Below are 282,779 nucleotides of genomic sequence, written 5' to 3'. Positions count from 1 at the left end.
TACAAATACCTGTATTAAAAAAGTATTTAAAGTTGGAGCAAAAATAACTTGAGTGTAGTTTCACCGCTGACCACAAGATGGTGCTGTTGTTCTGTGTTTTGCCTTCTGTGATTGTCACAAATGCAAGTTTTTGGGGTCATGATTTTTTTTGTTACACTCTTGACTGTTTTTTTCTCATGTTCTTGATTAGATCTAGAAAGTAAACATTTTATTTGTCATAACTCAGAAAAGTCAGTTTAATGCAATTATGTGTAACCGTTATGTTAACAGGCATGATACATAACGTCACCTTGTGTAAGATTTTCCACCAACGTGCATCGTAGAAAAAAGGGCACCTCTGAATCTACCAAAAATAATCATTGTTCATTGCAACAAATAAAAACATGAATTTGCTCAAAAGTTGTCAGAATTATTATTATTTTTCTTATTATTAGTATTATTTTTATTTTATTTTTTACCCTTAATTTAATTATCTTTTTCCTCTTTGTACCTTTTCTTTGGATTTTTATTTATTTTTATTTTATTTCATGTTGTATGTATTCTTGTATGTTTAAAAAAAAATTATATATAAAAATGTGCCAGGATGAACAAAATATTTGATGAAATATGACAACTTGTAATGTAGTCAAACAGCCTGCAATGAAGTATTAAAAAAATAATAATAATGCATGTCTTGTGATAAGCAATGACTTACAGTAAGTCCCTTTTTTTTTTTTTGCTGCATTACAGATCTTGACCAGTAGGGGGCAGTGTGGCACTTTCTCCCGCAGAGTTTGCTGTTTAAAAATAGAGACTGTATCTGCCACAGCCCTCCTCACCAGTGTTATAATGGAGGCTGGGTTTGGCAAGCAGGGTGCAGATTGGCAGACAAATGATGTCAGTTGGACGTCCATTATGCACACACACTCACACACACACACACACACACACACACTAACGCGCACACACACACACACACACACACACACACACTAACGCACACACATGCATTCAGAGTGCTGCACCTTCTCCGTGCATATGATGTGTGAAGATGCTCAGTGAAATCACGTTGTGTGGCGAGCTCTTTTTTTTTTTTGTGTGTCTGTGATTATTCAAATGAGCTCGCTCCACAGCCTCGATAATTGATTCATTATGTAAAAAAAAAAAAAAAAAAGCCACACTTCCATAATGAACACACACAAACAAAGACAATCACACATCTCCCAGACACACACACACACACACACACTGTGGTTTGTTACCATAGGAACATAGTGGAAGAGGTTGCCGAGCTGCAGTGCTGAGTATTGTTAGGGAAAGCTCTCGAACACAATGAAAACATCCAGGAGGAGAGTGGAATCACATTTTCAGAAGAAGAACCCCTTCATCAAAGACGAGCAGAGGAGAGAGCATTTCCTGTGAACACCCGGACCCCTCTGCTGCCCCCCCCCGTGATAACACATCTTAACAATTACCCATCATTCAGGGGGAGGCTGGGGTCGTAAAATAGAAAGGTCAACAAGCAGAGAGCATGGATTGGTCTCTCTTCTGCAATGGTCCTCCATCTTTTTTTTTTTTTCATCCTCATTATGCATGAAGTATAATTAGGTAACTGTGTTTTTTTGAATATGTTAAACATGTGTGACCTTCATGAAGGAGGTCAGAAACAGCAGCAGACCAGAAAAGGACGTTTAAGGGGGGGGGGGGGGGGGGGGGAATGGATGAATTACTGAGCAGGGTCCGAGGGTTTACGTTTCTCTCGGAAAGACAATCATGATATAAAAAAATACACAAACAACCAAAAGAAAAAAAGAGTTCAAATGACTTTATGTGATTGATCGTTTGATTTTTATCCCCATGGTTACTGCGGCTACTTTACCGCTGTTACAGTCTAAGTGAGGGACACGCCCTTTTTCTGTGAATTTATGGTCTTGGTCTCGTCCCGTCCCGTCTTGGTCTTGGTCTTGGTCTTGGTCTTGGTCTGCCTTGGTCTTGTCTCGTTCTCTCCCTGCCTTGGTCTTGGTCTTGTCTCGGTCTCATCCTGTCTTGGTCTTGGTCTTGTCTCGTCCTGTCTTGGTCTTGGTCTTGGTCTTGGTCTTGGTCTTGGTCTTGTCTTGTACCGTCTTGGTCTTGGTCTTGGTCTTGGTCTTGGTCTTGGTCTGCCTTGGTCTTGGTCTTGTCTCGGTCTCGCCCTGCCTGGGTCATGATGTTGGTTTTGACTCTGTTTCGCCCTGCCTTGGTCTTAGTCTTGGTCTTGTCTCGGTCTTGGTCTTGGTCTTGGTCTTGCGCTGCCTTGGTCTTGGTCTTGGTCTTGGTCTTGGTCTTGGTCTTGGTCTTGGTCTTGGTCTTGGTCTTGTCTCGGTTTCGCCCTGCCTCGGTCATGGTGTTGGTTTTGACTCTGTTTCGCCCTGCCTTGGTCTTGGTCTTGGTCTTGGTCTTGGTCTTGGTCTTGGTCTTGGTCTTGGTCTTGGTCTTGGTCTTGGTCTTGGTCTTGGTCTTGGTCTTGCCCTGCCTCGGTCATGGTGTTGGTTTTGACTCTGTTTCGCTCTGCCTTGGTCTTGGTCTTGGTCTTGGTCTTGGTCTTGTCTCGTTCTCTCCCTGCCTTGGTCAGGTGGCTGATTGACAATGAAAAGATGCAAATCAATAAGAGAGATGTGTCAAACAACTACAAAGAAAAGCAAAAGGCCTACGTCGATGTTGAACTATTTCAAAGACTCAAAACGACAAAAAGATGCAAAATGACTACAAAGACGCTCAAATTACGAGACTAAACAACTCAACAGAGATCCCCAAAAAAAAAACAAATAAAAGCAAAATGAAGTGTGAAGAGATTCCCAAAGGAGAGACATGAATAAAGTACAGGTGAGGGTTGGCTGTAGGACGGTCAGGGTCATATGTCTTTGTCCAGCGCTCCATTGCCATGAAATGTTTCAGTCTTGTCTGGCCATGTTCAGGCACATACATCTTGTCAGAGGTTAGTCAGACATGCAGCAAGCCTCTGCATTTCTTTTCTCCCCACAGTGAAGCATGGGGTAGCTGGTGATGAATTGTTTTCCCCAGGCGATGTGTGTGCGCGAGTTGCAGTCGCAAATTGCGTCTTAATGATTCTCTTTACAGATCATCACCCTGCCCACGAGGGGGGAAGTGGGAAGGGATATGAGCTGCTACACCCCCCCTGCTGCTCCGCCTAAATGTTGTATGGGTGTTTGGGAGTCGTGATGGAAAATCCTTGAAGAAGAAATTGGGGGCAACAGACCCCAAAAAAAAAAAACATTAGTGTGTGTAAACTGTGGTAAAGAATGATTTTGAATCCGTCTCATGATGATGTCACAACAGCGGGAAGAAGACTTAAAGACCTGATGAAATACAGACCAGAGTGGCAATATTTCTGGAAACCACGCAGTAGAGAAGAGTTTAAAAGTTGAAATAGTCGTATAAAAACGTCTATTTTTCAAGCCAAAAACTCAACTGAGCAAAAATAAGATGGCCGTCATTCAATGCTGTTTTTCAATCCGAGGTCGTTGACCCAGCAACATACAAACTATTTGTCGCCTCAAGACTCTTAAACCTCTTCAGTGGGCCGTGTAGTATAATTCATATAATTTATGATATTGATCGCCTTCACACCAGTCAAATTATTCAACCTTTCTGTCAAGTGAAGGGATCGTATCCAATGATGATGCCTTCAGGGACATGTTTAACTTTTTGGTATTGACTTTCCTTCACTCCCAACGATTCTCAACCAAACCCAAAATAAATGTATGTCTGCTTAGGGCTTCCGTATATTATATACAAATATTGATTCAAACTGATTTCTAGGCTTCTATAAAGTTGTACTTTATTGGTATAGTGTAACATTTATGAGATCAGGATTTATTCCTGAAAACACAAATGTCTCTTCCAAAATTTCACTTAAGGGATAAATAATCTGCAGTGCTTTATTCTTTGTGGAAGATGTCCTGGCGACAGGAGGTGTCCTGACCTCGCACCTCACCACACACCTGTCCCTTATGCTGCATTCATGGGGTGTCGGACAACATCGGAAAAATGAGTTTCCGAGTTGTAAAAATGCACACCTGCTCATGTGGGAACAACAACTCGGAAACTTGGAAAAGAATGAGGTGCCCGACTTGATGTCAGGATCGCCATCACCTGGGGGCCAAAATATGTTTTGTCAATGTTACACACTGAACACGCTGAAGTCGGAAGAACAACTTCCCAACTCGAAAACTTGGACCACCCGAGCAGCACTTGAATGAAGCATTAATCCCTGTCTTCACACCTGCGTCTAATTACTCAATTATCCCCTTTGCAAACATATAAACCTGACAGGTTTCTCCACTCATTTGTCAGATAATCAATTAATCAAAAAACTTTGCAAAAACTTTTTTAAGGGTTTGTCCTTTTTTTTCTGTGGGTAAAATTGACATTTCACCCCCCCAGGTTAACAGCTGAGACCTGAAAAGGGAAAGTTCTCATTGTTACTTTTCATGGAGATTTGCTGCCCGAAGTTAAAAGTCCATGTGTTATATTTTCAAATTCAGTAACATTTTAGTTTAGTTTAATCTGATTCACCTTCTTGTGTAATTATTGGCAAAGTAGTCTTCATTATACTGAGTTGATCAGAATCTGACTTTCACTTGTGTATTAGTCAACCATGTCAAAATACTTAAACATGAAATTAATTGTATTTTACATCTATACATTATGCAACGAACAAGAAACACTGAGTCTAAATCTGGCTCACAATAAAGTTACCTGAGTTGCAAGGAAGTGGACTCTTAACCTGTTGTTTACTGTTCTTTATATCATCTTCTTCATCTCCCTGTTTTCTCACACAGCAGCACTCCAACTGTACAACCTCTCTCACGAGCCATCTCAGGAAGTGTCAGTTTAAATATCAGTCTCTTCTCTGATCATTTCAAAAAGCTCGTAGTCAGTGGGTTTGTAAAGAAGAAATGTGATTGCCTGTTAAACTTCGACACCACAGGCCGCAGCATTCAACACACGGCTGCCACATGTGGCCCGCCCGTGAATTTAGAACTTTTGCACTTTAAAGTCTGAGGGAACAGGAGGCTAAAGGCTGGAAGTATACAATTTGAGACATGCTGGAACATAAGTGTGAAATCAACGATTTGTTGTGGACACAAAAAAAAGGCCTCTGGGGTGAATGTATAGTTGTCATTCAAACCATCTTAAAACCACTATCTGAAGTAAATAATACTTATACTGTTTTAATAAGCATGTGAACTGGTTGTCCTGTTTGAAACTTATCAAGCAGTGTGGAAAGACAGGGGCGGAGTCAACAACCAAGTACAGAGAGAACGCAAAGCTTGGGGAGCTACTGTGACGGACGCAGGTCAACCAGTTCTGCTAGCTTGTTAGCTCAACATAGCTCTTGGAAGTAGGATGACCTTGTATTTATATTATTACGGACTATTACAGGAGAAGATTTGAATGCTATAGGCTTAGACTGCTGCTACAGGCTTAGACTGCTGTTATAGGCTTAGACTATAGGCTTAGACTGCTGCTATAGACTTAGACTGCTGTATTAGGCTTAGACTGCTGCTATAGGCTTAGACTGCTGCTATAGACTTAGACTGCTGTATTAGGCTTAGACTGCTGCTATAGGCTTAGACTGCTGCTATAGACTTAGACTGCTGTATTAGGCTTAGACTGCTGCTATAGGCTTAGACTGCTGCTATAGACTTAGACTGCTGTATTAGGCTTAGACTGCTGCTATAGGCTTAGACTGCTGCTATAGGCTTAGACTGCTGCTATAGGCTTAGACTGCTGTTACAGGCTTAGACTGCTGTTATAGGCTTAGACTGCTGTTATAGGCTTAGACTGCTGTTACAGGTTTAGACTGCTGCTACAGGCTTATACTGCTGTTACAGGCTTAGACTGATGCTATAGGCTTAGACTGCTGTTACAGGCTTAGACTGATGCTATAGGCTTAGACTGATGTTATAGGCTTAGACTGCTGCTATAGGCTTAGACTGCTGCTATAGGCTTAAACTGCCATCCATCCATCCATCTGTATGCATTCATATCATATTATTACATGTCACTGTCTGTTAATCCTCTTGTACCACCAACCATATTCTTCCTGGGAGTTCCTGAGCTCCCTTGTCTTGTAGTTTATTCAGGATCGTTGGTGTGGACGGCCTGCTGCTGTGGACCTGTCTGACTTGCTACAGCTGTTAATAGCAGCCTTATGCCTATGACTAATAGCATTATTATAAATGTGTATGTGAATGTTGACTTCATCTGATATTGTAAGTCATACTTTGTTGGTCCTGCTAATACTCCACATACCTCTTACACTTAGTACTGGCCTTGTAGCTATGAATCGGTTTTCTCTTTTGTTGTTGCTCTGTTTGTCTCTTTCCATCCATTTTTGGTGGTCTAATGGTTTGAATTCTTGAGGTGATAGCTGGTCTACCATCATGTTTGTAGTCATTTAACAGGAAAAAAAGAAAAGCTCAGACAGCAGCTTAGTGTCTGAACTGTTTCATTTTTTGGCAGCTATTATCCGCAGCTGGCCCCAAAAACAAAAAACAAAAAAAAAAATCATGATTTGTGTTGCTGCCTTGTGGGAGAGCTTCTCAATTTCAGCCGTCGTTCTCTCAGGTCCATTAGCTGACAAAAGACCAGAGGCTGAAGAGGGAGACACATTTCTCAGGTGGCAGGGTATGGCATGGGATGATTTGTGGCCGTCTGGACTATTTGAGGCACTCTGTCTTATTTTCAGCTGTGTATGGATGTGTCCCCATGGTGGAGATACTCCAAAGATAGGTCTCATTATTTAAATTTTTGAAAGCACATGGACATTTTGAAATTGAAGCCACCACATCAGTAGCAGCATCTTATATTATGTCTGGCCGGACACATGCTGCACTGACCATGATAGGACGACAGGTTAATAATAAAATGTGCTACACTGTGAAGATATGGATCATGTAATTGGCATGTGGAGTTCAATTACACGTCAGTGATATTGACACTTTTGCCATTTTAGTACCTATGACAACTACAACTAGCAAAAGCCTGTTCCCTTTGACAAAGGAAAGATTTACATAATCACACTGGGAATAGATTACAGAAAATGAATCCCCGAGTAATTCATTCTTCAAGGCTTGCTCTTTCAGCACCAATTTTATCCAACTTTTTGTGAACGAAATGGTGTAACGAGAAGGGACAGATGGAGAGGAGAGAGGCGACAGCGTGTAGGAAAAGGTTGTGAATACATCAGTGGCCTACTGAGCCAACAGGATGTGGCAGCATGGGTGTGTTTGCACATGCAGGTGTGTGTGTGTGTGTGTGATGAATGCATTTGTATGCTGCCTGCATCTCAAATCAGTCATGTGGTGAAGATAAATAGCTCTGTCTTCATGCCAAATGTTAATTCTTAGACAAAGGGCGAAGATACAGCACACCCATTGTCCACCGCGGAAATCCTTTTAAGGCGTGGACGGTCACACGGGGTCAGATGGTCGAGGCTCATGAAGCAGAATGTTGAGAACATTTGACATAAAATGTAATACATCACACTATTTAAAAAAAAATTAAAAAATGTTTCAAGGTACTTAAAATAAAAGTAAAACAGAAAGCAGAAATACATTTTACAGGACATATCCTGTACAAGAGTACATTATTTCAGGTACTGAACCAGTGGCCAGTAGTAACCCTAACCCTCTGTGGGGGCCCTAGGCAAAAACTCATTGGGGGCCCCTGCAACCAGCAGTTATCACCATTATGTCTGCCAGTTTCCGGACGCTTACTCATTATTTTTTTCACTCCTAGATAGATAATTAGTTTAAATTTCCTTCTGTGACTTTCATTCACAAGTGTTAGTTTTCATAGTAAAAAAATGCATGCCACGCTCAGCATGGCCACGAGAGGGAGTGCTGTCAGATGGGGCCCCCTCAGGGAGATATCCTACTGTCATTGCAAAATTTGCAGATTTTGAGTAGCTGCTGTGGATTAAAATGTGTCAGCCCTCGGGGGCCCCCTAGTGGCCAATCAGTCGCCTGCCTTGCCTGTTGACAAGCATCACCTCTGACCTGAACGTCCTTTCACAAAACTGTCCATGCTTTGCCAGCAGTGTAAACTGGTGTAAATTGTTTTGGTTGTGTTATATCTCTGAGTCCTCCCTTAGGGGTCCCGCGATTGGAATCACTGCCCCACGTGGTGGCAGGGTTTACGGTTTTATTGTAATCTCATTTAGAAAGGCATTACTGTTATGGTTTGGTCTTTTTCTAGTTTGGTTTTTCAGTGTTTAGTGTTTCATGATTTAGTTTGTAGTTGTCCTCTGTGTTTCTTGTATTCCTGTCTGTGTGTTTTTAGTGTTTCTTTCTTGAGTTCTGTGTGTTTCCCTGTGTGATTGCCCTGATTGTCCTCACCTGTGTCTTGTTAGTCTCACCTGTGTCTGATGCCCCTGTGTATTTAGTCTCTGTGTTTCTGCCCTTCCGTGTCAGTTCATTGTTGCATGTATGTTGTAGGTATTGTATGTGAGTTTACTCATGGCTACTTGTTTTCTTGTGTTTGGATTTCTGAAGTGAGTTTTTTGTTTAATTGAATCATTTTTGGTTCTGCATCTGGGTTCTCCTCTTGGATTTCTCAACTCGTGACATTACTCAGCAATATATTTCATTAGGGTAGGGTGTATATATATATAATATAGGGTATATATTAATGTTAAAAGTGCGCATATTTTACCTTTAAATGTCAATATCATTTTTTTTAAATTGGTTTATATCCATTTATTCAATTCTACATTCTACTTCTACTGTTTGGAAGGAAATACCACATGTGACCAAGCACATAAGCTGGAGGCTTGAATTGCTCTGCAGAGTTACATTATTCATTAAAATTATAAATTAACAAATTTCAGTCCATTACTGTTTTAAAATAACCAACAGAAAATGAGTTTCCCATTTAAGAGCTGTCGCATTGAAATGACCCTGAATGCACCTGACTGCATTATTAACTATACATATAATTCAACATTTACTTTCACTTTTGAAACCTGAATTCTTACACTTTTAGGTTTTAACTAAAGTAAGGCTTTGAATGCATTTTATTTGTGAAACAGCCGTGTTGCTTTTATCAAATAAAAAACTCTGAATACTTCAACAACTTGTTTAAATGTGCATCTTCTTCTTATTGAGAAGCCTGCAGAAGACCTTGTAGCCTATCTGCAAAGACTAAACATCTTTTCATGAATTCAAAAAGGACTTCTGTCTCCTCATCTCTAAGCAATAAAAACACTAACCCTAAGACGTAGAAGAGGCTGGCTGCATACAATGCTACCTAACCCTGAAGAGAGAGAAAGCACGCTGACTTGATTATCCTGAGTCGAGTCTTTACAATCTCTTGGAAATGTCAGCAAAATCATCAAAGCAGCCGTCCCCTTCATAAAGCCTTGATCAAAGGCATTCTCTGCATACTGCGCCCGCTATAATGTTAGCTCACGGGTAAAATGTCTACATCTGAACAACATTATTGGTTTTATGGGACTTCTGTAAGTGGAGACAGACTGAAACAGGGATAGACAAGTGACATTTCCCCCTTTAGCTACACCCTCAGCCCACCAGCTCTCCGCTGCTTTTTTTTTTTACAACTGTGTCACATGTACTGTGCGAAATTACCCTGGTAAGAAAAGTGATGTCTCTTTGTTTGCTGCCTCGCTACCTTATGACATGAATACACTTTCTCTGTGCATTGCCACCTCTGCAAAAGAAGATGCAATACTTGCCTACCCCGAGTTGAAAAGAGACAGTAGTCTTCATGTTTATAATCATCCACCTTCAAAGACAAATAATGGGATTTTTGTCACCTAGAAAACCAAGATTTTCGGTCCAACTGTGAGTAGAGCATGTCTATGAGAGGTCCTATGGGTCATTATTCATACCTGCTCTCATTTACGGCATCAAGATCTCAATACATGACAATACTCTTTCACACAAACACCAACACTAAATATGAAACTACTCCTAATAGCTAATCTGTATATTCATGTGTGTTTTCTCATTGGCTTACACCTCATATCAAGGAGGACATAGGAAAGATAGTTGGGAAAAAAATATCTTAATCTCTCAACAACAAACAAAACATGGCTAAGTTTAAATTAACTTAAGCGGGCGTGACTTGATTAAAATGTTCTTTATAGATTTAATGCTGCTGGCAGCAACTGAGCAGGTGCATAATATATTTTCATCCATGCTGGCAGGCAATCGGAAACTCCAAATTGAATTGAAAAATTAACCCTTTATATATTAACTGAACTGTCTCACATACATGCACTGATAATTATTTTATTTTACAGACAATGCTTTTCTCTTAGCACACCCGACAATATAACTCTTTGTCACACACACCCCCAATTCAGAATAAGTATTGTACTGTAAAGGTGTGTGCGAGTGTGATTTATGGCCTAAACGGCCTCTCATATAAATCTCTCTTGACACATAATCTCATTAAAACAATTACTACCCAATACAAGGCTATGCAGTGTAGTTTTTTTCATGTGCAACCTTGATTTTATGACTTGAATAATACACACCTCCACCCCTCATACTTACCCTCCACCAACCCGCCCAACTCACAGCAGGGGGCTCAGACCTCAGGCCACTTCAGTAGATCAAAGGATGTTGGTATGAAACCCCCACCTCCAGAAAAAAAAAAACCTCACAATCCCTGCAACACTGCCCCAGTTGCTCAAAGTAAACCTACAGGACACGTCTAGCTTAAACTCTTCTTTCCCTCAAAGACCTATAAGAGGGTTAGAATGCCTCCATTTTTTTATCCAGGGATTTATTTCTGTTTGGGATCATTTTATTTTTGACTGTGATGCATCCATACAGACATGACAACTCCACATATTCCAATATCTGCAAGCAAAATACACATATATTCTGCACTCACAGATGCTGAAACAATCCAACCTCCCCCTTCCCCCCCCCCCCCCCCCCCCCCCCCCCCCCCCCACTCCATCACTTTGGACGGCGTGATATTTTGGCTAAGCTCGCTGCATCCTCGCCATGTCTGGTACTCATTTCCAGGCCAGGGTGCCGAGGCTTGCCAGTAGGTGGGGGGGCTGGGGGGGAGGGGGGAGGGGGAAGAGCTCCAGAGAAAGCATGAACAGTGCTGACAAAGAGAAGAGGAGCTATTAGGATTCTATGATGCAGTCATCTGACTGTGTGGCAACCCGCAATGAAGTAACGCAATGACAGTGATGCTCTCATGTGGCTTTTGACTGTTTCTGAAATGACAGTGGTATGGAAATGATCCGGGGAATAATCAGTTACAGGGAGGGCATCCAATCATTTATTTCAACACAACATGCTTTAAACAAAGCAGTTTGACTATTGTAATGAACTTAAAACAAATGGTAAACAATGAAAGTGCCTCTTTGTCAATTTTAAGCAATTTTTCAATTGCCAAAAAGACAAAATATTTGCTTCATATCGATTTTAAAATGTAAAAATTAAAATCATTGTAACATTTAAAGCTCCTGTGAGACACTTTCAGTCTGTCTCTACTTTGGCGCCCCCTGTGGTCAGAGCTGCTACTCTCATTCTTTGCTGATTTTAATCCTGTAAATGTGTTTTTTTAAAGTCTCATCCTGCTTGACTTTAATAGTCAATCACTAATCACTCGAGTTTTTGCCTTGAAAAATACAAGAAAGTCAATTTAAGCAGCATAAATCCTAATGAATCATACCTTGCACAGCTACCCCGTGGCAGCAGTTTCAGTCTTTAAAATGACCGATATTAAATTAATTTTGTTCCTGATGGTCTTGTTTGCTTTACTAGGTCACACAGAGGCATCAGTTTTTGTTTCATTTTGTTTTGTAACCGGCTAAAATCTTAAATAATGTTCAGATTCTGACCAAAACAAACAGCTTTTCGGAGCTTGGATGTTTTAAATCCTCACCTTTCTCAATCTTTCCCACATTATGATGAAAGATAAAAAAAATATCTTTGTAATGACTGTGAGTGATTAGGCTGAGTGATTCCACCTGGACAGAGTGAAGCCTTCAGTTTGTGTTGTTTCTTGTTTCTACTTAAAAAGGTTCTCGAAAACAATTCTCTGTTCCTGTTTTTAGAGGATCTTGTGATTTAGCTTCCAACTTGAAACACTATAATGATACTTTGCTGTTAAGTGATTTATTTTTGTTCTTTGACTTCCCTTTGTGCTGGAAATGGTTTCTTCCAATTAGGGCGTGGTCAAGAAGAGTATAAAGGTAGACTCAGCCAGAGCAGGGGGGGGGAATTGTTGTTGCTGGCAGTGTGTCTCATTGTTTTATTAGATTACCTGGTTACTTTTGTTTCTGCTATTTTGGGCTATTTTTGGTTAATTAATCAACCACCTTATTTTTGCATCTTTTTCTGCCTCCTGACATCTTTTTGCTCACCACCAGTGCCGAACAGCCGCACTTAAATCTCAATTTAATGTTGACTTAAACCCAAACTTAAGGTTACAGTAAGAACAACGATCAGTCCACACCACAGTCACCATGAGAGTTAAGTCTTAACAAAAAACAAAGGCCCATTTTGCGGTGTCATTATACGACGTTTTGAATAAGAAATGACATTGTGACAGTGAGCTAGCCTGCATTATTCAAGTCTGAACCTCATACAGCTAAACTGAATTCAGCTTCAGTCTTTCATTTTAGAATTTAAATCTGTTTTTTTCCCCTCATATGACACGTTGAACACTCTGACATGCCAACAAACTGTCTGTCCATGTTAACAGTTGAGACACAATGTACTTTAACACATCATTGCCCCAGCAGCCATGTCTGGGTTCCTCCATATGGCTCTGTTGGAGAGTTAGCACATGGAGTATATGGGCCACAGTGGTGGCCTGGTTGTCGACTATTTTTGGTCAGGATGTGATTTTTCTTCTGAGGCGACTTTAGTGAAGACTTATTTACAGTCATGAGAAAGCTGATTTGTAACCTTGTCTTTCCCCCACAATGTGACACTAACTGCTGTTATTGAATCATTTTCAAATCAGGGTCAATAGTGCAAAATGAATACTGCAGCACTTTTAACACTGTCTAAAAAAACCAACACATTTTTGCACAGATTTTTTTACTATTGGAGCTTCAGATTTTTCTTTCTCTCTTCTTAATCTTTTTCCTATTCTTCTCTTTCTTTTAATTTAATTGTATTCTTTCATTTTATATCACTCATTTGTTTGTTTGCCCTCCCTAAAGATGTTAAAAATCGTAGAGAAAGGAACCTAAAAGAAAATGAATTTATGTAACCCAGAGCCAAGCTACCTCAGTTTGACTTCAAGCTACTTTAAACAAACTGTAATACATGTTTCTGTACTGTAAATGTGGGGCACACAACCTTTTTGACACCACACCACTTGTAAAAATGTAAAAATATTGTCATCCTTATGTTGAATATAAAATATGTGTGCTGTATGTTAAGACATGTTGACAATAGAAAGTAATAAAGAGGCGACTGTGTTGCCCCCTGAAGGCGATCCACTGTCACTTTGCATCTGAAGGTGTGGCTCAGAAAAAAACAGATTTGTGAGCGTGTCCAACAACCATAGTTAAACACACATCTGTATATGCCTATTTGTCAACATAGAAGGGCAGAGTTTATGACCTTTACTGCAGCCAGTAGGCAGAGCTTCAAATGTTGATTTAGGCCTAGTCCATGTTTTTAGAATCTATTGATATCTAGTTTTCATCAATCAATGGGGATTCATGTCTAATTGCTGGCATTGACTGACACTGATGACAGTAGAAGTGTGCCTGTATTCGAGAGCTGAGGGCAAATCACTCGCTGACATTAAAAGTCATCTCAACACATACGGAGCTTCTCATTTGTCATTACTGAGATAAAGAGCTGGATGACACCGGAGGCTGTTTCCCCGGCTGTCACCCTCATCTTCACCTCACACATCAATTTCACCGACACACACACACACACACAGCGTCAGATGTGGAGCGCCCCTGTGATGTGATTTTGACTCATCGGGGTGACTGTGGTGGGTCTGCGCGCGGCTGTTGTAAAAAAGAGAAACCACATCCTCGCACAGCAGCCGCACGTTTCCGAGGATCTTAAGGAAGCGAGGCAGGCGCGAGGGGTTTTGGGACCTCAGGCTCCGAGACCGCAAGGTACAATCAGAACTGCATTACAGGGTAAATTCAGTCAAAGAAAAGCATCCGTTAACAGCCTTTTTCCTGAGGCAAGAGAAAAGACCAAAGCAAAAATATGAGGTCATCTTTGAAAACAAAACTGAGACAAATTAACTTCAATTTCTCCCAAAGATATTCACGAAACAGTGCTGTCATTCTGGAAAATTTAAAGGTTAAGTTGCTTAATCTGTTGCTCTAATAAGCACCTTACTTAATGGGATACTTCACCCATTGAAGCTGCAGACCTATCACAGATCAGTGGGGGGTTCTCACTCCCAGAATCTAAAAGTAACGTCCGCCATCTTGCTTGGAAGCTATGCTAACGTTTAGAAGAATGAAAGGATAATAAAAGTGTGTTTCAACCTCAATCTGATACGGGTGAAGGGGAGTTTGAAGGTCTTGTGCTCGAATTGGATGTTCGAGGCTATCTCTACGAGCCGTAAATATAGCGACGAGCAGTCGAGGGCCGATGCGGTGCGGTGCATTCTGGGAGTTGTTGTCTTTCATCCACATGAGCCAAAAAGACACTTTCTGATTCCTGTTGGAAGAAATCTCAGAATCAGTTGAGGAAACGGCTGTCTGTGTAGTTTGTAATTAAAGGACCTTAGTGGGAGTGGCCTGCGGTGCATTCTGGGATTTGTTGTCTTTCATCCACATGAGCCAAAAAGACACTTTCTGCCTTTTCTCGGCCAAGAAGGCACCAACTTCAAAATGTATTTCACATTTCTACTACATATATGACCCATTGTCAATACAGATTCATGTTTCAGCCAGTGAAGTATCCCTTTAAAGCAAACATGTCCGACAGGGGTAGCCTTCCACTGTGAGGTGCATGTGTGAACGAGGAACTCAGGAAGATTTGAGGGAAATCCTTTCTGAAGATTTCCTAGAAATTCTCAGGAGCTCTGATGTGAAAAATGGCTAAAGGTTGAAGACAGAAGGCCGTTGACTTGTATGGACTTACTGCTGTATAAATTTCAAATACTGGCTGTCACTTCCTGTAATGTTAGCTAACCTTACGATATCCTCGGAGGGATTAATTCAAAATTGGCCAACGAATGATTATTGTGTGATTAAAAACAGCAACACAGGTTTAAATGATTTTTTACTGTAATTTCATGGTTAGACTCACAAGTATCCTCTGTTTCCGCCGTGTTACTGACAGATATGATTATTGTCCCGTCATGTGGCTTATCTTAGCGAGACGCTAATGAAGACGTAATTTCATGCGCCATTAACCCCCAAACTTGCACACAGTCGCGCAGACACACACACACACAAACAATCCGCATGCATGCTCAAACAATCCGCATGCATGCTCAAACTTCCCTGAAGAATCAGGTCAAACCTTTGGAGTGATTCATTCTTCAATCTATTAAACATACACAGAGCGAGCACATTCACTGTGCCTCATTACATCAGTGTGTGTATCCATGCCTGAACCGACCTAATGAGTGACGGGAGACACTCGACAGACTTACTGTACGCCGTCCAACGCCTCATTGGCTTTCTCCCTCTGTCTGAGCACATCCCTGTGTGTGTGTGTGTGTGTGTGGTCCCGTCACAGTGTGTGTGCAGTGCCCTTGCTGCCCTACAGTACACTCAGTGGAGGATATTAAGCTAATGGTTTATTAGAAGAAAATGTCATGTGTTAGTATGCCAAAGGGGGAGTACAGAGAACCAAAGCTTATTAGGATTCATTAGGGGGTTCCAGTCAGTTACCACTGTTTCACGCACTGGAACCCCCACAATCCTTCAGCCATTTCCTCGTATGAGCTCCTGAAAAAGTCTAGATAATTTCAGGAAGACTGCCCTGTGATAGCAGGTGAGTCATGCTCAGCACTGCCAAAATAAGTGGGTATACTCTGTAATGTTTTTTTTTTTTTTTTTTTTTAATGTTTTGGCAGTGGTTAAACGGCCTCTGTAATAAACAGTGACATGTAAGACTACTCTGTTTGAATGAGATTAAGTGTCAGGAGAGATTTATATGAGAGGCCGTTTAGGCCATAAATCACACTCGCACACACCTTTACAGTACAATAGTAATTCTGTGGTAATTTTTAGTAATTCAGAGACAGAGTAAGGAGAGTCATCCCTTCACCATCAGGGGAAAAGAAGTGCAGAATACTACTTAATATTGTCAATGAATCAATGTTGTACATCAGAGGACATTTGGAAGTGGGTATGGAGACTAAGCGGGTGTACCCAGCTGCACTACACCACTGGTCATGCTACATTTGGGGAAACTGTGTATTCCAGTGAAAAGTTTCAAAAAGACTCCCCAATAAAATATCATCCATGGAAATGTACTCCATTTGAATATTTTTGTTTAATACGGACAGTAATAATTTTGCAACATTTTGTAATTCAAGTTTTTTTGTTGTATTATAATATTTTACTCTTATTTTATAAATGTGTATATATATGCATGTGCATAACTTCCCTTAGAATTTATTTAATTGTAATTGTGTGTCTTGGAAAAATGTTTAAAACTCAATGAACATATTGTTAAAAAAAAAAAAGACTCGCCAAATATGGATTAACTCAACTTGTGTTTATCAACGATGGAGATTAAAGGCTCATCAGTCATTTCAGCATAGAAAAAAAAACCGGTACATCAGCCACAACAAGGTTTTGTATTTGATATTTTGACCTCTTTGAGTTGATAAACTCTAAGAATGCTTTTGCCAAAACATTTGAAGAAGAATGATCCAGGGGAGTTTCTGGAAATAGTAGCGAGAAGCACATCTCAACAGAAATGTCTGAAAGGAGTTTTGGAAGTCTTCCCGGGTGGATTCAGTGATGTTATCTTTGTTCACACACACACACACACACACACTCCACATGCCATGTATATGACAACGTCCAAGAAAATTAAATTTGTCATGATGTATAAAACGATGCTTAGCCATGTAGTATTTTGTAATACACAACAGTCAAAGAAATATCTATATAGCAACGTCTCAACTATTCTGTCACTGGAACAACAGGTATGATGCAACTCCAGTGTAGAAATGTGGAAAAGTGAGGTAATGTATTTTTCAAAACAATGACTGAAGAGTAGAGATACGTTTGATACAGTTACCTCGCACGTTGGCACAGCTTTAGAATTGTCCATATGTTGAAGTTAGCATGGGTCTTTTGGGGTCAAATCTATGTTTGATCGGTCACTTTTTATACTCACTATCAAAAGTGTAGGAATTAAATAAACACTATTTAAGCTAAGCTAAGGTTAGCTGCAGATGTTAGCATCCTCAGCTAACTCACATACATCTTACATTCATTCTGCCCAGCCTTATTAAAACACCAACAGTTAGCGTATCATTAGCTCGCTAAATGACTCTCTTTGGGTTAATGATGAGGTTGATAAACGATCTGTACGCTGCTAGCCAATGAGTCAGCAGTTCCTGGACGCTACGGTGTCATTAGCATTTTTGTCCTGTTCAATATTTTGAGTTAAATGTAAGGTTTTCTGCTGTTCATTTTTGCAAGATAGATTCCTTGACTTTAAACATCGCAAAAGTGGCTAAACACATTCATCTTTAATATAACATTTGTAACGCCCATTTTTGTTTCACCCGCATTTAAACTGCCAAGATAACTCGTCAGAAGTCAGCCCCGGAAACTTTTCCTTGACCCCTTTTGAACATACGGTGACCAGATGCCCCGGTTTGTCAGGGAATGTCCCGATGAGTCATAGATAAGCTTCATAGACTATGACACTTGCAGCTCTTACTGGAAGAACCTGTCAGCAACGCTACCAGTTAGCTGTCATGTCGAGGAGAAAGTATGTCTTTCCTTGTATCGGGCCATGAAAATGAAAATGCTGTGTTGCATGGCGCTGGCTCATTGAGTGCCCCACCCTGATAAAAACAACTTGATCAAACTCTTGTTCAGCTAGTTTTTTCCTTGTTTTGTTGCTTAGTTAAATATATATCCTAGTGTTAATGTTTCCTAGTTTAGTCTTTTGTGTTTCCTGTTTAATTTTGTAATTTCTTCTCCTTGTGTCTCTTTATGTTCTGGTGTGTTTTGTTACACTCTTGAGTTCTCTGTGTGTCTTAAGTGTTTCATGATTTAGATTATAGTAGTCTCCAGTGTTGTCTTTACTCCTGCCTCTGTGTGTTTCCCTCCAGTCTTGATTGCCCTGAGTGTCCTCACCTGTGTCATTAGTCTCACCTGTGTTTGATTACCTCATGTCTATTTAGTCTCAGTGTTCCTTCAGATCATTGTTTTTTGTTGGACTTGTTGATGGACTTTTTTTTGTATTTTGGACACTTTTCAAAATAGTTAGTACTTTTCAAAATAGCCTAGTTTTGGCCTTTTGCCTTTTTTGTTTGAATAGATAGTTTAGTTGTTCTGCACTTGGGTCCTCCTCCCTTGTTTTACACACTGTTCATGACAGCTACAGTCTTTCCCAGGTGGTCGACTATAAAAAAAAATCACAGATCGGCTGCTCCACTTGGCACATGCATCTCAATTATTTTGTGACTGCACTCCTTCGTTCAAAAGTTCCAACCTATACTGAATGGTTCAAATAGATAATTAACAAGTGGTGCGTTCACAGGCTGTCTGTTAAAAGTGTTGTCTTAACATCGTGTAGTCTCAGCGCCCCAGCCTTATTCTGACTAGGGGAAAAAAAAAGTGTGATTTGAAACGAACACATGGAACAAAATTATGCAACACAATAAATCTTCGGCATGGAAATTTAAGGGGGCCCCCCAACGGCTGACAAACTTTGAAACCAAAGCATTGCCTCAAATTGTACAAATTTAGCACCGACAGTGGGGGGGGCTGTCAGATGCCTTGCAAAGCGTCACGGCATGATTCCTGTAAAAAAAAAAAACATTTGTTAATGAAGGAAAATGAATCGCCCCTGCCTACCCCCTGGCAGCTGTTTCATGCAGTAATTACAACAGTGTAGTAAAAGCAATTTTGCATTTGAGTTTTTTTTTTTTTTGCATTTGTAGGTTGTAGAGGTGCATCAGTATTAATTTCAGTCTGTTTCATTTCAGGTCAAAATACTCCTCCTAGGAGCTTTTGCAGAAACTCCAAGTATTCAGCCCCTAATCAAGTTAAATTTAGGAAAAGTATTTTTTCTGCACGCGTTTAGGCATACAAGTTTCTACACGATCGCTCACATATGTGATTAGGGGTCACTCACTAGCGCAGCTGGTGTGAAATAACTTCCCTCCTTGTTCTGAAGCCAGAGCACTTTCAGACCTTGGCACCCCGCTGCTATCGGCCAAAAGATCAAGGCTGAGAGCTGGAAGGCAGAGTGAGGCTGTAAAACGATGATTTAAAGCTGGAGGGTTTATTATTTCTGAATTGTATTAATATTTTTCCCTCAGATAATTCTAACTGATATCATGAACCACTGTTTTTCTTGGATACTGAGGCCGAGCCTGATTTTTTCCATGTGCCAAAACAACAACAGAACATCCCATGGTGCTTTCTTTTTTTTTTTCTTGTTTCATAAAGAACAAAAGAGACATTTCCCTTTTTTATCGCTGAACTGTTTTGAAGCTGCCCTTAATTTCCCAGTCACGGTGACTAACCGTTGAGGAAATCCCTCTCAGAGTGAAGCTCGCGAGCGTGCGCTGTGTTTTTTGCCCCGACAGTAAATGTCAGCGCCCGGCTGATTGAATGCACGTCGACAGAGATAACTGTGGGGTAGCATGCTGTCAGTGCAGAGGACCCAGTGACCTAGACTCGTCACACACCTCCAGCACTGCGAGCCCACTGGCTGAAAACTAAAAGCACTTTAGACCTGGGTTAAATTCTGTTATCTATTACTCATTCTTAATCATACTGGGACCTGTTTGGAAAATGAGAAACACATTTCTTTCAGTAATACAATTTAAAAAATAATTATGTGTGATTGCTTAACATTTCGGGAACTCATTGCAGTAATACAGTAAATCCCTGTTTCACACACACACACACAGGAAGAGTTATGTGCACTGGTGCGTAACCCAGACCATAACCCATGGCAAAGGGATGCTTGCCTAACCAAACACACACAGATGGGGAGTATGTGGAAACTACAGTGTTGCTGCTCCAAGGTATTTTTAGTATGAATAATTCAAATAATTTATAGTTCTAAAGATATCTGCTTCTGATTTAACACATTAAACAACACTGAATTGCTTTAAAAAAAAAAATCCTGCGAGGTAGATGTGTGCTGACCTAGTTGTGTAATAAAGCATTATGGGATGGTTATTCAGTTTTTTTCATATATAGAACCAAAATTCTGTTGTTTTTTTTTTTAGTTGTGGCTTAATGCAGTGTATGATAAAGGCGTACCTTTGTGCATCATTATCCTATAATCAGTTTCTTGAAGTTGAAACGTCTGGGGCAATCTGGTGGAGCAGTGGTTAGAGGCTGTCGTCCTCAAAGCGGGCGGCCCAGGTTCCAGTACACACGTCTCTCTCCCTGATTTCCAGCTCTATCCGCTATCTCTCCAATAAAGGCAAAAAAAAAGCCCAAAAATTAATCTTAAAAAAAACAAACACCTGGGGCATAAATCATATCATCATATTTCAATTGATGATCTTTATCCTTTTAAACATCCCTGTCGGTGCACGTAGCAGCCATATTGGATTTGAAATCGGGCTGCTGAAGGTTCTGAGTCGGAAATTGTAACTTCAGGGGGCGTTCCTGATTACGTATCAGACTGGAAACTCTGAATTTCTGACTTAAGGAACGCAGCGTTAAATACTCTTTTGTTTAAGAGTTTTGCATAGGGGTCTTCCAGTTCACACAGTTTGCTGAAATCATCGTGTTATTGAATTTCAGTCAAAGGCTACATTTCTATATCTCGCCATTGACTTCCATCATGTCCATACAGTTATAATAAAGCAGTCCTAAAGAAGCGCTGCAGTGTTTGATCTCATACAGTATGCCTCCTTTAATTTTGACTATTTACAGTTAAACTATGGGCTTCTTCAAGATGCATTCAATCACATGTATACTAGTCTTCCATACATTCCCCTAGCAACCAGACATACCTTACTTCCTTCCCAAGGACATCCCTGCATTTCTTTTATTGAATGTGACAGGCAGTGAGCTACACACGTGGTGAAGGGTCTCCCAAAGGACTCGCACGGTATTTGAGCCTATTGACGTTTCAGTCAAGGATACCTCAAGATCATCTCGGAGACACAGCTGATGCCCATGCTACATGTTAGGTTAACCCAAATTGTGTCCACTTTAAGGCTCCTGTGGGGATTAGAAAGGATATGTCAGTGCATACAGTACATATTTAAAAAAAAGCTCTGCTCAGGAGTAGTTAGTGCCCACATGCTCTGATGGAAATTTACAAGATGTCCAGGATGTTGACAGCGCTGTGCTACCAGAAACAGGTGGTACCCTCATTTCTATTCTGGGAAACATGTACAGTATTTAGGACCACACATGTCCACCATTTCTGTTAACACACAGACCCACTTCAACTGTGTGTTCATCAGAACAGCTCGAGAATCACCACATGTTAAGATTTCACCGATAGTTTTTTCGATAAATGTGATTTATTTTAAAGATGTTTCTGCACGACGTCTATCTGCACAGTCTCGCTTGTGTGGCTGCACACAAGTGAGACTGGCAATGCTGCAGGCTGTGCAACACATGTACATGCACACAAAGGCAGTCATCCTGAATGAAAACAGGAGAAGGGCATGGGGGGGCACTGTGTGTAAACACCTCAGTTAATGTGGTTTTTGCTCAGTGTCTCTTCTGCTATTGCCCTCATGATCTCTGCAGGCTGGATTTGTGTAGACAGATAAGACGGAGGATAAAAGCATAAAATCACAGAAATATAGTGGAAAAAAAATACTGTTTTGCCAACCCATTCAGGTAAATCTCCATAATCTTCAGACAGGATTCAATGAGGTCAAACACAAGGAGAGGCAGAGCAACAGCAAAGTGTGTAAAAATTCTCTCCTGGCTGTGTTGTGTCCTGGAGGCAGAGCTCCCACACAACAGACGGGACTCCCGTCACACAGCCTGCAGGGTGGAGCTGTCTCACTGTTAAAAAAAAAAAAGAAAAAAAAAGAAGGCCGCCAGCAATATCGAGAGTCCAATAACTCCGTCGCAGAGGAGAGAGCCGGTGCGGCACACTGCTGTTTTCCCATTTTGTAAAAAAATTAGCGTGTTGAGGAAGTAGCCTGGAGGCTGAGAGATGAGGCCTTGAGAACAGAAGGGCGCCTCACACGCCGCAAAAAAATAGGAGAGAAAATAGTGACTGTGGTGCATTATGGGGCCCGTAGGGAAATATAGTCTTCATTTTATCCATTTCAATGTGTCTTCTCATAAGGATCTGGATGAAAGCTATAATGTGTTTTTTCCCTGCCTGTGTGTGTATTATTCTCAGATAATGAGGGAACCCTCAGTGGGAAGATGCTCACTGGGATAGAAGAAAGCACCTGATACTGGGTTCATTGGGTTTATTAGTTTTCCAATTTTGCAGACAGAAAACAACTCGACTCAATCAATACCTGCACACAGTCCTCCGCTGAAAGAGACTGAGAAACAGTCTGTGAGGAGTGACCGAAACGTGTAGAAAACATGAAGAATGACGTCTTGCTGCAGTACTTAAAGGGATCAAATCTGACCACATGTCAGTTTCAGGAGCCTTGATTGGCCCTTTATAACCACCACCATAAGCGCATCCTATCCTAACGATGCATATGTTATGATTATAGTACGATAAGTAAAACATGGCCTCTGATTACGATGATATCATGACACAGCGGTTCTACAATAACTGACATATTGCAAGACAGTCGTATAAAACGATACATCACAATATCTCACCAACAGTAGAATATAAAATACCTCTTGAATGTTTAAGCACAGGTTTATTAACTATGCATTTTGGGTCAGTTTGTGATCATTCTTTTTAAAATCAAAATATCGATAAGGGCAATAAAAATGCTTTGTCATTTTCACTAAGTAAAGAAGCTTGTAGTCTTTTTCCATGTCTTTTTGTGGGATGTCTTGGTTTTGGGTCATTTTGCCCTCAAGCAGAGGAGCCTTGTCCCAGTTTCGAAATAGTCCACATTCTTCGTAAATATGAGAAAACAGATGGACATAAATAAGAAAGGCAGCCCTTTCTGCATGATGGCAACATATTTACTCGCTAACCTACGGTGGCTGGGAAGTGCAAAGCAAAATTACAAAGTGTTAAACACTTTTACAACATGTGAGACAAATTTACATTTTGAAAAACATTTTATGAAACAAAATTACAAAACCAAAAACACTTACCTAAGACAAAACAAATTTACAAGCTGTGAAACACTTTAACAATCGCTGAGACAAATTTACAAGAGGCAGAACACTTTTATCAGTCCCCCAAACAAATTTACAAACGACAGAATCTTGACGGAAAGGGAACGTACCGCGACAAAACAAAACAAACAAAATGACCCCCCTCACTCGATCACTTCTGGGTCACTTCTGACATTTGGTACATTCCCCTTTTTGTCAAGATTCTGTCGTTTTGTAAATTTGTTTGGGGATTGCAAAAGTGTTTCACATCTTGTAAATTTGTTATATAAAATGTAAATGTGTTTTTTCCTTGGTGTAAGTGTTTTGGTTTTGTAATTTTGTTTTCTAAAAATGTGAAAAGCTTTTTCAAAATGCAAATTTGTCTCACATTTGTAATTTTGCTTTGCACTTATCAGCCACCGTACTAATCCATTTGTGAGTCGTGCCTTATAGACTAATATTGTTTGTTTTTTTAGCGTTTTTAATTGTTAAAATATGTTTTCACTACTCCACACATACGTGAGACTTTGGCTTTAAAAAGAAAAGCAGTTCTCTTGGATTATTGTTCTTCTTAATGTTGCATTTTGTGTTATTATAATAAAAGTCCTAACGGGGGCGCCATCATGGAGGCAGGTCCAGCGGGCTGCTGTGTGGGGGGGCTCGCAGGAGGGGGAGGGGACAAAGCCTCGTCCAGCCTGCTGCCATTGGCTCCTGCGACGTTATAAATACAGGCAAATGGCATTTACCGGCTCAGAGCAGGCGGAGACACCGAGGGAGGCAGGGCAGGCACGTTTGGGAATCACCGCTATTTTACCGCATCTGTCCTCTTTTTTTTTTTTTTTTTTTTTTTTAACGCGCAGGATTGGACTGTACTTTTTTTCACTCTTAATCCCGACTGAAATCAATGAAGGAGAGACGGTCGTGTCAGAAATTATCTCTGAAATCCGGCATGGATCCCAGTCAGAGTGTGAAGTGTAAGATAGTGGTGGTGGGAGACAGCCAGTGCGGGAAGACCGCTCTGCTTCACGTGTTCGCCAAGGACTGTTTCCCTGAGGTGAGACCCCGCAAACCCCGTAGCATGATGCTGATGAACTGAGCTTACCACAGTGCTGTGTTTACTAAACACTGTGTTGTTGCAGAGGTGTGTGTGTGAGACTTTAATGCTCCAGTAATGACGAAGGACACGCACTATTACCTGTTTTATGCACATGATAATAACCTTCATCTCACCTGTGATGGTTCACACAAACAGCTGTGACATGATAACTCATTTGAATCATTCTCAGCCAAGTTTAAAACACTAACTTCCTCTTCTTTGTGTGTGTGTGTGTGTGTGTGTGTGTGTGTGTGTGTGTGTGTGTGTGTGTGTGTGTGTGTGTGTGTGTGTGTGTGTGTGTGTGTGTGTGTGTGTGTGTGTGTGTGTGTGTGTGTGTGTGTGTGTGTGTGTGTGTGTCCTTACAGAGCTACGTCCCCACCGTGTTTGAGAACTACACAGCCAGTTTTGAAATCGACACGCAGAGGATTGAGCTCAGTTTGTGGGACACCTCAGGTAAATATGCCATTTTTTTTTTTTTTGTCTACAGATGTGTTCTGGTGAAATGTCAGGACATGTCCACACATGCAGGGTCCACTTGCACAAACCCCCCCCCACCCTCCCACTGTGACCCCCTCTCTGGACATCTCACTGATCAGGTGATAGCACAGAGGACAGATTTATTGCTTTATTTAAAATAATAGAAATTAATCTGTGACCCATTTTAATCAATAAAGCTGGGTTAATCCCCCCCCCCCCCCATAAGCCTAGGAAATTGCTCACCTTTTTTTTTCCCCCCTTCATAGAAACATTTCGTACCGTGTCTTTACCCTGTTCTGAGCTGGATTCATGAATTCTTTCCAGATGAGCAAAGGCGATGAAGAAACAGGAAAGGGGAAGAAAAAGAGAGCGAGCGGTCACACATCTGGCAAACACACTTTTGAAATTCTCCCAGTTGCGTGTTTTAGGGGAAGTTTTGTTGTGCAACATGTGTGCAAACTCCAGTTTTTTTTTTTTTAATCGCTTGTTTGTTGGACGATGCGTTCAGGGTCCAAAACCAGTTGCTTTGTCCCTCATTTTTGTGTGTGTGTGTGTGTAAACAAACCCAACTTTCCCATCCATCAATGCCCGATGCTGTGAATAGCACAGCAGTCAGGCGTGAGCGAGGGCGTATGTTGAGTGTGTGCGAGCATGTGGTGGTGGGCGGGGACAAAGTCGACAAGCCAGCTGTTGCGGCGGGTCTCTAGCCCTTGGAATTCCAGAGAAATGGTCATGGGGGGGTGGGGAGGGGGGACTTTCTCCGAAGTGGGAATCGGTGTGAAACATTTTGGTGTTCCTACGGGAAGACAAATCTGGAGCGCAATTGGCAACATGAGCTTCTTTTGAAAGGAAATGAAAATAGAAGCATGAGCAGAGCATCCTCATTTCCAAAGCAGAGCGATGCTACATGCAGGCAAAACAAGGAGCTCGCGTTTCAAATTCTTCCACCCCTACAGTGTGTGTGTGTGTGTGTGTGTGTGTGTGTGTGTGTTTTAGAAGTGGAAAAAGGCGATGAAATGAAAGCCAGCCAGAGTGAGAATTTTGTTTTATTGCACTGTGTTGGCCGGCCGCCTAGAGCCATATTTCTTTTTGTCTCTGCTTCATAAAACAGCAAGAGGGGGGGGGAGACGCGGTTCCTATTAGATCAGTGGGTCTGAGATGCAGCCAATCTCCCCTCCCTTTTTAAATCCTCCCCCCCCCCCCCCCCCCCCCCCCCCCCCCCCCCCCCCCCCCCACACCCAACACACACACACAAGCATGCACACACACCCTGGTTGACTGATTGATACAGCTTTCGGCTTGACGGGTTTCTTTGTAGAGGCGTCCATCGGCCATATCCAATCCAATCGATCTCTTATCTCCTGAGGTGTGTGTGTGTGTGTGTGTGTGTGTGTGAAACCCCCAGCATGCACTCTGACAAAGCCCAGGACGCCGCGTTGAAGGCAAACACAACCCCCCTCCAACACACACCGTGGTGGTCTTTTGTTCTGCAGTGATGATTGGCCTAATGAGCAGCCTGGTGTGCGTTTGTGTGTATTTAAAAGAGAGGGTGATGGGTGTAATTCAGGTCATTAAGGTAAACGCCTGCCTGCTCTATTGCTTTCCATTTGTCCCCCCCCCCCACCCTCCATCGTCTGTGCTTGCTCTGCTTCCCCGGGACTCAGGGTGGGGCCAGCCTTTGATGCTTCCCTTCACCCTTTTCTCCGGCAGAGGAAGTGGTTTACGTCGTCTGTCCGCCCGCCCGCCCGTCTAAATGAGGTGCAAAAGGTGTTTTTGAAGGAGTCAAAGCAGGAGAATAGGAAGACGGGGAAGGTAAACAGAACAACACCCCGTGGCTCAGCACCTGTGTGCCCGAGGCCGCTTCTCATTTCCTGAGTTGAAAAGAAGCAGAAAAAGTAAGAGTGGACTCTTAGGCCAGGCTGGAAGTTTCTACATTTTCTACATGTAGTTTTAGATTTGTCAGGTAGGTTTTTAAACTCACAATAACTAGCTTAAAACCCATGGTGGTCGAAAGCGATGCCAGTCCTCAAACCAATGGAAATGTATTTAACAGACCTTTTAAAACTGAGCACATTAGAGACGCTTTAACCAGCTCATTTTGGGAATTTGTATAATAAAGCGTCTATGATTTGATTTTAAACCACATGGAGGATTAACAATGATCTGTATACATGCGTATTAAAAGCTAATGGCTCAAAATACAGAGCAACATTTGCATTCTTGTAAGGTTCCATGATAAGTGTAAGTCCAGTGCTCAGTGTCAATGAGCCTTGGTTACTTTTCTAACTAGTTGCTAACCTTGTAATACCAGAATTTTGAGCCTGTTTGGGATTCATTTTACTCCTTAAAACAGAAATGTAAAGCTTCACTTAAAGAGACAGTGACAATCAACCGAAACAGTGCAGTTTGAGAAACCAAAACAATGAGCTGAAAGACACTAAAATGACAAAATTGCAGAATTTCCCATGGGTTTATTACTATGAGCTACCCATCATATAACCATTTACTTACCATTTCTCAAAAGGTATTTTCTCAGGACTCCCAAACAGTCTCATTCATTAGACCCCAGGGATCTCATTTGATAATATTTACCCCTGGGAACTTAATGGAAAGGTTCCTGTTGTTTTTGTTGACTACGGATTTGAACAGCTGCCATCTCTGCAGAGAAAAAGTTGACCCACTTTTTTAAAAAAAATCCGGAAAGACTGAAGTTTTACTTCAGATACTTGGAGACTTGGGGTTTTCTGGACCCCGTGTTTTCATGCGCTGATTCCTGTGTAATGCTGGACAGCTCAACTGTGGAACTTTTTCATGCACGTCGTCGTAAGCTCCCTCTGCCGCTCACACACATTTTTGCCCCCTCTTTCCCCCCCCCCTCGGTCGGCGGCCATTGTTGCATTGGATCACATTTCTGGGCTCAGCGAATTGGAGCCGCATGTCTGGCATTCCTCAGACTAAAGGTTTCTACTTCCTCCTCCACAAAGACCCCCATTGTACCCAAGCAGGCCCAGATCCTTGACTGAGTGAAAAAGAAGTGGAAGGTTCTCTAAAGCCTTACCTCGTATCCAAGGGGGGGGGAATCGAATCATGCTGGAATTTGCAGACATGTGAGGCAGCCTTGAGCGGACTGTGTTGATACAGTGTATAAACTTGAGGACAGTGGAATCCACTTCCTGTCTGCTGAAGTCATGGAAGGGCTCTTGCCGTGTCCTCTCTTTCACCTGCAGATGTTAAAACGTCAAAATCAGCTCTTTGATCATTTTTAAATGTGGCCTTACATTTTAGATGAATGTGGCATTGGGTGTCCTTAACAGCGCCTTCTTTAAACCAGGAATTTTGAGTCGTTTAACCACCAAGATCAAGCAATACCGCTCCCACATTTGGAGCCCACTCAGTGCGACAGAGTGCATGCTCTTGTGAATTCAGAGGCCTCCCAATGTTAAGTGATTAGGGCTGACATGGAGCATATTGAAGTTGTTAATACGCAGAACAGTCAGCAGTCTAAGATACATTTCAGCCCGCGTGCATTACAGAACAAACACAAACAAGTCATGGGATATGTCACAAAACAGACACCTGATGAATATCACTCAGACTTTTGTAAAATCTGACAGGACATGCTGGAATTTATTTTAAAAGGAGGAAAGCTAGAAGGTAGTTGTCAAGGGGCTGACTTTTTTTTTTTGGTTATGTAGCTGCTGCTGGCTGATAATCTATTTGAACAGTTTGCAAGTTACCTAAGTACATCAGTAAATCAGATTTAAATGCCCTGCTCATATTTTCCAAACTCCTGAAGACTTCCTCGAGCTGCCTCTTTCAGCGCTAACAGCTAAGGCTTCAAATTGGTTTCATAATGGACATGTTTGATTTATGGTATTAAGCTGCATCAAAAGGGAATCTTGATATACCGTCCATTTTTGCTAAGTGTAGTCAATTGAAAACGCAAATTCCTCTACCTTGCTATTTGAACCAAAATGGCTTACTTCTCTTTGAGCCATCGCTAATGCTAATACAGTGCCTACATGTACCATAATGCATCGTGAGCAAACCACCTACAGCCTCTGATCTTCTGGGATCCAAACAACTGCAGAAATGTGGTATTCTGACTTTGTAGCTAACTGGGGCTAATCCAGCTAATTGACGTTAGCGTTAAAGATTGTTGTATTACCATAAGCGACATGACAGGGTAATGTAGTGCTTCGTGTCACTCCAGCTTAATGCCTTCTCAAACAGCGATTGTCAGTGTCTGCAGGGACAACAGATGCCTCGGTTACCGCGGCAACCACAGCAGATGTATTGCTCAAGGTTACTTCCGTTAGCTCTTTGTCGTCCTCGTTTGTGTTCAGGCGCGTCAGTCCGCTGAGAGGTTTCTACATTCAAGCTCGACGGTCGGGGAATAGCTGGACGTGCCTTTCGCTGTTTGTTGTTTCCACAGGTGTTCCCGAGGGCTCAACACATGCACGGCTCACACCAGCCGCCCCCCCTCCCCCTCCCCCCCGAGTTCAGTTCCCCCCTCAGCTATGCTAGCAATGCAGTAAATCAGCAGACCTGTTGCTATACCTCCAGACTGTTGGGCGCAGCTGGCTTACCTCAGGACTGTGTGTGAGGTGAAGTAAATTTCCATGTCAGTGAAGCATTTGTGCGATAGATTGAACATCATGGAATACTTAGCATGGAATTCCAGATGGGGAAAAACCCGGAAATTTCTTTCTTTTTTTTACTGTAATGGAACATCTGCACATTTGAATAATGAGTCACATTACATGACTAGAGCAGTATGTATTTCCCTGCTTGTTTCATGTATATTTATAGCATTAAGTGGTGTTTTTCCACTCCAGCTGTTGGGGGAAACCAGCCTTGAAAACACATTACAAACCAGGAAGGAAGAGCATTTTAAAAAACCTTAGAAGAGTCTCTTCTTACTCATGGAAAATCAGTAGATTCTTTTTTTTTTTTTTTTTTACCCCCCTTGGGCCCAGAGTGTAAGGTTTGGTATTGTATTCTCTCATGTCATTGTAGCTGAGGAGTATTCATTTGCTGTGAGCACCACACAAGGGAGGATGTGTTCAAGGGAAGGCGAGAGGGGCTGTGAGATTGTGTGTCAGTGTGTGTTTAAAGGACAAAGAGGGTGGACAGGGTGTGTGTCTTCCTTCCAGATTTAGAGATCCTGTGGGGGAACAATGACAGGAGCTAATTAGATGACGGTCACCAGGTCTTTGTGTGTGTGTGTTTGTGTATTGGCTGTTTGATTTCCTCTTATCTTTCCGCTTGGCAAGAAGATGACCTCGAAGCAGAATTTAGTCTAATGCAGTTACGACTCCGCTTTAAATGCCAGACAAGAACAGCAACGTCTCTGATTTAAAAAAAATCTCCTGAAAACCATTTTCAGACATCCCCCCACTCACACACACACACACACACACACACACACTCACTCCCTTTACCATGCTCTGCACACATGCACATTTTGATCCTCTGTGAAAGTTCCAGCTCTTCATTTCCATGTTCATGCAGCACAGCATGAAAGAGTTTGCGGGGATGCACTAAAAATACTTTAACCTCCAGGTACATTTCTGCAGGAATACGTTGCTCACTCTTGAGACACTTTGAAAACAAGACCTCACACACACTGCAACCAGGAAACCCCGCATATGCGTGCCCTCTCATCAAGTTGGTAAAAACAATCAATTCTTTGTAAAATGTCAACCGACTCTAGAGCCTTTCAGTCACAGCGTCTTATTTTTTTCCTGTGATTAGCTCCAGGCAGTGATGGTTGAAAAAAAACAATCCAAACAATACAATGTGGCTGTGAAAGATTTTGAGACAGCTGTGAAAAATTGGAAATAAATTCTTGCGGGCGGGTTTTGGGGGGGGGTTCCTCCTCGGCTTGCACTTCCTGCAGCGTGTCTCCGATAGCTGCTCAGTGTCAGGCCTTTTTGGTTTCGGTGGTGTCACCTTATCAGACGGCTTTTCAAAATGATCGCTCTTGGGGGGGGCGAGGGGAGGAAGTTGTTGGGAAATATCATCCGAAACCGATCAAGATCAGATAATCCAACTGGTGGTTGTCCCTGGCATCCAGACGTCATATTGTTTTCATGCTTTGAAAACAGACCGACATAAGCCAAATCCTCGATGGCATTTTGTGAATCAACGTGTGGGAAAGTGATGCTGTTGCATTCTGGGTTTACGCCCCGAGCCGGACATTGTGTAAGTGACCATCTTGAGTCATAAAAAGATCTCTTATCTCGTTAACTAAATGACTCTCGAGAGCAGCGAGCAGTTTTTTTTTGTCTGTCACAATATTAGCCTAACAGCACCAACAGTTAATGCTCACAGAACGCTAAATAATAACACCATTCTTTATGTGGCTGTGGCTCATTGGTTGAGTCCACCGGAAGATCAGGGGTTCGATCCCCAGCTCTTTCAGCCACATGTCCGATGTATCCCTTGGAAGGAAACTTGTGTCAGTGTCCATTGTTTACTGCTATCTTATCTGCTGGTTTAAGCCTATCAAATGATAGTTCATATTTTTGGATTTCTTGAGGACAACATTTTGATTTAAAGGCTGTTTTGACTCAAATTAATTCTCGTCGCATTTGAAAGATTGTTTTTCCCCAACAGTCCAATCCTTTTTGACGGCAAACAAAGCTGATTTCAGCAATACACTCAACAATGTTTGGTATACCGTTCAATAGGAAAGAATTCACACTTTTTTTTTAGTCAGCAGTGCCTACAAGTTCCAGGATGCAATTGATGTAAGCAGTCGCCCTTAGTGGTTAAAAATGACACTCGTCGATCGTGTCCTATAGGGCGTGTATTAGGTCTTTTTCACAATTTATACTAGCATGAACAATCCATTAATAAAGCTCTGATGGGCGTGCACTTTTCATGTCCTGTTCGATGAAGCAGAGATTTTCAGATAACTCCAAATGAGCCCCTGTTGACATGCTCTCGGAGAGTCCTGGCTCGAGCACTGGGAAAGTCTGAAAACGGACACAGACACGTCTCGGATTTCCACATTTATTGTGCACACATCAGTTGGTGTCACGCTTTGTTGTGCGAGCCCCGGGCCTGCAGGGTAAGAGAGGATTGTTTAAACAGTGTTGTCTCCAATGCAGACTGTTTGGATTAGGTAAACTAGAGCCTCTGGTGTGCGTCTGTGCGAGTGTGACATTCACATTCCTGCCTTTTCTCCGCGGCAGTGGACCTCCCAGGGGAACCTTCAGCTACCAAAAACAAAATTCTCCAGATTTTTTGGCAGCCGGTTGTGTGTGGTCAACCCCTGAAATGTGATCTTGACTCACCTTGACATGACGCCACCCTCCCCTCCCCCTCCCCTCTTCCTCTCCGGAGATGCTCCAGTCTGGCGGCGAGATGGGCGTCTCCCTCACACATGGTTTCAATTTGAGTGGAGCGAAGTCATTCCCCCCCCCCCCCCCCCCCCTCTCTCTGAAGTTTCTCTGCTTCTCCAGCGAGGATTTTCTTCAACATGTGAACTTGTTAGAGTCAGCACATTTTTTTTTTTTTTCGTACTGATTCTGCATTATTTGTTTTTTCTCGTCTGGTTGCCATGGATTACGCTTGAGCTCACAATCATGCCATAAGAGAATAACTGTCAGAAACGCTTCAGAGTTTAAAGTGGTGATTTGGCCGTGTTCACACATCCAAGCAAATATGTTTGAGGTTTTCCTGTAGGCTCGTTTGCAGACTCTCATTTCATTCCAGTGACGCTACAAAAAGGAGCCAGAGAAGGTTTTCAGGCCTTCAGTTAAAAAGTCTCTTCTACCATCTCAATCACCATTTTTGCTAATTATGCCGAGTAATTGCAGTTGTCTTGTTTTCTCTTCAAAATCACTGATGCAAGGTTTCTCCCTGAGTCCCTAGAGCTCGATCCCTTTTTTAGATCATCCCAAGAAAGCGTTGGAACAGCAAATTGAATTAAACATGATGAGACTTGCTTTAAGTGATTTCTCAGGGCCGGTCACAAGTTTTTCTTTTAAAGAGGAACTGAAGCGATTCTGTTGCGTAAACCTGCACGTCCTTACCGAACAACTCTAATCTGAACGCTGTGTTAATACTCTACACTTCTTTGTTTCAGGATCTCCATACTACGACAATGTGAGGCCTCTCTCCTATCCGGACTCCGACGCCGTCCTCATCTGTTTCGACATCAGCCGCCCTGAAACACTCGACAGCGTACTCAAAAAGGTTTGTCCACGAGGCGTTCTCTAATAACTTCCCTTTGATGAACTCTTAAATTTGAATTCTTGCTTTTGTTGGAGCAGCTTACAAAGGCCACTTTGAATTCAAGTGGATCAAAAAGTCTACAGTTCTTTGGAAGTCTTGGTGACCTCAGATCTTGTGATGTGTATTATGAAGCTGTGGTGTGACTGGGAAGGTCGCTGGGTTAAAAATCCCAAGAGCAACCCCACGAAGAAGGAAGTCAGTCACACTCCCTTTATAAACTCCTGTGGCCAACATTCTCACATGGAGCGGTTTGTGTGGTGGAACTGACTGACTTCCACATGTCTTCTGATCATAAAGCGAGACATGCAGCATCACTCGTCTGACTGGTGGAAGGCTTTGATGGGACTGTATATGTACAGCCATTGTTTCCTGCTACTTCAACGCACCTGGCTTGTGCTCCTGTTGTGTTAGGAAGCTTCCTGTGTTCCATAAAAGTTACAACAAGACCACAAATCTTGCTTTAAGCGCGTCATATTTGCCCTTAATTAGATAGTAGTGCATTTGAAGTTTTGCACATTTACAGAAAAACACAGTGCACAATAAGTTGAACATGGCATTGCATATTGGAAGTTTCCTATATTGTTGCATTAAGTAAGAAGTTATTATTCAACCAAAAAAAAAAAAAAAAAGATGCGTTTAGTAGTTCTAGTTAAATTCTGCTCACAAGCTACACTGTGTTTGGTAAAGCCTTGTGTTCCACCTACATGTTTCCTTATTGTTCTGTTGGTCAGAGGCCATGCATCAAACACTGAACACCTCGATTAGCATTAGCAATAGTCTTTAAGGCTTAAGGTCAAGTAGTGATGTACAAACTGTACCGAACAACTTCCTCTTTAATTTTCAATGATCCCCTGACCAGTCAGCCCCGAGGCAGATTACCCAGGAGAAACGCCATCGATCACAGAGCATTTATTGTTGTCAGGACGGAAACATGGGGATTATTTGTTCCTTTTCCCAGGGTTCAAAGCGTGAGGGGGCTCCAGGAAGTGGCAGCTGTAACCTTTGTACTTAAAAGGGCAGCAGACTCATGGGATGTTGCGCCAGGTTGATCGAGCCAACGCGCATATTTTTACATAGATTTGAACATTTTATTCACATGTAGTCCCATGGGGGAAATGCTACTGAATATTGATCCTGTGCTCATATTTTACCTCTTCCAAGCAGTGGCGGTAGATAATTTCCCAATTTGTCTCACTTCTGTTCGAAAGATTAAGATTTCTCTCTGGAGTTGGCACGATTCTGAGCTTTTCTCTTTCTCCGCAGTGGAAAGGGGAGATCCAAGAGTTTTGTCCCAACACTAAGATGCTGCTGGTTGGATGCAAGTCGGACCTGCGCACCGACCTGAGCACACTGGTGGAGCTGTCCAACCACAGACAAACACCGGTATCTTATGACCAGGTATGCGGCTTTAAAAATCCCTGCATGTTGAAAAATTTCAAACGGCAAATATTTGAATGAAACAAGCGATTAGTAAAGTATTTAGAAACGGAAATCATTCATGAATAATCCCTCATTGTACTCAAGTTTAAGCATGCTTTACTGATCCTTAAGATCGGAAATCCTCTAGTCAGTGTTGACGCGAGTACCGAAAAAGAATGCTTGCTAACCAAACTGGCCTAAGCCACTTCATCCGATTGTGACCGTGTTTGACCTCCTCCTTCCTCCTCCTCAGGGCTCCAGCATGGCCAAGCAGATCTCGGCGCCCTACATCGAGTGCTCGGCGCAGCAGTCGGAGAACAGCGTCAGAGACATTTTCCACGTGGCCACGCTGGCCTGCATCAACAAGAGCAACAAAAACGTCAAGCGCAGCAAGACCACCCGCGGCAACAAAAGGATTTCACACATGCCCGGCAGGCCCGACCTGGCGGCGGTGGCGTCGGACCTCCGGAAGGACAAAGCCAAAAGTTGCTCGGTCATGTGACTGATCAGGTGGATTAAACTGAGGATGAAGACTGAGCACAGTGCAAGCAGGAAGCTGTTGAGCAAGGCTCTCTCCTGCATGCCAAAGACCCCTTATTTGTCTGGAACTGGGGTTTATAAGCTTAAAATTTGTGTACATGTTACTGGAATACTCTACACCAATGAAAACTCAAAGCATAGTAGCATCCCAAATCCATGTGCCCCCCCCCCCCCCCACCCCACCCCCCCTCGCCCCACCAGACGAGGAAGCTATCTGTCAGCGGGCTACCTGCAAGGAAAAAGGAAGTGACCCGCTTCCTGTGGGGAGGACAAAGCGGATGCAATCGAGGCTTTCCACACCCAACAGGAAGTGAGCAGCAGCAGGAGTGATGTCATGGGCAGATGCTCGTTTGTGAAGGAAGGGGTTAAAAAACATGCGGTCTTTTGAATGAGAGGCGATGGGCGTTCACCGCCCGGGAAAAAGAAAGAATCAGGTTCTTTTTGTTTGTGCTGGATCAAAGACTTTTTGCTCAGACGGCTCATACAGAAAGTCATCGCTCCAGTTTGGACATGATTCAATGTCGCCACTGCTCCTCTCACTGTTAGTCTGTTTGCAGAGATTAGAAGAGGAATCTTTTAGTCCTGCACAAAGTGAACCTGATGCTCTTTGTCCCCCTTCTCGTCTCTGATATGTTGTCGGTATAATGTGAAGTCATTGGTGTGTTACTACATCATTGTTTTGTTTTTGCTTCATCCTGTTGACTTGCAGCCATGAGCAGAGTTTTGTACCAGTCAGACAGCCATTGTGTGCCCACATGCTGCACCTCAACAGCTATGAATACATTGATGGATCTCAAAAGACAGATTATCCTAACTGCTCTCCACACTGACAGCTTTTATGGCCCCATCTCTATTATATCAGGGAGCCATGAGTAAACCGCCTCAGAGCTGCAGTCAGCCTCAAGGATTTTGAAAATCAGTCCCAAATGCAATTCACCGTTCCATTTTTCACCAATTTGTGACACTATTGTGAAATGAAAAATAAAAAAACAACACGCATAATAGGGTTTTAAAACTCACAATGTTCCCTTAATGGTCCAAAAAAAAGAAGAAATCGACGATCATCCGAGACACATAAAATTTACTAATTGTGTGAAATGAGAACCCCCTAACAGACGGAGACAGTTTGAGCCATGACTCATTTCTTTACCGCACCTTAGGGAGAAGGGGAACTGCTAACAAATATTAGAATTTGTTTATCAGGCTCTAAAAAAAAAAAAAAAAAAAAAAAACATCACAGCATTCTGCTTTGCATATCCCAGAAGTGTTAAAAATCTGCTGTCGGGTATGATAATTTTAATTTTAAGGCCTGGTCGCACCGGCAAAAGCTGATGAAGAAGCCATACAATTTGAGTTTGATGGATTCGCTCATGTCAGCAAAGTATACCTGCAAGATCGCAAAGGTTAGCGTAGCTTGCTAAGTTGTGTAGCATCATCTTTAACCCGCATCGATGGATTTTAAATAGTTCAACAAAGAGCAGTGCTTTTTGGATAGTTACTAGACGGGAGGGGATTATCTTTAATAAGACTGTTTGAAATATCTGTGTTAGCAACCATGCTAAAAGTGATGTTGTGTGCTCTTTGGCGCTATTTTCCTGCTACAACGCTAAGCCAATTGGTTGATCGGTTAGTTTGACAAAAACCTGCAAAAATACTCAGTATATTTATGTTTAGCATTTCAGGTTCAGTTTGTTTTGGTTGTATATTTGCGACAGTGTACAGAAATGGACCAAGACAATATACGCCTAACAACTTTAGGAAGCATTAGCTAGCTTGTTAGCGTGTTAGCACTCACCAGCTACAGCAGCCTCTCCTTCCAGCACAGAATCTGCAAGACGGGGGAAAACCTTTCGTGGTGTGACCAGGCCTTTCATTAAATGGTTTGAATTTGTTTTTCTCAAATGGTTTGAAATGTAAGTTGGCCATATCAGTGTTATATTGTCATGATGGAAACAACAAATAGGTGTCCAAAGTCAAACTGAAAATGAGACTTTTTCTTTGGTGTTGTTTACCTCCAACAGCAGTGCAATGATGGAGCTGTTTGAATATCAAAGGTATTGATGCACTTTTAATGTTACTTTGAAACTCTTTTTTTTTCAAATGCCACTGCTGTCATATTTGGCAGCTCAGTGCGTCCAAACTTTTTATCTTCATTCTCTAATCTGTTGTCTCTCCCCGTGTACATTGTCATGTTTTTTCTTGAATGTTGATGTCACCTTCAAAATGTCTTTGCCAATGTTGTTACCACGATATTTATTGAATTCTATATTTTCCCTTTAGAATAAATGCAAATGGAATCAAAGAGTGTTTTTTTTTCCTGGTTTTTGAATCTAAGCATGATATAAAGAGGACGTAGTGATATTTCACTTTGTAACTAGTTAAGCCAAATGATTGGATCTATTAGGTGTGGTCACATCGGTTACTTCTACACTGCTTTTAGATGAAAATAATTCAATTTTTGATGGTAATTTCACTGAATGGTAGTGCTCTTCATTTTGACACCACAGCGCGCAAAGGTTGTTTCTAAGGTAAACCAAACAGCTTGGGCAAACAAAGGAATCAAATATGGGTCAAAGCAGGCTGCAGATGGTGGACTTTAGAACTCGTCGTGTAAACAACTTAATTCCAGGCACATTTTTGTTTTAAAGGAGGATTTGCAATCTGCAATATTTTGCAGTTTTATCACAGGGTTGGATTAAAAAGTGCAACGTGTGTAAAAGTACTTTCACCTTAAAAATGAATTTTAATACATCTAGACTAGATTGTGCAATGTGGATGAGTGTTATACAGTTTCTGTCTCATCCTTCAAATTGATTCACCAAAGCTTGAGACTCACCTGTGATCTATTGTCATGATTGCACAGGTGTGGTCTTCATTAGGCCCGTCAGCTTCCTGGTCTGTAATACTTAAGACAAAGCCATGCAGCTGAATGTAATGTTGGCTTTTAGCCTTTTGTTTGCCCTCTCTAACAAAAGCCTTTTACTTCAGCATGTCTGGAGGAAGCACAAATACAGTCAACAGTGGATTCATAAGGGCTTATTCAGAATTAACTCCTGCCTTTTATTGAGACTGTTGGTTTATATTATTTGAAATGACCCAGTTTCATGGAGATGATGTGAGCTTGTGACAGGACAGATTGGGTACATGTTGTGTGGGGTATGTGTAGTGGTGGCTGAAGAAATGTCTATACTCTTACATTCTGACCCCATCCTGACAAGAAAAAAACAGCCTTTGCCAAAAAAAACAGTGCTATGTAAGACTACACATGCACGTTCAGTTAGTATGTACAGTACTAGTCAATTAGAAGGTCATCAATTCACCAGAAACTACTGAATGCTGTCAACCAATCAATGGTGTGAATCAGAGGGGATTTAGAAGTGGGTATACCCTGCACTACACCACTGGGTATAAGCATTATTCACGTAGATAATGGCTTGAAATCACTGCCGGGACTTTTTCTTTTAAATAACTCATGGACTTTTAGTAAGCTGGATCTGATTTGGATAAAAGGAATAAGCCTGTTCTTTTTTTTAAACTGCAATCTTAAGATTTCTATGGAGCTGCTACCACAGAAGTCAGTCAAAACATGCGGTTAGCTAACGCCATTAGCCGGACTGGAACCTATAAACTTAAGCTTGGTGGACCACTTCTGCAGTGATCACAAAATTGTGATTTCAGATTAGAAATCGTGCATTTTCTGCAAAAATTGACAAAACATATTCTACATTTTCTTTCTAAAAAAACAGCTTTCTATTCCCCTTAAACCTGAAATCTTTTAAATTTCACAAGAATGAGTTTCCTGTGATTAGGTGTGCTCAACATTTTCATAACTCAACTCCACTGATGTTGTCATTTTTTTCAAACAGTGGACTGGTATTCAAAATGTTCGAATGTTGAGGTTAATCTATCAAATACGTTTACTAAGATTTCACAGAACCAACTGGCTAAACATTAGCTTGCTAACGTTACGTTAGCTTGCAAATAGGGGCTGAGCTCTGCCAGAGCATAACAGCAAGTTCATGTTCAGCAGGATACACAAGAACTAGATCACTCAGGTTTTCTGGGAATGACATTTACTGACGCTGTTACACTAAATGAGTAAGAGTGGTTTAAACTTTACACAACAGTGGAAACATTCACCTCTCCGGCTCTGCAGTATAACAGTGTTTCCTTTCAGAAAAACAAGTTTGACTCAAGTCCTTGACTGTCTTGACATCTCAGTAAAAAGTAGGTACTGTAACAGCTGAATGGAACAAAAGGCTCTCTGTGAGTCAGACTACATCGTCTTGCCTTCCTGAAAAGCTGGAGTATCACTGGGAGCAGACAATGTCGTACAGGCCGTGTGGTAAATGCCCCGGGGCTGCCAAGCATGCAAAATGCTTTCCCTCACACTGCAGGCCTATGTATCATGCGATGACTTCATCACATACATACAGCCCCAGATGTATGAGGTTGTCAGGGGCAGGAAAACAGGGCTGTCGGGTGTAAAATAAATGTCAAAGATGAAAGACGCACAACTGTTCTCCTTATGTCTGAATTGAGTGACTTTATTATTATTTTTTACACACATCAAGAATAAATTTAAGTCAATTTGTAATGTTTAGCACTCATTTTCTGCATTTCAATGTAGACGGACAACACACAGGTACATATCCAGATATCCTTTATATCTGTGAATAATAAATGTTTGCTCTAGATTTGACCTAACGTATATCTTAGCTTAGCATCAGTATTGGGAAAAAAAGCTAGGTTTTCTTTAAGACGCCTCCAAAGCTAACTAACTGATTTACTCGTAATTAAGCCTGTATATTAAACAATCACATAATGTCTCAAAAACCCGAATAAAACTATTTTTTGTTTTTTTATTTACTACACATTATTCAAATGCAGTGTGGTTAGCTTTAGCGTTGCTAATAGGTTGATTTTGCTACTGCGTGAAAGAACCAGGCTAGTGGTTTTCTTCTGTTTCTTGTCTTTTATGCTAAGCTAAGCTAACTGGCTGCTGGCTTTATATACAGAAATAAAAATACAAGTTGTGTCCATCTTCTCTTCGAACGTTAAGTGAGAAATTCAAAGAACATATTCCCTTAAATACCTCAACTTTTTCTTTCAGTTTTGATCGATTTTACTTTTGCAATCACGTGTTTTCACATTTAGACATGTGGGACCGACTTTTGGCAAAACAACAGCTGTATCCTTGTCACTGTACAGTATTAAAAACAGCAAGGGGTTCTTTTAGAGTCTTTTATAATCACCAGACACACATGGGAGTAGTCTCTTGTGTAAGATGTAGATCATCTAACACGCTCTCCACCCAGAGTTTAGCCCTCATAAACCAAAATGTAGTGTGTCTGACATGTTGAATATTATGAAGGAGGGACACAACGTTAGCTTTTCTCTCGACTGGAAAAACCGCTTTCATGCCTTTGTTGTTTTCACTGTTGCTCTACAGTGCTCTTACAATCTCATCTATTTGAACAGTGATGCCCTGGCAAGTTCTCTGAAAACATGTTGAAATGGATTTTGGGAAATGTGGAAGCTGACTCAGCAAACAGGGTGAGGCCGGCTGGAGAAGAGAGAAACCACACAAACTAATTACAACACTTCTCCAGCAACACTTCTGCAACACCAAACAGTACTGTGTTTTTTTCTTATTAAAGAAGTATAGAAATACTTTTCTTTCATATGCACATAAAAGCCGCTAAAGGCAGAGCCGTTGGCATGCTAGCACATCCAGCGTGCAGCTGTTCTCTCATGTGTATACACCTTGAAACAGTTCACTGATGATTCATTATGTTAGCAGTATTAGGCTGACACTGACCCTTGCAAAGAGCACCACATCTCTGAAGCTATTTAACCTTAATTTGCGGACTGTAATGGTATTAGCTTGACCCAGATTCTGTAATAAGTAAGGAATCCCACAAAAGCAGAACGCCTGAGCACAGCTCTGGTCTGAAACACTCCCAATGGGTGGGCTAGACTATCAGAAGATCAGCGTTTAACAATCTGCAGTCCACCCTGTCCTGTATTGTATATGTCCCACAACACCCCATTTTACTGAGACATGTTGTATACGTATAGGCAGTGAAGTGACCTAATCAATTGATTGCACATGTACTGTGGGTGATTTCCGCTGTTTTCCCAAGGTAGGGTTCATATGACTTGCTGCAGCTGGTAAGACCGACTGCGGTTTTCTTACACTGTTGATGAGGAAAAACGGCAATGTTGGTTGGCCCACCGTGGGGTTCAGACCTTAATATCGCAACAACTTTTCAAAGAATTGCTCAAATATTGATTATGAATGTTCACGCTCCTTAGAGAGGGAATCTTACTGTCACCAGTCATCCTTATTATTTTATTTTGGCACCATTATAAGCTTGGCATTTTGGGGTTGGTATGTAAAGTATCAAAAGCAATTTCTTTCATAGCTCGATTGTCTGCAAAAATTTCCAAGGTGGGCAGAGGGTAAATTGACTTTCCTGTATAAACGTTTTCCTTATCCTAGATAAGAAAAAATATTCAAAATCTACAAATCAGAATTTAGTAGAGCTTCATATATCAGGCGGCTCTCAGTTCAGTTTACTTTGACTTTTATCATCCTCTGAAATGTACCTCTTGCATCAGCGTGAGGCTGGTAAATTAGGTTTTGAATGTAATATATCAGCAACTACAAGCTGGATCGTACCAAATTCAACCAAACAGTTAACCTTTCACATGAGGAGAACTAAACATTTCATCCAGCATCAATCACAAGGTCGAAATTGATCTAATTCAATGTATTGACACAGCGGCCATTGTCCTCTAACATCCCCCTTACATGCGGAAATTAAGTTATCTAACCTACAGCATTGCATTTTCTTTGCATCTGAAAAAGCCTGGTTGCATCTGGTTGACATTTTGCTGAAACAAACGGTCGTATTTTAAGGTAAAATAACATATTTGATAAGCATTAGAGTAATGTTTTACACAAGCTATCATAAGTATTTCAGCGCCAACCGTAAACTTTAGCAACTGTCTGAGTTTAAATCCCCTTTTCCACCAAGTGGTACAGTTTGGGACAGTAAACCCTGATCTTGCTTGCGTTTCCACAGCCAACCATACCCTTACACATCACTAAATCACAGCGGTGTGACAGTGCAAACGGCCAATACATTCAACAAATTAGAAGAACGTGACAGTAGACAAAGATCAATGATTCAGAGGAAGGTCTGCATCTCTGAGGCAAAAACCCCCCCAAAAAAACAACCTTAGCATTGCTCTCTAAAAATCAGCAGAATATTTAAACATGGTGCGTTTTGTGTTTGTCCTTTATTATCACTGTCACACGGGACGTGAAGATTATTTCGACCAATCAATGGACTGCAGTGTGTCTAGCTCCGCCTTTTAGCGTCGGATTGGTACGCTTTGCACCCCCAACAGAAGGGTACCAAAAAAGTGAAAGTACGGATCAGTTATTAAGGTACCCTTCCCAACTTTTGACGTTGGAAACACCAATAAAGGAGTACCATACCGAACCAAACTGAACCAGACCGCTTGGTGGAAACCGGGCTTAAGACAGGGAGAAGAACCCGTAGGCTAGCTGGAGAATATTGAATGCTATAGCTGTATGCTAACATTAGCTAGCGGTTTATTTTCCAATATGGCCCAACATGTCACTTGGATTTCACCAACTATTATCTTTTCAATCAGAGATTTATCAAGATATTATTAAATAATACAACTTAACTATAAGTAAGGTTACTTTATATGTAAACATGCTAAAATGCTAAGCTAACGTGGCAAACAAAGTAAAGTATTCCCTTCTAAACATGAACCTGTTAGCATTGTCGTCTAGAGCAGTGGTTCTCAACTGGTCTAGCCTCAGGACCTCCCACCAACTCCTTAATGATGATTCGTAACCCAAGTTTCAGATATTTTTCAACCAATGAGATTTGTTTTATGAAAAAGTGTGCTGTTCGGACCTCAGACGGAACAAAACATATGACAGGACAAAGAGATGAAGCAAAACAAACATCCTTTAAAAGTGATTTTGAGACTATTTGACACTTGTTTTTTTTACCTCAGGACCCACTGAAAATGACTCCACGACCCACTTTTGGGTCCCAACCCACCACTTGAGAACCACTGGTCTAGAGCATGTTAGCATGGCAATGTTAACACTTAACTTTAAGCATCATTTTGCAGTAAAGCCTATCTGCATAGAACATTGTGGTAGAAAAAAAACCTCCCTGTTACACCCACTGAATTACACAGACATGACTCACACACACACACTCTGTATTTGCAGTGGCATTTATGAGAGAAATTTGACAAGGAGCACCTCCTATCCTCACATGTGAAAAGGTTGAGCTCCATTGTAGCCTTTGGCAGCTTTTAGTCCCAAAAGGCAATAATAAAGGATAGAAGAACCTTGTTGGCATATTCTTTTGTTTACACCTTCCCCTCAGTCCAGCAGTCTGACAGGTGACAAACCGTGTGCTTTGCAAGCGAGCTGGGAGGTGTTGCCATTTTTCTTAACTTTACTCAATTTCATAGTAGATAATGGCTTAAAAAGGTGGCTCTGTTGTGCTATAAAGGGCAAATCTGTTTGACGGCCATCTCTGGATATGTGTGCATTTGCTTCAGTTTTGATGAATAGTTTTAATATCAAGCTAAAGATCATCCTCCGACTCTCCAGTGCAGCAAAACAGAATAAATATCTTCATATATCTGCAGGAACAGGCTTACAGAGAGGACATTATTCATCACAATCTTTGCAGAGTAAATAAGCTTTTTTTTTCTTTTTTCATTTTAATTAAGAAACAAATACTTGGATGAACTGTTATGGCAGAAGCAACAACTCAATTGAGAAAGAACCATCATCTATCACCCACATATTGCTTTTTTTTTAAGTACAATCGAATGTCTGATATTGAACCTGGTATAGAGTCAAGGCTGAGGTAGAAGCAAGCTGCTGTGTTTTGTGTAACAGCTCAATAAAGCTGCTCCCCCACAGAATATTCTCACACACTCTTTAATTCCTTTGAATGTAGACCTACAGGCTTCCCCGAGTCCCCCAACCCCCCCACACACACACACACACACATTTCTTTACTATTTTCCCGCAGGACCAGCTGGGACGGACACAGACTGGGAGCGTGTAGATCAATAGGTCTTAACTGGTGGTGCATTGTCTCCCCCAAATCCTCCTGCCTCAAACAATCAGTCATGCACAGCTGTAAGATAGAGACGGGGCCGAAAGCGATGAACAATGCTCGTTTTGACAGAAAAAAAAAAAAGAAGCTTGTGCTGGAGTTGGATGAAGGTCTTTTTTGGGAAAAGAGGATGAAGAGGAGAACGTGTTCCCCCGTGGCTAAGGGGCCGGCAAACAGCTTGGGGCTTAATGACAAGCCTTTAGTTCATTGTGATGGGAGTGGTGCATCATGGGAAAAATGTGACACAAGTAGGCAAGGTTTGTGTGGACATGTTTTATTCAGAACATCTTGAAGACTTCGACACAATCTTTTACAAAATTAACTTTTTTATTAAATTAATGTTATTTATTTGGTGGCCAAAAAGGGCCCACCTGCTGCGAGTACAAAAACAATGCTTAGTCAAAAACACAAACCCCCAACCCATAAAATGCAAAGCGGAAGGTTGCAAGGCCACTCATAACCTTCAGGGGACCCTCAATGGAAAAAATATAACATAACAGAGGAGACCAGGCACTGATTTATTTCCCGGGTATTGGACCTCAAACAATCAGAATCTATGGCTGTGTCTGACATCACACTCTCATTCCCTACGCCCTACAAAGGGAGCTCCGTAGTGGACTATTTTTTTTTCGACGCTACTTGCTGTCTCATCCTGATTTTTGTTGATTTTAAATTGTTACTATTTTCACTTTTTATAGTTCTTTTAAAGGGGATTTTATATTTTAAAGTTATTTTTTTCCTTAATCTTGCTTTTTATTATTCTATGACCTGCCTGTTTTTATATTTGCTGTCCTTGTAAAGCACTTTGTAACTTGTTTTTTCAAAAGTGCTCTGTAAAATAAAGATTATTATTATATTATTATTATCAGCCTCTGACTATGACATCATCTCTGTTGCACAACTTCATTGTGCAGCTTATGCATCGCCAGCGGAGGATCAATAATAGTGTTAAATAACAGCGTGGATTTCAGTGATCACTAATGGTTATGTGCGTGTTTCATCAGGGAAACGCTGGGGGCGCTCCTCTTGTCCGTCTGAGAATGGTAAAAAAGCCACTCACAAACTGCTCCTTAAAAGCTTTGACCGTCAGCGACCATTGGTTGTACACTGCTTTTCACAATGCATTGTGGGATTCAACAAGTGCACGACATTGTGAGTAGTTCCATTGTGAAGAGTGGCTCTGCATTTGTCTTCAGTGTTTGTTTCTCACCTTGTATCTTTTATGTTTTTGCAGATTGTTTGCTGCTAAGGAATTTTGTGTTTTGCTGCATGTTGGCCCTTGTAGGCCACCGTATACATTTTCTGTCTTATCCTAAATGGATCTTTTAACCAAATAAAATTCTGTGTTTTCAGTCTGAAACATTTCATATCCTATTAAAGGCATTCTGTTTATATGTTCCACTTCTTTTATTTCAGTATTCCTCCCCCAATCACTTTCTGTGTCAATTGACTCCTTTTTTTAAAATTGGCTCACTGCTGCCCTCCATGGGGGATTCGATCGGAGAAGACTGTGGGAACAACAAGGAAAACGTCTCATGCTTCTTGGTGGAATAACACCCACAGAGGACTCCAGATACACCAGAAAAGTTCATGACTCATGTTTAAACTGGATTTGCCAGTATAGCTAAGCCAGATTTTTCAGTGGAATTTGGCTTAAATCACAGAACATTTCACTGTGTCGAAATGCTCGACTTTCTGAGGCAGATTTTTAATATTCCTATGAGCTGGATTCATATTTTTCCCTCTCTGGACCGCTTTGCCATATGTCTGATCCTCACTGTGGGCTTCATCCAGACCACTGACCCTTCTGCATCTCTCCTCTCCTTGCCATCTGCTCCCCGGCTTGGCCTTCTTGGTCAGGGGCCAAATGTTGACTGACTCGACACATGTCTGAGCATGTTGTCAGGAGAGAGTCCTATCGCCTGCTTGAGCTCTAGATGTATCGAGTGTGGAGCAAATATATGGTAATACATCTACATAGTATATGCATTTACTGCGGACACATAACCCCTTATTTGTCTCCTTTGTTAATCTGCAATAAGCCCATTTTACAGCGCCCGTCAAGGTGGGATCGTTACGCCTTTGTTATGTTTCATCCACTCAATTTCTAAAGCAGAAACTTGCCTTTTGAAAAGTTTTTGGTCTATAACTGTGAGTGCAAAAATGAGAACACTCAGCGTCCATTTCTCTCTTTTGTTGGCTAAATAAATTAGAATTTTGTCCAATTTCTTCTTCTTCTTTTTTTTAGCCTTAGCTTTAACCACTTCCTAAGAGAAGACACAGAGATGATTCTCTCTCGCTCACACACATTCTTGGGATCACAACTAATTCAATTGAGCATTAACATCTGTGTATGTGTTTGTTTATTTAGTAGGTAATTTACAGCATCTCCATCAGCCAAAGACCCCCTAAAGATAAGAGAAAACACATGGCATCACAACACCACTTTGCAAGTGTGTGTGTGTGTGTGTGTGTGTGTGTGTGTGTGTGTGTGTGTGTGTGTGTGTGTGTGTGTGTGTGTGTGTGTGTGTGTGTGTGTGTGTGTGTGTGTGTGTGTGTGTGTGTGTGTGTGTGTGTGTGTGTGTGTGTGTGTGACAGAGAGGGTGACTCCCCCCCTCCTGCTGAGTGTGTTTACTTCGCTCTGACAAAAAAAAAGCATCCACGACTCCCACCTGCCCTGATTAGCATGAATCATCCGGATGGGTCCCTGGCATGCCCGCCACCACCCACAAACCCACCCCGACCCACACACACATACACACGCCTGCCCACCCTAACCCCCCCGTTGTCCTACTTATTCAGCATAGAGCAAAAAAGACGCTTATCAGTTGTCAGCCACTCCCGGGGTGCTGCTGCTGAAGCCCTGCCGTGTGTTTGTTCTGCTGAGCTCTGTAACTCAATTTATTTGAGAATCTTGTTTTTTGTTTCCCTCCTGATGAGCCTTCACATCTCATTGTGCCTGATTAAATGGAAGCCGTGTCATTTTTTTCTATTGTCACAGAATGTCCCATTCAAACAGACTAATAGTGCAAATCTGTGGCGCAAACTGCGTTTCGTGTACAGAAATAACTAAGAAAATTGCACTTGTATGAGAGAAGAGAACAACTCAGGTGTTTAAATAACTACAGCACAGATGAAGCTAAATGTCACCTTCACTTTTTATTTATTCAAAGATGGTTCACATGTAATGATGCGTTTATTCAAACTTGTCTCTTCCAATAGGCGCTTCCTCCGTCTCAGGCTATTAAATCACAATTACATCCCTGCTGCGGCTCTTTGTTAATGGGCCGTAATGTACTCAGATGCATTAGCTCAGTGGAGAGCCTCTTAAATTGTTTTTGTGTGTGAGGGAGTGGAGACAATGAAGAGTCGACACAGCAAAAAAAAAAAAAAATGTGGTGAATTTGAGGCCGTTTTGGCTCCCTCTTCAATCTGCATGCACTGTAAAAGTACACATGCAAATAATCCAGTCAAAAATGTAAATTGCAGGTAGAAGCATCTCCGCACACACCCGCTAATCTGTGGACGTCTCATGTCTCAGCAGGGGGGACTCAGGGGGTGTAGGATTCCTCCGGGATCCGTCATGTGCTGACGTAGCAGCCGGTGGAAAATGCAGCATCATTAGCATAAAGCTGATCAACCTCCTGCCAAGGTCACATGAGGTCCAATCAGGCGTCAGAATCTAGCTGATTTAGTTTTGTTGTCATGGAAACCCAGACAAGTGTTGTACTATACCTGCAATTTTAATAAACAGTCATTTCCTCTTCTCACATTGGTTTCTTTGAATTATTGTGGATGTCTGGAGAGGTGCAACAATCTTACAAAGATGTAAAGATTTGACATCTCTTTCCCCTAATATACACTTTTTTTTTTTTGTAATTTTGACACTCAGCAGTCATCTATGAACCAACTGTTAGACTTATTTTGCAGGGCATCTGATCCGGATGCTTCCTGTAGACGCCTTCATTTAGAGGCTAGGCTTTAGTAAAGCATCTCCAGAGAACGCTTGATACCATTAAACCTGCCTGAAAGCAGCATGTTTGTACGCTTTCTGCTCGAGAACCCATGAGGTCTTGCTAGCATTACTGTGCACGATAAGTCATAATTTTCCACTGGTAATCATCGGTAACCCCTCTGATTTCTGCTCATGCTGAGGCACTGCCCCCCTGGGCGCACTTAAAGCTCCATTAGCATTCATCGTCTGAGACAGGTAGCATTTCTCTCCTCCCTGAAAGCTATATGACTTTAAATGCACATGGTAACAACATGTTAAAGCCATGGAGGGGAAATTTATGGTTCCAATTTTCTTAAGCTGCAATAACAAAGAAGTTCACAGAATAATTTAAACCACTTAATAATAAATAAAGGCAATAAAATCTCCCATTAAAGGGCTAACTGAAAATGCTACCAATGACTAGCGCTGAAGATTTCCTCTGAAGCCTTTGCAGTGTTTAACAAAAAAACAGTTTGACGGGTCAAAGTGTGCACACTGTACGTCAGACTATACTCCACTTTAAGCTAGCTAGATGGTATCTGCTCAGGATGGAAAAGAAAAAACACACAAAACTGTCAAGGTTAGGCGGTCCACAAACGCACACTAGCACATACCTTCGGAATCAAACTGTGTGTGGAGATTAGAGGTGAGTCCATAGGGTTGCACAGACTTGGCTTATCAGCTGTGTGCAGGCTACCGACTCTCCACCTATCAGTCATCTCGGTGCAAAGCCAAAGATTGAGGCTGGATCACAGATGGAAGAAGTCCTCGCGACTCTATTATTAGAAACCTTATTAGAAACATTGCATGCATGCTAGCAGGCAGGCAGTTTGGTGAGCCAAAGCTGAGAGGAAACCGGAGTGAATCTCTCAAGCCTTTTTTTTTTTCCCTCCACATAACCGCAGGAGAAAGTTTGTTTTCGACGAGCATTCAAAGAGAGGTGAAACATGAAAATGGCAGCACTCCCTTTGTGTATTCCCGCAGATACCTTTGGTGTCGAAAAAGGAGTTGGGTTGCCATTGAAAAAATGGAATCAAGGCTCTTCTTTTAACATATGCACACAAAGGAGTGCAGCGGCTGCTTTTCAAGTCACCAGCGAAGAAACAGAATTTTTGAGCGACACTGTAATGTTGCCGACACTGTTTGGCAACATTACTGTTTTTCTGTGTATTGGTCGGATTTTTGTGAGCTGAAAGATGTCATGTAATTGTCTTAATTATTTGGAGAAAACAGATTGAGGGGGATGGTTTTGACTTTGAAAAGGTTTTAACACCCTCGAGTTAATAAAGAGATACAATTAGCACTTAGCATGTTGGGATTAGCATATCCATGGTGTTATTAATTTGAAAGTATGCTTTTGATGAGCGTTAAGAAGCCTTTGAGTTCTGTTAAAGTGTTTCTGAGTACCTCCTAACACAGGAATTCTGCAGAGCTGCCAGTTTCCTCCCGAAGGTACTTTACAGCCACAAGCAATTAAACCTCCGCGAGGTTATGGATGACTCAAAGTCCCTGTGAGGTGGTGCCCCGAAAAAAAACTGAAACCCAATTAAACAAGGGGAACACTGTACCTCTGCTGTCATTCTGCATATTTTGAAGGAACACTTGGGATTTCCCCCACCATCTGGAAAATTAAGAAATAACCCAACTGAAAAAAAAAGCCCAGAGGCAATTACAACTTCCCTCATCGACCAATCGGGTATATTTAAAAAAAAAAAAACCCTCAAGAACACCTGTAGGTTTTTTTTTTTTTTTAAAGCACTTGATTTGTATGTTTTGTTGTTCAAATTAAATGACAGATATAGGACACTGATGGGAAAATGGTTTCCACCCAGAAGAAGTTCTCAAAAGGTTGAATATACTGTAAAACATTCCCTCCAGCCAAAAAGACTGTTCCAGCTGCAAAACAACCTACCGTCTTCACTCCCTCAGGCCACAAAAAAAAAGAAAATTAGGTGTTGAATGCAAGATTGCTGACTTAATATTGCATGATTTATGGGGGTAATGAAGCTACAGATATTCAAATGGTTTCTCCTGGCAGTGTGAGATTTTCTAAATAGCACTGAGAATGTTTGAAAAACACACAAATCTCTTTGATGAATGTTGAATGAGGCCCTCAGGAGTTGGAATATTTCCGCGCAGAGAAAGCTGGACCAGCATGGGACCTTTTTTTGCCATGTTTATTCCTCACCTGTTTTTTTGGTACAGTATTGGTTATCATGAATGCACCGAGTCGTATTCTTTGATTTCTGGCCACCAAACTCATTACATTTCATACACTTATCTCTGACTTCCATTTGCAGCTGCCAGTATGTGAGAGTGCCTTGTGCTGCTTTAATGTTAGACATTCAAAGGGGTCCCTAAGGGGATCCCTTAATGGTCCCTTTAAATGATTTTGTGTGTGTGTGTGTGTGCTTTTACCTTGTGCTCCTGGGTGAGTTGTGTCATCCATTCCATAACAAACATGACCATTTGTATGAATGATATTCCCAGTTGGACATAAGAAACATACCTACTATCTCCATCTCTAATGCCAATTTGTTTGTGTATTGTTTATTTGTAATTTACCAAGGTTTTTTTCAAGACAGTATGATCACTGATTACATGACGTCATTAGTTACTTGGATAAAACAATGTTTTGTCCAATCATGTGTTAGCATGTCTTGCTAACTAGCTAAATGCCTGATTTTGAGCGACATTGGGGTTACAGCTGATACAAAGGCGTGTTTCCTCAGTAGGTTAAAGTTAGCGTTCAGGCTAATGTTAGCAGCTACATCCTGCACTTAGCCTTGTTTGGTTGAGGTATCCAGCAACCTCTCGAAAATCTTGCTAACTGACATGGCGTTACAAAACCTGTCCTGCAAGCTTACAGAGTAAAAAGCTAAGCGTCGTACCATGACTTCATTTTTAGTACATCATTTAGCTAAACTAAAAAACAATGCGGGGATACGCGTACACTATATAGAGAGAGTTCTCAGTGCTTTACTTTTACATCAGGACACCACTTTATTTTAGCGCTTACAGGGCACAACACAATTGTACTCCTGTGAGCGTATCAGTTTTTCATTGGCCGGTGCCTTTAAGCAAGTGAAGGATCTGAATCAGACATCTGCAGGCACAGAACTAATCCTTGAGTATTGATTCACTTGCTTGTGTTTACCTGCTTCAAACAGAAGGACAAACTAGTCAAGAATATTAATATTTTACATCTTTAAAATATTAAGGAGTCACACCTGTGTTTTTAAAAAAATATAAATTATTTCTTTGTGTAACTGAGTGTAGGAAGAGTTTTCATTTGACTGGAAGTGGATTTCAAGGCTTTTATTTTGAAAAGGGTTGTGTTTGCATTTCACAGCTTTCACCTTTTAAAAAAAAAAAGTTTGATTTGTTTGGATTCTTTCAAAAACGTTCTGCTAAATGTTAGATGTCTGCTGATACAAAAGACCATGATGACACAAAAAGAATGATTTTTTTTTTTTTTGCAGCACCTGGTTCAAGAGGAGAGTCATGATGACAGCAATATTGATGATGACTTTAATCGCTGAAATATTAATCAACAACTGCATTTACAACAAGCTTAAATGATGACACTTAAAACTTTCTTTCCAGGAAATTTGCCAAGGCTCATTTTTCTTGCAGCTACTGCCAGAAAAAAGCTTTATGCTGTGTGCAAAAAAAAAAAATCCTCTCAGGAATTTCTCGTTTGAAACACACCAAAAGCAGTACCTCAGAGTTATTAATAATGGATCAAAGGAGCGCATGTAAGCCAGCAGTCATCCATGTTGGCTTTGCATTGATCCATGTTAAGCGTTCGGTACATGCGAATGCGCTGAGACATGACCTTGTGGATTGGATTAAAAAAACGAGAAAATCATCTCACATTCAGCATTGATCCCTGTGGCCAATCTGAAATTGGCCAAAGTGTCAGGATTGACATGCGTGACATATTCTTCAATGCATTAAATTAAATGTAAATGAAGCAGTCACAGGATTATTTTAGATTATTGGATTTTATATTATATTAAAATACGACATTTTTCTTATGGAAAACCCCAAAAGATGTTGATTTAAAGCCTTTTACAATGATGATAACCCTTTATTTTTTTCATTTTGCTGTTTATTTGATGATATTTTTACAGCTGAGACCAACCAAATTGGTTGATATCATTAAATGTCAATACTAAACCTGTATTTGAAGTGTTGTGTTGTAGGAAGATACTTTAAACACAATGGGTGAACACCATGTTGGAAAACTCCCATACACACACACAGGAATCAATACAGCTCCTTCCTCCTCCCGAGCTCCCGTTTCAGATGACAGCACTTTGACCACATCCTGCCCCGACTCAGTTTGTCTTTTGCTGAAGCGGATCATCAATATTAGTTCGAGAGAGAAAACACACCGTTTATCTCACGACAGAGATAGCTGCAAAAGTAACAAAGATGAAAGTCATTAACTATTCAGTATCTGAAAGTGATCTCAAATGAATTGAAAAGCTGTTAAACTTTAGCACAAAATGTGCAAAAATGTTGTCATATTAAACTCTAGGACTCTGACTCCGGTCCAACTCCGGTCCTTATTTTCAGGACTCAAGCATTTATTGCATTTGGACTTGGTAGATTGAGGGGAGGGCATGCCCATCTTGGAACTCCGCTCAGACTCAACCTTGAGGACTCAAACTTGGACTTAGACTCAGTTAATGGGGACTGGACTGGACTCAGACTCAGATCCGTCTTTGGTGACCCAACTCAGACTGAGACTGAGGCTCAATTCAGCAATTTGACAGCTTAAGTTTGCATGGTATCAGTCAAGACCAATGGGATTTTTACTTCTGGAATCACACTGTTAAGCTCTACATGGCAACCTCCATCGATGGGCTTCAAATGTCCGCTCCGGCAACCAGTAGGTGACGTCACTGAGCCTACGTCTATGTTTATATAAAGTCTGACGTTGTATGATGCGGTGAGGAGGCCGCAAATACATTTGTCATGTTTAAGTGTTAACATGACCTTATTGGTTTTGGTGACCCCACTATTTTGTCATTACTGAGCAGCCCAATGGGACGATCTCGTACTTCCAGGATGTACGTCTTTAAGACCTTGTGTGTCAGATGGAGGAATGTGTTGCCCCACACTTTGACCTCCTGTGTAATGGGACTCTGAAGCAGTGTGTTTGTGTGTGTCTGCCAGGTGAAGGAGCTCATCTTGTCTGCGTTCCTTAAAGGTTTTTTTTGGCAGGAAGTCATCCCCCCACTACCACAGTTCCTCCCTCCTGCTCAGTCTCTTCACTCCCCTCGACTTTCCTTCCTCTCAGCTGGGACCGAGACGGCAGAGTTAAAAGGGGAAACAGAGGAAGAGGGAGAGGGAGAAACAGAGAGGAGAGGGAGGTCTCTCTAAACATCCTGATAGCTGACTTCCCTCTGTAATACATTTAAGGAAAATCTGCCTCAATAGCCCCCTGATATAAATACCCCCGAACAGTATATTAAATACCTTTTTGATTTGCTGAAGCAACAGCTCCTCTACACGGCACTGGGGCTTCACTTTGGCATAGACAAATATTTTCCACTCTTTAATATCTGTAGTCTTGATTGATGTTTTACCTGCCAAATTGCTGTTATATCAAGATAGTTTGTGCATAAGGGAGAAAGTTATTTCATTCTCCTGGGGATTCTGTTTAAAAGAAGCCATTTAGCTAAAATGGTTATTTTCATGCAATATTTATTTAACACTTTGACTAAAAAGAAAAAGCCTCACCCAAAACCTTCCAAGATCAAATTATCATTAGCCGCCTATTAAACAGCTTGTCAACAGGCAAGGTCGGCAACCGCTTTGGTACCACGGGTCAGTATAACGATCCCCCTTGAGGGCTGACAAACTTCACACCACAGCAGTGGCTCAAAATGTGCAATTTTTGCAATGACAGTAGGAAACCTCCCTAAAGGGGGCCCCATCTGACAGCACTCACTCTGCTTGCACTACCAAGCAAAAAAAAAAAAATGTGTCAATGAAGAAAATTAAGAGGAACTATCTGATAACTTAGAACATAATGTTGGGAAGCGGGTGGCCTAGTGGTTAGGTCGCACCCTATGTACAGAGGCTTTAGTCCTCCAAGCAGGCATCTCAGGGACAAAGATTAAGATTTTTTGGGGCTTTTTTGTGCTTTTAATGTAGAGATAGGACAGTGGATAGAGTTGACAGGGGAATGACATGCAGGAAAGGAGCCACAGGCTGGATTTGAACCTGGGCCGCCCACTTGGAAGACTACAGCCTCCATACATGGGGCGTGCATTAACCACTGCACCACCAACGGGTACAAAGTCTGACCCACATTTCTTACCTGCCCAAGTTCCTACCTGAGATATTTTCTGATATTTAACGCCTCCTAAGACAGAATTCAAATCCCTAAACTCTATGAAACCCAACATACTGTATCTGGGAGAAGTAACTGTAATTTATGCCTTCTATCGCTAAGGATGATAACATAAGCGCTAAAAAGTAAGACCACTGGTGTGCACACAGATGAGGACTACAGGCATCTGCTTGCTAGAAAACTGTCCTTACATTTTCGAGATTCACTGACAGAACAGCACCAAACATTAATAATACAAAATGCAAAGTATGCTGAAACATTCCATAGGAAGGTTTTGAGGTTTTCTGGTAAAAGAACTTATATAGGGGAGGGCACATGAGGGATGAAACTTTTCTGTCGTTTTTTTCAAGGGTAAGCTTGAAACTGTCAAAGAAAAACTTTATTCAGAAGTGGGATTGATGTGATGTGTGTGCCAACGTGAAGGAGAAAAAAAAAAAAAGATCTGGCATGCTGGCTGTCATTCCTGTTTCCCTTTGCAATTTTTTTTTTTTTTTTTTACACTTTATTGTCCTCACATTCTCGGTATGAACCCATGTGGGAGTGAGACGCTCACATCAAGAGACTCCAGCATCTCTCCATAGATTAGCCTCTTTAATAGCGCCTCAGAAAAATGGCTAATTAAAAAACGCTGCAGGTGCGCCTGGCTCTGCTCTCGCTTCTGATGAAAAACACAATTAGTCCACAGTTGCAGAGGAAAAACTGAAAAGCATTTAATTGCAGTCTGTTTGAATGACCACAGAAGATCAATTAACAACAAACTCGAGCACTCGGGCAGCAAACGTAGGATTCAGTTTTTTTGCTTTTTCACAATGCTGATTTGAATTTTTAGGTTGTTGAGTTCAATCTAAGGCTAAGGCAACATTTCATTGAGAACCTTTAGGGATGTTTTGTGTGTTAATACGACAGCCATCACATTGCATAACATGTAAATTCGTCCCCCCTACCTTCGACTTCTGGTGTTTCTTGTCAGCCGTCTGCTTTGATCTGGTTCCAGGTTTTGACACTTTAGTTATTATCTCCTGTGTCTTTTCCACTAGGCTTCCTACACACTGTTAAATCGAGAGGGGGGAGGGGCTCGTTCACTGTGTAGATGTGAAAGCCAGAGAATGGCAGTGGGTGTCTATCCAGAGGCTTAGTGAGCAAAGACGCAGTCAGACGCTCCTTTCAAGTAACTCTCGATAGAGCGGGAAAAACTCGCTGACATTTTAGGAAAGTGTGCGTGAGCAGAGTTGAAGAAGCAGAAGGACGAGTGGGGGAAGCGCAGTTTGAGGGAAAGTGTAGTGGTGGGTGTTCAAACTAAACCAGCACATGGGGAACAGTGGCTGGGCTCTGAGCAGTTTGTTTCAGGAAAACAGACCAGAATTTCAAATTTCTGATTGAGAGAAAATTATTTTTTATAATTCAAGAAACAGGGCAGAATTACATTTTTTCATAAAAACCTAACTCCTAATTCTGAGATATTAGAAGAAGAAGAAGATATACTTTAAGGGAAATACATTTTTTACACTCTGTTGTTGAATATGCAACATGGAGACTGATCAAAAAGGTGGGTAGGGTTAGCCTTTCCAATATGGCGACCGTCATCGTTCAGCTGCTAAATGCATCTTCAGAAACAAATGGATGTCGTCAATGAGACTTAGCCAATGTTTCCTGCAGACTATAACCCAAACACTAAGGCGGAAGATGCATATATAACACACTCCATTGCACATGGATCTTAAAGGTGGAGTCAGTAGAAATGTTCTGGGCCCATCGCCCACTGAGGGACTTTAGCATTATTGTTTAGCGCCTGTAGCAACACTGCTAGCTATATGAGAATAGGCAAATTCCATTTGTTGTCGAGGAAAACAACAGATTATTTAGAACGCTTGCACAAGCTCACTGTCCAACAGAAAGCAGGCAATCTCTGTGCCGAGGAGCGTCAGCTTTTAAAATGTGAGGCTATGACTGTGCGCCTAGCCTAGCATTCGACGGTTTGAATTGTGTCCAAACACTGAATTGTATCCACTCCTAAACTCACCTGCACGCTGTCATTTGCTGGGGGAATAGCTCCCTTGCACAGAAACAAGCAAACCAAAACATGAAATTACAGGCAGAGGTGTTCCCAATCCGGTGGGGGGAAATCTTGGACTTGTGTACAAAATAACATAAATTGCTCATTGACCAGTTGTTTCCAAAATCTCACAGACATTTTTAAATGGCCTTTAAGTCAAGTTGCTTGTTTCCAGCTTTGACTGTGAACCCAAATCCAGACCAAGATAACCCGAATATGCCAACCCTTTTCCAGGTTTTGTCCTTGTGAGGATGTCTGCTCCACATACACTTACACGTTGTTGCCTGATTGGCAGTTGGATGCCAGTGATGCTTAAGCATGATGCTGCTGAGATGTGTATGTTTGTGTTCTTCAATGCGGTCACAGTTTGGAGTTTTAGAACATTGTAAAGTCATGGGGCTTACAAAATGGAATAAGATGGAGTCAGTTTTCAAAGTGAAGCTAAACTGGATAAAGTGAAGTATTCTGTATAATATGCCTCGAAATAGTCATAATGTGTGTTTTTAAAACTCGTTCCACATCCCAGTAGCAGCTTGACTAATTTAAACCTGAAATCCCGAACACAACTGACTCACTTACAGAGTCACCGAGCAGAAATATGACAGCGAGTTGTGTGACTTCATTCGTACGAATCGGAGGCAATTTTTCCACGCTGGTGGAGACCCAGAACTGTCATATCTGTGATGTGTTTTATGGAAGACTTTTTTTTTTTTTTTCAAATTCTGAAGCTGCAGACTTTTACTCCAGTGGCTGAGATTTTTTTTTTTCCCTCTTCGCCATAGATTCGCTTGTCAGATTGTGTAAACATAACGTCGTTCTCTCCTCACACACAGTTACGTGCACATGTGGATACATGAAACACACTTTGCCCTCAGGTTATTGTTGACAATGTCATTGGAAGGGCTTGACATGCCACTGTCTGTGATTTCACATTCTGTTAGTGAGAAGATTAAGTTGTTTTTATCTGTTTTCTGTTAACGTACTATTTCCTTTTTCCGAGTTAGTTTTTTGGGGGAGAGGGGGATTTTAAACCGACAATATACCTCATCCCTGTCTGCTCCCATCACTACCATGAACAAAGACATTCATGCTTTTATAAAATTCAACATTAATTCAATGTTGAACTACAACAACAGATGTGTATCCACCTGCTGTGGATAGTAGTCCCAAACAAATGCATGATTTCCACATGTTAAAGGGTCATATTATGAAAAGTCCACTTCTACAGTGTTTTTGAACATTTATTTGGGTAACCTGAGTATCTACTGACCCACAAAATGTGAAATAAACCCATCCAGTCCTTTGTTTGTGGTCTGCATAAGTCTTACAACACGGAGAAAAATGCTCCGTTTCAAATGTGCTCTCCTTGTGATGTCACAGTGGGATTTTGGTAACAATAATCCCCTCCCCTCCCCTGGTATCTCCACCCATAGACTCCACCCGCAGCCGAGAACAAAACGTCTGAGCAGGTCTGCCATTTTTATTCTCTCTACAGAGGAGTGATGTCGACTGGGAAAACTCAGGGGGGGGGTCACTGCATTTAAAGAGACACACACACCAAAAGTGCTTGCAATTTATGAGTGACTGTTAGTTTAATTTCTTTTTTCAAGTGGTAGAATGGATTTTTTTTTAAGTAAGTGTAGAGGAATACAGATAGTATCAAGGAAGTCCTATGTTTTCTATTCTTAGCAAAAGCCATGAAAAGATCAAAACTATTGGTGACTGCATTCGTCTAACAAGTACTGACCAGGTTACCATCTTACAAAGATTCACTTTATATACCAGTAGAACATGTTACAGTTTAATATTTGATATTAGGAGACGATTCCAGCTCTTTGTAATGATCCAGATCCAGTCATTGGAATAAGGCTTGGCTAATCGTTTGGTACCATTTCTGCTTTCTTAAATAAACCAAATTGGGCAACGTTTGACCTAAGACTGATACGTGTGCATGCATGTCACTGAAATTATTCAATTTAATTATAATTAACCATGAAAACAATATTCAACAATATTTGGTAAAGATCATCCTATGTTCTGTTGTTTCAAAAAAGGGGGGGGGGGGGGGGGTAACAGCCCCTCAAACTGGAGCTGGCCTCCATCGTTCACATTAAAGAACCGGCTCATTTGCGATCAACACATCACTTTTGGTAACGATGGATTCAGCTCCTCTGCTCATTGCTAATTCTTGACTCTCCTGTTAGTTATTGCTGGCAAACCTCCTGAAAAACCTTTTGTAAATATTGGAAGCTAATGGAACCATTTGGCCTAAAGCCATTATATATAGATGGCCCATATCTGGCTCTTACTCAAAACAAACTATTCATGCCATTGTAGTTCCTGATGCCATTAAACACTGAAGTTGGACAAAAGACCAGCGCTGACATCAATGGCAAAGTGAAGCAGAAGTGATGGGATTATATTGCTCACTTGATGCCAGAAGGCTCGCGTTGAAAGAACAGGCAAATACACAGCAACTATAAGTCACTGCAAGCTCTCTTTTTGCTGTAAGGAAACCCACATAACAGTCCGTCTGACAGTACGTCCATATCCATTGGAAATGTTAGCATTGTGTACTTACTCTAATCGTCCATCATGTTGAAACAGAGGAATGTGTTCAACTTTACAATGGGTTCAGTTGCCTGTCTACCAAGGAAACACCTGAGACACTGGATAATAAATCAAATCATTGGTTATCACTGGTTTTTGTAAGCAAATGTTACTTGCCACTGTTTATTAGTGTCATGATTTGGTCTTATTGGGTTTTGTATTTCAGAGTTTAGGTTTCCATGTTTTAATTTCTCCTGTCCATTGTTTCCTAGTTTAGTGTTTAGAGTTTCCTGTTTTATTTTGTAATTTCTTCTCCTTGTGTCTCTTTGTGTTCTGGTGTGTTTTGTTACACTCTTGAGTTCTCTGTGTGTCTTAGGTGTTTCATGATTTAGATTATAGTAGTCTCCAGTGTTGTCTTTACTCCTGCCTCTGTGTGTTTCCCTCCAGTCTTGATTGCCCTGAGTGTCCTCACCTGTGTCATTAGTCTCACCTGTGTTTGATTACCTCATGTCTATTTAGTCTCAGTGTTCCTTCCTTCGTGTTGTCAGATCAGTGTAGTTTGTCAGATGTTATATGTCGGTGGTGTTAGTTGTCAGTCTACCAGTGTTTTCCTAATGACTCTTGGTTTTCTCCCTGAGGATTTTAGTTGAAGAAATTAAGTTTTGTTTGCCTTTGGCCTTTTTGTTTAAATAAATCCCTTCAGTTCATTCCTGCACTTGAGTTTACCTCCTCTTTTCCAACCATTCCATGACAATTAGTATCGTATGATATGGCATAACTCACAATGACATTATATAAAATAAACTACTGCAGCAGTCTCCTCTACGGATCACCTTCAAATTCAAATTAAGTTCTTAAATGCCCCCAATCAGTTTTAAGTGCTGTGTGTTCCTGCAGTGTTATTATGATCTTAAAGGGGACATATTATGAAAGATCCACTTTTACAGAGACATATATTTGGGTAACCTGAGTGTCTACTGACCCACAAGATGTGAAATACATCCATCCAGGCCTTTGTTTGTGATCTGTTTAAGTCTTACAACACAGAGAAAAACGTTTCATATGTGCTCTCCTTGTGATGTCACAGTGGGATTCTGGTAAAAAATAAAAACCTCCCCTCCCCTGTCTCCACATGTGGACTCCGCCTCCAGCCTAGAACAAAACTTTTCTGCAGGTCCGCCATTTTTATTCTCGCTACAGAGGAGTGATGTCTACTGTGAAAACTCAGGGGGGGGCTCAATGCATTTAAAGAGACACACACACCAAAACAGAGTGTTCTGAGAGAGCTGGTTTATACAGGGTCACAAACCTCCTCTGGTGCTTGATTCATGTTATATTTTGACCAAAGCACAGCACAGATGTTTCATTCAGACCACATGGGACTGTTTGAAAGGGTGGAGAAGGAGGGATAATATGTCCTCTTTAAAGAAAAAACCCAACTGAACCTTTTTGTGTTCCTCTTTTTTCTGCTGTGTGGTTGTTTCAGGCTGTTATATCCTGACTCTTTCTGTTCCACGCAGAGGAGGTGGTTGATCAAAAGCAAGCTGCACATCTCTCCTGATTTTTCACAGTGGTGTGTTTTCTGGAAGACAAACAAATCAGGATTAAGCCAGAGTGTGGGTTCTCCATGCTCACTGTGTTAAATGTGTGTGTGTGTCAGGCATAGGTACCTTTAGGAGTCCTTAGAGACACACAGGGAAGATGTTAGTCAGTGTAACTGAGCCAGCAGATTGGCTGAGTCACAGACAGAGCAGGTGCTGTGTGGGAGTTAAGCATCTTACAGATTTACATGTTTTGGGGCTTTTCACCTCCCGTCTTTTAGCATCAGGAGTTCTGTATGTTGACGGTACATGGGAAGGAATCAGAATCATATTTAAAACCACTTGGAAAGGGATCATACTTGAGAAGAGATCAAAGAAAACACAGCTGTTATAACCAGTAGCCACATACTCTTAGAAGAACCCTTTAGAATATCATGTGTTTTAGCTTGAATGTGGCTGCCCCCTCTAGGCTTGGTGACATGTAATAGCAACCTGTCTTTTAATATGTACACTAACTTTCAAAGAGCGGGATGGGTTCCCAGTTTCCACTGGGAAAACTCAGCTACAGACCCAAAGATGAGGAGAGTCGTGGAGAAGATACTATCAGGGATGTTAATACAGCAGATCAGTGGCATCTGAGGATCTTTGGATCCACCAAAAACAACCAGCTGTTGGCTGACCAAAAGTTTACCACTTCGGTGTATCGTACCATGCAAGAAAAAACAAGCAGTTTAGTTGATGTCGGCCTATAAGAACATTGTATACAGTGGTTTTAACTCATGACACTGGAAAGACCCCCCAAGGGAACCACTTTGGGGAACCAATGGTCTTGCAGATAGTAGACAGTAAGCAGTATGCATCTGTCACTTTAAGTAACCGCTTCACTAAATATACATTAATTTATGCATATTTAATGCTTAACTCAGTTGAGCGTTTGAGAGTAAAATGGGGATCTTGACAAATCAATATGAATGTGATAGTCTTAAAATGCAGTTCAACTTTAAATTAGTTTTTGAGCTTTTGAATACAATTTGCTGCTGTGAAACTCGAATAGGAAATTTAATCTCCCCCTTTTGAACTCCTATTGCTGCACATCTGGTACGGTTCCAGTTAATCTCTTCTGATCACCGGGGACGTAAAGCATTGTGAGGCAAATTACATTTTGGAAATGGAGTTTTCATGAATCTTATTTTTTCAAATGAGCGACGTGTGAAATTGCAGAATCTCAAATGTTGGAATCCCTTGCTGCTGACTTTCTGCTCGTCCCTGATATTGACTTCAGGAGCCGTCAGAAGCTGGAGTAGAATGAAACTTGGCGAGCAAACACGGTCTATTGATCGAAATGTGCCTTGGATTTGTGTGGTACAACTGCCTGCTCCTTTCTTTAAACACAACAACGTCTCTACCAGTTTTACAAATATGATAGACATTTTCTTTTCCATCTTATTACCCCATCTTTCCTGGTTAAGCTGCCTCTAAAACAGCTTGACTTGTGTTTGCACAAAAATTTCTCAAAAGAAAAAGTCTAAATGTGATACACTCAACGAGAAATCACCAGATATTAAAGGTATAATATGTGACTTTCAGTCTACTAGATGCTCTGTAGCATTACTCTTTCTTCCCCCATGTGGTGGCAGAGCTAACAGTTGGACATGGGTTAAATGTCGTTTGAGACATTTTTTTTCTTCCTCTTAGTGTTGCAGAAACAAGCTGAAGGAAGCACTATCTGTCACTATGAACTCCAGGCTGACAACAACAAACCCAGAGAGAATTTGACTTCCCTCTTTTTTTGGGGAAAGTCATTACTTAATGATATATTTAGTCACTGGCGCCCTAATGTTCAGGGGGGGAAAGCAGTGAATCTGCCCTCTTGAATGCCCCTGTGGTAGATAAAACATGGGGTTCCCTTCCAGTGGACAAAAAGTGGTAGCGTACTCTTTTTCTGCACTGGTGCCCCACCACATAGAGCAGGTGCCCCTTTTACTATTTTGGCCCCTGCCCCTCAAACATCCTGAGACGCCAGTGTATTAAGCTAAGATATATTTAATATCTGCAATATTGATATTCAAAGTGTTGCATATTTTTTGCCTTTAATGGAACCTAGTTTGTCTCAACACTTTGTTTTCATTCAACTGAAGCTTTCATTCCAGCAACTCAAGTTTGTACTGCTTACTCTCTGTGTGCTGAATACGGAAATCCCTTCTGTAAACACTTTTATTAACTTCATAGACCGGCTGGGAGATATTCTTGTACTCAAAACAAATCAAGACACGCTTCTGCACAGGTAGTTTATAAGTCAACTGGGACAAACACAAAAAAACGCTATCCGGCAAGTGGAATCTAATTTACATCTTTGAATGTTGCTGTACAGTTTATACACATATGTTGTTGCTGTTTTGTCGTCTTCTGTTATTTCTCAATTGGTTGAACATGAGAGAATGCAGATAAATCCGAGCGGATAGATTCAACACTCAAAGTCCCAGTTCACGTCTGATTCTCTCTGCAGTTAGATCACTTTGCCTTTGTATGAATTTAATCTTCTGAGTAATGCAGACCCCCCCCCCACCCCCCGCTGAGACGATTATAAAGATAAGTGCGGGAATTTAATCATCATCACGCACTGCGGTCCCCGCACATAAACAAAAAGGCTTATCAGGCAACACACACAAGAGTTTAGCGATAGAGATTTATTGTCCCAGATGTTTGAGATTTAACTCGTTTCAAATCAGATGTAGAGCAAAAAAAAAAGCGTCACAGTAAAGAATTAAGATAACAGGTACACCTGAGAATATGATGAAAACACACAACCAACAACAACAAGCGCAATCATTTTCAAAGCTGTTATGATGAATATCACACAAGGAGACAACTCCTGAAAATGAGTATTTGCATTGTGAGTCTTAGCTGAAGAAAAGTGGTTATGGATGAATCGAGGGTATTTTCACGATACAATTTGTGTTGCTAACTCATTAGCTATCCTTAGACAACCGTAAATGTTAGCATTTAACCACTGACTTTTACACAATACAATCGGAAAGGCCTATTTTCCTGGAAAGGTTAAATGCTAATGCTATAACTTAGGCGGTTAGCTAGGTCTCTCACGAATGTTGTTTAACCTTAAAATATGGCAAGATATCCCAGCTAGGCTACATGCCTTTCTAGTAACAGATCGGTCATGAAGCAATAATGTTATAACATTTCCATGATTCGCTACATTTCTCCGTTGCTAACAGCAGCTATGCAAATATTGTAAATGGTTTCAAATGAGCTGCAAACCTCTGTTGTTGAAAAATTAAGCCAATGCTTAAGTGCAGTTCCTCGAGTGTCCACTTGAGGCTGACTCTAAAAGACCTGGTCCCACATAACCCCTCTCCCCAGTTCCAGAACATTAAGCTACACCCAATATGTTGGGGTTAGCTTAGCATGAGGTTGTCTTCATCGGGTTCCAAAGACACTTTTACAACCACTTTCAGCAAATAAGTACCAGGAGCATTGAGCATTTTGGTTGGTTGGTATATCCTCTGAAAATAACTCTGTGAGTCATGACTGTCTACAATGAGTGTAACACCCGAGTCCCACTGTCTGTGATGCTTTCCGAGTCCTATCTTCAGTTTGTTTACATCGCCGGGATAGCCGGCCGGCACCTCACTTTGCATAAAAGTTGTTTAATTGAGGGACTAGAGAAAAGAAGAATAACATACTGTACTCACTGCTTAACTGTGTTTCTAGATCACGCTCATTTCAGGTAAATTTACATGCAGTGTGAAGATACCAGCATAATAAAGATCGCTAGCATTAGCATGCTAACACAACAATGCAGTGCGAGTTGTTTTGGTTTCATGCTGGTGCTCAAGGGCAGCATCTGCTGGATCAAGAAATCACATATTTTGCCTTTAAAATGTCTAGTTAAGAGAATGTACAACATACACTGAGTCATCTTCCTTTGCTAGAAATGTTTTTTCTGTAACTGCACGTGTACCAAAAACCGACTTCTCGCTCGCTCAGCTCTACCAGCCTGCAAGCGTGTTTTACCCAGCCATCAGAAAAATGACCAGCCATCATTTTGTGACCCATAAAAACAATGACTCGGTGGCTGCAGAGGCACCAGATGTGGGCAGGTGTTGCCATGGCTGCTTTATTTCCCCCCTGAGCAGGTGGTTAAAGGCAGAACAGTGACAGGCACGCTGTGGGGAACGACGCCGCTGATGCGAGCGGACAGAGTGTCACTGCAGAGCACAGCCGTCTCCACGGCCTGCTGTCACATCCTGTCACACTCAGCGGATGCTGCAGAGAAGGGATGTCTTTGAAATACAACCAATATTTCATCCAAAATAATGTTACTGTTAAATCTTTTTGGATTCTAAAGAAAATTATTTAAATTTTGGTTTGTGGGGAAATACATTTTTTCTATTTCCCTCATCATATTTCACTTCCCATCAATAACAGTCCAGCTGTCATATCTTTATTAGATTGAAGCTCCCACTTTGGCACCTTAAAAAACCTCTTATGTGTCATTGATTGTATGATAATGTTCACTTCCAGTCGAGAAAATATATAGATTAGGCAGCTGCTTCTTCATGCTGCTGTGGCTTTCAATCAACAAAGAAAATGTGTGTTTACAGTCTTCAAAATGTCAAGAAATGGTTAAGCAATGATCAGCATTGATGGGATATTGATGAAAATGCACTTTTACATACAGTATGGATCATTTTGAATGCAGCTGTCACGCAAACAAAATCGTAATACGCTTTTGAATTACAACATCTTCAAAAAAAAAAGATTTTCACAGATTTTTTTTGCCTTTAATGAAAGATAGGACAGTGGATAAGAGTCGGAAATCAGGGAGAGAGAGAGTAGGGAAAGACATGCAGGATGCAGGATTTGAACCTGGGCCGCCTGCTTGGAGAGCTACAGCCTCCATACATGGGGCGGGCACGCTAACCACTGCGCCACCAGCACCCCAACATTTTCAATTTTTGAGAAAATGTTGAATTTGTGTTCTGCATTAGTTGCTTTCTTATTTCCCCTCTGGTTCAATGAAATCAGAGTTGTGTTTTCCTTTCTCTCCGCCTCCTTTGTTTTCCTATCTCTTTGAGGGGAAGTGTTGCAGGGAGTCACGGATTAAATGAACGCTGCCACATCCCCCCCCCTGGCAGACTCTGTAAAAAGCCGATAACGCCGTTTATTGAGTGAGTTTAAAATGAGTTTGATTCATCAGTTTTGGAGCAGAGTTGTTGCATGTGGCGCCGGTTAAAAACATTGTTTAATCTTTGTGATAAATTAAATTCTTATTAGTTTGTTGATTATTCCAAATGACGTGTTCTGCAAGTTAAGATGCCATGCAAGAAACGTGCCTTCTATCCTAAGAATGACTTCATCGTCTTGTACGAGGTTGACGCAGACGCCTCAGGGTGTCAGTGCAGCTCAACACAAAGCCACTGTATCAAGAGTCCAGTTCCTGTAGTGACACACGACCAGCTGACAGATTAAATACGGAGCAAATCCACCGTGCTTCATTAGACAGCGACAGAGATGTGACTGCATGCATGACAGTCAGGTTTGTGTCCCGTGTGTTTTAATCGTCGCTGCACTTTGATGACTGTCATCACTCATCGAGGGCTTGTGGTGTAATGGCGCCACAGCTTGCAGCTATTTGTCGTGATGAAGTGCATTAAACAGCAGTCGTGGGCTCTGACTGAAGAACTCATTTAGTGAGACACTGCTGACATTTAGATTCTTTTTTTTTTGATATCCTTTATTAATCCCTGAGGGGAAATTCAGGTTTACACTCTGTTATTTATAGGGACATGCTGCTCACACACATAGGTGCAGAGCATTGGTGGAGAGATGTCAGAGTGGGAGCGCACCAGAGAAGTTAGGGGGGTCGATGCCTTGCTCAAGGGCACCTCCGGTTCCCAACCCAAGACCCTACAGACTGAGCTACTGCCGCCCCCATGATGATCTACATCTGAAATGTAGCTGTTCTGTTGACGCCTTGTATTTATATATGGGATAAGAGCTTCACTTTTTTTTTCAGTTCATGACCAGCTGATTCTGACGCCGGCAGAGTTTTACAGGCCAGAAAAGATATAGGCTAAGGTTAGCGTTATGTTGCTATGGTTACTCATCTTATATGCAGCGCATTCATTTGGAACAGTAAAACAGTTCAACCGGAACTACTTCCCTAAAGCCCGGCTCACACTGTGGGATCATCGGGCCGATTTTGAGCTCCGATTCCTCCTTCCCGACAATCGCAGAACTGTAGTCATGGCAACCAGTGTCAGGACGCAACCCTGCGATTTCTTGTTTTTGCTTTTTAGCTAGGCCTACAGATCATCAGTGCAGCACTTTTCTGAAACTTGTATCCATATATCTACGATTGTATCAACTTCCCTGTGTCCTACAATAACTTCCACTTCCTTGTCTTTCACCAACCGCCGTCCGTTGGCGTTTTCAAATGAAACTTTATTAACAACTGTCAACGCTCCGTCCTGATTTCACTCGTACAGTGTGAGCTGACATGGCACCCCGACTTTTAAACAATCACGGGAAAATGGCACAGTGTGAGCCAGGCTTAAGTGTCCAAATATCAAAAGTTAATGGAAACCCATGTGACACCCTTCAGCCAATTAGAATCGAGTATTCACGCAGACCATGGTATAAGCCTTATACTTTGTATTTATCTGCGTCCTGAGCATTGAAACGTATATAAATATGGACAGCAAGTCTCTGACTCCTTGCGTTGTGCAAAAGTGACGTAAATGCTGCAGGCTCTGAAATATTTCCCTTGCGACGTCGATGGAAATAAAAGCGTTGGGGTACTCAACTCAAAATTATTTCTAGCCTTGATGCTAAGCTAAGCTAATTGAGTGTCTCTGACTGCTATAACAGGGGTATCATTCCGCTCCCACTCATTCTTTGCCAAGAAGAATTAATGAGCTTACATCCCAAATGTTCTTACTGAGTCTTTAATCAGAGCCCCTACATGATCTCCAGAGCTGGGCACACATTTTTTAACATAAATGTTCATTTGTAAATCAATTATCGAAACCTTTAACTTCCATTAAACTGTTTTTTTGGTAACGCACAAACCCTGTTCTTACATGTTAAGATGCATCACAACCTGAGCAAGAGCATGAACCGCCTAGAGAGCTTATTGAATAAAGAGCCATAATGCCTGTCTCTACCCCGGGCGCTTTTATTGTGAAGTGCTCCTTGACCTACATGAAGGTACTTCCAGAGCGCTGCTCCAGTGAAGGCAGCTTTGATATATCTAAATAGAGTTGATTATTTGTAGATCTTCATTCCAGACGTGTGTAATTATGAGATTTTTTCTGATTCATCACAGCCTCTTCAGACAGCTGTTCCCCGAACTTTGCCATGCCAAGGACCCTGATATAGCATCGACCTCTGGTTGGGACCCCTCCAGCAAATGTAATACTTTTACGTTATGATTGCAAATGTCAAAAATAAATCCACTTTGTTCAATGTACATTTTTGTAAACAGTCTTTTTACAGTAACATATTTCTCCCTCGTTAAACATTCATTGAATTCAATATGTAGTTTTGACACTATTGAAAGAATGTCATAGAAAAATAAACATTTTGACATGCCGTGGTCAAATAACATCCAAACAGACATAATATCAATATGTTAAGTATAATAATAATGGAAGTAGAAGTTGATTTTTATTTTTCTTCCAGTTTCCGTGACCCCTCTAGGCCTCTCTGGCGACCCCCCCCCCCAGGGGTGCGGGACCCCCATTTTGAGAAACACTTCAGATCTCAAATCTACTTGCATAATAAAAAGCTGATGTTTTTATGTTGTTTTCTTGATAACACCTGTTAACATGAACGGTAATGTTAACATCAGTTAGGCCTTCAAATGAGGGAAACCACCTCTGATCATTTCCTGGTTCTTTAAAAACAAAATCGTACAACTTTTTTTTTTTCCCCCTGTAATAGAAGGTAGAAATATTTTCTAGAAGCAAATTGGGAAATGATAAGAAAGTGAAGGTTTTGCTAAATACACTGATAAAGATGATAAGTGGCTATTTTGCAAGGAATGAGTATAAATAATTTATTCATCATAAAACTGAAATGCCCTGTATGTTTATATGACATTTATATAAATATATATGTATTTATTAAGCTATGAGCTGCATTTTTATCCAACTTAGATAAATAATAACGTCCATATGATGCAGATGAAGGTGGATTATGTGCCTTTAATGACTTTGAATGCCCTCTTTATGTCTAACGTTCATCCTAATTAAGCACAGGTGGTGGAGCGTGACACTGACTGTCAAAAAAGTCCAACAAGTTCAACCAATTATGAATTTGTTTTTAAATCATTTCCAGTGCTACGCCTGCAAAAGTGTCTGATCCTGCACCTAGAAACGTCAGTGAATCCTGTTAGCTGTTACATAAGCAGCCCTCTCATTTTTTACCCCTGATGCAGAATGTGAGGGTGTAAAAAAAAAACAGCTGTTGTTTGTTGCAGCTTCAGATCACAGATCCTTTGAGCTCATCGCACGCATGCTACCATGACTTCCCACTGATTCTTCTCCTCCACCAGCACCGTCGACAAGGACACATTTTGTCATAATCAAGGACAATATGAAAGGTCAAGTCCCTTTCCTTTTCAAGTGGGACGCTGCTTCATCTCAAACAGAGCAACATACATTGATATAATGAGAAAACAATGAAATGCAAAATGTGATTTATTTAGCATGGTAGCTCATCTTATTACACTCCGAGCTCGTCAAGGCATGATGTTTGACTTCTTCTGTTGTCATTGCTTCTCCTCTCAAGCAGTGTTTTCTGAATGATAAGAGAATATTAAAGCAAAGCAAGGACGCCTTTTATGTGGTGATACTCAGTCGGCGGCAATATATGATAATGAGCGTAATGCATGCACTGAACTGATGTGCATCCTATCTTTGTGCTTTCAGTTTGACCGTGACAAAGGATCAAATCTGGTTTCTTGGACTTGCATGGAAACACATTGAGCATCTGTTTGGACGTTTCTGTTGATGTATGACTTTTTTTGGGGGGCTTTTGTGCCTTTATTGTAAAGATAGGACAGTGGATAGAGTCAGAAATCAGAGAGAGAGAAAGAGTGGGGAATGACATGTAGGAAAGGAGCCACAGGCTGGATTCAAACCTGGTATTTGACAGGTTTTCTTCGATTCACAGTGAGAGCAAAAAAAAAAAAAAAAAGATCTTTGTGTGGGTTTGTAAATATTTAACAGGAAGAAAAAAAAATCCCATCCGCTTTTGGATTTAATCGATTCAAGAAAATGTCGCTGTAATAGAGACTTGAGGATGGATTTGCTGTCATCCTCGTCCGACATGAGGTCAGGCGTCTAAGGCATCAATCAGCTCGTGTTGTGATGGAGGACTAGCCATCCCCCTGGAAAAAAGGGAGGAAAATGTAAAAAGGAAGAGCTCAGCGGGATGGCAGGGTCGTTACTACCGCGTGCAAGGTCACCAGAATGCCACTGGGTAATTGAGTGAAGCGCGTTTGCTGGTTTGCTGCAAGTTGGAAAAAAAGGGTGCTTCACCTCCATCTGTCGGGGCGGAGGGGGGGGGGGGAAATGAATCCGCGTTGTTTTATATCATGGCTGGTTTTGTGTTCGAGGGGAGGAAAAAGCTGAACCTGAAATTACAAGTTTTATTTCCATTTTGAGTGCTCAACGGAAGAAAAAAAAAACATGCAAAAGCGACAAACGGCGAGGTAGACAAAAGCGGAAGTTTATCTGCTAGGTGTGACCGAATGGGACTGCTTCTCCCAGCAAACCCTTGTTGCGTTGTGATGCGACAAAGGAAAGCACTCTCCCGGGAATCAAAGTCGTCGCAGTGAGTGCATCAGCGAGGAAGTGAATCTGTGTTATTTGCCCATTACCTGCAGGCGCAGAAGTGCTGATGGCGGGGCTTTTTCTATGACGGTGGAGCCTCTCTATCCCATCACTACCTTGTCACAACCAATACAGCTGCTTGTACTGATAGCTTTCTTTCATTTACCGCTCTCTCTCTCTCTCTCTCTCTCGCCCGAGTGTCTGCGCTTGTTTTGGAGAGGCCATCAACAATGTCTCTCTGAAGTCCCACCTGCCCTTGACCCTCATTTTCTGCTGCCGCTGTATGTGTGTTTGCTTGCCTTGTGTGAGCGTATGAATACGTTTTGTGTTGTGTGCAGAGGTAAAGGGTAGAAGATGCTGAATTCTGGTTGGTTCTGAGCGACTCTATTGAAGATGGGGAAGCGGTGCATCGCAGCGTTTACACCAACAATCATTCAAGGCTCCTCGGAGCGGGATATAATAGATTCCACACATGCCTACACATCCAGACGCTTTGACTTGATTTGCTCTGAGCAGCCGATGAGATTGGTGTGACCTTAGGGGTTATACTTTTTCAGCAGAATGGATGGTAGCAGAAATGTCTTAAAAAATAGCTCGCCTTGTGGGTTCAATATTTAGTTGAATCTTAAGCATTTATTGTGGCACCTAGCTTAGAACATTGGTTCCCAGCGCGGTTCGTCTGCTCTGAGGTTGTTAAAATTAGACTTTCACAACTAAAACAATGATAACACACTGACTGGATAAAGGTATACAAAGGTCAAGAACAAGTATGTGTAGGCCTTTCACTTTGGGATGTTAAATGTCAAGCTCATACCCAAAAAAGACTCACTAATTAATGCTAATGCTAATAATGCAAACTATTTCAATTGCTCATTTTTGATAGTAATGAATCACTTTTTTTTGGTTGGTGGTCCTAGGTGGGGCTTAGCTTTCCGTAGATACAAGTAGGGGGGACTCATAGGAAAAAAGATTGGAAACCACTAGCTTGAAATAACACCGAAGCGAGCAGGTGTTTAGATTGATATAGCTAGCTCGAAAACATGAAACTGCTAGCCTCGCAGGGTTTTTTTTTTTTAAATAGAATTGATTATGAAAAACAGAGTTGCTGTTTATTAAATGATTTACCTGTTCAACTGTAACCCTTGATTCCTTTCTTTTTTGCTAAACTATGCTAAGCTAAGCTATGCTAACTGACTTCTGGGTCTAGTTTCATAAAAATAAAAAATCCTGCTTGCATCAATCTCGCTAACTCTACGTAGGACAGCAAGAAGTTTCTAAAATTTCAAAGTGTCCATACCAACATTTTTTCATTTTTTCTTTCAAATTAAAGGCTACAGATTTAAAACCAACATGCACTGAGGTGTCAGTAGCGTGGTTCACTTTTACCTGTACCTGCATCCACTAATTCCATCTGGATTATTGATTGATTTGGAATATGAATGTGTCAGTTGTGTGTGTGTGTGTGTGCTGTGTGTCCTTCACCATCCTTTTAACCATAGTGCTGCCACCCGGCCGAGGGGCTTTGTAATGTGCTGTCAAAACCTATTTACCTCCTTCATCTTGCCCAGCTGCCACACTATGAGTGCACGTCGGGGGGTTGTGTGCATGCTACTATCTGTCACTGCCTCTAACTGGGTGGTTTTCCACAAAAATATCGTTTTATTGTTTGCTTTATGAGTCCTTTATTGTAGTGACAATGGTTATTGCTTTGGTGTTTCTGCTTCACAGAAGAACACTTAGGCCACAAAATCAAATTATTGTATGATTTTGCTGCTAGCTTACTAGTTCCTTAAGCTTACCTTTTTCTGGCCCTTTTTTTTCAATCAAAGTTCAGTCCTTCTTAAAAAGAGGGCAAGATCTTTCAGGTTTTGGAAGTGGTTCTAAAATAGGGTTCGTTTCAGATAATCTAGTCAATATTTCAGTAAGCAATGGTGGACTGTACCCAACAACGGGGTCTTTGACGTTTAATCTGTAAATTAAATTTGTTGTTTATGTTAGCGGAAGGGGCTTGGCATCAATTACCCTTCTGCACACGACTTGTCTCCAAAGTACATCACTTGTGTAATACAGTATATATGTGCCCATAGCTGAGATATTTTAGCTTCACTTTTGTACAACAGAAGGAGACAGAGATTTGCTGTCCATATGGATATACAGTAAATGATCCATAGTTTTCTGTGGGAGATGATGTTGTACTCCCTCAACACTCAGAGGATTTAAGGACTACTCGCAGTGTTGTTCTTACTGAATCGTTAAATATCTAGATTGGAGCTTTTCAGCCCATGCTTCAGGGTCATAAAATCCTTTGTCTTATTATGACTTTGTTGCCCGAAAAGGATAACAACAATCACCATCTGCTGCATTTCACCATGTGTCTTCTGTCTTCTATGGTATTGGTTTTTAACCTTTAATACAACTGAGCTCTGTTATGAGTTATTGCTGCTGGTGAGCATGCAGTGTATGGATGCTGGGTTTCATGTTGAGAGGGAGCTGTTGGAAGATTAAGGCAGGTAGGCCTATCGATTGGCACATTGATAGCAGCGAGGTGGCCATTGATTGGGCAAACAGTCAATTCTTGACCTCAAGGTGCACTGTGTGAATCAATGGCTTTAATCTAGTGGGAGAAGTGAGGTGATGGACTGGTCCCAAAGTATTCTCTAGTTTAGTGTCATTTGACAGACTGTCTTTTTAAAGGAAATATTTGAATATTAAGGAATTTGGTTAAAAATCTTGTTATGCAGTCGTTTACATTTGACATATTTATACATGCCACAATAACCAGATTCCAATTTTTGTCCTTTCTACACCACGAGTAACTTTAAATGCATACATTTTTTCTATTTATTCAGAATTATTCATTGTGACTCCTGGGCCCGATGGATTGTTTTGACCTTTTGAAATGGCCGCTCAATCAATAACACAATAGATACAATTCATCTCTTTTCATTTCCATCAGGCTGCCCGAGGAATGGAGGCTTTCATGAAGTCCCTGCATGATATTACTGTACATTAACATAATGTAATCTTCCTTTTTTACGACAATGAATGCACATGAAGTTGTATATATTGATTTAAGAGTTTTAAATGCACATTTTACCTGATGGAAGGGAAGGTTATTATGCATTGTCTTCCAATGACGACAACCAACTAAACATTTCTAATATGTTAGTGTAAGGGACCCCGCAATGAGTTGCTTTAATTAGGTTGAAAACAAATTAATCAATTTCACATTTGACATAATAAAAAACTGCAAAAACAGGGCCCATGAAATAACGCGAAGTAAGGCGATTCAAACAGAACAGAGTCAAATGAGTGGGGTTCTATGCACAATGGACTAGTCCAACTTAAACACAGGGGGGGGACAAGTTTTTGTCTAAAAAAACAACTTTGCAGGAAAGTATCAACAAAGAAGTTAAAGGTTCCTCCTGCTCCATAGATGGCGCCAACATAAGTACAATTTGAAAGTTCCTTGGAGGAGCTTTGTGTTAAAAAAAAACTTGACTTCCCGACATTTTGTTTACCCAACAACAAAAGACTACAACCGCCCTGGCCCCACCTACAACAGATTTCCCCGCACCTGTCACGACTCACAGCTGCGGGGAATTTAAACGGCGCGCAGGTTTTCGCTGACGGTAACCTGAGCGGATTGGAGATACCCCAGCGAAATTAGGTCAGTGCTCGTCGGATCATTGCAACTGTCTGATTGAGAGAGGTCAGCGCCCTCACCTTGTCTGGCACGCCACACACATGCACATTCCTGCACTGTACACAGGCACAGGGCCGGGAGACAAAGCCAGTTATAGCTTTACGCAATATGGCCACGCTTCAACGCTCGCCACAATAACTCCCCTCCCTGCAGACCGGAAAGCACAAAGAGCCAGTGAGCTGTGGCGGGGTTCTGGTATATAGACTGAGTCATTACAAGAGGAAAGGACATGTGCACACTTTGATATGTCACAAGGCTTTTATTTAATGATGCTGCAGAGCAAAGGTTAGAGGAGTGCTTGGAGGGGATTACTGAACCTACGAAAGATAAAACTTGGACCTGTGCTCAGATCCAACCTCTTTAGTTTAACTCAGACTGATGTTCGGGTGTTTAAAGGGGACATATTGTGAAAAAATCCACTTTGTGTTTTTGAACATATATTTGGGTAACCTGAGTGTCTACTGACCCACAAAATGTGAAATAAATCCATCCAGTCCTTTGTTTGTGGTCTGCATAAGTCTTACAACACAGAGAAAAATGCTCTGTTTCAAATGGGCTCTCCTTGTGATGTCACAGTGGGATTCTGGTGAAAATAATCCCCTATCTCCACCCATGGACTCTACCTCCAGCCTAGAACAAAACTTTTGCACAGGTCCGCCATTTTTATTCTCGCTACAGAGGAGTGATGTCTACTGTGAAAACTCAGGGAGGGGGGCTCATTGCATTTAAAGAGACACACACACCAAAACGGAGCGTTCTGAGAGAGCTGGTTTATACAGGGTCACAAACCTCCTCTGGTGCTTGATTCATATTATATTTTGACTAAAGCACAGCACAGATGTTTCATTTAGACCACATGGGACTGTTTGAAAGGGTGGAGAAGGGGGATAATATGTCCTCTTTAAAGCTGCTCTCATAAAAAAGAAATCATATTAGAATGTTGGGCTACTCACTACTGAATATAATTAGCCACATTACTGGATACATTACTTTTGCATTACTCTGCAACATTACCTGAGGCAGCTGCAGGTGGAAAGATTTGATGTCACAGCAGGTAGAGAGTTGTTTCCGGCCTGTGCACGGTTTACACTTCACTGTAACATTCTTGTCCTTTCGCGCATCAAAGTCGGAGTAGTTTGCACATCTCATAGCCTCAAACGATGTCTTGATTTGAATCACTCTGTCATTATGGATTTTCTCCTCGTGGACATGAGATTAACTTTAATTGAGTTAGGTCAGACGAGTGTTGCGTTTGATTTTCTGTCCCCCCTTTATGCAGTTGAACTTACAGTTTTTTTTTTTGTACACTTGCACGCCCTTTTGCCTTTATTTGACCTACTATCACAAACATATTTAGTAAACTGTTTGGTCCCTGACCTTTGAGAGGGACGTCTTACCCAATGTGGTCACTGTCTGTTTCTCAAAGGTGCTAACCCCCTCGGCGTGCAGTATCATGCTGGTGTGTGTAACCCAACCGTGAAGAGTTTAAATCAGCCCTGAGGTGCCTGGAGTGTGATGAACTCATTGGAGCACCTCCAGCTGTCCGCTCACATTATCTGTCTTCCTGTTTAACAATATTGGGCAGTTGTCTTCGGGCTGATTCACACATTTAATTGTTTTTGCGCCGAGGCCCTGGTTGGTGGGATTGTAAATGTGTGTCACACACATGTTTCTGTTTGTGGAGACCTTTTAGATAATGACAATTCATCTGCAGGAGAACATGATCTTTTGTAGACGTTTTTAATCAAACCAAACAAAGATCAGCGATAAATGCAAATGTTGACACTGCCGTCTTTCCTCTGCACCTTTAAGAAAAAGCGAAAGACCCAGCTCTTTCATGAATACCTACTAACTTAATGATGATGGTCTCCATATTATTGATGATGATGAAGGTAATGACGATGTTTTTTGTTTGATAATGATGACTTATAAGATGGTTTCTATACTGATTAGAGCTCTCAAGAACTGCTGTCAATGTTGTGCTTTGCCTCTGGTCACTTCCTGTCAGCACCTGTGTGTCCAATCGGACTCAAAGCTGATCGTTTGCTCTTACTGACATTGTTCCCTTTTTTCTAGATCCTTGCTTGTGTTGTACTTACTCTCTGATGTACGTCGCTTTGGATAAAAGCGTCTGCTAAGTGAATTGTAGAATTTCTACTATTTCCTCCTCCTCTATATTTTATACATTTTCTATACTGTATTAAAGCCCCATGGGTTCTGTGTATGAGGCTCAGGCAGGATGGAGATCAACATAGCATGTCAAAAAAGCCAAAGAGACAGCTGACATGAACACGTCAATACACATTAGGTTCCACACTGTTAGCTTGTTCAACTCAGATGTGTATGAACAAACTGAATCTTTCATCGTACCATCATCATAGCCTTGATACAATCTATCAAGGATTTGTTTTTCTATGAGGACCAGCATTGTTGACCGGGATTAGTTTATGCCTTTTCCGTTGGGTATTCAGTGTGAAAACTCATCTCCTTTCATCAAAATGTATCAGAGTCACAGGACCGCCCTGCTTTCACACTCGGATGCCACCCTTCCAGATGTGACAAGGACCATGATCCTCTGCTGTTTTGGATGGAAACTGAAAGCACAGGTTATCGGGGGCATTATCGGCCTTGGCATTCCCGAGCCCAGTCCACACCCTCTGTACACAACGCCGTCATCGCAATGCCGGTATGTGTCATTCAGCCTGAGGTGGGAGAGATTTTCCTCCCGGGTGGAGAAAATGGGAGCAGACTGTTGCATTGAAACAATACAATAGTCTTGATATGTACAGCCATGATAAGGAGAGTTTGGGTTGTTTAGATACCAGTATGTGCCATCTTTTGAAATCAGATTGGGGCCACTTTTTTATATGGGCCCTAAGTAAGGTAAAGATCAGCACATTTGTAATGCAACAGCCAGGTCAGAATGCATGCGACTTTGACGTTCACACTCATCACAGTTTTAATGCTTGCAGAATGGGATGAAGTTGGAGTTACTCACATAAAAAAAAAACAAAAAAAAAAACAAGACAGCTGCGATGGAGGTAGTCAGAGGAGGGACAATCTCCCCGTATCCACGGCAACAACCACGCATAGTAACAGACATCTGTCCTCTCATACATGACTGATTTGATATTTCTCCACTGTGTCTTGTAAAAATCACATTTTTTAAATTATTTTTCATATCATTGCACTATGGGAATGCTAAGTTTATGCATTAGAGCTAGGCTCCAGTTTTTTTTATAGTGCATTACTCGTAAATGTAGATGCACAAGGAATGTAATAAGCTACAGGACGAATGTCGCATCGAAGCGGGAAGAGTAGGAGCAGATAAAAGTAAAAGACGGGATTAACATGTGGTTTATCGCACCATAAAGCAGCACAGTGAGAATATAAGTGGTTCATGTTGTCGTGAGAAGATGAACAGATAGAACTCTGATGTGTCTGTTTCTTGTGCTCAGTCTCTTACAGCGTAAACTGTGCCATCTTTATTCCTGTATTTTTAATGGCAGCCCAGTCATAGCAGGAGACGTAACCAGTATCTGTTGATGATGCCGATGTTTTATTTTCCTTGTAAAAAGAAACTCCGTTCTGCTGTGTGGTCATTTGAATTCAAAGATAAACTGCAGAACATGCAGAGCGAAAGCATATCGTGCTGAGTGGGGCGTTTTTTGTTGTTGTTCTTTTATTTTTTGCATTCTGACAGTTCTGGGCCTGGATTAGATTACAGTGTCCGGTTCACACAGGACTCTAAAACAGGCCACATTTAAAACGTAATGTAAGCAGCCATGTACCAAACACACAATGTGACTTGAGCGAGAATTTTAATCGAGAATTGAGGCTTAAATTGTAATCAAAGGGTAAGTCATGATATCATTATATTATTAATAAAAAACATATATATATTTTTAAGAATAATCATATAGTTAGGCAAGTAAGGAAAGCATTTTTTGAATGTAAACATTTTGAACATTTGACCCATATTTGTAATATTTTCAACATTTTTGGTCGTAGGGTTTTGACGAAAATACGACATTTCCTTTTTTAGAAACTCAGACATTTTCTTGTTGGTATTCAAACAAGTGATAAAAAAATCTGCCATGCATCAAGAACATTATGACCCATTTTGACCACAAATGAACTTGTGAAAAGAAATAATAGAATAATCTAGAAATAATTGTCTGTATTTAGAAACAAGAAATCTTATAACTTGGTTTTTATAAAGTCTCAAAGGTTAATTTTGCAGTCTGACATGACCTAAAGAGAATTTTAGACAACCACCAGTATTGAGTCATAAAGAATATAGCCTTTATTGCATTATCTGTTAGTCCATTGCTATTTTTAGAGTGCTTCAAATGCTAAAATGACTGTTAAGTATGAAGAAATATGCCATCACTGTCAAACTGCTGATAATCTCTTCATTAGTATTCAAGCTGTTTCCCTATATTTAAGGTGCATAATACACATACAACTTAACATGAGCTGGTACTCAACAGCCTCTCTTAATGCTAACTGAAGTCATGTTGTCTTTTTCCATTTTTCCAGTGTATCAGACATGACAGAAGTTGGTTATTTTTACTCACATTCAGACAGCTTTCCCTGTCGGCAGCGCAAACATTGCCTCTGTAATCCGAACAGACAGTGCTGTGAGACAGTGGCAAGGTTTTACGTGCCTTCAGAAATGTCACACAACCTCTGGTCTCTAAAAAATGATGAGCTGAGACACACATACATACACACAAACACACTATGCAGATGTACATGAGAATAAAGTCAATGTTATACAAATATTTCTCAGGAATCTCTGGAGGCAAAAGTTGTATCATTGGCTGATTTGAATGTCAGTGGGCGGGACTAATTTACAGTTTTTCCTGCTCAAAATGTTACATCCATTCCTGGTTAAAAGGCAAGAAAGAGATAAGAGAGGGGGAAATGTGAATTCCAGCACTGCAACGTCAAAACCTTGAGATATACAGTCAGTGTGTTTTAAATTACCTCAACCTCTTTTCCTGGCTGACCTTCAAAGTTTAATGTAGGAGCTCTTTTGACCAAAGGCGAGAGCTGACCTTATAAACCATGAATGCTGTGAAGGAGAAAATTCAGAATTTCTATCATGATGTGGAGAGGCTGTGAAGCGCTTTCTCTGCAACAAATTATGGTAAACAGTCGTAGTCGTGTACAGCTTTGATTTTCCGCCATATCATTCCTTCCTTGGCACTAAATTGAGAGTAATTGATGAGTAATGTCTTGTAGTAGAAACATTTACAATAATAACAAGGCACATGGTGGAAAACCAATTGACGAGGGAGTGACAACACAAGGCTTTTTATGTATTTTCTTTTTAAATCTCAACCCAGAATGGTCCGAAATAGACATTCAATCACATTTCTATTTTTAGCTTTCACTTCCATCTTCTAAAGAGTGATGAGAAGAAACCCAGTTTAAACTATCACTGACGTCAGGATGCTACTAGAGCACTTTATGTATCTTTAACTCTGCAGGCATTCATGATATGTAAAGATATGTAAAATGGCATAAATGATCATGTTGTCACACGCTTGAATGGCCTCATATGCTAAGTGTAGTAATTATCTTCCTCATAATTACTACTTGAATGTTAATTAATCCTTTTAGGCATAAACGAGGCGTTTCAGGTGTGACATTGGCGTTACTGAACAAAGTTAAACTGAGCACATAGTGATCAGGGATGCAGAGATTTAGCAGTGTATTATAATAATCTGCCTAAAATTACCACTAGTCGCTGGTCAAGGGGTGTTACTGGTGTAGTCAGACCTCCAGGGCCCTCTATGCATACATCATTTTATGAGCCCGGTGCAACAGCAGACACACACACCCACTGCTACCTCATTAGCGGCTGCAGCCCCCGGGCGCACAACTGGGAAAAGGCCTAATTGCACAGTTCAGCAGCACTGACATCGCTCACAGCGTTTTTTGCAGCAGACCTTGACAAATGAGCATCAGGTGCAGGTAGCCTATATGGTAATATTCTGTTACTCTCAAAGCTTCCTGTGTCTGTGAGTGCAAAGTTAAGCCAATAGTAGATGGGTATAACTTTCTGGAGAGCAGGGGGGTGTTACAGGCTAAATGGAGCTCATTGAGAGCCAACTACTCAAGAAGTCAGACTGATTGGGTGTCAGTCACTTGTAGTAGCACAAGTAGAGGATACATGTTCTTAAAATACGTCATGAGTTATTATGAATAGAGCCTACATGTGCGTTGTACTGTACTATAGGGTATTTATAAAGTTTTTCTTAGATGCTAATGTAGGGATCAAACGTTGGGCTGTTAGTTGGTCTATCTGTTGATGGAACTCTTTGGTCCATAAGTGTAAGAGTGACAATAATTTACATAATTTCCTGCCTGAATTCGTCTTATTGCATAATGCAAACAAGCTAGTTATGCTAACGTATCCTGCTGACCGTCTCTATTTTGCTTGATTGGCCAACCATGGCAAGCTAGCTTAAGAGTAACTTGAACTGGGGTGCCGGTGGTCGTCTCAAGCGGGCGGCCCGGGTTCACATCCCACCTGTAGCTTCTCTCCCGCATGTCGTTCCCCACTCTCTCTCCCTGATTTCCGACTCTATCCACTGTCCTATCTATCCATTAAAAAGGCCCAAAAATAAATCTTAAAATAAAATAAAAAAAATAAAAAGAGTAACTTGTGCTTAGTTCCTATCCAGACATTGAACAGCAACATAGGAGCAAACCTCCTGTCCATCATTTTTCCATCCACCACCATACAACCCAGAAGCGACTAATTAGCGTTGTTTCAAGCTAGCTAGCCAAGTCCTCCTAAATCACGCTGACAACTAAGCTAAGATGTCAACCAACGTACCGACTAAATGTCATGATTTGTTCAGCGAATACAACCGATAACAAGCAGCGTTGATATACTCCATGTCCTGCCTCTTAAGTCATTTTCAGAAGTGCATGCAGCTAAAGAGAAAGCTAGTCATTTTGTTGCAACCATACATGACAATACACAAATTGAATATTTGCTATGTTTGAGTGAATTTGTCTGTAAGCTGTACATCCCAGACCCATAATCGGGTTGTTTTTCTTCTTTCCACTGTCTATATGGCCTGTCTGAATTTGAGTGCAATGTGAGCACTGCTTTGCCTAAAGCTTGAGATGATGGCCTAGCTTAAAACTCTCTGTCATCATTGGCATGTTTTAGCAATATTAATTAACGGCCATTTTTTAAAGCTATTTTCTATTAAAGCAACGATTATCTCTGCAGCTGTTTATTGCAATTGCTCGAGCATCCCTGCTACTTTCTGGAAATATCACCCTAAAATGTTCCATCCTCCACACTTGCACCTGGCGCCTATTTGTCAAAATGGATTCCAAAATGCTCCGAGCGTTGTCAGTAGTGTTGAACTGTTCAATTAAATCCCATGTGCCAGCCTGGGGTTCACAGTCACTAATGATGAAGTGCTGGTGCATGTGCTGTTATTCTGTATTCACATATTTATGCATGTTTGGAAGGGCATTAATGCCCTCTGTGACCATGTACACAAAGTCAGGTCAATCAGGAAAGCAGACGCAGGTAAGAACATTGGTGTTAGGTTTCATTTTCTAAGGATTAACCCCATTTATAAAATCCATTTAGGGTAAGAACCTTGTAGAAATTGCAGTCATTTCAAGGATTCACACTCAGGGGAGCTGTAGATGTGGTCTTGTCACTAATGATTCATTGCAGTGGAGGATTGTTAATGACAGCGGAGATGTAATAGATTAAATGCTCTTGACAGAAGAACCACAATAATAACCTCACCAGTCCATTCAATAATAATTGAGAGCTGGAGACCTTGCGAGGTGACTAGTAAAATGTTAAATTGTCTGAACTAAAAGCTTCTTTGTCTTATGAAGGTTTCGTCTATTTCACCATAACTCAAAGTCCTCCTCCGACGATATAACAGAAAGTTCAGTATGTGTCATAGTTCCTGCAGTTTTTAAAGCATTTTCTCTATCGTTCGTTCTCGTTAATAAGTCTGACAGAAAGTCTCGGGCTTGTGGTAGATGCTCTGAACTGACAGCTTCTAGTCTTCTGAGGGGAGAGCAACTCGTCCAAACTTTGTCTCAGAGTAGTTTCCTGTCAGTTGTAGAGCACCGATAGACTAAGTGGAGCTCGGAGTTTTCTGTCATAAAACAGTAAGCACATATTAAGAAACAGAAACATCATCAAACAAATGGCAAAAAGTTATTTTTTTTAAACCTTTCAAAACAGGACAAAATTGGTTTTCCGGCTAAAAGATGCTAAGTAAGATACCGCACTCAAGCTCGCATGCTAAAGTTGTTTAGCTTAGCTTGGCTTAACTGGAAACGGGGGAACATTTAGGAATGGTTTTGTCCATCCAACACCTTTAAAAGCTCACAAAATAACATCTTGTAGCACGTGTTTGTGTCAATGAAAGTTTGTCAGGCACTTACTTCAGATTCCAGGAAGTCCCGGCCCTCCTGCCAAGAAATAGTCTTACATGATCCAGGGTAATAAACTTTCAATTTTTACTTTAACAATATATTTTTTAAACAACTGGATAAAATGTATTAAGTGGTGGTTGAAGGATTTTTTTTTTACAATCAGACAGAACCAGACTGGCTGTTTACTATTCACGATGCTAAGCTAACTCATGGCTCTGGCTCCGTTCTGAACCAACTGGTATGAGAATTGTGTCCAGTGCATCTAATTTGGCCAGCCTAGATTCCAATAGTTTTTTTATAATATGCTCTCTGAATGTTAGAAAAACTCTGTCCTGATGGGTATTGGGAAATCAAATGTGGGGATGTAAGCTTTAGTGGTAAAGGGTCTGAGTTTCTAATACTGGAAGTGAACAATCAAAGCTCCTTATTAACTCCTGAAAACTTCCTGAAATTTTCAGGTTGCACTCCCGCTATCCTGTCAGCATATGCATTTGGGTTGAGCTGTCATCATAGTGCCTGACTTTCATTCTTTCTATTTTGGATTTTATATCATGCAAACATGATGGTGATGGGAAGCACGACCCTCAAAGGTGTATCTTCTGCACATGTCAAGGAAATTGGAAATCTACTTTTAGTGACGCTTACAGCACCATTAGTGAGGATGTAGGTGCAGTCAATACTCTGTTTTCACAGCATGATAGCTCAAAATATGTTGGATGGAAATGTAGTTTGGATGAATTGGCAATAGAAAAGTGCTGATTCCAGTCCAGAGCTGGTGTGACCTGACAGCAAAGCAATAAAGAAAAAAGACCTCGACTGACTCATGGCTTTCTTTGGAGGTCTCAAGGCCTCGCTGCACTTTGGCATTCCACTCACAAAAACCAGTTACTGCTGTCCAGGGAGAAGTGTCACTGAAACAACTCAAACCTTTTATTTTACTCTGGGTAATAGTGTGCCCATGTTGGTTTCTTTTTGAACCACAGACAGAAAAATACAGAGAAATTTGTTGTCTTAAAGCTGTTGTGAGGAGTTTTAATCTCACTTTGAAATTGATACTGAAGCCTCTATATGACCTACAAAAGCTAACCAGATCATCTGCAACAACATTGAATTTTTCTTAATAGTAGTTTTTAATGTTGGCATACACTGCCACAGGGTAAGTGTCAGGCAGCTTTTACATTTCCAGTGGCAACTTTCAGAAAACACTGATTACACATGTACAGTTAAGATTAGCAAAGAGATTAGAGGCACTTTTTTTGTCTACAGGGGGCGCCAAAATCAACAAACTCTGAACGTTCCTCACAGGAACATTAAAGTGACTCATACTTAACTCTCTTGGCCTCCAGCTAAATAGGAAGTAAAAGCCGGCAAGCTAGAAGTTAGCTTAATTTAGCATAGAGAAACATACCTGCATTTTGCATTGGCTCTTATTTAATGTCAAACCACAAATGCTGTTGTCACATTTGGTTTTATATATATTTTTAAACGGTACAGTGTGTTGAGAAGCTAGATTCAGACGAGATGTTAGGCTAGCTTTCTACTAGTCTCTCAGCAAAGATAAGCTAATAGCTTTCTAGTCCAAACTATCCTCTAAAGAGAAGACAGTCCTTTATGTATTTCAAATGTTATACTTTTTTCATTTTTCAGGTTAAATGTTGTGGCTTTAAAGAATAAGACAAGAAAAAAGGTTATTAGCACAATAAAAGCTGTTAGCATCTTTGTTAGAAAATGCTACGTTTTTAGCCTCTAATTGCTGGCCAGTTGAATCCTCTTGACAGCTGCTACGATTTTGTCTTATAAAGAGGTATCCTCATATTCATTAAGAACTCCATCTTAGATGTCCTCTATTTGCTCAAACTTCATTATTATGTCTGAAATATGACCAGTGAGAAAATGAAGTCTTGGCTCAAATATCCACTATAAATAATTCAGATAACTGATAGCTACACTGTAGGCTAATCAGTTCTGAGATTGCGAGGCATTTAAAGGAGCAATGTGTAAGATATCTACTGAATTAAATCATAAAATGATCTCACTATATCATCAGCTCCTTGCAATGAATTTGGACTGTAGTACCAATTTTAAACACTAGGTGTCCGAGTTACATATTGCTCCTTTAATTGTTGCATTTATAACTTTTTGATTGACATAAATCTAATAATTCAAATTTTGACAATAGATTAATCACTTAAATGAATATCAAAGCCAAATATTTACATATTTTATAAATTCAACTCACATCGTTTGATTTGTTGGTTGGACAAAAAATAAATGTGAAGTCAGCACCTTGGGCTCTTGGAACTTGTGTTTACTAAACAGTGGACAAAAAAGTGTTAAGTGCAGCTTGAATTTGTGTTTGTGTGTATATCTTAAAACAGGGAGGGTTGAATTACCACTAAAGTCAACTCATTTTGATTCAGCCATTTCTTCAGTACTTTGTTCTTCACCTCCACACAACAACACCGAGGGAGCCTGAGGTGAAGAACTCATTCGGGGGCTGCTTTCAGATGCTGGTGCATGTATGTGTGTGTCCTTGTTTGTGTGCCTGGATGCAGTGTTACTGTTACAAATGATCCTGTGGGAGACGGACTAACAGCCGAGCTCTGTGCAGCAACACAAACGCACAAACTCGATGCTGCAGCTGCCCACAGTGAGTGAGGCATGTTGGTCCCAGGGTAAACTCCCACTACATATCCCGTCAGCTCAGAAAAAGTGTCAATCAGCTGAAGAGAAGTGTCTACGCAAGCAAAATGTACTTCACAAGCTGTCCTTGTCCACCTCGACTTCTGACAGCAGATGACATTTTTCTATAGAGGACAATTCCTCTATTCTTAGTTTCTAAACTTTATTGATTGAGGCAGGGGATTCTGCTGAGCGTGTGGAGTATTTCTCCATCCCCACTTGGGAAATACCCAGTTCAAACACAGTGTGTCTTTTCATTCTGGATATTATTTTGAGGTTAGGCAAGGTAACGTTAAAAATAAGTTTTAGGAGCTTTAGTGAAAGTTTTATTTGTGCATTTTTTTTCTTTGCTTTTATTGTCGTATTTACCCACTTAGTTTGTATACATGACATTGAGAGAATTTTGGTGTCTAACTTTTTGTGACTTTAATTGGGCTCCTAATTAATGCAACCTGCCAAACGTGGTATTAATTAGCTGTTGCTTTCAACTGACTTTTGACAGTCTTAAAGTAACAAAAGCTTAGAAAAACAGATGTACACTTTACATTATAATTACAGGTGGATGCACTTGAAACATGTGGCCTAAAATGATTCATCATCTTGCTTTTACTCTCTTGTTAATAAATGACATTTTTACCCTTGAACATATTCAAGATGATTTTTTTTCTTGTTGTTTTTTTTTTTAACTCACTTAATAGAATGAAGAAGAAGAAGAAGACATAGGCTGCTTTATTTATCTATAAGAAGGATATTCAGTATTTTCCATCTGTTACTGGACACGCGACATACACATAGGCCAGCACATAAAGGAAATAATAAAGCATATAACTCAACATCATGATAATCAATAAGTTAAAGGTGAAAAGTATTAATAATTGTGAACTCTGATGCTGCAGCCAGATAGGGCCAGAACTGCTGTGGTAGGCGGTCCACAGTCCTGTTATAAATGCGGTTCTGCTGCCACCTTGTGGTGAAAAATGTGAAAACACGGATTATGACATTACTGCGCTTCAAATCCTGCTGTGTTCAAATATTGATTCATCCCCCAGAAAAGCACACAGAAATAATTAAAAAGATAGACGAATGAAGCGTCGAAATCCTCTTTTTCTCATAATAGACCAATAGCTCGGTGACGTAACTGTAACGCAACTGCGCATGCGTGGTGTGTCCTTCGTCACTTCCCGTGGTTGTTTAGCAAAAGCCTCTAACAGTAGCGGACGTGCAAGTTGGCAGGTAAGAACAAGATGTACTTTTCACAATGCCACCTCATAAGAACACGTATATTTGCGATCTTCTTACAAAGAATATAGAAAAGGCCTTTGTCCACTCTGCCATTTGATCTGTTTGAGGTCGTTTCCGGTTGAGAAAGTGTACTTTACGGGCTAAAAAGAGGAAAGTGTCATAACAAGATATCAGCTGACCTTACGGGTTACCTCAGCGCTAACGCGAAGCAGCAGCAGCAGCTTGTTTGCATTCAACACAACACAGTTTGTTGACCACAAGTCCTCTGGTGTTGTTTAAATCTGTGGTCGAGGCGACACAAGCTGATTCTGTAAGCCCAAGTTTCGTGAAACGTGAAGTCATTGCATCATGTCGAATCACTGAGCTAGGTTAAAAGTTAGCTCACCTGCGCAAGCTTGTTATTTACCTTTTTAAAACAACTCTGTTCTACAATTGTGCAATTTTTATCAAACAGATTCAGTAAGTAGGAGACGAAGACGAGCCACAATGTCCAGCAGTGTAAGTGATGTAACACTTCATGTATGATATAAGTGTTTGTGGTTAAAAGTGTGTGGAAAATAGATAAATGTCCAGTTAACAAACTAGTTTTTCTTGACTGTATTTGTTATTTGTTATTACATCATTAGCTGTGTATGTGCCCTGAAGCTTTTCACCATTAATCAATATGTCACTTTTTGTGAGATGTTTTGAGAAATCCCTCAAAAGAATTAAACATTAGATTAATCTTAAAATGTGCTGTCCAAAGTGTGCTTGTTTCCCCATGAGGTAGACTTTCACCCATCGGGCTTAAAGTCCTTTTGTTATGGTGCTCAACCTACAGCATGAAGTCACACACAGCTGCAGGCTTACTCTCCACTATGAGGAGGAGGAGGAGGAGTCGCTGGTTGTTGACAGATGCCTCTCTTGCTCTCTCATGTAGGTGCTGTGTGGTCGGGGCAGGATGGTGCTTTCTCAGACTGCTGGACATCAAGCGTTGGTCGCTCTCCGCGTGTGCCGGACCAGAACCTTCTCTGCGGCGAGCTCAGACGAGCCGTACATCAGCGTTTCACACGCCGACTCAGGTGAGGCAGTGAAACAAAAACGAAAAAAAGGTAGAGTCAGTCGCATATGTATGTTGCGGATGAAAGCAGAACCCCCGAGGCCCTCCCGCGTTTTAGAACGAGCTTTATCCGCCTGGTTTGGTTCACTATGGTTCCGTTTCCTCCTCTTTGCCGCTACGTCCACGTCCGACATATTCCCCGGTTTGAATTGCGTCCAATTGCTGAATTGTATCCACTTGCGTACTCAACTGTTTCGCTGTCCTGGCTGGAGGGGGGAAACACATCCCCCCCACCCCCACCCCCACCCAGGACCGTCCTGTGTCAACCAAAACATCAAATACAGGCAGAGGACAGACACAGTCACCACCACACATGTATGGAAAGCCCCAAACATGCATTACTATATTTTATTTTTGAAGAAAAAGCGACTGACTCTATCTGTAAATAGTAGAAGGTAAATGTAGTCTGTAATCTATCTAAGAAAAAAGTCTTTACCTGTTGTGTCCCCCCCCCCCTCCCCCCCCCCACCCCCTCTCCTCAGGGCCGAGGACAGTGTGGCCCGATGAGAACATGGGACCATTCGGACCTCAGGACCAGCGCTTTCAGTTACCGGGTAACGCCGGCTTCGACTGTCACTTGGAGGGCGTGGCGGACCAAAAGAAGACTCCAGTCCACAGGACGGTGCCGGACGTGTTGACCGCCCCGTGCAGCGCGGAGAGACAGCAGTTCATCCTCGCCCAGTTTGTTCATGAATTCCATGTATGTTTTTTTTTTTTCTTTTCTCCTGACAACGCTGAGATGTTTGTATCTCAACCAAACGTGGCCTCAGAGCTTCTTTTTAACGTGTAGGCGTGTCTGTTTATCTCGCTTTCAGGGAAAACTTGGTCCTATATCCACCAGAGTCCACAAAGCTGAACAGTATTTTAATCAAACAAGCACAGACTGCTCCATAAACTCCTGTCCTGAGCTGTTAAAGAAAGGTTAGTAAAGGTCGTTCTTCATGAAACCAGACTTAACCACAATCGTTATGTTTAACAAATCTGCGCCCGCGTTTCAGATCTGGAGCTGCTCTTCCCTTCAGCGCCCACCTCTTCGATCACAGTGGTGACGGTGACGCAGAAGAGCGGTCGGTGTGAGGAGGCGGAGAAGCAGGACAGAGACAAGCTGCTAAACAAAGTGAGCCCCCTCCTTTTCTCTTTGCTTTCGTCGTTCCTTTTAACTTCTTTGGAGCAAGGTTTTTTTGAAACGGCTGCTGACGGCGTCTTCTCCTCGTTGCAGTTTGTGAGCGGCGCCAAGGAGATGTGCTTCGCTCTGTGGACCGCAGGATACTGGGCAGACTTCATCGACCCGACGACAGGAGAAGCTGTGAGTCCCCTCTCTGTTTGTAGAAAGTCTCTGCAGCGGTGGGCCTTCTTTCAGCTCATGTCGAGGGTCTTCTTCATTTTCTATTATGTAACGTGACGCAGCAAGAGGATCAAAAAAATCATATTGAATGTGAAATAATGCTGAGGTATACTTTCATATAAATGCAGAATATCTAGGTCAAGAAAGACACGATTCATGGTGTCTGAAGCCGTCTGGTATCCATTTGTAGTTCTCCCTCTTTTGGACTACAAAACATCAGAACACGAGTAAAAACAAAATTTTACCAAATGCATACAGAATCTGCAGTTACACACGGATACCTGTTTATATACAGTAGAATACTTATTTTTAGTTTTCAAGTGTCCGTTGAAGGAACAAAAGAGCAGACGTCTCCGAATCCTGATCATCAAATATCGTGTGAACTTCAGCAAAATTTCACAGCCTTAAAAAAAAATAACAATAATAAAGATTTATTTTTGGGGCTTTTTGTGAATTTGTGATACTGCTACTATCGTTAGGTAGCATTATGTGTCTAATGTTAGTTACTTAGCACACTCCTTCGTTCTAATGGAAGTGGAGGTGTGTCGCTGGAGGAGAGCGATGGCGGAGGTGTCAGTTTGTTTTGGTTTCATTCTGGCGCTCGAGGGCGTCGCCTGCTGGATCAGAAAGTTGCACATTCTCCCTTTTTTTTTTTTTTAAGAACGACGTCTGATTTCTGAAGTCATATTTTTGCTTTTCCTCAACAGTTCTTTGCCTCTCCAAGTCAAACCACCCTGCAAACAGAAGAAGAGTTGAGACATTTAGGCTTCCACATCCAAGCGTCGGGCTCCTGCACGGTCATCCACCACATCCTGAGAGGAACGCCTTTGTTTGTGGGGACCGTTTTCACCAACGCACCTACTCACAGCGCTGCTATCGCAAGACTGCAAGGACTTTCTAATGTACTTGATGAGGAGGAATAGTTTTTTTAAAAAGATATATTTATATATATTCCACTAAACCTTATTCAAACGTAAGGCCTCTATTTATAGTTTGAAGACGCTTTGGGACTTGACGTGTGCTTGTGTCGGTGAAAGGTTGTGTGACGTTTGTCTTACTGTAACAAAGGCTTGACCTCGTTTTTTTTTTTTTTATGTGCCTGACTGACATGAGGTCGAACGACAACCAGACAACCTGCACTACACGCAGGGAGGAACTCTCCATCAAGAGACGCAGAGAAATGTGAAATGTCAAAATAAAGACCTAAGACAGCGACATGGTTTAAATACGACTACAAACGGTGCGAAATGGAAACCTCAGGCAGCTCTTAGAAGCTAATGTGAAAACTTCCTGAACTCATCACCTACTTGTGATTCTAGCCGAGTCATGTCAGACTCCTGAACTTTCACACAAACATGCACAGTACTGTTCTTTTTTTTTTTTTTTCACAAAAAAAACCTAAAGAAAACCGGACGCTGTTGTCAGTTGTGACATTCAGAACTGCTGAACCAATAAAGAGACTTCTCAGACCGCTGATAATGCTGTTTTTGGCCACCACAGCCTTGTTCTTCACACATGGGTGTTTATTTTCAAAGACATACACATGCTTATAAATAATCAAATATACAGCTACATGCTTTATAGTGGGTAAAAGAAACTCCAGAAATACTCAGTGACATGTTTAAAAAAGTTATCATCCACTCAATAATACTGACACTTAACTTAAATACAAAAAATGCATGAAAATGTAAATATAATCCAACAGGAAGAAGTATGTGTCGCAGCGATAATAGGCTTCAAAACCAAATGTGGTTCCCAACCTCTTTCTCCTTGGAGCCCCGACTCCATTTACTTCTATGTAAGAAAAGCTGACAACCTCAGAGCAGACAGAGTCTAAGGACTTCCCTGAGATTATTTGCGCCCCCCCCCCCCCCCCCCCCCATAGGGACAACCCGAATGAATGATCTAAAAAAAAATGATCTAAACCAGTGGTTCTCAACTGGTGGGTCGGGGCCCAAAAGTGGGTCGCCTGGGGGGGGAAATATGGTCCACAGACTGTTTGTTAAATTCAGTTTTGTACCATCTGAGGTCAAAACTGCACAATTTTCAGTATTTTCATCTGATTGGTTGTGAAATATCAGAAATTTGAGTGACTATTTTTCCTGAAGGAGGTGGTGGTTGGTTCTGAGCCTACACTCGTTGAGGACCACTGATCTTAACAACCCCGCATTTAGTTAACGTGACCATTTTTCTAATTTACCCCAAAATACTGTCTTTTATTTATTTATTTTTTTGTAGTTGTGTTTTGATGAAAATGCAGAATTTCCCCCTTAAACAGCTGCGAAAATGCTGTGGCTAATGATGACGCAGCTCAGCATTGTGGGTAAAAGTCGTCTGCCGGAGCTGACCAGGTGAGAAGTGGAGGAGAAAACGGCGCTGCTCTGATTCCTCGGCACCAAAACGTTACAGATGTTTCCCTCACAGCAGGACGAACACACCTGACAGAGGAGATACGAATGTTGAGGAGATGTCCCGATTGGATGAAATAATCTGTTACTTCATCGTCAGGCTTTACTTACTCGCTCGGCGCTATCGGGAACGTCATCACAGCCGGTGTACAGACAGTCCTGAGACGTCGCACACCTCTTGGTCACAGACACACTCTCTCCATTTGTATCCATCGTATGTCGAGTGTAACAGTATTTGGCATCTGGAAGACAAATCATGTCTTAAATTGTTCAACATTATACTTCCTACTAAGGCTGTCAGCAGTAACTAGTTCATTAAGGTCTGAAATTAATGCATTCATTTTATAAATTGCTATTAATCCTATGAGATCTGCGTATCATGTATGAGCCTCTGCAGTGTCTCCCTATAGTCGCAGTGATGGAAAAGAACGACACTGCTGCATCTTTGAATGTCTCAGACAGTCATTCAAAAGTACATCTCCTCCTCATGACAGCAATTTTATGATCCATAACGAGTTCCTTTTGTTTGTTAAGTTAATGTTTTAACCCCTCGACCTACCAGAAGCTCCTTACTTCATTTCAAAAATAAAAGTTTATTTTTAAATGTGAAATATTGGAATTTCGAACAGGCAATTAAACAATTTGTTCTGCTTTTATATGGCATTTTTCTTGTGGCTTATGAGAAGGGTACTTCACTTCCCGTTTGGGTGAAAACCTGATTTCATTTTATTTCAAAATAAAACAAATAACTTACAGGAAGATCGATGGTTACAACATTAATTAGTAATTTGATGTCACACGTTGGATATTTCATTTGACTTATAAAGTCATTCTTTTTCATCATTGCGACTGCTGGGAGACTCAACTATCTACGGTGGACCAAAAGGGACAAAATTAACGCAATAACTACATAGTGATTGACGCTTCAATGCCAGCCCTCACACTGACACAATTTGGTGGGTGGGATTTGGTATCGTCCACATTTTTATTAGCTCAAGCTAGCTGTACACAACGAGTCAAAGAAACAAAGATGTACCTTTAGGACAGTAAACATCCGGGGCCCAGCGATTACACTCGTAGTTATCTGCAGCGTCTTCACATGTGAAGCACTTGAAGCCACCAGGATGAGGTGTAGCTGTGGAGGACAGATTGACACTGTAAGCTTTATTTGAGTGTGTTGAGTTTTTTTGGGTATGAACCAAAGTATGGAATTTGGTCTGGTTGCTGGAGAGACCAAAACCCCAAACCGCTCGGGCTCTGTTACATGTGCAGCCCCTCCCCCCCACATTATGTCATTATTCCCTGTTTGAGCATGAGCGTGTATTTCTGGCCTTTGTGCGTGTACGTGCTAACAGGCCGACATGAAAACTGAAAAATTATACTTTATTTTGAAACTAAAAGTGAAGTGGAGGGGCAGTACTTGGGGAGGAGATTGGTAACTGTGAAAGTTGTCATGGCAACCAACAGTTGTGGCGATGTTTGAGTGTGGAGCAACGCAGAAAAGCCGTCGGTTCCAACAGCGAGACTGACCATCAAATGTTCGTTATAAAAACAACTTGTTCCTACTTGAGGGATGCAGCAGGATGATGTCCGTCATGGTGAAGTCCCTTGATTGGACAGTTTTCAGCCAGTCAGCAATGCTGGTCATTAGAAGGATCCAGGCCACTGCTGGCCAGGCCTCCATCTTGGCTCCAAAGTGTCTTCATGCACTTTTTCTGTTTGAGCAGGAAAAACCCCCTAAAGGAGAGAAAGACTAAATCAAATAAAATACACAACAGAAAACAAATTTAACCAAACTCTTCGGGAGAGTACCTAAAAAGTGAATTAACCAGTGGTAATCTAAATCTCAGAATAGGCCGGGTTCGGGTTTTATCACAGAAGAGAAATTCATGCTCTGGATTTTCATTTTTCTTCACTTTGATCAACAGATGTTAAATTAAAAATCCACTCCAACACATCATGTAGTGACCTTTGAAAAAACAACAACGCAAGGTCTGAAAATAGATGAAAACCTTCCGTCTAAAAATAGAAGGAATTAGTCTTTTAATGCCGATTGGCTGATGTGTGAACAGCACATGCTGTGATCTTGCTTCATTATTTAAACTGCAAATGGAACCCTACTAGTTCACTCACAGCTTTAACTCTGCTTCCAGCCCCAGATCTGAATAATCACATGACAAAGGGGGCAAGGAGGACATCTGTTTTAGCTGTTAACATTGTCACTTCTGACATAATCATGACTTATGTTCCAATTACTAGCCACTTTGGCCCTCTGGGAGTTTGCCCATTAGCCCTTGCTTACCATATGTTTTCTGTTGTCTTGCAATGTTTCATTCATTGCTGAAGCTGAGTCAGCATGTGCATTGTTTTTTTATTTTTTACTCCTACTCCTTTAAACTAGAGATTAATTGCTGATTTCAGGATTCAGGATTCAGTCATAAACCAAAAATGATCTGAAAATGTACATTTGTAGATCGATGGCAGGGCGAGGTGAACATCTAGTGCATCAAATGGAAGGTGTTGGTCATGCGCCTTCCAACAGACTGACATTTCTTTCCACAGAGCCACACGGCTAGCTTAACTAGAGAAAAGCCTCTGAACCTTTCAAACAAACATCCTGAATTGTACAAGAGCTCACAGTGAGAATGAAAAGCCACTGACTTTCATGAGGAACACAGGGATACCCTCCAAGCTGCCTGGATAATCCTTTGCAACATCTCTAAATCATATTTCCGCAGGTCAGGGATGAACATTTGCTGTAAGGTCTAAAGCGTCACACCACATAGCCTAAAGGTTTAAGATAGCTATTCTCAGTATATCCCGCAGCTTAATGCTTCAAACGGGGTGTGGTGATGCTTGGACAAGAGGGGGCATTCTTGTTTTTTTAAAAATAGGTATGCATGCTTTGTCTAATTGGAACAACTCACAGTCTATAATGAAGACAGACTCCAGCGACCCTCTCCTCCGATTCACTGAGATGTCAGTCTGTAAATTAAAATCATGACCTGGTTTCCGCTCTGACTTGACATCCATATAATGTGTCTTAACATCAGCAATGAGTTCAAATGCCTCGGACTCTTCTTTGTGTTTTATCCTCAGGCTGTGTGGTTGTAAATGCTTGTTTTCTTTGCATTATGTATGCTCCAATAACTGATCTAAGTTTTGGCTGCAGACAGACCAGCCATACTGCAGCAGTACTGTACAATACAGCGCATATCATCATTTTTTACTCTTTCATCTTAAGTACTGATAATTCAGTTAAAATCTTGAAACATATTTTTTAAGTCGTATTAAAAATTTAGACATTGTAACATGAAGAAATAAACACAAAGACGACAGCAAGCCAAATCCCTCCAAAGGATTTTCAGAATAAAGTGAAGACACAAAAATTCAACTAATCAAATTGAAACAAGATGATAGAACTTAAACCCTTAGATGATTTCTGACTAAGTCATATGATATTAATAAAAAATGCTAAATGTTCACTGGTTCTTGCTTGTTAAATGACCTTGCTGGTTTCTTGGTGTTCTGTGAGTTTTGGGGTAGAGATGTATCAATAAACTCATTTCACTCTACGATACATATTACGATTCTGTGCTCACATTTTTTTCCCGGATTTCTGATTTTCACAAAAAAATGAGACTGAAGTGAATTTAAGAATAAATAGAATAAAAACTCAAAATCTCAATTTTCCTTACTGTTTAATTGTTTACTAGGCTAAATAATAAATGTAAAAGTCATGATATGTTAATCCATATACATAGACTACACTTTTGTTGTATAGTTGCAAATAAAACACTGCACATTTTTCCTTTACAGATGTGACATTCTCATCTACTACTGTTTTAATTAGAAAGGGAAAAGAAATAATCAGACAGCGCCCTCTGCTGGTTATAGTGAGTATTGCACTTTATATTTTTTGTAAAAGCGATTTAAATTGTACACATTTGTTTTGCTTTTTTTAAATTGCATTGCGAGATATAGTTACGCCCCCGTTTTGGGAGATTGTTTCGACCAAACAGGACGGTTGATTTAACTTTCAGATTGTGATTATCAAGTCTCTGCTCTGTGTTTGTTGCAGTGCTAGCTTTGTTACTTTACCGTTGTGTTTTAAAAATTGGAACCTTTTGTGTGGAATCTTTGTAACTTTTGAACGTTAGCTAAGCGTTAGCTTCGCCTTCTATTGTTAACATCTTTTTTTTTGTTTTTTAAAGATTTATTTTTTGACTTTTTGTGTCTTTTTTTAATGGAGAGATATGGAAAAATCAGGGAGAGAGAGTGTAGAGAATGACCTGCGGGAAAGGAGCCACATGTGGGATTTGAACCTGGGCTGCCCGCTTGGAGGGCGAGAGCCTCCGTACATGGGGCGTGCGCACTAACCACTGCGCCACCAGCGCCCCTTGTTAGCATCTTTTCTCATAAACTTACACTACAGAAGTTCAGCTCATTAAGCACAGCTGAATTACACAACATAGTGTTCCCTTTTCTACCATTCACTAAAAAGTCTGAAACTCTAGTGCATAGGTTTGCATTCATTAACCTCAGTGGAGTAGCGGCGCTACTGTATAGCTCATAATGAAATGCTTGGCGCTGAAAGGAATACTCGAGATTAGCTCGCAAACTTTGAGCTGTCTGATAGATGCCGGGCCTCGGCTTGTATAAAATCTGGTTTGGGTCGGGGGAGGGGGGGGGGATTAGGCACAATGGCTCCCTGTTACAAGTGGAGAGGGTTTATATCACTCAGGGTTTAATCAGCGCCCACCGACTCCTCCAGGTCCTGGTTAAAAGGCCACACAGCGCTGAAAGAATCTGAAGGACAGCAGGTTTTAAATCTGTATGTTGACCCTGACAACAGGGGCATCAAATCAGCATTAGCAGTATTTTCCACATAAATAGTAGCAAAAAACATGGTTTAAAAATCCGGTTTGGCTCGTGACCTCTCCATACCGACTAAAGCACACCTTGACAAATATATGTGGTAAAATATTCTTTAGCTAAGAAAAATATTTAAACAGAAAGTTAAGAAATCTGAAAGTATATTTCAAAGTTCATATGATATGTGTGTCCTTTTTCACAAATGCTGCAATAGCGATGCAGTTATATTTGTGTTAGGTCAGTTGAACGCTTTTAGGACATGCGTTCATATATTTTATTCTCCAACATTTTCATTGTCTCTGGAAAACTGTAGACTTTTCCAATGTCTTAAAGACAACACTGATTTCTCTAGAGAATTATCAGTTAATTTCTGTCATTTTCTCGAGATCTCAGGACATTTACTCGTTATCACGGGAACACCAGTTTTTTTTTTTTTAATTCCTGAGATAGCAACAAAAATCTCATGCGGAAAACTGAGTAAAATGAAATGTATGGATGTATGTCCACTTAGGGCTTCCGTACTTTAGTAAAATTTGTCTTTCGTCTAATTTTTAAACAGAAAACTGTAGTTTGTTTCCTCGTATTTTTAAATGAAGCCATTTAAATGTTCAGAAACACGGGATTGAAATAGGATATGATGAAATAAATGATGGTATATGGAGAGAGAATGTGCAGTGTATGAGGAACCCATGAAGGCAGGATTACCAATGGACCAGAAAGAGAAACAGAGAAATGGTTGAAATACCCTGAGGCCTCTGCAGTCGGTCATTCTTGAATGCACCACATACTGCATAGTGGAAAAAAACATTGACAACTAAAAGAGGGGAATTTGCTTGGTTGGGCAAGGAAGCCAAAGTCAATGTAAAAAAAAAAAAAGAAGCATCATCAATCAAACAGTAAATGTTGTATTATACTGCAGATGGAGGATAATTGCTCCACATTGGTCAAAATGTGTCAAAAAGAAAAGACCACCGGGATTTCCTTTCAAGTTCAGCCAACATCCAGCAGCTCCGTTCTTTGACCAGGCACATATGGCAGGAGATTAACTTCTGTCATACCACTGCTTGTGTCTTTGGGTCGGAGATGCATGACTGCACCAGAGATATTACAGTAAATGTTGCTGAATTCCTGTGTCTTAAGCTGTTTAACGCGTCAGTGTTGAAGGGGAAAAACCGAAATACAGTGTACCAGAATTTGGTTTTAAGTTCAGCCTCCAAAGCGACACCATCACTACATGACTGTTAGATGTTTACAAGGTCCTCTATGACCTGGGCATGTCGTAAAAACGCCTAACATCTGGATAACATTGTTTAAGAAAAAGGTCACGACAGACTCAACTTGCAGAAGTAAAGAACTGAAGGCTGATGCAACTGGCACACATCATGTTGTCATCTTTGAAATAATTTGAACATCCAATGCAAATAAATACAACTTTTTTTTCAGCATATTAAACTCACTGAAGCACCTTTTCTTTTTCATTCAGAAGTACATGGAGTAGAGATCCTCTGCCAAGGTAAGGGCACCAAAAAAGACAAAAATACTTCATAAAAAGTGAAAAACACAGGAGAAACAAATATTGAACTATAGTAGTGTACACAAATATCGTACACAGGTTTTAGTAAATCAAAAATAAACTGCGCACTCGTGTGTAAGCTCACATGTGACTTGATATGACAGCCTCAAACTCTGATTCAGTGAAACAGCCTTTAGGATTAAGAAAACTATTTCATTTGGACGACGCAGCGCAGAAACATTTGATTTGTAAGATAAATTACCAAGAATTTCTAATTTAATCATAGGTTTTCTTTTTTTTTCTTTCCCCCCCAAAAAAATGTCGTAAAAAGTAGCTGGTACAACAATAAACTGTATTAGAAGTGTTCCCATTGTCTTATATCCTTTTAATGACTAATATAAAGCCCGATGTCTGTAGGTTTCAATCAGTTACTACTTAATTTTCTTGTGGTTCAATTTGTAGGATAAATACTCAAACTGAGTCTTCGTAATTTCATAAAACAACTTACCGGCTTTATTTCCTCTTTTTTTTTTTTTTTTTTAAATCCCGAAGGGGTCTGACACCCTGCTCGTCCGAGGATGAAAACCAGTGAAGTGCTCTGGCGCTCAGTGAAGCTGAGGGGAGGAGGGTGCTGCTGCGTCACAGGCGCGTCATCGCTATCCCATCCCGTGCCGAGACTGACGCCACCCCACGCTGCACAGGATGACATCTGAATGGGTTTATCATATTAAAGAATGACAATATTTATACATATATATATCATCTGGTCAGGTATCTACGGAGCCCCTGAAGTCCCAAAAAGCACAACTTGTGAGGAACAGGAATGTGCGTAAAGGAGGCTCCGTAGATATCTGATATATTTAACATTAGACAGAAAGTGAGTCAGTTGCTATATGGCTTATATATTAGCTATACATGAAGATAATTAAAATCAGTGTCTTATATGTAAAGTAGATGCTTAAGGGCTTTGTTTATGGATGGAAAAAGATCAAATAGAAAACCTTCTCTATAATGAGCATGCTTTTTTTTTTTTGTTGCAACAAGATCGACCAAAACATACCCTACAAACTGCTTGTTTATTCACATCCATTGAGTGTAACACATCATGGTATACTGCCAAGGACTCCCATAGAGACTCGTCAGCTGCAGGCCCTCTCACCTCTCTGGACTGGAGATGGTATCGGAGGAATTTAAGCAGCATGTGCACAAAGATGTGCCATAATATCTGGACAGATGGCCAGCTGAGAGCTTCCAGCAGCAACTAGGGGAACTTGCACACTGCTTGAATGACAAAACCGACAGCCGTAGACGCTTTTATGTTTTTTGGACTAGTCTAAATAGATTCACCACTGTAAGAGATTAATGGCAATAACAGGCCCCCCGGTTTAATATCTTCTGGTCCTTATCATACATCCCATTGTGAGAGCTACTTGATCATGTTGAAAATAGTGACCGGTCTGTTTACTTGGGACAGGAGATCATCAGGTTGTAATTGCCACTGAGTTAAATCATAGACTGTAAATGTACATGGACAAAATGTCAGTGACATCATCCGTTGGTTATTGAAGCAGACTTTTGAAGCCAACTGACGGCAGTTGCCCATATTGGAAATGCTGTCTAAATCTAACGATCGTGTAACCTAATACAAGGCAAAGAGCTGGAGCGGAGGTGGGTCTTAAGTCTCCTGGCTGTAAACATGTTTATTTCTGCTGTTAAAAATAAATAAATTAATTAAATGGGTGTGTATGTGACTTTCAGCCAGCCTCAAGTGGACACTCAAGCAACTGCAGATTGTTGCACCTCTGAATTGGCTTCATTCACTGGAGGTTACCGCTTGGATTCAAACTGTGATTTCGGGTTATATGAATTAAAAACAAAAAAAAATACCAGACATTTATAAAAAATTATAAAAAAAAACGAAAAAAAATCTGTTTCGAGGTGGACCAATTAAGTCAAATATATATATATTTTTTAAAGCAAAACCATTTGTTTTTATTTATTATGATTTATATTCTTTGACGATTCTCAAATGAAAGGATTTCAGGATGAAAGTTTAAACTGCTTGGATACGTGGTTATATAATTTAACTTATATATTTATAGTTATAGTTATATATTTAATTTTATTTATTGGTGAATTATTGGTATTTGTTGTAAATTGATGATCTTCAGCCCGGAGATTTCTTTTCCGCGCACCTGCTTTCCAAACGCTTCGCAAGTTGCGCGCGCAGGCGTCGCCATCTTTTCAAACGGAGGAGGCATCACAACACTCAACAAGCCTCTCCGCAGCTAAAAGTTAGTCCGAATAACGAAGCTTTCAATAAACCTCTTCGAGCGAGGACTGCTGAACGAAACATGGAGCGAGCAGACATGCAAAGCAGCATCTCTCCTCAGCCGGCGCATCACGGCACCGACTCCCCGGTCCCGCAGGAGGAGAGCCCGGCGAACAAAGACAGCCCTGCGACCCCGCAGGAGCCGCAGCAGTCCCCCGCGGACGAACCAGCAGAAGGCGCCGCTGAGGGAGCAGAAGATGCCCCTCAAGAAATGACTCTGGATATCACGAGCTTCCGGAAGCCCGGGGAGAAAACGTTCACGCAGCGGTCGAGGCTCTTCGTGGGGAACCTCCCGGTGGACGTCCCGGAGGAAGAGTTCAGGAAGATGTTCGCCAAGTACGGCAACACGAACGACGTTTTTATCAACAGAGACCGGGGCTTCGGCTTTGTTTGCCTGGTATGCATGTGTTTGAAACTGTTTTGTCATTTTATTAAACGTGTTTCTCAACGTGGAGTGGGAAATGTGCGGCACGGGGATGTTAACTGCGGCGCTAGACTGACTTCCGGTAGCTTCCGTTTGTTGACATTATTTTTGCGTGCAGAATTATTATAATTCACATTTTTTTCGCTTTTCATAAATTTGGTGGGTGAATAATGACCCACAAGTCAAGTGCTGAAAAAAGTGCTGAAAAAAAAAAAGCTTTTTTCTTTTTTTTTTTTTTTCAAAGTCAACTTTATTGTCAATTTCAAAATATGCCAGACATACAGTGGAATCGAAATTGCGTTTGTCTCCATCCCGCGGTGCAATACAACCAAAATAAGATAAAATCGATCAAATAAAATGAGGTAGAAATAAGATAAATAATATTTACAGTAATACGTTTTAAATTGTGCAAAAGGTACACAATGGTAAATAAAATTTAAAGAAAAAGTAAACTTGTGCAATATGTGCAATGTGCAGTAAACTGAGTGTACTTTTGAATAGTTAGCTTCAGAGTTATTAGTCCAGAGTCCAGTTTTGACCTAAGCACATATTTTAATGTTAAATCTCTTACCATCTTGTTCATTCTGTGACGTCACATTGCACCTCTGAAGGTCATGCTGTGCAGGGCTGATGCATGATCATCATTTTTCTTCCGTTTCAGGAAACCAGGACTCTTGCGGAAATTGCGAAAGCCGAGCTGGATGGAACCATCTTGAAGAATCGACCGATCAGGATCCGCTTTGCCACACACAATTCTGCTCTCACAGTGCGCAACCTGCTCCCCGTGGTGACCAACGAGCTCCTGGAACAGGTGAACAAGACTTTTCAAAATCCCTAGTGTGGCTACATCTCAGAAATGCAACGAGGACATTTGACTTCCTCGGTTCACGCTGATTTTCTGACTGTCGTGTAGTGATGTTAAATCTGAAAGCAACCTTCTGCCTTAAGGCCTTTTCTGAGTTCGGACCGGTGGAACGGGCGATTGTGGTGACGGATGACCGGGGTCGCCCCACTGGGAGAGGGATCGTGGAGTTTGCGAACAAACAATCTGCGCGGAAAGCCCTGGAGCGCTGCACAGAGGGAGCTCTGCTACTGACCACGTAAGCAGTGTGGGACGGGAGGGTTTGGAGGAGTGCTCACACAGAATGTCGAACTCGCTGGGGGTCATTAAATACCCATTAAAGCTGCTACAATATGGAGCTCCCATGTCGATTTTTTTTCCTCGGAAGGCCAGTTCTCAAAGCATTGCAGCTGATATTGAAAGGATTTTTCTTTTTTCACATATCAGTCTTTAGGTGCTTTCACACACGGACAAAAACTCCGGAAAACTTGTAGGCATCAGCATGTTTGAACCCCCGACAACATAATTCTTCACCCCGTCTTTCCCCTGCAATTTTTCCTGCAAGCTCCACAGTAAAAAAAAAAAAAAAAAAAAGAAATTGTCTGCATGAAGTTGGGGTGAGCTCATGTGAGAGTGCAGGAAAACATTCAGGAGATGTCCCGGAAAGTGCACGTGACGGCCGTGATGTCCCTTCATGTAATGGTTTTTCTGTTCCTGATTCCTGTTTTGGCGTTTGATCGGTCTATTCAAGTTGGCGTGACGATGAACATTTTCTAAAAAAAGTTGCCTTCAGTGTTAGAAGTGTTGTGCGGACACACAGTACAAAGCAGGTGATTCTGATCGAGCATTTCTTTTCTTGTAATATCACCGCTGATTGTAACCTCGCGTTGTCTTCGCCTTCTTCAGCACACCTTGTCCAGCCATCGTGGAGCCCGCGGAGCACTTCGATGAGGAGGATGGACTGCCTGAAAAAGCGATGCAGAAGAATCCAAAGTACCACAAGTAAGCGTTGCCTCTTGAGGTCGATGCAGAGTCGGGGGGGTATCCCGTCGGCTGCCACAGGGAAAAACCACCAAAATTTGTCGTCAAATCTTTGATTTCTGAACATTTTTTTTTTTTTCCTTCAGGGAACGAGAGCAGCCGCCGCATTTCGCTCAGCCGGGCACGTTTGAGTTCGAGTACTCGTCTCGCTGGAAAGCGCTCCACGAGATGGACAAACAGCAGAGGGACGTGGTGGCCAGGAACATCCGGGAGGCCAAAGAGAAGCTGGAGGCCGAGCTGGAGTCGGCCAAACATGAACATCAGCTCATGTTAATGAGACACGGTTGGTGCTGTCGCTTCTTAAATCCTATGTTAACCTCAGCGTGCGTGCGTGCGTGCGTGCGTGCGTGCGTGCGTGCGTGCGTGCGTGCGTGCGTGCGTGCGTGTGTGTGTTCACTGTATGAACTGCTTTTTGTTGCTTTTTTGATAATAACATTGGATACAGGAGGTTTTGTGATATGGAAGAAAAAACAGATGGTATCTTCAACCCACATCTTCCCCAAGCCAAAGAGAGAGAGCGAGAAAAGAGGCAGTGGGGGTTAATCAGTGTTGAGAATAAGTAGAGAGCTCCCTGGTGATCCCCGACTGTCAGCAGCGGTCTTTACTGACCTTGTCCTCTCCTCTCCCCCTTCCAGATCTCATGAGACGTCAGGAGGAGCTGAGGAGACTGGAGGAGCTTCGCAATCAGGAGCTGCAGAGACGAAAGCAGATAGAGATGAGGCATGTTTCTGTTTACTTCAGACCCAAACCACTTGTACAATTTGTAAAAAAAAAAAAACATTGCTGTTGTTAACTCATGAGCATTGGAGTCACTGACGATCTTATTAGCTTGCTTTAGAGTAGCCAGTTAAAAAAAATCGTCTGCAGGGATGTGTGATGTTTACCTCCTGTGATTATCCATTGCAGTCTGAATCAATCTAATCAGTTTAGTTTTTTTAGCTGCACAGACAGGTTTAGACTCTCTAAGACTGACCTGATAAAAATAAAATAAACACACGTTTCTGATCAACACCATGAACTCTGAGACGACGTGGAAAAAAAATCAAGCTGTTGTTGTAATCTTCTGATATGTTGGTTAATGCGCGCCATCCTAATTCAATCCATTCAATGAAACCAATAAATAAATAAATGAGTTAGTTGATGGTTAATCTTCTTATTTCCCTCTTTACTCCGTCTGTAGGCATGAAGAGGAGAGGAGGCGCAGAGAGGAGGAGATGATGAGGCACAGAGAGCAGGAGGACCTCAGACGCCACCCTGAAGGCTTCAAGCCGAACTACATGGAAAACGTGAGTACAGCCTGAACACACACACACACACACACACACACACACACACACACACACACACACACACACACACACACACACACACACACACAGACACCAGCTTCCTCTTTACATATGTATAATTATTGTCCTGTAGACACACAGACAATCAAGCGTGACACCTAAAAGTCATGATTCGACCAATCCTACACAATCTTTGTCTTCACTCGGCATCGGATTCTCACGCTCGCTTTATTTGATTATTTGAACTCACACATGAAACTTCAGAGAATCACATAACGAAGCATTTTGAGCTCCTTGCTGTTGGCATTCTAAACAGGTGTTCGTGTACAGCATGCGTAACATCAAGTGAAATCAACCTTTCACGAAGACGAGCATCGTTTAGTCTCTTGATGTTTCCTGCATCATCCTCCGCTGTAATCGGCTCGTTCAGGACGACAGCTGTTTTATTTAGCGACATGCCGAGCTGCCGCCCGAGGCGCGTCTCGGTGGAGGAATCGTTTCATTTGCGATTTGCGTCGCCGCGCAGGGACTTCTAATTTCGTCACCGGTTGTCATAGCGATTCAGTCACATCGTTATTTTTCTGTCTCTCTCATGATTTTGTTCTGACTTTGCTGTGTGTGTAAAAGTTGCTGGTCAGGCTGCCGTGGATACTTAGCGCAGGGAAGTAAAACGCCTCGCATAATCTGAGCTCAGTGAGGTGTGGAACAGTACCTTTTTACGTCTCTAAAGATGGCCGAAGACTCTACGGTCCTGTGTGCATTTTCTTCATCTCTGTTCTGTAACTTTTTTTTCTTTTTAAGTTTGATGTTAAAGGCGGGGTTGGTCATTTTCTCCCGTTCCACTTTTTTAAGATTCTGGTTGAACTTCCTGACAGAAATGAATAACTCATGTTCTCTGAAAAAGGAGCAAAGAAAATCCATCACCTGTAGCAGTTTGTAAGCCTGTAAAAACTTTGACCAATGTCTGCCTCGAGGTACCAATCTGATGACCCAATCAGGCGCCTCCCGGTCTCCCTGCTCGCTCTCTACCTCCTGCATGCATGAGCGAGGGGGGGCGTGGCTTTCGTGGGAGCACTGAGGGAACGCTACTTTCGAAGTCATGCACGTTTTTGAAAAATGACCACCCCTGTCTTTAACATGCAACCACAAGAGAACCTCTGATTGTTTTTCGATCATCTATGTTTATCAAGAATGACGGCGCTCATCCATCAACTACATTTCCATTTTTGGTAGATATTAAACATAGGAGTATTTATATAAATATATCCTGCCAGATAGTAAAATAAAGCGATGAGGCTTGATGTTCACACAATCTTACTCCAGTGTTTCCCACAGGTTGATCGAAGGGGAACTTCATGTTTATGTGAACTATTATTATTATTATTATTATTATTAAGCACTGCCTCTTGGGTTCTGCCAGGGAACGTCTTTTAATGATTATTATGAGTTATTTAACAATTTTAACTCAATCATTTTCTCTTGCTTTGTACATCCTCATAGAGTTTAAAAGAAGTTGTCAGTCTGTAGAGATAAGACAGTGGACAGAGCTAGAAATCAGAGAGAGAGAGGGGGAAAGAAGCCACAGGTCAGATCAGAACCCGGGCCGGCCCGCCTGAAGGAAGCCTCCGTCCAATCAAACAATTATAATACAGACTCTATACTATCTGCTGCCACCTAGAGGCTAAGTACAGACAACACACTGGAGACACATTCTCATGATTAATTTACAGACACAGTTGCAACATATTGACCATTAAACAGGTAAGTACATAAGGAAGACGAAAACCTTTCCAATAACTATATAACTTTTTCTGCTTAATTTCCCATGTTTACTTTTTTAAATTCTACATTAGTTGTATAGTTTTAAAACCAGCATAATGATATTTTTTGAGGCACTGGTTCGCTAGTATGACTTAATTTATACATTTATAAACGACAGGTTTGATCAGTGCAAATGAACTAAATAACTTATGTCCAGCTGCTTATCTACAAAAAGCATTCTTTAAATGTCTCATACAGACATTCAGTCCTGGACTTGGCTCAATGCTGTTCAGTAAAAATCTGTTATTGTTTAATTTCATTCTGTGTTTGTTTGCAGCAGTGAGAGCATTGTGTGTTGTTCAGATGTATGCCTATTCGTCATAATGTTAGAGAGAGAGAGAGAGTGGGAATGAATGAACACCCAAACAGAACATCTCTTTGTGTGTTAGTGGGCCCTGACGCACCAAGCTGCTACAAGCCATTTTGGCTCAATCACAGATATTTGTCTTGTTTTTCACTCTGAATCAGAGTCCTGTTGTGTTACATTTTTATTTCTTAAGCGCAATGAGACTCAGGATTGGCCTTGTCATTGCATAAAACAAGTGAATATTCTGCTTGGCACTGGTAATGTGTGACTGATGGAACAAGACTGAAAGGGTATTTTAGTGATGATGAACTTTCAGGCAACAGTTTAACAATCTTTTGTGAGAGTGACGGCGAGATTTGAAAACTGGCATGTGGCATCCCAACGGCATGCCAGTGTCGTTCATGGCGCGCCAGTTTGCCAGGGACATTCGCACCTAGTCTACTGACATGGCAACATATGTTCAGCGGCTTCTGCTGTGGCCAATGGCGTGCCACCAGTGGGTCTGCACCATGTACCAGTCGTCTCTCACCAGTACTGCCAATCTTCCACCAACATGATGCATATGTATGAATACCAGTGGTTTAGCTCTACAACATACGACACATTTTATTCATATTGAATGTTTTTTTTTTGTTTGGTATCTCCATAATGACAGTAAAGTACTTTCATATTGTTGCTGATGCTAAATGGACTTGAGCTTTTACACTGCAGGTCACACCTACACATTCACACACTGATGGTAGTGGTCACTGTGTAGTATCATCAGGGCTTTAGATTTACTTTTTTTGATCACCAGCCAACATGGCTAGTAGATTTTTAAAGTTACCAGCCGACCAGATTTTCTCCCAGACAAATTTTCCAAATCTGGCAACGCTGACTTGTCGCATCATTCCTGCAGCCTGCCAGTTCAAACAGACGCAGTGATATTTGCTTCATTCATCACCAGCCAAAATGGCTAGTAACTCTACAGTGTTACCCGCCGAAGTTAACTTTCACCCCCAATTGGCCGGTTGGCGGGTGTTAATTTAAAGCCTTGAGTATCATCCATCAGAAGTAACTAATAACTATAATAACCATAACTAAGTTATAATAATACCAGTAAGCTCCTAGCAAAACTAATCCCTGCTAAAACGATAGCCTAGCCACCAAAAAAGTAGAAAAAGTGCCCAACGTCTTTACCAACCATAAATGTTCTAGTAAAAACGGTCCATGCTGTGATTGGCTGATAAAGCACACGCTGTAGCCTAGCCACCGTAGACACTGGTATTCATTTACAAGTGCATCATGGCAGTATGGCGTCTGCTGCTGAATTTTTGGTGCCATGTCGGCAAAACTAAGAGGAAACATGTTTCTGGCAAACCGGCATGCCACAAACAACACAGGAAGTGGCATGCCTCACACCCTTCTTAACCGTGGAGCTGCTGCTTTGTTATCCGCTGAAATTTAAAGGTAAGGTTTCTTTTTTCTTGGTCGACTTGGTGCATCAGGGCCGTGTGTAAATGGCCACGTTTTCTCACCTAACTTTTTTGTTTTAGAATGTATTTCTTCTGAAGTAATACCACTGCCGATAAGATACCCTGAAGCCTGTTTTATAACTTTTCTTGAAAACAGATTTGCACAGATTAACTCATTTGATTTCATTAAGGCTGAAGTAGAATCTTTGGTTTTGCACAGTGGTTGCAAGAAGCTCATTTGTGAGAAGTGAATCTATAGATCTACGGCTGTTCCCACCTGGGTCGACCGGTCCCAATCATGTTAATACAATGAATACTTTTGGTGTGTGTGTGTGTTACAGGCTGTACATAAGACTGTCCGCTGATTTGTTTTCAGCACATTTGCACTTAAAGCAGAGTTTTATTCTGAAGGCTCTTCTTCACTTCTTCCAGAGAGAACAGGAAATGAGAGGGGGTGAGCTGGGCCCCCGTGGAGCCATTAATATGGGAGGTACGGGCATGATTATGTAACGACTGGTTGATACAAAAACCAGACAAAACACTGACTATGATGCGTACATTACAACTGCCTGAATGTCAATTATTAGTTGTGTTTTGTCTTTCACCCCGCGTGGTTTCACTTTTCTGCAAGATAGTCAAAAACAACTTAAAGAAATAACTGACCCTGTTCGGTTTGAATGAACACAGTTGGGGTGCAAGACAAACAATACACCACCACATGAAGACATCCTTACTAACTTATACACAGTTTACTGAGGCGTTAATCTGATTGGGTAAAGGTTATAGAGTATTTGGTCCCTGAGCTCTCATCCTTAGTTTATGCAGATTCAAACAAGGTGACTCAAATTTGATCTTCACCGTGACTTTTTACAAAGATCATTGCACCTATAAGTGAATAATATAAGGAATTAGACTTGTTGTTGTCTTTACATTGTGTTCATTATGTTGATCTGCTGAGAGAAGGATGAGGGGCCAGGGAGTCCTACATTGTGACCTTGATAGTCAAGGTGGCTCTTAAACATTCAAGGATTATTACCAAGGATTGCACATCATCTCTACAAACAGTAATGTTTGGTACTTACTCGTTTTATTGCTCAGAATTCATTCCTCTCCGTTATTATAGCCAGTGTTTACCTGTAAGGTTGATATTTGAGGTGTTGGGGATTCTGTCATATCTTAACATCTTTGCTTTTCTGACTGCTGTAGTTTGGTGCGTTGGTGTGCATGGATGCCACATGTATGTACTTTTTTTTTTTTCCAAAGTCATTATTAAGTTTTTATCCAAAGTTGAACTGAATTAAGAATCTGTTGCAAACTTTGGATTCTGTGAGTTTGTTTGTCCAAATCGTGGCTAGTGGAGCTCATTTTCCAGATGGGGTCATTGAAAAAACTATGAAAAGAGAGAGAGAGGAATAAATGGAGAGAAAGTTAAGACATTAAATGATAAACGGTCATGTGGCTGCAGGAGCTGGGGATCAAACCTCCAACCTTCCAATTGAAAGATGACCCCCACCGCCACCCCATATAAGTCCCCCATCCCTTAAAGGGGCGGTTCTTAATTCCTCCCAGGAGCCTTTACACTTCCAATCAAATCTGGATAAATGCGTGCCAGACTTCCTCTGTATGTGGTCTCAATCGGTCCTCAGGAAGCACCGTCTTCCTCCCACAGTCCAAAAGATATGCTTGTTAGATCGCTGCCGCTATATGTCAGTTTCTGATTGACCGGCAACCAGCTTAGGGTATACCCGGCCTTTTGACCAGTCTCCCCGCCCCCTGGGATGTTTCGATAACTGATGGAAGGATAAAGGGTTAAACAGTGCTTATTCAAAATGCACACAAACACAAGGGGGAAAGCAAACAAATGCTTGCTTGAGGCCATATTGTGTATGTTCTTATAAAATATGAATATTTACCTTCAAATCAATGATCCAGCTGATTGAGCTCTCCTTTCCATTCAGAAATTGCACCTTCAACTGTGCTTGAAGTGATATTTCTTCACTCCGATTGACTTGTTGTTTGTGGATCCATGTGTGATGAATGACTCTGTCTGTTCCTCTGATGTGTTTGTGTTGGTCTGACTGGTTTCCTCATGGTAAGAGGTTGTTTACTCTGAAGTTGAAGATGATGTGCAATCCGAGGTTTAGCCAGAAGTATATGTCGACCCTGACCCATTGGCTGGGTTTGGTATCATTGTGTCCAATGTCATCAATGAATATCTTCACGTTCTTTTACTTGTCTACAGTATCTGACTGGACAGTTTGGGTGTTTTGTACAACAATAGAAATTGTAATGGTGTTATTTAAAAAAAAAGGGTTTTGTAAAATTTTAATTGAGTTTTTTCAACCAAAAACCATTCCATGAGAAGTCATTTAAATTACTACAACGTATTATAGATGTGATGTAATAATTTAACAAGGACGCCTTGGAAATTCTCTCAGACGGTGGTCATCTTAAAAATCTCATACCGTTGCAGCTTTTTTTTTGGCATTTGGCCACAAAGTTGAGGTTTTACAGTCGTAGCTTCGACTACTTCGGTTAATAACACAAGCTGTCGTCTCCCGTCGCCTTTAATGTCTACTTTAAGGATACACATCGCTAGTGACAACTTAAGATTAACGTTGGTTTTTGGTTGGTACAGTTGTTTTTGTTTGATATAATTATGTTGTAAATGTATCTGGAGAAGAGATTTAACAAGGTTTTGATTGTACCACAAATATATATAATCATAGAGCGCCACAGGAATGAGTCCTAAACCCCGGAAGTAAGTTAGCATTTTAGCGCCATGCGGTCTAACGTCTAAAAGTCAACGGGGATTTTGAATGTGTTTGTGGTTAGACGCCTGAAATAAGGTCTGTGGTTCACAAAAGCTTAAGAGATGTGGCCGATTTGTTAGACCACATAAACTACGTTAGGTAATACCCCCACTTGTGAATTTTGAAGTTTTTACGCGTCTTTAAAAAGGCGGTTGCTAACAAGTGGCTAAATGTGACTACAGTGGTTGTCGGGGACATTAAACGTCATCACGCCGGGAACTCTGTCAATAGTCCGTGATGTCTCCTGTAGGTTTAATCTTTAGGTTAAGGTGAATATTATGTTAGTAAACAATTTATTAAGCTATGCAGATTAGTTTATCGGAGATCGTCTGAAGCATAACGGTAGTGACGTCACAGTCATCCGGACGTTAGCTTTAGCGTATCGTTAACTTTTTACTTTCTGTCGGCCGTATTAACACTTCAAACAGCATAAAAATGGCGTTCATTTGTGAAGATTATCCTGCTGAACAAAACGCCTACGCATTAGCAATTTGGGTTTTCTGCAATGATCCAAAATCCAATAGGAGAATTCTCGTTAGACCCCATGGCGATGCTACTTCCGGGTTGGCGTGCAACAATACGTCATATGGTTTGTTCTCTATTCGCTGTTGACCAAAAGCCAACGTGAACTTAACTGCGAGGTCATTGGTTTTAATTGTTGCGTTCAGTTTTTAGTCAGCTTGAGAGACCTTATAGCAACCGCCCGATTGACAAACCAATGCTTCATTGTTTTGGGTGTAGATGGCTTTAACCAGGGCTCTCCGGGGCCCGCTGCTAACCCGGGTCAAATGATGGGCGTCAGTGGAAGGGGAGGAGGCGTTGGCCCCGATGGGAACGCGAACGTGGGGTCACCAATGATGTCCGAGAATGGAGCCATGGTAACGTATCAAGACAATTAAACTTGGCTTATCCCTCCATAAGTCCACCTTGGATGTAGCGGCCATTTAACTCATAGGGGAAAATTTGATCTTAAATTTGTAGGCACAACTAATAGTTTTCTTCCTCTCTCTCTCTCTCTCTCTTTTTGTCTTCTGGGCACACATCTCTCCCTTCCACTCTTGGTGGCCCAATTGGATCCCGTCTCAACCTCAAACATGCTAACATGCTACCTTGCCAATGGTTCAACAACTCTTTTTTTTATTATTATTTTTTATTCACACAACTCCTGTGTTTTGTAACGCTGACCCCGATACCACAGCGAAACGATAGATACCCACAAGGCGGATCAAGCGAGGGCCGACAGGTTGAGTCCCCAAAGCAGCAGCAGCACCAGCAGCAGCAGCAGCACCAGCAGCAGCAGCAGCACCAGCAGCAGCAGCAGCACTCGCCATTGGGCCCTCAAGTTGGACAAGCTCCAGGATTTGGCAGGGGAAGTCCAGTAGGGGGCGTCTTTGATGGGCCAAATAACAAGCGCCGCAGGTTCTAACTTCTCATAGATGCGGTTCTCGTGGATCTGTTACTGACCTTATCTCCCGTCCTGGGACTTTGCTGGACTATGTTTTTATGCATTCTTAAAAAAAATGGGACTTTTTTTTTTTTTTTAATACAAGAATGCCAGCTGTGACTTAGTGGAGATAACTCGTCCCCAGTGTCTAAACACATCTTCAGTGTTTCTACACAAAACCTTTTTACTGTTTGTTTATTTTCTTTATTTGATCGATGTTTCTTCTGGTGTGGGGGCGATGTCCTTGGATACACTAAAGCTGCTCTAGGGGAGAGGTACAGTATGGACAAATAAAAAAGGACACTGACAAACTGCCAAAACCAAATACACAAACCCCACACTCAAAAACTTGGGACTAAATCATGTAAGTAAATTCTGCATTACATGTCTTAACTCAAGATGTCCTCCCTTTTTTAAAATACTGTGACTTTTGGAGAGTAACATGTTTGATCAAACAGTGAGTGAATGTTTTTTAAAGCGTGAGTGCATTGTGTATTTGATGGTTAAGAAGAATAAAACCTTTATAGAAAGATGTGTTCTTCTTTTTGTGAGGGAACTCTCATCAAACACCCAAACCCTGCGTACATAACCCTCTTCTTATGCGTCCTAGCAACAGACATATGAATGGTTCTGCCTCTTAAAAGGCGATCTTTTCCTTCCCACTGATACTTTTCTAAAAGTTGCCAAGTGCTGATGGTGTATTCATATTTAGTCTCTGTAAATAAGTACTTTGTAGACCTGCACTTTTTGTTAGTTTCTTAAGCTAACATTTGCAATTAACCTGTATTCCAAATATGTTTTAACCTGAATATAAATGTCTGTTTTTTTGCTTTTTTAAATCTATCAATGAGTCCATCAAGAAGCGGTGTAGTTGTAACAGAATGCCACTTGAAATCCCAAAACACAGCAGTACAACATCACATAAGCATCCCCTTCACATCCCGTGCTGACTGATTTTTTTTATTTTTTATGATTTATTGGCTGCTATTTGAATGAGGTCCAAAAAACCTCCTGCAATTCCTGCCTATGCACACAGGGTGGCGCCAAAGGCCACGAAACACCTTAAAGAGCATCGCTTAAAAACCACTAAGATGAAAAATCGAAACGTTTGTTTTATATCTATATCACTCTGTTTCTGCTATGGCAAGCCGTGCAGGAAATTAATATGTGGAATTGAATTCTCCAAATCCAACAGTTTCATTGTTGTCACCCTGCTGAAGATGCTGGTTTTGCAAAAATGACATCAGCTGAAACATACCAATAGTTTGTTGACCGTCGAAGCTTTTTTGAAACAGCTGTTGGTACTCAAAACTATTTGAAGGTCATCAATTATTGGAACACTTTTACTGCTTCAGAGTAGTAATGCCCAACAAAACATGGCTGAGCGCACTTTGTGCATCCATCTTTAGGGAATTTTTAGCTGAAAACCTCGACAAAACCTCCATTCCATATATTCAAAGTTTCAGTCCGTATATTAATTTCCTTAAATGGCTTGCCATGTTTCGACAAAATATAAAAATGTGTACGTTGCTTTGAACGTGGTGAGTGAAAGCATTCTGGGGTTCAGCGTCTTGCCCAAGGACACGTCGACGTGAGGCTGCAGAAGCTGGGAATTGAACCTCCGTCCTTCCCGTGGAGAGACGACCCACTCTACCACAGAGCTACAGCCGATCAATGACATGGATTAGATCTATTAATATGGTCACCACATTCTTCTGTAGGACGAGGACTGAACCACATTGTAATAAATAAAGTGACATCATTAATAAGATATCTTCTTTCTGCCACGAGTAAATACAGGAAGCGAGTTTGAAGAAAGGTGAATAACAGCTGATGCCTCTTAGATGACACTAAGCATGTTAGATATTTAAGTGTTCTGGTCGGTGCTACAAATGTTCTTTGTCATCTCTTGCAGGTTCTGTTTGTCTCCTGCCTGCAGTGAACCAACAGGTAGATCCAGCACACACACACACTCAGTTTGTGGGCGTTCCCCTTGATGCCGACTGGTTCTATTCGACGCAGACAAATACACAAGCTCCGCAGGGATTCAGACCCTGCCACCTCTCAGTGTTGGAAACAAACCAGAGCAATTAAAATCTTTTTTTTTTTTTTTTTTGAAAGGGACATTAATCAGTGTTTGTTTCCCACGAGAAACAGTTGTATCCATTTTTTTTTTTTTTTTTGTTGCGCTACATTTTAAAGTCTATGAATAGATCAGAGTTGACCGTCTTTGAATCGAACACAGGAGGATGGTTCTCTAAAGATCTTCAGTTGTGAAGGAAATATCTTGGGTAATTATTTTTTATGATTATTTTTTTCATTCTTTAACCAGGTTGGTTCCATTGACATTAAAATCATCTTTTTCAAGTTAGACCTGAAGAACAATTTACAAAACATTACATTTTGGATTAAAACAGAACCATCTATGAGTCATATCTAAAAGAATGTCAGTCAGAAATGGAGCCCGACCGATTAATCGGCCAGCCAATAATATCTGCCGATATTAGCATATCAAGTGCTGGCAAATTTTATCGATCGAGATTTATTCACCAGTCAAATAGCTCATTTCACCTGAGTATCATTGAATTACACTAGCAGTTCTCTTTCTGGTGGTCACCAGCGTACAAATAGAACATAGATCTAAGGAAGATATCGGCCCATATATCGGTATCAGATTTTTTTTTCTCTCCTCGATATCGGCCCCAAAAAAAATCACATATCAGTCGAGCCCTCAGTCAGAACTATGAACTCGCTCCAACAATATATCACAAGAGCGACAGGTTGAACGAGTCAGCACTGACCTCCTTCTCCCGGAAAAGTCAAGGACGGCCATTTTTTTCCCCCCTCACTGTACTGTTCTGTTACATTTATCAAACAGGAAATAAAACCAAAATGAAAAATGTTCTATCACAGTCTCAGGTGAATCATAGCTTTAAGTCGATGACATCAGTATGACAGTAAGTTTTATTTGATGTTTACGTGATTCAACAGGTAGGTTTAAAAATGTATTTTGTTTGTTTATTAAATAAAGATGATTGAACCCCTTTGCTCTGTTGTCATGTAATGAAGATTGATCTGACTACAAATAATGTATATATAAATAAATATGAATTAAAATGTAATGAGATTTTTAAATGTTATAGATATACTTCCCTGTCCCGATTTACTGATAGAGTGAATCAGACGAGATTCAAACAGTAAAAGTGTCATTTTGGTCACAGCTGTAATTGATGTACAAGGATATATTTTTGTTGTCGCAGAAAAGGTTTTTGAATTTTATTTTGAAAGATTTTGGTCTGTTTAAAGGGAAAAAGAGAGAGCAAAGGAGGACAATGTTTTTAGTAAGGCTGGGTATTTAGTAATGCATTTATTTTGATTTTGCTGTGAGGGACTACTTTTCTGCTCCCTCATTTGGACACAATCAAAGCCGACTGATTGATGCTTTCAGGGCGTGAAAAAGCGTGTTTGTCGGGCGTGCGCAGCGAGGAGGAGGAGGAGGGGGAGGAGGGGGGGGGGGGGGTAGCTACTTTTCTTTGCCATGCCCAAGGCTGTTCATTATCAACAGAGAGGGCAGGTAATCATTGTGGAGTGATCCACTTTTAACGGGGCTGATTGTGGCCAATTTGGGGAACGAACACTCTGCGTGTCTGTTCTTTACTTTCTGGCCTGGTTCCTTCTTTAGCCCACTTTGTGGCCCACTTCTGAATCTAGCAGAACGATCGATTTTGGGGCAATAGTTACCTTTCCTTTTTTTTGGAGTTGTCCACAACCTCCCTGCTTGTTTTCCGGTGTACATAATATATAATTAGTAGACCTTAATGGATCTCATATGTGTCGTTTTAAAGCTCTAGAACTTTAACATCTCATTTGTAGGGTTAATGTAAAGAGAATATCTTCTTCTAAGGTTTTGAATGTGCCCTACATTACGACCTTATGGCCCAGATATCACTCAGTACTATTCATAACAGTTTCCCAGAGACACAGGAATCTAATAAAGTGACTCCAGACTGATGAATGTGGACATTTTGGTTTTTTTAAGTTGAAGAGGTAACAACTGAAGCCCTGGTGTTTTATCTGTATTGATCCATCAACGATGACACCATCTTTAGTGATCACCTATTGGGTGGCTTTAGAAACTATAATGTTGAGGATGTGTTTAATTGTCCTTTAAATAATGCAAAGTGTTAAAAAATTGAAATCAAGTGAGTTGATTTATTTTTCAGCCGCAGTTTAAAAATCGGAATCCCTCCCTTTAGTAACGTAGAGGAAGAGAAACTAAAATAATCCTAATTTAAGTCGCTTTTTAATTTTTTTTATTTCATTTTACTTTAGGTAATTTAGTCACGTGGTTTAACAAGCTTTTCATAAATTGGTAGAAGTCAAACTTGTAGATTGACATGTTGGTTGTGTTCGACTTTTTATTCTAGGTTGGAATTTTGTTGGTGCTCTCGCCCACAGCAAACCACATTTTGAATCCACCCCAAAAAAAAAAAAAAAATCCCAACTTTCTCTTTGGTTTTGTTTGGAGGTTAAATCTGTGTATCCGCTGAGTGAATGGAGCAATGTGGTTAAAAATAGCCCAGACCTATTTTCTGCTGCGTATTGGCGCCGCCTCCGATCTGTGCGTAAAGACGCATTAACGAGTGGCACCGCAGTTGATAATCCAGACAGGAGTAGCTTTTGGTAACAGCGCAGCCTGACACTGATAGTGAGGAGGGAGACACCCTTTCTTTTACTCTTAATCTGACCACATTGTCCTCCTCGAAGATTCCCACCGCCTCCTTCACGGGGCCCTGATCGCTGATTAAAACTTTTCGGGGACTTCTTCTAACGAGCTTGTGTTGGGATGGTTCATTCCTTCCGGAGGCGGAGGATATTGATGGGATATTTCTCTCTCCGGTGCATCACCTGAGGACCGCCGGACAGGGAGCCGGAGGGCGTCTGGAGGCTGGATGGACAACATGTCTCCACAGCAGGACAGCCTCGGAGGACTGCAAGAAAACAAACGGGTATGACTCTAAGATCTCTGTTAGCAGTGCGGTTAATACATCTGTTAATACGAAGTTATAAACTCGTGTTATGGCGTAATGAACTCAAACCCGAGTGCGCAGAGAGTCCGTTTGTCTCCACACGCAGATTGTTACGCGACACATTTCTTTCGTTTGAGCGTCTTTGTTTCCACTTCCGCTCATTTAAAAGGGACAGAAAGTTGTCCTATCTCTCTCGGAGGTAGCTAACATGAATGAGAGCACTGTGGAGGGAGGGGGGAGGGGGGGGGCAGTAGGTTTAGACAAGGGGCGATTTTGGAGTCTGTTGGGGGACAAATTCACTGGAGTAGAGTTCATCACTAAATGTGTTATAAATAATCTGACACCAACAAAAATAATTAAAATGTAAAATTATTTTTAAAGTTTAAATTCGTTTTTCAAATTTTCAATTTTCAAAATAAAACTGTAAAGACCATTAAAAATATTGTAATTTCAAAATAAAATGATGGACAAACACCATGATATAAATCGTATAGAAGTTGATGATATTCAAGTGTCTCCCCATTTTTAGAGCTAGACTAACAACATTCAGTCATTTACTTTAAGTGACTGATCGGACGGGGTGCCTTTGGGAGGTTTCCAACTGTCGTTGCATGTTTAGCAAATTTTGAGCCACTGCTAAGTTTGTCAGCCCTAGGGGCCAACCTGTTGGCTGGGGGCCCCATGCAGTTGCCTGCCCCCCTAAGGATGGACATAAAGGCACTAAAGTTAGCTGTGAGTCAACAGCTAACAATAGAGAACATGAAACAGGTGTAATATTCTGACTAAGTTCTGAAAATTAATGAGATACTTTCACAAAAATGTCTATGGTTGTCATTGTTTGTGATTAATATTTAACATTAGCATCTATTTTGCATACAACATTTCTTTCACCATTGGAGTGGGGTTTGTTTTAAGACCCCCTCCTCGCATCAGCCTTTATAGAAACACTGCTAAAGTAAGGTAGATTATTTCTTTGTTGTAAGAATTTCACTTTTAAATGGTGTCACATTTGTAAGGAACATGCATTTGTGGGATGAGCAGCAGAGCTGAAATGTGGGTTGCGCCCATGAAAAACTTGGCAAATCTTCTCTGCCATGTAGCCCTATATATACATATATATACATATATATATGTATAGATATATAGATAGATAAAGATATATACATTATTATAATGTAGTTATATTCAGACATACTGGCAGTAAGTAATGATTGTAAAAAATCCCAACATTAAGTATCTCTTTCAAATGATAAACAATGATTTTCATTGCAGTATTAGCCTATAATTTAATGTATTTATTCTGTACAATATAGTACCTGTCTTCATTGGAAAGTTAACTCAATGATTTGTCACATTATCATGTTTCTTCACTTCATAAATGCTAAAGGAAGTGGGTTAAAATAGTTCAGTTTTACCCACTAAGCTAACAGACATTGTTAGGTTTATATCACTGGAAGGTAAAATCTTCAACACATTAAAAGTCAAGTGTCTGCTTTCATATGTAAATAATGTATGTAAGCAGCACCCTGCTTAACACTCACACCCTGCAATTTACCGCTAAAAGGTGATTTAATCTTCAATCAATCAATCTTTATTTGTATAGCTTCAACTCATAACAAGTGTTATCTCGAAACACTTTACAAAAAGCAGGTAAAATACCTTACTTACTGCTAAAAAGTAGCTTTCCGAAAATGTCAAATAATTCTGTGTTCCAGCTTTCAAATGTGAGGATGTGCTGAGTTTAATACCGCTGTTAATTAAATGTATTTGCTTCTTGTCTTCCAAATCCAAAGCTTGATCCAAAGGCAGCTGGACTTGGTTGAAGATCTTGAAGACTTTTCACCTTCAACCAAGTCTGGTTGCCTTTGGATCAAGCTTTGGATTTAACAAGACCTGGTTGACTGAGAACCGGAACAGACTTCTTGTCTTGTTCTGAAAAATAGTAAAGCAGAGGTTCCAGTATGTGCCTTGCCTTTGTTATCATTAACGATTGGTACCATGCTCACTTCAGCTTGTTAGCTCAAAAAGCTGCATCAATAAAGAGTCACCATCATGTCATTCAGACGCTCTGTGAGATTGAGTTTTCTCTGAAGCTGCGTTTTTGATTTGTAGTGCAGTGAATATTATCAGAACTGGGTTTCCCAACATAAAAACCCATATCTCCATGTTACCATCTGCTAGTTTATTTTAGGAGTGAAAGGTAACATTGTCTTGTTTGGCTTGAGCGAAAGGAATATTTCACCACTGTGTGACTCTGCTAAATCAATGATGTTACATTGTGAAATGTCAAAAATGTGTGGACACAGTTGTAAGATAGAGGAGGATTGATCTTTTCTCACTTTGGAGATGCTGAATGTGTCGTTAGCTTTGTGTAGTCATTATTTGACCATGCTGCTAAATAGACTTCTAAAACACTGCCCCCCCCCCCAAAAAAAAAAACGTCAACGATCAAACAGAATGAGAAGCTAGAGTAGCAACTTTAGTGAGTTTTACCTTTACTGGAAGAAGTTAGTGGCTAGTCTTAGCCTTAGACTGTAAAAAAAACAACAACAAAAAACATGGACGTACTCTCAGTGACATCACCCATTGGTTTCTGAATCCCACTTTTGAAGCACATCAATGGAAGTAGCCATATTAAAAGTTCTGTCTTACTTTGGTTCTTATATGTAAGAGGCAAAGAGGTTGAGTTAAGGTGGGCCCAGGGGCGCTGATTGTCAACAGGCAAGGCAGGCAACGGCATGGGTGCCCCAGACCAGTAGGGGGGCCCCAGAGGGCTGACAACCTTTGGACCAAAGCAGCAACCCAAAATGTGCAAATTTTGCAATGACAGGAGAAAACCTAACTTTTGCCTAGGGCCCCAACAGACCCTAGAATCGCCACTGGGCGGGCCCTATGCCTCCTAACAAACAGCTACTACGCTCCCACTTGTACTCATATCAGTCATGATGCTAATTAATAATCTCTTTTATCCTTCATTAAATCAAAATGTATGACTTAAAAAAAAAAACTCAGCCCCTGTACAGTGTGTGTCAATAAAGACATGGACTATAAAGACCGCAATTTGTTTTTGTACCAGGCTGTAAACATGTTTATTTTTGCTGTCAAAATGGGCATATTAGAATTGGTGTGTATGTGATTTCCTGTGTTTTTAAAGCAAGCCTCAAGTGGACACTCAAGGAACTGCACTTCAACGTTGGCTTCGTTTTTTTTATCCAGATTTTGCCGCTTAATCCAGCAGACCTTCAAGAGCCTCGTTTTGTATTTAGGGTTACAATTACCATTTTTTTTTACAATTTTCCTGCTAAACATAAGCCTGCTAGTAACAAGCTTACGGTTGCTCTTAGGTTTTAGCTCAAATAAAATAATGATAACTTCAAACTTTATAGAAATATAAAAAACAAAGTGATAGCATCTTATTTAGCATTCATAAAAACATTTTTTGAGATGCAAAAGATGACAAAGAGCATTATTGAGTAATGACCTATTAAATTAAGATTGAAGTTAGACTCCCTCTGGGTTTGTTGTTCTCAGCTCTGTGTTCACACTGATAAGATGGTGCTACATTACGCTTCTTTATGTTTCACTTCGAGGTTTTGAATATTTTCCATACTTGTTTTTTTTTTTTTTTTTCATTTAAACTTCTCCCTCACCAAACGTTAGCCTGGCCACCATAAAAGGGAAGGCAGACGGCCCCGCCAACTCAAGAGATGACGATTGTAGAGTGCTGAATGTGGAATGTTGAACCATCAGACTCCATGAACCAAAGAAAATACTTTGTTTGGTCTAAAATACTAAAATGGGAATCATCTGTGGGCTGCATATGAGAGTTGAGATCAGCCCTACAAAAGGCTGTACCCCTCTCCAGGGAGGAAGGAGGGGAGGGTGCGCATAGGGACTATGTATTGGTCTGAGAGACTGGTGAAAAAGTCTCATGTGATTCCTTATGTTGTAAACACAGGACATTTCTTTCAGCCTGTCCACCTGGCCAATAATAGCCACACTGAACATAACGACTATGAGGTGGCAGAATATTCTAATCCGGCATGCAGAGAATAATTTGTGGTTATGTAATGTTTGTTTGTCACCTTGCTTCACACTCATAAATCCTCCTACAATTGGATCCAATGAAACTTTAATGATCCTCGTGAAGAAATTAGGATAATAGGATCTCAATATGGCTGCAAGCGGCAGCTGGAAGGCTGCAGCGCAATGGGAACAGCAGATTATTTTCATATTACGCTGCCTGTTTCACTTCAGCATACTTAAAGAGACAACTAAAATGCAAATGATGTATAAAGTAACATTTCAATTCAGAAATATATGCATAAAAACCGGCTAGCTAGCGAGCTTCATCGCATAGCTAAAGTGTGAGAGAGGTCAGCCGTGTCCCAGCAGAGGCAGGTAGAGTACAAAAGGTAATACAGATTGTAAAAATGTTGTCACCTGGCTAACGTCCAAGCTCTGACATTCCCATATGTTTAAATTCTTTAACATACTGTTCCTGTCTTTTTGGAGGCCACAGTCAGTCTGATGTAAACAAAGGTGCACACATTACATGTCCATAGGGTACAGTTTGCTCGCCTCTCTTTGGCTCTTTCGTCAAGTGTGAAGGTAGTTATCTTGACAGACGTATGATGTCATAGTGAGAGAAAAAACTTGAACTATTCTGTTTGTGATACACCTGGGTTATAGGACAGTGCGATGTCACTGGTCTCACGATTCGAATCGATTAGGATTATCCCGTCTGCGCCTCGATATCACCATGCATCAGGATTGGCTGCATCCAAATTTGGCTGCATCCAAAGATTTATTTTTGGGCTTTATGTGCCTTTATTGGAGAGATAGGACAGTGGATAGAGTCGGAAATCAGGGAGAGACCTGGGTCCCCGCTTGAGGGACTACAGCCTCCATACTGCGCCACCAGCGCCCCAATTTGGCCACTTTTACATCAATGAAGACAAGCAGTCAGATAAATAGGGACTCCCTTTTTTTGTTATCTAGAGAGCGCTTTGGGTACCAATGTCAGCGTCAATGCCTTTACATTTTAAACCAAAATAAATCAATGATACAGGACTAGCCGTGCCTGGACTTCTACAAGCAACGTCATTGTGCAATAACTGGTTATGTTCTGTCACTGCATTGGTGCAGAATCGTCCAGGAAACCAGTCATTTCCCGCCTCCTACTGCGTCAAGAGAGTTTAGCCTGCATACTAAAAACACAACATGCAGTGTATGTTAATAATGAAGTGTTTTTGTTTCTCATTTTGTTTCTCTTAGCGGATGAAGTCTATGACATATCGACGGCAGTCCGCCCCGTCTCTCGTCATCACCAAGGCTCTCACCAGGTCCAAGACTCTCTCCAGGTACTTTAAGATACAATTAAGCACTCACGGATAGATTAACTAATGAAATGACTCAGCACTGAAGTGTGCAGTGACTTTGATTAAACAATGACTTAGTGATCTAGCCTGACCAAATGGTGACATGTTCATCTTGACGAGATGGTAAAACTGTAGTATTTTTTCCTGGTAACAGGGTGTTTGGTCTCATTGACTATTTCGTGATTTTGACTTGGAATAATATGTTAAGGATCTTGACTTAATAGATACCTGGTGATCTTGAAGAAATAAAAATGTCATCTTGGCCCAATGAAAAACCTCTAGTGGTCTTGACTGACTGTTAACACCTTGACCTTGGCTTAATGATGACGCAGTGATGATAGGTGTTCCTAGGGTTGTAGTCAGGAACACACTAACAGAGAGCAAGACAAACCAGAGACCAGAGGGCTCCGAGACCGATTCAAGACCAAGACATTTATGGCTCATGAACAAGACCAAGGCAGGGCGAGATACAGGGGCGATTCTAGAGTCTGTTGGGGCCCCAGGAAAAAATCAATTGGGGGGCCATCCAACCGTCATGTCTGCCAGTGTCCCAACGCTTACTCCTCTTCCTCTTTTTTCCTGTTTCTTTTTCTCTCTCCTTTATACGGATAATTCCTCTTAATTTTCTCTTTTGACTTTCCTTCACAAACTTTGGTCTTCAACGAGAGCGAGTGTTGGGAGATATGGCTACTTAGGGCAGTTTTCTACTGTCATTCCAAAATTTGCACATTTTTAGCCACAGCTGTGGTTTAAAGTTAGAAAAATCATCATCTTGTGTGCAGGAGTTGTGTCACTCACTTAGACCGCAACACCGGTAAGGCCATAACCCGGGGGATAAAAAACTACAAATGCCATCCATCCATCCATCCATTATCTATACCGCTTTTACCGTTTAGGGTCGCGGGGTGCTGGAGCCAATCCCACCTGTCATTGGGCGAGAGGCGGGGTTACACCCTGGACTGTAAGAAACTACAAATGGTTTGAAGATAAAGGGGAATTTTCCTTCCAATCACAGTAATGACATGGAGTAAAAAGCCGGTCAGTGGTGGTCTTGATTTAAAATCTAGAGTCCACCCAGTCGGAGACCGAGACAAGACCGAGTAAAAATGCTTTTGATTTCGAGATGAGACCGAGACCTTCAAAAAGTCTTGAGACCAATACCGATTTCGAGTACTACAACACTAGAGCAACACAGTAATTATGATTAACTTATTTATCTTGAATACATGATGATGCCGTTTTTTAATCTTTGTGTTCACATAGTGATAATGACTGAATCATAATACAGTGATTTAAACTAAATGACCATGTTATGATCAAGTAAACGATAACAGTAAGGTATTGATCGTGTCCTAGTGTAGCTAGCAATTATAGCAACATGAAGATAACTCAGCGATTACTTAAGAATCGTGACAAATCCAATTTTCCCTTGGATAACCTTATTTGCGATCAAAGACAATTCCATTCTTTGCAACATTTGTGTCTGCTTATCCAATAAGACTTTCCCCACTCAGATAGCATAACTCCATTAAACCAAATGGAACACTTTGTCAACTTCTGTTAATACATACTGCATGATGAGGACCTGAAGGCAACACTGTCAATTGGACAGTTTATTGCAGAAAGGACAAATTACAATGTTAGCACGTGTACTTCAGGGAAAAGAACAATCAGCTGTGAGATATCAAGCATGCCCCCCCACCCCCCCCACCCCCCACAGTTTAAGCCTTCTCAGCGGTAGTTATGTAGAAAAGTGTAACGACAGGTGTTATTTTCTGTTCAGGGTCACCACAAGTGCCAGCAGCGTTACACAAGGTTAGGAGGCTCTTAGAACCAGTCATCCGCATTCCACCTCTCTTACATGGAGGTCACCAGGGTCGGGCAGCTCTAACAAAACCCTTGAACTACACACATGTACGCACGCACGCACACACTAACTACCTCATGCACAACCCCCGGCTGAGGTGTTGGATCCACTCGGATAGATAATCCTCCTGTAACCAGGCTTTTCAGAGGATCAGGCACCTACTAATAGCTCTGCCTTTGAACATATGGAGCGAAGTGGAGAAGAAATAACCTCATTAAAAAGATCCCACAGAGGTGGGACCCGCCTGGACTGCTGACAGTGTTTATGTCTGTTTTTTTTAAGATGATTGTTTTGGCCTTGATTGGTCAGGACAGATTGAGTAAAACAAGAATTGCGGGGGAGCGAGAGAGTGGGGGATTGGGAGTCGAACCAGCCTCTACACACAAGGCACCTGCTCTACCAACTGAGCTGTACAGGCGCCCAAAAGTTTCTGCTTTAAGACCTTCATACTAACACTCAGTGTATGTTGAATATGATCACAATGTGCTTTCCTTAATCAGAAATATAACAAGATTTAAAAAGAATAGCAAAAGCCTATATTCAGTAGAATTCTCATGAGTAAGTAGCTGCTTAGCGAAACCAATCGGTCACGCTTATTCAAAAGTAAATCCCTTCAATTGTATTGTCCCTATCAAATAAATAAGTGCATACCTTTGGGTTCTACCATTTTTGAACCAATATACTTGCATTTACTTGCACCAATCCTTCCCCCAATGTCCTCTTACTTACCATTTTTAAAGATCCTTTCTGTCAGGGGAAGGGAATTAAAGGTTGTCAGCTTTTATTTGTATAGCTCAAAGCATAACAAAAGCAATCCCTGGACTAAGGTCATTTAAAGACACTCAACATGTATCCACCCTGAGCTGGCGTTAGCAACAGTGGTATTGAACTTCCTTTGCACAGGCAGAAAACTCAAGCAGACTCGGACAAATTGGCGGAGCAGCCTTTTGCAAACACAAGAGCCGACTTGAGAATTGTTCCTTCAAAACTTGGAAGATTCCCTGACCCCATACTGCACTCTTCCCTCAACCTAATCAGCTATGACCCATTTTACAGCATAACACAATTTAACAATAATGGAGAGTGAAGGAGTCTCTTTGATCTGTCATCAGTCTCTATTGAATACAAACTCAATGTTTGATTTAAACCCTTTGAAGCAGCGAGGGAGAGACATGGATCTGATGGGGAATAATCTCCTAAAGGAAGCACCAACCGGCTGTCATGAGAGGCTGACTAAGTCTTTGTGTTTACAATTGGACGTCAGCGGCAAACATGTCCTCTGAAAACCTCAGACATCTCCTTATAAGATTGGAAAGGTTTCACCCGATGACTAGGTAGCTGCTTGGCATTACAGGACAGTCACGCTTGTTCAAAGGCAGGTCACTGTATTACATTGTCAAAAAGGTTTCGTAACACGACCTGTGATGTATCGTCCACTGTTTCAAAGCAGCTTTGGCGTCAACCAATTTTGACAACGATGTGCAACATGACAAGTAGACGTTGCAGTGGGATAAATGCATCTCTAGGAGTCCTGGATGTTAACATTAGAGTTGATGCTTTATAGAAAAAAAGGTTTCTGCATCTCCCGCAGTTTTGACAAACAGCTGTTCAGCATGAGTCTGGTTCTACTCTGGCTTTCTGCCTGCTAATGGGCAGTTTTTCCTTGCCAGTGTTATTTTGCTCAAGTTTTCAAAAAGACAATTCTGAAGTCTAAAGTCGAATCTTGGAACGTCGATTCCAACCAACCTCGGCCTTTTGCTGCAACGTCATTCCACCGCTCTCTCCTACCAACATTTCCTGTCTCTCTTCAGCTATCCGATGAAAGCAAAAAAAAAAGGCCCAAAAAATAACTTTAAAAATAAATCTTTTGTTTGCGGTAGATCGCTGCTCACCAAATTGTCTGGTTCCGCTCGAGTTCAAATGTAGTTTTTTTTTCTTGCCACTGTTGCTTGTGGTGGATTGATGTTGGCTCTTTTATAAAGAACATAACAAAGAGCACAGTTTAAACCTGCTCTTTTTGCAAAATGTCTTTGAGATAACGCTGATTATGAATTGGAACTACACAAACAGATTGATTGATAAAACCGAATCCATTTTGATGCATTTGGTGCAAGAAGATGGAAAACCTACTCGACTTAGATACACTATATGACTTTCATTTTTAGCTTCAGAAGCTAGGAACGCAGGAGGTTTTGGCAAAGCTTGTCACTTTTCAAAGAGGGAACGTCTGACTATGATAAAATTCACTTCTTTGTCGCATGAAGGAAAATGATTTATGGGAAATGTGGTTGGAGGTGGAAAAATCCCCCCCAAAAATGTATCAAAATGTAGCAATGATGATGCTGCAAAGCTACACTCTGTCGCCGAGTATTTTGGATACTTTTGACCTTGAAATTTGTCTATCAGGAAATATTGGTTTGTTCGTTCTGCACAAACAGGACATTTGAACATTTGTGTGTTTTTGATTCCAGGGATAACTTTGTGATTCCCGTGAACCCGGAGTCCTGCCCGCTGGTCCAGTCCTGCCTCGCCGGCTCCGATCGGGCTTTTCTTCTCCACAGCCATGCTCAGTTGAAAACGGGGATGCAAACCCAGGAGAGACACCTCTTCCTGTTCAGCGACATACTTGTGATCGCCAAAGCCAAGTAAGCACGGGTGTGTGTGTGTGTGTGTGTGTGTGTGTGTGTGTTATTATCCCTGTGTGGAGCAATGAAGGACATTTTGGCTCTTTCTCACATCCTTCACTGATCCAATCACTTAATACCTTTGTCCATGGGTAAAATAAGGGTATGTGTGTGTGTGTGTGTGTGTGTATGTATGTGTGTGTGTGTGTGTGTGTGTGTGTGTGTGTGTGTGTGTGTGTGTGTGTGTGTGTGTGTTGCTTGTGTCTCTCTCAGGTCAGCCAGCCACTTCAAGCAGAAGGCCCAGGTGTGTGTGTGCGATATGTGGACGGCGGGATGCTTGGAGGAGGTGTGTGAGGGCAGCACGTTTCCAGAGAGGAGCTTCGTCATGGGCTGGCCGACCTGCAACTGTGTCGCCGTGTTTAGGTACCCGAGAATTTAAATCATACGAATTCGACATATCTGATGAAAAAAAAGGACAAACAAAAAAAAAAAAGATTTACACCAAAGGCTCAGGTGGTCTCGCTTCCAAGAGGGTTCAATTCAAACAGGATTTATTCCAATGCTGCCTCTTGTTGGCAAAGTTTGTTTCAATAGTAAATATGTTGGCGCTGCTTTAAACTTGACCTTAAACACCACACGACGGACAGGATGAGGCATAAGCTCTCCTATAGAGATCCTATTTACAGTCATACTGAATTGTTTAATTGGCGAATACCAATTATCTAACCCGCTTAGCCTGAAATTAAAATCCTGCCAGAACCCAATAAAACTTTTTAATGCTGATAAACCCTTTAAAAGATTAGAAATCACCCAAAAGCAAAAGGTTGCCCACAAGGTTGAGAATAGTCCCATAGGAGGCAAATTGTCATTTTCTGACGTCGGTTCTGCAGAGGATTGAAATGTGATGATTTCATCCACGTTCTCCTCCTCAGCTGTGCAGATCAGAAGGAGAGGTGGCTCTCCGTCCTCAAAAGGTAAACTCTGCCCGAACACATTCAATTGTGTCCACGTCTTTGTGAAGAGGAGAGAGAATGACTGTGTTTGTTTTCTCTTCCTTCAGTCTGATCAGAGAAGAGAAGGAGAGAGAAGAACCTAAAACTATTCCTCTGAGGGTGTACGGGAAGGGAATCAATACTTTTGCGGTCGTAAGTCTTCTCTGACTTTTTCCCTTTCAAACCTCCCCAACGCTTTGTGATGAGCACAGCTAATATGTCGTCTTTGTTTTAAGACCAAGACACTTCCTGTCAGCAACTCCGATTCGACCAATGAGGTGATCCGACTGGCCTTACAGCAGTTTGGCATCATTGTAAGTAATGATTTTTTTTTTTTAGTTTAGTGCACATCAAATTAGAAAACAAATTCTACCTTCTTATTGGAGAAGTTTTCAGAAATATTTCTCTGTGATTTTCAAAACCACAGTTTCACAAGAGTTAAGAAATTCACAAATTAACACGAAGATAATCAGCCCACTTTGAGGAGTGATTAGGTGCAAATGTGACTGCACATTGGTAATAATATTCAGCCAAGAACCTTTAGTGAATACCTCTCACTTATTTCACATCAGTTGGGATTCAAAGTCATTGTGACAAGTGTCTGGAACTTTTGGAGTTAAACATCTGGATAGGCTATTTTCTAGAATGAGCCAGGGACACACTTGGACATTTTAGTAAAACTTTGCATACATAGAAGTCCACACAAAGTAGTAAAGACGGTCTCCCTTCCAATTGGCTCGAGAATATCCTGCTGCCTTCTCACGTCATCTCACTCGGACTCTCTGCGGGAATTTTTTTTTTTTTTTAGGAGTCTGGCAGGAGAAACTCCTGTGCATACAAAAAAAAATAAAAAAATGCGGCCGTTTGCGTTCACACATGCAGCTCCTCCCGGCAAATATCGGGATTTTTTTCTGCATGTGTGAAAGACTTATATGTCAATTTTATTGTCTCAAGTTGAGAATACGTCATATAATATGAAGATATAGGTAACAAGAATGTCAGTACAGAAGGAACAAATTAAAGCTGTTTTGTAAAGGTTCCTAAAACAATCAGGTTTTTTAAACTATCCTCAGTTTCAGTTTATGAGCCTGGAGCCTGGAGGATGCATGATTAGTTGGTGCCATGTTAGTCAGTAGTATCAAAAAGTGTGTAACCTGTAACAGAGAAATCTTTTTTTTGTTCAGGGAAATGTGAAAGACTTCCAGATGTGGGTCATCTCCAAGAGGGACAACAACCTCTACCCTCTGATCGGTCAGTGAGTGAAATCTTGTTGCAGGGCGTGAGACAGTTTTTCGAAAATATGCCCTCTGAGCTTTGACACACGAGTGAGGAGTTTTTTTGTTGTTGTTTGTTGTGGACACAGTTGAACCATTGAGTCCCAGAAAAGAAGAGTGTTGCTCCTGCCGCACAGACACGAGAGGGCTCGCAGAGCGTTTTGATGGCTAAAAAAAAATGTGATTTATGATCTAAGCCTCCTCGTCCCCGTTTTCAGGTCATGAGTTTCCTTTCAGCATCCAGATGAGTCATGTGAGACACACCGTGGCTATGGGAGGCGGCAGAGACACGCCCGCGTCGCCCGCGGACCGACAGCGGGCCATGCAGGTGGAGCAGATGCAGGTGTACAAACAGTGTCAGTTCATCCTGAAGCCTCGACCCACTGATACCCAGCATGCATCTGCAGGTCAGATCACCCCTACGCCGTTGTCCTGTTCTGTTTTTCCGCTGACTCACTCACGGACGCTCTTTTTTCAGAGATGTGTAAGAAGCCGTTTAAAAGGCGGCGTTCCCTCATCACCTGGGCCTTCTGGCGCGGCTCCTCCTACAACCTGAACGAGTTGTCGGAGGCCGCGCACGGCCGCCTCTTCTGCCAGCCTCTCAACACTATCTGTTTAGACAACAAGCTGCCAAAGCCTATCATGGTAAGTGGACACACTGGGAGCAAAATCAGAGGCGCTGACTGATCTTTAACAGCATTTTTTCAAGACAAAGAGCTTTATTATTTAAGTGTGTTGTCAAACTTGTGGTGGCACCTCAGGCAAAGTTCAGACTGAAGTCATCATCATGGCCTTTTCGTGGCATTGCACCAATAAGTCGTTGACATATTCTAGCCCTGGACCGATGTTTCCACCCAGGACCACAGCGTCCACTTTTTTTTCATTGGACCAAAACGATTGTTAGATTTGAATTGCGTCAAGCAGCAAAGCAGACGGCAACAACGTAAAACCTCTGCAAATGAGGCACCATATGGTGTTTTTTTTTTTTCTAGGCTGCGTCAACATACTTAAATGAAAATGACAGATATGACAAAGGAGACACCAGACGAAGATTGTTGGGGGCGTCAGAGGAACTTTTTATTTTTTTTAAAGATTTCAATTTCAGTATTTGGGCTTTTTGTGCCTTTATTGTATGTTGTTCCCTGCTCTCTCTCTCGCCCTGATTTCTGACTCTATCCACTGTCCTATCTCTACATTAAAGGCCCAAATAGCCCAAAAATAAATCTTAAAAAAAAAAAAAAAGTACCTAATATTTCATCTGTTGAGTTGGCGCTGAAGTTTGTTTAACCTTTGGTTGCCTGAATCTGCCGTCAATCAAACATACCCTTCATTGGCTGTGCAGGTTACCAGTGAATCTGGTCCTGCTGAAGGTTTCTGCCTGTTTTTTGTTGATTGATGTCAGATCCTCTGTCAGCCATTTTTACAAAAAGTATCAGGATGCTGTGCTCAACACGCCATGGCTTAACTTTCAGTTTGAATCGTTTGCCTCGCGGTGATTTCCTCAGTGGAGGAGTTGACGCCTCGTTTCTTCTTCCAGGACATGTTGGTGTTTCTGTACCACGAGGGTTCGAGCACCAGGGGGATCTTCCGTCGGCCCGCGGGGGCTCGGGCCGTCAGGGAGCTGCGGGACTCTCTCGACATGGGCGTTTTCCAACTCCCTCTCGCTAAAGATAACGTCTTCATCATCGCCGGAGTCTTTAAGGTGACACAGTCTCAGTCTTTTCTATCCCACCGTTATTGACCCTCACCTGAACACACCACCTCCATCCTGCTCGGCCCTTCAGAGGCATGTCATGCAGCTATTTAAGCAGCACGGCCTCTTCAGATTGCTGTGAATGTAATCTGGATTATGATCCTTTATTGTCTTAAAGGGATAACGGAGAGCTCTTGTGCATGACTGCTTAAATGAGGTCATGTGTTTACAAAGCAGCAGCAGAGGAAATCTCTTCATGTTCAACCGGTTTTTACAGAAGAAGTCAGACTGTCAGTAATTTGTTATTGTTGGAATTAGACAAAGATTTAGGAACTCAACAGGATTGTTTCTTCACAGCTGGAGGCAGAATTGAAACTGGTAATTGTTTTTTTTTTTTTTGAGTACAGTCCAAAGATGAAGATACTCTAGTTTGGGGTCCATTGAGTGAAACATGTGGGAGTGGTTTCACAGTTTTTTGAGGTGAAACAACGATTGACTTCTTAATCAAAAAATTCCACTCAGCCGGAGTTTTGTTTTTTGCAAAAGGTTTTAATTCTAAACAATAAAACAGTTTCAGGCACATGTTGGAGAAAACACCGGATTTATATTTTTTTTGTGTGCATGTTTTTTTTTTTGTTTTTTTTTTAGGATTTCCTGCGCAACATCCCAGGCAGCTTGATGTGCTGTGAGCTGCACGAGGAGTGGATGGACGTGCTGGATGAAGACGATGACGAGGAAGAACAAGTGCAGGACGTGCAGAGGTAACACACACACACACACACACGTGTCGCTCGTGTCCAAAACGATTTCCCTGAGGCTTTACCGTCCCTGAAGATTCTCCTCTCGTTTTCTGTTTTTCCTGCAGGATGATTTTTCGTCTGCCCAAAGAAAACACTCAACTGCTCCGCTACCTGTTGGCCATGCTTCACGGTATCCAAGGCAACGCCCAGGAGAACCAGATGACCAGCTTCAACCTCTCGGTGTGCATCGCGCCCAGCATGCTTTGGCCTCCGGGATTGCCTTGTAGCCCCGAGGTGGAAGGAGAAGGAACTAGGAAGGTCAGAGAAGGGAGCTTCTATTTCTGTCAAAGAGTGTAAACCTCATGCAAACCCTTGAAAAGTTTGAACATTCCCGGAAAATCAGGCAAAGAACAGCGATGACTTTTGGGATAAACATTACATCCCCTTCCTCTTTCCTGGTCCTCCAGGTTTGTGACCTGGTGAAGTTCATGATTGAACACTGTCAGCAGATTCTGGGGGAGAATCCATCGACGCTGTTTGGAGGGCCGCCGCAAAAGGTCAACACTGAAGAGATGGGGTCAGGTACGGGTACATCTACATTTCTAAAATATGACAGCTGTCTGTAGGTTTTAAGACTTCAAATGGAAGGGAAGATTAAAAGCACCCAGGCTACCTCAGAATGTTGAAACCCGATGTAATCAGGGTGTATGTGACTGAAAAATCAGCATTTTATTTTGAAACTTGTAACTTCTGCATCCTTTTTTTTTTCCACTCTCCTCTGGACCGTCAGATTCCTGGCAGTACCCGTTGACCGATTCCTCCTACGACAGTCTGGAGAACGATTTGGACAACAGCAGCGGCGGCTCTCCGGGCTTCTACGGCGGCGAGCGCTTCAAACCCAAGGCGCTTCAAGGCAGCCTGGACTCCATCTTGACGTTCAGCGACTACGACCAAGACGCGGAGCCAGATACGCAACAGAAGAGTCAAGCGCCGGGAAGAACCAAAGCTATCGATCCAGAACTCTCCTCTCCCCTCCAGGATGTCCCGGCTGTGAACGCAACGTCCAGCCTGGAGTGGCTGTCTCTTGATCCTCGGCACGGGCAGCGGCGGCGGAGGTGCTCGGAGCCGGCTATAGCGTACATGGCCAAGTTTCAGCCGAGCAGCGACGCCCTCACCGGTGAGGATGAAGATGATGAAGAGGAGTTTTCCAAGAGTCCAACTTTCCAGCTGCTCGATCCATCCAGAGATCAGACCAATTGGGGTGGAGGTCTGCGGTCTGCAGCTCTGAAGGAGAGCCCATCAAACTCCCCTGAACCCACCGGCTCCTCCTCGGACTCCCTCTGTTTTTGGGCGACCAGGCAGGAAGTGACAAAGACACAACAGCCGTCATCTGCTGCCTTCTCCACGAGCTGTCCTCTGACCTCTGCCAGACTCAGAGACCTCGGGACGTGTCACAAAGCATCTTCTTCACCCAAAGAGACGCAAAACTGGGAGACCCTGAAGAGCTGCGGCAACCTTCACCCAAACTCTTGGCTGAAGAAAAGCCGGAGGCATCAAGACAGCTTGGAGACGGAAGAAGAGGACACGATGTGGGTGAGTAAAAACATCCAAATTCACATAGAGTTCTTTTATTTTCACTCAAATAAAAGTAGCAATCAGAGAAAAATGTGGCTTTCTTGGTCCAGTCAAAAGACTAGTTTTTGCTGACTTGTTGAGAGAGAAATAACAGTGGTGAACTGGGACTAGTGAAACTTCAGGGCCAAATGCGCGTGAACAAAACCCAATTACCGCTGGAGGTGGATCAAATTCAGAAATGAAAGATCAGAAGAGAGGAACCATGGACCTCTGGGAAAGCCTGTACCCATCACCTTAAGACATAAAAAGTCTCCATTAGCGTTGTCAGTCAGTAAGAATAAAAGCTAGAAAGAAGCTACCTCTATAGAGTCCAACCTCTTACTTAAAGGGGACGTATTATGAAAAATCCACTTTGTGTTTTTGAACATGTATTTGGGTAACCTGAGAGTCTACTGACCCACAAAATGTGAAATAAACCCATCCAGTCCTTTGTTTGTGGTCTGCATAAGTCTTACAACACCGAGAAAAATGCTCTGTTTCAAATGTGCTCTCCTTGTGATGTCACAGTGGGATTCTGGTAAAAAAAAATCCCCTCCCCTCCGCTGATATCGCCACCCATGGACTCCACCCCCAGACTAGAACAAAACTTTTCTTCTCGCTACAGAGGAGTGATGTCTACTGGAAAACTCGGGGGGGGGGGCTCATTGCATTTAAAGAGACACACACACCAAAACGGAGCGTTCTGAGAGAGCTGAGGGTCACAAACCTCCTCTGGTGCTTGATTCATGTTACATTTTGACCAAAGCACAGCGCAGATGTTTCATTTAGACCACATGAGACTGTTTGAAAAGGTGGAGAAGGGGGAGGATATGTCCTGCCAACAAAGCAGCTAAACTCTCTGTAATGTGACCTTTTTATTCACGCAAACTCAAAGACGTCAGGCCACAAATCCTGTCGTTAAATCTCTACTTTCACCAAACTGCCTCGGATCAACTGCTTCCCCTGATGCATCTTAACGTCGTAAGTTCTTGGCGTCCAATCCTCAACACAGGCGTTCAAGGGAAATGCGACTGAAAGAGAAAAGACCATCATGTAGAGGAAACTTACGATATGAAATTAGATTCCTTAATTCAGTGGTGGAAGATTGAGGCTCAAAACTATGTATATATTTTTTTTCCATTTTACAGAGAGGACCCACTGAGTCGTTCGCCCTCGAGAAACTCTCCCCAGAGGAAAGAGAGGAAGGAGGAAAAGTGATCACGTCCAAAAGTACCTGTGGCCGACGGGGTCATGTAGGAGGAGGTCCCCACGACGTTTATCAGCTTAAACAGAACTCATCAAGCCCCCCTTCCCACCACCGCTCTACAGGTAGTCTACATTTTCCCACAGACTCTCAGGTGACAGACGGGCAGGCTCGAGGAAAGAAGAGTAAGCCCCCTCTGTCCATCCTCAAGGAGAACAAGTCTCACTCTGTGGACGAGGAGCCCAAAGCCAGGATCCAACAGCGCCGCGGTTCAGAACCGGGGAGCCGGGTTGCGGAGCGCGCCTCCAGCCTGACGAGGGCGAGGCTGCCCAGCGACCCGGGGCTGAAGGTGACTGATGTGGACTGGCAGGGAGAGACATCAGAGGCCCGTTTCTGCCTCACCCCCTACGCCACCAAAGCGGTGAAGGAGTACTTCTCCTCGCACCGACACAGTCACCCCAAGAGCAGCCAGCAGGTGGCGCTGGCGCTGGTGGAGAGCCGCAGGGAGTGGCTGAAGAGATGCAGCGATGCAACAGCAGAACCAGACTTTGAGCAGCTTCTGTTTGCTGAAGAATCATTTGTTTAAATCTGACTGCAACCTGCAGGAAAGCAGAATTACATTCGCATACCTAGCTAAGAACGAATATGGTTATTATTATACTTGCCAACTTATAAATAACTGCTTTTTGTTGTGTTCTCAGACCCTTAAATTGTGCTAAATATTTGCCTTAGTCTGTGGACTTCTATATTTAATATGAATTTTTAATTTGTTGTAGCATAAACAGTTTGAAAAATTCATTTCACACAAGGCAAAAAGGTACATTTGAAACTTTGCCGAGAGCTTACTGCCAATGTAAGGGAACGTCCTCAAGGCTGGATTTACACACAAAAGTAAAACTACTTCTGAAGATGATTTCAATTGGAAAAAAAACAAAAAAACAAATCTGAATGGAAGTTTAAAACTGTTGGATTGTGTTTCAAAATAGATCGGGCCAAACTTGAAACCTGCCAATTTAAAAACAACCAGATGTTGCCTTTTTTTTTTTTTAAATCTTGGACAAGTAGAATCTTCATTTTGTAAAGCGTCAATTCATAACTAATGTTATCTAAAGACGCTTTAAATAATTACGATTATTTATTTATCCCGCGAGGGGAAATTCTGTTTTTACACTCTGACTAATGAACATGAACACACACATAGGCTGAACACACACACACACATGCACAAACAGGATCCTGAGGACATGCATTAAAGGAGAGGTCTCAGAGTGGGGGGCATCAAACAGGAAATGGACTTTTACTAATTTGGTCAAAGCATGATTTTCAGATGTAATTGTTTTGCATGTTCTCTTCCATGTACCCCCCCCACCCTGCACTTTGCTGTACAGCTTGGATCTACTCTTAGTGTCGACACTAGTAACTTTAAAGTTGTGAACCTTTGTTCTGTAAAACGCAACTGATGCTAAACTCTGCGAAGTTCTGTTCTGTTGGCAAGTTCTCAAAAATCAATGGCAACAATACTTGCATATGGACATAATCCAAAAGCAGACTTCATGATTGGACTGCAGTGTAAATGCAGCCTGAGCACACATTTGCCAAGATCTGCGCTTTGCTTTTCGCACGAGTCACATTTGGAGCAGCGTGTCGCTCACAATAACAGCTTATACAGTCGCGATGACATCATTTATGTTACCGTGCGCTTCTTCATTTGAAGGAAGAATATGCGACTTTTTTTTTGATCCATCCAGCAGGTGTCGCCCTTGAGCACCGGCGTGAAACCGTAACAGCTTGCGGTGCATTGTTTGTGTTAGCATTCTAATGCTAGCGATCTTTATTACGCTCGTATCTTCACACTGCACATAAATCTACACAAAATGACCGAGATATAAAAACGCTTACATGACAATCAAATAAGCGGCGAGGACAGTTTGTTATTCTTCTTTTCTCTAGTCCCTCAATTAAACAACTTTTATAGATGTAAAGAAAGTTTAGCTACGGCTAGGAAAGCGTCATCATAGCGGGACTCGGGTGTTACACCCATTGTAGACAGTCATGACTCACAGAGTTATTTTCAGAGGATATACTTGATTTCTGCTACATTTAAGTGTGAAAAAATCGCATATTCTTCCTTTAAATGTATTCTAAATTAGCAGAAGTGGAGTTTTGTATATATTTATGCTTTATGGAAGACCTTAATGTGTCTCTTTGAATCTTTGTACTGCTTTTTGCCAATTTTAGCATCAATTGAACGACTAGCTGTGCTGTCTGTAGAAAAGAAGTCTTTGCTCTTTCAGAAGCATTAAACTGTTTAAAGGGTTATTTACATTCAACACATTTCAAACACTTCTCAACATAACACTTGTGAGTTTCAGCTTCTACTGTAGACATTGAGTGTAGGTGCCAACAAAAGCCTGACTTGATGTAAGTTAGCGCAGGTCGTGCTCCGGTGTTTGTAATGTGTAAATATGAGCCCATGTGGGGAGTATTGGCACATTCATGTTATTAAAGTGTTAAGCTTTAGGCAGCTTGAATCTGCTTCATTAGGCCACAACACTGTTGCTTTTATACATCGTCTATACCTCCTTTTCTTTCTGCATGTATGCTGAGCTAATGCGCCAACTAATCTGTATTTGCAAATAAAATCTGATTGTGACGTCATTATTGGTTTGCATGTGTGGTCATCTGCAGCGAGAAGAAGGTTAAGAAGACATTTCAAACGTCTAAAAAGTGACATTACATTCTTTTTCCCTCTATACATAGATATATATATGAACGTGTTGGATCTGTCGTAAAAAGAAGAAAAGCAGAGGAGACTTTTGCTGATGAGGGGGCGGGGCCAAAAACCCAGAGAGCTTAAACAGTGACAGGTTGGGGGGGTGGGGGGAGTCTCAGCTAATTACATAACTGAGAGTTTGAAACCTGTGTCAACTGAGGTGAAGGCGTTTTCTAAGAGTCATTAAAATAAAAATAAAAAACACTTAAAATCAGTGCTGTAACAAAAGTATGACGTCATAGGTCAGAGTTAATATCTCAAAATTTGATCTCACACTAGGGACAGGTACTCCGATACTTTCATACCAGATACATTTAATCAAGCCTCAATATTTGATGATGACAAAGCAGGTTTGTCCAATATGAAAAGAGTTGATATTGAAAAATGAAAATAGAGTTTGTTGAGTGTTTGAACTGTGACAGGTGAAGAGGCACACCAGAGACTCCTTCCTCAGCCTCGTGTACCCAGCAGCGCCCCTCACTAGCCCGGACGACCTCCCAGAATCCTGCCACCTTCTGACGTCCACCCCCACAGATCCCGCTGAGGGGGTGTGGGACTTCTCCTAACCCCAAATCCTCCATCACTCCAAATACTGACGAGCAAGCCAAACACGACACAATCAAAACAGAGCAATGAGGCCAAATTCTACTGTGCTTTTATTTTGTTGTAGTTCCAGAGAGGGGGCGTGGTCAGACACACCTATTATAAATGAAATAAATGTACATACACATTTTTATTTCTAAACTTACTACTGCTTACTTCTATTCTTTTAAGGACTCTCCAAAAAAACAAAACAAAAAATCTGAAATGTGTACCTTTAAATAATAAGTATCCAAGTATTAGCGAGATATGGACAACATTGCTGTGATCCCATACAGCCAGTTATTGAAGTGTGAAGTTCTCTAAAAAACAAATAGTTAAATTAAACTTCTTTGCCTTTAAATAACATGTTTTATAGTTCTCTTTCTTTCATGTTCTGTCCCAACAGAGGAGAACCGAGTACACATGACTTTTTCCCCTGTGATTTCATATCCTCGCTGTAGCTCAAGGTTTGTAAATGAGTGTGCATACCATATTAAGTATTTAAAAATCCAGGATTAATGCCTGAAATGTCAACAGGGCAAAAGAAACGTATTAAAGTCTTATTTGCTAAAGTGTGCATAAAAATAACTCAAAATGGCTTTAGTGCTATTTGGAGAACAGCGCAGAAATATTATGCAACATTTAAGTATTGTTCCTTTTTTTCATTTTAAATATGATGACACAAATATATTTTCATAATAAATACATATATCTGTTTATTCTTTTCATTTTAATGTGTTGTCACAATAACACAACAACACAACCTTAGTGAGAAACAGCAGTTTTCATCTTCTCCACGAGGTGGCAATAAAACATCAAGAGAAATAGATGGAGCTCTGCAACCCAAGCCCAGCCCTAGGCAACCTCCACATCGACAACGTAAAGTGGGAACACTGTCGCAAATATACCGAGTATTGTTAGAAATATTCCAAGCCATATATTTTTAAAAAAAGAACATGATTAAGAAATGATCAAAATGACACATATCATACATACAAATCAGCTTCAGCATAAATAAGTTGCTTGGTTGATGGTATGGCAGTAGTCATGCCTGCAGTGTATTCTGTATCCTTTCCGCTTACCAAAATAAAGGTCTGTTGAGTAGTGTTTATCAACTCCATGAAATCTCTATTAGCCTATTTCCCTTAAAGCTTTGTTTAATAAGCTATTTCACAGCTAAACCATCCCGATAAAATCGTATTTTACAATAATCAAACTCAAGCTAAGCGTATCTTGACATTTCGCTTATTAAATACCAACACTATTTTCTTTTTTTTTCTTTTTTATAATCCTCCCCGAGACGTGAAATTAAAACAAATTAAAACAAATACTGCACAGCCTCTAATTTAGAAAAATGCAACACCGTGAGTTAAACAGGAGGAAATCGCTTTTAAAACATTGCTTGGTTGAGTTGAGACGTGCAGTTAAAAACCGGTATCTTATTTTGAAATTACACCAACATTGACAGGAAGTGGCTTTGCTCGCCTTCTTGGCTGTTGTTTGTCGGAAACTTGACGCCGTTACGACAACTCAGGAGACGGCGTCAGAGTGACAGTCGGTCGCTGCGTTACACAGGTGAGTGGTCTTCACTTTGTCGACGGGTACGTTTTTTTTTTTATCAGACACCCATTTGTTGAATATTTGTAAATATGAGAAGTCTGTAGGGGGACAGACACTCGAGGACGAAGGCGTTTCTGTCACATGAGGAGGAGGAGGAGGAGGAAGAGGAGGAAAGAGGGCTGAAAACAGAAACACTTCTTTTCTTTTTTTTGACAGCTAGCTGTTAGCTAGCTTGGCCAGGTAAGGTCGAGTGATAACCTGAGGTGTTGTAGTGCTGTGGCGTGACGAACGAGCCTCACACACACACACACACACACACACACACACACACACACACAGGAGAAACATTAGTTATGGTGTGTGTTTTCTTTGCAGTGTAGTCAGCAGCTCAAAGTGCACAGGGAGGGTTTCTGGAGGTGTTTTTTTTAATGCCGCATTGTGTGTTTTTTTTTTTTTTATCGTGACAGTTGTCTGTGTTGTTATCCTCGGCAGAGCTGGGACTACCCTCTTCTTCTTGGAGGAGGAGAAGAAGAAGAAGAAGAAGCAGCAGCACAGGCCCAGCTGCACCGAGCCTCCTCTGGGGGACTACACATCTCTCCTGTGACATGGAATAATTTCTTTGCACGCTTTCTGCCACTTTTTTTTGTGTGATTATTATTAAGGAGTGTCAGACCTTTCCAAGACTTGGGGGGACAGGCCATGACTTTGAGCACGCTCCTCCAGCAGAGGTTTAGCTCATGACTGGTAAAAAAAAAAAAAACCCATGAAGCAGCCAGGGAAGTGACCTAGGGTGTGGACAACCACAGCCCCCCCCCCCCGCCCCCCACCACCTACCATGGCGTCCAAGGAGAGGCTGTATGAAGTCTGGATGCTCTACTGCACCAAGGTATGCAACACGCACTCAAGCTGCAGCTGCTTTGTTTCAGGGAAATGTCATCAGGTGAAGTCGTGGAGGACATTTCCCCCTGTTGTAAAAAGGTTATTCTCTCTTGGCATTTAAATGTCTAGTGGTAGTTTTTGATAACAGACTGAGCGTATCAGAACTTGCACTCCCCTGGTAAGTCGACGTGAAATGCACTCTTACTCACCAGACTTGTGAAATCGCTTGGAGACGCTGTAGGATTTATTGACATTCGGTGGGTAAATAAATGATGACTTCACAGATAATTACTGCGACCTGAGATCAGGTGTCGCAGGTAATCGCTCTGTTGCCATGGTGCTTTGTGAACTCTGTCTGATTTTGATCTGAAAAAAATTCAACACATTTCCCAATGAGCTTTTTTTATCATTTCTGTTGCAGTCAGTGGGTAAACAAATGCTCTACACTCGTTCGGATGCAATATGTCAGGCTGCAAAAAAACAAAATGAATTTTACACTGCAGTGCACATGAAGATGAATGGATGCAACTGTAGTAGAGAGAGCATCCCCTCGAGTCAGCTGTTGGCTCCATTTAATTCACTCGGCGATAGAGTTCTGGCGTCCACTCAAAGCGGCCTCCCATGAGCCGCTCCTCACGTGAGCCTGGCTGCAGTCGCCACACTTAAATAATCCCTGGCAGTCGAGCGCAAGCTACACATCCCCGCTCTGGAGTGTTTACCCCAGCTGTGTCCTGCATGTTTAGGACACGATGAATCTAATTGAATAATCCCAACGACGAATGCTGGAGTGCTGACACAAACACAGTGCATGTGCATGTGCGGTGGGTGTTTCTGAGTTCCAAACAGAAGTCGGACGCAGTCTTGCCCACACACACTTGTCACAGTCACTTGTGAAAATGCCGGCAATTGCTGCAAGCGTACGCCACACATTTACTCTTGCAGCAGTGTGTGTTTGCATTGCACTGCGTGGAAGGGAAGGATCATTTCATTTCAAGCTGGCTACAAGCCCACTGAGGCAATATTTCTCTCTGCGTGAGGCAAATGAGACGATGAGAGGAATGCATTTGAATATATATATATATATATATATATGTGTGTGTGTGTGTGTGCAGCGTCCTGCCCTTCTCCCTCAGCAGCAGAAATGTATGGCCGACGGGCGTATATGTGCGTGCATGTGAGGGTTGCCAGGATATGTTGTCTGGAAGGAGAACCTGCAGTAATCACACAAGGAATGCTGGTGTGAGAGCTCTGAGACCCCCTTGTATCCCACCAAAGGGTTAATTTTTTTTTCAATCCTTCGCTCCCCCCTTCTCAGCTTCTTATAGTCTCAACACAGCACAACGATTTTCTTATCTAAAGAAAGTCGGTGGGTTAGATACCGGTGTGTTTGACAGATAGCATGCTCCCACTGCAGAATCAGTAATCACCACACTGGTCGTCTCGTTTCAATCTGAGCTTGAGAACAACTTCAACATCAAGTTATGAAGTACTGTCTGTGTGATTCTATAAATAGGGTTGAGGAAATGTTTTCATTTTATCTTCAGAGTCTTTAATTCTGCTTGCAGATTTAAGGTTCTTTTTGTGCGGCGAGTGCTAGCGGAGGAAACGGCAGCAGAGCTCCAGACATGGACCTGAAAAGACTGTACAGCCTTCAAACTGTCCTGATAACAACCGTGCATGTTATATGTAAATACTCACGCTTTTCTATCCTACCTGACACAGTGGCACAGAGTTGAAATGTTGTTGTTTGTTTCATACTTTGTGCTCGTCCCTCACGCCATCTGTCTGTTTAATGATTGACAACCCAGCAGAGACATCACTGCCTTTAGTGTCAGAGGTTAACACTCGCACCGCTCCCCGTCGAGGAGTCAGTCAGACGTGCGTTGTTGACAGTAGAAGTAGCACTTCGCATTAAGAGAACCAGCTCACCCTGCTCCGTCAGCCACACATCAGATGTGTCCTCTTATCTCCCGGAACGCTATTATTATTATCCACCTGAGCGCCGTCCACTTCATGGTTCTGAAAAAGGCAGCTGGGTTAATATTTAAACAGATGTGTGATGCCTTAGAAATCTGTCATTTGACACTGTCAGAAAAAAAAAAAAAGCTGCTCATTTCAGATTTAGTTTCAGATCAAGCCGCTGGTCACATATTGAGTGTGATGTCACAAATTGTCGGGCGAGCAGCTGTGAGATCAGACTCAGTGTTGAGGAGTGTGCATGAGAGGGGAAGTTACTGCAGCTTCAGTTTAACCCCTTAGTTGTTTTTTTTTCAAATTCCCCTTTGACTTTTGGTTGATCCTGGTTTCCTGTTCCTTTCATTAGAGGCTTGTGAAGTCGTGTCGTAATGAAACGAAATGCATCGTCTCATGTTTCATCGTCATACATTTTAGGTTGATGCTGGGCCTGAAAGCAGAAGTGGAAGTGAACTTGGTTTAACCTCCAAAGATGATGCAACGGTTGACCAAAAGTGGCAAACATGACGCCACCTATATGGACGTCAGAAGTTAGCAGACCCCAAATCGGACATCCTGTTTCCGCTGAAGAACCTAAAATGTTTTTACATCTTTTGAAATGCAATCTATTTTTTATTTACATACAAATCCCTCATGGTTTAAATCTGTCTTTTAGGAAGAATGATAGTTTCCTGGTAAAAACCTTGCAGTGTACCATGAACGCTGATGGATTCCTTACTTTTTTTCTTTTTCTTCAACAAATAGCCGAGTCCCCAGCTCAGCTGGCAGCCCCTCCTGATGGCCTTTTTTTTTCCGGCTGAACATCATATAGGAGAAGTGGATTTGAGCTCAAATCTCCATTTCTTGATTTGTTTTACACGTCGTTCTCTTTTGACCGCCGCACATCCCGTTAAAAACAGGCTGAGCTGCGAGAAACATTGTGAGCTAATGCTAGCTGCAGCTCAGCTCCCAGCTCCTTCAGGCTTGGAGAACATCATAGAGACACTCATTTTTAATATAAGACTGCCTTTGACTGTGTGGCTTCAACATCTAAATAAATGTATGTCTTGTTGTTTTGTTGTTGTAATGAGAATCCTCAGCAGCCCAAGGAGGCTGACTCCAGCTTTGCTCCTCAGAGCTGCGGAGGCCTGAGAGGTCACAGACGACACTAAATCTGTTATGTAACCAGCAATCCTTTTAGCTGCCTGTCATTGGTTGGTGCCAGAGTGTCCCCTCCCCCCCCCCCCGAGCAACACACCGCCGCTGGTTGCTGCTGGTATTCAGCGGCAACCACACAGCACTGCAGCGGGAGCTCCTCTTTCACTTGAATATTACCCAGAAGGACTTTCATTGTGAGGGGAAAGTTGGGTGTTTCATTCCCGTTAACGCTCTTAAGGCTTTTGTCTACTGCAGAAAAGCTCTTTTTAATTCCCAGCCGCAGGGAACATGCGTCAACAGCCAGGGGCATCATTACACCCGCCAGCGGCTTCAAAGCTGGGTCCGGTATCTTAATTCCAGAGCACAAATCCTTACTCCTTTTAAAAAAAAAAAAAAAAAAAATTGTTTGCTAACCAGTAGTTTGAGATACACAGAACCGTCATCCTCCTGCCTCATGTCATCCTCCCCGACTGCCCGGTGATTTGCATAAACCCCTGCACTTATGGGACACATTGAAAGGATTGAAGTGAGCGAGAGAATAAGGGGATAGAAGAAAAGTTGAGCCCAGGAGCTATGTGGGAGGAGAAAGTGCCGTAGTTTCACATATTTGCTCGATTTGGCCTTTTTTCACCGCGTCATGTCTAATCTCTGTTGTCACACTCACAAATGTATTCCATCCAACACACACACACACCCACACACCCACACACAAGCTCACACACACAGCGGCTTTAGTTTATGTGCCGGTATGCAAAAGTTTGTTCCCTCAGGCGAGCTTTCTATCTGAGCGCTGCTTGTTTCACTCTCCCCGTCTCGCCTGTTCTCTTTTCCTCTGTGCTCTGAATATCTCTGGAATAACACTGATGTCACTAACATTGTGTATCCGACGTGCCTCATGCGGTTTCAACCCCCTACCACAAGTCTCTAAATACCCCCGGTTGCTGTGACATCACGAGGAAGCATCAGTGATTTTAGCCTGTGATGATGGCCAACAGGGAGGGGACCCTTTTAAAACATTGTGGTTTCAATGACTCCATGCCACTTCCACCAAAACCAGGTCACCCACCCAAAACTAAGCGAGCAGCCACCCTAGGGCGACTGCTGCTGCAGCTGGCAGACCGCGCCTGTCTGGAGGGGCGGGGAAACGCTGAGCTGCACATTGTGTCGCTCAGCACATTCAACAGCTGATAATCGATCAATTTGAGGAGCTAATTACTTCCTTTAATGATCAGTGTCCTTTTTAAAACTGGTGAAACATGAGTCACCAAAGCCCTAATGACATCATTTGTTTTAGCTTTGTTTTATGTTTGTCATAATTGTTTTATTAGAGGAGTAAGTGGTTTTTATTTAATGTGTCAAAAGCTCTTTGGTTGGGGCCATTTTCTCTTCACTTTATTTATTTTTTTACCAAAATGCATTCAGACTTTTAAAAAGATCGTACTTCCTCTTCTCACTGGCGTATTGTTTCACACCGTGGTTTATGGCGTTCGTTTGCATGCAGCTGGCAAAGAAACTGGTGATGAGTGGTGACCGCATGCTTTGCACAGGTGCACGTCCGTTTACTCATTGTCTCACAAAAAATGATCAGCTGCATCACGTAAAGTCATGAATGTCATTTCATTTTTGCGTCCTGTGCGGAAGAGATCGTTTGCCGTGAAGTGAATTACATTTGATAAACCATTTTGGCATTATTGAATGGAAAAGGCAGAACATTTGTGAACTCCACATTCTCAGATTTCAAGAATTGATTCTTCTCCTTGTCAAGCAGGACAATAAACAAATTGGCTGGTTGTCCCTTTTCTTTTTAAAGATTTATTTTTTGGGCTTTTTGAGCCTTCATTGGAGAGATAGGACCGTGGATAGAGTTGGAAATCAGAGAGAGAGTAGGGAATGACATGCGGGAGAGGAGCCACAGGTCGGATTCAAACTTGGGCCGCGCGCTCTAACCGCTGCACCACCAGCGCCCCTGGTTGTCCCTTTTTTTTTTAATGCATTACATCAATCAAGTAATTATTTTAAATCGTAGACTTGACAGAATCGTTAACCTGATGTCAGTTGCGTGTTTATCACCCAAAATCTTTCTCTACCTTTTCCTGCTTGCCTACAGCTGTCCTATCTAATGTTATAATTGTATCGGTTGTATACCTTTTCCATTTATTTAGAGCAACATTTCAAGACCACATAGTATCTAGAAGCTGCCTCGTGTTGTTCAGATTACCGCAGCTCTTCTCATTCTAATATTAATGAGTGATGACGATGGATCCTGACATTGATCCCTTGTCAGCACCCTCACCGTTCCAATCCCCTCTGCAGGTCAACGGGGATCTCAATTTCAAGAATGAGGTGCATTGATCTGTGTTGCCGACGGCAACCTTGTTAGCCTCACAGAGGTCATTCAACAGATCCATAGGAATTTAATGTAGGAGTTTGGCACAGGACCTGATATGATAATGGAAAACACGGGAAAGGCATGTGAGCCTCTTGTGGGAATTGTTTTATACACGTTTGGACACAAGGTGGTTGTTGTTAGAAGAGTCCTACGTGTATGTTGGTCATGATCATTATGTGTGTGTGTGTGTGTGTGTGTGTCAGGTCAGTGATGAAGGATAAACAGAGCCACAGAGAGCAGGGTGTGTCCCCGCCTGCCACAGTCCAAACCCTCAATGGGCATCTGTGCTCCCAAGCTGCTGCCTAAAAGAGGCATTCTTTCCAGTGTTTCCCCGAGGTTTACAGCGTTGGGGGGGGGGGAGCCGACATGCCGACACGGCGACTCAAACACTTGAAGGAATCTTGGTGTTCATGCGTTACTTTTAATGACAGCTGTCCTTTTCGAAATGACTTCTTTCCCTTATTTTTCCACCCATTATTATTAGCTCTGTTAAGATTGTTATCTTGCATGAAAAGCCAATACATTGTCCAATGCTGATGCTATGCTAACAGCTACTATGAGGAGTTTGTTGCTGGTTATGAAACTGAAATGAATAATGATGCATGATACATCTGTGTAACCAAAAAAGCAATTGAGACTATCAAAGGCGAGACTATGATTTTCCACATTGTGAATTTGAATGCCTCAAACCAGTGCGAACGGGCAGGTGTCGCACAAGTTGATTCATTACCAGAACATTGAATAAAGAACGCTTTGTCCAAAGGGGTCGCCAAAGTCAACACGAACAAAATCTTTGTGACGGGAGCTTTAAAGCAGACACAAATGAAGTTGTTTTCCTGCTAAAGATTCTGAATAATGAAGTTTTTGGTGCCACAGGAAAAGGAACCACACAGGCAACATGGCATGTTTTCTTTTCTTCCAGAAGACCAAATTATACAAACGTGGCAGTTGCTGACTCAGTTAAATGTCTCTCTCCCTCTTTTCGTCTGTCTTTCACACACACACACACACACACACACACACACACACACACACACAGAGGCAGGCATCACAGGATTGTCCTGATGACTTCATAGGACTAACAGAGAGTCGGCTTCCTGCTCCGTTCTGGCTGATTCCCACTCTGACACGCAGACAGAAGCAGCGAGCCTTTCAGCCTCTCTCCCTCTCTCTCCCTCTCTCCCTCTCTCCCTCTCTCCCTCTCTCTCTCTCTCTCTCTCTCTCTCTCTCTCTCTCTCTCCTACTCTTTAGCCAGATGGCTCTACTGCTATCCTCAGAAAACCCAGTTTCCCCCCCTCCCTCCCCCAGTTGTTGTGTGTGTTTTTTCCCCTTTAGTTTCAAGGCATAATCTGCAGATTCTTTTGCATTTAAAGTAATAGCTCCAGAGGAAATGGAATACATATTTTGTGGGAATCATCTGTGACTTCCTGTTTGTCTGACATGAGCATGATGGGATATCTTTTACCGGATATCTTTTGCAGGGATCAGGTTATGAAATGTTCAGGGTAGTGTGATTAGAGGAGGTGCTTAAAAACACAGTGTTTTTACATTCTCATCCTTGTGTTCCACTTCTGGGGTAGCTTTTAGTCAGTGTATGCGCTGGTTATCAAAGGGGGGAGGATGAGAAGTTGAGTGATGCAAGCATGATGTGGCTTCAAAATACATTTTACACATCATGACTTGTACAGACAAATAGGGGCAAGAGAGCTTGATGATGGGATGATGTCACACCTGAGTTTCAATCCCCAGCTCCTGCAGCAACATGTCCAACGTGTCCTTGTGCAAGACACTTACCCCGCGACTTGAGTGTGAATGGATTTGTTCTATCTGATGGTCACTTTACATAGCAGCCTCTACCATCAGTGTGTCAATGTGTAGGTGTCTGCTTTTAACAAACCCCTGGATTTCCATCGATCTCAATCAGCAGATTTGTTTACAAATTTCCAACACCGCTTCTTACTTATTCAGGGGGAACGTCGGCTAAGCCAGAGCTGGTCAAACCACACTACCAAATGCACAATACTTGGTGTTCTGATAATCTGCCTCCATCACCTCTTCAACACTCCTTGACCTAGATTGCTCATACACACCCGCCAGATGGCCCTTATGACAGGATGTTCTGGGGTGGGGGGTTGTTGAGCAGTGATTACTCTTGTCTGATGTATTAATGACTCTCTTCAAACTGCATTAGCGTGCCCTGCATGAAACGGTCGTGGTTAGTGTAGTTCTTTTACCCAATATCGCAATAAAACATGTTGTTTTTTAATTTTTGAAATGAGGTAGATGTCATACCAACTTGTGTCTTCCACAGGTAGCGTATGCCCTCGGGTAGCTTGTGGTCAGTCTGACATTAAAGCTAATAATTCAGTCGGCTGTGGGGGAAAAAAAAACAAGAACCACACTGTTGCATTTTTTTATTTAAAAGAAAACATGTCAAGTTTAAGATCTGAACACTGAATATGGATCTTGTCTCTGGCCAAATGTTGCCTTCTTCTGCTTCCCATTTATTTTATATTGGCATGCTCTTTGTTTTGGCACAGAGGTGACTCACTGCTTGCTGATTGTTAGCTATTATAGTAACCATGGTAAGAAGTGCAACACTGCTCCATGTCATTTAAATGTTTTATTTGGAGGTATCAGAACCACATGGACCAACATGTTAGCTGTTCTGTGGACGTGTTCCTGGTCTAGTCTCGGCTAGTACCGGGAACTTAAAACGTGACCTTGCAGGCCCAGTTATGGCCGGCCTTCCTCTTTGGCTGATGTTGCCTTCCCGTCCTTCGCTGGGCTTCGTTCCAGGAATTTAGGAAATGTTGATCAGCCGGCTGTTAGAGACTTTCCTTCAGAATGCAGCCCGGCCTGTTTTCCATTCAGACAGGTGCATGTTTGAGCTTTAACTTCCCGGAAAGATAAGACAGACACACACACAAACACACACACCCATCTCATTCCTGCTCTTTGACATGCTATGATAGAAGCGTCACAATCTGCCCCATTCATCTTTTTCAAAGTAAAAACAAAAAGCAGTTGCAGTCATTTTTCATGTAATAATCAGATTTGTTCTTTCTTTTCTTTGCTGCTTACTGAACAACAGAAAGTGACACCATGTCATCTGATAGATTGTTTCAACATATTTATATCTTTGAGAAAATAAGAAGGAATAAAAACAACAGAGTGTCTGAAAGGGTGTGTCAGTCTCTCATTCATTTGAATTAGCAGCTGACAAAAGTTTGCCGACTCATTGTCGTCTGACTGTAGAAGTCAACATGTACACACAAAATAAAATAAATCAAGACAGGACCTGCCAGCTGCTAGACAGTTATGTATTTCAGCCATGACAGCTGTTGTCAGTACCACTAACTATATTACCGCCCCTTCTCTTTCTTTGTCTTTTAATTTCTCAGAGGGATCCAGACTACTTGAAGCTATGGCTGGAGATTTTCATCAGCTCCTACGAGCGATGCCTCGATGTGGACTTTGAAAAGCCAGCTTCAAGGTAAACCTTTTGTGATCAGTACATCCTTTAAATTGTTAAAAGAGCAGTAACTGTGAAAACAGTGGAAAGGACCAGAGACTCTTCATCCCTCCCTCTCTCGGTCATTTCCTTATTCTCCTCCTCATTTTCTCCCATCCTCTCCTGCTTTTCCTCTTGCCGTCTTTCATCATCCTCTCTGCTGTCTCCTTCTCTTTTTGTCCTCTGTCTTCTCCTCATTTTCTCCCCCTCCGCTCCTCCTTTCTCCTTCCTCTACAGCTGTCACATCTGTGCTTCTTTCCCCACTGACACTCATTGGTTTTGCTACGCTCTCTCTCTCGCTCTCTTTCTGTCTCTCTCTTCTCATATGAGCAGTGCACCAAGGAATTAGTGCCTCAATGCACCAGGCATGTGTTTGTGTGTGTGTGATTGAGGAAAAGCAGAGCAGCGTCTGCTCCTTCCAGTTCCCATGATAAAGGGCTTCATTAAAGCAACGTCTCCACCTACAGTATCCAATGAAGATGTGTTCTCACTCTTTTTTTGTTGAATGTCTTCAGGCCGGAGGAGGTCCCACCAGTCTTGACGCTCCTCCCCGACAACATCCTGCAGGTTTTGCGCCACCAGCTGCTGCAGTGCGTCCAGAAAGCCTCCGACGGCCTGGAGCCCGAGCAGCAGAACCTGGCTTTGCTGCTGCTCAAGTTCCTCATCATCATCTGCAGGTCTGATCACAGCCGAAACAGAAGAGACTCTGAGGTGTGAATCAGGCCGGCAAGCTGATAATCAAACATATGTGTTTTTTGCTTCACACAGGAATCTGTCAAATGTGGAGGAGATTGGCACTTGCTCGTACATCAATCACATCATCACCATGACAACGCTTTACATTCAGCAGGTCTGACTCCTCCATTTGTAGTTTCTTTGATGTCACTGTGATGGAAACAATCTAAATAGCATGTGCAAACTGGACTTGTGTGCGTCTGTGTGTGTGTGTGTGTGTGTGTTGTTATAGCTGAAGAGCAAGACCAAAGAGAAGGAGATGGTGGATCAGAGCCAGGCGGAGGAGTTTGTCCGTCATGCGTTGGCTTTCTGCGAGAGCCTCTATGACCCGTACCGCAACTGGAGGCATCGAACCTGCGGGTAACTACGTCCAGAAGCTAGCCTGTCTGCCACCGGCGAGCAATAAATGAACGTCTTAAGACCAACCTGCAGGAGTAAAAGCTCAGAAGTTTAACCCTCAGATTGAAAGGTTTCGGAGTTTGTTAAAAGTAGTTCAAAGATGTCGATTCAAGCTGCGGAATGGGATTCACTTCAGGATTGGTGTGCTAAGATAACTGCATGAAGTGCACATACATTTATCCAAAGTGCTGGTCAGACAAAACTCAGGTTTAAGACGGTAAACAAAAAGTATTTTGCTTGGTAGGAAGCATTCTTGCTTGGTTTAATTCTCATCACAGACTGCCAATTCTGATTTACTTTCCTTGAAGAAATTGTCTCTAACTCTTTATTTCCTGTGTTCTTGGGTGTATTTATGCCATCATTTATGGTTGGGAGTGTGTGTGTGTGTAGGTTAAGTAAAAATAAAGGGTGTGAATCTGAGATGAGAGCCGAGCAGGCCGGATATCGATCCAACAGTTTGATGAATGCACATCCAATTCTGCTGCTTTAACTAAATTGTAATTGTGTGTGTTTTGTTTTCTTCTTCTTCTTCCAGGGAGCAGCTGGGCACAGTGGAAAGAAGCAGACAGAAGTATAAGGCAGCTCCGCTCACTGTTGAGTTTGTTCCCTTTTTTTACCGTGAGTATCTCATCGTCCACATGCAGCACATGGTGCGCTTCTGGTATCCCTCAAACCCCCGGTGCTCAAAAAAAAAAAAAGGTGCAGGCACGGTTGGTCAGGATGGTTGAAAAATATAAAAGGCCTTTAATTCAATGAGCTACAACATTAAAAACACCAACGTGTATCGGCTATGACTAGAAAGAGAGTCATATTGGATCCAGATTCCCCGGCCTAAATGAAGAGTTTGACCTCTCTTCCTTTTTATAGTTTTTGGGTTGCTACCGGCTCTTTTTTTTTTTTCTGTATGTTAATCATCATAATATGATGTATTTAAAGTGATCCTTAATTTAGAATCAACATCTGCTGTCCCATTACAGTGTTCATATTGACATTGTGTGTTCTTATGAATATGAATACACTTTATTGTTGATGTTTTCCTGGTAAAGGATTCTTCTTGTATGATCCACCTCCTGCTTTAGGAGCCTCTTCGGGCATGGATTAGAGGAAGCAATCTCCCGTATCAGAGCACAGCTTCTAATCATTCTCCTCCCGTATTATTCCCAAGAGCTTTCCCCGCCGTCACTCTCTCTGCCTTCCTCTCTGGGTTTTTCGGTTGAATCCGCTCTTTGTGTCCCCGTTCCGTTCCCCAAGGCGCTCAGATGAGCCGGTAGTAAATAGCGTCTGTCAGGCCACTTCAGCCACTCCGGGGGCCATTTTTTTTTAAAAACAAATACTCCTTTCTGTCCTGTGTCTGGTGTGTGGCTGCTAACCGGACAGACCGTGTGTGTGTGTGTGTGTGTGTGTGTGTGTGTGTGTTGAGCCCACTTTTCCATTCTGCTCTTTTGTTATCGTTGAGTCAGAGATAGTGGGAAAGAAATTAGAAATCACAGAGCCAAGATGTCCCTCTTCTTCTTCTCCCCAATCTGACATGTTGACAGATAAGTTAATGTCTGACTGGGACCGCCATGACCCGGAGGTCACTGACAGGGGCCGCCACATGCCTCTCTGCCTGTATGTGTGCTAACTGAGGCCCTATCTTATCTGGTCTGCCGATTTCATTTGGCTTCCTTTTGTGTGTGTGCGTAGGAAAGAGTGAGCGCGTGTGTGTGTGTGTGTGTGTGCATTCATCACTGTGTTTTGTTTACACACTGAATAACTGTAGTTTTCCGTTGTGTTGTATTTGAATAGCTAACATCACACCAACTGACTAAACTAAACATGCCTGTGTTTGTCCCCTTGTTGCAGAGTGCTTCCAGGAGAGTGAGCACCTAAAGGAGAGTCTGAAATGCTGCTTGTTGCACCTGTTTGGAGCCATAGTGGCAGGTGACCAGGTAAGCCTCTGCTCCCTCAAGCCTCCCTTCTCCTCGGGCCGTGAAGCATCAATAAATGTTAACAAGTTCAGCAGTGGCTGTTTATGTAATGAACCAAGATGAGTATTTGATTTCCTCAGTCAGCTGTTTGTGTCGTTTACAGCTGGTTTTTTATTTCTGCTTTTATGAGTCTGAACAATTAAACTGTCCCCGTTAAAGAAGTGCAATAAGAGAGCATCAGAGCCGTCATTACGTACTTTTCTTTTTTTTACTTTGAATCCAAAAGGGCTTCACATTGTCGCCCCAGATGTGTGATGTTACATTCACACACACTTTCACACATGCGCACACACATACACACACACCCACACTCGCACATGCACACGTACACACACATGCGCACACACACACACACACACACACCCACACTCGCACATGCACACGTACACATGCACACACACACACACACACCCACACTCACACATGCACACATGCACACACATGCACACACTCGCACATGCACACACATGCACACACATGCACACACACACACACATACACTCACACATGCACACACAAACACGCACACGCACACACATGCAGACACACATGCACATGCACACATGCACACACATGCACATGCACACACACGCACATGCACACACACACATGCACACGCACACACACACACACATGCACACGCACACACACACACATATGCGCGCACACGCACACACACACACGCACTGTGCTGTTGCACTCTGGTGACTCCAGGGTTCCACCTTTCCTCCCCCGTCCTCTGTTGCTACCTTTCGATGGTGGGTCGGGGGCTGAAAGACTCGAAAGAGCTGCCCCACCATTCCACACCTAATTGTACCAAAATTTGTCCTTTTCCTCTCCTTCGACTATCCCTTCAACCTCTCTCCAGAGGAACGCTCTGCTCGCCATCTCCCCGGCCACCATGGAGGTGTTGATGCGGGTGCTGGCCGACTGCTCCACGGGCAGCTGCCCCTCAGATGAGGGCGAGGACTGGGACAGCGAGGCGCCCGACCGCAAGGCGCTGCTCAACCTGGGGTGCCTGCGGGAGGTGGTGCAGCGTCTCCTCGCCTCCAGCTCGGACCAGCGGCAAGTAGAAATCGCCTCGGTGCTGGAGAACTACTTCAAGCTGCTCAACTCGGACCCCGCGGCCGTCGTCGCTGCAAAGCAGCAGCAGCAAGCTAAAGGTCGAGTGCCGACTCTGGGGCGACACTGGGAGAGCAGATTTGTGGCACTGCAAGTAAACATGCTAGGTGAGTCCTCAAATAGGTATCTAACTGAACTATTTTATATTGTTTAATCATGAGTTACACACACAGAAGTAAAGAATTACCTCTTTCTCTCTTTTTTTTTGTCTCCATGGTTCTCCACCTTTAACTCTGTCTGTTTCCATATCTCCTCCTGTCTCTCAGAAACAATCAGGGACATGTTCCTGTGCTCAGACAGGCCAGTTCTTCAAGCCATCTTCCTCAACAGTAACTGTTTCGAGCACCTGACACGGCTGCTGCAGAACAGCAAGGTAACCAGAAAGTCTTTCTATCTAAAAACAGTTAGATAAAAAAATAGTTTTATTCTAACGTGTGGATTCTTTTAGTTTACTTGATCATATCCTGTATCTGAAAAAACAAGATTTACTTTGTTCCTCAGCTGACGCTATTTATTTAATTTGATTTTTAATTTTAATTTTTATGAACATATTTTATTGATTTAATTTAATTTCAATGGTGCAAGAAAGCCCGAGCCACACAAGTCCCTGTAGAGGGGGTGTGGTCAAACCTAGCTCATTTGCATATTTAAAGATACAGACACAGAAACAGACTGTTCTGAGCAGGGCTGAAATAGAGGGGTTTATAGGCATGATCAAATACAGGATCAGAGTGGATTTAGAACAAGAAACTTCACACACATGTTTAGAGGAGCTCTGAGACTTATTTACACTGGTTGAAAAGGAGGATAACACGTGACCTTTAATATTTTTCAGAAGTATTGTAGCAGTGAGACTCATTAACAGCCGCACACAAGTGACTTTAAGCAGGGTTTCGATATCTTCTTTTAGACCCACAAACCAGTTTTTCTTTCTTTCTTTAGCTGTTTTAGCTTATTCTTGTGTATATGATATTGCTCAGTTCTTTTTGTATGCTACGTTCACTCTTAAAGTTTCAGCGTGAGCATTTTGCCCACCTTGCATGTTTGCCTCCCACACAGCACTGCAAGGCTGGACCACTACACACCCTCCTCACAGCGGCCCCCTTCAGAGGGTCCTAGCTTTTTAACCTCTCACCCTCTCCTTCCTCCCACTTACACCACTCTGCCTCCCCCTCCCTCCCCCCCTCCTTTTGTCTCCATCCTCTCTCTTTCTCTCTCTCTCTCCTTCTCCACCTCCCTACATGCTGTGTTGACATGTTTTGCCTGTTGTTGTGTGTCAGCTGGTTAACGCTAGGTGCACGGCGGCAGACAAGGACCAGAAAGATATAACCAACAACATGTTACTGACAGGAGAGAGGGACACTCAGGTACCGCCGAGAAAAAAAAAAAAGCCACCCCTCCTCACCATCCACCTACCTACCTGCACTTTTGCCCTCACATTCCCCTCACCAGAGCGTCGGGCCACTCCACAGCAAGACTCTCCCAGATCATTCTTTGTCATTTGATGAAGCCTGAAGAGAAAGCACACACACTCATTCAGCTGTCAGGAAACACACCAGTAGTTGAATGCGCATTATTTATTCAACAGATTCTGTTGTACCACATAGTGGTGTTACCGGTTGTAGCGTTAAGAATTTGTATACTGCTACTCTTATGAATTAAAACATCCTTTTTTTTTTTTATTTGTGGCTAAGCAAACACACGTTGCATTAGTAGTAAAAGTTCTCTCTGAAGTGTATGGACATCTCATGCTAACAGCTGGGTACAAAGATAAATATCATTCCTAAACGTCTCTGTGAAGTATGAAGCAGCAGACAGGAAGATTTGAACCAATCGCCTCCCAGGAAGTGGAAGAAGGACGGGGCAAGTGACTACATGTGGAAGTAGGAAGAGGGTCGTTTTTTTTGGCGCCTAAAATAACAAAAAAACATGCACAGATAACAGGATGGTAAATTTTACTAATGTGAATACAGACCGGGTGGGGGGAGGGGAGAGGGGAGGGAAGAATCGTGCCTAATGAGGCAATTTTTTTTTATTTTTTTTTACACAAACTGCTAAACGATGATCGTAGAAGGTGCAAGGCTAGCTGTTATGGCCGTTCTTTAAAGTGTCTATGCTAAGCTAAGCCAAGCCAAGCCCAACACCCTCGCATTCATATCCATCAAACAGACGACCAGACTTCCATTTGTATTCAGCACAAAGCACTTTACATAAAAAATCTATAAAAAAAAAACAACGAGCATCCATACCTGACGATTTAAGTTTTAAACAAAGGGCTCAACGCAAATCAGGAAGTGACGCCATGATTCATTCTTACTGATGGAACACGGGAGCAAAGCCAGATTCTTGAATCAGTTCATAAAAGGTCACCTGCTCCCCTCTCAGTGTGCCTTCATTCTACCCTTTGTACTTAAACGCACATAGCCACCTTTATCAGGTATAATCCCTCCATTGATCAGGATAATGTGAATACAGGTGTGTAGACACAGACACCAGTGTGCCTTTGTTGTTGTGCAGCTGTAACCTGAAGCAGCGGGAGTAGCTTCTGACCTGCTCGGCAGCTTTTTGAGCTTTGTAGGTTAAAGCGGCTTTTAATTAGGATCAAAAAAATCAAAATTGAAACTTCAATTCCAAATCCAGAATGGATGCTTCATAGCTCTCGGGGTCTTGCTGTGGAGTGACCCCTTTGCCCTCTTTCATGGCTACATCATGTCATTCAAATTCCCTCCCTCACTCCCCCCACCTGCACCCCCTCTCCCTTCCACATTATCCTGGTTTCTGCGGTAAACTGTGGGTTCCACTGGAATGCTGTCACATTGGCCTGGTGTGTGTCCTAATAGGGTTTGACCTCAGTGATGATTTAAGTGATTCTTTTTTTTTTTTGCTGCATTTCCTCTCCAGCTGGTCCAAGAATCTCTGAAGGTGTTTTTTTTTTTTTTTAAATAATGACATAAGGGGTTCAGTGACCCAGGAGGAGGAGGACGGAGCTGGATGGAGATGTGTGTGTTTGGCTTTTTTGTTCGATGGGTTGCATGCTTCTTTTGTGGATGTTTGTCTGCGTGAGGACAACGAGTGAGGCTCGTTCTTTGTGTCTTTGTCTGAACGTGGAGGTGGGTTGTTGTTGTTGTTGTTTTGTTTCACAAAGACCTGAAGGCTTCCTGCTCCAGTCTGATCTATTTAAAGGATCGCTTTCTTCACCTGGAGCAGAAAGACGACACTTTCTCATATCCGCACTGTGAAGTCTGCAGTGCAGCCTTTACTCCAAGGCGTCAATTTAAATCTCCTTTTTATTCCCGCTAAGTGTCGCTGCTATAAAACCGCTAAAACATCCATCTGGAATAAAAAGGAGATTTGACTTGTGGCTAATCAACTTAACTACTAAAAAGAACAAACAGCGACTTTAGCGCGTTACTAAACCAGTTTCTGATTCTTCTTCAGGTCTTTCAAGGGCGACTAGACTCCCTCGCCGTCGCTACCATCAAAGCCCTAACGACAGTGATGCACAAGTCCCCCGCTGCAAAGGTGACAACAACTCATAATCACAAAATGTGTGTTTATATTTTCTGCTCTTAGTTGTATGCTTCATTTGTTTTTTTTTGGGTTTCTTTAACCTGCTCCCCCTCTGCAGGAGGTGTTCAAGGAGAGGATCGGGTATAACCACCTGTATGAAGTTCTCACCTCGCTCGGGCAGCCGTCGCGGCACCTCCTCAAAGAGCTGATGAACATGGTGGGCTTAAGATCGTCTGTGGTTTTATTTGGACTGTAAACAATGCAGCACAAGTCGTTTGACGCTCACCTCTGGCTGCACTGGTGTGAAGTCATAGTCTTGTTGTGTGTCCTTGTGTGTGTGTGTTTGTGTGTAGGCCGTGGAGGGCGAGCACACCTCAGTGGGGCTCCTGGGCATCAGCAACGTGGAGCCCCTGCTGCTGCTGGTCCAGTGGCTCGCCGAGCTGGACTCATCCGAGCTGCAGCTCTTCACCGCCGACTGGCTCCGCCGCCTCAGCTGCCTCAACCGCCAAACCCGCGCCACCTGCGTCAACGCCGCCATGGTCATGCGAGCGCTGGCCGCTTTGGACCGCCATGAACGCTTGCACCGCTCGTGCGCCGAGAGCCTCTTCGGACTGGTGGGCTCGCTGGGCTCGCAGTCCTTAAGCGCCAGAGAGCTGTTGGGACTCGTGCGCCTCCTCAGGCCGCCCGAGGCCACTCAAGCGCACCCCTACGTGGGTCCTGCTCTCAGAGCCCTGCTCGCCATGGTGCGGAAGCAGGGCCTGGAGAGCGCCATGCAGTACTTTGATCTGTCGCCAAGCATGGCCGGGATCGTAGTTCCGACAGTGCAGCGCTGGTCGGGCTCTGCTTTCAGCTTTCTCGCCTGGTTGTCGCTCGATCAGGACCAGCTCGGCCCGCCCAGCAAGGACAAGAGGAAACAGCTGTACAGGTGAGAGTCTGGTCTTCACAAGCTGAAGCATACTTTAATTGTTCTTGTGAAATCATCACTTTTTACACTCGCAGGTGGGATGCACTGATTGGCTAGATAGCAGTAAGCTGATTCCAACAGCAATGCTTCATTCTTTATATGTATATTTTTTTTCCCTGCACAGCTTCTTCACCCCGGGAGGGACGGGGTTCGAGGCCTTCATCAGCTCGGCGGGCGTGCTGGTGGTGGCTGTCTGTACCAAGAAGGAGTACGTCACAGTCATGCTGCCTGATTACTGCTTCTGTGACTCTCTCTGGGTGAGTTTACGGCCTCTGGAATGTGAAACTCACGTCTAGACTTAATCATCTTTTAATAAACAAACAAATTAGGGAAACCCTGCAGAATATGAATCGGAGGGATCTTTGACTTCTCAATGCTTAAATTCTCAAAATCCTTGAGTCTGGTGGTATTAACACTTGTGTACTTCAAGTGATGAAAGATACAACAGAAAAGTCAAAGTAATTTCCATTTCTAGACACTTAAAAAATAGAAAATGAACACTTTTTAATCATATTAAAGAGACCTACATTCGTCTATGTTTCTGTTTACAGCACAGCATCGGTGTAGTTCATATTCCAGGGAAAAGGCCGTTTGGACAGAGTCTCGTTTATATTTATGTGGATGGACAGCAGAAGCTCTCCGCCCCCCTCAAGTACCCCACAATGACCGAGGTGAGACTTACACCCGCCTGTATTCTTTAACAAAATGTACTGTAATGCCTTCCAGCTATTCAACCAGCTTTGTGTGTCGTCTGTCCTTCACAGCCGTTCATCTCCTGCTGCATCGGCTCAGCAGGCCACCGCACCACCACCCCCCCGCCCTCCCAAATCCCAGACCCTCCCTTCTCTTCGGCTACAACGCCCACCACTCGCTCCTCATTGGGTGGCATCCTCTCACCTCAGACGTGGGGAGGCCTCCTCGGGGGGAAACCCGAGTCCGTGACCAAGCTCATCTCGGCGGGGACACAGGACAGCGAGTGGGGAAGCCCGACGTCCCTACAAGGCCAGCTGGGGAGCGTCATGGTCTTCCATGAACCTCTGCAGCCTAACCATGTGAAAGCCATCTGTAGCGCGGGTAAGCAGGAACTCGACGCTGTTACAGAGGGTTGATGAGAGGGAGCGATAAAGTTACAACTTAAAGTTCTTTGTTTGTCCGTCTCGTTCACAGGTCCGAACTGCATCTCTCCTTTTAAAGCGCTGGAATCAGAACTCGGAGACTTTTCCACCAAACTGCTGCTGCATTACTCACCTAAGGTAATTCTAGTTTCTCTTTTTTATTTTTGCCTATACATTAATGTCGTGATAGAGCAGGAAACCAGGAGAGAGAAACAGAGAGAGAGAGGACCAACATGCAGGAAAGAAGCCAGAAGTCACAGTCCAAATTTGGACCCGAGCCTCCCGCTTTGAGGACTACAGCCTTTGTACATGCGGCTTGACCTAACCCTTCGGCCACCTGCACCCCACATTTTTCCACCTCCACCCCCCAATATCAATTCAATATTTTATTTGTAGTTTTTATCCTTTGTGCATAATACAAATAATACAGGAACTCAAACAAACACGACTCAGACATGTATGTGCATTAAAAAATTAGGTGAAGCAAAAAAAAACAAGTGAAAAGTAAACAGAAATTTCTTGCATAGCTGCCAGTCATTCAGTACACTGCGTATTAACTCTCTTAAGAAGAGGTCCGATGTTGTAACAAGGTGAGTTTTCAACCCACATCAGCTTTGTCCAAGTGGGCAAGAAATGGGTCCCAGATGGCCAAGAATTTCTTAATCGGACTTGTACTTCCGTCCCCTTTTAAAGTATTTCTGATAGCCATACCGGTTCAGAAAACAATACCAGCATGGACCTGTGTTACTGCCTACTGTGCATTATTGGAAAGTACACCAGTCAGTGCACCGATCCACTCCTGAAAAACATCACAACCCTCCCCCCCCCCCTTTATCATGTTACAATACCAGACGATAACAGTGCAGTTTCAGCCCTTAGTAATCAGTGTTTATTCACCATGATCTTTGTAAACCTGCTTGTAGGGATACTTGATATTGGCAGTTACCGTACTCAAGCCTTAGTTTGGGCATCCGTTTTGTGTACAAGTGTTGAAGGCCTTAAAGTTAAGATTTATTTTTGGGCATTTTGTGCCTTTTATATGAGAGACAGTGGATAGAGTTGGAAATCAGGGAGAGAGAGAGAGTTAGGAATGACATGCGGGAAAGGAGCCACAGGTCGGATTCAAACCCAGGCCGCCCGCTTGGAGGACTACAGCCTCCACAAGTTTTTTTTTTTTTCACGTTGCAGTGGGGGAAAGAGATTTCCTCATTATTTATTTGAAAGGAAATGCGCTTCTTTTGTCCTCAGGCGTGCAGGAACCCCATCTGTCTGGATCTGTCTCCAAACATGCTGCACGGACGCCTGACTGGGAATAAAGTCGTCAACTGGGACATTAAGGTCGGCTGCCACTTCCCTGAGCGTTTCAACTCGACTTGCGCGCCTGTTTGTTCTCGTTGAATACGAGTTTTTCTGTTTTATCTTTTTGCAGGATATGATCAACTGTGTGGGCGGCCTGCCGGTGCTCTTCCCCATCCTGGAGCAGTTGGCCCTCGTGACCCCGGATCAACAGGCGGGCGATCCCGCAGCCGGGTCCGACTTCATCACCTCTGATGTAACCACGCCAGCCGATGGGGACTGGGTCATCCTCCCGTCCAATAGGGCTTCAGGTCTGTAACATAATCATTCTCATTTCCTCCTTTTTGAACGTAACTTTTGGAAGTGGGTCAAATCAACTAGTTTTTTGACATTTTCTGTTGCAGAGGCGCGCCTGGAGAAGAATCTGGTGGCCACCTTCCTGTTGGTGCTGAAGCATTTCCTGCAGAGGCATCTGATCAACCAGGAGAATCTGCTCCACTCACACAGTGTTGCTACACTAGGAGGCCTGCTGCAGAAGGTCTCTGTTTAATCATATTTCTAATAGTGAAAGCATACTCTTAAGGTGTTTCAGTCTCTTTGCTTCCATTTGTCTGAAGAGAAACTGTAAAAGTATGTTCTTCTCTCATGCAAACTAGTTTGAAACAGAAAAGGAAATATTAAGGAGGCAGTCCCTTTTTGACCGCCTGCTATTTGTGACCTTGAAACAATGCCTCCTGGTTATTTTAATCCGCTTTGTATTTAAATTGTGGCTGTCAGTTTTCTTCCTCCGTCCGTCTGATGTGTGGTTCCTTGTCTTGCCTGAATACAAAAAAAAGCGATGTTGGGCTGTGATCTAGAGGGGAAAGATTCAAAGCATTGAGTATGATTTACAAATCAAGCGCAAATCTTAATCATAATATTTATCCATGCAAAAAAAAACATAAGCCTCTTTTTGTTTTTCACTCTATTTAAACTGGATTATTTCTGTGCTGCAGCAACAAAGTGAGACCTTCAGCCGATCTGACTTTCACTGTGTTTCTAGAATCCACACAGAGCTTCATGTTCATCGACGTCTCCCCAGTGAAAGCAAACGACCTCAGACAGCTTTTGTCCCCTTGTTGTATTTTCTTTTTATGCCCTCGTCCGTGTTCATTACTCGTCCTTTCTCCTCAGCTGCTTCAGAACTTATTTCTTTTCCAGCTGTCTTTGTGTGTCAGGGTTGAACTTTTACACTCTGGGAAAATTAAAAGCGTCCACAGAGACACAGATCAAAGATAATGTCTTAGAAGTGGTGATAGCTGCTAACCACACCCTGTAAATTGTAAAAGTGTAGATAAACAGCCAATGTGTTTCCATTGACCAAAATGTTCCTTATCTTTCCTGTAGACGTTCTGTTTATCAGAACTCATTTTCCAACAAGCCTCCAAATGGTTATCGGGGGTTACATTACCTACATAAACATATTTAATCCTTGTTTATTCTGTATTTCTGTTGCTGAAAGGTCTGTTTTCTAACCCTTTAATTTGTCTGCTTTCTTTTCCTTTCAGTGTTTTGATTATTATTGTACATTAAGCTCTCTCTTATCTTCAAAAAAACAGATATTTGGGCATAAAGTAAAAGGCAGTAAGTGTTCTTTAGTATGAGTAAAAGTGCAACATCCAATGCATCTTAATTTTGTGTGTTTGCAGTTGCCGGCTGGCCACGTGGACGTCAGCGTTCTCGTCGCCGTGCAGCTTCTGATCGAGCAGGTGACGTACGAGAAGAACCAGGCTCTGCTGCAGCAGCTCCACACACATCTGCTGTTCAACTTCAACATCTGGAACAAAGGAGACTTCCCTCTACGCATAGGTTAGATCGCCGTTCCTTATCCTGTTTTGGTGTGAGAGCCTGTTTTAATGAGGTCGAAACCTTTAGCCTGTTGTTCTGTGATCTAACGCAGGTCACATCCAGTACATGTCCACGGTCATCAAAGACAACAGAAAGCAGTTCAGGAAAAAGTACGGCGTTCAGTTCCTTTTGGACAACGTGCGCCTTTATTACGGGTGAGTTCCAATTTCCAAAAGGTTATATCGCGCCCAGCATTTAGTCCCCCACCGAAACCTCGACTTAAAGGGATACATACAGACATTTACTACAACACATACGGCCGTTTTCTCAACTGATTCAGAGATTTCTTCCAGAAGGAATTGGCGTCTTGGAAATTGATGATACAAAGCTGAATGCAAATGGGTGAAGTTTTCCCTTTTAATCGTCTTTCTCTCCTCTGCAGGAAGAACGGCAATAAAGAGAGCGACCTGAGCGAGGACGACGTTCGAACCGTCAGGGCGTCTCTCTGCGGCCTCATCAAGTACTACATCAGCAAGGGCATGTCCCAGGACGAGATGCACAGCATTCTGGGATATATCGCTGCCATTGGGGACGAGGAACAGGTGAGGCACTTTTTAGAAATTCTTCTAATAAGCCATGTGTTCATAAGTTCAGCTGTTTCTTCCAACCTCTCTGCATTAACCTAACCTGCTAACCTCTGTTGGCGTTAGCCATCAGCCACTGCTTCCTGACACAAACACCTCTTCAGATGAGGTTTTCCCACGAGTCTGTATCTGTCAGTTTGTTTCTTTGTGTGTGAAATCCATTTCCTCTTCTTGCCACACCTGCTCTCTCTCTCTTCCCTTTTTTTTCACTTCTGTCTCATGTTTTGCATTTTTGTCCGTCACTTTGCATATCCTCTTACAGCGCTGTACTATATGTGGAAGCTGACATCACACTTTACGAGCATATGGTCGATACGATCCTCTCCCCCCGCTCTGCATCTGCTGCCACTCTGATAATATTTACTCGTGCATCAAGCCAGACAGGCCTCTAATGCCATACACAAGAATTACCAAATCCTAATCTCTATATGAGGATTATTTTTAAATGTCCAGATACAGATATCGCAATCAAATCACTAAGTTTGACACCAGAAACAGCCTCCCTTTTATTTCATTTATATTTGGTTAAAGACGCAAAGAGCTGGCATGTGTATTTTCTTCTCAATCTTGAAAGCTTAAAAAAAAATCCTCTGTGATTGTGTGTGTGTGTGTTGCAGTTGTGTGGATTGCTGGAGATGCTGCTCAGCCTCCTCCAGAGCAGCCCGGCCCGGGACCAGATCTTCCTGCTCCTCTTCGAGCCGGGCGCCGCCGACTCCTGCTACGCTCTCCTGCTCAACAACAAGCACTCGGATCGACTCCGAGAGCTCGTCTTCAAGGTCAGTAAATCCCTGACTACTAAAAAAAAAAAAAAAAAAAGTATTGAGTACATTTCTTTGACTTAGAAAAAAACATGTGCCAAGTTCAGGAATAAAAAAACAGAAGTTAGCCGAGAATCTGCTGAACCTCTCAGGATTGTTTTGTACACATAATGATCAATATCAGTATTTTCCTGTAAATGACGAGAGATTCCTCTTTTTCTTTTTTTTCTGCCCCTCAAGTTGTTCGAACGCATGCTGCGCTGCGACCGCGTCTACGAGAGGAACAAGCAGCGTTTACGCCTGAGGGAGGCAGGTTACGCCGGCCTGTCGCTGCTCTTCTCTGAACTCCACATCACTCCCACTCTGATCCGCTGCCTCCTCAACCAGGTCCTCCACACAGGTCGGATTTCCCCCTTTCCCCTTTCTTCTTTTAAAGACGCTCCTTGTATTGATCCAGCGTAGGATTGATCATTTAATCGATCAGTCTGTCTTTATTTGTCTCGCTGCTTTGATTTTCTTTTTTGCAGCCGCTTCATTATCCGCTCACATATGGTCCTTTTGAGTTAATGAAATCAATCCTATGAGTCCTCAAGGAGCACCACTCATACTGATTGTTGTCATTGAACAGAGAAGCTGTGTTGATTCAGCTCCATGAATCACCTCATACATTTAACACTCAGTGTGTTCCCCTTTTTTTGTATTCTGGACAGATCACATGGTGAACTACAAAGACCTGATGTCTCTGGTCCAGCTCACGCACCGGGCCGGAGCGAGCGTGCGCCTCATCGTCTGCAAGAGGGTGAGCAAACACCTGAGACGTCTAAAACCTGCAGTTAGCACACTTTTAATTAGCAGCAGACACGGGAAACGAGCGATTGATTGGTATCGCCTGAAGCTTTCTACCCTTCTATATCCTCGCCTCTCTTTATGCTGGATTCCCTTCATCCATTATTTACTCACACACACACACACACACACACACACACACACACACACACACTGGGGCGTCTGTGAGTCAATGGGAGAGTCGTTCATCTCTCTTCCTGCAGTCACATGTTCAAGTATGAACGGTTGAATGTGACCTTTTTTAAAATGCATTGCTGGTTGAATTGGTGCAACCTGACTTCCTGTTGATAACTAAATAAAACAAACAATAACTCAGCAGCTACGAGATAGATAGATACTTTATTGATCCCGAGGGAAATTCAAAACATCCAGTAGCAGGTTACAAAGACGTACATGACATGAAACATTTGTTAAAAATTAAATCATAAAACCGACGCCCCCTCTCCCATACATATATATTAACCTGAAAAAAAGATTTAAAGAATCCCCCTAGATGAATCAAACTTAAACTGTGCAATTAAAAATAGACTTATACAAGAAATGTACATAACCCGTGCAGGGATAAAAATATATGTGTAATTTAAACAAGAACCTGTGAACAGTTGAGGAAAAAAATCTGTAATTAGACCTGAATATAAAAAAAAAATAAGAATAAAAAAGTGTTAATCTTCTGAAGTTGTGTTGTTTATATATGTACAGCAATGTTTAAAAAGTAAATAACAGTCAGTGCAAACATTAAAGGTGTGATTTAAAGAAGCTAAGAAAACAGAGAAGTCATTCTTCATAGCTTCCCTAACTTCCCTCTTTTTCTTGTTCCATTATGATGGTTCACTGTCATTTAAAGATCTGTTTGTTTTTGTGTCAGCGCCCAATTAGCTCTGAGTGTTTATTTGTCTTGTTTTTGTAAGAAGACAGTTTGTTGAAATGAAACCTCCTCCTTTCCAAATACTCAAACTCCTGCAGCACAGGAGGAAACTGTTTATCTGGATGTTTCAGTTCTACATTTTGAGCAGATTGTTGAGTCATTAGCAGTCGAAGTTCAGCTTTGAAGATTGTCGGTCATGACTCTTCCTCCGCAGGTGTCGTCAAACTTTCACCTTCCTCCTCTTCTGTCTGCAGGTGTACCAGCTGCTGCAGTCCCAGCAGGACGCCGCCGTCCAGATTTCAAAGCAGCGGTGTTGGCAGGACACTCTGATGCGTCTGTACCTGCGGGGTGAAGGCTCTTTACCGCTGCGGAGCGCCGACACCGTCAGTGCCTGCAGCCTGGATTTGAACCGGCCGAGCGGCGGCGGCTGCGCCAACCGCCTGGAGCTGCCGCTGGACAGGAGGGGGCGGGCGGGCAGCGCGGGCCGCCTCGACCGGCTGGAGGACGACCGCCTCAGCGTAGGCGACGCCCGCTCTGTGGACAGCATGGAGAACGGCGACGTCATCTCTCTGCTGGACACGCCCTCGTCCTCTGCCTCCGCGGAGCCGCAGCTACACGGCAAACCCTGGGTGGTGGGGAAGTCGGGGGGCTTGGTGCTGGATCTGTCACATCTGCAGGCCTACGAGGGAGCAGAGAGCGGCAGCCAAACGCCGGGCAGCATGCCCAGCACGCCATCGCCTCTCGAGACCTCAAAGCCCTTCCCAGGGGGCTCTGGGGACAGAGACGCGTCTTCCTCTATGACTGAGGACAGCTTCCTGTTCAGTGACAACATCTCACTGGGGGAGTCCTTCAACAATGCTGAGGTGAGACGGCTTCTGCAATATATAACGCTCCATTAATCCTGCAGGAATCATGTTTTTATTCACTACAATTTGGTGTCACTTGTCTCGTGTCGTCCCTCTTCTTGGAGTTCTGTATCCCGCTGTGTTCCTCTTATTCAGCCTCTTAACTTCCATTTCCTGTGACTATCATTCATGTCATGAGCTCCGTTGAGAGACGTCATGAAGTGGTGATGCAGTGAGTCAAATCTGTTGAAAGCGCTGTTAAATTACCATATTGACATTTCAATCAATCAATCAGTCAAACTTTATTTATATATAGCACCTTTCAGTTCAAAGTGCTTTACAAGAGTGCAGAAAGTAGCTTATAAAATCATTGAGAGACACCAATAAGAATTGAATCAAATAAAAATAAAACACGACACATAAAAGCAATAAGATAGTAAAATGAATACATAGAAAAATATTTAAAATTGGAGTGTAAAATAATGTTAAGATTTGAATTTATATAAAGCACTATATAAAAGCCAGACTGAATAAATTAGTCGACTTCTTTTACCTGCATGTAAACAGCTTTGCTCCATCTAAAGTACTTTTTTAAAATGTGAGATTAATATCACCTAAAATGAGCTTAAACAGTTTTAATTAAGTCTGTTAAAGGAGCCAGGTAGTAGAGCCTCCCCCCCGCTGTGTCTTTCTTTTATATAGTAGTCCACATCTTGAGGTTGCTTTAATTCTGCTAAACGGCGAGTGCTTCCAACTCAGCAGGTGAAAATGTCACCGCCACCTCAGGGAGCCCCAGTGCTGACTTTCATCTAATGGACTCTTTTTAGTCATTTGTTCCCAGAGGGGCCGAAATTGGACGAGAGACTACGGTCTTGTTCTCCCCCAGCAGCCCGGCTGTCAAATGTAGAATAAATGTTTCATTTTCAAAGTACCTCGAGCGCAGCAAAGCTTTTGAGATTAGAGTCGGGGATCATACTTAAACTGAGGTCTGTCACAAGGCTTCAAGAGGAATCATCATGCATTAAGTTCTGAGTTAAGGAATATTATCATCTGCACACAGGAGGTAACCTACCTTCTTCTTGTGTCATTTCATTTCTTTCCTGCATGCACTTTAACACTAGAGCAATTCAGTCTCTAATAACCCTCTTTCTGCTTCTTTGGTGTGATGTCTCCCTCTAGAGGGCAGAGGAGGAACTGTGCAACATGCTGCTGGAGATAGTCCTCTGTGTGATGTGGCGGGGAGTGGAAGGTTCTGATGACTCGGCGTGGCTGGAGCGCGGTCAGGTCTTCTCGGCGCTCACCAAACTCGGAACCGCCAACGAGCTGCTGCTACCCGTCGACCAAATCAAACTCAGGTCAGCCTTTTTTTTTTTTTTTTTTAATCCGCTACCAGACCATCTGAAATCAAGAACGAACGCCTTCCAGAGACAAGCTAGTGAACACTTTTCTGGGTTTGGGTTTCAGCTTAATGGAGCGCATGTTGGAGTGGGCGGTGAGCGATAACCGCGAGGCTTCGGCCGCCACGCTGCCGCAGCACACGGAGAACGCGGTGCGGCTGCTCCACGTGGTGCAGGACTTCCTGCAGGCGGAGGGCCTCGTCAATCCGGCTCTGTGGACGGAGAAGGTGCTGGAGGAGACGGTGACGCTCATGGACAGCCTCATGGTGTGGTACACGTCCGGCACCCAGTGGTTCCAGCTCTCCCAAGTGGGACTGAGGCTGCTGCTCGGCTTCATGGCGCAGGAGGACCCCGAGGTGAGCTAGTTTCACCAAATCGAACTCTGCCCTTTTGTGTTTGTCCAATCACAACCATTCCATATCCTTTGTGCTCAGGTTTGCGCCATGGCCACCGCCAAGCTCAACGGCATCCTGCAGACCAAAGAGGTGTCCAGCCAGGACGAGGCCTGCTACCTGCTGGGCAAGGTCGAGAGCATCCTGCGGCGCTCCATCCAAGAGCAGACCGAGGAGACGTACTCCTTCCTGGTTCCTCTCCTGCGAACGCTGCTCTCCAAAGTGCACCGCCTCCTCTACATGGAGCTGCACCTCCCCCAGCTCCCGGACACCAACGGCAGCCCGTCCTTCTTCGAGGACTTCCGGTTATACTGCGACTCACCTGAGTGGCGCGTCTACCTCGACAAATATGTACGTTGATCGACCTTTAACCCTGTACTTTAATTTATTGGATGTAATGCTAGTGTGTAAATTTAACTTTCTTTGCCTTTAGATTATTCCGTACATGAAGCAGTATGAGATTGAAACATTCAGCCAGGGTCACGAGACCATGGCTCTCTTCTGGAAGGAGTGCTACGAGGCCTTCATGGTCAGCCTGCACAAGCGGGAGCGGGAGAGAGGAGAGAGCAAGATCCGCTTCCAGGTAAAGCTGCATCCCCACCACAGGATCTTTTGATCAAATGTGTTTACTACCCCCACTGTTTCCACTGTAATAATGCAAATCACATGTCAATAATAACGCACACCATGTTGACTTCACGCTCAAACTCTTCTTCCAGGAGCAGTTTGTGGAGCCTTTCTCTCGCCGAGGACGACAGGAGAACCTGCGCTACAACAGCATGTTGAAGCAGCAGCACAGCCAGAACAGTGCCACCCTCAGGCAGTGGAAGGCAGCGCGCCGGGGTCTGGTGTGCGAGAGGGGGCCGTGGACCGAGAGGTACTGACATCGACTGTCTACTCCCCCACTGTTTCTCCTGAAATAATTCAAATCACGTCAATATAAATGTTGACTGTATTGATGCGTACAAACTAGAAAAAAGTCCATTTGTGTGATGATGCAGTCCAGATAAAGATAATGTCTGTCCATGGTGTTTGCTACCATATCTAACAGGCAGCAGGATGAGATGCACTGGAGGGTGTCGAGTGCTGAAAACTTCTCCCGCATGAGGCTGAAACTGGTCCGAAATTACAACTATGACCCGCACCGAGAGGCCAGCGCTCTGAGAGACAACCTCGGTGAGACATTCTTGCTCATACTCACGATCTTTGATTCAGTCTCTCCATTGTTTACTTGAATATTTGCATCAGAGCAAAACTCCAAAATATCCTCAAGAGATTTAGCTCTATTTGACAAAGTGCCCGCTCCTCCTCAGTGAAAAGACGTGATGATGAAGTGTGTGTTCAGAATGATATAACCAGACTCATCCAGCATGTCCTTATTAAACAGATTAGGAAAGGGCTGCCATTGAAAATCCTCTTTAAGCCGAATGTATGTCAAACCCTTCCATCGCCTGTATGATGATGCGCTGTGCTTGTTTGTTTGTTTTTCCTTAGTCAGGGCGCAGATGACCTAGTGGTTAGGTCGCGTACTGCTGCGCTCATTTAGACTTTATCAGGGGAACCAATACTTGTGGGGGGGCATCCAATGATCACACTTAAAATACCATCAATGATAGAATCTGAGACCTCCTGGCAAATGTCGGCCATGTTTTAATGAAGGGAGATCTTCCACTTCTGGATTTTGGCTCATTTTCAAATGATATGCCCCAAGGTTGCATCTTCTTCCTGAATATTTCAAACATAAGCAACTATTTTTTTTTTCAAACACCGATCTTACACTTCAAATGGGAAATATTATGAAATATCCACTTTTACTTTTTGAACATTTATTTGGGTAACCTGAGTGTCTACTGACCCACAAAATGTGAAGTAAACCCATCCAGTCCTTTGTTTGTGGTCTGCATAAGTCTTACAACACAGAGAAAAATGCTCCGTTTCAAATGTGCTCTCCTTGTGATGTCACAGTGGGATTCTGGTAAAAATAATCCCCTCCCCTCTCCTGGTATCTCCCCCCATGGACTCCACCCCCAGACTAGAACAAAACTTTTTTTCTCGCTATGGAGGAGTGATGTCTGCCGGGGAAAACTCAGGGGGGGGGTCATTGCATTTAAAGAGACACACACACCAAAACAGAGCGTTCTGAGAGAGCTGGTTTATACAGGCTCACAAACCTCCTCTGGTGCTTGATTCATGTTATATTTTGACCAAAGCACAGCACAGATGTTTCATTCAGACCACAGGGGACTGTTAGAAAAAGTGGAGAAGGGGGATAATATGTCCTCTTTAAGTTTTTTTCTGAGATTAGATCTCTCATGCTCCTTCGGGTCTGCCTTCATGCTGTGCGTTCGCTCTCTTAATCTAAATTTATATTTTTTAATAACGAGACGCTAGCGGGAGTGTTGCCGGAGCTAATGAAACCACCTGGCGTGCGTCAAAATGAAAATAAATTTAGAAAATCTATTTAAGTTTGGAAGAGGAGGAAACCAAAAAAAAGGTTTGATTCCAGTCCTGGCATATTAGCTGGAACTCCTTGTTTGGATGCCTCGTGTGACTTTTAAAGCTCCTCCTGTCTTCCTCGCCTCGCCCAGGTGTCCATCAGCAGCGTGTGCACTCGGACTCTCTGCTGCTGGAGGCTGTGAAACAGGTCAAAGTCAGCGACCTGGAGGACGACATCCTAGAGCTGCCGGAAGACGACCCTGCTGCCGCCAACAACCAGTCAGTCCCTGTATACAACCACGGCATTGAAGCATTCATCACTAAGGGTCATGATTTACAGCCTCCTGTGTCTTTGTCAATGTCGTGCAGAGTGGAAGCAGAGGAGGCGGGCCAGAAGGAGAAGCTGGTGCTGTGGGAGGACTGCGAGCTGGTGACCGTGGTCGACGTGGTTCCAGGCCGCCTGGAGCTCACCACCCAGCACATCTACTTCTATGACAGCAGCCAGGAGAAAGAGGAAGGTGAGGCCAGACGTGAGAGAGGAAGATGAGAAGATTTAGTTTAAAAAAAAACAAAAAACGTTCTCTTACATCATCTGTGTTGTCTTCCTGAAAGGAGTGGGCCACGACTTCAAATGGCCCCTGTCTCAGATCCGAGAGGTCCACCTGCGCCGGTATAACCTCCGCCGCTCGGCTCTGGAGATCTTCCTCATCGACCAGACCACTTACTTCCTCAACTTCAAGAAGGAGACGAGGAACAAGGTGTACAGCCGCATGCTGATGCTGCGGTCCCTGAGCCTTTACGGAACCAGATCGCCGCAGGAGCTCCTCAAAGCTTCTGGACTCACACAGGTCAGGACAGCGCACTCTCACATCAAAAAAGTCAAATCCACTTATAACTTAGTCATGTATATTAACACATCATGTATCTCATTTTATAGTGAATCATTCAAAAATAATGAAGAGCTCCCCGAAACATGCCTGTGACTATTTCAGCCCTGCTCAGAACGTCTTGTTTCTGTGTCTGTAGCTTTAAATATGTAAATGAGCTGTGTCTGACCACGCCCCCTCTCTGGAAGGGCTCGGGCTTTCTCGCTCCATGTCCTCTTATTTAAGTTGAGAAGGCAAGACTCAGAGGGCAGAACTAACACCTAGCTGTGGGAGTGTCACCCACTTGTGGGAGGGGCTACTGCCCTTTGTGATGTCATGAAGGGAAATAATATGTGAACTTCTTCTTCTTTTCTTTTTTTTTTACAGAAATGGGTGAACAGGGAGATCTCCAACTTCGACTACCTGATGCAGCTCAACACCATCGCAGGCAGAACGTACAACAACCTGGCTCAGTATCCAGTGGTATGCTCCTCCTCCTCCTCTTTTTTTTGTCAAAGGCAGAGTTTTCTAATTCTAGCTCCCTTCCCCGCTCTGGGCTCCTTCAAACGCCACGGTCCTCAAACGCATGCAAGAACGCCGCCGGACTACAACTGCTTCATAACAGAGCAGAGGGTGGAACCTCAGCGTAGTGCTTTCAACTCTATTCATCGGTGTTACCTCATGTGTCATGTGTCCGGACAGCAGCTGGAGATTTATTGATTGCCGCTTACAGACCGCTTTAACGACTATGGATCAAATGATCAACACCTACCTTCAACATCCTGCTGAACATTTATGGTTTGTAGATTGATGTTAATAATTGAACTAAATTGTGAACTGTGTGTGTGTGTGTGTGTGTCTAGTTTCCCTGGATCCTAGCCGACTACACCTCAGAGGAGCTCGACCTTTCGGACCCTCGGGTTTTCCGGGATCTGTCCAAACCCGTGGCCGTTCTCAACGAACGTAACGCCAAGGCGGTTCGAGAGAAGTACGTTTCAACTGTTTTGAAAAAAATAAAATAAAATTCAACTTCAATCAAAACTCTAAAAGAATTTAAATGATAAAACAAGAAATTGCTGCCCAACAGGTATGAAAGTTTTGAGGACCCTACGGGCACCATCGACAGGTTTCACTACGGCACACACTACTCGAACGCAGCCGGTGTGATGCACTACTTAATCCGAGTGGAGCCCTTCACCTCGCTACACATCCAGCTGCAGAGTGGACGGTACTGCAACACCTTCTATACAAATATATCTATATCTATATAAAACACCCTTTGTTCATTTGGATTCATTCAACAGTTTTTGTTTGTTTGTTTGGATCCCCGCCTTACCTCATATCTCTGCCTCTGCTCAGGTTCGACTGCGCCGACCGCCAGTTCCACTCCATCCCCGCGACGTGGCAGACCCTCATGGACAACCCCAACGACGTCAAGGAGCTCATCCCCGAGTTCTTCTACTTCCCAGAATTCCTCGAGAACCAAAATGGTGAGCGGTTGAACGAGCATCCTCTACAAATCCTCGTCATGCATTTCCTGAATGATGTCACAAAATGCCTCCTTTTGATTCTCCTGGAGTAATATTTAGCTTCTATCTTTCCCTTTCTATTTATTTCTGTCACCAGGCTTCGATCTGGGTCGCCTGCAGATCTCTAAGGAAAGGGTAAATGATGTCGTTCTGCCGAAATGGGCCAAATCCCCGGAGGACTTTATCTACAAGCACCGCAAAGCCCTGGTGAGAAGCAGCTCTGGAACGACTTTGTTCTTAAGGCAGGGGCGTGTCCAGAGGTTTGTCCAGGGGGGTCCCCCCTTAAATTCTGATTGGCCACCCCAAAATATAAATCTGTGATTGGCTAATATGCCAATTCTGAGGCAGGACTTAAGTACAAATCAACTATACATGAAAAATCTGGACACGCCCCTCCTGTCTGGGAGAATTCTGGTAAGATAAAGAAAGATATTGAATGAACTCTAATGATCACCATGACCTCGGCATCAGCAGCCATGTGTGTGGTTTTTTTTATTTTTTACTGTGTTTGTTTTTGCAAGCGCACAACTATATTGTTTATTTCTACGTTTTAACAGGAGTCAGAGTACGTCTCGGCGCACCTCCACGAGTGGATCGATCTGATCTTCGGCTTCAAGCAGAGGGGCCCTGCAGCCGTGGAGGCTCTAAACGTCTTTTACTACTGCACATATGAAGGTGAAACGTCCAGAACCGCTGCGACTATCTCACTGCACATCAGTGTTTATCAGACGTTCATTTTTCTCCCTCAGATGTTGGAAATATTTAATGTGGAGCGAATGTCGACTAAACGTGTGTTCCTTTGTTTGTTATTATTGTGGATTTTTAATGTGTTTTTGTGTCGCAGGGGCCGTGGACTTGGACGCCATCACTGACGAAAAGGAGCGTAAGGCCGTGGAAGGAATGATCAGCAACTTTGGACAAACACCTTGCCAGTTACTCAAGGTGAAGACAGAAATGACCTTTGTGATCTAGGAATGCAGTTATTGTTCTTAATGCTCTTTTTATTGATTTTATTTTCTGTGGTATCTCATTTTGTTTAACTCGTTGTTTCTCATTTATGAATGTTTTCTCGGCATCATTGTAAATGAGCGTCGCCCTCAATGACCTCTCCGAGAACTTAGATAAAGGTTGATGATGATGAGGATGATAACTCATTTTGACTTGTCGACGTGTGTGTGTGTGTGTGTGTGTGTTTAGGAGCCCCACCCTGTCCGTCTGCCTCAGGAGGAAGTGGAGAAGCGGAAGGCTCAGCTGGACTCGTGTCCCCTCAGCATGTTCGAACACCTCAGCGACCTCAAGTCCTTCTTCGTGGAGGTTTGATCTCTCACATGGTCATTAGAAAATATGTGAATCTGCTGAAACATCTCAGGAGCACAGACGTGGACATGAGGGACAACAATCCATTGAAAGTTTCTTGTTAACTGTCACAGATTTTTCAAATTAACACATCAAATATGACTAAAATATCACAGCGTCTCAATGCAATTTGAGCCGACTTTGCCTTTAATTATCTCTAAAACTATACAGTAAAAGTCTGCTGGAACGTCTCAGGGCCACAGACAGGGACCTTTCAATAATCCATTGATATGTCTCGTTAACTGTAATGGATTTTTCAAAATAAAAGATCAAACATGACTAAAATATCAAATACACAACGAAAAAAAAAAAGCAGAAAACGAGACTAAAACTGTCTGAACTAACTTGGTGTTATTATAATGATCTTATCTCTTGTTCACGCTGTAGGGCATCAGTGACAATGTGCCGCTTGTTAAGGCCGTGGTGCCAAAGAATCAGTCGCATTCCTTCATCACCCAGGGGAGCCCGGACACCATGGTGAGCTCTTCATCTTTTCATCACTTTAATTCGATTTTTCTACTTTTCTGAGATGTGGAAAAATTATAATAAAAAAATGTTCACTGAGTGGATTTCGGTGTGTGCATTGTCTCTAGGTTACTGTGAGTAAAAACTGCCTGGTTGGAACCCATGGGTGGCTGCCTTACAACAAGAACATCTCCAACTACTTCACCTTCATAAAGGATCCCACCGTGTCCAACAGCAAGTAAGAAAGAACACGTCTTCTGACGCTCTCCATCACTCTGTCATCGCTTTTTTCCCTTTTTGCATTGACTTCCTCCTCTCTTCATCGTCACTCAGGACGCAGCGTCTCCTCTCCGGGCCCTTCGCTCCAGGCGTGGAGGTCACGGCGGGGCTGTTCGTCGTCTCCCACGATGGGAAGCTGCTTTTCAGCGGTGGCCACTGGGACAACAGCCTGCGGGTCACCTCGCTGGTTAAGGGCAAGACTGTGGGGCAGCACATCCGACATATGGGTAAAAACACACACACACGCTGTGCATCAGAGGAGAAAAGTCGGAAAGCATTTTGACTTGGGCCACGTCCCAAATCTTGCAACGTTTCTCGCTGTCAAACTCGATTTTAGAGTGAAATAAACATGGCAGCCGACGGGCGGTTTTTAGACCTGAAAATTCACAATGAAAGGTGGATTAAAAAACATGGAGACACAATGCACTCATACATGTTAGAGTGTGAGCTGGAGGTGAGTTTAAAGATAAATATACAAGGTCAGGGGTTTGATCCCCAGCTCCTGCAGCCACATGTCCGATGTGTCCTTGGGCAAGACGCTTAACCCCACGTTGCTCCAGCTGCTTTGTCTGAATGAGCTACACAAGCTCAAGTCCATTTACCTTCAGGAAATTTGAGTGTCTTCCATTGTTGTACATGTTTCCTCTATTCTCTTACTCTGTTCATCTTGTGTTTCCACTTCCCCCTCCAGACATCGTGACCTGCTTGTCAACAGACCACTGTGGCATCCACCTGATCTCCGGCTCCAGAGACACAACCTGCATGGTGTGGCAGGTCCTGCAGCAGGTCAGGACAACCATCATTGATTACTTCCACAAAAAAAACTGAAAATAATCATCTCTGTTTTGATGCACTGGTAGTAAAGGGGAAGTAGTCTTTTTTTCAATTTGAGGATTATTGGGTTTGATTTGTTTCCTCAGGGAGGGGCTCCTGTGGGTCTTCATCCCAAACCGGTTCAGGTGTTATACGGACACACAGACGAGGTGGTCAGCGTCAGCATCAGCACAGAGCTGGACATGGCTGTGTCCGGATCCCGGGTAAGAGCACATTCCCACGAGTCATCGGTCCAATCTCCTCTGAGTAAAAGAACGACGCTGCAACCTCGTGCCCTCTCAAAACGATTCAATCACATGCTTTGTTTGTGAAAAAAACAACAAGTTAAGACTCTCACACAGTGTCCTGAATGTGTGTACAGTACGGGTGTTTGAATGTAAAGAGATTTACAGGGTTTTAAACATTTTGTAATGTTGGGTTATTCAGTGGCTTTAAATACCATTAATTAGCAGTAACAAGAATTATGCACCTTAAGCAGCAGCAAAGGTTACAATGCAAGTTCCAGTTTCTGTAATTTTGCTGGAAATTAAGTAAATACTGAGGCTTTTCTTGAAACGTTTTCAGCTGAATGGAACTTTTTCTCTTTACAGAAAGTTGTACAGTCATGATTGATTAGAAGCTTGGAAGCTAAATGGCATATCTGATTTTTTTTTTAAATGTAATCAAGAGCATAAATTATTGTCTTTTTCTTGTTGCTCATTTAGTAAATGTGAGGTACAGCTCATGATTTAAGGGCTCTGAAACTCTGGTGCCAGAGATTGTTTGTTTTAGTTTTTTCTTTTGCAATGCATCTTCAGACCCCCCTTTTAGTGGCTCGCGACCCCCCGTGGGGTCCCGACCCTCACTTTGGGAAACACTGTTTTTTTGGGGGGGGGGGTTTCCCCACAAAGAGCTACAAAGCTGTTTGAAACGTGTTCTCTCGCTCTGTGCTGCAGGACGGGACGGTGATCATCCACACGGTGCGTCGGGGTCAGTACATGCGTTGCCTGCGGCCTCCCTGCGACAGCTCCCTGCCGCTCTCCATCCTCCACCTCGCCGTGTCGTGGGAGGGTCACCTGCTGGTGCACACCTGCGTCGAGGGCAAAGCGACACTCAAGGTGCACACGCAGGGTTTTTATTTTGGATCTTGTAATTAGAAACAGGCAAAGAGACAGCTATATATGGAGGCTGTAGTCCTCAAAGCGGGCGGACCAGGTTCAAATCCAGCCGCACAGCCATTGCACTCTCAGCACCACCGAGGAGAGAGAGACAGAGAGAGAGAGAGAGAGAGAGAGAGGGGGAGAGACAGAGAGACAGGGAGAGGCAGAGACAAAGACAGAGACAGAGACAGGGAGAGAGAGACAGAGAGACAGAGAGAGAGACAGGGAGAGAGCGAGAGAGAGAGAGAGAGAGAGAGGGAAAGACAGAGAGAGAGACAGGGAGAGAGCGAGAGAGAGAGAGAGAGAGGGAAAGACAGAGAGACAGAGAGACAGGGAGAGAGAGAGACAGGGAGAGGCAGAGACAAAGACAGAGAGAGACAGGGAGAGAGAGACAGAGAGAGAGACAGAGAGAGAGAGAGAGAGAGAGGGAGAGAAAGAGAAAGCTGACCATTCAGGTCACATAGAAGTTGGATGATGCAAACTTGTACAGAGTGGCTGTGATTGGCTAGCTAACACTAATAGTTTTTTTTGACTCAGGCCGAATGATTTTTATTTATTTATTTATTTTCATACCTAGAAAGGGGCGGGGCTTACATTTATTTTGATTTATGTTTCAACTGTCAACTTTACTCTGACCCAAAATGTCCTGAACTGAATATTTGAATCACTCAGTATTCTTTTTTTTTTCTTATTCCCAGGATAAAAACGCTCTCCATCTTTATTCTGTGAACGGGAAGCACCTCTGCAGCGAGCCCCTGAAGGAGCAGGTGACTGACATGTGTGTGTCAGGGGAGTACGTGGTCATCGGCAGCGAGCAGGGTTACCTGTCCATCCGAGACCTCTACAGGTAACGTCTTCAGTTCTTCGCTAGTCAGAAATAAGCCTTCATGCATAAACATATAACGTCTCTATCTTCCCTCTCTGCAGTCTCTCTCTGAGTATAGAACCGATGGCCATGCGTGTGCCTGTGCGTTGTGTCGCCGTCACCAAGGAGCAGAGCCAAGTTCTGGTGGGCCTCGACGATGGCAAGCTGATCATCATCGGAGTGGGCAAGCCGGCAGAGGTAAAGAACTCGCTGAGGAACTACATCGCGCAGAGCCTGGAGGGATCGCAGCTCATGGCCTCCCCTCTGCTGGCGCCGCTCCGGGCTCGCTCGCCGACCCGCCTGCTGCACCAGCGCGACCAGCTGGTTTTCACCGCCGCCTCCTCTAGCACCCTCAAACCCTAAGCAGCTTCCAAGCTCCCTCCCCTCTCTCTGACATCACCGCGCACGTCTGACACACGCCGATTAACCGCCGTCACCTCTCCTTCTCAGGGATGGTCGTTCCCCCCACGGTCACACCTCGCACGCACACATTTAAAAAAAAAATCTCGCCATTCAGAGTGAACACATTCCGAGCAGAGAACTGTGACAACTCATCCTGCTTACCTCATCCCTGTATGTTCCCAAGATCCGGCATCTGATCAATATTTGACTTGATTTGGCCGTCGACCTTGGATAAGCTCCGCCCCCCTGCTGTTTTACTTAAAGTGTCATGACGTGTACAAATATGCTGTGAAACAAACGTATAAACGCTTCTGCAAACTCAAGCCATACTAACAATGTAGCTACAACCTACTAATGCAAACTAACAACGCAGCGCCGAGATAGACTTCAGTGTTTTAGAATAGAAATATAAAAGTAAGCGTAGGGGTCAGAGGTCGATGCAGGTTTGAATCACCGCACTGTTCATCGTTTCTGTTCAGATTGAATCGAGCTTGAGTTCCTTTGATTTCACTTTTATTGCTTCAACACTTCATGAGTAAATCAAAGCTCAAATGATCTAATCGATCGCTCATGAATCATATCCCTCCTCCTTTTTTTCCCCGTTTTCTTTTACTTCACGCTTTTCTTTCCTCCTCCCTCCCCTCCTCTTCCTCCTCTTCCTCCTCCCTCCCCTCCTCTTCCTCCTCTTCCTCCTCCTCCTCCTCTTCCTCCACTCTTCCCAGATGCGTTCGGGCCAGATCACAAGGAAGCTGTGGGGCTCCAGGAGGGGACTGACCCAGATCTCCTCGGGGGAGACGGCCTACAACACCTAAGCGACCGCGCCCACCCGACTCTCCCTGAGCCCTGCACCACCACCCCCCCCTCCCCCTCCCCTCTCCCCCCTCCATGCACATCCCCACATTCCTGTCGTCCTGTTTGCCTTCATACCTGTCAATCACCACACAACATTGTGAGCGTCACAGACTCTTTTCATCGTCCTCATGTCTGTTTTTGTTTTCTCGTACATTCTGGATCGGACAAACAAGCGCTGGCGCTGGCGTTTAAATCCAGAAGGAACTTCGCATGACTGCCAAACACCGCATCTTCTCTCCTGATTAAGTTGTCCTGATCAGCTCAAATCTGACATCAGATCACTTTGTGTGTGTGTGTGTGTGGTGCATGTGCAGGACAATACCATTCTCTGTCTAAAAAATATATTTTCAAGTGGCCTTTTTTTTTTTTTTTTTTGAAGGCGGATCCCGTCTGTGATCGCCTTACAGCCTTTATGCAGTACAACCGCTCCATCACTCACAAGACCAAACTGTCTGCCTTCTCCTCTGCGTTTTATAAATGTGTATACATGTGCGCGAGGGATTCTTTTTTTTATCATCTGTTTCGTCTGTTTGTTTTCTGCATGTGCCGATTAACATGGCGTCTGTTTGTACGCAGTGCGTTCATGGTCCATTCTGAGATTAGGCAGCACGCTGATGGAGAGATTTTTGACACTGTCTTTGTTTTGAAGATAGCCTCTGTGTCATCCGTCTCACACTACATTCTTAAACAGAAGAAGCTTCTACTACAGCAGTAAAGAGAAGAAGAATTGTTTTTAAGTTACTTGAAGAGAAAAAAAAAAAGACGTTTATTTATTTGTAGCAGTTTTTTTAAGATCACATTTTGAATACACACTAATATGTTATATGTCAAACTCCTCAGACTGTTCTGTAAAAGAAGGAGAAAGAAGAAATCCTCAAGGGCTTTTTGAGATGTCAGCGTTCACAGCAATACAGCTCCGATGGCTGTCGATGCTTTCTTCCTGTCGTTTTCCCGCCACTAAGCCCCGCCTCTATCTCTCGTCTTCCTACAGTAGAATCGCCCCTCCCTCCCTCTAGCCTCAAACTGTCACCACATGTTGTTTTTTCTACATCTCATCGTCATTCCTGCTCATCGTGAAGCGACCGATTTTAGAGATTTAAGTCGCTAAAATATTGTCTGTGTGTGTGAATCGGAATTCTACGATATCCGACTAACACAAAAAGAGCCACAGTATGAAGCTCCTGTGGATCAGACTGTGTGATTGGTAGATAGTTTTGCACCATAACTGTGTGTGTGTGTGTGTGTGTGTGTGTGTGTGTGTGTGTGTGTGTGTGTGTGTGTGTGTGTGTGTGTGTGTGTGTGTGTGTGTGTGTGTGTGTGTGTGTGTGTGTGTGTGTGTGTGTGTGTGTGTGTGTGTGTGTGTGTGTGTGTGTGTGTGTGTGTGTGTGTGTGTGTGTGTGTGTGTGTGTGTGTGTGTGTGTGTGTGTGTGTGTGTGTGTGTGTGTGTGTGTGTGTGTGAGAATATGCAATTGAGGCATGTTTATTTTTTTATAGCCAAATTCTTTGTATGTTTCTGATTCTGTGAACCTGGCATTTTTTTTTTTTTTTTTTTACATGATATTGTAATTATTTAAATTTCACAGAAAGCAAAACGGCCAATCTGTGTTCTTTCTGTAAAAAAACATTTTTTCTTTCATTCACCCTTGTGTGTTGTTTCCGACAAAAAGACCACTGTTTGAGTTGTTCCACAGCTGCAACAAACGGAGTGCCTTTACTATCCCAGTGTGTGATCGACATAGAGCAAGGTTCCTCTCATCGCTGACGCTTACAGTACGACCCCCCCCGACTTCCTCGTCCAATCGAATCAATGCAGCATTCCAGAAGTTTAACCCTCCACCACCGAGAGGAACTTGTAGGACTCAGAAGCGAAGTACTATTTTTGTGTCTTAGCAGCGTTCTCTGTGACTGTCACCAAATGGATGTGTGTATATCTGTGATTATTTATGAATACGGTATATAATGTACAGCATGATTTTTATTTCAGCGTATTTGAAAAATGTACTTTTTGCACTTTCCAGGTACTAAATTGTAACAAATTGTTTTAACTTGCCTCCCTAATCTGTACAAACTGCTTTGTATACACAGGTGGAAAAACGATCATTAAAGTCTTGTCTAAATTTAAACATGGTTTAAACACATTTTTTTATTGGCTGTGGCTCAGTGGTACTCGGGTACTCTTGTCCGATGTTTCCTTTAACCCTGTTTCCACTAAGCGGTCTGGTTTGGTTCAGTACAGTTCCCCAACACCTGACCCCAAGAGGCCTAACCCAAGCAGACGATGTGACAATCTGGACTCTGCCATAAGTGTGTGAATGTGTAGGTGTTACCTGCGATGTAAAAGCACTTTGAGTAGTTACTTCTTTTAACTTTGTTCAGTTGTAAAAAAAAAAGAATAATTCAAACTGATGTAATATGCCAGGTTTATTCAAGAGAACACAGATAATTCAGTGGCATCCAAAACGAATGGAAACTTGTTTGTAGGAAGGATGAACCACCTTCTTAATGCTGTGTTTCTTCATGGTTTTCATGCAGTGATCGGGTACGAGCAGATGGACGCTCTCTTCAGTTCACAGTCGACCGCAGTCCACCAGCTCTGATCTGCAAAAACAGCGGTATAGGGACAGTTTAAAAAAAAAAAGAAAAAGTGGATCACCTAACGACCCTCAGGTATAGCCTCAGACCTTCTCCAATGAAAATGTTCAGGTGTTCTAAAGGGATTTTCCCAGTTGCCCTTTGTGCCACAGGGCAAAGATACCCTCATTCAGGTTAATATTTTAATATCTTATCCACTTTCCATGACGCAGTCAGAGACTTATCTAAGCTCGTAACCTTTGAATGAAAAGTGCTGTTACATCAGTGTTACTTAATAAAGGTCAAGACTGTTTCATAATCGCTGTAATTGTTAAAGGTAATCAATTTTGAACCTATACTAGTTGGAGCTACAACACACCTCACCAAGTGTTGGCTTCAGGGTTTAATGCTCAAGAGTCCAACATGAAGTCACACACTCGCCCTCCAATGGTCAGATATATTAAATATAAAATGAGATCTTACCTATCTTGAACATCTCCACACAAACAGGTTTATCAGTGTGAATGTTGGGGTGACCCGGCATCCAGTCGCTGTATTTCCACTCTGACCCATCCACCCATGATGCCTCCTGATTCTGAGGTGTGCAAAACCAACAACACATGTACAGTTTTAGAAAAATATGCACTTATATAAGCTGGAGTAGTTGCAAAAAAATGGCCCCTTTACACTATAACGCTAAAGAAAGGGCTCAGGGTTGTTCATACTTTGAAGTCCAGGAACAGATGGAACATGTTAAAAGAAAAGGTTGAGGGGTCAATGTTCTACCAAGGTAAGAATAACACTATCTATCTTGTTGATACCATATCAGATGACACTCTCCTTGGCCTGAACGCTGTGTAAGAGTTGTTCCCAATGTGCTGGCGTCGTAGTTAGTAAGCACATAGAAAAGCAAAAAGCAGCTAAAACAGAATTCTTTGTTTCTGAAATTAAAAATGGCTTAAAAAAAAAAAAAAAAAAGGTATACTGTCAATTCAGTTGTATTTTTTGGGCGGGAAAAGGAGGCTGGGTACTGGTGCCAGACATTGTCTGGCAAAATAAAAACAGGGTCACTGATGAGAAGACAAACTTGCCTTGACCATGCCTCCCAGCCAGGTCAACATGGGGTTACTCTCACCACCTTTGGTCACCAGGGAGACCAGGCGTGAATGCAGATCGCCATTTGTTACAGATGCAAGCTCAGCATTTGGCGCAAGAGCTCTGCATAAGTCCTGGAGAACAAATACAAAGAAAATATCTTTGTAAGATTTCATGTGTAAAGCAATGAACAGTCAGAATTTAAGGATTAGGGTTAAAGTTTTAGTATTTCTGATATGGGCTGAACCAATGAAAGTTCACAAGGCTGAAAACAGCTCCTCTGAAAAGTACAGTTTCTAACCTGTGCATCCTGAAAGGCAAGTGGTGTGGGGTTGAACTCGTAGCAGTTTCCATTGATGACCTCCCCTTTACATGCCACAGTCTTTGTTTGGAACCTGGAGGTGGAGCGTTCAGTTCCCTGTCTGAAACCGTCTGGGATGGTCTTAACGGGTTCTGTTCCCTGTCTGAAACCTTCTGGGATTGATCTCATGGGTTCTGTTCCCTGTCTGAAACCTTCTGGGATTGATCTCACGGGTTCTGTTCCCTGTCTGAAACCGTCTGGGATGGTCTTAACGGGTTCTGTTCCCTGTCTGAAACCGTCTGGGATGGTCTTAATGGGTTCTGTTCCCTTTCTAAAACCTTCTGGGATTGATCTCATGGGTTCTGTTCCCTGTCTGAAACCATCTGGGATGGTCTTAACGGGTTCTGTTCCCTGTCTGAAACCTTCTGGGATTGATCTCATGGGTTCTGTTCCCTGTCTGAAACCTTCTGGGATTGATCTCACGGGTTCTGTTCCCTGTCTGAAACCGTCTGGGATGGTCTTAACGGGTTCTGTTCCCTGTCTGAAACCGTCTGGGATGGTCTTAATGGGTTCTGTTCCCTTTCTAAAACCTTCTGGGATTGATCTCATGGGTTCTGTTCCCTGTCTGAAACCGTCTGGGATGGTCTTAACGGGTTCTGTTCCCTGTCTGAAACCGTCTGGGATGGTCTTAACGGGTTCTGTTCCCTTTCTAAAACCTTCTGGGATTGATCTCATGGGTTCTGTTCCCTGTCTGAAACCGTCTGGGATGGTCTTAACGGGTTCTGTTCCCTGTCTGAAACCGTCTGGGATGGTCTTAATGGGTTCTGTTCCCTTTCTAAAACCTTCTGGGATTGATCTCATGGGTTCTGTTCCCTGTCTGAAACCGTCTGGGATGGTCTTAACGGGTTCTGTTCCCTGTCTGAAACCGTCTGGGATGGTCTTAACGGGTTCTGTTCCCTGTCTGAAACCTTCTGGGATTGATCTCATGGGTTCTGTTCCCTGTCTGAAACCTTCTGGGATTGATCTCACGGGTTCTGTTCCCTGTCTGAAACCGTCTGGGATGGTCTTAACGGGTTCTGTTCCCTGTCTGAAACCGTCTGGGATGGTCTTAACGGGTTCTGTTCCCTTTCTAAAACCTTCTGGGATTGATCTCATGGGTTCTGTTCCCTGTCTGAAACCGTCTGGGATGGTCTTAACGGGTTCTGTTCCCTGTCTGAAACCGTCTGGGATGGTCTTAACGGGTTCTGTTCCCTGTCTGAAACCGTCTGGGATGGTCTTAACGGGTTCTGTTCCCTGTCTGAAACCATCTGGGATGGTCTTAACCGGTTCAGCTCCCTTTCTGAAACCTTCTGGGATTGAGCTCATGGGTTCTGTCCCCTGTCTGAAATCGTCTGGGATTGATCTCACGGGTTCTGTCCCCTGTCTGAATACAGCTGGGATGGTCTTAACGGGTTCTGTTCCCTGTCTAAAACCATCAGGAAGACGATTATCAGAGGGTTCCTCCACACGGACCCAACCATTACCGTTCTTCTGGGCTGGAACATCCAGAGCTACTGAAAGACATAATGCTGAGTCATCACTATGCTAGCTGCTATGTGATGCTACATATTGCAAACTGTTGCTGCGGCCTCAGGTCTAACATCAGCATATGAACATGCTTACATGCAGAGTTTAAGTTCACTATTTAACTTTTTCATGCAAGCACTTTGACATGCTAACATGCTAATTAGCACTATGACACTGACGATAGCATCATTTTTCAGCAGAATCTAAAGTATTAGAGAAATTTAATGTCTAATGTGATGCTAGTACTCAGGTAGCATGTTGGTATGTCCTCATTGGTGAAGTCTGAAAGAACTGATGAATACATTTTGATTACAATTTTACAATTACGACAGTTTTAGTCCTGTGTGTGCTCACCCTCCTCCATTGGCCGGTGGCTTCGCTTCATCTCTCCAAATCCTTTTCCCTGAGAAGGAAGCATGATATCTAGAAAAGGAAATATGCACATGATGAGAAACAAAAAAAAATGCTTTGCAAGGCTCCTGATATGTATTATTTATGGAATTGTTTGGCTAATACCCAATAAACTGCTCAAATTACACAAATTACCCAAAAAGGAAGCAAAATGGGTTCAAGCCATAAAGCTTTGTTGATATTCTTACCAACTCTCCTGTCCATCTCACTGATGTAATCCTGCACTAGGCCGGTGTTGAGGTTAACGATGAACCTCCTGGAGGGCTCGGTACCTTGTCGGAAGTCGTGAGGAATCGGCTTACGGGTGTCAGAGTGTTCAGTGCCCTGTCGAAAGCCATTAGGCAGCTGGTAGGTGGAAGCTGACTTCTGCAAACTTTTAGGGCTTGCGAGTGGGGCAGCCTGGAGGCCTGTTTAGGATTCAATAAATTGTTCTTACATAAATATAAAAATGTTTCCTTTTTTATCAATTATTAACTGTGCCAGAATCATTTGTAGGCCAAAGCTGTTCGGTAATAAATCAAAGTCTAATTTCTGCAGAGATTAAATGTTCTCATTACACAGACGTTTGCCGCGGTTATCTTTTCTGTTGCCAAGAAACAAAGCCACAATTATGCAAGACAAGGCCAAGATTATCTAACTCAAATTTATAGTCCTTCATTAAGTTGAACATGTCGATCAATGTCCTAATTTTGAAGCTACAAAGTTGAAATTATGACGTCAACTTTTTTTTAAAATTGGGATTCTGAGATTTCTTTGTGATCGCCAGGAATCAAACAATCAAGTTATGATCCCTCATAACAAGCTGTCGCCGTGTTCTATATTAGCTCAGTTTTAACATTAAAAAAGCAGGATAATAAAGCTCAATGCCCCCTTTGTGATTAAATGTATTCAGTATAAAAATCTAACACTGTCAAGTTTGCATGATTAACCGTTAATATTCTGTTTTTAGGATAACACAAATGCTCACAATGACATCATCTGCATATCGAAGCATCCAATAATTCATGGTGCAAGCGTTAAGGTGTTTTCTAATTCAGAATGATTGCATTAAATGTTTGAAAGGAAAACAGAGAGGACTTACCTGACACAGTCAGGAGTAGCAGCGCTAACTTGAGCATCCTGTCAACACAAGAACAAACAAGAGAAAGCGTTAACAGAAGTCTTAGTCGCACTTAAATTGATATTTTCTTTTTTTCTCCTCTCCCAGTTCTGCACAATCAACTGGTAATCTGGAAACAGTGAAGGTGTGTCTGTTTGTGTTGCTCACCTGAGACAGTAGCAATGAACACTGAGCCACTGAGCACAAACAGCTTCCCATTAATATACCCACCGCCTCGGCCATAAAGCCATAATGAGGTTATTGATTTATAGGTTATTGAGCACAGATACCACAGCAGATAAAAAGGTATAAACTGTGATGACCTTTGACGTGAAGTAGTCATCACTCAAAAGGGTCAGTGTTACATGACATGCTACACTGAACACAACATGTTTTCTCTGTCTTGTTCATGTATTTGAGGTGAATGGCACTCGGTTTAATCAAGGGGTGGCTCAATCAATATTTTTGAACATTGCCAGAGAGCGGAGAGGACAACACATGTGAACATGGCGTTCACAGAAGTTTGGTTTAAGGGTAACTTTTTTGGATTCATTTTCAGAACTTCATGCAACTTAAACACAAAGATGTATGAAGGAATGCAGGGGACCCCTGGTTCCCATTTTCAAAGCAATATCAACAGATTTGGAAAAATTACAATTTTCAGGTTTCAAAAGGTGTTTTATCAAAGTTACAGTCCAAAGATAACATGATCTTTTATCAGTTCTTCATGGAAGACTTCCTAAATGTAATTCTGTGTCTAGCTCCATCTGCTGTGTTTGCAGTAACATAGGCTACTGCTGAATTAATAACCAATATATTTAATTTCTTTATTGTTATTAAAGTTGTTGCTCTCGTGACAAAATCATTTAAGGGTTGTTTGTTTAAAGTTCCCTTTTGTTTTGCAGGAGAAATTTCGTCCCAATCGTGAAAGTGTGTGATTGAGCAACACTTGTGTGTTTCGGTTTTAATACTCGGTGACACGGCGGGGTTATGTTAGTCTGCTGATGTGAACCCTCCCATAGAGAGAGAGAGAGAGAGAGAGAGAGAGAGAGAGAGAGAGAGAGAGAGAGAGAGAGAGAGAGAGAGAGAGAGAGAGAGAGAGAGAGAGAGAGAGAGAGAGAGAGAGAGAGAGAGACTCTTATTCAATCTGCCGGCTGACTCTGTGGGACAAAACGAACACACACTCTCACTGACTCTCTGATTGGCTAACTCCCTCATGCACGTGTACTGGGCACACCTCTTTTTCAATTGGCGACCATCAAGCAAGCGAACAATAACAAGTGAACAACGGGAAACGTGGGGGCTGGACTTTCAAAATAAAAGTGATGTCCCAATGTTGGAAATCAAGTTAATTTGAAACTGTTTGGATGCAAGTGGTTTTGAATATACAAGTCAAATAAATTACCTATTTTTTTGTACTGGCACGACATGGTCTTGCCTTTATCTAAGCCTTCACCTAATAAAACCCTTGAGTTTTCTTGTTATTCTTTTTAAAGTTTTTTTTTTACTGCAAAAACGCGTGAATCCGGGAAAAAAAACAAACGGATTTAAACATTACCTTCATATCTAAACTAGATTAATCGCACGGTGTACGAAAACGTTTGTGAAGTTGCACAGGTTTGGTCGCTTGCAGCTTTTATTTTGAAGTCACCACCGGATGTCGTGTTGTTTTTTTCATGCCAGGAAGCACAGCGGGAGGAGGAGGGCCGTCACATTTGCTATTTGACCGCATAAAGTTGTGCGGTGTGATTACAGCCGATAGTAACTGCTTACCCTGTCTCCTCCAGGTGTTTATCAAGAGCAAAGGAGGTAAATATTGTGTTACCTCCGACAGCTGACACTTCCTTGTGTGTGTTTTACGTTACGCAATGAACGTGACAGTGACCGAGTGACTTCTTGTGCTTAAAAGAAGCTAGTTCGGCTAGCTCGGTCGCTCGGCTAAGGCGAACTACCTCTGTTCGCTCGCGAAGCAACGACCTCGACAGACTTGGACTGTGTAACCCAGCGTGTTAGTTCATCGGGGGGCATTTACCACCTGAACTTGAAATGGCTTTGGTAACAGCTTTAAGAAGACTGGCTCGTTTGAGGCTACGAGAGAATACCCGGATGACGGCGGCTGTCACTTCCAGCACCTGGCTGAGCGGCCACAGGAGCTTCACCACCGGAACACAGCCTCTCAGGTAAGAAGCATTTTCTTTATCCAACACTGCATGAAAGTCCACCTGGGGTCTTGTAAGGACAGGTAGTTAAAAGTCACCTTTATTTCCAGCAGGTGCTGCCAAGGGTCACCTGTGAGGGAGGCACTTGTGGTCACACCTGGCTGGCATCTGTTAAATATATAAAGGTGCTTACTGTTCCCCACAGGTGATCATTCACTCTGAATCCCATGTAGATAAAAAGCCAGAAAGAGTCCCACATGAATAAGTGAATGAAACTTGATTTGGGCTGAGCTGTCCTTTTTTTTTTTTTTTTAAAGATAAGTTATCTAGAGTCAACAACAAGGGAACACACACACACACACACACACACACAGGGGTGGTAATGGTTTGAAGAAACACAATGAAAAAACTCAAACTTTCTTTTCTCAGCGTGATCAAAGTGTAAAAACTCAGCTTGGTGGCGTAATCGCAACACTTTTTGACGTTAACTTCTTGGGAGAAGGATTACTGATCCTTGGAAGAGGCTAAACATTACCTCTTTTTTTTTTCTCTCCACAAGGTTAAAACTTGGATCCATCCTTCTGTTCAGGTGCAAGGCTCTGATCAGGGTCAGGCTTCTCAGGGACTTGTTACTCAGGGTGAAGGTTTGATGTGCTGGACCGGCCTTAAACTCACAAACACCGGCCCTGACCCTCACATGACTGTCCGTTTCAAAAAAAAGTCCAGCTCAACGCTTCAGGGCGGATATTTCTGCTTCTTTGGCTGTTTCAAGGCTCATGGGAGGGTCTGGACAAACGGGTTATAATTGACATATTTTGTAAAGCGGATTACAAAGGGGGTCACACTGGTCCTGAGACTTCAAAAAGGGTCATTGAGTTTGTTATGAATGGCAGTGGAAATTAGAAATCCATAGGTTTAGACCTCTGAAGTTTAGGCGGCGGCAGAACAGAATACACTTTTCATAAATCAGAGTAGTTCACTCATCAGAAGCAGCGGAGATAATTACATTTGGTGTTTTCATTGTGTGGTTAGACATCTTTCCATCGCTTTGAATTCACCTGTCCTGAGTCCTGCCAGAGGTTGCGCAGCCTCATGCAAGTTTTATCACACTGGAAACAGTTCGGCCCTTAATGGTATTCCCAGCGCACTGCAGTGAAATGGTTACTTTATCAGCGTGGCTAATCAGATGAAGAATGTTTATCCGGCGTCCTGAAAAAAAAAAGAGAACAGACAGGATTTGTCCACTCCCGCACAATGAACAAACGACGTGAAATGCAATGTCTTCATTTCCTTAAGATGACAGAAAACAACTCTGGTTTTCAAATGCATTATGAAGAGTGAATCCTTAACGTTGACGTGACGATACCACACATTATTACACCCTTAGTTGTGGAGACTGCCATCTTACAATAGAGCCCTTCATTCATGTACAGCACATGCGAAACATCGTTCGTTTAGTCCTTTCATCGGGAACTCAAACTGAGAAAACAACATGTAGTAAATCTACAATTTGAAAAGCGTTAGCTATAGAAATGCACCGCCTCTCGTTTCCTGCATATTGTGCTTTGACTGCAAACTTTCTCACACTTGTCAGATCCTTCAAATCCAATTATTTGATTCAATATTTTCTTGAATACTTGTTTTAATATTGACTTGTTGCAGCACACAACTTCATACTAACAAAGTTTAATCAAAAGCTGGTGTAATTTAAGAGTTAACTGGTTGATTGTAATATTTGCAGAACGTGTTTGGCCAGCTGAGCGGTGTGCAGTGTGATAAGTAATGGCCACTAGAGGGCAGCATCAGTCAGGGCAGTCGGAGCCTGCCTGTAGTTACAGATTACAAATATGTACCAGCCATGAAGGGGTTAACCTGCTGTTGTTGTGTGAATATAGTTATAATAATAATTGTCAACAACTGTAAAAGATGTGCATTAGCTTCCCTTAAAATATGACCCCAATTGGCCAGATGGTGGCGCTGTAATTAAGGAAACAAAACTTTATTTTGAAAGGCCATGCGACTTGAAGTTGGACACACAGGTCCAGCTCATTTTGCTCTACCGGAGTCCATTTATTGTGTTTCATTACGGACTCCAGCTTGTCTCAAGATACACACACACACACACACACACACACACACACACACACACACACACACACACACACACACACACACACACACACACACACACACACACACACGTTTGTTTATTTCTAAGGTGAACTAAAAAGTGTGTTCTGTGTGTGTGTGTGTGTGTGTGTGTGTGTGTGTGTGTGTGTGTGTGTGTGTGTGTGTGTGTGTGTGCGCGCGTCTCAGGTCAGACAACAAGGTGACGATCAACTTCATCAACAGAGACGGGGAGAAGATCTCAGTGAAGGGCTCGCCGGGAGACTCCCTGCTAGATGTTGTCATTAATGAAGACCTCGACTTTGATGGCTTTGGTAGGTGGACACACACACACACACACACACACACACACACACACACACACACACACAGATACTGAGCGGTATCTCATCCATCAGATAGGTTATAAGTTTGTGTGTGTGTTGCTGGTTTCAGGGGCGTGTGAGGGCACCCTGGCTTGCTCCACATGCCATCTGATCTTCGACGAGGACGTCTACAAACAGCTGGGGCCGGTCACAGACGAGGAGATGGACATGCTAGACTTAGCCTACGGCTTGACTGACACGCAAGTGACCCAAACACACAAACTGGGGGGTGTAAAAAAAACAAAAAACAAACACAAAATTCACATATTTGTCCATTTATTTTTTTCTTTAAGTTTTATTTTTGGGTATTTTGTGCCTTTTAATGTAGAGACAGGACAGTGGATAGAGTTGGAAATCAGGGAAAGAGAGAGAGTGGGGATGACATGCGGGAAAGGAGCCATAGGCAGGATTTGAACCTGGGCCGCCCGCTTGGAGGACTACAGCCTCCACACATGTGGGGCGTGCACATTAACCACTGCGCCACCAGCGCCCCATATTTGTCCAGTTCTTAATAAAGGCCAAAGAGGAAATGATTAAATCAGGCTTCTGGTTAATTGAAATACTCATTAAGTGTGTTTCTTTGTTGTCAAACGGGCTTGACAATGTAAGCCGGTGATGTGACACACACCGCTTTACGCTGATGAGGTAGTTACATGGATGTAATGAGATTTGTCAGAGCTGATCAGTTAATCAGAGAAGGAACAAAGAGGTAAACAACAAGAGGAGTCGTCCTCTTCAACACGCAGCACAGACCTGACAAACATTCTGTAAACACAGCGTGAAGTTACCTGAGGAGGATGTCTGTGGAAGCAGCCACATCAAACTTTATTTACAATTCATTTCAAACGTGTGTGGAACAATGTTTAGTTTGAGGAGGACTCGTGCTCTTTTGAGTGAATGAGTAAATACCTGACCAGCACCAGAGGCAGAGGGGCACTGTGTGAATTCAGGTCTGGCTCAGTTTTGCACTTTTGATCGTGAGATGTTCATGTAAAAAACAAAGACTGAATATTTGACTCTCTTCCCCCCCCTCCCCCTCCCCCCCACAGGTCTCGTTTGGGTTGCCAGATCTGTCTGACCAAGTCGATGGAGGGCGTCGTGGCGAGGGTTCCCGAGAGCGTAGCGGACATCAGACAGAGCCAGGACGGCTCCTCCTAACAGGGAGCGTGTTGTTGCAGGCAGTGTGGCGGCGGTGCCAGGTCAGAACTGAGGGGTACGTTATGTATGAAATCTGTCGGCACTGCTACAAGACGATTGTTCCGTCCTTTTAAAAAAAAAAAAAGAAAAAGACAAAAAAAAAAAACACATTTCCAGATAGAGGAAACCAGGACGTACAAATACAGAACTTTGACTGGACAGAAAAAAATCACTTTTATAGAAAGAGGAAAATCAGGAGGCAAATAATTTTTAAACTAAAACTGTAACTTGTCTCTGGAACCGAGAGAAGCTCGTTGTCTTAGTGTGAGATCAAATGATGAGCTTTTAACTCTGACCTATGACATCATACTATTGTTAACCCTGTTAACCACAAGCACTGATTTTAAGTGTTTTTTATTTTTTATTTTAATGACTCTTAGTTAGAAAACGTCTTCACCTCAGTTGACAGGTTGCAAACTCTCAGTCAGGTAATTAGCTCAGACCCCCCCCGACCTGTCACTGTTTAAGCTCTCTGGGTTTTTGGCCCCGCCCCCTCATTAGCAAAAGTCTCCTCTGCTTTTCTTCTTTTTACGACAGATCCAACACGTTCTTACAAACATCTGAACTACATCCGACTGTCTTCTTCTCTGTGTGAGAATTCAGTGGTTTCCCCTGAACAGTGAAAAGCTACATATCTGTTTTCTAACCTGTGACTGAAACGTTTGAACTAACTCTCAGTTCTCCACGCCTTAAAGACTGTGCTGATGCTGACCCCCCGCACCCCCCCCCCCCAAACCTGTATTTTATTCTACCCATGTAATCACCTTTCTGTTGTTTGTTTGAATCCATCATGTAACCACATAATTTCATCATGTGATTGTACATAGCTAGAACACACACACATATATCTATGTATAGAGGGAAAAAGAATGTAATAAAAGAAATCACCTTTCTAATGGCCTCTTGAACTGTTACTTTTTAGATGTTTGAAATTAAAAGGTGGATTCAAATAAAAAAATATATATATTTTATGAATAGATATTTGTGTCATCATATTTAAAATGAAAAAAAGGAACAATACTTAAATGTTGCACTGTTCTCCAAAGAGCAGCAAAGCCCTTTTGGGTTATTTTTATGCACACTTTAGCAAATATGGATTTTAATACATTTCTGTTGCCCTGTTTACATTTCAGGATTAATCCTGGATTATTAAATACTCACCATGGGTATGCAGAAAAAAATGCCCCGTTGGGTCAGAGCATGAAAGAAAGAGAACTATACAATTATTTATTGAAAGGCAAAGAAGTTTAATTTAACTACTTGTTTTTTTAGAGAAGAGGGCTTAACGTCACACTTTAATAACTGGCTATATGGGATCACAGCAATGTTTTCCATATCTCGCTAATACTTGGATACTTATTATTTAAAGGTACACATTTCATAAATTATTATTTTTATTCCAAATAAGTTGCTTCTTCAAAAAGTAAAAAATCATTTCAAGGGCTTGGAATCAGAAAATCAAAGTGTGCCATTTGGAACTATTTCAGATCGAGGACTGCTGTTGAACACATTTAACACTTTTTAATCAAAATAAATCTATTTAAAAAAACAGTAAGACCAGCAGGAAGTTTAGAAATAAAAATGTGTATGTACATTTATTTCATTTATAATAGGTGTGTATATATAAGGCTCATACAGCTACCATGTTTTGTCATGAACTGCAGATCACAGTTCTCATACACTTAATCACAGTTACACAGAGATCACCATATTCACAATGCAGCTTTCATTCAAACCAAAAAGGCATTGTTGGAGATGTGTTTGTACAGCACAGTAGAAATCTATTTTTTTTGTTGAATAACTTACGATTAAGGAAAGGGGGGTTGATCTACAGAGGGGTTCTAACCCCTACATGAACACAGACAGGATGCTCGATTGCTAATGTGCTTCTTTCAAGAGTCAAGTTTACACATTGTATTTTTTGTGTCGAGGCAAAGATATGAGAACACTTTGTAAAATGTCTAAACATAAACACTATGTGCATATATGTTCAAACACACAACAACAGTATCATTACAGTATTATAAACTTGAGTTTGAATCTAATTTAAATACATAATATATATCATAGTGAATACATGTATTAATCAGAGGCCTAATCTTGCTTTGTTTTTACAAAGTTTAGCATACATATGAAAAGGTGAAGAGGCAGCAAAATATTGTTAAAGGTCACATATTATTTTAAATTTCAACCAGTTTAAATCAGTCTCATAGCTCCTCTAAACATGTCTGACGTTTCTTGTTCTAAATCCACTCTGATCCTGTATTTGATCATGTCTATAAACCCCTCTGTTTCAGCCCTGCTCAGAACAGGCTGTTTCTGTGTCTGTACCTTTAAATATGTAAATGAGCTATGTTTGACCACACCCCCTTTCTGGAAGGGCTTGGGGATTTCTCGCTCCATGTCCTATTGTTTACGGTGAGAAGGCAGACTCAGAGGGCAGAACAAACACCTAGCTGTGGGAGTGTCACCCACCTGGGGGAGGAGTTACTGCCCTTTGTGATGTCACAAAGGGAACATTTTCTGAAAAGTGGAGCAGATAAAAGATGCCAAAATAGTGATTAGCTGTTCCTGTATTTCCTGTATTCATGAATGTACAGACAACTATAACTAGTTTATATAATTACTTTGATACTCAATAAACATTTCAAACATTTTAATTCTAAGGCAGATTCTGTTTTTCCCGTTAAGAGTAACGGATATCTTAACATTTAAAAAAAAAAGGGTAAGACACTAAATTCAAAATATGTGTAGCAGGTTTTTAGTGTTCAAATATCTTCTGTTTTCCCCTCCTTTGCATCCTTAGTTTGATTATAAAGATGAATATATATGCACATAGGTGACATAACTACGCTCACAGTATTCACTATTCACAGTATGAATACAACATAACACTTAAAAAAGGGGAAAAAAACACCGTTACACAGTCTCTCACTCTTCAGAGATTAGTCTGCAGTACCTATCGAGGTTTCACTTTTTGTTGGATTTTGATTTATTTACAAAGTCATTTTTTCTGTACTATACTACACTTTAAAGGAGAAGAACTGCGACTACAGGCACACAAAATAATGACTCTTATACCGCCAACAGCTGTTTTTAACCATGTGGACTTTTTTTTCTTTAACTCGTAGTTGCTGTTCGGAAGCGCTTGATTATCGGTCAACCAGGCTTTTATTCTGAAACAAATTCTTATCATGACCTTTAGACTATGATCAGAGCAGCTTTTTGATCCAGCACTTTCACAGTCCTGTCAGCTGCTCCACCATTACTCCACATATGTATCCGACAAACATATTTTAAAAAAAAAACTACAAAAACAAAAAAAGGCTCAGAGTGAATACTACAAAATAAAAGCACAGTAGAATTTGGCCTCATTGCTCTGTTTTGATTGTCTCGTGTTTGGCTTGCTAGTCAGTATTTGGAGTGATGGAGGATTTGGGGTTAGGAGAAGTCCCACACCCCCTCAGCGGGATCTGTGGGGGTGGACGTCAGAGGGTGGCAGGACGGGGTGGGGGGGCAGGATACCGGGAGGTCGTCCGGGCTGGTGAGGGGCGCTGCTGGGTACATGAGGCTGAGGAAGGAGTCTCTGGTGTGCCTCTTCACCTGTCACAGAACAACACAGTTCAAACACTCAACAAACTCTATTTTCATTTTTCTCAGGAAGAAGAGTGGCCGTGTATCCATCATATAATACGATACGATATAATATGATGTGATATCATATAATGTGATATCATATGGCACAACATGAAAATTTACCTCGGCCGCCCATTTAAATTTACGGCCGCCCGAGTATATTTCCGACCTGTTTTTATTTAACTTTTCATTTATTCAAAATATTGCTGCGAGAGCGGGAGGGAAAGAGAGAGAGAGAGAGAGAGAGAGAGAGAGAGAGAGAGAGAGCGATCGGGGAGAGAGAGGGGAGGGAGAAAGAGAGTGCGAGTGAGTGCAGCAAAACTACTGTCTTGACTCCCGCAGAGAGGGGGGGGGGACCCACCTGCTTGAAGAAGGCATGGGTCAACAGTGAAGATGCTGACGGTCTGTTGAAGACAAAAGCAGGAAAAAACATTTTCATCAACTTCACATCAGATCAGCTGTTAAAAAACAACGACAACAAAAAAACGTTACTGTTCGAGTACCTGCGCTCAGGCTGCTGCTGCAGACACAGCTGCACCAGGTTGTGCAGGGTGACCGAGTGGTTTTTGGGCGCGGGGCTCTGGGGTCGATCGGCGGGGGGAGCGGTGGCGCTGTGCGTAAGGCTCCCCGTGGCCACGCTCTCCCCGATGCCGGAGTCCACGCCGGACCGCGACACCTTCAGCCCCCCGAGTTCGCCGAGCGGGAAGGGAGCGACGTCCAGGAGGCAGCAGTGGGATCCTCGGAGCTTCTGGAGCAGCATCTGGGGACGACAATTAAAAACATTTTTGCAAAAAAAAGAAAAAAGGTAAGTAAAAATTCTTATTAGTGGTTTTGATGAAAGCGTTTTTGAATAACCTGAGTGGGGGGCATATCCTGGAAGGGCACCCTGCCGCTGACCAGCTCACAGGCCACAATACCTAAACTGTAGATATCAGACTTCACTCCGTATCCATGCAGGTCCTACTGGGAGCAACACCATGAAATGTTAGAATAAGGCTGGGAGTAGAGCAGCTGTTGAGCCTCTACCACGATGAAGTGAAGTATCAGACCTGTCGCAGCAGCTCAGGGCTCAGCCAGGGCAGCAGGGCCGGGCTGTGATGGGGCATGTCGAACACGGCCCTCATCCTCTTCCCCTCGCGCATCATACTGTAAATGCTGTGCAGCCCTGAGAGGTAGACACGCCCCTCCCCGGACAGCAGGATGTGACTGGCCTTCAACCCGCTGACAAGAAAAGGGAAAAGTGACCGACACATTCATGAAGTCAAAAATATTTGCAGTAGTATCTCCTGCGTCCCCACTGACCGGTGCACGTAGCCCATCTGGTGCAGGTATTCCAACGCCTTCAGAACGCCATACAGCAGGTACGCTATCAGGGATTCACTCATTCCATCTGGGAAGTATGTTCTTAGTAAGGTGTCTGCAGAGCCTTGAAAATGAGAGGGAAAGGACATTGCAGTGATTTATTTGAAATTTTAGGAGTGCATTTTTTTAAGCTCTTGGCTGTTGTTGTTTTTTAAGGACTCTAAAGGACAAAACATAAAAAGTGAGCGAGGCGTGGCGGTGGCTGACCGTAAGCCATGAGCGGTGTGAGGACCCAGAGCTGGCAGCAGGAGCTGAAGACCAGGCGAGAGGTCAGCAGGTTGGTGTGACGGAACAGCCGGGAAAGCAGAACCTCGTTCTAGAGCGAGAGAGAGAGAGAGAGAGAGCAGCAATGAGTTGATTGTGTGTCTAATACACTAAAGTGTTCGTCTAAATAAGCTCACCATGAGCTGCACCAGCTCCTCCTCTGTGCACTCGTCCAGGTTGGTTTGCTTGACGGCAACCAGCTGGCCAGTAGGGATGTGTCGCGCCATGTTCACCTGGCTCAGGTTATTGAAGCCCCTCCCTGTAGAACGGGTAAGTCTCAATTTATTTTTGTGAAATTCTGCATTTGGAAATGATGTGCAAAATTGTATTGTTCGCTTCTGCCTTGATCGCCGTGACGAGCCAACTTGTTCTCACCGAGCTCAGACAGCAGCTGGTAGTGGGCGGGCACCGCTGAGAGTCCTGTGATGTCATCGCCCCCCGCTGGCCCTTGCAGAGTGTATTGAGAACCGTCACAGCTCTGCCGGGACGCGCACCCATACATACAACACATTTATATTACCAGTTTATCTTGAAGAAAAGGCATTCAGAAGATAAATAAATACAATTCCATGTGCGTTATGAGAAACTTGAACATGTAAAGATGCGCTGTCACTTTAAACTTGATTCTGAACATTCGGACCCTAGATCGACTAAATCTTGGGTCCTAATAAAATATTGTGCAGCTAAATTTTAACCTCAGGAAGCTGACATGTCCACAATAACTATTCTGACATGATAACGTTTAGAGAGTGTGATTTTACCCCCGTTCATCATCTTTAAGTGCAACTGTACTAAATGGACTTTCTGCCCCACAATAACCCCTTTGTGATGGTTTAGGTATGTTCAAGGGGGGGGGGGGGGTGGATGCCACAGGAAGCGGGAGGAGAGGCTTGCAGTTTTTAGTTGTCGTGATGCAGACATGTTGTCGGGACAGGTCAGTGTATGGTTCTCTTTCAGCATCACATTTTATCAGCTGTCTCTGATAAAGCTTCTTCTTTTTAAACACACCATCTAAATGTGTTTTATTTGTTTAAAGTAAAACCATACTGTCCCAGCAGTTTGTGTGCATTACCAAGGGGGGAGCTGATCATAGACATCAGCTCTGAAGAGTTGAATTTAATATCAAGTACCGCTTTAGGAACAACAACAGGCATGATGTCAATCATACTTTCATTCAGAGTCATTGTAATATTGAACCGTTTCCCACGCTGGATATTTTAAAACTATTCATTACGCTGTCAAGTAACGCAGACGTCACAGTGTGTTTGAGGGTGTCACCTGCTACCATGGTTACCGGCTCAAACTACAAAGACGGCTCTGAGCAACTGTTAAAATATCCAGGTGTGTGCCGGAATTGCATGCACCTCTCGGATCTTATTTCCGGGTGCAGATCAAGTAAGTTAAGTGTGCTTATTGTTCTATGAACACGATTTAATAAATAAATATGAATTATTGTATTATTACCTAAATATTCACTTTTAGGGTAAAGGCTAAATATTTTTTTCACTACTGTTAATTTATTCTTTGTATTACCACAACTTTTTTTCCCTCGTGATCTTTAGTCTCACAACGATGCGACTTGATTCTTGAACTCTGACTTGAATGTGATCTAAAAAAGAAACTTCAGTTGCATGATGGGAGTTTTAGCGTCTGTTGTTTTTTTTTTTGGGGATCTTGAGACCTTCACCTCTGCTGCACAACAAAAAAAAAAAGAAAGACATCTTTGTTTGAACCTGTCTCTCTCTTGATGTTATGGACAATAAAGTTGATGGAGTACCCCTTTAAATGTTAAAGGCTGCTGCAATGCAATTCAGCAAATGACTGACTTTTACAGCTCTGAGGGAGGGAGGGGTGAAGCACCTTCAGACGATGATAAATGAACAGAGATGAAATGATGGGAGAGCATCAGTGTGACGCCTGTCTTCATGCTGACAGTGTCTTGGCTACTGACCAGGAACTGGTGGCTGGTGTCCTCATAGCGCTCCTCTAGGTCCAAGGGCTGGACCTGAGCGTGGGAGATGCAGGAACAGTCCTGGTGGAGGGGGAGGAGGAAGGGGAGGGGGAGGAGGAGGAGGCAGGAGCACACAGGTGAGACATGCCCGGATGGGAGAAGGAGGAGCGGAGAGGGCAACACTGAGATGGAAGGTGATACACTGCCTCAGGGGGGGAGGATGATCGGGATGAGGCAGAGAAGCGAGCATCGGGGAATGTGAGCCGTGGGGAGGGGGGGGGGGCACTTAAAGAGCTTTTTATCGGAAGTGGTGAGCAGAGAGAGAGAGAGAGAGAGTCAGAGTGATGATAAGAGGCAGCTGATGCCTCCCAATTGAGCAAGATAATAGCTCCATAGATAATTAGACAGGTAACTCTAATAAATACCATTTCCCATCTATTTGAGCCCATAAATAAATAACACTTTGAATTAAATATCCAATATTTGAAAGCTAAAATAATTAAAATACAATGTGATCAACATGATTATTACTTAAGTGAATCTCTATCCTAAATAAAGAATATTTGATACTCTATAATGACTGGTTGAAGTTGCAATATCCCGCCAGAGGCATCAGCAGGAGCCCACAGATTCGTGACGATCACCTAGGTCACAATATGGCACGCACGGAGGCATACAGCAAAAAAAAACACAAAAAAACAAAAAACCATGCAGCGTGACACTCTTACCAAGAAAGACATGGAGTCCTTTGGGCGATGATAAAATCCCAGGCTTCGGCATTCATCCGCTCACAGGCCGAGGGGGAGCGACCGCGATGGAGGGAGACAGGAAGATGGAGAGCAGCGGTGTAATGTGAGACGAGCGGCGAGTCCTCCACTAGACTAGAAAAGCAGCCATCCAACCTCAGCCGTTCATCCATCCGTCTGCAGTTCACCTGGCTGCATCAGCTGATCGGGAGAGAAGCGGCATGAAATCCCCCCCCCAAAAAAGCTGCGAAACCAGTTGTGAGATAGTTGCGTAATAAGCATCAGAAGGAAGAATTATGAATGAAACACGGAAACCAATGTTTTGTTGTAGGGCAAAAAAAAAAAAAAAGTTAAAATATATTATTAATTTCAGCTTCTTGATGTACTTAAATGTTTAAGTTACCATCATTCATATTCTACCACAGTCTTCAAATTGTTTTTGAATGAAGTGTTCTGTTTTGTTTTAGTTAATGTTTTGTAAAAGAGGGGCAGATATTATAAGATTAATCTTCTTTTTGCTCCTTTTCCATTCAAAAAATTTGAGATTTTATGTTTGTCTTTCTTAACTTTATTGTTTTTTTTAAATTAAATAAAATTGACAAATAAAATAAAAATCTTCCTTTTTTATAAAAAAACCAAACACGGTCAGTTTTCCATCAGATATCGTGGGGTACAAATTAATCCACGAGGTCAAACTTTTGCACATATAAAATATATTTATATATTTTTTTCCATTAACTAACTAATTCACTCCATTTTTAATAGATGAATGCCTGTTTCATTTAGCTGATAGAGGGTTAACTGTGTGTCTGAATACGTGTAGAGGTTACTGTATGTGTGTTTATATTTAAATTGTGTAATTGGATTTGTTTAGTTGATTTATTTGTCTCTTAAGAGGTGACACACATTTTATGTTTTTGTTTGTTAATCCTATTTTGATGTATTCTTACATGTGTGCGAATAAATAAATAAATAAATAAATAATAAACATGTAAGTGTTGCAAAATCCTAGTTTGGTGACCACAATAATAATTTAAATTATTAAAAAAAAAAAAAAAAAAAGTGAGATTTAATGCAGCCATTTTTTATGATCAAAACATGCGAGCGATGACGTCACACACTCAAAGGACAATTAGCTTCTCGTCAAGTGTTTATCTCACGATGAATTTGACAGATGTGAACAAAGAGCACGACCAAAACAATAACACGCCCCCCCCCCATTCCCCTCCCCCAATGTGCATACATACACACACTGTACATACTTATAACATATCTGCATGGTTAAAGCTCAGGAGCAGAGGAAGTGTTGAAACTCATAAAGAAGCTACTCACCTTCTCGTCGGTGCGCTGCGATGTAAACAAGTTAAAAATACAAAAAGCGAGAGATACCCCTAAAAGGACGCTTGGTCTGTAAAGTCTACGTTCCTTCATTCAAGATTTAATCCATCGGAGTCGAAGTTACAAGCTGTATTACTGCCTATCATCCACAACAACAACAACAACAACAAAAAAAAAGCGAAAATATTGACAGCACTTTTAATTTGACACAGATAACTGGCGCTCAATAAAAACGTCACCAAGCGGGTCGCGTGATGATGACGCAGCTGGGGCTTCCTTCCCGTCTATTGTTAGAGGTGTTGTTGAAGGGGGCAGCGGGTACCGTGTGTGTCACTGGATTAACCCATGCTGTGGATTAACACTGACATTAGGGTGAGTTTTATGAACATATTCTTCAATATATTAAATGTTATTAGTGTTATTATGGCGTTGTTAGCTACGTGGAGCAACGCGGAAGCTGTCATCATAGGATAGCATGTAGCATGTTGAACGTGTATTCGGCCGTCGATACTAATATTACCCATTTTCGACATCATAAACCATTGTTAACACCACAGGAACACAACCAGAAGGATTTTGCTCATGTAAGTGCACATTTCTGGTGAATTCGGCACATAGAAGATCCACAAAGGAGGAGGTGACAGTGGTCAACCAACCTGGATTTAAAGGTTTTAACACGGGGAATGGAAAGTTTGTTGCCTTTTTTTAAATATAAAAGACAGCATTTGAGTGTTTGTAAGTGACGCCGAATTGAAGAGTGGCTTCTAAGGATTCACGCAAACATTTTAAATCGCGGTTACCTCCCTTCTGCTTTTGTTGAAAATCAGAGCATTTCTAAAATCCTGCTTTTTTCAGACGGAGATTCGCGCCAGGCAGATGCGTCGTTTCGCAGCGTTAAATTGCACCCTTTTTTTTCCTTCACATTTTGGGTGATGCAAGATGAGGTTGAATGTCTCCACGTTTCTGTCTGTGCAGTTCGTGTTTAGTGTGTTGTACAGTCAGCAGCATCACATGCTTTTTCAGGTCAGTGTCCTCTGAGCACTCACACTCTGTCCTGTCTGTTTTCATGTACGATGGAAACACTTCAAAACATACAGATTCAGCTTGGATGTTTCTTTAGGTTTGGATGCAACTTACGCTGGAACATCAGGATGACAATTCCACCGCTGCGCTTGTCGTGTGTCACACAGGATGAGGGGGCATCATCTGAGCGCTCAGCCCAGTCATGAAGGGAAAACACAAATCTGCAGAGAGCTGATGCAAGCAGGCGGCTGTGTGAAATATAATGCTGCTGTGTTGTCTGTGTTACACCGACTGCCACGGCTGCTTTTTCTGCTCTTGTGCTGACATTTTACATCTTAACAATCTTTGACCCCCCCCCCCCCCCCCCCAATATTAAGCAGAGGGCTTTTTATTTCTCAAATGTACGTCGACACAGGAACATCAGGCTGTATGCTAAACAAGGATGTGTCTTGGGGGACGACTCACAGGCGCCTGGTCAACAACAGCCTTGCCATTTAAAAAAAAAAAAAATCAGGGTCAATAAAGAAGTTTGCATCAGAGAGAAGTTTCTTCGCTGAGATTGGAAACTCTCCACATTTCAAACACATGCCAGCAGCTATTAAATTCAGCCCCACATGTATCAATATGTCCTGCGTAGAATTGCTCCCAGCTCCTGGTGTGACTGTTATCCCACTGGCATTGACTGACTGATATTCTAAATGGGTTAGCACACACACACACACACACACACACACACACACACTGTATCCGCAAGGCCTCTCATAGTAAAAGTGCATTTAGGCTGTTAGCGTTGCGTGCAGTACAGTAATCTCCTCCATGGAGCAAAACAGCTTCAGCATCGGTGTTACGTAAGCTGCAGAGGATGAAGACTGTCTCTCTCCACAGGCATGCACACGTTCACCCACCCGCATCCAAAACACACACACACACACACACACACACACGCTAATATGCATGTGTATGATATGTCTGCATGCACAGGCTTAGCAGTGAGGTCAGTGGTGCACATGGTCCTGGGGTGACCGTTATAATATCCTCTCTTTTATAAATTAAAGGAACATTCTGCAGAATTTTTAAATCCCACAGGTTGGGATTCGAACCTGGGCCGCCCGCATGCAGGACCAAGACCTCATACATGGGGGGGGGCGTGCGCACTAACCACTGCGCCACCAGCGCCTCGAACCTTCTGCAGATTTTAACTCCTAATTTCAGAGCCAAGTGACGACTGTTACTCAGCCTATATAAACACAATTTTGTTTCGTTTTCTTGTGGCCCTAGAGCCTGAGGAAAATACCCACAGTGATGTCATAGTGATGTCATAGTGATGTCATTGGATTTGTCTCAGTCAGTATCGACTTTTTGGGGGTTTTTACCTTAAAGTTAGGATGCAGATTTTGAAAGATGTGACTGTTTAACATGCAGTTTGGATCTGATGTAAGATGCGATCGTATTGCATTCTGGGAATTGCAGTTTGTTGGGAATCAGGACATTTCCGCCTCTGCTGAAGTGATTTTCGATTATTCCCTTTTTTTTTTTTTTTTCAATCTGCGTCTCACGAGCTTTCTGACGTGACAGCAGTGCCACACCAAATCGCTGAGGTTCCTCTTTAATCGTTTTGTGTCATAATGACAGCAGCAGAAGATTTACTAAAGCAACGCTGACAGTCTCACACTGTCCTGGAGCACGGCTCGTGTCCACAGCTGGTGTTTCATTCTCCTTAGCCCAACTCTTTGAAGAGAGAGTTTCCTGCCTCGTTCCTCCAGAGATAGTCAACAGGATGTGGGAGGAGTTGTGTTTAAACATCATGTGGACAAATGGAACGGTTATAGCAACCCGCCTGCTCTTGTCTGTAAAGTTACTGTGTATTCTTAATGACAGACCGGATGGTGGATAGAGTGGCACATTAAATCTGTGATGCCCTGAAAAAAGTGCCAGACAATGAAGTGTTTATAATAACAGTGTCGGCTTTTATCGGCTTTAAATGTGAGCAACAGAAAGCGGGCGAAAGATGAATATCCGCTTTATCTATTTCACCTCTCTCTTCAGGTAAAGGTGTGCGCGGGCACCACCCACCAGCGTCACACCAGGATGTGATGTCACAGGAGTAGCGGCTGCTGTTTCCTGTCCGGCTTTGTGTTCGCCATTCCGATCCCCGTCCCGCACCAAGGACAGAACATGTTTGAAGCCAAGCCCCGGGCGGTGGAAAAGAAAGAGTCCAGCACTGAGACAGGTAGAGTACATGTCTGTAAGCCCCGCCTCCAGGCCTGATGCTATAGTTAGCCTCGTGTATCCCAGTAAACCAAATGTTTATTCAAGTGGAAGAACACTGCCAGGGCTGAGAGTACACCACACACACATTTAATTACTTCGTCCTCCCACGGGCCTGTAAGTGTTTTGACCACAGTAATACGTCTCTTCATATCGGGAAATCCTCCTTAAACACTTTTTGTCGAGTAGTTCTGGATCCTGTATGACGCTCTCGCTCTTGTAACCCACAGACGAGGGTCTGGGCAGCAGCGGGAGGAACTATGGCTCCGGCTCGCTGGGCTCCAGCTCGGCCTGCTCCGTCTACCTGTCGGACAGCCAGGACTGGGCGGTCTCCCCGAGCTGCTCCCCGGACGAACCCCCCGGCCAGCACACCGCCATCTCCCCCGTGCTGGCCGAGGAGACTTTCCGCTACATGAGTAAGTGTTTTTTTTGTTTTTTGTTTTTTTGAATACGTAGAACAACTGGTTTCCATTCCCTAGCTTTTTCAGTTTTCTGTCATTTTTCTGCTCTCTCGTGATTGGCCGACATCGGAGAGCAGATGGAGGGCCTAGCCTGTCCCGCTGCATTCAACACGCGAGGGATTCATGTCGTACTGCGCACATCCCCTTCAAAATGACGGGGATTTAGCGTGGATATTGTTTGCCGCGGGGTTGTCAGTGTGTAGCACTGAAAGTGTGTGTGGGAGAGAGAGGGAGAGAGAGAGAGAGAGGGAGAGGGAGGGAGGGAGGGAGTCAGACAGTCAGACAGTGAGCAGGAGGAATTCAGTCATCCAGCCAGAGTGTGGCTGATTTTAAAGCCAGGGAGTCACGGGGACAGCGAGTGATGAGGAGGAGGAGGAGGGGGGGGAGGAGGAGGAGGAGGAGGGGGAGGGGGTGGGCGGGCAGAGTTGAAAGACAGAGCATGAAGAGAGGACGGCAAAAGAGACGAATCACAACATGCCGGTTTTAAACATCCACAATGAGGAGGTTTACGACGACTTCGCTATGGAAGGTGAGCGAGGGAGTGTGTGTGTGTGTAAGTGTAACAGAGAGGAAGACATGTGAGCCGGTGTGACTTCAGAAAGGGTCTGCAAGGTCAAGCTGAATGTGACATGGGAGTGCATGGGAAAGTGTGTGTACTGTATTGAGTGTGTGTGTGTGCTTAGAGAGACAGGAAGTCTGAATGAATGTGTTTACAATCAAACGAGTCGTGCGATGCAGGAGCTGCAACTTCCTGTCAGTGTTTTTCACTTCTTAGCACAACTTTTAACTCCTGCACATGCGACGGTGGGGGCGGGGGGGGGGGGGGGTACAGTAAGAGAGTCTACGTGTCATGCACTGGGTGAAGCATTTGCTCCACTTATGAAGTGATAAATAGATGCAGCAGCAGCCTATAAATAGTGTGTGATGCCCGTGCAGAGACCTGGCATTGTAACATCTGAATGCACCCGGGTTGCCTCGCGGTTTGTGTTGCACATTAAATACTCATTAGATGGACGCAAAATGGAGCTAAAGCTAGCTTTGTCTGCTCTGAGTATAGCACAGATTAACTCAAATCAAGAGGACAGCCTTGATGGATAGTCGGTGAAAGCAAAGACATTTATGTAAATTCTTTGTCACTGAGCGTCCACTGTGTTAAGACGCTGTTTAAACAGCTCATATGACACAATGCTGCGCTATAGCGTTCCCTTTTTGTGCCCTGTTGTGAAATCAGAAGAAGGAGCCGTCTAATGCTGACCTCCCACCTGGCTGTTTTTTTCTGCTTAAACAGCAGAACAGCTTTCAGTACTTTTTTATTCTCTGACCTCAAACTTGAAGTGCCCTGCCCTGCCCTGATACGAGCTCCTAGTTTTTATTGAAGCTCATCCTCTGTGCCATATTTTGCTTTTATTGGATAGTGGTAGCCGTAGATCACCCATAGTAAATGCAGGGGGAGAGTGGAGGCGATGACTCGCAGACAAAACGGCCGAAGGTTGTAACTGATTCAGGAGGAATTGGCAACTTTGCATCATCCAGGTGAGCACCCATCCGGATCCGATTTCCACAAAACCACTTCAGGGGGATAAAAGGCGGAAGAAGAACTTTGGAAGTACAACACCGAAAATCATTGAAATGTATCGTAGTTTTTTGTTTTGTATCTGTTTTGATGTGCCTAACTTTCACCTTTGGTTCATTAAAACACATTGAGGCTTTTAAACTTTGCTTTATAACATCCCATATAACCCACATGTTGTCCCTGCAGCAGCTCGAGTAGACCGGCCTCTGCGTCTCTGCAGGATCATGATGTCATAAAGTTTCTCTTTACAGGTCCACCTTGACTATTGCAGTGTGTGTGTGTGTGTGTGTGTGTGTGTGTGTGTGTGTGTGTGTGTGTGTGTGTGTGTGTGTGTGTGTGTGTGTGTGTGTGTGTGTGTGTGTGTGTGTGTGTGTGTGTGTGTGTGTGTGTGTGTGTGTGTGTGTGTGTGTGTGTGTGTGTGTGTGTGTGTGTGTGTGTGTGTGTGTGTGTGTGTGTGTGTGTGTGTGTGTGTGTGTGTGTGTGTGTGTGTGTGTGTGTGTGTGTGTGTTCCGTGCAGAGGATCAAGTACACATTTTATGACTTATTGGACTTTGTGTCTGTGCAGATCTTTGAGGTCAGAGGTCAGTCACTGTGTGTGATGTAGCAGAATTTAGCTTTACATGCAGTCTGTAGTGGACCATGGGAATGTTCACACACTCTGCCCAGTAGGTAAAGATAAATGTAGGTGTGTGTGTGTGTGTGTGTGTGTGTGCTGATTGACGACTGTACAGTGAGATTAGAAATCAGTGCATTGTGCATGTCTCCCTGCTTATGACAAAGATAGCTCTGTTGGGAAGGAGGTTATTTTTAGTCTTCGCTTTGCCCGGAGGGGAGAGCAGTGTCCAGATCCAGAGGTCACTGTTGGCTTCAGATTACCGGACGACTGATCCCATCCATTAAGAGCAGCTGCTTCACTTTCTTTGCTTTCAAGTACTGACTGACTGATGCATTTAATTCCCCTTGGAAAAAATTAGATCATGTTCATCGTTCAATACACAAAAGCAGAGAGGGAAAAGTAAAAGGTGGGCAATGTTGTGGAAATGAATACTATACCATGACAAAGTTCCATTTCTCATACTGTATACATTCTGTTGTTGTTTTTTTCTTGTAATTTTTGTTGTTGAAATTGTGTTGCAAAGGTGTCTCATGTGGGATAAACCATCAAAAATGTATGGTAAATAGAGGTTGTCGCGGTTACGCTTAAACTGATTTAGCCAACATGGAGGCAAACCATCGCAACCACATGTGACGTCACCTTTGGAGACTTGTGTGTGTTTCAGCCACATGAGAAAGAACCAGCGGATTAAAATGATGCAATTTGTAAAAAAAAAAAAAAAAAAAGGTGGCTAAAATAGCCCCATGAAATGAGGAAACGCCTTGCAAATATGTATTCAGAAGCCAAATGATAGTTGATTCTGGTGATACCTGCTTTGTTTCAGCACCAGGCGCTGTCCATTGTTGCAGATCCCTAATTCACAAACAAATTAGCGAAATAAATAAAAAGGGGGTGGGTTGCTATGACCCACCCTGAATCATTGAGGGGGAATTCCTTCACCGCGACAGCCCTAATGAATCATCTCTGGAGCTAAAAGGAAATTACAAATTTAGGTCTCAGTGGTCAGAAATGCTACATTGGGGTGAAGAGTTAGGAGTGTGTCCTCTGGCTTCTTGGTTTAAAGCAATGTTTCAATGATTAGAGATGCTATTCTCTTCAAACAGGTGCGAGTGGGAGCAGTGCAGCGCTGGTGACACCCACTCAGGTGCTCAAAAAGGACCGCACTAACTGATGTGTTAGATTATCTGATTCTCAACAAACTAATGTTTCTAAATGAGGTTGATGTATTGGTGCTGTAGCTTGTATCCTCTGCTTTTTCCTTCTTCTTCTCCTCCTTTACCTGCTGCCTCTCTCTGCTTCATCTTTCTCTCTTTTTGTCCCTTTTCATCCCAAAACACGCCCGTTCACCTTTTGAACTCTCCCCTTCTTTTCTCTCTCAGCGTATTTCGCTTTGGAGCCATCCTCTTATCCCCACCCCGGCTCTCAGAGCCTCTCCAAAGGTATCCTTCCCATCTCTTTCTGCCTGTTCTGCTCTGCAAATTTAATCACTTACTGTAGCTCCGGTGTGAGAGAGGGGCTTCGATCTAGAACCCATACGTAGCCAAAGACCTGCAGCCCCTTTCTGTTTTTTTTTCCTTTTTGCATGTAGTTGCAGCAGACAAGGGATTTGTGTAGTATAAGTCTTCTGTCTGCGACTGTGTACAGCTTGTAGTCCTGCAGCATGATACAAAATACATTGAGACCATTAACAAGCGAAAGGCCACATTGTGGAGCGAGGTAGTTCAATGACATTAGTCAGCAATTTGATTAGTAGAATTTAGCAATATACCTGACTTCCTGGCCATCTTATATGGTACTGTATGGTAATATGCTGCTACAGTAACTATGCACTCTTTGTACGAGTGGCTGCTCGTGTTGTTGGTGGTCATTGTCGCATGCTTCAGGAGAGTGTGCATTAGTTTAGAGTGGAATGCTGTTTATATTTTCTTAGTGGTGTGTTTAGAGTTCATTTGATGAGCAGAAGTATGGACAAAGATTGCATGTGTGTATTTGTCCCCTAAAAGTAAAGTACAACTTTTTCTCTACCCAGTTCTTAGCGGGGACCGCGTGGAGCAGATGACCAAGACGTACAATGACGTTGAAGTGGTCACACACCTTTTGGCTGAGGTGGGTATTCTCTCTCTCCCCCTTTGTGATAATTGATTAAATTTAAACAAGGCAGCATCTAATTGGCTGATTATGGTTCTTACTGTACAGCGGGACAGAGACTTGGAACTGGCAGCTAGGATTGGTCAGTCCTTGCTGCAAAGGAACCACCTGCTGCAGGAACGCAACGAGGCCTTAGAGGAACAGCTGGCACAAACCCTGGACCAGGTAGGTTATCCATGCTGGTCAATTTCTTTTCATAATTAAAAGAGATTTGTGTTTTATTTTCATTTGGTTTTGATGTATATCACAGTGTCTTCTGCATACAATCGTACAAAAAAGTAATGGCCCTAAACTTGTTCCTTGTGGTACACCCTTTGCAAAACTTTTGCTGAATTGAAAAGAATCTCCAGTGAATAAGTATGATGATGATTAAAACCAAACACAATGCACCAAATACACCCCTGTAAAGAATATAAATTGGGAGTTTTTCATTTCAAGAAACTTAAATTTTTGACCTTGGCTCTATTAATATCAGGAATCTACAAATAGGAGAGTCAAACATTGGTGTCTCTCTTAACGAATGTTCAACTCTTGTTCAGGTTCATCAGGTGCAGCATGAGCTCAGTAAGAAGGACGAGTTACTGCGGATGGTGTCCAGCGCCACGGAGGAGAGCGAGACCGACTCCAGTGCCTCCACGCCCCTGCGGCAGCCTCCGCTGCCAGGGGCAACCACCGCCACCGCAGCACTCAGCCAGCTGGAGTCTCTGCACGGCAAGTTGCAGGATCTGGAGGAGGAGAACCTGATGTTGAGGTCTGAGGTATGAGTCATCTGTAGGACCCTGAAAATATAGTGTAATGTCACACACAAAGAGGAAGGATTTGACCTTCAGGCTAGTCTTTATACACTCATACAAGGTCACAGTATGTGGATTGTTATGATTATGATGTAGAGAGTGCTGAATGGATCCTCTCTACATCTACTCTCCAGGCATGTCAACTCAAGAGAGACACCATCTGCTTTGAAGAGAAGGAGCAGCAGCTCGTAAGCGACTGTGTCAAGGAGCTCCGTGAGTTAATTTTGCACACGTTCACACTCAAAAAGACACAGTTTCATTTAAAAAAAAAAAAAAAAAAAAAAGGTCTAGTTCCACTCTTTGATGTGTGTTTGTGTTTTTTTTTTCAGGTGAGTCCAACGGCCAGATGGTTTCTCTGACGGAAGAATTGTCTCAGAAGAACGAGGAGCTGCTCAGACACCAGGAGGAAATCGCTCAGCTGCTCTCCCAGATAGTAGAGCTGCAACACAGAGTGAAAGAGGTGAGAGCAGGAGGAGGGGGGAAGACCACCACCCCCAAAATAACAGAGCCTAGGCCCGCCCCTGTCCTGGGAGGTAGTTAAGACCTGACACCTGTGGTGGTCTTGGAATTTTACTTGGGATTTTGTGGTTCTTATTTGGTACTTGACTCAGGACTTAAAGGTCTTTATTTGGTACCTGGTGGTCTTAGATTGCGATTTGTACTTGGGTCTTGATGGTCCTGATGTTGAACCTTGTGGTCTTGTCTTAAAACTTAAGACTGTTGTTTCGATTCACACCAACAAGAGTAAAAGACAGAAAATCTTTCTGTACATAGAGCACTGGACTTTATGACCCTACAGAGCAACTGTGATTTATTATTAGTGTAATGAAGGATGTGATGTGTTAAAACGTGTGCATCTGTGATTAAATGCTTCATTGTGTGTCGTTTGAACACAGCTGGCTCTGGAGAAGGAGGAGCTGAGGATCCACCTACAGGCCTCCAAAGATGCTCAGAGACAGCTCACAGCAGAGGTACGATCTTTGTTTCACTGGCAGCGCCCATTTCCAACACAAAAACAATGCAGTTCAGCGTTTTCAGCGCTCAGCATCTTAACCGCTGCGCTGTTGATGACGCTTTTTCCCTCACCAACCAATCAAAATCAAGAAGGGGGCAGGACTTCTGAGAGAAACTTTACTGAGTCGTCTTTTTAAGGGGTCTAGAGCTGCTGCTGATGCCAGGACTTGATTCCTTTACATTATTGTTTTTTTCTTGTGGATATTCCTCTTTACAAATACAGCAAATATTTCTCACAGAGCTATCTGAAACAGACCTAAGGGTCACTACAGAGGGATGTGAACGTTAGCTTTGGTAACCTAGCAACAGAAAGCACTGTAAACTGAGGCCATGAGTTAAAAAGGGCTGTTATTGGACACAGGCTCTAAACTGGTTTCACATTTAAAGTGGTTACATGTAAAACCTCAGCTCTTTTGGTGTGTAGCTTCACACATGTATTTTGGTGATATATATTATGTGATAGTGACAAAAACACTGCTTATCTAGATTAAATGTGGTTATTTGATTTTGTCTGTGTGCAGCTGGACGAGTTGGCCGACAGGAATGCCGAGTGTTTGGAGATGCTCCATGAATCGCAGGAGGAGATCAGAGAGCTGCGCAATAAAAACAATCCCTCTGCCGGCATGCGGAGGCACCTCTCCTACGGCCTCTCCTCCTACCCCATGGTGAGAGAAAAAAAAACGCTCTGAAGTTTTATGACGTAAAGCTGAGACCTAAGAGCTGAGACGCAGACATACAATGAATTCCTTTAAATGAAGTCGCAATCAACTGAAAAACAATAAAAAATGGAAGTTTCTGGATGTTGATATGTGCCTCTAAACTCCTTTATAACTGTAACCTGACGTTATAAATTGTAGTACGGCGCAGTTTAAAGTGTAATATACCTTGGTCTCATAGTGATGCTTTTATGGGGAAGTTTTATTTATGCATATTAAATATATTTTCATTTGATGAATATTTGTCGTGAACACAGCAACTTTTGGTCATTTTGTGGATTATCATTTAAAATCGGATGGCAGCAAGCACCAGAATCCCCCTTTGCTACTCACCCCTATATTTCAGTGTATTGACATGGGTGTTTGTCAAGCATTACTTTGGTTTAAATCATCTTCATAATACTTATTCAGTGTAGCTTCTTTTCAATTCAGCTAGTTGAATTAAAGTTTTGCAAAGGGTGTACCGCAAGGAACAAGTTTAGGGCCATTACTTTTTGAACCCCGATAACTAATCAGCTGCAAGTTAGGAGTGGCCATTATCACCGATGTGATGGCTGCAGATAGAGGCCTTAAAAGCTAAAAACATCCTGAGAAACAGACCCGACTCTTGACCTATAAGAATTCCTCAAATCCTGCCCGTTGGATGAAAAGGTGTCTTTGTTTATTTGCAAGAAACCCGCCGAGATGACCTTCAAACGGGTTGTGTTCATGTGTTTGCGCAGGACTCCTTAGCTGCAGAGATCGAGGGCACCATGAGAAGAGAGCTGAGTGTTGAGGAGGAGAGCACCTTTAAGGACCAAAGGTAAGTCACTCAGGACTACGAGGGGTAATGTGTCATATGTGCTGGTTTAGTTTTTACTTCTTGGTGAACCTTTTGGACGGATTCAAATGGGAACCTCATGGGAATAAAAAAACATTTGTTTCCAACTCTACAGAGTATCTCAGAAACGAGTTTTCCAAACAGTCCGCTCCATCAACGCCTCGGCCTCAACATCACGTCCACCTTCAGCCACGCCTCCTATACCGGGCTCTGGTCAAAGCTCTCTGGTGATGACCGCCCAGCCTTTCCTGTCCAGTCAGAGGTACGTTCAAAACAACCTAGCTTCATGTTCTGCACTTTCACTACATTTTTCAGCAATTTTTTTATTTATTTATGTGTCTTTTTTTTGCAAGGGAGGAGGTGCGACTAGGGCAGCCGGGCTGTCCAGGTGGGAACGACCTCACCAAAGCGCTGCATCGCCTGTCCCTGCGGCGGCAGAACTTCCTGTGCGAGCGTCAGTTTTTCCAGGCGGAGCGCGAGAAGAAGCTGCATGCGCTGGCGGGAGCGGAGGCGGACGGCGGAGAGGGCAGCGGTTACAGCTCGCCGATGGGCAGCGTGCACTCCTCGTTCTCCAACCTGTCCGAGCTCTCGTTCGGCTCCTGCATTTTCAAAACCTTCCTGCCCGAGAAGCTTCAGATCGTCAAACCCATGGAAGGTAGAACCACACAATACCACAGCGTAAACCTTGTTCTTTCAAAGAGAGGACCCACTGGAGGTGCTTCAAATTGCTGAGAATTTTTTTAATTCTTAAAATGATGTAATTTCTGTGCCAGGTTCACTGACGCTTCATCACTGGCAGCAGCTAGCCAAACCACACCTTGCCACCATCTTGGACCCCCACCCTGGAGTGGTGACCAAGGGTTTCTGCCCATTGGCTCAGGATGCAGTCTACCGCCTGTCTGACATGGAGGAGGACGAGGAGGATGAGGACGAGGAGCTCGGAAGGATCAGCGATGTGGAGAAGGGGGCGGCCGAGCGGGGAAAGGAAGATGAGGACGAGGAGGAGGAGGAAGGCGGGATCACCTTTAAGGTGCACTGTTCTTCAACGCCGGAGGAGAGGAGAGACAGGAAGCAGCCGGTGTCACCTCTACCCGGCCTGCCTGTCTCCCCAACCCTGACGACATCACCTCAAACACATGCCTCTTCCCCCTCCACCAGATCAGACCTCACCCCTGCATCCTGTCCTATAACTGAGAAATCCAGCCAATCAGCTCAGCCCATTCCAGTAGCCTGCACAGCTGTGGTCCAATCACAAATTATCACCTCAACATCTACAACAACATCTTCCTCTGGTACAAACGACTTAAAAAGTCATGCAGAAATAGAACAAGATAAGTGCATTTTATTGCTGTTATATCAGATTTCTCATCCCTGATTTGTTGTGTTCAGTCCAACATCCAGGGAAGTGTCAGAGCTCCACCTTCTCCACCTACACCTTTACAACCTGTCGCATCCTGCACCCTAGTGATGTCACACAAGTCACCACCAGGTACGTTTTCAAAGGATGAAGAGAACTCGTTTTCCTTTGTTTTTTGAAGCCTTAAAGGGACAGTACCCTCCAAACTCTGTAAATACAGATATTTCAACTTAATATCTATGTTGGGCACAAAGCTCTCTTTCCTCAGTTTGTGTCTTGTCTTTTTATTCTTTAGTTCTCAGTCGTCCATCATGGCCAACACACCCAGCTCCATGAGAACAGGTCCCAGCACCCCTGTGACGCCTTGCAGACTGAGCCTGGGTGACTCCTTCCCCCCTCGTCGCGCTCCTGCCGCCCCATGCGGCCTGGCCAAGCTGGTCCTGGAGAGAGGCATTTCTGCACAGATCTCCACCGACACTCCTCCTCCATCCCCCAAACCCACAGCGCGGCAGCCTCTCTTCCGCCTCCTCCCGAGCACGCCCCCTAACTCGCCTTCCCACTCACCCACTCCCTCCCCGGTGCCCACAGAGTCCCGCCAGCACTCAGCAGATAACTTCTTAGCCTCACGGCCCGCTGAACTTTTCCTCCAGGATGTTTACGGATTAAATCTTGGTCGCGCTCCACACCCTGACCTACCGAGCCCGAACCAGGAAATCCCAGCCCATGCCCCGCCCCCTAAGCCAGGCCGAGCGAGGCCTGACCCAGGCAATGTCGGCCTTGTGGAGAGGCTGCGACGACTCGGCTTCACCAAGGTTCTCCAGGGCGCGGAGTCGGACGCTTCAGTGCCTCGACAGGATTCTTCAACTTTTGTGTCAGCGAGCGGGGGAAGTCTATTGGACGGCCTGAGGCGCAACCAAAGCCTCCCTGCCATGATTGGCGCCCGAGCGGGGAAGTCGGCCAGTATCCCAACACCTCCTCCTCACCCCACAACTCTGGCCCTGCCTCCACCGTCCTGGGGGAACCTCAAAGAACGCCGACGGCACCTTGGTTCCCTCTCACATGCCTCGTCCAGTTCGGCGAAACGCTGATGAGAGCTAAGGTGGATAGACTCAAAGGGACACACTCCAGAACTTGAACCTGTTTTTTTGCCTTTTGGGGAGAGGTGTTGGGGCATCTGGTGGGCAGAACAATCCCTCCTTTTTAAAACTTTTAAGCACAATTTAACTAAACTGACTGTTTTTAGTGATACTGCAGTGTCTATGTGTGTAGATGTGTGTAGTTGTTTAGGCCTTAGTTTGCCTCTGAGCATGTTTTTCAGCTCTCGGTACCCTCTGAGTCATGTATAAATCTTAATAGGGTTATTTAGTTCTCCTGTGAGACTCTGGATGCTCTGGAAAAGGAAGATAAGGTTTGGGAAGGATAACATGTAAGTAGACGAAGGTTTGTGGATGTGGATAAGAAATGAAAAGGAGGTTAAGGTAAGGGTATAAAAAGGTCTTGGTATGTTCATTAATGTCAAAAGAGAAAGAAAGTAGAAGGCAAAGAGAGAGTGGGCATCCAGAGTTTTGCTTTCAAGGGCTTGTTCTGTATGGGTTGGAAAAGCTTTAGATGGGAATAGAACAGTATCATCTGCAAAGAAAATCTCCAACAAAAGAAAAGGGGTTTCTACATGCTAGCTGGCTTAACAGATTACTGCCAGCCAGACTCAAACTATTGTCAGACCTTGCTATTAACATCGTCATGATTTTTTAGTAGTGAACAACACAAGGATGTCTAGTGACCGTCCATGTGCCGTGCGCCTCCCCCCCCCCGCTCTCTCGCGTGTGCAGAACTCGCGCTACAGGTCCCAGCATGCACCTGAAGGCTGAAGGCAAAAATCAGATCACAGGTATAGGAGATCTGGTCCATGTGTTTTTGTAATCATACGAGGCCTTAAGTAGAAGCCAGTGCTGTTATGATTTGAGTTCCTGTAAAGCCATGTTTGTATTTATTTGTTGCACTCAACGGGGTTGGAAGGTTGTGGTGAGTTTGAGGGGTCACTGCTTGCTTGGGAGCGTTTCAGCACGGCCCTAGGCCCTTAAAAGGACAAATAGGAATTTGATTGTTTCAGTGCTTAGCCACCATGCTAATTTGAGGCCAGTGGAACCTTAAAATTAGGAGGGAAATCCATTAACGCATCATTTTAATTGTATAGCTGGGGGGGTTAGGGTAAGGGGTAAAATCAGTTTTTTTTTTTTTATGAATGGTTCCTGTGTTTAAAATGTGTCTCTGGGATATATAGTACTGACATTGACCAGCAGGTGGGAGTATTCCCATAGAAAGGTAAGAAGCATACTAATGTGACATGTTTAAATCCAAGGTTAAGAGTGATGCTTGACCCTATCCTTCCCTACGCTCACCTGTCCAACCAACACATCCTAAACAGCTAATGCACTATTTTTATTATTAATATTATTATTAAGTCTGTTTTACTGACACCACTGTTTGAAGTATAATAATACTAACATTTTAGTGAGAATATTAGCATATGTGTAACAATGTCTGCTAACATTATGACATAAAGTTTTAACATATTTAGCACTTTTTTTTTTTGCGTTTTTGCTTCACAAGGGAATTCAAATCAGCCAAAATGTTCTATAAAGGAGAAATGGAATACTCTGGTTTACACATGTGTATGCTAATGTGTATATAATACCTATGCCATATTGAACAAAGAAAGAAGCTACATCTTTTTTTTTTTTTTTGTTTAGTGTGTTCGAAGGCTTGGCATTAAGGACAGAAGGCACACACAAACTGTTCATGTCTTTTTAGATATCTTGTAGTTGCTATCCCCCCTCTAGTGAAGCAGGAGTTTCAGGCTTGGCTTTCTTTCCTGTGATCGCTTTGTGCCTCCCTTTCAATATCATGATCCTCTGTAAAATACTCATGGCTATTATTCAGTTGCCTCTTTTTTTTTTTTTTTTAATAAATCGATGGAAACAAAACAACTGAGTTGTCCACTAGTTTATTATTACTAACAGAAATTGTTTCCACAAAAATGCACAAAGAGAAAAGATTCAAACAGATCTATTTATTAAATGACTGGGATTGATACATCTGGGTGTTTACTGAATAATAAAAACCAACTATTAGGCCTTTTTTTTTTTTTGCAAAGGCTGCAAATATTTTCCTTGAAGTCAGTACCCCAGTTAGGCCACCCCATTAAAAAAATGTAAGATTGTTAAAATTTCAAATTGAACAAATCTGAGTTTACAGACACAGCGATGCTGGAACTTTATAATAACATCAGTATACTAACACAGGGATGCTTAGTGTCCCAATATTTCCTTTTATTTGAATTCAATCTGGACAAGAGTTGTCAACCCACTAACAGACTTGACATTTCCATGAGCTGCTAGCATAGCTGTAAACAATGCAATGTTTGCTTTTTTATGGAAGAGAAACTCATTTCACCAAGTGCTTTTAAAATGTGAAAAAGGAGAGATCAGGTGCAAACTGATCCAAAACATTCAGTCATTGTGCTTCCAATGAGTTTGATCATATTGTGCACTTTCATGTTGCTGCGTTTGAAGATAACTCAAACCCTCACATTGGACAGATCTTGATGCTGTCAGAGCTGGAGCTGAACTGGCCGAGGGCAAAATCCAGACCGACACCAACTCCGCTGCCGACCCCGAATGCAGCATAAAGCGGCTGGGTGAAGTTAGCGCGGAATGTGTGGAGGTGTGTCAAGTTTTCCGCCACGCTGTAGAATGCCAGCGTCCCCGCAGACAGGTCCAGGTAGACACCCAGGCGGGGGGAGTAGGTGACCGGTATGTCCTTCTTCTCGTTGTCGTGCATGGCCGAGCAGCAGGTGTCCGACAGCTCCAGGGTCCAGGACTGGGCGTTGTAACCCAGCCCGGATCTCGCATCTGAGCCCTTCCTGCTCAACGCCCCGTATGCTACGCCTATGGAAGAGCCCCGCCCTCTCCACTCCACCTCCCAGTAACAGCGCTCATCGTACAGTGGGCTCGGGCACATAACCTGGGTCCAGCCGTCAAAACGCTGCGGGTTGTCGAGGTAAGGTTGCGCCATCCCTTGTAGAGTGGCTTTGGTGTCGCCTTCAGTGAGAACCAGACGTCTGTGGGCTGTGTTGGGGTCAAGGGTCAAGGTCACAGAGTCTAGGAAAGAGGAGGTTGAATTTAACAGAATTTGTTATTATGCATGCATTTCTTTTCAGTGTCTGGAGTAAACATGGACGGTAGTGGACTTATCTAAAACATCTTAAATTATAAACATTGACACTCACACTGTAGAAACTCCTCTCTGGCCCTCGGCTCTGGGGCCTGGATGCTGGTAATGCTGAGTTCCCTTACTGGAAAAACAAACTCATCAATGTGTAAAAAAGGTTGCATTTTTTTAATTGACACATTTCAATTAAGTAACTTTATTTACATTAGGGGAATTTAATTTTCTTTTTCTGTGATGTTATTTGCCCATAATAAACAAACAGTGAGGATAAAGTTACATTTACTTACATGCAGGGAACACAGGAGATTGGATCATGGTGGTAGGACTAGGTGAGTCCAAGAAAAGACTGGGGTTAACTGTCAAGGTAGAAAACAATGTTAGAACCATCAGTATCATACATATTAATATGTTCAATCTACAGGACTTAAAGCTCTTGTAAGGAGTTTTTATTTGGTTGTGAAACAGACTAAAAAGGAATACTAATGCTTTTTTATGACCAAAAAAAAAAAAAAATGTAAACATTTATCGGCCAAATTTAGAAAAGAGATTCCATAGTCTCACTTTGTCCTCAGGGAGGCGCCAACATCGACACAAACCACAAAGTTCTTCACAGGAGCTTTAATGTGGAAATCAGCCAAAAGATGCAAATTAAATATTATATGAAGACTCTTACCAATTGTCGGTGTCTCCGGCAGAGAAGCCATCCCCCCTGTTGAGTGAACACAAGTCACACACTTAGACAACTTTGAGCATAACAACATGCAATTTGGCTTTATTCAGGTTGAGAAATGTATTAATAATTTAAATGGAAATTCCCCATTTGAATGTATCCTAGCGTATAAAAGGAGCCAAGACTAATTGTTTCCATGGATACTAAAAGTACTTACGTGGGTTTCCTCCAGCAGACGGTGGGTTATTGACAGGTGTAGCCGGGTTGGTGCCACGCCGATGAGAGCGGAAGAGACTGCTAATGGACGCCATCCGACTGAAACCCGATCCTATTTGAAGAAAAGCACAAAGGAGAGATGGAGTTTAGTCAGGTGCTGGCTAAAAAACTTTTTTTTGAGTTTTTGTTGTCTCAAAGGTGAATATTGTACCTCCAGTTGATGCTGGTGCAGCTGCCGGAGCTGGAGTCGGGTTGACGGGGATTGGAGTTGGAGTTGGTGTGTGAGAGGCAGCCTGGCTCTGACTGGACCTGCTCCAGAGGGACTGAGACTCTCTGCGGCTGGGAGTGGGGCTGGGTCTGTGGTTGCTCTCCCTTTCTATTACAGAAGACATGTTAGATGTTCAATCAATGTTGGGGTTGCGACCACAGTGCATAACAAAATGTCTTAAAGCTTGATAGGACCCAGACCAAGACCCTGTGGTACACCAAAATGAGTTGCATGTATGAAATCCCAGTTAGCAACAGCATCTATAGCCAAGATATTTATAACGTGATGTATTACAGGGTAATGTTCATTATTGTTCAAATATTTAATACATTTAGCAAGCTGGGAAGAAAGACAGAGTGGCTGACCAAGAGAAGCCAACCAACTATCTAAGCGTACTGTGTATCTACTGCATCTAATAATGCTGTGATATGAGCAGCTTTAAAATTCTTATCCTTCATAACACAATTCTATTTCTTCACTTTTAGTGTATGAGGTGTTGACATGAACACAGAAAGGTTTCTTGCAGCAGGAAGCAGCAGCCACCTCATTACCAGGAAGTTTTTGTTTCAAAATTGGAGCTAGTCAAAAGCAAAAAAAATACCTACCAGTATCTCTTTCCTCTGTTCTTAGTCTGTCTCGAAGTCTAGGTGAGTTTGTATTTCCTCTATCTGCAACAAGGAAGAAGTATAATTTTCACATTTTTTACTTCTTTATCTGTGGTAAAGACTCATCATACCGCAGATTAGAAGTTAGCTAAGAAAGGGTTTTAATTGCACACACAAAAAGTCTCACCTCTTGGTGAATCTCTACTCCTCACGTCCGCATTTTTGTGGCCTATACCTAAAAATGATGGGGTTTTTTGTTACAAGGGCTGCATATCAAATAGTTTTTATGAAATAATGAACGCTGATGCACAATACCAAGTCCTCGTCTGTCCGTGCTTCTTGCTCCGACTGAGATACTGGGTATGGCAGCTGTGGAATGTGAAATAAATTATTTTTAATTACACTATTTATTTTAAAGCTAATTAAGAGAAAAGATACAGTGATGGTCGATAAAATTAATATAAAAAAACCCAAAACAGAACGTACCTGAAGAACGGCTGTTTGTGCTGCGAGATCCCAGGCCTGAAAACACTGTAGGAAAGCGGTAAAATCAGGAATGAGTTCTTTGATGAGTTTTAGAATCATGGTACTTGTAGCCGTAAAGTTATATTTAAAAACAAAAAAATTATAACTCACATTTAAAAATCCCTCCTTTGTGTCCTGACCGGTTGGCTAAATAAGAAAAAAAATGAATGAAAGTTATTTAAGAATATTAAAAGAAGGTCAAACTTTTACCACAGTTATGTTAAAAAAATGTCAGCAACTTACAGTCACCCAAAGTGAACAGTGTTGTGTCATTGACTGGAAGAGAACAGAAAAATACAATAAATGAAGATAAAATTCCACAAAAACAGGACAAAACACGATGGCAGCAGAATGATTAGAGGCGTCATTTCACAGACCTTGTTTGGTGATCTTGCCCAGTTCATTGTTGCACATGTCCTCAATTTTCTCCCTGAGGTCCAAGATGGCGTCTCGGACAGGCTCAAAGGAAGCGTCTGGATTGACCACCACGGCGGGCAGGTCTCCCGACTCCAGGGGACTGCACATGGAATCACAAGTCTGGAGGAAAAAGAAGTCACATTGTTTAGGGGAAAATAAAATCTCTTTGGCACCCCCTATGGTGATAATTAGTAACTGCATGTAACACTGGCTTTTCTCAACCTTTCTTGACTATTTTTCTTGTCATTTTGGAAATGTCATCATCTGTAGACAACAATCCTTTTTTTATGTGTTCAGTCATGCGGGGAAAAAAAGACTCTACCCCACCCACAAGCGGCAGACATTGCATTGTCAATTATTTCTGCTGCTTCATGTAAGAAGTACCATGTCTTTAGCAAAGCCCCGCCTGCAGTTCCAGCCAGCTCAAGCCCACGCTGAGCTTTCCATACCTGCAAGTAATGGATGTGGTCCTCGCAGCGGGCCAGGTCCTTCATCTCCGTGTCCCTCCTCCTCAGCTCCTTGATCTCAGCCTCCAGGCTGTCGTAAACCTCCTGAGCCTGGCCCATCTTCTCCTGGCCCGCCTGATCCAGCACCTCTTCCAGCAGCTCCTGCAGACGCTCCACTGAGTGCTGCAGCTCGGACAGAGCCTGCTCCATGTCACCATGCACCCTCAGTGTAGAACTCTTTGCAAGGATGAGGGGAAAGACATTTTGATGGTCATGTTCCGGTATGCAAAAATACATACACAAGGCCTTCTTGAATTGATCTGACATAACTGATATAAATGCAGGACGTTTCTTATCTATTTTATAAAACTTTGGTACAAATGAACGCAAATTTCTGCCAACCAACCTTCATCACATCCATCACCTTCTTCAGGTCTTTAAACTCTTGCTCTCTTTCTTTCAGCTTCTGTTGATTTTCTGAGAGCATGTCGGACAGCGCTTTCTACAAAGGAAAAACATACCGTCCAAAACAAATGACTCAGATAAACAAAAGCACAAGGAAGCAGCAGCTGTACAAGTGAGTGGGAAGACAACATCAGTGGGTGGAGCGATTTGAATGGACAGGAATGTAGTAAGGAATGTCCTCAACCTGGCTGGAGCAAAAGTTAGATACAAAAGAAGAGTGGACTGAATTTGAAAGAGCAACCCATCACACAGAACAATGAACAGTTAGCAGAATGGGAGTTACACTGTACATGATCGTTGTCAATTCTCAACACATTATCTATCTGATTTAAGATGTTATATTCATTATTAAACAATTCAAGCTCAATTTAACTAGTCATAGTTTGTTAGGTATTAGCATTGTGTGTCTAGACAGAAAGCAAATTGGAATTAAATTGTTTAAAATGTTTATTTCCCCATGGTTTCGAGCTGTGTGTTAGCTAGAAAGCTAGCTAGCATGTGCACGCGCAACCGCACTGGATGGCTTCTGTTGGGGTTCAGTTCAGTGTCTATCCTTTATGTAACTTGTCCTTTATGTAACTTGTCATGCAAAATAGTTAACAATCTTAATATTCTGACACAAAGCTATCATTGCCCCACTTTTGGACTGGCCAGCAACTGAAAAGACCATGAATACCATACATTAGCTACCAATAAACATGAAAACATAAAAATCATTTTCTAGCTAATGTAACCGTTTGATAGTGATATATTACGACAGGAGATGGATGAATCTTTAAGGAAATTTTAAGTTAAGTGTTTTAGAGTCAAAAGGTAAGCGCAGCAAATGAGTTGCTAATGCTAATGTTTGCAATGGAAACTGTAGCTTACAGGATATCAAATGTGTTCTTTTGCATTTATTATAAACAGATATCACTCTAGATTTTCTCTATTTTTTTTTTCAATTGCAAATTAGCCAGGCTGCTGGGAATATTCAAGACTTGTTTGATTTGATTATAAGCATGTGCACACGATGACATCAGAGGAAAAATGGACGCCATGGGAAACTGTTAATGGGCATATGAGCCTATAACTTTTGTCCCTGTTTTGTATAAGACTTTGTCACTTATAGAAAAGGGGATTGTCTTTCCTATCAGACATTGGATGTTGGATTAGTATACACTGGTATTTAGGGTACGTCTTGGATGCCATCATTTCAGGAGCCTTTCATCTGGTACCTGAAACCAGTGCAGCATCATTATTTCTTGCTTACCTGTTTCTCCAAGCGTTCAGCCTTGGTGGACACACACTCGTGGCCTTTGTGTATGTCGCTGGTACACAGCCAGCAGACAAATATCTTACACTGACGACAGTAGAACTCCTGCAAGTACTTGTGCTGGGTGCAGATCTTCTCAGCTAGGTTACTGGTGGGTCCGATGAGCTCGTGCTGCTTCAGGCTCTTCTTGGTCTGGTGGGGCTTCAGGTGGGCTTGGCAGAAGGAGCTCATACACACAAGGCAGCTCTTGACCGCCGCTCGCTCTTCCCCTTTGCAAATGTCACACAGGACTGCGGAGGAGGCGAGCTTGGGTTTTGGTTTAGATGAAGAAGCGACCCCACGGGCAATTCGCATTGACTCCCGCACTTCACTTTTGAGGGCCCCTTTGCGGAGCTGCTCCACAGCCTCAGCCAGCATGGTGTTCCTGGACAGGGAGGGCTTGGGGCTGAAGGTTTTGCGGCATTGGGGGCAGCTGTAGATCCCTTTTGGGTCGTCCTTGCTCCAGTAATCCTTGATGCAAGCCATGCAGTAGCTGTGCCCACAGGGGATGGTGACTGGATCATTGGGGAGATCCAAACACACAGGGCAGTTGAACTGCTCCTCTGTCCACATCTTAGAACTCATGGCGGCACTTTCAGACACAACAGCAAGAAGAAATCAAAGGCGGAGAGAGATAGTAAACAGGAATCCAAAAATAAGAAGCACAGCAGTGGAAGAGAAAGATCCAGAGGAAGCTTCTGCTGGGGACTCACAGGAGGAAAATGCTGTTTCTCTGTCAGGTGAGAGCAGGGAGAGGTGAACAGGGTGGGGCCAGAGCCACCAGGCAGGTCTAGCGGGGAAAACGGGTGTCGGTGGGAAACTGCTTAATGCTACGATAGAAAAGGTGTGAATGGACAAATCATTTTATCATTTAATTGCAAAAAATGACTTCCAATCAATTGCTTTTGAAAATGGGCTCATACTGTACTGTAAAGTCCATTTAAAATCGTACAATCATAGTAGAGAGGAATTATCAGGAGAACATGCTTCCATAATGATTAATGTGTCAGCTGCTTTGGAGGGTGAATGTGTCTTTGGAACTGCTAACAACCCACATACAATATCAAATCTAGAAATATAACAAAGGATTAAAAAGAAAATCCATCCATGAGATCACATTATTTACTTTATTTCTATTTCTCAGAAAGAAATACACAGAATAAAGTCATAAAGTCACTGTTTTTGTCACTTAAACCTCCCCACTTTTAGCTTAACAGAACTGTTTAAATTACTATTCACTGTAGGCCTTTAACTAGAATGAATACTAAACACAATTTATCACTAGGTGGCACTGTTGCACCCCTTCTGGTGCTGGAGCTTTTCAGTAAGAATCTTTATTCATTAATGTAAAGCAGACTGATCAAAAGAGTTTCTGCCATTGACGCATAGTTTATAAAAGAGTTTTAGTTGACAAGAGTGTACACTGACAGCCTACCGAATTAATTTAAACAGTTTAATGTGGTTTATCAAATTCTTACGTGATATTTTATTTCTAATTGTATATATGTTTTCCTTTTCAATTGGTAACGACCATTCAAGAAACTCATGTTCAGAAGTAAGAGTAAGTCAAGGCCTGCTATATATATATATATATTATTATTTTTTCTTTTTAAGAAAGCGAAGGCGGAAGTACAAAGGAGGGCATCCTCTTGTACCTCCCGGCGGAAATGCTAAGTCCGCCGCGTCTGTGGTCTGTTTTGCTGACTGTGTTACATTTAGGAGTTGTTTACTAATATGTCCAATAAAGTTGTGAAACGTCCAGGTGTTGGGGTAGGGGTGCTGGTTACAGACTTAGCCCACCCGGGCTGTGTTCTCCTGGGAAAACGGAAAAGCGCCATGGGCAGAGGGACGTACCAGCTCCCCGGTGGCCACTTGGAGTTTGGGTATGTAACCCGTATGTAACCAGCCAGGTAGTTAACATACCCGATTCATAACTCATTCATAAAAACATGTATTTTCAAAGTAAAAGCTCCAGCGAATTTAGGAGTTGCAGTAGTCTACACATGTTTTTTTTTTATGTACTCAACATTTTTATTGGGCTGTTAAGCAGGGGGAAAATTGCCATGTGCATGTAACACTCATTTTTGTGTCACTATAAGAGAGACGTGGGAGGAGTGTGCTCACAGAGAGGTGCTGGAGGAAGCAGGTGTGCGCTTGGTGAATGTGCGTTTTGCATCAGTGGTGAACTCCATCAGACTGGAGGAGCAGTACCACTACGTCACCATAATCATGCAAGGAGAGCTGGACAGGGAGCAGTCAGGAGAGCCCGAGAACCTGGAGCCAGAGAAGAACGAGGGTATGCAAAGTCAAACAAAACAAAAATAATATGTCACAAAAACCTCAGACGTGAACAATAACAAAATGTGTGGTTCTCCTCTGCCTCCCAGGTTGGACATGGACGCGGTGGGACCAGTTTCCTCCTGAGGAGCAGCTCTTTTCGCCGCTCGCCGGGCTGAGAGTTCGAGGCTTCCGGCCGTTCAGTGACAAAGTAACAAACACTGAAACTCAACACTGAAACTGCAAATGACATTGGGAATCTTTTATCAATCACACCTCTTGTTTCACATCAGTGAATTGTTTACATTTTTCCCCCTTTCTTTTTTGTAATGATATGTTTTAGTGTTGGCGCCATACCAGAATTTTACACTTCCTACTATTATAAAATAAAATGCTATTGGTAACTTTTCCAATACTACAGCAACAAAAACAGAATACCTAGGCACCACATATTGCTTAGTTTCTCGTTTTTAGTTGCCAAAAGTTGCAAGCAAACTCCTGCTCACTGTCTAAAATGAGCAAGTACAACGTTGCAACGTTTCAATACAGTAGTAGTTGTGCATTTAAGGCAGTCTGCTCTGTCTGTTTCTAAGAGATATAATCCAACATGTGTGTTCAAAAATTACTGAAGAGCTGTATTGTTTTGGTACCCTTTTATACAATGGATCATTCAAAGATAACAGATTGTATCGTTTTAAAATATGTGGTATAAAAAAAGTATCAAAGTACTGTTTTTTAATTTTCATTTTGGGATAGAGTTGGAAATCAGGGACAGAGAGTGGGGAATGACGATGCAGGGAAGGAGGTGGATACGTACTGGGGCCACTTGCTTTTAGGACTATAGCCTCAGTACATGGGGTGTGCACACTAACCACTAGGCTACCTGCGCCCCGTATTGAAACACTTTGACAGCTTTTGTTAGTACTAGTATTTTTTCAAACTAAAACTATGAATGGCTTCAAATGCCGTTGATGAAAACTTTCTGCTTTAGGATGTCATGACATGAATTGTCAACTGGCGGCCCGCGGGCCACATCCGGCCCCAAAAAGCTTCCCTGCCAGCTATTAAAATGCAAATCATCTCGGGTGAAAGACATTTGACCAGCTTCTTCCCATGTGCTATATATTTAGTTTCTCCTCACATGAGGTTGGTGCTGGTGACACCAGCAGCTAACAGTAAGGTCCACAAGGTTGCAGCAGCGGTTGCCACAGCACTGTTAAAGGTCTTGTCATGGGCGTAGGTGATGATGTGCAGGGCTCCCTCGTAGGCCTCCTCGCAGGTTGGCTTGATCTGATCTTGAGGAAGTTCGAAGCTGTACGTCCCGTTATCTCTGAGCTCAAAGATGAAGGCGTAGGGGATCCCCTGCATCCGAGCCCAGTCTATAGAAGAACCAGACATTGGATCTGTAGAAAGACAAAAGCATCGATACTTCAGAGAGGTAACCAGTGTCCATGAAAGACCATAAAAGTCTTCAAAACTCTCGTTCCAAAGGATCAAACGTTTGAGATATTGTGTACAAAAATTGGGTGCTCATCCCTAGAGTTGTGCTGCCAGCACAGCTGAAGCTACTACAGTACACGTGTGTGTGTAAATAAAGATGTGCTGTGAAGGACTTACACAAAACATCTGCTGAGGCTCCAACAGTGTAGTTCATCCCGTGGACTTTCTTAATGACGTCTGCTGCAGCCACACCCACATCCATCTGAGAGTCAAGGCAATAGGTTTGAGTCAGAAGCCCCATTTCGACCGCAGGAACTATCCCCAAGAACTATGGTCATTTTGGTTAAAGTGTAGTTCCTGGTAGATAATCTAGACCCTACTAGCGGTTATGTACTTTCTGACGGTCGAGGGACTTTTTGGGCAGGGCCTCAAGCTCCTGCAGGGCTGAACGTCTGATTGGCCAGGCAATAGGAGCAAAGTTAAGTCAATTAGGGAGGTTCTAATACCATTTTTTCTTCCCGATATTGATTCCATTTCCGGTACTTAGAGTTGAGTATTGGCTGACAGCCATAATATCGGTTGAATAACACCCATTGGTGACATTTTGCTGACTTTTTCAAAATAATTGACCTAAAACCATTTTGTTTCTTGGGAATAATAGTAACAGATACCCATACTGCATTTTAGGCAGTGTGAGATAGAGACAGGTATGGGGCTAATACAGATACTGGTATTGGTGCTGAAATAACATGACATACAATCAGTAAGATGTGGAGTGATCTAGACGGCAGAAATCCATATTTTTTCAGTTATATTTAAAAAGGCATAATGGTCATATAAGAAATGTGTACGTATGCATCACTGTGTTTAGTAGAAGTAGATACCAGCTCTTTGTCGTTGTCGGCGGTGAAGTTTGGGTGTCCATAAGGAAACAGCAGCAGCTGGCCGTAGGAGTGGATGTTGAGGAAAACCAGGAAGTCTTCCTTCCGGGTTCCTACAAAATAAGTGACGGCCTGGGCCTCGGGCTCGGAAAGTTTTTTGGTGCCGCAATAGAAAATGTCACAGCAGTCGTGTGATACTCCCACAGCTGTGAATAAACATATGGCAAAAAAAAAAATCTGAATTATCATAACCTGAAATAAACGAATAAGAGACACTCTTTTTCCACACATTTTTTTTTAACTCACAGCTTCACCTTTGCTCTAACACAACTTTTAAAGAAATCCTCATTGTGAATTTCCAGGAACGGTAATGCTTAAAGGTGCATTAAGAGATTTGTGGCCACTGGGGGGCAGCAGAAACGAGCTGTAAGAACGACATGTCAGCATACAGTTGCAACGAGCAGAAAAATATAAGCATGCATTTAAGGGGGTTGGGTTGAAGTCGAACTCTGGTCACATGCTTAGGGGACTATAGCTTTTGTTCATAACTTTCCATATCTGTACAGTTACAATGACAAAGTCAAAACTGGCAGTCCAAACTGTATCATAATAAAAGTAAGACTCACTTCCCCAGTTGGCATCAAAGTTGCGGTTGAGATCGGTGCCGTAACATCCACAGCCGTCGGGTCCTGGCGACCTGTTCTTCCTCCACAGTCGAGTCTAAACAGGTCATTAAAGTCAGTTGATGAATATGGATGCTTTTTAAAAATCATGATATGAATTTAGTGTTACATAAAATGGCTAAGGGTCTTTTTCCTGCTACACCAATCAGAAACCTGGAAAAGTAATTTGGTAAACATCTACTTTAATGAAGCACTGACTGATTCGTTGAACCAGGAGTGGATGTAGCCGTCCATGTTGAGAACAGGGGTGACGTAGAAGTCCATGTTCTTCATCATCTCCTCCATTTTTGGGTCTTTCTTGGATGCATCCAGGATCTTATTTTAGAAGCAAAGAAAAAACACAGTAAGTATGTAAGAAGTTAAAATTCAGACAAAGTGTTTTTTTGAAAAAATGGCCCGTCTCTTACCTGTTTGACAAAGTACTGACAGAAGGCGGGGGCGATCCATTCCCTGGCGTGAATACCACAGTCCATCCAGATAGCTTTCTTCTTTTCTCCTGTATCAACGCCAATCTGGTAGACATGTTGAAATGTAATCTTTTTAAGCTACTATACAACATAAAAGCACACTAAATAAGAATATACTCAAGTATACTTTTGGTAACTAACATAAAACATAAAAACCTTCAGCAGGCTAATAGTCCTCTTCTCATAGGTTTGTCCATATTCCGTGACGGTCACAATCTCAGGATATTCATCCTCAATCTGAGCCATCCAGCTAGAGATCTGTCAAGAGTTGCATTGTTACACATCAGAAACTGTATTTGTTTAGTTGTCAAAGAAGAGTACTTTTGGAACAATGATTAGGGCTTTCTGACCTCTCCCATGGGATGGTATCTGAAGTAGTCATACTCCACTCTGTCACAAAACCAACAAAAACACAAGAAAAGATATGTGTTTGTGTCCAGACATTGAAGTTTGCAAGAAAACCATTCCTCTTACTCAAAAAGTAGTAATCATTAGCTCTCTTGAGAGAAACCATGTCAGCGACTAAATTGAGAGCCGCAGTCTCGCTAAGATCACAGGGAAGACATTTGAAAATGTAGCCTATAGCCAGGGGTGTCTCCAGACTTTTTGAACTTAGGGTGGCCCAACTTTGGGTGCCGTCTTGTGCAGGGGTGGCTGGAAGTTTTTGTGCACACAGCTGAATGTAGAACATTTATTTACCCCTTCTGCACTATCACCTTGACTGTTTAAGTAACACAAGGTGCAAGGGCCCATTCGGTGCTGCTTGCGTTCTATAGTTTAACTTTGTTTCAGAACAAGCTAAAAAGTCCTTACAGGAACTCTAGGTATCAGTCTACCTGTCAGCTTGTGGTACAAGGATGTTGATTAAAAGAAAGCTCATTACAGTTAAGAATTTGTTAGTGTATTATTTTGCCCTTTAATGCACTTCAAACATAATTCTTAGGTTTAATTAATTCCAATCGTGTTAGGTTAGCCTCCCATAGAATAGTTTTTCTAGCCTGCAGTATGACATTTTTAAGAACAGCACTTACCTCTCTACTGTGGCTGCTCCGACCACTGACAGCAATGTTACAAAGCTCAGTCCTGCAGAGTCGAGCATTGTCACTTCTTAAAAGCATTGTCCTTATTTGCAGCTGACTTCAGGATGTTACAAGCCTTTATTAAAGACATCCATCAGACGAAGACACACCTTTGTCAGAGTCACAGACCACTGCCAGCATGCACCTTATCATTGAGTTGGTTAATGTTTAATGTTTAGTAGATAATGATTACTCTGTACTTTAAAATAGAATATTAACAGCCAGCGTTTTATTATTCGATATCATTATTGGAGATAATCCCTTTCACGTGTTTTGCCATGAAGATAGACTTGAGACTCAAAGTCTAGACTTACACTCGATTCTTTTTGGGAGCTTTGCAAAGGGTCCCTGCTTGGGATGTTCCTAGGTAACTAATTTCAAACTCAAATTAAACTCAAATTTAAATTCAGACTGATTGACTAGTCAGCGTGAAGAAAACTCTCAGAAAGTTTAACAAGGCTAAACGGGGGATTGCAGTTTCTCTGGGGAAACAAAGTCAAACAAAACAAAACAAACAATGAAACAAAGATTGGTTTTCTGAGTATGGCTAACGTTAGCATAGCCAGCCTTCCCCCTTCCTCGCAGGTCCACATGCCTGTGCTGAACGTTGTTACGTATCACTCCGGATGATATAGGCTGACACAGCTTACGATGTACAACTTTATTTTCATTTATGAGCTCAAAATACTGCCAAAGTGATGCTATCCATTCACTGTGCTTGTTTACATCCGGGTAGTAGAGTGAGGAGAAAAAGCCCAATAACAAGAGTTTCAGCCAGCCTGCAGCCCTGGCTAGTGTCGGGTTTCTGCGATACTGCTTGTACATAATATTTGACCAGCATTGAGGCCCAACTTGTATAAACTATTAGTAATGAATTTAACTGATAATAATAATTTTGGTGCCGACTAGCTAGGTTTATAACGGTTAAACGTCCAGTTGACCAAACACATCCCTAGTTTCTGTTAACTTAAATATGAAATGTTAGTCACATTGAAGCGGCAACTTCGGTTGATAATTGAAGCCAATGCAAAAGTTAAAAAAGCTGCAGTTCCTTGAGTGTCCACTTTGAGGCTGCTGCAGAAGCCCCGGAAGTCACATACACACCCATTCAAAAATGCAAGTTTTTACAGCAGAATTGAACATGTTTACAGACGGGTACAAAAACAGAATTGGTCTGAATTGCTCATGTCTTTATTGGCACACACTGCATGGGGGTGATTTTTTTTTTAAATTACTTATCAGTTTTAATATAATGAAGGATAATGATTGGTCATAATAAAGCAAGTTAGCTATTAGCCAGCTATTAGCCTTCATGTTGAATTGAAGTTAGGTTGAGAAGCATTTTCGGGAATGGCGACTGCCTTCCACTGGCTCCAAAGCACCTTTTAGCGATCAATTTGTGATGTCACTCATTGTTGTCCATGTTTATTTACAGTCTATGCTAATTCCCTTGCCAGTTTTAGCATGCTAGCACATTGTACAGCTACACAGAAGAGCATATTTCTAAACAAACCAACTCTTCAAAACTAAACCTATAACTGAACTATGGATGGATTTAAAAAAAAAAGATTTCTTCTTAAGGATTTCACGACAAATAGGGGTTGCATTTATTTAAATTTATAAAGAAAACGATGCATCGACTAAAATGCAGCGAAAAGTTTGTGCTTGTCATATTAAGGCAAACAAATATTTTCGTGGAAAAATTCAAATTTTAAGGTTTAATCTTCTTTTTTAGGCAAGAAATTATTTCTCTTTGGCTCTAAAAAAATATTCTTATGTCTTTGCTTTGAAAAAGGACCAATGCAGCAGTTACTAAATTACATTTATTTACAGTTTTTAAATGTTTCTGATCAACCAAATACTCCTTACAGTACAACAGTTTGACAATAATTTGAACAAAATCTGAATACCTTTTCATCATTAATACAATAATATTCACCATCATTTATCAACACAAAAAATCCTCCTTAAACATGAACATCTTACAAACCCAATATCTTAAAAACTGGAACTTTTTCTGAAACCTACTTAAATCCTTTGGACTAAATACCAGTGCCATCTATTCAAGATGACTGAAACTGGTTTGGATTTTGTCAGCTTCCCTTATGTAATTTTCTCCTCACATGAGGTTGGTGCTGGTGACACTAGCAGCTAACAGTAAGGCCCACAGGGTTGCAGCAGCAGTTGCCACAGCACTGTTAAAGGTCTTGTCGTGGGCGTAGGTGATGATGTGCAGGGCTCCCTCGTAGGCCTCCTCGCAGGTTGGCTTGATCTGATCTTGAGGAAGTTTGAAACCGTATGTCCCCTTATCTCTCAGCTCAAAGGTGAAGGTGTAGGGGATCCCCTGCATCCGAGCCCAGTCTCTGGATGAACCAGAGTTTGCGTCTGTTGGAAGAAAGAAAGCGATGTTACTGTATCTGATGTAACCTTTACTACATACTTATGAAGAGCCTATTCAGTACATCTACAGAATGAAATCAAACTACAGTCCATTAAAAAGCCAAGCGATTATCAAAATCCACAAAAGTCCCTAAAAATTTTGGTGCCAACACTTTTAGCATAGACCAAAATTGGTGGTCATCTCCAGAGTTGTGCTTCCAGCATTAAAGCTAATGACTCCTTGACCAGATGTATTGCTGTGAGTACTTACACAATACTTCTGGTGAGGTTCCAACAGTATAGTTCATCCCATGGACCTTCCTAATGGCGTCCGCTGCAGCCAAACCCACCTCCATCTGAAGATCAAGAAGGTAGCTTAAGTACAGTAATACAATTACAGACATTTCAAAAAAAAAAATTCCCTCCCTTTATTGATTCCAATTCCAATACCTAGACTTGAGTATTGGATGCTATGCATACTATTGGTGGAAAAACACCCATATGGTGACATATCAATAGTTTAAATCACCAATATTACATTTTAGGCTCCAGAGGCCCATATAGATACTGATATTGGAACACCATTACATTACAACCCAAACATCAGTCAGATGTAAAGTGATCTAGACTGCACAAAGACATATATTTATGTTCTATTTAGTAAAACTGATGATTATATTACACACATTAAAGGGGACATATTATAAAAAAATCACTTTTATAGTGTTTTTGAACATATGTTTGGGTAACCTGAGAGTCTACTGACCCACAAAATGTGAAATAAACCCATCCAGTCCTTTGTGTGTGGTCTGCATAAGTCTTACAACACAGAGAAAAATGCTTCATTTCAAATGTTCTCAGTTTGTGACATCACAGTGGGATTCTGGTAAAAACACATCCCCTCCGCTGATATCTCCACCCATGGACTCCACCTCCAGCCTCGAACTTAACTTTTGCGCAGGTCCGCCATTTTTATTCTCACTACAGAGAAGTGATGTCTACGGGGAAAACTCGGGGGCTCATTGCGTTTAAAGAGACACACACACCAAAACGGAGTGTTCTGAGAGAGCTGGTTTATACAACCCTCCACTGGTGCTTGATTCATGTTATATATTGACCAAAGCACAGCACAGATGTTTCATTTAGACCACAGGGGACTGTTTGAAAAGGTGGAGAAGGAGGATAATATGTCCTCTTTAATATAACACTTTGTGTGGATATAACACCATGCATCACTTTTTCAGTAGAAGTTAATACCAGCTCATCATAGTTGCCGGAGGTGAAGTTTGGGTGTCCATAAGGAATCAGCAGCAGCTGGCCGTAGGAGTGGATGGTGAGGAAACACAGGAAGTCTTCCTTCCGGGTTCCTACAAAATAAGTGACGGCCTGGGCCTCAGGCTCAGACAAAGCTTGGCTGCCGCAGTAGGTCTGGTTGCAGCAGTTCTTTGATACTCCGACTGCTGTAAATTTACATTATGACAACATAATGTAAATTAAAGACATCTCTTTTACTAATTAATATGTAAAGATCTTTAAAATGCTTTTATAAAATTTCACAAAAAATATTTTCAGGACGTTTATGTTTATAGCTGCAGTAATAGTTTTCGGACACTTGGGGGAAGCAGTGAAGAAAAGACACAGCAGTGAACAGGTGAGCTCGCTAGCATACAGGTAAAACTGGCATTCATTAGAAAAATATTTTATCAGGGGTGAATCTGTGCCAGGAAATCCCGCTCTGCTTCTTCAATGAGAGTGTGTCAAAAAACATCTTGAGAAAAAATGTCATTTTTGTTTTGTGGCAATTTCTTAAAATTAGAAGCTAAAGGTAGAAAAACTAAGATGGAGAATCAGAGTAACACTCACTTCCCCAGTTGGCATCAAAGTTGCGGTTGAGATCGGTGCCGTAGCATCCACAGCCGTCAGGTCCTGGCGACCTGTTCTTCCTCCACAGTCGAGTCTAAACAGTCCAGCGTTTTCAGTCAGCGGTTGGTACATCTGGTTCTTATCCTTTTACCAATTTAGTTATTAATGAAATGGCCACTTATCATTTCTGTTTGTTCTTAAATGTTTCTGGATTGCGTTCATGTTGAGCATCAGAAATCAATCTACTCACTCATTATACTGTAGCTTATTTGAACCTCGATTTCATTACTTCACAATACTGTGTTTCCTATGCACCTGTGTCTTTTCCAATCAGAAACTTAGAAAAGTAATTAGGTAAATATCTACTTTAATGAAGCACTGACTGATTCGTTTAACCAGGAGTGGATGTAGCCGTCCATGTTGAGAACAGGGGTGACGTAGAAGTCCATGTTCTTCATCATCTCCTCCATTTTTGGGTCTTTCTTGGATGCATCCAGGATCTTATTTTAGAAGCAAAGAAAAAACACAGTAAGTATGTAAGAAGTTAAAATTCAGACAAAGTGTTTTTTTGAAAAGATGGCCCGTCTCTTACCTGTTTGACAAAGTACTGACAGAAGGCGGGGGCGATCCATTCCCTGGCGTGAATACCACAGTCCATCCAGATAGCTTTCTTCTTTTCTCCTGTATCAACGCCAATCTGGTAGACATGTTGAAATTGAATCTTTTTAAGCCACTATACAACATAAAAGCACACTAAATGACAATATACTCAAGTATACTTTTTGTAACTGCTAACATAAAGATTAACCTTCAGCAGGCTAATAGTCTTCTTCTCATAGGTTTGTCCATATTCCATGATGGTCACAATCTCAGGATAATCGTTTGCAATCTGAGCCATCCAGTTAGAGATCTGTAAAGAGTTAGTCCGTGTCAGAATCAGAAGTTATGCGTTTGTGTCTTGTCAAAGTAACGCCTTTGAGAACAGCGGTCGGGCTTTCTCACCTCTGGCATGGGATGGTATTTGAAGTAGTCATGCTCTGCTCTGCATCAGAACCAAAAAAACACAAGACACATGAGAAGCAGTTCCTGAGTTCTTTGGAAAAAAATTCCATCAAAAAATTGTACAACCCTAACCCCTAACATCTCACTTCTACAATCACTACAATCTAATTTCTAATGTAGCCTATAGCACGTTTTCTATATCTCTTAAATGTTGGAGAGAGATAGATTCTAAAGTTTCAAGATTGTTGAAAAAAAACAGTAAGTTTGAGAATCAAACAGCCAACAGTTCAAACGCACGAATCGGGTGTTTTATGCTTGCAGCGCCAGATTAGCCTCAAGTGGCTAACCTTAAATGGAAGAAACCCGGAAGGTGAAATTAAACTTCTAACATTTCAGCCCAGAAATAGGTTAGCTATAAAGAGAAGGTCGAACATGTGACCAACCCAAGCTAGCTGTTTTTTTGCTTATTTCTTTGTTGTTGAATATGCTAAGTTAAGCTAACAGGCTACTAATTTTAGCTATATGGGTATATTCAGTTTTCAGATACAAAATTGAGAGAGATCTTCAGATCATCAGATCTTCTCAATATTATTATGAAAAAAAGGAAAGGAAATTAACATATTTACGAGTTGTCCGTCGATTTTGGCATCTCATGTGGACAAAGCTGTGTGACTTATTGCTGCAGATCAAGTCCTATACATTCATACACATGCATACAAATTGAACGAAAACATCTAATCCTGCTACAATTTAACAGTCAGACTAAACACTTGCTGTGTTCTTTTTCAGGTAAAATGTAAACTAAGGTGTCGTCTGTATACAGCAGTTACAGGCATCACACAAGGTAGAAATAGTTTATCTTCATGCTAATGGTCTTGTTTGCTTTTGTAGGTCATGAACGGTTTGTTCATGGTTAATAATATTTGACAAAAAGCCACCAGTATGACATTTTACAAACTCACCTCTCCACTGTGGTGGCTGCTCCAACCACTGACAGCAATGCCACAAAGCTCAGCACGGTAAGCATTTTCCCTTTGTTAGAGTATAGTCCCTGTTTTACATCTGACTTAGCAGCAGACAGTAACTTCAGGATGTTACAAGCCTTTATTAAAGACATCCATCAGATAAAGAAACACCTTTGCCTTAGTCACAGACTTGTCACATACCTTATCAATGTGTGGGTTAATGTTTTATCTGAGAGGAGAGCCTTGATTACTCAGTCAAAATACAAAAATAAGCAGTCAGTGCTAATTATTTTACATGATGAATTGCAGATAATCCCTGCCACGTGTGGGATGACAAATTGATGAAAATATAGTCATGAAAATAGACTTTGATTACCCAAGATGCTGTGTAAGCTTTTTTATCTTGACAGCTGTTATCTGCTGTTTTCCACTTCCCATCCTGGTGTGACCTTTTGCCATTTTCAACGTTGAATTTTCACTCAAGCCCATTGTGTTCTCAAAGGTTTTATCACATGCCTTTTTAAGCGAATGGCTGTGACTTCAGCTCTTATCATAGCCGAGAAATTAGGAAAGCTGTCCCATCTGTCCAAACCCTAGTTCATTATGCCTAGCCTTAGCCTCGCTAGCATAATGCAGAGCTGAAAATAACATGTTTTTTTTTTAATCATAGGCATAGACAAGCAACGATTAGATAAGCTAGCTACAGACATGGAAGTAAACAATGTGGTTAGGCAGTGAGCAAAGTTCTACATGTGCTAGGTCATAAATGCAGGTTGTGCACTTGTGAGCTTTGGACCAAAGAAGCTAGTTTCCATGTTGAAAAGAAGTATGCTAATGCAACAGAGAAAGAGGTTGTGCTGAGGAAGGCCTTATGCCGCATAACTTTTAGCCTTAATATGAACAATATGGATGAGTTTAAAATAAATTCACCCCTTGTACAGTGTGTACCAGTAAAGACATAAGCTATACTCAGACAAAAGCTTTTTTTTACCAGACTGTAAACATTTTATTTCTGCTTTCAAAAAGCTTATTATAACATAGGTGTTAATGGGACTTTCAGCGCTGTCGCAGCCTGCCTCAAGTGGACAATCATGGAACTGCAGGTTTTTTTTAATGCTTTTCTATCAGTGTAATTTTTCAACAGCCAATGTGATTAAGCCTCACAGAGCAGCTGCTCTTCAAAGTCATGCATGTAACCCTGATAGTTATTGCATGCTTCGTGTGTGCTAAGGGGGATTGTACCCAAGAAAGACCGATCAAACAAAAGTTCTAATCAACGGTTGAAGGTTCAAAATGTGTGTGAAGAAATCATTGCTGCAATGTTCCATTAGATAACATTAGTTGTTTGTAATTGCTGTCAGATTTCATGGAAGTTTTGATTTACAATATTCTAAATAAAAAATGGAATTAGTTACTTCTGATGGATGATACCATATAGCATTCTGTACATTATGTATTTCATGTTGGACGATGGTACTTTATATAGTGTCTATAGGGCATCTTCGTGCTTGTATTTAGAGGTGCCCGTCTGGTCTTTGGCCACCAGGTGGAGCTTTATTTAAGCTTTTTTTTGTTGTGGTGTATTTATGTGTATGTGTAGGGTTCCCCCTGTATATGGAGTCCATAGACAGACCACAGCCTTTATTATAATTCCTCTTAAGAGTGGTCTCACTTCTAAACAGGTACCTTTAAAAAGCTTTTTCTTTTTAGTCTTGTTGCGGTCGCGCTCCTTTTTTGCAGTTTTTTTAACGCTGCAAATATGACTTCAAACTACAACCTTGAATACTTATTCTGTAATGTAGGAGCAATAAAATGAATGCATATCTACCTCAGGCATTTCGTCAAACTTTAATGAATATTTTGACACCATGCACGATACATGTAAACAAAATTATAGTACGAAAAAAAACAACCAATCAAAATATAATGCAGAGAAGGAGACTCATTGAAAAGTATGATTTGATATGCTTCCATCAAGGCGAATCTACTTGTGTGTATACAGACAATGATTTAAAACATTTTTTTAATGTAATACCTGACCAGCAGATGGCAGTACAATGCTTACTTTAAAAGAAACCTGTAGCACAGTATAACCAGAAATGGAACTGTGCAGATGCAGGAGTGCTCTTCAGAAGATGACCGTTTTATGAAAATTAAAAGGATAGCCATTCATCGGAGTAAATCATGTCACAAAGTTCAGAAGGGGACAACGCCTGCTTTCTATTTTTACTTCCTTAAAAAGTGTCCTGTCCACAGGTGTTGTTGCATTTTGCTATTAACTCTAAATATGGGACTTGTACATGAGTTCACATTTATGTTGGCAAAGTGCTTTGAATTCAACATCTTTGCCCCCTGAGATTAATTAGCGCAGAAGAAGAAGTGTATTTCTCTCCTCGGTCACACCCTGACAGTTGAAACTCTTGCATGCTAACTAAGCCTGAGCACCTCAAGTCTTTGTTCCTGCTCCTTTGCTGACATGTGCATCATGTCTGCTTGTTAGCATGCTCATAAGATACAAAGACAAGACCTGTCTCTGCTTCTGCCCTGTGTGCATAAACCAGGGATGTGTGTGTGTGTGTGTGTAAAACAGCATCACGGGCTATTTCTTCACAGTGATAGATGAAAGGACTAATGCTTTTGGATGAGAAAGACAGGCTGCTGTGTTGCACTCAGAAACAAGCTTACAACATCTTAAAAACTTGCCTGTGTGTGTGTACGCTTAGCATAATATATCCAAAACTCCACAGAGAACATATTCAAGTTTGATTTAAGTAACATGGACCACTGAGATGAAGATTTTTCTTAAAGATTGCAACAGAATTTAGTATATTTTTCAGTTATATAAGCAGACTTTCTCATATTTTTTTTGAGATGCACACAAACAGCCAAACATTGCATTTTTACGTTTACTCCTGCAGCTCATTTGAGCGTTGGAGCCTTTGTTTCACGGGGTGCAGCTAACATGTAGAGTGCACGATGTGAGGAAAAGCTGTGTCAACATCTGGACGGTCTTCAAAGGTTTTTTGGTGTACACATTCCTTTTAGTGGACGTTTAGCTGGTGATACAATGACATGAGAGGGGTTGTGTTTGTCATTAAAGCAACAATATGTCACTTTTCCACCTTCAAATAGTAGCTTCAAAGATTGATTTATCACACTTAAAACAAGGAGAACGAGGTCCCTCCCATGCCCAGCGCACGGCCCGATCGCCTTTTTGCTGCAGTATGTAACCATGGCAGAGAGATGAGGTCATCGTCATTTTTTTTTTTTTTTTTAAGATTTATTTTTGGGCCTCTAATGTAGAGATAGGACAGTGGATAGAGTTTGAAATCAGGGATAGAGAGAGTAGAGAATGACATGCAGGAAAGGAGCCACAAGCCGGATTCGAACCCGGGCCGCCTTTGAGGACTACAGCATCCATACATGGGTCGCCACTGCACCACTGCACCACTGCACCACCAGCGCCCCGTACCTCATAGCTTTATTATGGAAATATGTCCCATATTTTAACATCTTCACTCGCCTTTTTATGACCCATTTTTATTACAGTTAGGTGGCGACCCCTAGTGGTTAAAGTAGCAAATACTTAAACCAGATGATGTAGTTTAAAGTGCAAGAAGTACATTTTGGGTCAGTGGACGCTAAGCATGAACATGTATTATGTCATGTCTCGACTGTAAATGAACTGCAGTAGTAGCAAATACTTCTCCAAAAATCCACATTTTCATGGCCTCTATCGCCCTGAAAATGTGCAAACAATATCCTAAAGCTTGAGCACAGCAAGGTCTTGCACCAATCACTCCTTTCCAACGCAAGACAAATGCTAACGATGCATCTATTACAAGGTTGAAATGCCTTTAAACCAGGGAACCTCACAGCATGCCAGAGCAGAGCGTGTCCTTTGCAGAAATCCTTTCTCTACCCATGTGTGATGGCTTTCCTTCACTGCTGGAGCTTGCATATGTGGGGGTGTATTTTGTGATACAGTGCTGCTGCTGCTACCTGCTCTGTTTGTGTCCCATACGGCCATCTGTAATACAATGTTTCTGTTTATTTAAAGGTTAAAAACAGAAGCCTGCGTCCAGTTGTAAATGGAAAAAAAATGCTTGTAAGGTGTTTGTGATTCATTCAAACTGGTCTGAAAGGTGCAAGTGTATTTTTTTTTTTAGGACTAACAAGACATCATTTTCACAGTTTTTTTTTCGAAGAACTTTGCAGTTTGTGTGAAATTAATAGGCCATGTCTTATCTCTAGATGATGGATCAGGCCCCGCTGCACGCATTCTGAGTGGAGAGAAAACTCACACTCATTCATTGCCCGTGGCGGGAGGCTGATTCGCTGCATGTAAAAACCTCGCGAAAGCAGACAAGTTGGTGTCGCAGGAGACAAGAGGGTGATAAGAGGGTGTAAAGGAGAAAAAGGCAAATTGTGCTCACATTACGCATGGCAATCAATCTGCAGCGCCAACACATTTCAGTGCAGCTGTGCATACAACTGAGCTAAGGATAATTGTAATCAAGTTGATAAGCAATTCATGTTAAAAATAACACCTTCAGTGCATGTCATAATTACAATAAAACTGCTTTCTTTTGTTTAAAATAAGTGTGTAAACTGGGATTTTTCATGAGACAAAGAAATCTACAGTGATCATTAAGAACAAGCACTTTTTTCAAAGTGAATACATTAGACTGTAAAGAGTGATATGACTGAAATTCACTGATAAAGAAGAAAAAACAAAAGGCACATGTTCTAATTTATATGTCTGTAAGTTGAGGCATCTACCTTGAGGTTGAATAAAGCACACTTGGTGTTATGTACAATTAAAGCTATGATTGAACACAGCCAAATTATAACAGCTGCCCCAAAAATAACACAAACGTCTGCTATGGAACTGATTCTCGTGTGACTACTTATAAGCACATTTAATTGTCGTAGTCCTTTCATTCATTGATGTCCATTTCCTTCTCTTAAAGAAGCCCCATTTAAAACCCATTTCCAACATTCAATTCAATTTATCTGGTTAGACGTTCCTCATATTGGGGGAGATTTAAATAAAAAAATATATAGGAAGACAAATGTAGAAGGCCCTAGCATTGATCCCTGATCCACTGCCACTTTTGACCTCTTTGGACCTTGTGAAGTAACTTTTATGTCTACATACTTAACACATTTACTTTGGATTTTAACCAGTAATTGCAATTTCATAGCACCAAGTTTTAATGTGTTACAAATAAATATTAATTCATTCTTATTTCTTCATATTGAGTCCCCTCTGATACGTTGATATTTCACGGGGCTCTATGTGGTAAGAGTGAAATCCATCATTTGACTCATAAAATGTGTTGTCAAAAAAAATCCACTCCTTAAATGAATTAATGTATGAAACTTTTATGTCCAAGGTGGTTGACGCAATATTTCCAAGCAGTGCTATTGCGAAAACCAATATTGAAGGTTCATTAGCATTCACAGAGCTTTCCTGGGGCTTCCATGAATTTTTAAAATGGGTGCACTGTCGTTCAAAGTATGTTGCCATTGCTTCAGTAGGTTTTTACACAACAACTTTAAGTCATGCTAAATCAAAATGTATCTACTGGAGCCTGAAGTTCTAACACCCTGGGGTGTCTGAATTTGAGTTCCCCCTCTCATCAGTCATGCTGGTCTTGACCTGTGTGGACCTTGATACAGTGAAAATCAAAATGGAGCAGCCGCTGAAATCACAGCACTGGAGATTTGAAAGAGGGCTGAAGGGAGAGACTTTTGTCTCCACTTTGAAGTCTTTTTATCTTAAAAATGTGGAAGAAACACCAGCACATGTTAGCCAAGCTAGAGCAACACACACCTCCCACACAAACGCAGTTTTAAAAGCAGAAACAACAGCGGCAGCAACACTTGTAAAAACCATCAAAAGGACTGACAACCACCGAACATATGACAAACACAAATAGTTAAACTCTCCTCCCCCACAGTGCAACCCAACTCTCCTCCCCCGCAGCCTCCAGACATTTTCTAAAGTCGACGTAATTTCTCAAGCTATAAAACATTAACTTAACCCAAAGGCCTTCTGAAGTACTTTCCCGATGAACTTAGCCATCCTGCTGCCCATCAGGAGTCCATGAACCTCTCACCTTACTCCTGCGAGTTGGCCAAATAGCCAAATGGAATTTTTTTTACAGTTGTTCCACTGAGCAAGTCTCCAAAACATTTTCCAGTTTGAAAATTTTTAAACAACAAGCACTGACAAGTCAGAGGCATTCAACACGGAAAAAAACAAAAGACATCAATTTCTATTCACCTCCAACCACATGACTGTCCTTCTGTCTTAGATCACTGGACAATTCAGGGAAACAAATTGCACACGTTCTCCTCAAGAGCTTGCAGAATTGTGGCTCTTTGTCACACTGATGATACCCTCTGACAGCTTACGAGACCTGAAGGTTTTTTCACAAGACAACAACATCCATTCCTCGAGAAAACGAGATTGTTCTGGGATTGTTTTTTGTCAAACTAGGACATCATAATTCATGGATGATCAATTCTAACAAAACAAGTGACACTGAACATTTTAATTGGGGATGAAGACTTTGGAGGACTTGGCAGGTGATCAGGGGCGGCCTAAGCTTTTTCATGGCCCTGAGTGAGATCTGAGCTGAGGAGCCACCCCAAGGCCCCCTTTTCTACATCTTCACTGAGATCACATGTTTATCATGACAATTAAAAAACACAATTTATTGTATATTTGTAAGTGTCCATCCAAGTGTCTCCTTAAAAATATGGACCAAAGAAAACCAAAGTCAGTCCAATAAAAGGTCAAAATCGTCCAGTATTTCAACTCTCAGGAGAGAAAATATGCAGAATGCTAAATACTACTTGAGCTTTTCTAGTCTTTTGACCATTCAGAGATGTTATTATACTGCAGGCCCATTCACAAACTGATCAGTCCACATGCCACTGGTGCAGCAACCGGAGCGATTTGGGGTCAAGTGTCTTGCCCAGTGTCTGGATGATTGGCTGCAGGAGTCCACCACTGGGCCACAGCCGCCCCTCAGAACAGGCCAATTTTAAGCACATATTGATGAATGTCAATTAGGAAAAAGTATGTGAACCCTTTGGAATTTCCTAGTTTTCTGCATAAATTGGTCATAAAATGTGTTCTGATCTTCATCTAAGTCTCAACAATAGACAGACACAGTCTGCTTAAACTAATACCACACAAACAATTATATATTTTCATGTTTTTGTTGAACACAACATGTAAACAGTCACAGTGCAGGGTGGAAAAAGTATGTGAACCCTTGGATTTAATAACTGGTTGACCCTCCTTTGGCAGCAATAACCTCAACCAAACGTTTCATGTAGTTGCAGATCAGACCTGCACAACAGTCAGGAGGAATTTTGGACCATTCCTCTTCACAAAACTTTTTCAGTTCAGCAATATTCTTGGGATGGCTGGTGTGAATCGCTCTCTTGAGGTCATGCCACAGCATCTCTATCGGGTTGAGGTCAGGACTCTGACTGGGCCACTCCAGAAGGCGTATTGTTTTCTGTTGAAGCCATTCTGTTGTTGATTTATTTCTGTGCTTTGGGTCGTTGTCCTGTTGCATCATCCATCTTCTGTTGAGCTTCAATTGGTGGACAGGTGGCCTTAAGTTTTCCTGCAAAATGTCTTGATAAACTTGGGAATTCATTTTTCCGTCGATGATAGCAATCTGTCCAGGCCCTGATGCAGCGAAGCAGCCCCAAACCATGATGCCCCCTCCACCATACTTCACAGTTGGGATGAGGTTTTGATGTTGGTGTGCTGTGCCTTTTTTCTCCACACAGTGTTGTGTGTTCCTTCCAAAGAACTCACCTTTGGTTTCATCTGTCCACAGGATGTTTTGCCAGTAGTGTTGTGGGAACATCCAGGTCCTCCTTCTACAAACATCAAGCGTGCGGCAATGTTTTTCTTTGACAGCAGTGGCTTACTCCGTGGTGTCCTCACCATGAACTCCATTTTTGTTTAGTGTTTTACGTATCGTAGATTCGTCAACAGAGATGTTAGCATGTGCCAGAGATTTGTGTAAGTCTTTAGCTGACACTCTAGGATTCTTCTTCACCTCATTGAGCATTCTGCGCTGTGCTCTTGCAGTCATCTTTACAGGACGGCCACTTCTAGGGAGAGTAGCAACAGTGCTGAACTTTCTCCATTTATAGACAATTTGTCTCACCGTGGACTGATGAACATCAAGGCTTTTAGAGATACTTTTGTAAGCCTTTCCAGCTTTATGCAAGTCAACAATTCTTAATCGTAGGTCTTTTGAGAGCTCTTTTGTGCGAGGCATGGTTCACATCAGGCAATGCTTCTTGAGAGTAGCAAACTCGAAACTGGAGTGTGTTTTTTATAGGGCAGAGCAGCTTTAACCAGCACCTCCAATCTCGTCTCATTGATTGGACTGCAGGTTGGCTGACTCCTGACTCCAATTAGCTCTGTGAGAAGTCATTAGCCTAGGGATTCACATACTTTTCCCACCCTGCACGGTGAATGTTTCCATGTTGTGTTCAACAAAAACATGAAAACATATAATTGTTTGTGTGGTATTAGTTTAAGCAGACTGTGTTTGTCTATTGTTGAGACTTAGATGAAGATCAGAACACATTTTATGACCAATTTAATCAGAAAACTAATAAATTCCAAAGGGTTCACATACTTTTTCCTGCAACTGTATGTTATTATGATACGATAATGTGAATTTAATACATGCACAAGATGCATTTCATTTACCAGGTAGCTCCTTTATGAATGTAGGTTTAGCCAAAAATATATTCTCTAATAAGCACAAGTTTTCAGTCTTAAGCTTTTTTAATAGCTCTTTAAATTAAATACAAGTGAATAACACATCAAAAGAGCATTGTCAGACCAAGAGCCAACAATAAGCTGACAGATGTACAAACACACCAGGTGAGCAGCAGTCATAATTCATGTTGAGTTTGTCATAGCCTAGAGCATCCATCACTGCCATCAGCACATATTTTTCATACATTTAGCAGATGAAGGCAGATATAGTTCGCCTAATGAGCTGCTTTGAATAAGTTGTACAGTGGCAGTCGTGAGTTGAATGGAAAAAAAAGAGAGGGAGTGTGTATGTGTGAAAAGAGAGGGGGGAGAGAGAGAAAGAGAGAGAGAGAGAGAGAGAGAGAGCTGCTCAGTTGCCTTAGCAGCGCGGCTTCATTCCTTCACACTCGGTACAGTGAACGCAGCACTGCGCTTCGCGGGGTTTCCTCTCGCGTTACTTCATCAATTAACCTGCCACACTGTGGTTGTCCTCCGTGGAAAGGGTTTTTAAACCACTCAACTCCTGCTTGGGCTTTTTTTTTTCTCTCGCAGCACTTTTCCCCCTGCTGTTATGAAGAAAAACGCCACGGCTGCAAGTTGATTTTCCAGCCGCGGCTTCCAGTTTGAAACAGCGCGTACAGGTGTGATAGCACGAGAGAGGATGGCTCTGCCGACGCCGGTGAATGTGAGCGCGGCGGGGGGGATGGTGGGCTGCGTGGAGCAGGGGAACCTCAGCGTGGACGTGACCGACTTTAACACCAGCTGCAACAACGGCTCAGTCGTCTCCAGACCGTCAGCCAGAGTCAAAGGTAAGAATTCATCACCCCCCCCCCCCCCCCCTTAATTGTGTCTCCACTAAATCATCCATGCAGGGGTTTATTACTTATTTAAATGCTTGCAAAGTGGTGTCAGACAGGGAAACCCCGTACAGAAGAGGTGTTGTCGCCTAATAGTTACAGTGTTTTTTTTTTTTTTTACACTATTTTTGAATATGTCTTAAATTATTTAAAATAGCTTTTTTTTTTTTTTCTATTTTTTTAAATATTTAAAATGTTTTCTCTTGGTATAGGGAAACATGTCGCCAGCTCTGACTTTAGCTTAATAATGTTGTTTACCACTAATTACAAGCTGCCAACCATGACTGATAACCTGCTTTAAAATGCAATTTGATTCACTGGATGCCTCCGAACCGACTCATTCTTCTACCTCACTGGTTTATTTAGCATAATAATGATAAGGAGTTTTTTTGATATCAAGTAACTCAGCAATCAATCACCAAGCTGCCCAATTTGCTGCTGCATCTCTTCCTGTCGATAATGCCACATTCAGTGTTTTTCTTTAGCACTGAATCTTTTTCTTTGCAGTTCCCAAAATTGCTGGTTTACAAGCTGAGGAGATTAAAACCCCACACACACACACACCAGAGGAGATAAGACCCATCTGAGCTTTTGCCTGCTATCAGGACAGCTGTGGAAAAAAAAGAAGGGCTGATAGGGTAATGAAGTCTGAGCGTGGGCGATAGACTTCTTATTTAATAGTTTTTTTTACCACTGCTGCAGAACATGGAGGAAATTAAGCTTCTGCTAAATAATTCACAGCAATCCCCCGAATCTGTGCTGCATGACTTTTTTAATGACCTCAAACAGGCATGTGCTAAAAAACATCATTAGTTTAAGCTCTTAACACCTGCAGAGCAATTACACACTGTGGGGCGTGTTCAGTGTTTGAATAAGAGAAACGTCCTGCAGACAGATCTCGTTCCCTCACTCGCATGCTGCTGAGGTGACACACAGAAAAGTGCCTTTAATTTTATTAACCTCAATCCTTAGAGGAGCCGTTCCCTTCTCTGCAGTGGAGCCTCATTACGCAGCTGTATTGTTGTTGTACTCTGTATCCAAGGGAAGGGGAAGAGGGGGGGGGGATTAAGTGGAAAAAAACAAAAACACCTTCCACTTGTGGATTCATTTTCAGATTCATTGAATTTCAGATTTTTGTTCATTCGCTCGAGCGTCTGATGCGATGGAAAAATATTTTCACATCTGGTTTGAATTGTTTATTTTATTGGAAAAAAGGTGCATAAAATTACATTTTTTTTTAAAGCAATAGACCTCAAATTATTTCATCAGACGGGCACTTGTTTTGTCCTCTGTAAGAAACAGCTGCAACTTTTGGTGGTTGGTTGTCTCGATAAATAATTTAGTTTATTGTTTTATTCTGAAGACAATATTTGTAGCACAGTGAACAGTTCCTCACAATAGTGTCTTGGCATCAAATGTTTGTTTTTTCTACTTAACAAATCGAGCTTTTTCATACACAAAAGATAGAAAAGAATTTCCCAGTGATCAACTAATACCAATACATGAGTTGTTTTCGTTCTCAGCTCCTCCATGGATGTAAACAGGAAGTCATATGTTACATTTTACAGGAAAAAAAGCAGCCTTCCTAAACCAAACAAGAACTACTGCAATGGGAAAAAGTGAGAATTTCCTCTCTATATTTTTATTTCCTATGTGTAAGAAGAAATCACTTACTTTGTATTATTGATATTTCAATGTATTGTTTGATCTTTATTTTTAAAAAATTATAAAAATGGCCAAGACAGATTCTAAAAGTTCCCATGGCTACATCTTCAAATGCTTCGTTTTTGTCCAAACCAACAGGCTGACATCCAATTTTTTTGCACCAGAAAGCCAGAAAATAGTCTGATTTTAGAAGCTGGAGCCGGTGGTTGTTTGTGTGGTTTTTAGTGAATGAAAAACAGAGTGGATCTTCGTCAAAGCAGGATGGTTTCTGAGAGAGGATTAAATAAAGGATGTCAGGTAAAATCAGGATTTTAAATACTGAAAACCATTCTTAAAATTGTTGTCCAAGTCTAAAAACAAAAAAAAGACATGATATATTATAACTCTTTCTGATTTAAGACTGTGGAGCAATTACTCTGCACTGTAGGCTGCTGTAGGGTACGCACATGATGTCATGGTGGGCGGAGTCACTTCACTTGGAGCCAGTGAGTGGCAGAAATCAATAAAAGGTGAGCAGTAAGCTGTTTAAGTCAGAGGAAACGCTCATTCAGTCAGTGATGAATATAATCTGAACCCGCTTCACTCTCCCTCCTCCCATTTTCACCCGTCTGTTTAATTCTGGGAAAAAGTTCCTTGTGATGTCACAGTGGGATTCTGGTAAAAATTAAAAACCTCCCCTCCCCTGATGTCTCCACATGTGGACTCCACCTCCCGCTGAGGACAAAACTTTTGTGCAGGTCCGCCATTTTTATTCTCGCTACAGAGGAGTGATGTCGACGGGGAAAACTGAGGGGGGGGGGGGGGGGGTCATTGCATTTAAAGAGACACACACACCAAAACGGAGCGTTCTGAGAGAGCTGGTTTATACAGGGTCACAAACCTCCTCTGGTGCTTGATTCATGTTATATTTTGATCAAAGCTCAGCACAGATGTTTCATTCAGACCACAGGGGACTGTTTGAAAAGGTGGAGAAGGGGGATAATATGTCCTCTTTAAAATCTGAGCAGATCAGTCAAACAGTAAAAGAAAGATGATGACTCAGCAGATGATGTTTTTTGGATCACTGACATGCAGAGAAACAGCCGTAGCCCTACACTCTGACTACAAAGTCGATTCAGTTTTACATCCATCAGCGATCGAACCCAGCTGTCTTCATGCTCTGCCCTGTTTAGGATCATGTTGTGGGCTTTCGACAAAGGTTCATAAAAGTCAGGAAAGCCAATTTCTGACCATATGTAAATGTCCACAGACGTAAATAGTTCAGATGTCTGAAGAGTTCAAATGTAAGCGGATACTTTTTCCGCCTGTTTTTTTGCCATCTCAGTGTTGTCTTTGAATCTTTCGCTGACATCAGAGGGGGCGTGGTCAGGAGGAAAAGTGACATCAGTGCATACCCTCTATACTGCATATAGTTCTGTTTACATCTGGTCACTACTGCACATAGTTATGATTACATCTGTTTACATCTGTTAGTCCGATCACCGTCCACTTATATCTACTCTTTTATATTTTGTCTTTTTAAGTTAAGTTTAAGCTTTAAGTTGTATTTAAATTGACACTTTATATTCAGGTTAAAATGTTTTGTTTACTTGCACTGTTGTTAATTTACTGCTCTGTGTGCCCTTGAATTGCCTCCCGGGGACAAATAAAGTGTTTAGAATTGAATTGAATTGATATACTCAGTTTGCCCCCTCCTATGTGAATTAGTCCCCCCCCCCCCCCTTCACTTGGTAGCGAGTCTTCAAAAATGGGACCCGTCGCTAGAGGCATAAACCAGTCAAATATTAACACACAGACACCATACACATCATTTTAAATTCAGTGTGACTAATATTTTCAAAGAATAAATCTATCTCTGAGGTTCTTTCAAAGCAAACATCCATAAAACCCATTTCAAATAAATGATATTCAGAACTTGCCTTTCATGCTCTGAAGTTTTGTTTAGCCTCTAATTAATCCAGTGGTAGTTGTTTTATTCATCTCATGGCTTCTAATGGCTCATCCCGCAAACAATTCATGGTGCCAATTTGCAAAAAAAAAATGTAATCCCAATATGCACGTTTAAATAACCACTAGATTTATATGCACAAAAAGACGCTCCTGTCCTCGGGGGAGCTTGTATTTACATGTTGATACCGGAGACACAGATTGTTTTCTTCCATCTGTTTTCTGCGTTTTCTTCCTGCTACGTTTTCTTCCTTTGAAGGAGGCAGCTGTGAAACTCCTACAACTCGGGGAAAAAACCAAACAACATCTGACATGCATCACATTATAGTAATCTTTCAGGACTCCAGAGAGCGGGCGAGTTCAGAGGGAGGGGGGGGGGGGGGGTGTGCTCTGCTTATGCAGAGCAACATCTGCAGCTGCACCTTGGCTCAGGCCAGGACTCTCGCCGTCCCCCCACCGCTGATTCAAAGTGACACTTTGCTGAGCTCACCCAGTCCCTTTTTTTTTGAGTGCGTGTGAGATAAGTTATCATGAAGTGAACCTCATAAGTAATGACATGAACAACCAACCAACCAGTCACCTTGCACTCTGGGTAAAAGAAAAGGAAAAAAAGGGGGGACACAGCTTGGGAGTTTCTAATATCTAACCAGTTTTGTTGAAGAAATTAGCATTTAGTTCCACACACTGCGATGCAGACTGTCACAACATGATCATGGTAATCAGATCAAATAATTGGAAACACTTGAAGCGACCTGGTGAGTCGGAGCAAGCACAGAATGTACAAAATCCTTTTGAGCATGCGTCTTCATAATAACCAGACGCTGCCTCATGTGCACAACAAACTTTAGATTTCCAGTGTTCACATAAAATCAAATCTATGTGAGGTTTTAGCTTTTATTATCACTTTTCTTATTTCATCAGTTAACTCATGAGGGTCCGTTAAGGTGTATTGCGACGCAGTAGACTGTGACGGCTATAGAAATGGAATGAAGGCAGGCCATGCTTGAGCGGGGGGGGGGGTTGTTATCAGTTTGACTCAATGCATACGTTGAGGGACTCATTTCACTCCCGCTTAATCCTCCACTCCTGTATAATACAAGCAGGAACAGCCCACGTCTGAAAGGGCTTTGAACCCCCTGTGCAGCCATACGCAGCGAGGAAATTAAACCATCCCAAAAATGTACGAGCTGTAATCTTGTCTCGTAAAAGTTTGCAAAGTGTTAAAGCCACCGCACAAGTCCTGGGAAAACTAATTGCAATGCTTTGTTCCCCCCCCCCCCCACCCACCCCTTTGGCTACATCGCGACCTCTGCGTTAGCTTGCTTACATGGTGATTTATTGGAAGTCGCAAGCGCCTCTGCTGAATGTTAAATTTGAAGACATCTGCTCTTTTAATAGATTGCTAGTGCTCGGTACAGTGAGACTATACCCACTGGTTTAATCAATTACAACCAGTGGGGGTCAGAACAGTTAATGACAGGTATTTAATGAGTGTCTCACCTTGCATTGTCTCGATGTAAAGCGAGGTGTGTTTTTTTTTTTTTTCAGATTTAATGAGCAAGCTGACTGCACTCATAAAAAAAGATTTCAAAGGAAGAAGAAAAAGGAAAGTACAAAGGAGAGTGGACAAAAACAAACAAATCATTTATTTTGAATTATTTGTTGGAGTGGAAATTGCTCTGATTGGCTTTCCTTTAGAGATCGGCTATTCTTTATTCCATGCAAAGAGTCTTAGTCAGCAGATTTTTAATTGGTTCAGCAAGTGCAAGAAATGCTTATTTGTGTGTAAGAACAGTTAAGGTGGCAAATCGCCCGGAGCAACGTGTCACCAATTCAGCACAGCGACGTGGTCGTTAACCTGCAGGGTGGACCGACGGTTAGAAGAGCTGCTAACGTCAGCTACAGTCGGCAAACCAAATTACGTCCTTTTTCCTGCCGACAATTCTAAATACATCGTGCTCAATTTTGACAGTTTTCTTACCTCTGGATGTAAAATTTCTGTTTAACCGACTAGGAAATGAGTTGCCTTGGAACGTCCCTATTCCTTTACGTTCTCTTTCCCTAACCTGAAGTTGCGAAACCCTTAGCCATGACTCTGTATGTCTTTAACATCATTACACTATCAATTTGGTAGTTGCCATGCACAGCCATATTGAAAAAGACTTTAAAAAAAATGTTTTGCATCTCTAAACGTCCTTCCATAGTAATTGGTGTGCACTCGTCTGATGAGAATATAATTTACAGTTCTGCATGCGCCCTTGTCACTTGACCGGGCGATTGGCAGGAATCGGGCCCTCCTTTCATTGTGTTTGCAGTGACAGCAGAATGGACAGGGATTTACTGAATTTGTCAGCCCGTAGGAGAGAAAGCTGCAGTGCACTAACTCTGTTTGTCTGCCAAATGCTTTCCTTGAAATAGAAGTGAGCTCACACCTGCTGTACATGAGCTGTCTGCAATCAAGCTGATTGCCCCATGCCGCCTACTATCTTCTCAAGTGTCCCGAGTCCTTGGGATGAATTTTGATAAATGGCTTTAATATTTGCTCAAACATGTAAACGAGTAGAGATGTTGTCTAGGTTTGTCCGTCTTGCTTTATACAAACTCGGCTAATATTAGCAGCATGCTAGCTAGCAGGCTCCTGGGCATGCTTTGTCACTAAAGCATCAGAAACCGTTGTTATGGTGATTCTTAATTTAGGGTACAATACACTCCGCTGTTGTTCCCTTACGTCATGTTACCTAATGACATCGTCTTGATTGGTTATCTCACTGTTACCCAATCCTGCATTCTAGAGCACTGGTTCCCAAAGTGGGGGGGTTGTGGTCCCCTGGGGGGGGGGGGGTCGCAAGACCTCATTAGGGTGGTCGCGAGATTCCTTCCAAAAACATATGAAAACATTACATTGGGGGGGTCATGGGCTGAAATGTTTAGGAACCCCTGTTCTAGAGGGTAGCAGTGGTATCAGTATATGAACAACACTATTAATGAAGCAGGGGAAGGAAGAATAAATGGCATCACCAGATAACGACCATGTCAGACCCTCATGGGTATCGAATATGTGCTGAGCTGGCTGGTGTAGTACAATCAAGGTCTCTCCAACTGAATTCCCAAAGTATCATGAGATCAATAGTGGTCTCTCATGGGGTGGCATGCTGCTGACTGTTACAGTAACTCGCCTCATTACGTTGATAAAATGCAACACAGAGAGCAGCTCCTGCACACTGAGCACTGAACTAAATTGCTGTCAGAGAATTAATTTGCCATCACTTGTTGAGATCTGTTAATGCAGTGCGGTCATGTGTGGAGTACAGCGCTGACAAGAGGGCCACTAGGTTAAATCCACACAATGACTCGGACTCACTCCCTTTTTGTGCAAATTCAAACAATCAAGATGAAGTGGAAACCAAACTGGGTTTCTTTTGACAAAGCCAACAGGTCCAGTGTTCTCCTTTTCAGACCAGTCGAGAAGGGATCCACATATCTTTGAATTCACTCCTGGCTTTCACTTATTCTTTTTCTTCCTCCTTGTGATTGCTCCGAGCATGACGGAGATCTCTGCCCTGATCTCTTATCTTTTGATTGAACCTGTTATAGGGAAGAAGAAATTAAGTTGGGGGTTTAGCGGTACATTTTGAAAAGCGGCAGCATCAGATTTGCTTTTTCAACCAGTAATAAAAAGAATAATAGGGAATTAAAGCCGGAGCTCTTAAAGTGCTCTGAGAAGTGAAATGGTTATTTATCGGCTTTGTTGACACGCGCATCCACTCTGAGAAAAACATTCATCGGCAGTAGTTTATTCACAATTTGAAGTGTTTACTAGTTTGGAATGGAGTGGCTCCGAAATACAGCCATTAATGGTGATGAGGAGCAAATGTTTATGTGTAAATAACCTGTTGGATCTTGTGCTCTCAAAGCCGCTTACATAAAAATGAATCTACTGGGTGATGAAATCTGAGAGCTATGAAGCTGACAGAAACCATAGAAGGTGAACGACTGCAAAGGGCACCGACAAGTGTTTTATTTTAAAGATTTGAGCTGTAAACACCAACAGACAGTAACGCTGATTTTTGGCTGTTTTGAGTTTCATCAAGACCAAGATCATTGTTTCACATCACCTTGAGATATTTTCCGGCAATTCCTAAAAGTTCAAATTGTTAAACCTCATAGCATAATCGCCATAAAGTCATATTTTAAGGTTTTCAGAAAAGAAGGAAAAAACACATTCCAAGTCATGTGACTCGCGTCCACACCTCTGCAGTTGATCATTCCTGCGATCGATTGAAAGTACATTTCCATTTTTTAGAAAGTTGTGGTTTCCCTTATCGTGTAAACGGGTCCACAAATTGGCTATACTATTTTTTTGGAAAAGTCGGACATCAGTTCTAATCCAAACTTTATTTGAAAAGGGAGAATTAGCCGCTCGCTCCCACAAGATCAGGACGTCCTTTATGGCTGATGTTTATTGCTTCATTGGAATAGGACTCTATGCTCACTTATAATTAGCAACAACATCCCATTTGGACCGGGCTAACTGTAATTTATATCAAATTGGAGCATTGCATCATCTCCCCGGTGCTCGGAGTGAAGAACAGCCTTACAGCCAGGTTTTTATTAAAATGATTTCTCAGTCACCTCTCAGATTGTGACTGCTCGGTGATTATAAAGATTTAATCACTTTACCCAGATTACATCCTGCTCCGTTCAACTTACTCCACTGCCGCCTATAATTGGCCGAGCTTTCAAATTACTTCCTGTTCCTGTAAAGTACTGCTTACGCTCTTAAAAAAAAAAAAAGAAAGAAAAGAAGAGTGAGTGTAAATGATCATTGCGACTAAACACTAGCATCCCGGTCCACAAAGAGCAAACAGAGGTTAAATAAACAGACGTGACCTTAACAGAAGCTGCAGACTTTGTCTATCAGCTCAGGGTCATGGTCTAAAATGTTCCACGTCAACGACTCGCTGCTCCATGCGAGCATCTCCGAGATGAACGCCGCTCTCTTACCTGTGATGTATTTATAGATGCTTTTGCTTTTTTCTTTTTTTTGAACTCAGCTGTCATGCTTGAGGGAGTCGAAGGAGCCAAAGTGAATTGTCCTGCAGTCGCTCAGGGGGGCATACATACCTCTTGCTGCTAAATGAATAGATAATTCCATTTTCACTCGGCCGCGTCGCACAAAAAATCTTACACAATAGGAGCTGCCGGTCTGAGCCGCCTGCTTTGTGTTTATGAATGAAGTCTCATGAGTTAGTGTTGATTGTGCACATGTCACATTATGCTGTTGTGTTAATCAAACTATTATCCAACTTGTCATGTGTGCTACAGTTTTACCTTTTATTTTTTTTGGATGCATGTGACTGACTTTAATTTCAATATTCAGAAATTGACCCGTAAGCCATCTGAGGAATAATTCCTATTTGTACTTTCGGGCCAGTGGGTCTTTCAGGAAGAAGGGGTGTCCATGGTCCAGTTCAACAACTCATCTGTCTTTATGTTAGATGTATAGTGCGTCAGTGGATTGTCTGATAAATGCAATCTCATAGTGGCTGCTGCCTCTAAGATTTGTCCGACAATCCCCTGACTGCTGTTTTTTTGTTTCATTAAAGGGGACATATTATGACAAATCAATTTCTGCAGTGTTTTTGAACATGTATCTGGATAACCTGAGAGTCTACTGGCCCACAAAATGTGAAATAAATTCATCCAGTCCTTTGTTTGTGGTCTGCATAAGTCTTACAACATGGACAAAAATTCTCTGTTTCAAATGTGCTCTCCTTGTGATGTCACAGTGGGATTCTGGTAAAAAAAAAACAAAAAAACTACCCTTCCCTGATATTTCCACCCCCAGCCTAGAACAAAAGCATGTCCGCCATTTTCATTCTCGCAACAGAGGAGGGATGTCTACGGGGAAAACTCGGGGGGGGGGGGGGGGGCTCATTGCATTTAAAGAGACACACACACCAAAACAGAGTGTTCTGAGAGAGCTGGTTTATACAGGGTCACAAACCTCCTCTGGTGCTTGATTCATGTTATATTTTGATCAAAGCACAGCACAGATGTTTCATTTAGACCACATGGGACTGTTTGGAAAGGTGGAGAAGGGGGATGATAGGTCCTCTTTAAATGTAAAATAGTTCTGGATAAGCGAGTTATCGCTGCAACATGAGAATATTTCCAGTGAAATGGGCTTCTCTAAAGTGTGTGAAACAGAGATGTAACATCTTCATTTATTTTGACAACAACATCTGTCAGGAGTTTGGTAGTCTGCCACTGTCTGTTCTGTCAATTTAAGGCCAAATGTTTTTCTTTGGTAACCGTTGGTAACCGGCACTTTAGCTGTGAAAAGCGCTTTACGGATAGAATTCATTATTGTGTACAAATTGATTGTTAGTGGACATTTTGTAAATGTGCCAGCTTGCTAATTCAAGATGCACTTACTCACTGATTACAAACAAGAGACAATGAAATCACAACTTTTGCAACAAAATGAGCTTTTCCCAGCGTCTGCATGAATCCTGCAGATCAACTCAAAGAAGAAAAACATTGATGCAAATCAACTCCCGCTTTAAAGTTGATCCAGCGCTTCCATGTCCAAACATCATGGACCTGGGAACAGGGGGAGCCTGGGGGGCCCCTTGAAATCTGATTGGCCACCCCAGGTGCCAAGTCCTAGATTATGATTGGCAATGTCTGAGGCGGGATTTATATTTTCAAAATAGCCTATATTTTGGCTGCAGTTTAAATTGTGAGTTTGGGCAGCCTTCTTCTTTTTGAGTCCTCAATGAAATGAGCTGAGAAGATTTAAATGTTGCCTCGCTCCAGTGTTATTTTTGTAGTTAGAATATACACCGAAATTGTCAGAAAAACACGTTTCCTAAACCCCAAACTTCAACACTTGGCACCAAAAGTGACAGCGCTGTTGGTGTCCTGATTTGGACTCGTCATGATGGGGTGTGCGTGTGCGTGTGCCTTCAAGGTGATCCAGGCCCACGCTGCAGACTTTGTCCCATGTCGCTGTCTTTAATCTGAGGACTCAGTCGGCGCAGCACATGGCCTGCCCCGACCTTGTCCCCTTACATGTACTCTCATCCTCGAACAGATTCACTGTGACAGGCCGGTGTGAGTGAAGAGAGCATCCCCAAAAAGCCCCTAGCTGGACTGTCCTGGTCTCCCTGATGCTCAGCTCTATGTCTCTGCTGAGAGAAGTAAAAGCACATAACACTGTTTCATTCTTAGTTTGCACAGAAGATATTTTTATTCCTTTTGATATTTTCAGACTGGTTGAAATGAGTTGTTTTCTGCTCTCAGCATTATTGTTAAATTGCTTTGAAATTGAATGAATGTCCTTGATGTCGTTTGTCTCATTGTTATTGTTTTGTATCTGGTATACATGAGGATGATGCTGTTAATGGTGATACTAATAACTATTTATTTTCAACCTTGCGTTTCCAGTTTGAGTTATATTCCCCCCCCCTCTCCTCCTCCCCTCCCCACTCAGCACTGATGATGTTGTTTGTCTTCGTCTTCTCCTGTCAATATTATCATTTCAATTATCGCTTGGCACACAGGGTGAGAAGACAAATATTGACACTCGCTCAACTGAAGATGTTGATTATGCCAAGTTATTCTGCCTCATAATAGGCTTTGGTGTTGTTTATGTGCCTCCAGTCTTATTTCCCCAATGAACAACATCGTGATACACTTTGTTTATTTCATGTATCCATGTTGTTTCGGTTTATTCTCACTTTTTTTTCTCTCCCTCAATGTCATCTTGTTTTATTACTTCATGAGTAATTTAATATAAGGTTTGAATGAATGATGGAAAAAAGGAAAAAAAAACTCGAAGCAGACAGATGAAACGTTTTTAGTTGTCTTCATCTGGAAGGTGGAAGTCTTTCTGTCATTTGGTGTTTTTTCAGACCAAAACAGTTCTGGGGACTTTCTGAAGAGGAAAAATTCCTCTAGAGAGTTTCCTGAGAACGACTCACCATGGGGATTTTTTTTTGCCTTTCTGCACTGCCATGGTGTTGGCAAAAGAAACCCAAAAAAAACCTTCAAGTGACATAAGCCGGCCCCAGAGTGATTTATTTTTTAGCAGCTTCAGTCCATTCCCCCCCACTTTTAGTCTTTTTTTTTTTTTTTACCTAATGTTTACAGTGGGATTTAAAAAAGTCAGGTGGTGGTATTGGATTGGCTCCTGTGTTCGACCAATCAACATGCACTGACCAATCACTGTGCAATTACGTCGCTTAAAGTCCCTCTTGTGATGGGAGAGTACCAACTCTGAAGCAGGAGCTGTAAAGGTTCCTCTAAACGCGGTTCTAGAAACTAAAATAGTTCCCAGAACTGTGAAATAATCCTGCGGTGCGAAAACACCTAATGATGCAGTTTTCTGTCAGTATCAAAATTTGAATAACTAATCTCCCTTTCTCTCTTTCTCTGCCAGAGATGGACTCCTTTCGCATCCTCCTCTACTCGCTCATCTTCCTGCTGAGCGCCTTCGGCAACCTGCTCATCATCGTGGTCCTGATGCTGAACAAGCGCATGCGCACGGTCACCAACTCCTTCCTGCTGTCGCTGGCCGTCAGCGACCTCATGATGGCCGTCTTCTGCATGCCGTTCACCCTCATCCCCAACATCCTGGAGGACTTCATCTTCGGAGGTGCCATGTGCAAGACCGTCACCTACTTGATGGGTGAGGAGGAACTGTTTTTTTTGGTTTTTTTTTGAGCGGCAACATTTGAGTCGTCAAGCGGCTTGTTAGATTTGAAGTAAGGTGGTGTGGAGACTTTTTTTTGCTTTAAAAGTGAGCAGAAATTGATGAAGCCCTTAATCTCCCCAGCTGGCACAGTAATCACTAAGCACTTTGCACTGATCAATAAAACACTTTGCTTGTCCAGAGCAGTGAAGATCACATTTATTGCCCCATTATTAAGTAACTTCTTAGCAGTCTCAAGACATGTTGATATGAAATATCATCTTTGCTTTGATTTCTTTCCCATTTGAGGAAAACCTCAAATGGTAGCATCACTTCAGAATCTAATTCAGGTACTTCTGGTGCTCGGCGTTACGTTCAAACATCCTCACCATGGTAGTAAGAGTACGCATCTGTCAAAGTTTTTTGAGTCGAACCGCTACATCGCGCCCACCTGTCAATCACGTCAGCTACGCGCCTCACAATGGATTGTTGTAAAAATCAAAACAGAGCTGTTCCCCCTGTACAGTGTGTGCCCATGAAGACAATAACTTATCAGATATATTTAGTTTTTTGTACCAGGCTGTAAACACAATGGGCTTTTTTGCCTGTTGTGTGTATGTGACTTCCTGTGTTCCTTGAGCCAGCCTCAAGTGGACACTTAAAGAACTGCAGGATTTTGCACTTCTGCATTGGTTTCATTTTTCAAGACCGGAGGTTGCCGCTTGGTATTGTTGTCAAATTTAAATAAAAAAAAACCGATCAACCCACGCTGCCAATTTTTGGTTTTCAAGGACACCTCAGACTTTAAAATATTACCTTAACTGTCATGGCCCCGTACCGGATCACATTATGTTACTGTGCTTTACCTCATCCCATCGTACTGTATCGTAAAGAGAGAGAAAAAACACTTACAATAACAGCCAAAAGTAAGGAGACAAATGTGGAAAAGGAAATGAATAATAAATGTGACATGTGAGTCAAATACCTCGAATCGTGCCTGTGATGGGTTCTTTGTTCTCCATTTTTATTCAAATGAAAAGCCAAAGAGAGTCTCATGAAAAGACCCTAATTCACATTAATTATGCTAAACAGAGCTGACAGGCAGAAGAAAGCGGTTTGAATTGATTTTATATTTCATTCATCGACTTGTTTGAAACCTGGCCTCTCCTTTAGTTCATCAGGAGACCTGTTGGGTCATCAAGTCTTGCCTGAAAATTGCTCTCCGTCAGAATAAAAAACCTGTCTTTTTCAAACTGCTCTTCTCTGGGCTTGATTTTCGTTTTGCCTGTCAGAAGGTAGCCATCACGCTGAAAGTGCTCGAACAGTCACTCATCTCTAGGAGTGTGACTTAGCGATGAGCTGGCTCCCATCAGGCCAGACTCGAGGTGCCACGTGAGGCCTGAGTCAGACCCGAGCACAAGAGACGGGGGGAGAGAACCCCGAGATCCTGCCGCAAATGCTTTCTGTCTCCTCGCCTGCCATTGAGCTTTGAATGGTCAAGAAGAGCGATTGAATGGGCAGGTACACAATCCTATCCCATTATTGTCTTGGAAATGCTACGCACCATCTGTGAGAACAGGCAGGACTGAATCTCCTTTTCAATTACTGAGCTTTCTGAGCTGTGATAAGGAGCAGGAGGGCAGCAGGGCCAGCTGCTTCCGACTGGAAATCACAAGAAAAACCTTGATTGTTCTCTTATATTTGTGTGAGCCATTTTAACTCAAGGAGAAGATGAATCATCTCTGAATACCGGCCTTTTCATAACTTGGATAAGACGACCAAGATGTCCTTCAATGAAGATACATACTGCCATAACATTTTATTTTCTCTGCACAATATGAACATATAAATACACTGGAATTTCACCTTTTCCTCAACAAAGTATTTAATGTTGTAACAATGCATATCTTGTTTTTTCATTGTGGTCTTTATGTTTAAATTCCAGGAAAAAGATGGCGGAAATGCATTATTTCCTGTTGCCCTACATGAATCAATGAATTGTAGCGAACTGTCACTACATTGACTTGGGCTCTGTACAAACTTTGTTGCTTTACACCTGAGGCTCACCTAATAGTCTCTTTGTCACATCCATTTCTCTCCTTCATTGGAAGAAATTAACTGAATTTACCTCAAGGGAAATCCTAGTGCCAGACTGCTCAAAAATTAGTTTTTAAAGGGTTAAATGCAAAAAAAACCCCAATGCAAACAATCCACTCGCATCATGACTAAGTAGCTGTAGTGACTTTTGCAAAGCTTTGTCCATCACCAAATATTTCTCCGTTAAAATGTGAGCCAGTTTCACTAAAATTTAAGGCTAAAGCCCCTTTTTCATCTGCATGAACTTTCCCCCAGAACAACGGACCTTTTGAGGAACTGTGTTGTCTTTGACCGCAGGAAACAGGTTTTAAATGTAGTTCTGGGTTAAAGATCTACCCCTCAAAAAGACCCTGCTCGGGGTCGGGGGGTAGTACTTACTAAAGTCGTGTTCTCTAGATGTTAGAGAGTTTTTTCTTAAATCTCCATTAGGAGGTAGCAGTTGTTGTGTTGTGTTGTGTAAATCCAAGGCCAGGTCTCTGTACCAATCCCCTTAACTCCTGGACTGGATCTGCAGCGTTTCTTATTCACATCTGTTTCCTGGGTTTGTGTGTTTTAGAATTTAAAGCCTTTTTCTCCTGGTTTGAATTGTGATGACGCTGATTTGCATGACTCTTCAATGCCAGCTTAAATATGCCGAGACTGTAGCGCCACTAATAAGTGAGTAAGCCTGGAGTGGCCCATGAGAGGAATCAGACCTAGTGCTGCCTTCAGAGGTAACACAAGACCATTGTCCTTCTTTATGGGAAAATGTAAGAATGTAATTGTTTGCAGGGCAAAATGTAGTATAACTATATCGTCTGCATATGAAAATCCATATCAAGAAACCCTCCCCCGAGGGTCTGATTTACACTCTTCCTATTAGCAAGACCCTCCATCAACCGAAACCAATCAATACACAGGATCATTATAACTATCTACACTCATTGATTCTGTCAAACCCTCTCTGCAAACTCATCTATTAGCCCCCACCCATTTGCCATGTAGTACACAGTCCATCCTCATATTCATACACTGCAGCTCATAATCAAGAATCATCGCCCCCCCTGCACTGTTCCAGTAGCAGTGTTGAGATCAATGTTGTAATATTCTCACATTCATGTATCCATGTTTGTGTTCTTGTTGCCTGTCATATGTTACAATTACAAACCAACTACCAGCCAAGTCTTGTCAGCCCTACACATCACCCCGAGTTGTAGTTTAAATAATGTATAAGAATTTTAGTTTTCCAGAAAACTTGTACAAAACTAGCTGCAAGGGAATCTGGCACCTTTGAAACTTTTACTCCATTTAAACTGCTGTTATCCCCTCAGGTTCCTGCAGGGCAACATCCAACTGAACACTTGAAGAATTAGATGTGAGCTAGAACGAACAGCTACAGATTCAGCTATGGAATGTAAAATCTGCTCTCCAAGGATGGATTGAACTGAGAAAACACTTCGACTCCACACTTCAGGTTTTTTTTTCCTCTAAAGCCAGTTATCAAGCAGTGTTCGCCTGGCTCGCCAGTAATGAACAAGAAAAGGGATTAGAGCTTCTTTTCTATCCCTAGAAGAGAGAATAAAGCACAACGGGGGGAGATGTGAGCATTTAGTTGGTTAGTTGACTGGTAATTAGCTTGGCAGCACCTTGGCCAGAGTCGCAGCAGAATCTCCTCGGCTCATACATTAGCCGCTCAATCTTGGAAAATGTCAGGTCAGGGAGTGGGAGCCTTGATCTGCTCTGCTGTCTGCAATCACAGCTGGAATGAATAGGAAGCAATAACTGAGACACAGTGGTAAATGGTAAATGGACTTGAGCCTGTATAGTGCTTTTCTAGCCTTTTGACTACTTAAAGCGCTATTACACCGCGGGTCATACCTACACAATGATGTCAGAGGCTGAAAATCATAGAAATGTAGGAAAACAAACCTGAAAAAAATCGGAGCTTGATCAGCAATCAAAATAGTATTTCTACCTGAGCAAAAATGTGAAAATCAATTAGCTACTGCAAAGTCAAAGCAGCTAATGTAGCATAAATTCCTAGCTTACATTAGCTGTACGTTAGTTTAACAACTCAATTTAAACCTTTCCTGCCAAAAAATAAAAAAACATAACCAACAGTAAAGCTTGGACGTTGTATGCTAAGGTAAGCTGCTAACAGTAGCTATCACATGCTTTTTGTAACTTATAAGATGGTCAAATGTCCCTCCTCTTCACTGTTGAGTTGCTAATAAACAAAGAAGAAGCATAATTGTAATATTAAGTTTGATCCCCACCCAACAAACAAAAGTTGAATCGTACAATAAGAGAGAGATTTTCCAAAAGCAATTCACAACACCTGTCAGTCAGTCAGTCTTTGCTTTTTTTAAATCTTCTATTTATTTTTCTATCTAATCAAACACTCAGCTGCAACAACCAGGCCTTCTGTGCAGTATTAGCAACCAGAGTAGCTGCATAAAGTATGATAAAAAATGTTTTCAATGGGATCAGCTCTGCAAAAAGCACTTATACATAACGTACAAGCTAACTACTGCTAACACTAGCTAATATATAGTTGCTGTGCATATTTTTAAAGTTCATTTTACTTCACCAAGATTTCCTGCTCTGTTCCATAAAACCTCCAAACAAATTGGTCCCAGTGTCAGTGTCGGCTTTCCCAGTAATGAGACGGATGGTCAAGTGGACCTGGACTGAAATGTTGAATGAGGTGATAAATGAGGGCCTTTCACTCTCAAACATGAATCTGATATCTCTGACAAGAAGCACATTAGTCCTGTTTGAATCTCTTCAAGCTGTTTCGACAACTCTGTCATCGATTTTAAATCACTGGAGTAGAAGTGCAATACATCAAAGGGAAGTGCAATTTGTTTCAGTACGTCTATGTTATCAGTCTTTGTAAGTGCTCATTTTGAGTCACTTTAGGCAGATACAGCCGTAAAACTCTGGGATTTCGCGATAATGAATGTTGTCCACATTGTGTACCCGATCTTGTGCTCATGCATGAACTATACTGTGCCGACGCACACCTCTTCCAAGGTTGCCAGGGCCAAGGATGTGTACCGTGGTTGATCGCAAGTCAACAAACTGGACTTTAGGGGTGAAGCGAGCGCCTTAAGAAACACCCAACTTATGCTCCCTGAATGATGAAGCCCGGGGATTGAACACTGCTTATAATGTTTGTGAAAATAAATATTGTCACAGGAAGCAGAGCATAGATGCTAGAACAAACAACTGGACTCACTTGGGTCTTCTTTACCCCACACCACATGGACCCTTGTGGTAGTGACCAATGTCTGATAGAGCCACATGGTTTCAAATGAGTGAGTCTCATCCTGTGTTTTCCATTCCAAAATTTGCACATAAATATATCATATAGCTGAAACAGCTTATTCTAACAAGTGGTGGTTGTGAACTAAAGTTGGCTAAAGTTTGAGTCATGAATCTCCTGGGCTGGAGAAATTGGTACCATGGTACCAAATAAAGAGCCGTTAGAGAGCAGACTCTTATCGCTGAGCAAAATGATCTGGTTCACTTAAAAATAGCTGGAATTCCCATCACTAATGAAAAGCTCGGGGGAAACAGTTTGTCTGGCTCTGCCGCCTTAAACACACCTTGTTCACTCTGTTGAGCGTGATTTCGCAGGATGTAGAGGTTCACACTTGCGCGACTCTGTGATTGTCTAAACAAAAGGTGTTTTTCTCTGTCACCTAGGAAATTGCTGTTAATGTTCTTTGTGAAATCAAAAGTGAGCATTGATGTTTTATTTTAGCTCAAACCGTCATGTCTTCAGAAAGGAGGCAAACTTCCTTCCATTTTCTTTACTTTGGAAACCAGACCCCCATCTGAGGACATATTTGCTGTTGATCTATATTAGCACATTTTGGTTGAACATATGTCTATGCTTTGTGACATACACATCAGTTGAAGAATGTATCGACAGTCAGACAATAGTTACTTGAAAATCTGCAGGAAGTCTAGCCGGTGCTGTTCTACAAGGGTGCAAAAGGTTGCATTGCACCCTCATTTTAAATTTGTACATCACAAAATATATTTTTTAAATCAACCGTTAGACATTTCAGTTGGACGTCGGTCTGTTGTAAGTCAATATAATGTTCTTAAACAACATCTTGTGTTGCTTTTTTTTGTATCGGATACAGAAGACTCCAAACAAGGCTAGCTGTTTACCCGTGTTTAGGCAGTGTGCTAAGCTAAGCTAACCTTAACAAGGATACAGCCTCATAATGAACAGAGAGATGTAATGTAACTCTCTGCTCTATGAAAGAAAGCAACTGAGGAAATGTCCAGCATTTATTGCAGAATGTAATCATATCCAAAATGTTTCCCTGAATTATTAATGGTGTCTGAAATGTACAGGTTGTTTATGGCTGCCTTTAAAACACCCTTGATATTTTTATCCTGCTTTTTGTTTGCTTTGCGAAGCACTTTTCAAAAGTTCTTCTAGTCATTGCTTTTGTCCTTTTTGAATAATTTCATCTCCTTGAAGGGTAAGACAATAAGACCAAACCTGCTACCTTCCTGCATGCTGTGTTTCTCATTTACTCGATCAGAGCTGTGGTTGGGCATGAACACCCCCAAGCATCAACAATTCCCCCTTCTCTGATTTGCTTTTTTCAGTCATTCTCTGTGTCTGTGTCCTAGAACTTGAAAGAGATGTGTGGGTGTGAAAAACGTATTGTGCCAGACTCTTTTGCAGAGTCCAGTACAATGTTAAAAATCACATGCGTGGTCTGTACCACCCACACACCCAACTCCTTCTGCTTCACCGGAGCTTTGGGTGGATATTCTCGGTGAGTGGTAGCGTACCAAGGTCAACAGGCAATCAGGATTGTTCCATTGAACAAGCTTGGTGGCCGCTCCTCTCTGTGCTTTGCAGGAAGGTTTTTCACCTTGAGCCTGAGATGTTAATGTCAGCTGGAGCGTGCTAATGAGTTAAACTTTCCTTTCTGCCTGCACAGGAATAACTCTTAATGCAGCAAAGTCATGCCAAAGTTAACACTGCAAGTAGTATTTAAATAGAGTTCTTCTAACGATGAATGTGCTTCATGACAAATGCTAATTAACATGACTATTTTTAACATAAATTTGGCCAAAGGTAAACATATGTTAGACTGTAGTGTTGCTATGGGATGAGTCAAATTCAGTTGGTATCCCTTGTACAAACTCAATCTTGCCATCTGATAATGAGCCCCCGAAAGGCTTCTCATGCGATACAGACTTCTATTCTCTGTCTTTGGGTCTTGAGACAGGCAGGGTTGGGACAGGCTCTGCAGCACTGGTGCGTACCAGGCAAAGTCTGAACAAATAAGCATCTTGTTTTCTATGTTATTTTTTACAATTGGATTCATGGTATTCTGATTATCGATGGTGAATTTGAAATAATTGGATTGGAGTGGAATATCTGTTTATTCATATCTGATTGAAATAAGCCATTTAGCTGCAAGATTTGGGGGCAAATTTGGTTAAAAAAAGAGAAACGTCAAGCTTGAAAAATGGCTGGCCGTGTTCTGGTGAATGTAGATGTACATCACACATGCATTATATATGTTTCACATTTCTCACCCTAAGGGGGTGTGCCTCACTGTTTGACAGCCCCTGTGCTAAGCTGATAAGCTGAGTTTGAGAAACGGTGATAATGAACAAAGAGCTGGTACCTCTCAATCGACTAAATGTGTAGTTGAATGTAGTGTCCTGTCAGGTTTTATGTCAGTATTGCAGTAATCATAGGAGTAACCATATTCTGAAGGAGCTGAAATGATTTTAATAATGCCCAACAGAGTCTCTCCAGCTGCTCTTTGAGGAAAAAAGGAATTAAGATATCTTTGCTGGAATGATCTCTTTGTTCTGGAGTATCCCTTTAAGTCACCTCCTTTGTTCTGTAAGCGCAGGAATAAGATAAAGCCGTTCCCTCGCTCCTATCACACTCCCTATCAAATCCCACAAAGAAGTACTACACGGTTCCTTTTTTTCTTCTAAATGTGTACTCTGCCCTTGACAATATCCACTAAAATCCTGAGCTACATAACAAAGCTTTTTTTTTTTCAAAATACAAAGGAACAGAGATTTTTATCATCGGTTTCCAGAGAGGACAAATTGTTCTTGACAAAGCCATGGAGCGGTCCAGCGATTAGTATGGTTCCTGTAGATTGAGTTGCATGGTTATAAAGTGAATGCATAATGACTTCCACCCATGAATGATAACGAAAGCTATAGTTTAGACAGGATATGTTCTTTCCTTTTGGAGAGGAACAATGGAAGGGAATTCCTATGTGGTGGATTGAGGTGGTTCCTTCATGTAGCGTTGCAGGTTCAGCGTGATGGATGAATTCCTATGGGGCTTCTTTCTAGCTGCTCGTACCCCACAAATGTGGTTTATTGATGCTATTCGCCTCACCCTGCTAACTCTTAGATCTCATGCTATGCTATGCAGTGACTGAGCTTGCCCACCTCTCCTTTGAATTTGCATATTCATACATGCAAATGCAGCTTGGCGTTGGATTTTCTATGAAGGCATTTAACCTGCATCAAGCCCTACAGAGACAATGACCTTGGATAGGCACAAAGGTTCTTTAATGTAAGATATGTCTTCATAGACGATGGAGCAGCTATTTTTATGAATCAAATTCATGTCTACTGAGAGTTGGTGATTATTATTGAAAAAAAAAAGGGCCCCAGGACTACAACTTGAGATATCTCATGCTTATAGAATTACAAGCCGTCTCTGCAGAGCGCTCAGTCATTCTGTTTTTGCACTGACAATTGGCATTTTCATCGGTATGAATAGAACCACTCCATGCCACGCTGTTTAATGGCGATCTTCCTGTTGAGGGACCTAATTCTGGAAATACGCTGTATGTCAGGGGTGGGCAACTTTGGTCACAGCAAGGGCCACATTCGTTTAATTCTCACTGCTAGAGGGCCAAATTGTAGTATACAAAAACGATTAAAATCAATTATGTCTCAAATTTAACTCAACATATACTAGTGATGAAATATAACTATGGACATCTTTCTGGTTTTCATGATTTTATGGCAGATTTGTCATGTTTTCTTCACGTTTCCAATTAATTGACATGAAAAAATTGACCTGAGGTTCACGTTGAGGGTTGATGGGGGGCCGCCAGTTTCCCACCCCTACTGTATGTAGAAAAGTCGTAGTGGAATGCAACTCCAACATCTGGTCAGATCTGGTTGCACAGTGATAACAGAGAGCACTTTAGGGTTTAGGCGCATGTAGTTACAGGTTGAAAGGTTCGTATAGTGCTTGTTGGTTAGGGGTTAGGGTTAGGATAGAGCGTTATTTGTCCTATATACCAAGAAAAGCTAGTGAGTAGCATAAATGGTTTTCATCTATCCATGACATTTTCTCATGCACAGTTGATTGATTATGGCATTATAAGAAAGGTCCAGGGTTTAGTAGGGTTAGGTATTAGGTCCATGAATAGCAGAAAAACATTTCATGCCTATCTGTGTTGAAATCTCTAGCCTGTGACAAAAGTGATCAGCTCAATGTCTCCTGTCTTTTTTTGTCCTTCAGGGATCTCCGTCAGCATCTCCACCTTTAGCCTCGTGGCCATTGCCATCGAGAGATACAGTGCCATATGCAACCCGCTGAAGTCCCGGGCGTGGCAGACGAGATCCCACGCCTACCGTGTCATCGCTGCCACATGGGTGGTGTCGTTGCTCATCATGGTGCCCTATCCGGTGTTTAGTGCCCTGAAGACGTTCCCCAAAGCGAATGGCACTGTGGGCCACATGTGTCGTCTTGATTGGCCCAGCCAGCAAGCTGAGCAGACCTGGTAGGTATCCCTTCATGGAAGGTTTCTTTCCTTCATCAATCAATCGTCTGATCTGGTTTTCATGACAGGAAGAATACCATCCATCTTGCCAGCATGACATGTTTTTTACAGTGACCCCTGTCAGCTATGACAAATGCCATACCGACCAGAAAACTTTGTAAATCTGACACGTGCATGACATTCAATTGATTGATATGCCTTCAATTCCCCAACACAAAGGTATAAAAGATAAACAGACTAAGGTTTGTGAATTGAATGCAGTCGACTTGTCGTTGGTTCAAAATGTTTATACGTCCTGATTTGCATTCAGGGACGTTTATAATTATCATTTCATGATGAGGGGAAAACTTTGCTATGCAAGTTGTGCAATCAGACTTCTTTCTAATTATTACTCACTGTTTGAACATTGATTACATTTTGCAAATGGGCGAGGCCAAGGATGAGATTGAGTATGACAGGGGCCAAAATGTAACGACTCAACAACAGGGTCTCAGCATTTCCAAAACTGGAAGTCTTGTGAACTGATTTGCAGTGGTCGTAACCTTCCAAACTGATGAAGTGGTCATAGGTGGCCAAAGCTGACTGGTGAATGTGGGGATCGGTATGGTCAGTTCATTAGAACATTACCTGGTCAGGGTGCCCATGTTGACCCCTGTCCGCCTGCCAAAAGATCCTACAATGGGCAGGTGACCATTAGAAATGGACCACGGAGCAATGGACGAAGGGGGCCTGGTGGACAAGAAGACCTGGAATAGCTTGCAAGTGAAAGTTAAGTTCTGGCAGAACTGGGCATTTCCTCTATGTCTTCATAGGAAGTTGTAGGAGAGGGGTAAAAAAGTAGCTAATGATAGAGAGAAGTCTTCTCACCGTCTTGTCATTTCTGTTGAACCTTTGGGCCGAAACCATATAGGTGGTTACAGAGGCAATGTCTGGAAAAATAATGAAATCATTAAAACCGGAGACAGGTTTAAAAGGTGCCCAGGCAGCTCTTGTTGAGGCATTATTACAGACAGTTTGAAATGGGATATAGCGGGGCAGGGTTCGTACCAAACTTCAGAACTGGGACTACATAATTAGATACAGGTTCTTGATAATGTGTGTGCCCTTTGTGTTGGCGCTTCTCAAGGATGCATTGCACCATTTTTGCCATCGTTTTCAATTAAAATGATAGTTTCTCTGCTCCTGACTACACGCTGAAAGATGAAAGAGTGGAGCTTACAAAAGGTCAAGAACGATTGCCGCGGCGGTCTAGAGCACTTGATGTTAGGAAAGTTATCCATCCATCTTCTTGCTCTCTGAGGACCAATAAGTGCCAGTTTGTTGTTAGGAAGCAACCAAAGCAGATGTATAAGCTACTGTATGTTAGGGCATCATGGGATACAAAACGCAGGTATTTTTCTGTAAACAACTTTGGATCCTGCAGTGATAGCGCAATTAAAATAAATAGGAAGCTGAACATGACAAAACCTTGTACATTTCCTCGACTTGACAGCCTTTTGTGGTTAACACTGTGAAGAATTCCCTTTTCTCTGACTGTCTATCAAACTGTAAAGCTTCTCTGGGAAAGACGAGGCGGTGGGAGAGCAGTTAATTAGTCTGCTCAGCGAGGGGGGGAGGAGGGAAAGATCGGGGCTCAAATGTCAAAAGTCCTCGTGTCATGAAGTGTGAGCTCCTTTTAAGTTTTAATTCCCCAGTTACGGCCATCTTGAAGATTGCACCAGGGTGAAGGGTTAAAACATCTTTTTTTTTCATCTCCCGGGGACTAAAGGAAAACGGGAACCTTTTCTGCAGCTAATGAAGCGGTGCTTAGACTTATTGAAGCAGATGATGGGGAAGACAAGAAAGAGCCATAATGGACCATTTTTTGTGAAGTGAAAGAAAGATTTAGTTGTTGATTTTTAGAATAATTCTCAGTGAAATTGACTCCTCCACAGGAAGCTTGTTATATATGTTCTCAAGCATAGATTTAAGTAGACTTAAATTTGGGTTATGAACATTCAAACCATGTTTACATTTTTGGACATTAATATTTAATTCTGTCCTACGTTATACATCCTACAGTTGTAGGAACGCTTTTTCTACAAATGGCCCACAATAAAGAGTTTCATCAGAAAAGATACAAATTAGGAAACTCAGCCTAAATCCAAGCTGAAGTCATAAAATGTGTAGTATCCTATAAAATTGTTTTATGATGTTAATAGAAGACAATTACACAATTTAAATCTAAGGCTGCACATATCTGCTTCAAGTGTAAAGGGAAGTCAATGTAGAGCCTCAGAGGCAAACCAGTAATGGTAACACTCGCTGCTCATCATTAAGTTCATTGCTGTTTGGGCAAAGTTAATATTAAGGGAACTCTGGATTATTATACTCCCGTTTCACACTTACAGAGAGGAAAAAAAAAAACACCTTCAAACATAAAAAGGAGAGAGAGCAAAAAGTGATTTCCGACTCTATCCACTGTCCTATCTCTCCATTTAAAGGCACAAAATTCTAAAAAAAATAAATAAATGATGACAATCCTTCTTGTAGTTCATACTGTATACTGTAGTCTCGACATACTGGGATCGCCATTACCACCATGCTCATAAACAAAAATGTCTTGGATGGGCTGTTCAAGTGCCATGACTGAATCAGGCTGAGGTGACACCTAGTCGACAGCTAGCAGCATCCACGCCCCCCAATAAAGCATAACTGTAAGTAGTGTACTGTAGTTAAAACTTTGTTCAGTTGTGATAAATATCTATTAAGACCAGGCTGTAAAAGTGGAGAGTTGGGACCCATGGGGTCTAATGGGGAGTGACTCACTTTAGATCCAGGCTCAAGTGGTATTTAGGGAACTCCTTTTTTTCTTTTTTTTGGTCTTAATTTTTCCTTTGCTTTAGTTCCATCCCCAGGGGGCTTCGCATAAAACACAAACAAGAGGAAGTTAATTTTCAGAAACGTGCAACAAGTGCCTCTCATTTCCTCGGGTGAATAAAGTGTTTCCTGCTTGGTAATCATGAAGCATTCAGGTGATGTTTGAACAGTCAAAAGAGCTAGCAACGTCTGAATATTCATGATATTGAATTTTTCTTCTTTTTTTTTTATCGCGTCCTTCTGCCTCTGCCGACCCCCCCCCAGAGACAAAACAAGCGCAGATATCTACCAGCACTCCCCAAGTGTTCCCGCGCTCTGATGTTCGCTTCCTGACAGCTTTTTGTTCAACACATTTTCCAGCGTATCAAACGGCCGGCCGATGAGAGGCTTCGACTGAACCCTTTATTTATAAAAAAGAAGTGAAAGGAGAGCGCAGCCGTGCGGCGTTCAGAGGATTACCCAGGAAGACATTAGAATATCAGAGAGTGAATGAAACCCTGACCTCTTCCTAGCCGCCGTCGCTTTCATGTGACTGATGTTCCTCTGGGGGACGTCGGTGGTTAAAGAGGGCGTTCTCTGATTGGATGTCGTGCACATTGTAAAGATTTATTACAATCAAAGTGACATCTGCATTTTTTTTTTTTTAAATCTTATTTATTCATGGATTTCTCTTTCTAGTTTCCTTTTCCACAGTAATTGCCTGTAACCTTCTTTCTGTATTCTCTTTTTAGTTTATTTCACTTAAAGTTTCATCCGTTTTAATGCTCCGCGTCTACACTTTACAGTCCCAAGTGGTTCTACATTCATCCTACTTTAAAAACAGATTCAAAGTTACAGTGTTCAAAGTCTTAAAGAGACTATATGCAAAGTGCTTTTCTGCAGTCTGACTCAGATTCCAAGAGTCCCAGAGCACTTTGAATTTTGTACACTGTTCAAACATCTTCCTTACAATGTTTTATTCATTTCTTTTTTTCATTTTTTTTTTTGCACTTTATTCATTTTGCTACTTTCTTCTTGGAGGTGTCATCACTCCAGGCACTCCGGCAAGCAGGAGCCATTATCGTTGTTCTTTTCTTTGCGAGGTAAATGGATCTTTTTATGATAAAAAAAAAAAAGAGCCGAGTACACAGCCTTAGGGAGTGGAAAATGTCTCACAATTGTCATATTTAACCATATTTACTTGTCCAGATGTAATTTCATTTTCTGGAGAAAAAAAAAATGCAATTATGTGTGTTGGGTAACGTATAGCCCTGAGCGCTGTCTGGTATGTTGTGCAAGGAGTTGTTTCTAGTTGTTTCCATATGTTCATGTGATGTGTAAATATGCACTATACCTGTGTAAACCATCAATATGTCAACACAGAGCTTTAACAAGGTCATGTTGACAACCTTATAGGTTAAAAGGATGGATGCTACCCAGCGTACTGGTCTAACTGGTCCTACTGGCTCACAGCACTCTGTAAACTGTGAAGATTCAATTCTTCTTTATGTTTGGAGCTGTGTGGAAATATCCATACAACAATATATCATCATGGTCCTGACTCGTGACTGATCGGGATTCAACACGGATATGCAATTTAAAACAAATAATTGTCTTAATAATGATACTGTAGATTTGCCTCAGGCTCACCAGGTCACTTCTTCAGGACCCTTCAGGGTGGCGCTTATGACATGAATGACGCTAAACGTGAAGAGATGTTAATTGGCCAAAGAGAAATAAGAAGGTGGGATAATTGACCACCATTATGGTATTCTTAAAAATAAGTATAAGTATGACAGTTTTTTGACTTTCTTTATCTAGAGTCCGACCGATTTATTGGCCAGCCGATATTATCAGCCGATATTAGCATATCCAATGACCATATGCATCGATAGCGGGCGAATTGCGCCGATATTACTAGATTGATTCACCAGTCAACATCATTTCATGTGATCATTGTATTACACTACACTCTTTAACCAGCAGAGGGCGCTATATGGATTACAACAAGCATGATCACCCTCCAGAGTGTCAAGCAGTGATGCACGTGCATGCACAGTTACTTTCCAGTTTAGTGACCATCCTGTCTACTTCATACTGCGTATGTTTTCCGTAAGTGTTTGATAACGGCATTTGAGGGATCAACACATCAAATCTGTCCATTTATTTCTACAGAACAAACATAGGTCTAAGAAAGATTTACACCAATATATTGGTATCCGATAATATTTCTTCCTAATATCGATATCGGCCCCAAAAAATCCATATCGGTCAGGCCCTCGTTTTATCATAGTTCAGCTTCAAATGTCCAACAAGACAAATGGGCTCAGGTTGAGCAACATTTATGTTTATGTAGTAGAGCAATAGATTATTCTTTTTGCCAAACCATGAACTTTCCTTAAATGTGACCATTTGAAGATTGACTTGACCGAGCACTTTTAAAAACCAAATCGAATTCCCATCTGAACATTGGAACACTCTACCCTTCCAGCAGTGTTAATATATGGATTTAAAGGACTTGAACCTCTTTATAAAGGTTGACAATTTATGAATATGTAGAACACCCACAGCGCTCTATTAGACGTTTGGTTGGGCCACCATGAGACAGGAATATTGAAGTGCAGCCTGCAGTGAAATCTACACGCAGAGGTGTAAACTTTCAGAAAATAAGCTAACTCTCAGCAGTGATAATACTCGTGGATATAACCGAACATTGCATCAGCATCACACTGCCAGTTGTAAATTAGCCAGCAGGGAGAAGCTGTAGAGCTTGCGATGCTTCAGCAACTTTGACTGGGCACCATGAGGGTAAAGAAGCTTCAAGCATCCGCAGGCCTCAAGAGCAATTTATTTAATCTGCAGCTACAGAATCTGACTCTTTGGGCCGGTCCTGAGAGCTGATAGCTCTGATTTTGTTCTGTGTGTGTGTGAGAGCTGTTTTTGATCCCCCCCCCCCCTCTCTTTTTCCATTCTGGCTGTTTTTCAGGTATATGCTGCTTCTGTTCACCTTGTTCTTCGTCCCGGGAGTGGTGATGATTATAGCCTACGGTCTGATCTCCAGGGAGCTCTACCGAGGCATGCAGTTCGAGTTTGGCCACAACAAAGAGACCACTGGTGAGCTCCATCATGAATTCATTCATTCAAAAAAACGCTTCTTGTTATTGCTCAAACCGGAGCAAGTCTGTTTTTACTTCTGTAGGCCTGAATGTGAACCTACAGTGAATCACATGAAGAAGAAAGGAAAGGGCATTATTCATTAAAAAGAAAAACAGAATGTGATTTTTAGAGCTTTGTAGGTAGTCTCTAAAAGATGCAGATGACTCTTCCGAGGTAAAACCAGCAAAATTAATAATGCAACAAGTTTGCAAATTGAAATTAGTTTGTTTTGCCTTGAGCAGTCCATGACATATTTCCTCGCTCCCCACAGGGTCTGCACCTGTTACATCCACAAATAGTCTTTCTCTCAGCTTGTTTTCAGGCCCGTTTTGGAGTTTCTCCATAAAACCTGTATCTAATGTTTGTTTTGGGGTTTTTTTTCAAAGAAGATTCTGAAAAGTGTGACTGAAAAGAGTGCATTCAGGTGAATTCTAACTGCTGTCGTCGTAGCTGTGTGCATGCGGTGCACCAGTTTCCATGGAGTCCATGGTCTTATGAGTGATTCATAAAGGGTCGCGACGATCTGAAATAACCTTCAGAAGCAGCGGTAGATATATAAACACGGTGTTATTTCTTCAGCATGTAGCAAGAGATCTTTTAGTCATACAAAATGTATTTTCATGTTTCATGTTTATTATGATCCCGCGCTCTACCGTTTCTAACCATCGCCTACAGACGTATCTGACTTTTTCCTATTATCACCCCTGCTACCTAGTTTCCCCCCCAAGGCATCAATATGCATCACATTGTGTCAGTGTGATCTTTAAAACAGGCTTACCCCCCCATACACTGCACATTATAAGATCTGCTCTGTGCTGTAACGTAATTGTCTGAAGCACAACTGAGGGTTTAAAGGTCACATATTTTGCCAAATGCACTTTACCATGTTTTTCTAACACTAATATGTGTCCCCTAGCCGGATTTAAAAAAAAACCCAATTATGAGAAAAGTCCATCCTCTCTGTCTTTTGCCTGCTCCACTTTTCAGAAAATGTGTGCTCAAACAGGCCGTTTGGAGATTTTCCCTTCATGACATCACAAAGGGCAGTAACCCCTCCCCCAGGTGGGTGACACTCCCACAGCTAGGTGTTTGTTCTGCCCTCTGAGTCAGGCCGGTTGTTTTCAAGCAGAGATATAAAAGGCTTGTTTTGGGATTTTTGGATTCAAAGGGTGAAATGGATCACTAATTTAATCAACAATCCCAGCTTCTTTAAATCTGAACTTTGTGACGGTCCACAGGTCAGAAGAACGGCGTCGCAAAGCCTCTCACGGGGTCCAACGACGACGACGACGGCTGCTACATCCAGGTGTCTAAAAAGCCCTCCTCTGCCGTGGAGCTCCCCACCCTCTCCGCCGCGGCCGCCGCCAACCAAGCCAAGACCGAGCGCGCCCGCAGCAACACCTCCGAGGCCAAGCTGCAGGCCAAGCGCCGCGTCATCCGCATGCTGATGGTGATCGTGGCGCTCTTCTTCGTCTGCTGGATGCCGCTGTACACCGCCAACACCTGGAAGGCCTTTGACCTGAGGTCGGCGTCCAAAGCGCTCTCAGGAGCGCCCATCTCCTTCATCCACCTGCTGTCCTACACCTCGGCGTGCGTCAACCCCATCATCTACTGCTTCATGAACATGCGCTTCCGCAAGGCCCTGCTCTCCACCTTCGCCTGCTGCTGCCGCAACCGGCTCTGCCGCCGGTGCTGGTGGTGCGGGAGGAGGAGGGAGGCGGGGGATGACGGCACCACCGCCGTCTCCATGGCGACATCCATGGCCACCTCCATGTCCAAGTTCAGCTACACCACGGTGAGCACCACCGGCACCTGCTGAGCCTGGAGGGGAAACCGCGGCAGTCACATCAGACTCCCCTGCACCATCTGTTTGACCGACTTCCCCCCCCGCCCTCATTGAGGAAGCCTTTTATTTTTTCAAATTGTATTTTATTGATGAAGCCTTTACACAAGGTCTCCTTCAGCTATGTGTGCATGGCTGCAGAATGTGAGGTGGAGAAAACACCGTTTCAGTTTGGTGAAGCTCATCCCCCCATCCTCCTCTCTCTCTCTCTCTTTTATTGGCAGCATCCGCTTTGTTGCATCCTGAGAAAGAACATCAAGTGCCTGTGCTCTGTGTGTGGCTTTGTGTGTTCTGGTAGTTCGTTCACTGGCTGATGGACATTTTAGTGACAAAAACTACGTTGTAAATACTTTGTGCCAAAGGTAAATTATGAGACATACTGTCAACCAATGAGGACGTTAGCTCAGTATGGATTTCATCCTTTTTTTATTTAATGTTGTTTCATGTTCATTCATTCAGGGCATCTCTCTCTCTCTCTTTTTTTCAGAATCATTCTCCTGAATAACTTGCACATTGTCGACTCCCAAATTCTGAAAAAGCTGAATGCCAAGTAGTCAGCGTGTTTACACCAAAAAAATATATCAAAGGGAACAGAGTGAGTCCAGTTTTTATTTTTTAATCTGGACAAACTCTGACTTTATGTTTTGGTCTTATTGACTAATGTTTCATCACTTCTTATTTTTAAAGCAGCAGCCATCCAAACACTGAAATGTATATGTTTGTCAGTGTCTTGGCGTTAAATGGATGTTTTTTGTTTCCCGCCCCTCTTGCAGTAACGCTTAGTGAACCAAGCTGATTGGGCAGCGGCATGTTTACACAAACAGATAACAACTCGGGGAAAAAGTGCTTCAGTCGAACTCACCTTTTCTCTGTGCTGTCTTTAATGTACTCACTCTGCCTTCTGCTTCAGCGCCGCCAATTACTTTGAGAAGACCCCCGTTTTTTTTCCCTAAATTGCTCCTCCGACGCACCACATCTGAGATCTTCAATTCTTCAACCCTAATGGTAACAACAAACTTTTTTTTAAATTACATCTTTCATGCTAATAACTCGAGCTCAAGTGTGCTACAGATATTCAATTTAAAAAGAAAAGCTAGACATCCTGGATGTTGATGAGAAGATTGATACCACGCTCTATGCTAATTATGAATTAGGAGAGAATTAGCTTAGCTTAGTTTAAGCCTGGCTCACACTGCAGGATAATCGGGCCGATTTGAGCTCCGATTCCTCCTTCCCGACAATCGCAGGGTCGCTCCCAACTCCCGGCTGCTCGGACCCGATTATCTGCTCAGATTATCTTGTAGTGTGAGTTGTACAAACATCCAATCTTAAGGCCTCGATTTATTTCAAACTTGTTTGATATTTATCGGGTTGTACACGGTGAGCTGACATGCCACCTCGACTTTTATACAATTGGGGGGAAAATCGCACAGTGTGAGCCAGGCTTTAGGTTAACTTAGCTTAGCTTAGAGTGAAAACGCAGGGGGAGACCGCTAGCTCGACTCTTTCTACTTTGATGCATTTTTTAAGGATTGTGTTCTTAAATGTTTCAAGACATTCCTACTGGACATGAAAAGAAAACACTGTGTGACATGTTAAATCTTCTTACTGTCTTTCTGTCCGCGATCTGGTCGATAAGGTTTTTACCACTCTCATGGAGTTCCGTTAAAAATGAAGCTAGACTTCGGCAGGGTTTACATAGCCAACCAAAAAGCTACAAATTGTTTGAACGATGTTGTAATTTATGGATATGTTGGTTAACATTTTGTCTCTATATATTTCTACAACAACTAAGAATGTTTCTGCTCCCCCACCCCAAATAATTCACATTAAACAGCTGAACACTGGATGGATACAGAAAGTAAACACTGCGATTGTGACGGCCTCCTGAGCACTTCTGCTTGAGATGTTAGACTTCTGTCCTACATATTGGTACGTTGCCATTTCCTATCGCTTTCATGTTCCCTACTCTTTTTCATGTTCTCCCGTCTCCCAGCAGTGCCTGTCCCCTCAGCCCCCCCCCCCCACACACACACACACACACACACATACACACATCAACCACCCTCCTTTGTATTGTTTTTCAATGCAGGCGTATGAATACATGAATGACAATGGCGTGTGTGGGTGACAGCTGAGATTTGTGACAAGCGCTGACCGAAAAGCGATGGCAGAGAGTTTGGCTTGCAGACAATTGGCACACAAAAATCCCTCGTATAAACTCAACGTCCGGTCGCCTCTGCTTGGTCATTCCGGCAGCCGACGATGAGTGATTTCCATATCCAGTGAGAATGTATTTATTTCTGTGCACCTTTCACCTCCTGCGTAATTTATATTCATCCAAGTCCCTTTTTAAAACTTGCAGAAAGTCAGGTGGATTATTTATTAAAATGCAAACTGTATATGATTTAGTAATAAGCAGATCTTAGTCAGGATAATGAATGTAAGACTCTTAATCCAGGGTTGCTTCTGTTTCCCCAGGCTAAATAAATCTCATCTGCATTTTAAAAGAACCAAACTTTTGGCTAAGTTTGCTTCCTTAAAAAAAGCAAAAAAAAACAAAAACAGCCTGTCAGGCGTTCTTCAAACTGCTTGTGAAAATGTACTGCTTTTATTGAATCGTATGTGTTTGGCTGTTTCACCTAGCAGGTGTGCATATGAATTATTTAGACAAGGAAAAACAACCAGTGTTTGAGCGGCTACTTCCTGATTCCCTTTAACTTTAACGGAGTAAACAAGGAGTACTTAGCCGACTTAAAGTTCAACTTATTTCCAGAATGTCCGTTAAGGAAAACAAGTCAGACCACGCTCCCCTGAGCAGCTTTTGATGGTGGACAAAGAATGTGTTATCAGTCTTCTCATTGTTGCATGAGTACAAAACTATAATCCACTCGTCAGTAACTTAGAATGTCTCCCAAAAAAAATAAACGTTTTTACCACGACTTGGGATGTTTTCCGTCTCCAAAAGAAACGAGGTAAAATCCCCCTCCAGGGGTGAGAAATCTAACTCTTACCCTTTCCCCAGAAATAATGCCTGATGCAAATTGAAACTGAAATGAGACAGAAGCCGAGGACCGTACGCATAGTCGCTTTCTCCCTTATCTCCCCTCCCCCTCCTCCTCCTCCCCCCCCCTCAACAAGAATCCCATTAGGCGCTTCAGGCTGCAGACAAGGAGGAAAAAAACCCAAAAAACAGCAAACCTCATTTGCCTCTTTAGCTCCGTGCACAACACCGAGGAGCACAGCTTGATCAACTTGGGGGGGGGGGGGACATGAAAGAAGTGACAGCACAAATCGGAAAAACTGCAACGTCACCGTTTGTCACCGTGTCAACAGGATAGTAACCTCCTCATAATCCTGATGATTCATTTGTGCTCCAAAAGACCCAGGCCATGATTAAATCACTCCACTCCTGCTCATTCAGTAGTTAAATAATGTGTTCTTCAAGCTGCTCGTTATGATTTTTGGAGCTTAATATGACGATTTTGAGTATTTCCCTTTTAATTGAAGGACTACACAGCCCGAGGAAACTCCTAACCTTCCATTCATTTAATCCTTAAAAAATGCTACAAACAAAAAGCTGCTTTTCTGAGCGGCTGAAATTGTGAGCGCCGGCAGCAGACGCTGACAATAAGCACCCGAGGAAAAAGTGGTTTCTCAATTATTTCTAATGGCCTCCTGGAGGAGTAGCTGTGAGTAAAATGTGCCTCCGCTGAATTTGTTTTAATTTTGTTTTTCTGCAGAATAATTAATAATTGCAATGAGAGGGATTTTTGTAGCTTCGCCTCAGGCGCAGGAAGAAATATTCCGGCCTACAGGTTTCTGCTCCTGAGTGGTACCAAGAAACATATTTAATGGGAGCCGTCCATGGATATGTGTTTATTTGTTCATTTCTTTTTCTTTACTCAGCCTTACAGAATATGTCCTTGTAAAGAGGAAAAATGTGTCTCTATGTGTTTTTGTTTCTTCTTCTTGGCTCGAGCAGATAAAGTTGTTCTTTTTAAGACGGCTTTAGAGGGAAGCATCTTACTGGCCGACCCCACTACATGCGAGAAGAGAGTAGGGCAACGGATTATGGGGCGCTTGGCGAGCAAGGGGAAGGCGAGAAAGGAGTGGGACAAAAGTTGAACAAAATGCGATGCGAGCTGCGCGACCCGCTATTTTGATTGGGTTTGAATTCTCCCGTGATTGACCGGAAAGGCCGTTTTCCCCAAAGAATTCAAACCTAGAAACAACATGGCGGCTTTTTCCCCTAATGTAAAAAAAACAACAACTTTTTATACGTAATAAAATTACAAATAATTGGGTTTTTAAGCGATGCACTGAAATGTCATTCTGAAAGCATTTGGTGCGAGAAATGTGCAATGTAGTTTCTGAATCTTGACTCATTCGGCCTAAAGAAAACGTGTGTCCGACCTTGGTGGTGCACGCTCTGCTGTGATTGACAGCTGCTTGTAGTTCACGGCCACAAGCAGCTGGGAGATTAGGCAACAAAGCGAGGTGGAATGTTTGTGACTTCATATGCAGTGGGGCCGCGCAGTCGAGTGTAAACATGTACGTCAAGTTAAAGTCTCAGAAGTAAAACTTGTTGAGGAACGCTGAGGCGACGAGCTAGCAGAGATAGCCGTGTGTGTTTGTGCGTCTATATGCAGTAAACGTTTACTAAAGCAGTCTGCTCAGTTCTTTCTACCACATCTGGTGCCTGCTCGTGCTACATTGTAATACTTACTGTGTCAAATGTCTGTTGCTCTCATGTCTGGGAGAAGTTCAATGTAAGGTTATCGATGTTTGTGATGTTTTGCTTTAACTGTATCTCCAGTACGACCTAATTCTGATGATGTTTTTCATGGTTTGGTACATGGTAACTGGTTTACAGATTGGGTATTTATCATGCAAAATGTCTATTATTTAACCAAAAAAAAAAATAACGGGGAAAACATGGTTATGTCTTTATGTTGTGTGTATAATTACTCCAATAAAACGTTTTTCTGGTCAAAAATCGAGAGACTAAATCTGCCTCTGAGTTAAGTTCTTCCATGCTGATTTTTGAAACACTTCTGTCATCTCAAGCAGAGAAAAAAAAACGGACTGTAAATGAGGATTCAGCTCGGAAACATGAAAGAGGGAAGATGAATAATAAAGTAGCAGCAAACAATGGCCAGCTTCCCCCTGCAAAATACATTCTGGCATGAATCGAAGTTCTCGAGGGATGAAAAGCCCAGACGAGGTTTCAAACTCACATTTCATGCACTCGGGATAAGGAAGAGGCTGAATGCGCAGGGTTTCACTGCCATAGCAACGCTCCCAAACTGTGACTTTTAATCTCTCGTCTCGGACCAGAACACTGAGAAAATACTTCTCAAGTCGTCCTTCAGAGACGAGGATCCTGCCCTGTGACAAAAAAAAAAAAAAATGGTTTTGTTTTTTCTCCTCAGTCTAAAAGCACACAGGCAAGTATGCACCATAAACTAGAAATGAATGATTCCCTGTGTTCCATGTAGTAACTGATATCATAAGATTAGGCTCAGAGGCGCTGCGTGTCAACAGGCAAGGCGGGCAACTGCTTGGGGCCCCAGGCCAGTAGGGGGCCCCCAATGGCTGACAAACTTTAAAACCAGAGCATTTCCTCAAATAGTTTAAAATTTAGCAAACGACAGTAGAAAAATCTGCAAAAGGGGGGACCCCATCTGACAGCACTCACTGTCACTGCCCTTGCTAAGCGTCACATTATTCCTGGAAAAAACAAAATTTGAATGAAGAGGAGTTATCCATCTTGTGGTGGCAAAAGAAAGAGGAAAAGTCATTGGAAGCCCCCCCCCCCCCCCCCGCCATGAACCTTTGCCCAGCACCCCAACAGACCCTAGACTCGCCCCTGATTAGGCGGAGGGTTCCCTCAAAGATGTATGAAAGCTGTATTCGTTGGATTCATTGTCAAGGCATGTAGGACTTGGAAGGAAATTGTGAATATTTTATGCTGAAAATGATCAAAAAACTGAAATGTAATGGTAAACTCCTGACTTCCAAACAAATGTTTATTGGCAACGCAAGTTAGACAGTGTGCGGGTGTTTGTCATTAAGTAAGGAAATAGTTGCTCATACACATCGAGGAGCGACTGTACATTAGCATTCAGAGTTGTTTCTCTGGCCTGGCTGCTTGTAACACCTGCAACAGATGTTATGAATGCTCTCTAGGCCAGAGAAGTGCAAATTATCTGATTTGTAGTCCTTTGGAACGCCTGCTTTGTTTCCCCCAAGCAATGGTACACTGACGCCGTATCCTAATGCGTTTCAAAATCGATGGAATTCCGCCTTTCCACGACTGTACGCGCTTGTTAAATTATTTGTACTTCCAGCCAACAATGTGTTCCCCCCCTGTCCCTTGGCCCTTCAAGTGCTGACACATACTGTGTCCTGTGTGCCATTAGCACACTATTTGTCATGGCTGCCTTACCATGCCACAGGGTTCAGTAATGGATGTCAGTAAGTGGAGCGTCTGGTAAATGGTCTTCTCTCTTGTTGCGCCTCGCTCCCAGCCTCCAACCACCCCGACATGGACAGGACATTTATCTTCTTTGCACCCTTCTGTCAGGTATAGCCTAACCCCATCCTGGGGCATTTCCTCTATGATGCTTGATGTTCCTCTTCCATCTTCCTATGTTGATTTGCTATACAAAACAGTAGGAATACTGTCTTTTTTATCTATGTTGGCTGGAACCAAATGAAAATACAACAACATGGTCCCTGTATCTAAAGAGCCTGAAGGACTGTATAACATTTCCACAAAATTTCTCCCTTTGTATAATCATTCCATTTGTAGCTGGTACCTTGTATTCAGTGCATCATTGAAGTAATGTTTCCAACACCGCGAGCTAGGGCTACAGTATGTAGCTGGTTTTTTGCTCAACACATAGAGCGATGTTATAAAGGAAGCCAGTCGGAGCCATAAAGCCTTCAAGACATGAATTATTCTGCTTTTCTTCTTCTGTGCAATTCCAGTACGAGCCAAACCATGGCGCACCGATGACTAGTGGTATCAAACTAGTGTTCCTGTGAGGCTCATTCAGATATAATAAGAGCTTTTCAATGTACCTTTAGAGTTTTATGGATCCAAAAGGCGAAGGGGGCTTTTTGAAAGGTCATCTTTCAAAGG

At 42.3% G+C, this 282,779-nt stretch overlaps 16 protein-coding genes across 33 annotated transcripts in view; 10 read left to right on the top strand and 6 right to left on the bottom strand.

Moving 5' to 3' along the window:
- Positions 1–652, top strand: part of LOC136178177 (uncharacterized) — a 4,502-nt gene extending 3,850 nt beyond the window's left edge. The window contains exon 4 of the mRNA XM_065952225.1: positions 1–652. This exon is cut by the window's left edge and continues 1,134 nt beyond it. Coding sequence (XP_065808297.1) covers positions 1–18 — 18 coding nt within the window. The 3' untranslated portion in view covers positions 19–652.
- A 23,520-nt stretch (positions 653–24,172) lies between these two features.
- On the top strand, positions 24,173–37,497 carry rnd3a (Rho family GTPase 3a). The gene is made up of 5 exons (XM_020634159.3): positions 24,173–24,470; positions 24,878–24,965; positions 33,088–33,197; positions 34,500–34,634; positions 34,909–37,497. The coding sequence occupies exons 1-5, from the start codon at positions 24,321–24,323 to the stop codon at positions 35,155–35,157; spliced, it is 732 nt and encodes a 243-aa protein (XP_020489815.1). The 5' UTR covers positions 24,173–24,320; the 3' UTR covers positions 35,158–37,497.
- Positions 37,498–86,727: 49,230 nt separating this feature from the next.
- Positions 86,728–90,743, top strand: mmadhca (metabolism of cobalamin associated Da). 2 transcript variants are annotated; one of them, XM_065952258.1, is made up of 8 exons: positions 86,737–86,820; positions 87,284–87,327; positions 87,749–87,890; positions 88,411–88,628; positions 88,744–88,849; positions 88,927–89,045; positions 89,148–89,234; positions 89,981–90,743. In XM_065952258.1, exons 2-8 carry the CDS (start codon positions 87,316–87,318, stop codon positions 90,194–90,196), a joined length of 900 nt encoding a protein of 299 aa, XP_065808330.1. In that variant the 5' UTR covers positions 86,737–86,820; positions 87,284–87,315; the 3' UTR covers positions 90,197–90,743. The 2 variants fall into 2 exon arrangements, with proteins under 2 accessions (XP_065808329.1, XP_065808330.1); XM_065952257.1 differs by lacking the exon at positions 87,284–87,327 and having other exon boundaries at positions 86,728–86,820.
- lypd6 (LY6/PLAUR domain containing 6) lies at positions 90,642–98,697 on the bottom strand. Of its 2 annotated transcripts, none has more exons than XM_065952259.1 (5): positions 98,578–98,697; positions 93,248–93,418; positions 92,718–92,816; positions 91,793–91,923; positions 90,642–91,711 (listed from the first exon to the last, which is right to left on the bottom strand). In XM_065952259.1, the coding sequence occupies exons 2-5, from the start codon at positions 93,363–93,365 to the stop codon at positions 91,544–91,546; spliced, it is 516 nt and encodes a 171-aa protein (XP_065808331.1). In that variant the 5' UTR covers positions 93,366–93,418; positions 98,578–98,697; the 3' UTR covers positions 90,642–91,543. The 2 variants fall into 2 exon arrangements, with proteins under 2 accessions (XP_065808331.1, XP_065808332.1); XM_065952260.1 differs by having other exon boundaries at positions 93,248–93,396; positions 98,578–98,657.
- A 1,603-nt stretch (positions 98,698–100,300) lies between these two features.
- Positions 100,301–112,367, top strand: pspc1 (paraspeckle component 1). Of its 2 annotated transcripts, XM_020634152.3 has the most exons (10): positions 100,302–100,798; positions 101,487–101,636; positions 101,774–101,925; positions 102,573–102,668; positions 102,794–102,990; positions 103,343–103,427; positions 103,888–103,993; positions 108,011–108,068; positions 111,133–111,269; positions 111,590–112,367. In XM_020634152.3, exons 1-10 carry the CDS (start codon positions 100,424–100,426, stop codon positions 111,815–111,817), a joined length of 1,584 nt encoding a protein of 527 aa, XP_020489808.2. In that variant the 5' UTR covers positions 100,302–100,423; the 3' UTR covers positions 111,818–112,367. The 2 variants fall into 2 exon arrangements, 1 of the variants encoding a protein (XP_020489808.2); XR_010665578.1 differs by lacking the exon at positions 108,011–108,068 and having other exon boundaries at positions 100,301–100,798; positions 111,590–111,735.
- Positions 112,368–116,518: 4,151 nt separating this feature from the next.
- LOC109984110 (rho GTPase-activating protein 20-like) lies at positions 116,519–136,912 on the top strand. Its single transcript, XM_020634127.3, has 16 exons — positions 116,519–116,844; positions 122,143–122,228; positions 126,585–126,758; positions 127,011–127,160; positions 127,670–127,711; positions 127,798–127,882; positions 127,966–128,043; positions 128,914–128,980; positions 129,222–129,410; positions 129,482–129,648; positions 130,541–130,705; positions 131,345–131,457; positions 131,562–131,754; positions 131,904–132,018; positions 132,227–133,029; positions 134,199–136,912. The coding sequence occupies exons 1-16, from the start codon at positions 116,788–116,790 to the stop codon at positions 134,838–134,840; spliced, it is 3,126 nt and encodes a 1,041-aa protein (XP_020489783.3). The 5' UTR covers positions 116,519–116,787; the 3' UTR covers positions 134,841–136,912.
- Positions 136,913–139,113: 2,201 nt separating this feature from the next.
- nbeal1 (neurobeachin-like 1) lies at positions 139,114–180,893 on the top strand. Of its 6 annotated transcripts, none has more exons than XM_020634147.3 (53): positions 139,114–139,184; positions 139,662–140,055; positions 148,953–149,044; positions 149,578–149,739; positions 149,831–149,912; positions 150,030–150,157; positions 150,732–150,814; positions 152,042–152,127; positions 153,035–153,395; positions 153,555–153,661; positions 154,569–154,655; positions 156,727–156,810; positions 156,917–157,015; positions 157,152–157,723; positions 157,887–158,019; positions 158,314–158,433; positions 158,527–158,836; positions 158,930–159,015; positions 160,126–160,215; positions 160,307–160,484; positions 160,578–160,711; positions 161,862–162,021; positions 162,113–162,215; positions 162,443–162,602; positions 163,262–163,420; positions 163,643–163,802; positions 164,113–164,201; positions 165,368–165,976; positions 167,138–167,313; positions 167,423–167,711; positions 167,790–168,098; positions 168,181–168,330; positions 168,467–168,624; positions 168,799–168,923; positions 170,336–170,462; positions 170,553–170,701; positions 170,796–171,031; positions 171,437–171,532; positions 171,913–172,037; positions 172,137–172,277; positions 172,409–172,539; positions 172,676–172,785; positions 173,136–173,253; positions 173,423–173,520; positions 173,776–173,892; positions 174,322–174,411; positions 174,528–174,637; positions 174,733–174,905; positions 175,370–175,464; positions 175,599–175,715; positions 176,448–176,609; positions 177,350–177,498; positions 177,579–178,623. In XM_020634147.3, the coding sequence occupies exons 2-53, from the start codon at positions 140,005–140,007 to the stop codon at positions 177,877–177,879; spliced, it is 8,337 nt and encodes a 2,778-aa protein (XP_020489803.2). In that variant the 5' UTR covers positions 139,114–139,184; positions 139,662–140,004; the 3' UTR covers positions 177,880–178,623. The 6 variants fall into 6 exon arrangements, with proteins under 6 accessions (XP_020489803.2, XP_065808174.1, XP_065808173.1 ...); XM_065952102.1 differs by lacking the exon at positions 139,114–139,184 and adding an exon at positions 139,285–139,409; XM_020634148.3 differs by lacking the exon at positions 139,114–139,184 and adding an exon at positions 178,641–180,893 and having other exon boundaries at positions 139,307–140,055; positions 177,579–177,714.
- Positions 180,894–181,173: 280 nt separating this feature from the next.
- On the bottom strand, positions 181,174–186,073 carry LOC109984126 (uncharacterized). 2 transcript variants are annotated; one of them, XM_020634151.3, is made up of 8 exons: positions 185,982–186,073; positions 185,796–185,833; positions 184,903–185,121; positions 184,658–184,726; positions 182,738–184,290; positions 182,433–182,570; positions 181,825–181,936; positions 181,174–181,368 (listed from the first exon to the last, which is right to left on the bottom strand). In XM_020634151.3, exons 2-8 carry the CDS (start codon positions 185,830–185,832, stop codon positions 181,295–181,297), a joined length of 2,202 nt encoding a protein of 733 aa, XP_020489807.2. In that variant the 5' UTR covers position 185,833; positions 185,982–186,073; the 3' UTR covers positions 181,174–181,294. The 2 variants fall into 2 exon arrangements, with proteins under 2 accessions (XP_020489807.2, XP_029133235.2); XM_029277402.2 differs by having other exon boundaries at positions 182,738–184,287.
- A 1,421-nt stretch (positions 186,074–187,494) lies between these two features.
- On the top strand, positions 187,495–192,557 carry LOC109984119 (adrenodoxin). Its single transcript, XM_020634139.3, has 4 exons — positions 187,495–187,993; positions 190,289–190,413; positions 190,535–190,664; positions 191,514–192,557. The coding sequence occupies exons 1-4, from the start codon at positions 187,860–187,862 to the stop codon at positions 191,620–191,622; spliced, it is 498 nt and encodes a 165-aa protein (XP_020489795.1). The 5' UTR covers positions 187,495–187,859; the 3' UTR covers positions 191,623–192,557.
- Positions 192,558–193,167: 610 nt separating this feature from the next.
- stradb (STE20 related adaptor beta) lies at positions 193,168–201,195 on the bottom strand. 4 transcript variants are annotated; one of them, XM_020634137.3, is made up of 12 exons: positions 200,953–201,195; positions 199,603–199,821; positions 198,875–198,955; positions 197,299–197,401; positions 197,061–197,182; positions 196,867–196,975; positions 196,600–196,723; positions 196,347–196,518; positions 196,153–196,257; positions 195,801–196,057; positions 195,659–195,701; positions 193,168–195,264 (listed from the first exon to the last, which is right to left on the bottom strand). In XM_020634137.3, the coding sequence occupies exons 2-12, from the start codon at positions 199,612–199,614 to the stop codon at positions 195,103–195,105; spliced, it is 1,290 nt and encodes a 429-aa protein (XP_020489793.1). In that variant the 5' UTR covers positions 199,615–199,821; positions 200,953–201,195; the 3' UTR covers positions 193,168–195,102. The 4 variants fall into 4 exon arrangements, with proteins under 4 accessions (XP_020489793.1, XP_065808184.1, XP_065808185.1 ...); XM_065952112.1 differs by having other exon boundaries at positions 198,875–198,928; XM_065952113.1 differs by lacking the exon at positions 198,875–198,955.
- Positions 201,196–201,215: 20 nt separating this feature from the next.
- Positions 201,216–216,735, top strand: trak2 (trafficking protein, kinesin binding 2). Of its 5 annotated transcripts, XM_065952105.1 has the most exons (17): positions 201,216–201,330; positions 204,028–204,211; positions 204,480–204,665; positions 208,279–208,338; positions 208,929–209,005; positions 209,096–209,212; positions 209,587–209,805; positions 209,976–210,054; positions 210,171–210,301; positions 210,738–210,812; positions 211,377–211,520; positions 212,294–212,373; positions 212,507–212,653; positions 212,745–213,046; positions 213,165–213,683; positions 213,781–213,880; positions 214,044–216,735. In XM_065952105.1, exons 2-17 carry the CDS (start codon positions 204,157–204,159, stop codon positions 214,834–214,836), a joined length of 3,084 nt encoding a protein of 1,027 aa, XP_065808177.1. In that variant the 5' UTR covers positions 201,216–201,330; positions 204,028–204,156; the 3' UTR covers positions 214,837–216,735. The 5 variants fall into 5 exon arrangements, with proteins under 5 accessions (XP_065808177.1, XP_065808178.1, XP_065808181.1 ...); XM_065952106.1 differs by lacking the exon at positions 208,279–208,338; XM_065952109.1 differs by lacking the exons at positions 201,216–201,330; positions 204,028–204,211; positions 208,279–208,338 and adding an exon at positions 208,003–208,043.
- trim25l (tripartite motif containing 25, like) lies at positions 216,440–224,241 on the bottom strand. Its single transcript, XM_065952110.1, has 16 exons — positions 222,843–224,241; positions 221,532–221,627; positions 221,129–221,362; positions 220,640–220,799; positions 220,506–220,538; positions 220,374–220,409; positions 220,224–220,268; positions 220,053–220,106; positions 219,925–219,972; positions 219,738–219,800; positions 219,076–219,240; positions 218,866–218,976; positions 218,652–218,687; positions 218,266–218,334; positions 218,037–218,102; positions 216,440–217,908 (listed from the first exon to the last, which is right to left on the bottom strand). The coding sequence occupies exons 1-16, from the start codon at positions 223,467–223,469 to the stop codon at positions 217,334–217,336; spliced, it is 2,418 nt and encodes an 805-aa protein (XP_065808182.1). The 5' UTR covers positions 223,470–224,241; the 3' UTR covers positions 216,440–217,333.
- Positions 224,242–224,259: 18 nt separating this feature from the next.
- Positions 224,260–225,889, top strand: nudt15 (nudix (nucleoside diphosphate linked moiety X)-type motif 15). The gene is made up of 3 exons (XM_020634158.3): positions 224,260–224,767; positions 224,984–225,180; positions 225,272–225,889. The coding sequence occupies exons 1-3, from the start codon at positions 224,619–224,621 to the stop codon at positions 225,397–225,399; spliced, it is 474 nt and encodes a 157-aa protein (XP_020489814.2). The 5' UTR covers positions 224,260–224,618; the 3' UTR covers positions 225,400–225,889.
- Positions 225,800–229,821, bottom strand: LOC109984131 (carboxypeptidase O). Its single transcript, XM_020634157.3, has 9 exons — positions 229,664–229,821; positions 228,983–229,022; positions 228,789–228,890; positions 228,573–228,677; positions 228,364–228,480; positions 228,109–228,202; positions 227,486–227,688; positions 226,779–226,863; positions 225,800–226,564 (listed from the first exon to the last, which is right to left on the bottom strand). The coding sequence occupies exons 1-9, from the start codon at positions 229,729–229,731 to the stop codon at positions 226,299–226,301; spliced, it is 1,080 nt and encodes a 359-aa protein (XP_020489813.1). The 5' UTR covers positions 229,732–229,821; the 3' UTR covers positions 225,800–226,298.
- A 1,699-nt stretch (positions 229,822–231,520) lies between these two features.
- On the bottom strand, positions 231,521–236,073 carry LOC109984114 (carboxypeptidase O-like). The gene is made up of 9 exons (XM_020634133.3): positions 235,918–236,073; positions 234,956–234,995; positions 234,762–234,863; positions 234,546–234,650; positions 234,337–234,453; positions 233,954–234,047; positions 233,348–233,550; positions 232,362–232,446; positions 231,521–232,096 (listed from the first exon to the last, which is right to left on the bottom strand). Exons 1-9 carry the CDS (start codon positions 236,070–236,072, stop codon positions 231,831–231,833), a joined length of 1,167 nt encoding a protein of 388 aa, XP_020489789.2. The 5' UTR covers position 236,073; the 3' UTR covers positions 231,521–231,830.
- Positions 236,074–245,128: 9,055 nt separating this feature from the next.
- On the top strand, positions 245,129–280,641 carry LOC109984135 (cholecystokinin receptor-like). 2 transcript variants are annotated; one of them, XR_010665543.1, is made up of 6 exons: positions 245,129–245,541; positions 257,648–257,896; positions 267,531–267,792; positions 273,617–273,744; positions 275,025–275,991; positions 276,117–280,641. XR_010665543.1 is itself a non-coding variant. In XM_065952045.1 (5 exons), the coding sequence occupies exons 1-5, from the start codon at positions 245,394–245,396 to the stop codon at positions 275,603–275,605; spliced, it is 1,368 nt and encodes a 455-aa protein (XP_065808117.1). In that variant the 5' UTR covers positions 245,129–245,393; the 3' UTR covers positions 275,606–280,641. The 2 variants fall into 2 exon arrangements, 1 of the variants encoding a protein (XP_065808117.1); XM_065952045.1 differs by having other exon boundaries at positions 275,025–280,641.
- The last annotated feature ends 2,138 nt before the right edge of the window (positions 280,642–282,779 follow it).

Source organism: Labrus bergylta, chromosome 24 (assembly GCF_963930695.1).
Source record: "Labrus bergylta chromosome 24, fLabBer1.1, whole genome shotgun sequence".
Taxonomy (NCBI): domain Eukaryota; kingdom Metazoa; phylum Chordata; class Actinopteri; order Labriformes; family Labridae; genus Labrus; species Labrus bergylta.
The sequence above is the reverse complement of the archived record's forward strand: the minus strand, read 5'-3'. Positions and strand labels throughout refer to the sequence as shown.

Coding starts and splice junctions, on each gene's coding strand:
- LOC109984119 (XM_020634139.3), top strand. CDS start 187,860: ATGGCTTTGGTAACAGCTTTAAGAAGACTGGCTCGTTTGAGGCTACGA. Junction 187,994..190,288: donor ACCGGAACACAGCCTCTCAG/GTAAGAAGCATT, acceptor CGCGCGTCTCAG/GTCAGACAACAAGGTGACGA. Junction 190,414..190,534: donor CCTCGACTTTGATGGCTTTG/GTAGGTGGACAC, acceptor TGCTGGTTTCAG/GGGCGTGTGAGGGCACCCTG.
- LOC109984135 (XM_065952045.1), top strand. CDS start 245,394: ATGGCTCTGCCGACGCCGGTGAATGTGAGCGCGGCGGGGGGGATGGTG. Junction 267,793..273,616: donor CAGCAAGCTGAGCAGACCTG/GTAGGTATCCCT, acceptor GCTGTTTTTCAG/GTATATGCTGCTTCTGTTCA. Junction 273,745..275,024: donor CCACAACAAAGAGACCACTG/GTGAGCTCCATC, acceptor GACGGTCCACAG/GTCAGAAGAACGGCGTCGCA.
- nbeal1 (XM_020634147.3), top strand. CDS start 140,005: ATGGCGTCCAAGGAGAGGCTGTATGAAGTCTGGATGCTCTACTGCACC. Junction 160,712..161,861: donor TAGGAGGCCTGCTGCAGAAG/GTCTCTGTTTAA, acceptor GTGTGTTTGCAG/TTGCCGGCTGGCCACGTGGA. Junction 168,099..168,180: donor GCGTCTACCTCGACAAATAT/GTACGTTGATCG, acceptor CTTTGCCTTTAG/ATTATTCCGTACATGAAGCA.
- trak2 (XM_065952105.1), top strand. CDS start 204,157: ATGTTTGAAGCCAAGCCCCGGGCGGTGGAAAAGAAAGAGTCCAGCACT. Junction 210,302..210,737: donor TGCAACACAGAGTGAAAGAG/GTGAGAGCAGGA, acceptor GTTTGAACACAG/CTGGCTCTGGAGAAGGAGGA. Junction 213,047..213,164: donor GATCGTCAAACCCATGGAAG/GTAGAACCACAC, acceptor TTTCTGTGCCAG/GTTCACTGACGCTTCATCAC.
- rnd3a (XM_020634159.3), top strand. CDS start 24,321: ATGAAGGAGAGACGGTCGTGTCAGAAATTATCTCTGAAATCCGGCATG. Junction 24,471..24,877: donor CCAAGGACTGTTTCCCTGAG/GTGAGACCCCGC, acceptor GTGTCCTTACAG/AGCTACGTCCCCACCGTGTT. Junction 24,966..33,087: donor CAGTTTGTGGGACACCTCAG/GTAAATATGCCA, acceptor TCTTTGTTTCAG/GATCTCCATACTACGACAAT.
- LOC109984131 (XM_020634157.3), bottom strand. CDS start 229,731: ATGCTCGACTCTGCAGGACTGAGCTTTGTAACATTGCTGTCAGTGGTC. Junction 228,891..228,982: donor GATACCATCCCATGGGAGAG/GTCAGAAAGCCC, acceptor AACTCTTGACAG/ATCTCTAGCTGGATGGCTCA. Junction 227,689..228,108: donor CTTTGATGCCAACTGGGGAA/GTGAGTCTTACT, acceptor GTTTATTCACAG/CTGTGGGAGTATCACACGAC.
- lypd6 (XM_065952259.1), bottom strand. CDS start 93,365: ATGGAGGCCTGGCCAGCAGTGGCCTGGATCCTTCTAATGACCAGCATT. Junction 92,817..93,247: donor CATCCTGCTGCATCCCTCAA/GTAGGAACAAGT, acceptor TGTCCTCCACAG/CTACACCTCATCCTGGTGGC. Junction 91,924..92,717: donor GGATGTTTACTGTCCTAAAG/GTACATCTTTGT, acceptor TTTGTCTTCCAG/ATGCCAAATACTGTTACACT.
- pspc1 (XM_020634152.3), top strand. CDS start 100,424: ATGGAGCGAGCAGACATGCAAAGCAGCATCTCTCCTCAGCCGGCGCAT. Junction 103,428..103,887: donor CGAAAGCAGATAGAGATGAG/GCATGTTTCTGT, acceptor CTCCGTCTGTAG/GCATGAAGAGGAGAGGAGGC. Junction 103,994..108,010: donor AGCCGAACTACATGGAAAAC/GTGAGTACAGCC, acceptor CACTTCTTCCAG/AGAGAACAGGAAATGAGAGG.
- nudt15 (XM_020634158.3), top strand. CDS start 224,619: ATGTCCAATAAAGTTGTGAAACGTCCAGGTGTTGGGGTAGGGGTGCTG. Junction 224,768..224,983: donor GGTGGCCACTTGGAGTTTGG/GTATGTAACCCG, acceptor TGTCACTATAAG/AGAGACGTGGGAGGAGTGTG. Junction 225,181..225,271: donor GGAGCCAGAGAAGAACGAGG/GTATGCAAAGTC, acceptor TCTGCCTCCCAG/GTTGGACATGGACGCGGTGG.
- LOC109984126 (XM_020634151.3), bottom strand. CDS start 185,832: ATGCTCAAGTTAGCGCTGCTACTCCTGACTGTGTCAG. Junction 184,727..184,902: donor TGAGATGGACAGGAGAGTTG/GTAAGAATATCA, acceptor TTCCTTTTCTAG/ATATCATGCTTCCTTCTCAG. Junction 182,571..182,737: donor TTGCCTTTCAGGATGCACAG/GTTAGAAACTGT, acceptor TTTGTTCTCCAG/GACTTATGCAGAGCTCTTGC.
- LOC109984114 (XM_020634133.3), bottom strand. CDS start 236,072: ATGTCTTTAATAAAGGCTTGTAACATCCTGAAGTTACTGTCTGCTGCT. Junction 232,447..233,347: donor CCGGCAACTATGATGAGCTG/GTATTAACTTCT, acceptor CTTGATCTTCAG/ATGGAGGTGGGTTTGGCTGC. Junction 232,097..232,361: donor AACCTCACCAGAAGTATTGT/GTAAGTACTCAC, acceptor TTCTTCCAACAG/ACGCAAACTCTGGTTCATCC.
- mmadhca (XM_065952257.1), top strand. CDS start 86,743: ATGCGTGGTGTGTCCTTCGTCACTTCCCGTGGTTGTTTAGCAAAAGCC. Junction 86,821..87,748: donor GCGGACGTGCAAGTTGGCAG/GTAAGAACAAGA, acceptor TCTCTCATGTAG/GTGCTGTGTGGTCGGGGCAG. Junction 88,850..88,926: donor TCCTGAGCTGTTAAAGAAAG/GTTAGTAAAGGT, acceptor CCCGCGTTTCAG/ATCTGGAGCTGCTCTTCCCT.
- LOC109984110 (XM_020634127.3), top strand. CDS start 116,788: ATGGACAACATGTCTCCACAGCAGGACAGCCTCGGAGGACTGCAAGAA. Junction 128,044..128,913: donor TACAGCAGTTTGGCATCATT/GTAAGTAATGAT, acceptor TTTTTTGTTCAG/GGAAATGTGAAAGACTTCCA. Junction 129,411..129,481: donor TACCCAGCATGCATCTGCAG/GTCAGATCACCC, acceptor CTCTTTTTTCAG/AGATGTGTAAGAAGCCGTTT.
- trim25l (XM_065952110.1), bottom strand. CDS start 223,469: ATGAGTTCTAAGATGTGGACAGAGGAGCAGTTCAACTGCCCTGTGTGT. Junction 220,539..220,639: donor GGGCAAGATCACCAAACAAG/GTCTGTGAAATG, acceptor GTTCTCTTCCAG/TCAATGACACAACACTGTTC. Junction 218,335..218,651: donor GCCGGAGACACCGACAATTG/GTAAGAGTCTTC, acceptor CTACCTTGACAG/TTAACCCCAGTCTTTTCTTG.
- stradb (XM_020634137.3), bottom strand. Junction 197,402..198,874: donor ACACCAGCCACCAGTTCCTG/GTCAGTAGCCAA, acceptor GCGTCCCGGCAG/AGCTGTGACGGTTCTCAATA. Junction 195,265..195,658: donor CCCATGCCTTCTTCAAGCAG/GTGGGTCCCCCC, acceptor GTTCTGTGACAG/GTGAAGAGGCACACCAGAGA.